The 288,358-nt window shown below is 36.1% G+C and overlaps 10 protein-coding genes and 1 long non-coding RNA gene across 11 annotated transcripts; 6 read left to right on the top strand and 5 right to left on the bottom strand.

Moving 5' to 3' along the window:
* Nucleotides 1–48,723: 48,723 nt before the first annotated feature.
* LOC119768045 lies at nt 48,724–187,793 on the top strand. Its single transcript, XM_038258368.1, has 5 exons — nt 48,724–48,761; nt 155,501–155,595; nt 186,049–186,651; nt 186,718–186,845; nt 186,981–187,793. The coding sequence occupies exons 2-5, from the start codon at nt 155,590–155,592 to the stop codon at nt 187,369–187,371; spliced, it is 1,128 nt and encodes a 375-aa protein (XP_038114296.1). The 5' UTR covers nt 48,724–48,761; nt 155,501–155,589; the 3' UTR covers nt 187,372–187,793.
* Nucleotides 187,794–195,742: 7,949 nt separating this feature from the next.
* Nucleotides 195,743–197,165, bottom strand: LOC6053108 (protein 60A). The gene has a single exon (XM_001869217.2). It carries the CDS (start codon nt 197,053–197,055, stop codon nt 195,769–195,771), a length of 1,287 nt encoding a protein of 428 aa, XP_001869252.2. The 5' UTR covers nt 197,056–197,165; the 3' UTR covers nt 195,743–195,768.
* A 2,569-nt stretch (nt 197,166–199,734) lies between these two features.
* Nucleotides 199,735–200,146, top strand: LOC119767777. Its single transcript, XR_005277697.1, has 3 exons — nt 199,735–199,748; nt 199,805–200,024; nt 200,081–200,146. It is a non-coding gene; the product is annotated as an uncharacterized LOC119767777 (long non-coding RNA).
* Nucleotides 200,147–203,819: 3,673 nt separating this feature from the next.
* Nucleotides 203,820–205,452, bottom strand: LOC6053105 (trafficking protein particle complex subunit 12). Its single transcript, XM_001869219.2, has 2 exons — nt 205,297–205,452; nt 203,820–205,235 (listed from the first exon to the last, which is right to left on the bottom strand). The coding sequence occupies exons 1-2, from the start codon at nt 205,382–205,384 to the stop codon at nt 203,890–203,892; spliced, it is 1,434 nt and encodes a 477-aa protein (XP_001869254.2). The 5' UTR covers nt 205,385–205,452; the 3' UTR covers nt 203,820–203,889.
* A 2,181-nt stretch (nt 205,453–207,633) lies between these two features.
* On the top strand, nt 207,634–221,254 carry LOC6053106 (mRNA (2'-O-methyladenosine-N(6)-)-methyltransferase). The gene is made up of 5 exons (XM_038255119.1): nt 207,634–208,140; nt 212,484–214,200; nt 220,176–220,585; nt 220,644–220,787; nt 220,854–221,254. The coding sequence occupies exons 2-5, from the start codon at nt 212,497–212,499 to the stop codon at nt 221,164–221,166; spliced, it is 2,571 nt and encodes an 856-aa protein (XP_038111047.1). The 5' UTR covers nt 207,634–208,140; nt 212,484–212,496; the 3' UTR covers nt 221,167–221,254.
* A 9,428-nt stretch (nt 221,255–230,682) lies between these two features.
* Nucleotides 230,683–244,425, top strand: LOC6044054 (E3 ubiquitin-protein ligase mind-bomb). Its single transcript, XM_038254221.1, has 4 exons — nt 230,683–230,829; nt 240,395–242,557; nt 242,619–243,668; nt 243,727–244,425. The coding sequence occupies exons 1-4, from the start codon at nt 230,773–230,775 to the stop codon at nt 243,865–243,867; spliced, it is 3,411 nt and encodes a 1,136-aa protein (XP_038110149.1). The 5' UTR covers nt 230,683–230,772; the 3' UTR covers nt 243,868–244,425.
* Nucleotides 244,426–251,180: 6,755 nt separating this feature from the next.
* On the top strand, nt 251,181–252,443 carry LOC6044032 (28S ribosomal protein S31, mitochondrial). Its single transcript, XM_001861569.2, has 2 exons — nt 251,181–251,313; nt 251,379–252,443. The coding sequence occupies exons 1-2, from the start codon at nt 251,282–251,284 to the stop codon at nt 252,436–252,438; spliced, it is 1,092 nt and encodes a 363-aa protein (XP_001861604.2). The 5' UTR covers nt 251,181–251,281; the 3' UTR covers nt 252,439–252,443.
* A 2,473-nt stretch (nt 252,444–254,916) lies between these two features.
* LOC6044034 (dynein regulatory complex subunit 6) lies at nt 254,917–257,646 on the bottom strand. Its single transcript, XM_038257288.1, is given in 4 exon segments — nt 254,917–255,258; nt 255,313–255,516; nt 256,108–257,344; nt 257,346–257,646. Coding segments are annotated over 4 exon segments (1,974 nt in total). The 5' UTR covers nt 257,579–257,646; the 3' UTR covers nt 254,917–254,958.
* Nucleotides 257,647–257,892: 246 nt separating this feature from the next.
* LOC6044031 (dynein regulatory complex subunit 6) lies at nt 257,893–260,150 on the bottom strand. The gene is made up of 4 exons (XM_001861571.2): nt 260,030–260,150; nt 258,474–259,976; nt 258,126–258,332; nt 257,893–258,056 (listed from the first exon to the last, which is right to left on the bottom strand). Exons 1-4 carry the CDS (start codon nt 260,129–260,131, stop codon nt 257,964–257,966), a joined length of 1,905 nt encoding a protein of 634 aa, XP_001861606.2. The 5' UTR covers nt 260,132–260,150; the 3' UTR covers nt 257,893–257,963.
* A 375-nt stretch (nt 260,151–260,525) lies between these two features.
* On the bottom strand, nt 260,526–266,106 carry LOC6044033. Its single transcript, XM_038255214.1, has 5 exons — nt 264,360–266,106; nt 261,289–262,491; nt 261,022–261,225; nt 260,750–260,956; nt 260,526–260,686 (listed from the first exon to the last, which is right to left on the bottom strand). The coding sequence occupies exons 1-5, from the start codon at nt 266,061–266,063 to the stop codon at nt 260,594–260,596; spliced, it is 3,411 nt and encodes a 1,136-aa protein (XP_038111142.1). The 5' UTR covers nt 266,064–266,106; the 3' UTR covers nt 260,526–260,593.
* A 119-nt stretch (nt 266,107–266,225) lies between these two features.
* Nucleotides 266,226–277,662, top strand: LOC6044036 (F-box/LRR-repeat protein 2). The gene is made up of 4 exons (XM_001861574.2): nt 266,226–266,455; nt 266,514–267,716; nt 267,768–267,968; nt 277,161–277,662. The coding sequence occupies exons 1-4, from the start codon at nt 266,342–266,344 to the stop codon at nt 277,467–277,469; spliced, it is 1,827 nt and encodes a 608-aa protein (XP_001861609.2). The 5' UTR covers nt 266,226–266,341; the 3' UTR covers nt 277,470–277,662.
* Nucleotides 277,663–288,358: the final 10,696 nt, after the last annotated feature.

The raw sequence follows: 288,358 nt of genomic DNA, 5'->3' as shown, positions 1-288,358 counted from the left end.
GCCACCTGTTGATGGCAGCGGCAACGTGGCTGCGGGGGTGGGCCTTCTTCCTCACTTGCTCACCAAGCCAAAAAAATCTCGTTGCGACACATTGAAAATGTTAATCATTTCGTTATACGAGAGTTGCTTTATTTTGCATAATTTGTGCATACCGACGTCTTAGCAGCAGCAGTCTCGTATTTAGTTGGCAGCGATGACGGCTTCGAAGCCTTTTGGGCTTCGGTTTAGAGCGGCAAGGAATTGGCTTTTGTTGCGGCATCGAGGCACTGACTTCTTCGGTTGGAATTTATGCACGAGAAGTGGCTTCTTTTTAGATTGCAAGCAGGTGGAAAACGACTGCGGTTGACATAATTGTGACTATGTAAAATTGTAAAAAAAAAACAGTTTTAATTTGAAGTACCTATCGATGGGTTTGAAGGGATAACATTTTGTTAATCGAACATGGATTTGAATGAAACTTGTTCAAAACCCAAAATTTTGTTCACAGATGTCAACTTTTGCCTCAGAAAAAATTGTTTCGACTTAATAAACATGTTACATTTATTGGAAATATTAATAACGTCATTCATTACAAAAACGAAAAAAAAACAAATGTATTTTTCAATTACGATTTTTACTTTGAAAAATTGACAAACATGTTTTTTACATTATGTTCATTTACAAGTTACACTTGATATACCTAAATATTTTACAAATCATCAGGAAGCAAACAAAATAAATGAAATTTCATATTTGTGTTTGTGCTTGACCATTTTGGCCATTTTTTCCAATTTGATCATTTTAACCATTTTGACCATTTCGACCGTTTTGACCATTTTGATCATTTTAACCATTTTGATCATTTTGACCATTTTGACCATTTTGACCATTTTGGCCATTTTGACCATTTTGACCATTTTGACCATTATGACCATTTTGCCCATTTTGACCATTTTGACCATTTTGACCATTTTGACCATTTTGACCATTTTGACCATTTTGATCATTTTGAGCATTTTGACATTTTTTACATTTTGACCATTTTGAGCATTTTGACCATTTTGGCCATTTTGACCATTTTGACCATTTTGACCATTATGACCATTTTGCCCATTTTGACCATTTTGACCATTTTGACCATTTTGACCATTTTGACCATTGTGACCATTTTGACCATTTTGACCATATTGACCATTTTGATCATTTTTGCATTTCGAGCATTTTCAACATTTTGAGCATTTTGAGCATTTTGACCATTTTTGCATTTTGAGCATTTTGAACATTTTGAGCATTTTGACCATTGTGACCATTTTGACCATTTTGACCATTATGACCATTTTGACCACTTCGATCATTTTGACCATTTTGACCATTTTTGCATTTTGAGCATTTTGAGCATTTTGAACATTTTTGCATTTTGAGCATTTTGAGCATTTTGAACATTTTGACCATTTTGACCACTTCGATCATTTTGACCATTTTGACCATTTTGACCATTTTTGCATTTTGAGCATTTTGAACATTTTGAGCATTTTGACTATTGTGACCATTTTGACCATTTTGGCCATTTTGACCATTTTGACCATTTTGACTATTTTGACCATTTTGACCATTTTGACCATTTTGGCCATTTTGACCACTTCAATCATTTTGACCATTTTGACCTTTTAGACAATTTTGTCCACGAAGAGTGACCCCACGTGGACCACAAACTAGAATTTTTGGACATTGTGCAAATTTTATACAGCACCATACTGTAATCATCGGTTTAAAATTTAAAAACGAATAATGCCATTTTTCCTCTTCACTCCTTTTGGCTTTGGCCAGAGTTTAGAATCAAATTTGAAATGCATGAATTCCTTTTCAAAACATATAAACTATTCAGAAATTATTTATGACAATATGAAAATTTTATTCGACATAGTTCAAATTTTATGAAGAGTTTTTCAACAGCCAGATGAAATGGCTTCACGAGCGGATTCCTTCCGCTGGCCGTAGGATTCCTGCTTTAAGAGTATGTCAATATTTTTATACTTTATTCTGAGATTTGTCTTCAGTTGTTTTTTAAATTTTAATTTGTTATGTGATGTTCTAAATAAAAATTTCATTTTTATAAAATTTCAATGCACTTTTCACTTCTATCGCCAAAAATATTAACCAAATAAGGAGTGCCATTTATTAAATGGTGAAAGATTTTTTTCTTCTACATAAAATAGCTCATTTTGTTATCCGATCACGTTGAGAAATTACTGGCAAATGCTCAAATTTCAATCAATACGTTCAGACCAAATATAATAATGTTCGTTATTTTTAAAAGTAAAGCACTCTTAACTGTAGGGTTTGTTTATGCGTGCTTTAAAGAGATTTTTTAAAAAGTATTATGAAGATTCGATGTAGAACATCAATAACCTTTTAAAACATTGATGGGTATTTATTTGAGCAATATTGGAGTCAAAACGCAGAGATAAAACAAAATAAATTATGAACAAACTCAATTTTTATTTCAGCGCAGTGCAACTCATGTTTTATGGAAACAGGAAAGCTTCGCCAGAAGCTTGAGCGAAGCTGCCATAAAGCAAGTTGAAAGCAACAGGTGACTGTGCTTTTTCCACTTCTATCAAAGCTTTTTTCTTAGTTTAGCCACAAGTGTGCATTTTATGATGGTGATAATATAAAGGTTAAAGTGTTTTTCTTTCGATCATTTTTTTGTGAATTGCTTTGTTTACTTTGTTTTATTATTTGACACTCTCAAATCAAAAGAGTATACTTAATATTTAAAACTACAATATGTTTACTCGAAGAATGTTTTCCAATAAATATCTTCAATATTTAAACTTATTTTTAACTAAAATCGACTCTTGTGTGCTATCTTGCTCAGTGTTTTCTTGCTGTGATTCTTATCAAGACAGCTAAAAGAACTCACAAGCAGCAAAATGTCCCCAAAATCAAGCTCACAAGTTCAGTAGCAAGCACTTCACATTCAAACTCTTTGTTCTCGAGGACACTTTGTTCTCAACCACCTCTTCCATTTAGCTCTAATCTTGTACCCTCAAACCTCCTCCCTAAAATCGAACACCCTCCCCATCACTCGTTATCGGGAGCTCTCGGGAGCATCTTTCGGGTGTATGGATTTTGGTGTGTAAATAGCAACACAAAAAAAAAAAAACGGCAGAAGGTATTATCACGATACGCCCGTTTATGCCGCAGCAGCTGGTCTTTCCCTCGTTACTTTGGCGGGCTTTTACTCCCACCAGCTAAGTTGCGGATCAAGCTGCCTAACCACGGGGGCTTTTCTGCGCGGGCCTTTGTGATGGAGGGATTGAATTTTTTGATGAGGGAGCGAGCGAGAGTGGATGAGTGAAATCACGGTCCTAATATTTTGCTCATCATGGGCTTTTGGGGGGTTGCTTTTTTTCGGAGTGAAAGTTGAAAGTGAAAAATTGAAAAGGAAAAAAAAATCTGTGAGATTAATTTTTCCCCCATGAAAAATATTTTAAAATTAATTTGAAAAAGTTTGAACGAAAAAAAAAATACAAAACCCATGAAAGTTAGTCAAAATTGCTCATTTTTATATAATTATCTTGAACTAAGGAAAAAATGAGTTATTCACCATATTTCAACATGAACAAACCCTCAAAACCCCTTCCACTTAATGACTCTTAATACAGTGACGAAATTTATCAGTTTTACACCATCACCACAGGAAACACCCAGCAGCATCCCTTTTTAGGGAGGGCTGGCTTATGGGGTCTTGTATCCACAGAGCTTAAATTTCATGTGTGCGTGTGGGTGGTCGTTTTTTTTGTCCGGAAAGGCGAAAATCACACCGAAAAACAACTTCCGATGATCATGCCACGTTCGCACAGGAAACGCGAGACCTCATCCCCTTTCCTTTTGTTTCTCTTGTTGTTTCGCCAAGTCAAGCGGCAACGTCGGCCGGAGTGTCTCAAGTTTTGCGAACCCTGAGCCGGAGAGCTTTTTATGTCCCAATAAATTCTCACTATTATTTATGACTCGCCATAATTGAATTCGTGTGGATGGTTTGGTTTCGGGTTTATGAGGGTGAGAGTGGGGAAGGGAGGTTCAGGGAGGGTGATTCGTCACTGGAGATAGAGGTGGAATTGAGGGAGAGAGAAGGAGCTTTCATCGAGGAATCAGTACTTCCGTGGCTTGTGATTTTTAAGGCGTTTTGTTTGATTTAGAAGACATACAGGAGATTAATTATTTTTTGTATTTATTATTAAAACAATCCAGTATTTTTGATTGCTTATATTTGTTTTTGTTTATAGATTCAAAAAGCAGAATTTGCATTTGAATTTATACAAACCATGGAAGCTCTAAGTGCAAAAAAACTAGCATAAAATGTAACGTGAGCAATACAGACTGATTGATTACATTCCGTCTTTGGCTTATTTACATTGTATTGAAAAGATATATTTGGTTAAATAGTAGTTTATGCAACATGTTGCAAAAAGAAGATTTTTTCAGCACGAGTCGTACATTTATCCAACGAGGTTCACCGAGTGATGAAAAAATCAAATTTTGCAACAAGTTCCATACAACGTTTTTTGAAATTCCGAAAAACACCCTTTGAACGAAATTATATGACAAATGCCCATGCATTGAGTCAATGAATCGTTTAAATCAAAAAAATGATGAAAAGTATAACTTTTCGAAACAAGTGCTGAAAAGTTTAACTTTTCAGCACCCATTTCAGTGCTGAAAAGTAGAACTTTTCAGCATTTATTTTGAAAAGTGTTGCTATTCGATTCTGTTATTTTTGGTACAGAAAAGTAGGCTATTTCGTCGTTCAAGAATGACAGGAAAAGTAAGTAGTTTCACGACGGAATTGCAAAAACAAACTTTTAGCTTCCTTCTTTCAAAATCGGCTGGAATAATTAACTGGCAAAACATATTTTTTTCCGATAAACTTCAAAATTTTGATAGAAACATTACTCTAAACAACTGAAGGAAATTTTTAATGCATTTTCCTATGTGTATTCTCATATTAAGTATGTTTGGGCTTGTTAAAGAATACAGTCCAGACTCGGTTATCCGAAGGCCTTTGCAAAATATCACTTCGGATAATCAAAACTTCGGATAATCAAATCAAGAAAAAAAATCGTTGTCTTATTTTTGATTTTAGTATGACCCTTAAACTACTCTAAAGTGATTTAGAATTTTTAAATTCAAGATGGTGGCCAAAATGGCGATCATAAAATATTGAAAAAAAATGCATTTGGTAATTTTACAGGCAATCAACCATTTAGATTTGACTAAAATGGGGTCGCAGAAAACGAATTTGATGTTTAATGCAAGAAAATAAAAAAATACGATTTTATTGTTCGTGATTTGATTATCCGAAGTCTTCGGATAATTTTTTTTTGTGAAATTCCGATGTTCAGAACTTCTAATAGATTTTTTTCGATCAAAAAATATATTGTTCGTCAAATTAAATATTTTGAAATCCAATTATTGCATGTCGGGGAAGAAATAGTGTGAAGTAAAATATCAAAATTGTTATTCAACGTTTTATTTTCCCATTTAATTATCTATTAGACGATTTATTTTAAATTTCAGGAAATTCAGACAGAATACATAACAGTGCGTGGCCGAATGGTTACGCTGTCCGCTTTGTAAGCGGATGATTCTGGGTTCGATTCCCATCTGCTCCAACCTTCCATCGGATGAGGAAGTAAAATGTCGGTCCCGGCCTTGGTTGTTAGGCCGTTAAGTCATTCCAGGTGTAGGAGTCGTCTCCATGCCATAAGTACAAACAACACACCAAACCAAGCCTACTCCGGTGGAATCGCTGGCGGCGATTGGACTCGCAATCCAAAGGTCGTCAGTTCAAACACTGGGGTGGAAGGTTCCTTGGAGTAAAAAGAGGTTTGGGTGCTCTCTCCATTCAAGCCTTCGGACTCCAGGTTCGAGCAGAAACTTGCAATAGAGACCACAAAAGACCCGGGGGTCGTTAATGTGGATGGTTTGATTTGACATAACAAAAAATCCTTTGAATAAGGAAAAATTATTAAAATGAATTCTTGCAATTTTATATCCTGTCATTTATAACAATACAAAAGAGACGAGCTGTTACAAAAGCTACCGAATTTCGCTGATAAAGTATATTGTTCATCGATCAACAGATTTTCTGTAGCTTTTGTTCATATTTACAGATGGTTTACTGATCTAAATTTTACGGATTTCTCAACTACCGAATCCGGTTTTTAAAGATCTACGAGTTTAAGTAAGGGTATTTTTTGAAAAACGCGAGTTGGTGTCTTCTATAAATTTGTAAAGGTACCAAAAACAAGAGTTTATATATGAAAAGAAAGAAAAATTGGTTCATTTTAACGAAGGCTATAGCCAAAATCGACGAAAAAGATGTCATTTTTAAATCAATAGTCTTGAAAAGGGGCAACAGCATGATCTCGTTCTTGAAAGCGTTTTATAGTAAACATTCGGGAGTTTATTTGCTGAAAATATCACGGTGGCATTTTGTTAAACTAAATTAGTCTTAATTTGTAAAAATAAAGAATTTTTGATAACGTTTTTTGCAACTTTTAGTAGAATTGACCAATTTAAATTATTTTGCAATAGAAAAGTTCATTTTGACGTCCTCTACAAATGCTCTGAAGGGGTGAAAGTTGTAAAAATCAAATCTATGGCGTAATAAGTGAAAACAAGTTTTCATGTTTTCATTTATTTTTTCATCTGACCCAATGTCACTCGCTTTAAAGGGTGGGATTGGATAAATTTTCAAATGATTGGCATTTGATTCAAATTTTATCAAACTTCGTCTTATTTTGGGAAAATGTTGGTTAACTATTTATGAACATTTCCAAGTAAAAGATACATTTTAAATTATTTTTGTTTTTTTTTTCAGCAATCACGAGAAGTTTATCGTTCTTGGACCCATAGCCACCCCCACTGACGACACATACTCAAAAAATTTCATAAAACGAAAAAAAAGTCAGATATGCTTTTTTTTAGGTTAATTAGACCAGTGCAAATTTAATTTAATTTTTTTTTCTCTCTTCAAAATTTTCAGCAAAAAACACAAATTTAGAAATAAAAAATATTCTAGAATAGACTTTTCAACTGTTAAGAATAAAATGTTCAATATTTTGCTTTGTTAATCAAATGGGACACTTTTAGGAATTCTGTTCGGAAAAATGACGTGAAAATAAAAAAATAAATATTATACGCGTCAAAAGATTTCCCATAAATTGAGTTGTGTAATGGAAAATGGCAGCGATTTTAAAACAATTTATTAGTTTTTTTTTATGAAAAATATGTCTTTTCGGAATTTTGAGTACGCTATCAAATTGGGCGTCCAATTTGATAAGAATGTCCCTTTGACACCAAATTTCTATGTGCTTACGGTTGCTAGCTAAAAATTACTGAAAAACGTGTCTTAGTGAAAACCCAGAAAAATGAAAGGGATCGTATCGCCCCACCATCACGAGATATCGAGAAAAGGATCATGCTTTCGTGATCATGGACCAGAATTACCCCTAAAATCATAGTTTCACGCAAATCGAAGAGGGATCGGGGCAACTTTTTCCGGTTTCGTGTGAGTTTTTTTTTTTTTTTTTTTTTTTTTTTCTAAAACATCCTTTATTTTTCTATTGCATTGTATCTTTACAAAATGCAGGCACCACACACGACGACATCAATTCCCTAAGCTTTTTTAACAAATGTTCAAATAATCCTCAAAATACTTCTTCACTAAACCTTTCGAATTCCATCTAAACTCTCTTATGCTCCTCTGGAAAATAAACAAATTGAAACGGGGAAATTTATCCACACAGTAAGCGACAAAGTGTACAGCAAGCCACATCGCAGCCCTTTGGGGAAAACTTTCTGTATCAATACGCCAGAAAAACAGATCATCGATTTGCTTAGCCGAAACTGCGAACCTTTTTCGAAAAATTCCAAAAACCCAATCACGAATTTCTTTCCCCGCTAGACAACTACGAACTCGATGCAGATTAGTGTCAATCTCACCACAAACTTCACAAATTTCATTTTCCACTCTTCCTATATTATAATGCAATAATTTGCGCTTGTTTGGTACAAGATCGTTGAAAAGCAAATAAAGTTTAGATTTATCATGTGACAAAAAATATGGTTGATTCATTAAATTCCAGAGTATGTTCCAGTTTATTGAAGGAAACTCTGTTTCAATACGTGGTGTAAAATTGTATTGATCAATGAAAGTACGGTATAGTTGTTTAGTACATTTAATTTGAATATTATCGTTAATCAGCCTTTTTGATTCCCCAATCCATTCCTTGCCATTTCTCGTTAATCTTTGTAAATGATTAAAATTCAATTAGTATTTTTCATTCTGAGAGTTATCATCTGTTTCTTTTAAAATATTTTTTATAAATAAAGCTTTGCACTTGGCTTCTGGATCAATGAATCCCAATCCACCACGGTCCATATCTAAATACAGCTGTCTTTTATCAACTCTAAAAATATAACCTTTCCAAAGAAACATTCCCGAAATTTTCCTAATTGAAGCAATGTGCTTATTTTTTGGTGGTAAAACTTGTGAGAGATACCACAACTTAGATAAAATAAATGTGTTCAAATACCAAACTTTTTGAATTAAATCCATTGTTCGAAAATTGTTCAAATTGATCCTATATTTTATCCCATTTATTAATTTTTCGTAGTTATAATCAATTGTATTGCTCCAATTGCTCTTAAAGGTCACGCCGAGCAAATTTAAATTTTCTGTTTCTTTAACCATAAAAGGGCCTCCCTTACAATTATTAATCCTCCAAAAACATGACTTATCTTTGTTTAACTTTATTTTTGAACATTTAGAGAAAGAGTCAATAATATTGAGGACAATATCAAACTCTTCATTGCTTCTAAGAAACACATTTAAGTCATCAGCGAAGGCAATTACTCTGAGAAACTTATTAAACGTAAGAACCCCGAGTATGGCCTGATCAATATTCCGAATAAGAGGTTCTATATATAAAACAAATAAAATCATACTTAAAGGACAGCCTTGACGGACCGAACACTTTATTCTTATCTCCTCCGTAAGAAAACCATTGAACAATATTTTAGAAGTAGCCTTCCCATATAAACACTTCAAGCAACTAATCAATTTATCTGAAAATCCAAACCTTTTTAAAACAATCCAAAGAAAATCATGACTTACTTTGTCAAAAGCTTTTTCGAGATCCAAACTAAGCAAAAAACCTTTGAAGCTCTTACTTTCAATAGATTTTGTTAAAATACGTCGAACATCATTAAGATTATCTGTGCATGAACGCCCTGCAATACATGCACTTTGTCCTATATCTATTAAATTTCCAATTTTTGATTGTATCCTATTAGCAATTATTTTTGTAAAAAGTTTATAATCTGTGTTTAATAAGCTGATTGGTCTTTGATTCTGTAAAAGAGATGTATCACCTTTTTTAGGTATCAAGGTTATTATTCCTTCTGAAAATTCTTTTGGGGGAATCAATTCTCCACTAAGATATGCATTAAAAAGTTTACAAATATCAAATTTCAAAATTTCAAAGTGCGTTAGATAAAATTCATAAGTCAGCCCGTCCGGGCCCGGCGACTTTTTACGGTTGCATAATTTTAATGTTGCAGCGATTTCTTCAACACTTATGTACTCTTCCAAACTTTGTTTTTCCTCAATCGTTAAATTCTTGGTTACATTTTGTAAGATGTCATCTGCTTCGTCTTGGTCAACAAGATCTGAAACATTATTATACTGTTCCGAAAAGTAGCTGTGCACCATGGGGCCGATTTTGGCACTTTCAGTAACAGTATTCCCATTTGAAATGTCTTTCAAACGTAGACCGAAAGAACTTCCACGATGTATCGAATTTGAAAGCTGATAAACTGTCATTTTTTCCCCCTCCGCAATTGTGCTCGACGCCATTTTTTCCCCAAGATTTTTCAACCGATTTTGTTCTAAATTCATTAGTTTAGATTTAACAATACTCATTTCATCTGCCACATTTTCCCCTTCAACTAAACGCTTCGATAAATTGTTTAGAGAACCCAAAAGAGCCGACTTAGAATTCCTGACAGTAAGATTTAAATTGTAACTTTCATTTTTATAAAATTGTTTTACTTTATTTTTAAAATGTTGATTCCACCACCTGTTAAAGTTATAATTATATACATTCCTTTCCTTAAGATTTTCATACTCTTGTTTAAATTTTTCAGTTATATTATTCATTGAAAGTAAAGAAGGGTTGACTTTCCAATAGCCACGCCCTTTTGTCAATAAGTTCCCATTTAAATATTTTATTTTAATTACAACAGAGTGATGATCCGAGAAAGCGAGGGGCAATGTAGAGCAAGCTACAACATTTTCCACCAAACTAGAAGGCGCATAAAACCTATCTAGTCTGGAGGCGGAATCACCTCGATAAAAGGTGAATTGGTTTTCTTTTCTAAGTTTAGCAATATCTTTATAAGCAAATAGATCAATCAAACTTTTTAATCCACAAGAAAAATTCTTGTAGGGCCCTTTAGTGTCGGCCGCGTCCAAAATACAATTAAAATCTCCCCCAATCAACGTTGATGCAGAATTAGGTTTGTTTAAATGTACAGTCAAAGCTTCAGTAAATAAATTATCCCGTTCCTTCTTCATATTACTTCCAGAGTGCGCATAAATATTTACAAAATTTACATTATTTACAATTACTGAGATAACTCTACCAGATGGATCATATATACAATCAGAGTAATCAAAAGTTTTCCTTATAAGTATTGCTGTTCCCTTACGATCTAAACTAATATTTACTAAAGCATTATGTGTAAAAATAAAAGAAAAATCCTCATAACTAACTTCTTGCAAAAAAATTATATCGATGTCGTGGTTATATACAAAATCCTTCAATAATCCCTTGTTAACTGTCGTGTTGGTGCTGTTTAAATTTATGGTAGCAATAGAATACGAATAGTTCATTGTGTTAGTGTGACTTGAGTTAGTAATATCAGTATTAGTATATGTTAGTATGGTTAGTATTGGTTAGTATTGGCGTATCGTTTGTGTTAGTAAAGGTGTCCGAAGAGAGTCAGTGTACTGGTGGGCAAAGGTCATATCCGGAAAAGGAGTGTGGGTACGATGAAATAGTTTACTTGTTGTCGTGTGGTGATCGTTGCTCGGAAGCCGATCTCGTTCGTGGTCCCGTCGGCTTCGGCAGCGCCAACGCCGCCAGCAGATCGGCACCTTGGGCTGGCACGATGAACTGCTTTCCTCCTATCGCATCTGACTCGGATGCGTCCGACTCGATGGGCTTTCGTGGACGACCACGCTTCCCCTTTCCCTTCTTGCCTTTACCCTTCGCCTCAGTCCAGGCAGCTTCCGTCTCCATCGAAGCTGCGCCGTTTGGCGAAACTTCTCCTTCGTTTTGCTGGTTGTCGTCGTCTTCGTCCATGGACTGATCGGCGCTCTCCTCCGCGACCTCGTCCTCTCCACCCTGCGGCGGCGCAAGCTGCTCTGCAGGAGCCGTAAACTCTGGAGCAACCGGCTCCACGTGGTCTTCGAGGTTAGGTTTGCTGATGGGTGCTGGGGGTTTGGGGTTAAGTACCACCATTCCAGATGCGGGCGATGCGCCCACCGGTTCCACAGGTGTTCCGTTTGCAACGATGCTAGCAAAGGATCCGCCAGCTGGTGTCGCCGCCGCGGCCAGCCGCTTGTTGACACTGTTCCGTTTCGGGCAGGTCGCCTTCAGGTGATCAAGTGCCCCACACCCGAAGCATTTGTTCTGCAATCCGTCGTAGTAGATCCTTGCCTTGCAGTGCTGGATTGTCAGCTGCGCAGGGATCTCCGACACCAGCTCGATGTGGAGGCCCCTGACCCCGTTCCAGATCGGGAAACCAGTTTCCACCGAATACCGTTCCCGCACCAACTGCTGGATGGCACCGTACTTGGACATCGTCGTAACGATGTGCCGATCGTCCACTTCCGGGGGAAGTCCGAAAATCCGGACGTACTTGAACGTACCTGCGGCCGCCTGTACTTTTACTTCCAGGGAGGTTCCGTTGTCGTAGTCAAACTTGACCTGCGGCCCCAGTTTGGTCAGGGCATCGCGCATCATCGGTTCCGTTTTGAACCGCACGAACACGCTGTGGTCGTCGCGGTACATTGCGCTCAAGTCCTCGCTGGTCCATCCTTGTTTGTTGAAGAACTTGAAGATTTCCGCGTTATTTGGATTCCGGGCCTCAGCCCCAAACCGGAGCTTGATGGTGAATTCCCGTTTCGGTTCCATTTTGGGTGCTACGCCCCGAAAAATTCCACAAAGGAAAAAATCCCTGGCAAACAATGCCAGTCAAACAATAGCTTTTTGCTTTCACAGAAGGCACAATATGCGTTAGCCACTGGAGAAACACTTCTATCTCGCTTGAAGTCTGTCAGCGAACTGAGTTGGTGGAGAATGACCCATATATATTTGTTTAAGATCGCTTTCTCTTCTGCATTTTTTTTAAAAGAAAGTCTAGATGGATGACCATCTTTCCACTTCAATTACTCTTCATGCCAAACAAAAACCCCTTTACGACCCCTTTCATTTCATTCCCCAACCGCTCATCGCAACCCGTAAAAAATCCTTTCCACCATGCCTAAAACCAGCTGAAGCGAAAAATTGTTTTACGACAACAACCGCACGTTGGTGACTTTCTTTTCATCACAAGACTTTCGACTCGTTTCGTCTGGTCGCGGCCACGTCTTTCTGTGTCGTCCTGATAAGAGTGCGTTCCACTGACCACACCAAGAAGCCACGGTCGCGTGTGCAGTCCCTGCTCGTGCAGCATAATCCGCCTTCTGTTCCGTTATGAAGCATGACGGTCCCTTGTCAGCGGAGGCCGCGCGATGTCAAACTGATAAGGTTATCAGAAAATACGATTTAACCTCCTCTTTTTTGACCGTTTGAGGAGCTGTGTTTCGCGTCTGACCTTTGCCTCTCGTTTTATTGTTTAGCACACATGAACTTTCCACCCCCCTTGGCAAAGTTTCTCTTCCAAAGCCCCAAACCGAAACAAGTCCTTGAAGCACGTGGGTTGGTCACTATCAGCTCGTGGTGAAACTGTGTTGGTGGGGAAAATAATAAAAAAGAAAGGTCTTCTTCGCCATAAAGTGGTCATGACCTACGGAAGGAACTGTGAAACACACGGAGTCTCACCAGCTGGTGCCACCGCGAACCAGCCAAAGTTAATCGAAGACGGCGTTGAGAGAGGGAGAGCTTTTGAGAACCCGAGCTTTTTATGCTCGAGACAGCTGGTTCGCGTGAGAGAGAACTGGTGTGAGAGAAAGCTTCAAAGAGAAGCGAATTTTCCGGTTCTGTTGCATGCTGTGAGAGTGGAGAGAGTGGAGCTGTCATGTTTTCGGGGGTGAACTTAGGATTGAAGGTTGGTGGTATTTACTGCACTGGAGGTTTTCCCTGGAATTTTGTGCTTGCTTGCTCGGAAGAATAAACAGTTGGCTGCTGGCAGTCGGTGTGGGTGGTTGTTTGGTTGATGAGAGAGTGCAAGCATTTAAAGTGGGAGGTTGAAATTACGTACGAATTGTTTGAGCTTATGCATGAAACTAGTGATTAAAATGGAATTAATTGATTGCAATTCTTAACCGTATAATTAACCTGAGAAGATTTGGTCATCAATAGTAAAAATAATATTTTTCACTCAATTTTCCATTTGTCGATATTTTCTGACATGTAATTTTTGCTTGAATTTTAGTAGTTATTCTTTTGAGGGCTAATTTCAATTTTTAATTATGGGCTAAATTGTTTTTTTTTTAATGCAACAAGTTAGCCATATATTTATCATAACAAGCATGAAATAATACCCTTGAATTGGTATCAGCAAGGGAGACATTGGGTCTGTGATATAAGATCGTTGGCCTGAAGATTATTTCATCAACAATTCACTAAACCGAAATCATTTCAAAACAATTACCTTTAATTAGTTTTGAATTTTAACATTCACATTTCATAACTGAGGTTAAAGAAACATTCACTGCCACTGCATATAGTTTTTTTCAATATGATTTTGTGCATTTTTATTTTTTGGATTTTTTTTATTCTGAGTTGGCATTTTGTCAACTGTCCATACAAGATTAGGGTACAAAAGGCTGGTACAAAATTTATTTAAAGTTTTGTCCCTTGGCTCTGTTCAAGGTCGAGGGGAGTGGCAAAAAAAACAAATTTCAAGACCATTCTTCCAAATTTTTAAGCAAAATGTATCACAAAATGTTTTGTACATTATTTCAGTTATGGTACTATCGAAAATGTGCAAAATGTCAATAAATTTATGTAAAAAAATCCTATTGTATTATGTCTTGTGTCGATCTGTGGTACCAACATTCTAAACTTGCTAAAAGTCTAAAAGAGCTCTAGTTAATTTAACAGTTACCTGTCAATTTTATAAGGTTTGTTCAATGAAAGTTTGAATTCTCATCAATAATTATTTTACTGTCCCCTATTTTTTTTGGGGAATGAATGAGAAAGGGGGTGTGAAAATTTGGAATAAAATTTGCAATAGAAATTGCAATTTTTGGAAAAAATTGATTAACTATTTTGGAAAAACTAGAAATTTTACCCCATTTTTGTAATTGCAGTTTTTAAGTAAAATTGAATTTGCAATCGACAAGTAATTTACAGAGATTACTTCTGCACCGCTTTCGAGAAATGGCCTTTTAAATTAAAATTTTCATTTTTCGATTTTTTTTTAATAATGCTCATAAGTGATCATTTCTGAAAAAAATATTCGAGAATTCTCACCCATGTTTTATCCAAAAAGCCCCCCATTTTCTTATGCCAATATCTTAGTAATTAATGGTCCAATTTCAAATGTTTAAAAATTAAACATTTCTGAAATTTCGTGATCTATTCGAGGACAATTTTTTGTAAATTTTTGGAATCCAGACTTACTTTCGAAAATGGCCAAAAGTCTTGATTTCAAAATTTGCATCTTTGTTTTAGGAAATTCAAGGATTTTAACCCTTTTTTTTCTATTTTTTCAACAATGTTTTGCTTTTTGAGAAGTCATTTAGAGCAACTTTTGTAATGCAAAAAAATATGTTTCTGTGATTTGAATTCTTACTTCTATTATTTTTATATTCTTGAATGCCTTTATCATCAAAAGTTTTTTTTTTCTAAATTAAATCTCAAGTCTAATTTTTGCTTCATTTAAAAAAATGATTTTGTTACTTTTAAAACGCTTTTTTTTCTTTGTATTTTATTTTAGATGAGATTTTCCATGCATTCCTTAGATTTTTTTCATAAAAGTTTTCATACAATTTTGGGGGCTGCTCAAACCAAATGAACATGTAAATATTCGAAAATCTTGAGCAGAGATAGAAAGTGGTATAGTGATGATTTGGGCCATAACAAATATTTACGCGGAATAAATCGATTTCTTATGTAATTTTTAATCAATTTTTTTTAATTGTGACAATTTGTAATATCTTTAGGGAACTAAATAAAAAATATTTTGTGCAAGCGATGACTATAACAATAAAAAATAATTTCTGAAAAAATATTATTTTGCGAATCGTGCAAGTGATGAAAAGTGAAAGGAAAAATCGTGTTTTTTTGTGTATTTATTACTTTTTCTAGAAAGACCTTGCCAGAACAAAAACCTATGCTGATTACATCAAATTGACCTGGAAATTTTGGGCAAAGTTTTATACAAATAGAAAATTGCTATGTTAGAAAATACGTGTAAAACATCCAAATTACTCTTTATTATTGCATAGTCACTGCAAATATTGTTGCCCCCTAGAAAAATCAGGAACCAAAAAAAAAAATATTTTTTCAATGGGCTTCTAAATATCAAAAATGAAAATAAAAGTGCAATCAACTGAAAAATTGAAATTTCATAAGCAGATTTTACGATTAAGTTAACATGTTTTTAAAGAGATTTTAGAAATTTAAATTGTTAAATTTTCTTTAAAACAAGGCATATTCAAAAAGTAGTGACAAGTGACAAAAAGTAGAATCAGTGAAATAAAAAAAAATTGCTAGCATGATTTTGACCAACATAAAAATTTGAAGTACAGTCCAGACTCGATTATCCGAAGGCCTTGACAAAATTTCACTTAGGATAATCGAATCACATGTTTAGGCAAAATTACATTCAAAACGTATTTTCTAACATTTGTCATTGATATTTTACTAAATTAAAAAAAAGATTGCAGAGTGCTTAACAAATTTTCTTACAACATGTATTGTATTTTCACCAAATTGAATAAAAAAAAACATCGAGATTTATGACTAAAATACATTTTTTTTCTCGTTATTTTTTTGTAATTTATGTAATAAAAAAATGATCATCTGTTTCCCTCAAACTTCATATAATATATAAAACCAAAGCTTATTTTGCTGGACATTTTCATCCAATTATCGACAATCCAGACTCGATTATCCGAAGCCTCGATTTTTCGATTCGAAGATCGATTATCCGAAGGTTTTTATGGGACTTCGGATAATCGAATCACGAACAAAACTTTTTTTTTTCGATTTTTTTATTTTCTTACTTTAAACATAAAATTCGAGTTCTGCGATCCCATTATAGTCAAATTTGAATGGTTAAATGCCTACAAAATTAAAAAAAAGTATTTTGTCAATATTTCATCATCAACATTTTGGATTTAAAAATTTTAAATCAATTTAGCGTAGTTTAAGGGTCATAGGCCGCTGTCAAAAAAAATTTCAATGTATCAATGAATTTATAAAAAAAAATCTCAAAATTTTTCGTGTTTCGCAGATCTACTGTCCAAAAAATCTAAATGTATGCCCTGTCTGAATTAAAATGCAAATAGAAATGTTATATATGTTTGTTAGAGGAAATTCTCATTTGTTTCGCAGGTCAATGATATGGTCCTATTTTCATCCAATTTGCTGTTCATTACTTTCAAAACAAATTATCTTGATTTTTTTGGTGGACACTTGCTTTCAAGCTTTTCATTACTAGTTTTCTGTTGAAAAGGATTTTTCGAGGCTGTAATTGAATATCAAAGTGCTGATATGCCAACTTTAGGTTCTTGAATGAATTGCATGCTCTTCCCCCTGTTTACAATCAATTGTACAAGTTTTATGAAAATGTCAAATTTGAGCAATTTCTTTTTGCTATGTTGTTGAAATTTTGAAGTAGGAGAAGACAAAACCTTGAAAATAAAACAGTTAGTTCAAATGGTTTCTTCGCAATTGAAACATCTCCCTCAACAACAACAGAAAAAAGTGAGCATTTCATTACTGGCAAACACTTAACTCTCCACTTGCACGTGAAAGCAAGTGACGCCATCTCGTCCCGAGACCTGCTCCAGAACGGGTAATCACATTAACCTTAACAACACTATATTTAGACCCCTGCTGCTGCCCGAGCGCTTGCCAAGGTGTACAAGATTAATGGGAGGCAACTTGTGCGACTGTTCGTGGCGAGTGTCGGGATGCTGCAGGAAAACTCTACCACATCCTATCACCACAGGGCAGGGCAGGCAAGTTACTTCAAAAGTCAGCAGGAAGTTTCGTGTGAAGGTGAAGAAGAAGCTGAGGATGGGCTGATGTAGTGCTGAACTTGAGGGAAATAAGTTTTCTAGTGAAGCGTGCCGCAACGTATGTGGTTTTTACAGATCCCCGGGGAGTGGTTTGTCGGGGCTGTGTGGGATGATTTTGGAGTTTATGTTTAGAGAAATAAAAATGGGGAAAGAAACGTAATTCATTTTGTAGGAGTTTATGTTGGCTCCCTAGGCAATAGTTTGTTTTGTTTCGAAGAGATTTATTTTTGACTAGACGGAATTTGATTAACTTCAATTGGATTTCTCATTTTGGAATGATCGAATCAATATATAAGAACCGCATCAAGCTCAAAGTAATCACAAAGTTTCAAAATCACCGATTTATCCGGGATCGCATGACCGTCCCGAAATCATCCAACCACAAGTGTAAACTACCCAATTCCGGACCACCGTAAAGCTAACAAGAATTGACATGGCAATTGGTAAAACTTTACGTTTTACTATCGCAATCATGGGTTGTGTGGTCGTGTTTTCGTTTTCGCACCATAAAGTTACAATTGAGGTTCACGGACACTGTTGAAAAAAATAGATAAAATGATTACATTTCTTATTTCTTCACACGGTGTGTTTCCTAGAACAAACTTAAGATAAAAAATTCGGCGAGTCTGATATTTGGCACCATGAAAGAAGGGCCCTTCCCGACATTTTGCGGGGTCCGGCGAAATATTTCGTCGGGGGGTCTAGAGCAACTTTTATTTTGAAGATTGTTTTTTCGATTTCATAGGAATTTTCTTCAGAAAAGTCGATGGAAATCGTTGAACAATTTTTTGAACAAGGCAGTGTTCATCTTTTGAATGGGAATTAAACTAGAAATTTTGGAGAAGGTCATTTTTTTATTTTACGAAATTGGGTATATCTTTGCTTATATTAAACCAATATTGATACTTTTTTACGGAAATTGTTCATAAAATTGCTCTCTACAATGTGATTTATTCGAAAATGTTTTGAAATATTATAGTGTTGTCCGGCAGAGAGTTGTAAAATAATGTTGGGAACCTTTTGGGTAATAAATAGCTTTTAAGAGCGAGTCCACGAACAGGGCATACCCCTTTGCATGGGACGTCGTTTGGACCTCACCAATCTGCCTGAAATTTTCAGGGGTTGTTTGTACATATAAAACTAGCATCTGGCCAAAATATGAGCACTCTAGGTCAACGGGAAGTGGAGCAAATCGGGACACAAAGTTTAAAGGTTCAAAAACGTCAAAAATCTTAAAAGGGCTATAACTTAGGCAAAATTCAATTTAATTTCAAAATTCAAAATGCATCTAAAAGGGCTTGAAAAAGTCAAAGTAGTTATGTCACAGACATAACCGGAATGGCGTAGACTACGTAAAGTTTAGATGTGTGGGTTTGGTGAGAATCAAATCGGGTAGCAAGTTGTTTAACTTTCGACATTTTCGAAAAAAAGAAATTCTTTGAAATTTTCAATAGGATTAAAAAGACTAATAAATTTTTAGCATTTCTAAGCATGAATCAATACATAATTATTGATTTTGAAGGTAAACGAGAGCAAAAGATGACAGATGACCCATATTTGCCTCCCGCAGTGGGCTTGTTTCGGTGGCAAATTTGCTACCCTAGCGGTGGCGATGACGGAGTTTTTTCAAGGTGGCAAATTTGATCTCGGTATTTATAAGCCGGATGCAAAATTTGATTTTCACTCCAGCGTTGCAGATGCCCTGAGGGCACAAGCACTAACAATTGGGAATTGATTGCGTTTATTGGATGAATTTTTGCAAGAATGCTAAGAGCAGAATGGGGGGAGGGCAGAGGGGTTGGGGGCGAGAGCAGCCTTCCGTCGGACGGGGAGTAAATTTTGGCCCCGGACTAACCTAAAAAAGGTTAGGTCGTTACCTCAGTCCAGGTGTAAGAGTCGTCTCCCTGGGTCCTGCCTCGGTGGAGTCGCTTGTAGGCAGTTGGACTAACAATCCAAAGGTCGTCAGTTCGAATCCCGGGGTGGATGGAAGCTAAGGTGTAAAAGCGGTTTGCAATTGCCTCAACAATCAAGCCTTCGGACACCTTGTTTCGAGTAGGAATCTCGCAATCGAGAACGCCAAGGCAATAGGGACGTGGCGTTACATCGTGCTGCCATCTGGTTTTTTTAAGCGCAAGAGTGGAAAAGTGCTGAGTCATCGTCTAAAAATAGACGACGTCCTATCTCGCCCAGCAAAATGAAGTCGATAAAGTAGTCGGTTTTCATGAGGAAAAGTGGAAAATGTGGTCTAAAAATAGCGACGCCATCCCCCTGTGCTGTAGAGCGAATAATTTGTTTGAACATTAACCCATCGATTTCCATCGACTTTTCTGAAGAAAAATCGTATACAATTGAAAAAAAAATCTTTAAAAAAATGTTGCTCTAGAAATATTTTGCCGGACCCCGAAAAATGTCTGGAAAGAGCCCTTCTTTCATGGTTCCAAATATCAGACTTGCCGATTTTTTTAAATCAAAATGTTCTCGGAAAAGTACACCGTGTTCAAACAAATATTTAAAAATAAAATAAAATCAAGATTAAATTTCAAGGAGTTCAAAATTCAATATCCAATATTCCCATACTCTTGACTTGAAAATCTGAAAAAAAAATCGGTGAGATCAGAAAATTTCACAAATGTTTCATTTTTGAACATTTGAATTATTAAATGGGGAGTTCTCGCGTGAGACTTAGAAAATAAAATTTTCCGGTATCTTTTTCCTTTATATACAAAAATGGTGTGAAAATGTTCAAAAATGTGTATATTCAGAAGGAATTTTAAAATTGATTTCATGTCTTCGATAAAGTTTTTGATATACAGCATCTCTATTTGAGAAAATCATAAACCGAAAAAAAAGTTCAACGATCAGGCTCAATTTTTCTGGGGGTTCCTTAGCCAAAATAACTGGAACCTTATTATTTATTTTCGTTTGACCCTTAGGGTGACCAACGCCGTGTCATTTCATATATTTTTGCAAAAACCACATTGCTCGAAAAACATATTTTTGCACGGTTTCAACCGATTTTAGCTAGGGGAAATAATCCCATTTTAATCACTCTAAGCCGTTTGAACAATTCTCATCACTTTTGCAGTTTTCCGTTATTAAATCAACATTTTAGATACATCGACAATGGAGAGTTGCTTGCTCACTTTTATTTGAGCTATTTGTTACTTTGGAACAGTCAAAAACACTTTATGAAAGCTGTAGTTCATGATCAAAGTGCCTATAGGCCGATAATAGAAATAGGCTGAGAAAGGGTATATTTCCCCTATCTTGGACGCAAATGAAAGGTCATCAAGCTTTTTAAGAAAAATAGTTTTAAGATTCCAAAATCTAGCATAACATTTGAACAATCGTAAGGAAAAACGAAAAAAAAAGCAAGCCCGAATTTCAACATTTCATTGAAATAATCAGCAGTATAATCCCGAAAGTTTATTTGTAATCATTTGTTTTCAAAAAATGTAAATCTTGACAGAAAATTAGTCGAAAAAAAAATTAACAAATAAAAAAAAGTGATTTTTTAGCACACCTTAACATGTCAAAAATGATTCTAAATGCAAAAAAAAGCATTATAAATTGATTTCAGCTGATTGCAATTAAATTTCTATTGATTTTTGAAGTTTTTTTTTGTTTTGTTCTCTAATTATTCTAGCAGATTTTTAAAGGCAGGGGAAGAAGGTAGAGACATAAACTTTGAAAAATATTCGCAACAGCTTTATTTGAAATAAAAAGTGCTTTTTCAAAATTATAAAGTTGTGGTCGAGAAAAAACCTTTATTTTTTATCTAGTTAATCAAATTTGCAATCGAAAAGCAATTCGATTATTTTGAAGTTCTGGAAACATGTTGGTAACTTTATTCAATGGTCCGATTTTCAATGTAAAAAAATAAATTTTAAATTTTGTGATCTTCAAATATTCAAATTCAAATATAATCATAATATTTTAAATTCAAGTGATACTTTTTAAACGGTCCTAAAACATATTTTCAGTTTTAGCTGTGCCACAAAACCGGGTAATTCTGTTTTATGGCGGTAATGTAGAATCCCGGAATGCCACAATCTGGTTCAATTTGTCAACAAGGACGGCGACGAGGCAAAACGAGCGAGCGTGCAAGTTGAGAAAACAATGGCAAACATATTTCCGAGGGTGGACGATGAAAGTAGGGTGAGTGGTGGGTGAGTGTGTAAAATTCCATAATCGTGTAGCAATATCAGTCAGGGTGGGGTGGGTGGGACTCAACACAAAGGAAGTGCAGCACAAAACAAGTTTGCTAGGATTTGTCCCCGCCTCCCTCGTTCTGTCAGGATAATCACCACAAGAGGAACAATAACGTCAATGTTGGGAACGAACGTAGAAAGGGAAATATTTGTAGAGTGACAGATTTATTTATTCAGGACGACATGTTTTGGTGTTAAATAGCTAGGAACAGGATTTAAAGTCATGCCGGGGCAGGTCAACCCTATTGACATGAGCTGGTCGAGCAGCAATGAATCAACATTTTGTTGAGCAAGAAATGACTTGCCGTCACAAAATTGCTTTTCGCTCCAGAGTAGATAACTCGTCTGGCAAAGCAAAGGGAGGAAGTTTGGGGGAAAGCTTTTCTTAAGCAATACAATGGCTTTTGTTTCAAGATCGGATTGAAAGTTTTTGTCGATAAGGATTACAAGGCACGGTTGACAGCGTTAAATGGATTACATCCTTTATCAGTACTTCAATTTGGCTTTGCTCTTTTCATATGGATTTTGAGTAATAATAGCAAGTTCAGCCAACTTAAAACAGAGAATAAAATATGATTTATTTTATCAACTGCCATCAATTTCTCCGACACGCTTAACAATCAATTATTGGAACGTAACAATTCAATAATTGAATCTGTCAGAACCCGATCGAACAAATTTTCAGATTGTTTTTCTTCCCTCTTTTATTGGCTCAATTCCTTTCTTACTGAAGGCACTTTTCTCCCTCCTTCCGCCACCCACTTTTTACTCTATTCTGATCCAACTGTAAAAAAAAGTAAAAAAGAGCTGTTGTTTGTATTCCAACAAACTGGACCATCGTCCGAGGAGGAAAACAAAAAACTTTCCTTTTTCACTTCCTATCACAATCAGCCAGCAGAAAAGTGGAACCAACTGTGGTGGAATTTGAAACTTTCGGAAGTTTTTCTAGCCGCCAAACTGTGGCATGCGTGGTCGTTTCCGGTGATTGTTGAAACCAAAGCTAGGGAAATTATAAGTTTGGAGCTTTTATTAATTCAATTTCGAGGAATGTTAGAATTGAGTGATTTGTTTGAATTGATGAAGACATCAATGTTTCGTTAAAATTTACAAATTGGTTCTTCACACATTTTTTATTGAAACAACTAAACTAATATTATCTGAGGGATTTTTTCTTGAACCTTTGTATGCAAGTTTAATTTGATATCAAAAGTAACTTTATATCTTTCTATCAAACATAACTCACGACGAAAGAAACGAAAACCCCGTTGATAATGGAGCACAAAATCAGCAGCAACGACAGTTCCACCATTAGTATCATTTTCCAAGGGAGTGTGCGCTTTTTCGCGATTTTCGAGAAAGAAAAAGAAGAAAAAAACCGTCCCCCATCTGAAGCAGTAAGAAGCTTTTGTCGAATTGTCACGAGCTTCGGCGCGCGTTTTCCCAGAACTGACTGAAACTTGCCACTTTTTCGCGCGAATGTAGTATTGTACCATTTCGCGAGTTTTTTTTCGCTGTCTGCCGATGGGGGTGAAAAATAAAGAGTCTTTATTTTCAACTGGGGAAAACTGATAGTAAGGGTCGGAAGAATATGCTATTCAAATGAGCATAACGTATGCTAGCGATGTTGTTGTGTATTTGTAGTTGTTACTTCATTCGTAACGAAGAAGAATGTTGATGACAATTTCTCTGATTTGTATCAAAATGGATTCGAAACTTATCACTTTCATTCCACTTCAACGAAAGTGTATTTCTTCAATTAAATCCATTCGTGGAAAATCGATAGTTGCTCACTTGAGATATCCCGCCCTGAACAAAAAATCTCCTCTTCTGCACAAGGGAGCACTTCCGAAAAAAGAGTGCAAAATTTATGAACCAGCAAATACTGCACAATTTATGTGCACCGATTTATCAGAGCTTCTGTCTTGCTCTTGGCCGATTTCGCCTTTCCGTTTGTTTGAGTGAGCCAGCAGTGTACATTGCAAGGGTTGAGCATGAAAAATTCGGAAGCTCTTTATCGATTGTGTTTGACAAGAGGATCCAAAATTTATTCGATGCTTTAAATAAGAAAGCTGAACAAGACTAGGAATCCAATTTCTGCTGAAATTTATTCCGATTTTAAAATAAATAAAACATTTTTCAGAACAGCTAACCAAACATTGTTCAAATCTTCAAAAATACAACAAAAAATTGGAAACCTCAGAATCCTTGTTGAATTGAATCGAGAAGAGAAACGTCTGCAGACTCTAACTTGCCACTCTGGGAATGCAATGGGAAACCGGCTCCCTGGTGAAGCTCAAGAGCAGCAGCACTGCAGCGCCAAATTATGAATAGATATGAGCTTCCGCTTGATTGAAGTGTGCTGCGGCGGATGGATGATGCGAGTCTTGTGGCATCACAGGAAAGGTAGAATGTCTGCCTCGCTCTTTCTCTCTGGGATTGCAATGAAACGAAAGTGTAGATTAGGTGGGCTGGAATTATTCTGGAGGGGAGTGTGGAGTAAAACGGAGTCTCACGAAAAAACACAAAAAAAAGTTTTCAGTTTTCAGATTTTTGTCCCTATACTATAACATCACTGCTTGGAAGGCATGCCGGGGAGTACATTTTTTAATTTGTTTTTCATTCAGTTTTCTCGGCAAATTTTGAAATGCCATAGTCAGAGTCACTAAATCTTAACTAGCCGGTTGGCCCAGCTTAAAACTCCTGCGAAACTTCTGTGTATGCTCTTAATGTTACTTTATGTCGAAACCACTAGTCCGATTAGTTTAATTTTGGTAGTATTTTTTAGGTAAACTTTCAACCAACGATCTTATTTCCAAAATCGTAAGATTGACGAGTCATCAAGTCGAAGCTAAACGTCACCGTTCAATTGGACAATTGGAATTTATCAAACATAATAAAAAATAAAAAGTTTTATTAGATTTTAAATTATTATGGAAAAAAATTAAGGGAAAAATGTGAATTTTTTTTAAAAGTGTAACTATTTTTCTGAATTGTCCTCAACATAAACTCCAACTTTGTTGAGTACATGAAATTGATTCGAAAATCTCGAAAATGTACGATTTTCGAATATTTATATACAATTTTTGTGTGGAACGCTGTCAAAATTGTATGGAGACTGTATGGAAGAACCAATGCAGATCGCAAAACTAAGTGGAAAAAGGATTTTCCGAAAATGGTGCCGTTCTGGAGCTTTGGTGTCTTCAGAAGAGCTGTCGCAAATGGGACGGGGCAACTTTTAGCTTGGTTGAAAGTTAGGGTGGTTAACAATAAGGGTGTTTTTCAAAATCTAACTTTTCAGGAATATTGCCAATCCAAGCAACTTTGTTGAAGACCCAAAAATTTCATCTCGCAATCTACGCCTTCTACGACCAAATTTAAAAAAAGCATCTGAGTAAACCTTCAAAAAGCAGTTTTTCCATTTCCGGATTTCTTGAATAATTGCCCAATTATCAAAGTTGTGAGCTTGTTTTGTTTCCAAAAAAGTTTGAAATAATGGAATACCATCATGAGACCAAAGTTTGTAAGTTGAATGTGATTTTATCCACTGAATTCAAATCTTCGATTTGCTTAAACAAATAAATAATTTTTTTTTGGGCCTGTTTGGTATCAAACGCAAACGATTTGCTCTAAATGGTCAAAATTTGAGCAGAGCCTATTTGGTATATTGATATTTGCATTATTGAATACTTTTTGTGAGTCTGTCTTTTTCAAATCTAAAATTTCACAAACTTTTAGAATATTTTCTCACTCTTGATAAATGTTAAATTTTGTTCAGCTTCATCAAAGAGACAACAAATTGAAAAAATTGGAACAAAGTCTTCTTTTTGCTTCTTTTTTTTTAGTTGATGACGGGAAAATTATTCTTATAACTTTAAATTGTGACGAAAATTATACGATAGTTTTTAAAATTTTGTTTTTTGGGTCATATTTGACCCATCAGGCCTTAAAGGGATAAACTTCTTTTTTATGTAGGATTTCGGAATAATAAATTAAAATATCTGAATATCCATATTTGCCTATTTAAAATATAACTCGATAACTCGTATTGGTAACAAACAAACCCCTGATGTTTAAACATAATGCTTTATAAATTGAATATTTTGTTCTTAATGAAAAAAAATGACCCTTCTGGGTTATTGCAGATTTAAAATGAACTTTAAATTTCCCTTTAAATAACATGTCCCATTTTTTTTTACAGTCAAATAACAAAAAATTGTAGAAATTTTGAAACAACTTTGGTAGTTTTTTTTTTCGATGACAAATACGTTTTTTTTTAATTTTGAGTACATCATTAAATTGGGCGTCAAATTTTACATAAAAGTCCCTTTGACACCAAATTTCCAAACCATCACCATTTCAGGCTGCAAAATATTGGAAAAACACGTATTTTTCCAAATGTTCAAAAATAGAAGGAGTCGTACTGCCCTTACGTCACGAGATATCGAAAAATGGAGCTCGGATTCATGATCAGGGATAAAAGTTAACCCTCAGAGACAAAGTTTCACGCAAATCGAAGAGGGGTCGGGGCAACTTTTTCCGATTTCGTGTGAGTAATATTATTATAATTTTTTTTTTATGATTTTTTGTTCAATCATCAAGAGTCCACTTTGCTCCAACACCTTCATCGCCCAACTTTTTTCCCCAGAAACGAAGCCAGGCACGGTACGAAACAATTGTATGAATACCAAAGGTACATTTTTTCGTCCCAGCTCTCGCAAGAGCTTCCATTTCTAGCCAGCTTTGGTGTTCTTCAGTTGGGGGAAACTTTTTGTACCGAGTCTCCGAGTCTCATCAGCATAAATCACAATTTTCGGTCCAGTTGAGTCACCTCAGAAAATACATGTCTCTCTTTGCGGTGTGAACCATCCGTATGTTTGATGAAATTGCTTTTTTGTGGAAGTAACTGCAAATGACGATTTACCGCTTTCTCAAATTCGTTTGATTAATCCCAGCTGTCTGTAACACAGATGATTTACTTAACCTCAAGTAATCTATCCTCAGCTAAAGATTTCATGGATATTTAATACCCTTCTGCTCGCCTTTCACTGAGTTTGAACGTATTTGCTAATTAGCAATCGTCTCGTTTCGCCATGATTTAAAGGGGAGGGTTTAGTATTTTCCTTCTCCCACAAGAAGAAGTACGTGCCAGCAAGAACAAAGTGAAGTAGAGCAGGTGTTGCAAATTATCGTAAAGTGTTTCAAGTTCTTATGGTCTCTTCGGCGAGAGTTAAGTGCTGACGCCAATGAAATGGCAGGGAGCTTTGCTTTGGGTTGATCGTTTTTTACTCGAGAGACTTTTGATGGGTTTATTAAAAGCAAAGTTGGCAGAGTGAAAACTAATGTGAGTTTGAATGATTAATAATTAAGAATTGTTAAGCAAGTTGAAAATTGTTTTGTTAGTTTCGACAAGTTCCACAAATGATTTAATAAGTTTCAGCTTCCCAGATTTTTTTGTGTCAAAATGTCATTTTCAAAGTTCATCTAAATTAAATTTTCCCCTGCCCAAACACTGAAGGTTATTGTCAGCGGATAATGAACTTTGGCTTTCACTTCTGACCGGCAAGGATCATCCATCCAGGACATTCCCAAGGTGGCCATTCTGTATCGTCATGATGGAGAGCGGGGGGACTTGTTTTAATTATGTGACGCGCTTCCGTGCGCTTTTCTGTCGTAACATTATGGACGCAGCTTCGCAACGCGATGTCATCCAGCAAAAGGACGACGATATCTGGACAATGTTCATTGCTAATTTAGAGGGACATCAGGGCGGTGATGTTGTCCAGCAGGTCGTGGGATGAGCTTTGAAAGTTTGATCAGAGTTGAGAAATTGTGGGAGACACTTTCATTAATTACTTAAAAAGTGAATGAATTGTAATGATATCATTTTTCAGTTCAAACATTTCATGTTAAATTCATGGCAATTCATTTCCGAAAAGGTAAACAAACTATCGTTAAGCTGAATAATTCAGCACAATAATCTATACAAACTTAACCCCTTTCAAAGATTGAAATACCCCATCATTCTCGCTCAAACAACTTTCAATCCATTTCAATCGGTTCAAAGCGAGACTCCTACGCCACCGTCGAGCCAAACCAAACCAAATCATTTCGCTCCATCAATCTTGCCGCTGATTTCACTTTCGAGAAGGCACAACAGCAGCAGCACGCTCACAAAGGTCCTTGGTCCTTCCCCGATGTTTTGCAACAGGCGGGCGGGCACCAGATGCTGCGCTCCTGTACGATGATGCGATGGAAAGTGGGTTCCAGGGAACCCCCCCATGGTAGACGTGAATGATGATGGTTGCAAATTATCCTTTCAGTTGGGAGAGAAAACGGGAAAATTACTAGGAAATTGCATTTCAGAATTTCGATATGACTCAGAAAAATATTACATTCTGCCATAATTTATAAAAAAAATCAAAATTTTATTAATAACTACACTTACGAATTAAACAGAAAAATATTTAGAGGACAAAAGTCCCTCCTAAAGAATACAGTTAAACTTCTTGTTTTATTTTGTATTTGTAAAAATATGAATAATTCTATTATTTTTGTATGAGTTGTGCAAAAAAAGTTAGAAAATTAACAGAACAACTAAATTAGTATATTCAAATATTAAATCGGCAAAAAGCCGCTTCCAACGCTTTAAAAGTAGAGCAGTTCTCTACGGAATCGGTCTTTTTTCTTTAATTTGAATTTTTGTATTTTTTAATCCGGCTGAAACTTTTTTGGTGCCTTCGGTATGCCCAAAGAAGCTATTTTGCATCATTAGTTTGTCCATGGGTAATTCTCTACCAACTCACACGAAATCGGGAAAAGTTGCCCCGACCCCTCTTCGATTTGCGTGAAACTTTGTCCTAAGGGGTAACTTTTGTCCCTGATCACGAATCCGAGGTCCGTTTTTTGATATCTCGTGACGGAGGGGCGGTACGACCCCTTCCATTTTGAACATGCGAAAAAAGAGGTGTTTTTCAATAATTTGCAGCCTGAAACGGTGATGAGATAGAAATTTGGTGTCAAAGGGACTTTTATGTAAAATTAGACGCCCGATTTGATGGCGTACTCAGAATTCCGAAAAAACGTATTTTTCATCGAAAAAACACTAAAAAAGTTTTAAAAATTCTCCCATTTTCCGTTACTTGACTGTAAAAAATTTTGGGACACGTCATTTTATGGGAAATTTAATGTTCTTTTCGAATCTACATTGTCCCAGAAGGGTCATTTTTTCATTTAGAACAAAATTTTTCATTTTAAAATTTCGTGTTTTTTCTAACTTTGCAGGGTTGTTTTTTAGAGTGTAACAATGTTCTACAAAGTTGTAGAGCAGACAATTACAAAAAATTTGATATATAGACATAAGGGGTTTGCTTATAAACATCACAAGTTATCGCGATTTTACGAAAAAAAGTTTTGAAAAAGTTACTTTTTGCGTTTCTCTTTGTTTCGTCGTCCGTGTCTGTCGCGGGTGACCATGAACGGCCATGATCGATGACGACCAACTTTTTCAAAACTTTTTTTCGTAAAATCGCGATAACTCGTGATGTTTATAAGCAAACCCCTTATGTCTATATATCAATTTTTTGTAATTGTCTGCTCTACAACTTTGTAGAACATTGTTACACTCTAAAAAATAACCCTGCAAAGTTAGAAAAAACACGAAATTTTAAAATGAAAAATTTTGTTCTAAATGAAAAAATGACCCTTCTGGGACAATGTAGATTCGAAAAGTACATTAAATTTCCCATAAAATGACATGTTCCAAATTTTTTTACAGTCGAGTAACGGAAAATGGGAGAATTTTAAAACTTTTTAGTGTTTTTCGATGAAAATACGTTTTTCGAATTCTGAGTACGCCATCAAATCGGGCGTCTAATTTTACATAAAAGTCCCTTTGACAACAAATTTCTATCTCATCACCGTTTCAGGCTGCAAATTATTGAAAAACACCTCTTTTTCGCATGTTCAAAAATGGGGTCGTACCGCCCTCCGTCACGAGATATCAAAAACGGACCTCGGATTCGTGATCAGGGACAAAAGTTACCCTTAGGACAAAGTTTCACGCAAATCGAAGAGGGGTCGGGGCAACTGCTGTGTGAGTTGGCGGAGAATTACCCCCATATAATTTTCCATACAAATTTGGCAGCTGTCCATACAAAAATGATATGTGAAAATTCAAAAATCTGTATCTTTTGAAGGAATTTTTTGATCGATTTGGTGTCTTCGGCAAAGTTGTAGGTATGGATATGGACTACACTGAAAAAAAATGAAACACGGTAAAAAAAATTTGGTGATTTTTAATTTAACTTTTTGTCACTAAAACTTGATTTGCAAAAAAACACTATTTTTAATTGTTTTTATTTTTTGATATGTTTTAGAGGACATAAAATGCCAACTTTTCAGAAATTTCCAGAATGGGCAAAAAATCTTTGTCCGAGTTATGATTTTTTGAATCAATCAAATAATCAATTTTCGATTTAAAATCGAATTTGAAATCAAAAAGTACTTTTGTGAATTTTTGATAAAGTGCACCGTTTTCAAGTTATAACCATTTTTATGTAACTTTTTTGAAAATAGTCACAGTATTTCATTTTTTAAAAATAGTGCCCATGTTTGCCCACTATTGAAAAAAATATTTTTGTAAAGCTGAGAAAATTCTCTATATTTTGCTTTTTCGGACTTTGTTGATAAGGCCCTTAGTTGCTGAGATATTGCCATGCAAAGGTTAAAAAACAGGAAAATTGATGTTTTCTAAGTCTCACCCAAACAACCCACCATTTTCTAATGTCGATATCTCAGCAACTATAGGTCCGATTTACAATGTTAAAACATGGAACATTCGTGAAATTTTCCGATCTTTTCGAAAAAAATATTTTCAAAAATTTTAAATCAAGACTAACATTTCAAATGGGCGTAATATTGAATGTTTGGTGTTTTTTTGCAAATCAAGTTTTAGTGACAAAAAATGAAATTAAAAATCACCAAAAAAATTCTACCGTGTATCTATTTTTTTCAGTTTAGTCCATATCCATACCTACAACTTTGCCGAAGACACCAAATCGATCAAAAAATTCCTTCAAAATATACAGGATTTTTGAATTTTCACATATCATTTTTGTATGGACAGCTGCCAAATTTGTATGGAAAATTATATGGACAAACTAATGATGCAAAATGGCTTCTTTGGGCATACCGAAGGCACCAAAAAAGTTTCAGCCGGATTAAAAAATACAAAAAAAATCGAATGACCGAAATCTCAGAGAATTGCTCAGTACCGTAATCTGGGGTGAATCGGGACTACAGTCTGAATAGGGACAGCAGTTTTTAGAGCACTTAAAGCTTTTAAATTTGGAAATGGATGTACACATTTTGTTGGCCTGAGTCTGTTCTAACCGAAACCAACCAGAAAAATCAAAATATTGTGCTCCAACATGGTTAAAACTGCTGTCCCAATTCGCCCCATGTGTCCCGATTGACCCCAGTTTACGGTAGTATTTTTGTGGGCCCGTGTATTAAACCAATACTTAATATTTTTTTTATGTCAAAATAAGTATGCAGTGATTTTTGTTGTGCCCTTGATCATATTTTGACACACTTTGTTGCGAGTAATTTTTTGATCTGGATCCTGCTGGTTTGATGTGGAATCGTTATACAGTCGACTCTCTGGCTGTCGATCTTCTCGATATCAATAATTCTCCATCTATCGATGAATTTTTCAGTCCCTTCAATCTGCATACTTCAGTTATCTTCATTCCTCGATATTTTCCCTTGCTTGAAGGATCTCTTCCTCGACGGTCCCTTGGATTCTGTTTGCTTTAAAAATCTCTTCCGGTTGTCAATAATTTCACTTTCTCATGGCTTGCATAGACATTTTTCTTTGCAAAACGAAGCTTTGAAGGGTGTTTGACATTAGTTTGTTTTTGTTTGATGAACGTTGCCATGATTTTCTCCCATAGCTGGGTATCAAGAAAAAAATATTTTCAATCGAGTCTTCATTTTGCATCGTTCTGTAAACTGATGATTCTCTTCCTCGACGGTCCCTTGGATATTGACAACCAGAGATTCGACTGTATATCAAATGTGTGTGTGTGTGTGTGTGTGTGTGTGCAACCAACCAAACGGGACCACGCGGCCGCTTCTTACAAATTGAGTTGTTTCCATGTATTTTTAGATCTACATTCTATACATGCAAATAACTCGCATAGGCATTTGGAAGGTGTTAGCTCTGCCGAGCTTCGGTGACCCATTTCTACGCTGGCTAGCCGAGCGCGAGGTACTTCAGCTTCATCGACAAGCCCCGCCCTGAAGAACGTTTGCACCAATCGGGTTCAAACGTTATTTAGAACTTCTGAACCCTTGTCAAATGGACAAAGACCCAGCGCGTATATAGTTGGTAACAACAGTATTCTTAATTCCAGTTATAGCTCATCAAGTCGCGATGGCCTAGTGGTTAGCATTTTTGCATACCAATCCAAAGGACGGGGGATCGAACCCCGACTCGAGCGACTTTGATTTTTCGTTCATGTTCAGAGTTTCAAGGCTTATATTTCCTATACTTTCTCGTTGGGAGCAGATGGGAATCGAACCCAGGACCATTCGCTTACAAAGCGAACACCGTAACCAGTGAGCTACGGCCGCTGGAATCGTTATATATCAAAAAATGTTAAAACCAAGGTGAAAACAATCAAAAAATTCGAATAAGTGACTATAATATTACAAAAAAAAAACAACAAAAAGTTAATGATTGATTGGAGGTTGCAGAAAAAACTTGAAAAGACCAAGAGAAAAACAAAAAAAAAGTCAAATAAAAAATATAAAGAGAGACATAATACAAATAAAAAAAAAGCTGTTGTTGAACAAAAGTTCTTGAGTATTCTATAGAAAAGGTCCTATAAACATATGGAACACAATATCCTTAGACCTTGAGACTCAATTTTGTACTTATTTTGAGGATCTTTTGTTTTTATCTTAATTTTGATCACCGATTTTTTCGACTTTTTTTTATTAAATTTACCTATTTCTGCTGATTTTTTACAACCAAAAAAGTTGTTTAGAATTTTTTATCAATTAGATCTTTAGCTAACGAATGCGTTCTCTTCTCGATGGGAAGAAAATAAAAATATGACAAACGTTTTTTGATAATCTTTCAGATTATAAACAATTTAATGATTAAGGGCGTCACTTGTTTTATTCAAAGCTTACTGCATTCGGCTGTAATTTTGGTCGATGAGGAAGCAAATATTATAAGGGAATATATAAGACATAATAATAGTTATTCAACTGCTGGAAGTAATCAAAAATTCCGAAATCATAAAGTTAGTTTTTTCTGTCCAGTTTATTCTTGCCGCTCAGTGGCTTTGTTTATAAATTATATTGTGTTGCAATAATGGAAACTTCTCATAGATTTCTACATAAATTTATTGAGTTAATTGATTCTGGGGTATTCAAAAACACTTAAAAAGCAAAAACATGAAATTTGGTTATTGGACCATTTTTTTTTTGAAAAAAAAGCCCTGACGTTCTATCATAATGCAAATAATTAAATCTGATTGTTGTATCTTTTTAAACAGCACAGTCCAATAACAACATTTATCGAACTACCTGCTCCTTATTAACCAGAATTGCTGTTAATGGTCACAATTTATGGCTTCACCCTTGCGGAATGTTGATTCAGTGATTTTAGGAAATGCCTGAAAATACAAAAATTGCATGTCTTTTTTGAATTGATAATTTTTGGAGTGGTGAGATTACTTTATTAGAAAAAAAAATTAAAGATCATATTCAAATTAAAATGAAATTTTATCGCAACCCAAGAGATATGATCTCTTGAGGATGATAAAAACATTAAATTCATTCAATACAATTTTCCGTGCAACATCTTGAGTCTCTCTCTCTCTAACCATTCATCCTTCCGACTCTTGGGGGGGAGCACTCTGCATGCTGACTGTTCTACGTTAGTTCCACACGCTTAGAGCGTCAATGGCAGGAATAAATCTGCCCCAAGTCAGTTTGTTCAAGCCGGTAGAAACTAAAGGTGGCGGCACCGCTGGCACAAACAAATCGGACCTCATAAAGTGTACCATTAAGCGTTGGTCGATGCCCCCCATCTGCTGACTCTCTCTCTGTCTGATTGGTTGCTCCCTTGAAAGGGTTGCAAATTTTCATTCTTCCAGTGCACTGAATTTAATAGTTTGAGGTTAGAAATTTATGTCCAACTAGATTGCTAACTTAATTTTGGGCAACCAAACTAATAGCATTTTGTAGAAATTTGTCCTTTTTCCACTTTAATATGCCACCGTGTCACATACTCACGAAGTTGCACACTTTAAGGGCACGATTTTCTTTCGGCGTTTCGTGCCTTTTTCTTTGGCACAAGTAATTTCCATGGCGCAGGGTGAATACGTGCTCCCAGGGCTCGCAGACTTTGGGACGACACTCACATATCGCGCGCCTGGGTGTGCGCTCCGCTAACCATTTTCCATTTTCCAACGGGGGAAACTTTGGCTGAGGTCCTGTCTAGAAAAATAGACAGTAGACAGTAATTTTTAATGAATTGAAAGTTAACTTTAAGTTTTTTACTAGATTTTTTAAAATGGTTATTAATTTTTGAGAAAGATTATCTTAAGATTTTTTAGCGTGCAAAATTTTCGCAATCAGCAACAACTTAATAACGAAACGAAATGGAAACATAAACGTGCTGGCAATAAAAGAGAAAGAGAAGGCTGTTAATATTTCATCGACTTAATGAAGTGGAAATGCGTGACTTTTGCGTTACAATCACCATTAAAAATAGAGGTTATGAATGGGGCAGGAAAATTTAATGTTGAGCTCGAACGATGATCGAGATGCACAAGTGTGAGAAATGCAGTGAGATTTAGCGGAGAAATATTGAGTTGATGGTTATTGAGCTGGTTGTGTCTCCCAATATTTTTTTTCTGATGTTTTAAATTTTCCAAATTTCAAATTCTTTAGAGTTTTTGTAAGACTTTTGATATAAAAACAATAAATTTTGAAAATTTTGATTTTGACCATAATTAATAACTGGCCATTTCTATTCAAATGCATCCACATTTCTCACCAACATTCCTACAAGTTTCGCTCACTTTCCGATCCTGTTTTTCGCAAACTAATGGAAACGAATTGCCCCGCCGGGGGAGGGTCCAACTTTGACCAAGTGGTATTCCCCGTGCGACGTTGTTCCGTGTGCGGTATGCTGCCGGTTGCTGTAAATTATTTCCTCTCGCCTGTGTATATTCTCACCAGAAGCAGCAGCAGCAGCAGCAGTTGAGCAAACTTATGTCCCCACAGTTGGATGTTGGATTGCGGTCCATGGGTCCACATCTGCATTGCGTGAAACTTTACCAGAAACATGACATTGACTTCGGTTGACCTTGTTGGGGGAATTTTCTTGCCGGAGATGTTCCTGAATAAAAAACTACTTATAATATTTTTTTTTTGCAATTTTTTACCACTTTCACAAACAAATTTTTGTTCTTTGAGATCAAAATGGGTTTGACTTTTTTTCGTTTTATTTGACCACTTCTCTCAAATTACTTTCTTCTCTCAAATGTGGGTTGAGTATTTACTACTTACTATTTACTATTTACTATTTACTATTTACTATTTACTATTTACTATTTACTATTTACTATTTACTATTTACTATTTACTATTTACTATTTACTATTTACTATTTACTATTTACTATTTACTATTTACTATTTACTATTTGCTATTTACTATTTACTTTTTACTATTTACTATTTACTATTTACTATTTACTATTTACTATTTACTATTTACTATTTACTATTTACTATTTACTATTTACTATTTACTATTTACTATTTACTATTTACTATTTACTATTTACTATTTACTATTTACTATTTACTATTTACTATTTACTATTTACTATTTACTATTTACTATTTACTATTTACTATTTACTATTTACTATTTACTATTTACTATTTACTATTTACTATTTACTATTTACTATTTACTATTTACTATTTACTATTTACTATTTACTATTTACTATTTACTATTTACTATTTACTATTTACTATTTACTATTTACTATTTACTATTTACTATTTACTATTTACTATTTACTATTTACTATTTACTATTTACTATTTACTATTTACTATTTACTATTTACTATTTACTATTTACTATTTACTATTTACTATTTACTATTTACTATTTACTATTTACTATTTACTATTTACTATTTACTATTTACTATTTACTATTTACTATTTACTATTTACTATTTACTATTTACTATTTACTATTTACTATTTACTATTTACTATTTACTATTTACTATTTACTATTTACTATTTACTATTTACTATTTACTATTTACTATTTACTATTTACTGGTTAACCCAAGCGCTACCCAAAAAACCTAAAATGATCATTTGCCGTAATCTTTACAACCACCAGCAATAATGCTGCCGACCCTTAAGTACAACTACCCTTCGCTGCTGATAGTGACTGTACTAATCCGAAGGCGTGTACTTTGTACCAATTCTGGCTGATGACTGTTGGTGCGGAGAGTGGACGCAAAACAAAAAAAAAGCACTCTTCCATTTATTGTCATGGAGCGTATAAAAGCCCCATTGGGTGGTCTTTTGGCAGTAAAATAAAACTTTTCCTGTAAAAGCACTCCTGCTAGATGGAGGAGATTCACTTGATAATTGTAAGCATCGAGAGCGAGTGGTTTTTATCGAAAATGGTTGCAAACGATTTCCGCCCATTTGAATCGAATCAATTTGGTATGTTAGTTGTAGGATGGTCTGATTGTACTAAAAGAGGGGAATAAATGTTTCAAAGTAACAATTTCCAGTGATAATCGTGAAACGTTCAAGGAAGATAATACTTTGTACTAAACTTTTTTTTAAATTCGAATCCAGCAATATTAGACAATATAAACAAAAACTTACAAATATTTTTCAATCTTCAAAATTAAATTTTTAATTAAAAAAATAATGAAATGGATTCACCGAATTACCAGGCTATTTTGTATTTTAAATGATTTAATTTAAACCTCCAACGCTTTCAGCCCAACTGCATTTTTTTAAATTTTTTTAATTACTGATTTGATTAGGCTCATCTATTTTACAGAAATGAGTAAGTAAAGTGGTTTCCTCAAGACGCTAAAATACCTATCAGTGTTCAAAAAACAGAAATCAAACATCATAAATAAAACATCGATCAATTCATCATGCATGCAGAACGGAAGCAGAACCCTTCTTCCGAACAACCACTTCCAATTATAGGGGGAAATTGAGCTAATAAATCTGCCCATCAATCACCGAGGCTGGCCGTGTTTGTTTGCGTTGAGTAGGAAGACGATGCATTTGGCCCTTGCTGCTCGAAATAAGCACTTCATGAGCACATCCCCAGAACCTCAGAAAGCACTCATTTCTATAATCACGAAGCAACAACACATCTCTCTCAAGACGCTCCTCGAACGGAAGTATACTTAATCATCGGTGTTAATTTGATTGATTGCGGTTCGATGTTTTAGCACCTTGAGGTTCCGATAACTGGAATAACTTCATATAGACTAAATTAATATTGAGTATTATGTTTTCAAAACATATATTTAAAAATCCCCTCAATTCAATTGACAAAACAATCTTTTCGTTTGTCATTAGAGTTTCGAGCCAACAGCAGCTGACGTGTGGTAATCCGACATCAAACACTATCGCCCAACACACACACGTACAATAATAGTCACGTGGAAACCGGACTTTTCGGAAGCCTTTCGAACGGCAGACCCCAGACAAGGCCAAACGCAAACAATCATAACTGTTTCCGCCTACTCTTCTATACATAAAGCTCCAGGTCTAAAACGTCCGTAGACACGCGAGGTCATCATTCTTCCGTGCTTCCTCAGCTGTCGGTGGTGTAGTGATGTGGCCTCCGTTCTGCTGCTTCTGTGTGTTTGTGCTGATGGAATATTAGCGTGTCCTGTCGGCTACTGGTCGGCACTGGGATGTCGAAAGTGCTATCAGTAGAACACGGAACAGCCAACACCCCCTCACACGGCACGAAGCTTCTAATATTGGGCTTTCCTGAGCGGGGAACATGATGTCAAATTGTTTTATTTATTTTTAAATATACAGCAATTCCATTTGAAAAGACGATAAACCGAAAAAAGCCCTCTGATCGGGCTCAAATTTTTTTTGGGGGTTCCTTGGCGAAAATATTTGTTTTGTTCGGTCTTCGCTGGATAATTTTTATTATCCAAATAATATCTCAGAAACAGAGACACAAACTTCAACAAATATTTGCAACGATCCAAGCTGAATGCTAAAATTAATGTATTGTTAATATAATACTGTGTTATGTCAAATACTTTTTATTTCAATTGCTATTAACAAAATATATAAAGGTCGCCGGTTCGAAACCCGCGGCGGGTACACTAAAATTCTTTGTGTAAATATGGGTATCCGTGCCATACTTTCATACACTTAGGAGCCCAGGGCGGCGAAGTCCTTGTGTGTGTGTGTGTGTGTGTGTGGTCCAATCCAATACCCGCTAACCGGTAGCGATATTATGGGAAAGTATAATTTGTTTTAGACTTTGTATATGCCGGATGCTGATACAACTTATCTCAGTCCCGGGTATTAGGTGGTGATAGCCCTCGCGCTGCTTCCAACGACCCGTTTCAGAATGACAGAGCTCCTTGCGGTCCAATTCCGAGGTCGCTGGGCATTGTTCGGCCCCGCCTAAACATAGAAGCAAGCATCTGAAGGAAACTCGATCTATATTTAAACTTCCAATCCCGTCAGGCAAATCAGGGATCAGCGCGTATTTAATATGAGAAGATAACATGTTTAAACACTACGGATCATTTCACTGCTAGAGTGTAAACCTTCTGGTGGCCGACTGCTTAGCGTCCCAGACCACCCATCCAAAGGCGTGAGTTCGAATCCCACCTGATTCATTTTCGTTTTTGTTCACATTCAAAGTTCAAATTTCTGATTCCAAACTTCAAAGGTACCGACCGGGATTTGATCCCTGAACCTTCTGCTTGTGAGGCAGAAGCCGTAACCATTAAGCCACGGAGCCGGTCCCAGGGCGGCGAAGTCCTTGTAGATTAAAAAGGAAGACACTAGTGGCTGGTATTAGCAATGGTAGCCGACAGCTATAAAGTCAACTTCGTTTTTATTAACATAATATTGATTTCCTCTATCCAATCATAAAAAAGTACTATTTACATAATTGTCGAGAAACAAATTGAAAACAATGTTCGACGTATTAAATATTGTTTACCTGTTTTCGATCTATAAAGACAATAATATTTTAAATTTTTTTTATTTTAACTGTTAAGTAGATTTAAAAAAATATTTTGAAATTTCGAAATAATTTGAATATGTTTAGGACACAAACAATATTACTTTCAACCTATAAATAAAGCATTGAGAAAATCAATGAGAAACCTTGTAACAACAAAATCGGATATTGTTTTTTTTTTATTTCTAGTTGACAGGAATTACTTTCACGTAAAACATCCACATTTTCTTTTCAATTACAAATAAATAATAAAGAAGATACTAATAGATCCCAATACTTCCTTTAAAATCATCTAAAAAAGATGAAATATTACAAAAAATCCTCAAATTTAAAAATCAAAGCTATTTATTTGCAAAAAAAAATCAGAAATTTCTTTATTTTTGAATTGTGGGTTAGCATTTTGAAATTATGTCCATAATTAAACTTGCAAATATTTGAGATATAAAGTTGTTGATTTTTGTTCTCAAATCGAATTTTCTGATTATTTTTTTATTTTCATGAAACTTTGTCCATACATTCCCTGTGTCAAAAGAAGCGATTTTGCATCATTCGTTTTTCACGCAAGTTTCCATACAAAGTTACAAGTGACTGTGGAATGAGACTAACTTCATTTTTCTTCTTAATTGTCTAACTAAAACTAATCAAAAATGTTACACAATAATGAAAAATTGTTAAGTTTTTTTTAAATGCCCTATAAGCTATTGTGTTTCACATAATTATCGGACCCTCTCAAAAAAAAACTCTTGAAATTAAGAATTGGTGTGGATTTTTGACAAGCAGAAATTATTGAAAAATTTGTGTTGCTAAAAACGAGATGGCACTGCAGTCAGAAAAAAATAGTACACTCTTAACAAAATTTCCCATTTCTTTACTCCACTTTTGTCACTAAAAGTTGGATCACCTAAATTCATATTTTTCAGTTTTCGAATTGTATTGATTATTTTATGAGGCTTTAAAAGATGATGCAAAATTCCACAGGTATACGTTTTTTTTTTCAAAAATAAGATGTTTGAAAAATAAATAAAAGGGATAACAAAAAGTATTTTAAACCAAACTTTGAAAGAGTTTGAGAAAGAGAAAAAAAAGAATGAGCTTTGGAGTTTTAGTCACTTTTAGGCTATAATTTTGCCATTCCTTCATAACATATTTTAAAAACACTAAAAATGGTAAAATGTTCGAAACTTAACCCTAATTATGACTGTAACGCCAAAAAAGTGCACTTTACCAAAAAATCGGTGAAAAACTTTTCGATTGAAAATTTGATTTTTTATCGATATATTTCAAACCCCACATTTTTATCAAATATTCACCTCGAAAACAGATTTTGCATTATGATTCACAATGGCTCAAAAGATGATTCGAAAAAATCGAAATTAAACTATGTTTTTTGGACATCCAACTGAATGAGTAAAATAAGGAAATGGGTTTTTTTTAGAATGTAGGTATGGACAAAGTTTCATCCAATTCAAAACGTAAATTTACTTTTCTGTTAAAAATTGTGCTTCTTAAGGTAAAGGAAAAAGCCTTAATTTCTCAGAGGACATTTGCGTCCATTGTTTAAATTTAGTTATTGCATAAATATTAGCATTCATGTGTTTGAAAATAATAAAAGATCAAATTTTATCATGTTGTACCATTAGGTAATCATTGAGTTTTTCTTAGGTGGTCTCCCAAGTTCTCCTGTACATCAAATTTCATTTTGAGTGGTTTTGAAAATCTACCCTTCACCACCCAACCCACTTCTAGGGCGAATTCAATATAAAATGCGCAAATAACGTTCTCAATTCAATTCAATTAGTATTTTATAAGAATTTAACATTTCTGCTCCAGGAAGTTACATTTGCAATTCAGAGATTTGGAGAACCTTCCAACTGAGATCAATTCATAAGCCTATGCAGGGAGGGTACATATTTCTATGTTTAGATTTTGCTAGCTGAGTGTTCTTTTAGGGAAAATGAATGTTGAGATAAAAAAAAAAACCCTAGATATATGAAACCCCAATTCCATGGCAAAACCTTTGTTTAAGAAATAAACTCCTAATTTTCAAGATTTACATCTCTGATAGTAAAAAGTCGTAAAACAAAAGATGTTAAGATTTCCGTAAAACAAAAGTTGTTGAAAATAAAATTAAACAAAGGAAAAATGAAAAAAAGGAGCGGAAAATTAAAACCTGAAAATGTTCTGGAAAAGACAACGTGTTTCCATAACATGCAAACTCTGCATGTTATGATTTTTTTTAGATAATTAACGATTAAAAAACTATGAGAAAATCATTGAGCAAAGTAGCCGCCACCATGCTTCCCATGCCACATCCCCAAATATCCCATTTTCTCAAACGTCCCCGTGCACCCATAAAACGCTTTTCTCTCCAGCTGATTCAGTCTATTCTGGACCCCCTCGAAACCACCACCCGCAATCACCCACCCAGCACCAGACACCAAAAAATAGCCAACGTACCGTGTGTCACGCCACCCACTGATCAACAAGTTTTCACGTGTGCAAGGCCTCCTATGATTCCCATCCGTGTGTGTGTATGCTTTCGTGGGTGGCTGATTTTTGGCGCCAGCCCCTCAGCCCGGTTGCAGCCCTTCAGGGGCTAGTTTCGGGCTATCCCTGTCGTGCCACGTCAACTTCGGTCGTCATGTTGCTTGGGCTGTAATTTACGGTTACGGACAGAGTACACGCACGCACGGAACCGGGACGTTCATTAACTTTGCTGGGCCGTTTGCTGCGGTAGGAAAATGGTGGAAAAAAACGGAAAACCGGAGACATTCCGGTCGTCTCAGGTTGGTTGTCACCACCTGAATTCATGTATGAGAGGGGGGTTCCTGCATTGAACGCTGCGGAGCAGAACTGCGAGGGAAACGGGCTGGAACTGTGAGTGTTCAAAAGTCACGAATTTTGGGGCAATGTTCTCCCATTACCGAATTAGGTTTTTTGAAGGGTTTGTCACCTGCTCGGGGGAATACAACGGTAGTGGGGGAGTTGATTAGCGAAATTGTTCGAATTTGGCTAACATTTTCAGTCCTGTCAGTTGACATGGTCTCATGGGGAATATTTTATCTATATTTGGAATTGTATTTGAAAATGAGGGAATGAAACTTTTGCTGCATAGGTCAATTGACACCGACTTTTCAGTTCGAAAAGAACTCTTTTTATTCAAAATCTGTCTATATTTGATTTGTTGACTATTAAATTTACTTAAACAATCAAGTGCAGTTTGCAACTCAAACTTTCATCCAAACAAAAATCGCAAAATAAATTTGCGTTGAAAACTTCCTCTCAGACTCAACCCCCGAGTCAACGTCCGGACGTCCGAAGTTCAAGTGTGTAAGCAAAGCCAAAACTTTCCCAATTTTAAACCCCAAACTTGCTGTCAGCTCGTTTCTTCCCAGTTTCTCAGAAGAGGACAGTTTCTGTGTGGCGAGATAAATTTAATTCGATCGACGACCGGGGGCCTGCCCGAAGCTGCAAAGGGATTTGGCAACTCACTCTCGTTCGGGCCAAGTGGCGTGTGACCAAGTTTTGCCGTTTTCATAACAAAAGTGAGCAGAATATTAAGTTTCGCGTTTTACAGCCGAGCTTTTGAAAGAGACCAACTAAAGCGCACACACAGTTTCACGTGAGGCAAGTTCCAGGACCGGCATTTCTCAGAACCGGATTAAGTTGATAATGTAGTGTGCTTGGGAGCACTTTTCAGTGTTAGACGGCAGATTAAAATTTTCCAGCTTATCGTGACGGCGGGGAGGCGCACTCGGTTGGAAAGTTTTCTTTCGCCGGTACAATGTAGCGAATGTGAGTGTGTGTGTGGAAAGCTTTCGGTCGGTAAATTTTTCATGGCTCTACCCAACTTTAGCAGAGATGAATAGAGCTTTGATATGAGCATAAGAATGTTCTACACGATGTTGAACGTCTTTGTTGCGGGATTTTTGAATGGCAGTTGAGGTGTTATCGCGTAATGAAGTCGAGGAGAAAAGGTGGATACCTTAATTCTGCTAGGATTAATGAGTAAACGTTGAAAACAACATATTAAAAGAAACTTTTTAAATCTCCCTACGAGGTCGATGTTTTCGACAATATTTAAGCAAAAAAAGTGTGTAATTTATTTTATGACTATTAAAGTCAGGATATAAATTCTAAAGTACAGATATCTTAAAACAGGGTTAACAATTCCTCGTTCTCGAAATCTCGTCGAAAATTATTTTCAACAAATTTACTCTGATGATAAATTTCAATTAAAAATAATGTTTAAAACACCATTTCCGACCAGTAGATTCATAATTCGTTTCCATAATTAAAAGCAAATTTACATTACGTGTAAACGGTTCGTCAAAACCGAAAGCAGCGTTGTGCTAGGACGCAATGCCCGGTGCCCTTAATTTGTGTGTAAACGCCAGCAAGTGTCACGTATGGTCCGACGTTGGTCAAAATTGCGTGGCACCAATAATTTTGGGACCATCGTGGATGGACAGGAAAATTGCAAGCTTTGATGTCAGCATTAGGGTAACAGAAGCAACTATCGGTTTAATTTTTAAAATTTATTTTCGCAATTCATAATAGCGACAAATAAAATTCAACCCCGATTCTAACGCAAGAGACCACCCTTCACAGACTTGTCCCCTGTGACGAAGGTACTGGCGCGGTCCTTAATTATGGAGTGCAGTTGCGTGTGTGACTGTGTGCTCCCCAAGGGGGACATTATACGCTAACGTGCGTCCCGCCACGGGATCTCCCAGTGGACCGCAAACGGTGAAAAGGGGTGCCTCGGATGCCTACTCGCCAGGACCGTTTGTTTACGCTGGCGTGATTTACATCATTTACGTCTAATCACATAAGTGACACGCATACGTCAGCTAATTTTATGAGAAGGCAGCAGGAGCAGCAGCGTTCCGTAAATTGCTTGGAAATTTGTGTAGAAAAGTGGGATGTGGAATTTTGCTGTCGCATAATGTATAATAAGCTTTCAATCTTGAGGAATGACTTGTTTCAATTATTGGTTTATTCGATCATTTCTAATTCATGTATAAGCCTATAGAAGTCTAAAGAAAAAAAAAGCAAAATAAAAACGAAAATAAATTGTTAAAAAAAACCAAGAATCGAGTCCACCACGGGTAAATAAACACAAGATCTTCTGTAATTACTCTTAGCCTTAAGTGAAATGTAATTACAAAAGCCGACTGGGTCCTAACCAGGTCCCAGCACCCAAAAGGACCTAATAAAAATAATGTTATGAAAAAAGGGGAAATAAAAATGATTGGAAGAGGGATCAAGAGAAATTTTTCATGGTTTCTCTAGGAGTTTTGAGATAAAAATTTGGTGTCAAAGTGACTTTTATGTAAAATTGGACGCCCGATTTGATGGCGTACTCGAAATTCCGAAAAAACGTATTTTTCATCGTAAAAAACACTAAACAAGTTTTTAAAAACACTGCCATCTTCCGTTACTCAACCGTAAAAAAATGTTGGAACATGTCATTTTAAGGGAAATTTAATGTTTTTTTTTCGAATCTACATTAATCCAGAAGGGTATTTTTTTTTCATTTAGAACCATTTTTTTGTCTTTTTCTGACTTTGCAGGGTTACTTTTTAGAGTGTAATAGTGTCTTCAAAGTTGTAGAGCAGACAATTACAAAAAAAATATGTATAAACAAAAGTGGTTTGTTTCTAACCATCACGAGTTATCGTGATTTAACGAAAAAAAAAGTTTCGAAAATCCCGATCATTGCATATCCATATTGTAACAAACTTAAATTTTCATTATTTTTTCGAAAAAACGTAGTTTTGTGAAAATTTTGAGTATTTCACAAAAAAATATCATTGCTTTCGAAATGAATGAAACTATCCCAATCATTTGATACCATATTGTTAAAAACATAAGTTTAAAGTATTTTTTTCGAAAATTCATTGTTTTGTGAAAATTCTGAGTATTTCACAAAAAATATTATTATTACCGAAATATATGCAAAAGTCCCGATCATTTGATATCCATACTGTAAAAAACTGAAATTTTTCGAAAATACGTAGTTTTGTGAAAAAAAAAATCAAAAAATTGTGTCATAATTTTCGAATGTAAGAAAAAATCCCGATCAAATGAAACCCATATAGCAAAATCAATAATTTTGAGTATATTTTCGAGAAAAAAAAGAATTTTCGAAATTAAAGAAAAATACGCACTTTTGTGAAATTTTCATGTAATCATAATTGCAATGGATAGCTGACATCATCCCGATTCTGAAACACTATATTTTTTGATGTTTGGATGATTGTCAATAGGATTACAGCCAATGTCACAAAATCCAAAATCCCATAAGCTCTGCCGAGGCATGACTGTAGATGTCACCTACACATTCCATTAAACAGAGTTAAGTTTCATTGAGTAGAAAATAAGATAATTTAAAATCCGTAAAAAAAAACACTTTTTTTCGATCTCATCTCCCGGATCCAATGTCACCCCCTCTGACGATAATTTTTGAAGTCAACATCCAAAATATTAAAAAAAAACGTTTCAAAAGAGTTTGAAATTTTTATATACTTTTAATAAGTTGCATTTTGCTTCTCTATGGGTAAGGCAGAATGTAAGGATCTACAATTGAAATTTGTATGGATTTTTCGAAGAAACCACAAAAAATAGCATAATTATTTTATTTGGAAATTATTTAGAAAAATATTCAACAGAACCATTAATAGACCGATTCTTAGCGAAGCTACACCAAAATGTCACATTTTTCAATTTTCAATGTGATTTTTTATATGAAAGATATCATTTTTATTATGATTCAATAATTTCAACCGTTTCAACCTTTAAAACCGTTTTCTTACCTCAAAAGCCAAAAATATTGAGCAAATATGGTCTGCAAGCCATTAAATGGGAGAGGAGTTTTTTCATAAATCTGCTCCTTTCGTTGTCCCGTCACGGAAAGAAATGGCTGGCAAAAACTCAAATTTCAACCAATTCTATCAGTTCAAGGAGCAAAAGATTTGTTTTTTAATTTGTGATAGTATGTCTACAAAGCAAAAGTTTTTAAAAATTAAACTGGCAAAACTGTAGCGATTTTTGTAGCGTGCCTTTTAAAAGTCCAGTTTTACGATGTTGTCCCGTCACGCTACATTTTTATTTCAGGGAAAGCACAGGTACTATATGGTTCATTCTACATGATATTTCTTTGTAGGAAAATCAATTATCTTTCCAAATTTGTAACAACATTGGGGGGTTTCTTCTTTTATTTTGCCACTATAGCCAAAACGCTGAAAAAAACTTGGGATTTTTTTGAAAAGGAGCCGAAGAATCGGTCAATAGGCAAATATAACATTAATGGAGTACTTGAAAAATCGAAAATTCAACAATTTAAATTATATTGCTACCTTAATATTGAAATTGAATGATTTTTGAAGAAAAAAAACTTAAATTCCCAAAAAAAAAGATGTTTTTTTATTGATTTTATCAACTTTTGCTCTACGTAGAAGTATAATACTATTGTTTTATGGTTGTCTTTGTCATTTTTCTTTTTATATTTGTAGTGCATTTATCTTGTAAAGTTTTCACAATATTAACTTTTTCATTTTTTGTTTATTTTTTTCACAATGATATAAAATTATTTTAATTTAAGTTGCTATGAAATTTAAGAAAATCACAAAATCCATGATTTAAAAAATAGAGGGAAAATTGTTTAAGTTTTTCATTATTTTCCAGACAATTTTTTTTTGTTGGTTGTTCATATTTTCTGCTTGTAAGTTACAAAAAGTACGTTGAACATTTGCAAAACATTTTTAAAGTCACATAAAACAAAACTCCAAACCATAAAAAAAATTTAAACTACCGTTTGTTGTATGTTTTTTGAAGATGAAGTAAATTTTCTAGTCTAGAGGGGGTGATAATGTTGTTAATGTAAATGTCCAGAAATGGATTTTTTTTTGAAAAATTAGAACTCACAAAATATGCTGTTAAATATTTGTCAGCTGTAGTTTATTAAAATAATTAGATTTGTGTTTTTGTCTCCTTCATCTGAGCTGTACCCTTCACTAAAACCACCTGATCAGCAATAACAACATATTTCCAGCGACCCCCTCGCAAAAAAAAAACATCGGAAACCACTGACACATACCGCATCAGCATCATCACATGGTTGGGCCTCTCTCGTCTTCCTCTCTTTACACCGAACCCCTCACGAAAGCTCCCTCTCCCGGAAAAGCTTTCAACTCTCTGTTGCTGCTACTTCTACACCGTGTTGCTTCTTCGCGAGAGAACGCCAAATTATCTCTCTCTCGCACTTTTCCTGCTGGTCCCTGCTGACACGGGGCACTTTTCCGACCCCAAACGGAAACAGTTTGTTGCTGACTCTTGCCAAGGGAAATCGTGCCTGCCCGGTGCTACCACTGTGCTGTGAGTGCGAGTGAGGTCTGTCGCGAGCGGTGGTTCTGCCGACTTCCTGCCGAATCGATACAGTACTCTTGGATATTTGGGGGTGTGTTTTAGGGGGTTTCCGGGGGAAGAGCGGAAGCAACGCCGAAAAAAAAAGAAAATTAAAAGTTTGGGTGGGTTTGCGTTTTTCGATTGTGAGTGTAATATGTCACGATATTTTGGAGTTTCATCACGTGATAAGTGACGAATTGCTTGGATTACTCTCGGTGAATAAGAGGAAGATCAAAGAATGGTTTCATTCGCGAATTTTCGCGAAATTCAAGTGCTAATTCCTAGTTAGAACCGTGACGTGAGGGTAACAAATTTTAGTCTGGTGCTCCACGCGAGTAGTATCGTAAACCTTGAGTTGAACCCAAGCTAGTTCAACCGTAAAATAACAATTTTCAACGGTAAAAATAATAATTTAAAAACGCGCAAGCAAAAGTTTCCACCCGTGGCGGAAAACTTAATCATAATGTTAATGAACCGCGCCGGAAAGTTGTTCCCAGCCAAACCGACGAAAACCGGATTACTTCCACCGTAAATCACTCCCAAGGAAGGCGAAGAAAGACGAAGATGGCAAACATTAAGGAGCAATTCCAGCCAGATGGTGTCTTTGTGGAACCGAAATTTGCAGCGTGAACCCGTGGGGGTGAATTTTGGTCAAACTTCATCCCCTTGAAGGAAGACGTTTCAATCAAAGTTGAAAAAAACTTCCCAAAACCGGTTAATTTAAGGTTCCCAATTTCCCAACAATCAACAACAGAGTAAAAAAACGCTGATGAGCCCAATGTATTCCCGACGTGCGCGGTGACCAGCAGGTGTGGAAAAAAGTTTTAAATTTAATTTACCGTAAACGTGCCCGGCGATCGCAAGTGGAAAAAAAAGAAGAGTGCGAGTTGAAAATGTCTGCTACCTGACCTGCACGAATAAATACAGCCTGAGAGTGTCGTGAAAATCAGCTTTGATGTGAAGTTCAAGTGGAGCAAACGGGATGAGCACTGAGCAGTTTAATGGACTGCTATTATATTTCACGACGACGACGGCGACAGTGACGGAATAGTAACTACGAGTTCAGGAGTAGCAAGTGCACAGCATCCGGAGTGGAATTGTGACAAAAAAAAGAGTGGGAGCTGGGGAAAAAAGGTTTCAACGAAAGGATCTGCTGCTGGTGAAGCCGCAAAAAATTTGTGCAAGAATTGTAAGAGTGCAGTTATTTTGGTGTAAATAGTTTGTTGTGAACCTAGGTTTTGTTCGTCCTTTCTTTGATTATTTCTACCAGTTGGATAAGCTAAGGCGTTTAAATGGTGAGTTAACAGATTTTCTAAAAAGCTTCAATACGTTACTAACGAATTACAATCGACGAGCAACCATCTTGTTAGCAAAACTATCGTTTTCATTACCAAGAAGAATCACTTTTTAGATGGTGTTTTACCTAGAGATTAATGTTAAGTTAATATTTTCTTTAAACGGCTTCATTTATTTTTTCTGTGAATTTTTCAATTTTATTGAAAGTGACTTTTCTTGGTCAACATTATTATGATGGTCTTGGATTACAACGCTTTTTGGCTGTGAAAGAGCCATGAACCACGTTTGTTATTTTAATACTTAAAAATTATTGCAACCTGCAAATGGATAGATTATGTATTTAAAAAAAATATAAGGCTTAAGCTCTAACCTCTAGCCATTTGGGATTCCAATCCATCCAAAGAATCGTTTATTGATTGTTTGTTTAAATTTCATTTATACATTTAATTAGGTTAGTAATTTTTGAGTGAATTTTTGAAAAATTCTAGATATTCTAAAATATTTAAGATTGTTATCAATCGAGTTCAAACATATGATTTTAAAATGCATTTTATACAAGTTCAGTTGTTTTGCAATCATTAGTTTTCGAAAAGTGTATGATTTGATAAAAACAAAAAATTTAGCAAAAAAACACTTTTTGCGATACTAAACATCGAACATTTTCAAAAATTCTGAGGATTTATAAATCAACCCAAACATGCCAAAAATGATTGTAAACGCAGAGGAATGCATTTTATATTTATTTCAGCTAATTACACTTATATTTCCATTGAAATTTTGAAGTTTTCTGAAACAAAATTTTTTCCCCCTGATTTTTCGGGCCAATTTTGACAAAAACTTTAAATAAAATTTGTACCAGCCAAATTACTTATTTCGAATGTTTTCAAATTTTTGCATTTTTGCATTTCAATTATTTTTTGAAAAAGAGCGTTTTCACAAAGTTTTTAATTTTTTTCTATTTTTTGTTTCTAAAATAGTTGCAGAAAATATTATTCGAATATCATAAGCATTTTTTTCAAATTTCAGAAAAATGATCACTTTATCAAGATGTGTTGAATGTTTTTCAATTGAAAATTTGATTTACATTTTAAAATGATTTTTGGAATTTTGTTTGAAAATATGTTTGATTTTTCCAAAAAATATTTTTTTTAAATTTTTAATAAAAATTTGCACTATGCGGAACTCTAACGCAAAATATGCATTTTTTATCCCCTAAACATATCAAATAATTGAAAAATAAAAAATAACTTATTGTTGAACATTTGGTAATACAAAGTCAATTTAAAAAGTAGGGAATTTTTTCTGTGTTTTAAATATTCTGCTAACTCTATTATGAACAACTTGTTTTTCAGAAAAGTAGGTACACAATTAATAATATATGCTTTAGAATACTAAAGGCATCTTATGCGTAAGAGTTATGGATAGTGCAAAATCTGGTACAGGAGATAAGCATTTTTGAAATAATTAAGAATTTTGTAAAAAAAAAATGTCGTCCAAATTAATGAATTTTTTTTTATATATGAGCAGTTCTCTACGGAATCGGTCTTTTTTCTTTAATTTTAATTTTTGTATTTTTTAATCCGGCTGAAACTTTTTTGGTGCCTTCGGTATGCCAAAAAAAAGCCATTTTACATCATTAGTTTGTCCATATAATTTTCCATACAAATTTGTCAGCTGTACATACAAAAATGATATGTTTTCATTTCATTTCATTTATTTGGTTGCTTTAACAAACACATTGGTGCAGTTGTTATCCTGAGCCGAGATATGGACTACCTTTCAACAGCTGATTTGTTCTTAATGGGGAGAGAGTTTACTTTTACTAAGGAGAACGAATTGGACAGAGAAGGAAAAAAATTGCAAAAATAACCTTCGAAATAGCTAATAGATGTGTGATAGTTAGAGGAAATGAGGCGTTACTTATTCTAATATCACAGCTCAAGGGGACAACCGCTGCAGCAGGGGATTGACTGAGGCGGCGCACCCCATCCAGAACTTCGGTAGCACTCGCTGGAGCCAATCGTCGATCAACTCCATCTTAGCCATCCTGTGGACGTCGTCAGTCGGGTGGAAAGGATCCAGGTTTAGCGTCATCTTCAACAGCCGGTTCTGCTTGACTTGAAGTTTCTTCCGGTGGGAAGCGGCACAGTTGTACCACGCCGGGTAACCGTACGTCATCGCCGGCTTGAACACCGTCTTGTAGAGCAGCAGCTTAGAGTTGATATCCAGGTGGGACCGCCGGTTGACGAGAGAATAGAGCATCTTGGTGACCTTACCGCATTTGATCGTGGCGTTCTGGATGTGCTTGGCGAGAGTCAACTTCTTGTCCAGGGAGGCCCCCAGATACTTGACTTCATCCAAAAAATGATATGTGAAAATTCAAAAATCTGTATCTTTTGAAGGAATTTTTTGATCGATTTGGTGTCTTGGGCAAAGTTGTAGGTATGGATATGGACTACACTGAAAAAAAATGATACACGGTAAAAAAAATTGGTGATTTTTACTTTAACTTTTTGTCACTAAAACTTGATTTGCAAAAAAACACTATTTTTAATTTCTTTTATTTTTTTGATATGTTTTAGAGGACATAAAATGCCAACTTTTCAGAAATTTCCAGAATGGGCAAAAAATCTTTGAACGAGTTATGATTTTTTGAATCAATACAGATTTTTTCAAAAAATCGAAATTTTGGTCGCAAAATTTTTTTATTTTATTATTTTATTTTTCATTTTTCGATGTAAAATCGAATTTGCAATCAAAAAGTACTTTAGTGAATTTTTGATAAAGTGCACCGTTTTCAAGTTATAACCATTTTTAAGTAACTTTTTTGAAAATAGTCGCAGTTTTTTATTTTTTTAAAATAGTGCCCATGTTTGCCCACTATTGAAAAAAATATTTTTGAAAAACTGAGAAAATTCTCTATATTTTGTTTCTTTGAACTTTGTTGATACGTCCCTTAGTTGCTGAGATATTGCCAATCAAAGATTTGAAAATATGAAAATTTATGATTTCCAAGTCTCACCCGAACAACCCACCATTTTCTAATGTCGATATCTCAGCAACTATAGGTCCGATTTACAATGTTAAAACATGAAACATTTGTGAAATTTTCCGATCTTTCCGAAAAAATATTTTCAAAATTTTTAAATCAAGACTAACATTTCAAATGGGCGTAATATTGAATGTTTGGCCCGTTTGAAATGTGAAGTTGAAAAATTTTTGCGACCAATATTTCGATTTTTTGAAAAAATCTGTATTGATTCAAAAAATCATAACTCGGTCAAAGATTTTTTGCCCATTCTGGAAATTTCTGAAAAGTTGGCAATTTATGTCCTCTAAAACATATCAAAAAATAAAAAAAAATAAAATAGTGTTTTTTGCAAACCAAGTTTTAGTGACAAAAAGTTTAATTAAAAATCACCAATTTTTTTTTACCGTGTATCATTTTTTTTCAGTGTTGTGCATATCCATACCTACAACTTTGCCGAAGACACCAAATCGATTAAAAAATTCCGTCAAAAGATACAGATTTTTGAAATTTCACATATCATTTTTGTATGAACAGCTGCCAAATTTGTATGGAAAATTATATGGACAAACTAATGATGCAAAATGGCTTCTTTGGGCATACCGAAGGCACCAAAAAAGTTTCAGCCGGATTAAAAAATACAAAAAAAAACGAATGACCGAAATCTCAGAGAATAGCTTATATGCAAAATCAAATTTTCTATTGAAAATATTTTTTTTTCTTGATAATTGCACCGTTTTCAAGTTGTAGGCATTTTTAATTTTTTTTAATGTTTAGGAATTGGCAACTTTAATCTTTAAAAAATACTACGCCTTGCCTGCTTACAATAGTTATATGTGGATATTTACATTAAGAGTGCCAACATGGCACGGATCAATTTAATCACTGCTCAAAATCAAATTTAATAAATTCCAATCAAATCAAAGCCAACAAGTCAAAGCCCTAAAAATAAAAACCTTTTTGACTGTACTTGCTCGCTTCATTACACGAAAACACTGACCAGATTACGACTAAGCAAACCTGATTAGTATTCTAATCTCGAACGGGTCCAAATTGGCTATCCCATCGAAGAGTACTCCAAAAAAATCGGGCAACCAACTTAACCCTACCCAAATTACAACGCTCGGTATCACCCTCTTATGTCAACGAGGTTGTGCTGCACAATCAGGGAATCCCAAACCCAACCTCCTTAAGAAAAGCTACCAAAAAAAATGTGTAAGCTGGGAAAATCTTCGGTTGGAAAAAATACGGTGTCGATTGCGTTCCAGCATAATAAACAGGGTATTTGCTGAAGGTCGAAGGACGTCTTAGGAATACAAAAAAAACATCTTTTTCAGGATCACTTTAACGAAAAGGTTATTTATACGTGGCAGATAGAGCCAACAAACTTTGATGACTCTATTTGGTGTATTACCAGTCACGTGACAGTTTACTAAACCAATAAAGCCAGCACGACTGGTGACCTTTATCTCCATAAAGAAGTCTAGTTTCATAGCCTTTATGTACAGCACTTTGGCAGGAGCTCCCCATAAAGAACGAGTTTATCATGGCTTCGTGTAATGCTTATCACATCGTTTTCCTTCTGCCCTTTCCCGAACAAAACACCAGGATGAGCATTCCTTCATTATTTCTCCATCGTTTTAATTACTCTTTTATAGTTTCGCCCATAAAGTAGACTGATCGATGGCAAAGCCGACACCGGCACGGCATCCAAATTGAGCTGGGAATCTACCGGGAGCGTGTTTTTTAGCTCTGCACTCGGTTGCTTGAATGATTCTCCTAAATTTTAAAATACTCTAGTTTTTTAATGAAAATTTTTCCGCAACTTGGATTGGGATTGGGATTGGGATTGGGATTGGGATTGGGATTGGGATTGGGATTGGGATTGGGATTGGGATTGGGATTGGGATTGGGATTGGGATTGGGATTGGGATTGGGATTGGGATTGGGATTGGGATTGGGATTGGGATTGGGATTGGGATTGGGATTGGGATTGGGATTGGGATTGGGATTGGGATTGGGATTGGGATTGGGATTGAGATTGGGATTGGGATTGGGATTGGGATTGGGATTGGGATTGGGATTGGGATTGGGATTGGGATTGGGATTGGGATTGGGATTGGGATTGGGATTGGGATTGGGATTGGGATTGGGATTGGGATTGGGATTGGGATTGGGATTGGGATTGGGATTGGGATTGGGATTGGGATTGGGATTGGGATTGGGATTGGGATTGGGATTGGGATTGGGATTGGGATTGGGATGGGATTGGGATTGGGATTGGGATTGGGATTGGGATTGGGATTGGGATTGGGATTGGGATTGGGATTGGGATTGGGATTGGGATTGGGATTGGGATTGGGATTGGGATTGGGATTGGGATTGGGATTGGGATTGGGATTGGGATTGGGATTGGGATTGGGATTGGGATTGGGATTGGGATTGGGATTGGGATTGGGATTGGGATTGGGATTGGGATTGGGATTGGGATTGGGATTGGGATTGGGATTGGGATTGGGATTGGGATTGGGATTGGGATTGGGATTGGGATTGGGATTGGGATGGGATTGGGATTGGGATTGGGATTGGGATTGGGATTGGGATTGGGATTGGGATTGGGATTGGGATTGGGATTGGGATTGGGATTGGGATTGGGATTGGGATTGAGATTGAGATTGAGATTGAGATTGGGGTTGGGGTTGGGATTGGGATTGGGATTGGGATTGGGATTGGGATTGGTATGGGATTGGGATTGGGATTGGGATTGGGATTGGGATTGGGATTGGGATTGGGATTGGGATTGGGATTGGGATTGGGATTGGGATTGGGATTGGGATTGGGATTGAGATTGAGATTGAGATTGAGATTGAGATTGAAATTGAGATTGAGATTGAGATTGAGATTGAGATTGAGATTGAGATTGAGATTGAGATTGAGATTGAGATTGAGATTGAGATTGAGATTGAGATTGAGATTGAGATTGAGATTGAGATTGAGATTGAGATTGAGATTGAGATTGAGATTGAGATTGAGATTGAGATTGAGATTGAGATTGAGATTGAGATTGAGATTGAGATTGAGATTGAGATTGAGATTGAGATTGAGATTGAGATTGAGATTGAGATTGAGATTGAGATTGAGATTGAGATTGAGATTGAGATTGAGATTGAGATTGAGATTGAGATTGAGATTGAGATTGAGATTGAGATTGAGATTGAGATTGAGATTGAGATTGAGATTGAGATTAAAATTAAGATTGAGATTGAGATTGAGATTGAGATTGAGATTGAGATTGAGATTGAGATTGAGATTGAGATTGAGATTGAGATTGAGATTGAGATTGAGATTGAGATTGAGATTGAGATTGAGATTGAGATTGAGATTGAGATTGAGATTGAGATTGAGATTGAGATTGAGATTGAGATTGAGATTGAGATTGAGATTGAGATTGAGATTGAGATTGAGATTGAGATTGAGATTGAGATTCAGATTCAGATTCAGATTGAGATTAGCATGATTTCATTTTGCAACACAACTGAGTGTTGCTAGATACTCTTTTGACAGCAACCCGATACCGGGATAAAGAGTCGTTAACCTATCGAAGGTTTCAGGGAAGGGCAGGTTGAATGCTCCTCCACCCCTCAAACCACCAGACCACAAACCCACAAAACCACGTGGCACGTACAGTCTCGGTTTACGATCTCTAACCCTGGTGGATGGGAAAAATTCGATTCCTAGAACGGTAGCAGCTGCTGTTGAGCTCATTAATTTCCATCCAGGAGTGGCGGCGGCAAATCGTGCCAAGTGGTTCCATGATTGGAAAAAGAGGCCTTTGCTTTGGCTCTCCCCTTTTCCCTGGACTCTCTCGATGTCGATATTGAAGGGACCGTCGAGAGAGGGAGTTATCAAATTATAGAACGGAAAATCAAAGCAATCTTCTTGAAGGGACTGAAAATTTTATTGACAGCTGGAGCAATATTGATATCGAGAAGATCGACAGCCAGAGAGTCCACTGTATTGATTTATCCATTGGATGTACCACAATCCCGAAAAACGCAATAAAATCCACCATTCAAAACAACCAAAGGTACGAACGTCGTTCAACTCAATCCCACTTATTTTCCAACTTAACCAACCGACCACCTTGAGTGAAAATTTTTATTTTCCTACGAGTTTCATCATCAAAACATCGCACACACAAAAGCCCCATGGGGTAGGTGCTGGGTTGAGATGGTCTCCATGCAGAAAAGAACACATTGTGGCAGTCCCAGGACCGTGAAAAGCCACAGCAACCTGAACCCCCCGTCATCCTTCCAAGAATTTCCCTGAACTTATTTACAGCAGCAGCGGGCAGAATTTTCCGCGTACAATTGTAAGCGACAAAAGTTTCCCGCTTTCTTCCGAAGGGAGTTTGGTTGGCATAAAGTACCGCACATTTGCATTACTGATGAGGGAATCTAAAGAAGGGGGAAAAGCTTATCCTCCCACCGAGAGCGCCCCCCAGACGGGGACGGACAGTCGTTGTTTGTGGTCGTTTTGGTTAGTGTTTTTTATGACGGGAAAATGTTTTCTCATTTCTGGAGCTTTTCCCTCCCTCAACTCGGCCTGTCCGAATTTGGCGCATTGTGTCTCGTTTTATTCATTTCGAGGAAATTTAATGGGAATTTTTACGAGCACAGGCTGGGCTGGGCACTTTTTGTTGTTGTGCTTTCCTTCCTTATCCTGGACGATAATTGCGAAAAATGTTTTCAATTCTCATCGCTTTACTTGGAATCGTTTTAATCCGGATGAACGCGCTCAATCGTGCTGCAGATTGAATTTCACGAGATTTTTTTGGGATGGGAGAAGGGGGAGGCTATTAACGATCCGAAGAGGGAGCTTGGTATCTGATATTAGCATTCAAATCTCTACTTGTTTTTTATTGAATCTTAAGAGCCATTAGCGTTCTTTTGAGGAATACTTAAATTTGAAAAATTCTAGATTCAAGAATGCAATTCAAGATAAATCAAATAAAACACGTCAGATAAAAAAATTTCAAAATTTATAATTTATTAGACTTTAAAAGTGGTAACACTAGATTTAAAAAAAATGGTAATTGAGCATTGGTCAAACACCAAGTAAAATTTCAATTCAAGTTTAAATTTATCGTGATTGCCCCCTTCCTGGTCATGGCACCTGATCTATATATTTTTTAATATTTAAAAGAAATTTCAGAATGAAAAAAAAATGTCAAAGATTATTCATTCAGGCTCTTTTGAAGTGTAATTCCTGATTCCAAAGTTGTGAAATTATTTTACGAAAAACGATTAAATGTCAGAAAAGATAAATTTTTTGACATTGTAAATTGGATTATTTATTTTTTTCCATGGAATCGTTGAAAAATAAGGACTTAATGCTCAATACATTTATGTAAGGTCCGTTCGATTTAAGAGATCAGGTAAGGGCGAAGAGCCATTTTTTCATTATTTTGATCTTTGATCTTTGGGAACATTCACAAACCACGTGGACACTTTTCTGGAATTCTCACCCCCTAGGAATTCTAATAATTGCAATTTGGCTCAAAACTTGTCTTTTTTGTATACAGTGGACTCTCTGGCTGTCGATCTTCTCGATATCAATATTGCTCCAGATGTCAATAAATTTTTCAGTCCCTTCAAATAGATTGCTTTGATTTTCCGTTCTATAATTTGATAACTCCCGCTGTCGACGGTCCCTTCAATATCGACAACGAGAGAGTCCACTGTATTTAAATCTTTTGCGGAAAAAGATTATTGAGCAATTCCAGCTAAAATCAGGAATTTTTCTGGTACTTTTGTACCCGACCTTCTCCCAATTTAATGAAACTTCGTAGACATGTTATCCTCGGCCTATATAAGCCATTTTTGTGTATATGGAGCCAATTGTACTCAAAAATGGCATTTGAGAAGGGCGTAAGTTATTTAAATATTTTTGTAATTTAAAAATTACTGCATCTTAAAAGCGTTGCATCGTATCAAAAAGTGGTCAAAGACAAACTTGTAGGAAATTGGGCGGGCTTTTTGAAAAAAATACACTGAAAGAAAAATAAATGCATTTTTTAAGTTTAAAAATTAAATTTTAAGGTGATGTCACGATTTTTAACGTTCCAAATTTTCGAGGAAATAGCCTAAGATGTTACAAAAAGACTCAAAAAAAATGCAGGATAGAATGTCTCTCATAAGAAAAAAAAAATCATTTACTTAAAACTGATTTTTTGAAAAGTGGTCTTAACGTCAAAATTTTTAAAACCGATAGTGGGAATCGATTTTTCAGACATTTTTACATAAAAGTCTCCAAGTCCAATCCTTGTGAAGATACAGCAGTTTAACAAAATAAAAATGTTGAAAAAAATGTTTTTTTTGTGGTTTTTGGCAATTTCTATACGACAGACTTGATTTTTCAGTCTCGAAAATATTTTTAACGAAAAGCTCGTCCAATTTCTTATAAAATTGCATTTGACAGCTTTTTAATTTGTCTCGTTTTAATATTTATGTACGCTTATTTACGATCCAGGTTTCTACCACACTGAAAAAAATATTATATTTTCAGTTATGAGCAATGTAATTCAGCTTATATCTGCAAGCCAATACATCCAATTGAAATGCTGTCAAAAACATACTCATAGGAAATTGGACGAACTATCCGGTAAAATTATTTTTCTAGACTGAAAAATCAATTCTGTCATATACAAATTGCCAAAAACCACAAAAAAAACTATTTTTTCAATATTTTTATTTTTAAAGCCGCTGTATCTTCAGAAGGATTGGACTTTTATGTAAAATTGTCTGGAAAATCGATTCCCACATTCAGTTTTTGAAAATTTTGACGTTTAGAGCACTTTAAAAAAAAATCAGTAAATGATTTTTGTATTTTTTTAGGAGAGTTGCTCAATCCTGCATTTTTCGTGAGTCTTTTTGTAACATCTTAGGCTATTTTCACAAAAAAATTGAGCAAAAAAAATCGTGGGCTCACCTTAAAATTTGACTTTTAAACTTAAACATTGAAAAATGTCATAGAAAAGGCGTGTATTTTTCTTTCAGTGCATTTTTTTTTTTCAGAAAGCCCAGCAATCCCTCAAAATTTAAAGGCAACTTGCATGGTGGAACTAATAATGTAAAATGTCGTATTTGAGCATAAGGAATGAACGGAGAAAGTTTCAGTTGAGAAACTCTCTACGAAATCGGTCTTTTTTCTTCAATTTTAATTTTTGTATTTTTTAATCCGACTGAAACTTTTTGGTGCCTTCGGTATGCCCAAAGAAGCCATTTTGCATCATCAGATTGTCCATATGATTTTCCATACAAATTTGGAAGCTTTTTTGAAAATAGTCGCAGTTTTTTTTTTTTTTATTAGTGCACATGTTTGCACAATTTTGGAAAAAATATTTTTGAAAAGCTGAGAAAATTCTCTATATTTTGCTTCTTCGGACTTTGTTGATACGACCTTTAGTTGCTGAGATATTGCAATGCAAAGGTTTAAAAACAGGAAAATTGATGTGTTCTAAGTCTCACCCAAACAGCCCACCATTTTCCAATGTCGATATCTCAGCAACTAATGGTCCGATTTTCAATGTTAAAACATGAAACATTTGTGAAATTTTCCGATCGTTTCGAAAACAATATTTTCAAAATTTTCAATTCAAGACTAACATTTTAAAAGGGCGTAATATTAAATGTTTGGCCCTTTTGAAATGTTAGTCTTGATTTGAAAATTTTGAAAATATTGTTTTCGAAAAGACCGGAAAATTTCAAAAATGCTTTATATTTTAACATTGAAAATCGGACCATTAGTTGCTGAGATATCGACATTAAAAAATGGTGAGTTGTTTGGGTGAGACTTGGAAATCATCAATTTTCGTGTTTTTAAACCTTTGCATGGCAATATCTCAGCAAACAAGGGTCGTAACAACAAAAATCAAAAAAGCAAAATATAGAGAATTTTCTCAGCTCTTCAAAAATATTTTTTTCAAAAGTGGGCAAACATGTCCATTAATTTAAAAAAAAAAGAAACTGCGACTATTTTCCAAAAAGTTACCTAAAAATGGCCTTATCTTGAAAACGGTGCCTTGTATCAAAATTTCACTAAAGTACTTTTTGATTGCAAATTTGGTTTTACATCGAAAAATGAAGTTGAATAATTTTTGCGACCAATATTTCGATTTTTTTAAAAAATCTGTATTGATTTAAAAATTCATGACTCGCTCAAAGATTTTTTGCACAACCTGGAAATTTCTGAAAAGTTGGCATTTGATGTCCTCTAAAACATATCAAAATAAAAAAAAATGAAAATAGTGTTTTTTTTTGCAAATCGAGTTTTAATGATAAAAAGTTTAATAATAAAGTCACCAATTTTTTTACGGTGTTTCATTTTTTTCCAGTGTAGTCCGTATCCATACCTACAACTTTGCCGAAGACACCAAATCGATCAAAAAATTCCTTCAAAAGATACAGATTTTTGAATTTTCATACATCATTTTTGTATGGACAGCTGCCAAATTTGTATGGAAAATTATATGGACAATCTGATGATGCAAAATGGCTTCTTTGGGCATGCCGAAGGCACCAAAAAAGTTTCAGTCGGATTAAAAAATACAAAAAAAAATCGAATGACGGAAATCCCAGAGAACTGCTCAGTTATAAAAAATACAAAATAAAATTATCCAGATTTATTTTTGCGAAGACAAAAAAAAAAATTAAAAGAGCTATCTATTTTAACAAATAGATTTTTAAGTGAATTCTTAGTTTGACTGAAACTATGCCCAAAACAATCAATTTTCAAAAAAAACAATTGCAATGGATTAAATTATATGAACAAGAACAGATTTAAACGTAACGCTACTTAAAAAATCATAGTATAAATATCAAAAATAGGCAGGATGTATCATAACCTACTATTTGTCAAAGACGCCAACTCGTTCATAAATTTCCTTTTTTATATACAGCTTCCAATACTAATCTTTCGATAAAAAGTAGAAACACGAGAGGTTTTGTAACGAAGATTTGAAAAAATATTTTATTCGCTAGGAAACTGTCAAAAAATCAGTTTAAAAAATGAATAATAAAATAAATTAAAAATTCGTGCGTGGTATTTTTTCCAGTGTTTTTTGTTTTATTTTTAACTTAGAAGACTAAATCAATACTATGCTTTTTTCCGTAAAATTTAAGAATAACGTAATATATTTGTCATATGTCAATAAAACGAGAATTTTAAATTGTATGCGTCGAACATTCAAAATTCGAAATTCGAAAAACAAAAAATAAAGATGCTCAAAAAATTTTCCAACTTGGGCTGTAAACAACTCAAAACAAATCTCAAAGAGGTGCGAAACCATGGTCATTTATCAATCCTGAGATATCCTTGATACGCGATCTTTACCCCCAGACAGACAAACAACAACAACGTCCTTCCTCGTAGTCCAAGCTGGCCAAACGAACATGCTCCGAACGAAATTGCATGACCAATGGCCATAAACCACATACGCACGGAGTGCACCTGACAGAACAGGACCTACACCAGGTCCGACCTTATCTTTCACCCTTGTCGGACAAGCCGATTTCAGGGGTGTGTAGTACAAAAAATCGAAAAACACGAGATGGTGTTCGACTTTCATTAAGGCCCCGTCTCTGGGAGGGAAATTTGAACGAGTTGCTTTGAATCCCGTCACATTTTTGCCGATATGGCTCCAGTTTGGTTCGGAGAAAAAGAGGCACCACAAAAAGTTGGCACCACCAAGGGGTGAGGATTGATAGTGTCCGTGCAGAGGCAATCGATTTCCACCAGGAGAACGTGTTTTGCTGGAGCACCCTTGTGGTGGTTGGCACTTAACACGTATGGTGTTTGCTTGAAAATGGATTAAATGTTTTAGGAAAATTAAAAAGTTGAAAAGCATAGTTTAAATTCTTGTTCTACTTTTACATTAATTGTAACTATTTTTTCAAATCTTCAACGTCAATTATTACATTTAAAAAATCAATTTACTAAATTTAGGTTGTACGTTTTATTTTTTAGTATTTTTTTATTGTAATCCTCAAGATTTTGAAGATTCCAACAGTTAAATTTCAACTAAAGCAGCACATCCAATCACTGCCACCTCACTCAGCGCTCTAGCGCAAACTATTCGAGTAATTTAATTAGCAAGTTTCGGTGTCACTTTCAGCCGTCAGCCAAAAGCCAGATCACTTTCCAACTCGAAATTAGTTAACAAATGTCAGCACTTCTGTCTCGTCGTCGTCGTCTTGGCCCATCAGAAGGAAATTCTCGCCTCGTTTTGTGGGTGGCATCTCTCTCAGCAGCTGAGCTGAGAAGTGGCCCCATTTTCCAATTCAGTTGGCTTCTTGGGGTTGGGCGAAAGCTGCCCGATGATAAGTTGAGATTAACTGTCTCAGGATCTGTTTTGCTCCAACGGCTGAAGTTTGGTGTCTGTGTTTGTGGGGTAAACAAGTTTGGTTGAGTTGAAAGAGGGGGGTGTTAAGTGAACTGGAAATAAATAATTAACTGACTGACAGTTTCAGCGGGGGGTCTTTCTCAAGAAGCAGCCGGTTGATGGCTGTGCCTGGGAACGAAGAAATGATTGGGAAATTCCTGACTGCTGCCACTAACATTCGTCCGAGAGGGGTGGAATTCTTGGCATTGACATACACCCTCCGACTAAACGAGAGACAAATGCTAAGTGAGTTATCTGGTTGAACGATAGGGGAGAAGCGATGATAGTTTTAATGTAATCTCGATTGGAAAGGCCGTAACTCAATTAAAACAAAAGCTTTCGTCGAAGGCCTGATGATGAGGTGGTGGTAAAGCTAGGACCGAAAGTGAATAAGTGAAATCGTTCAAGTGTGAGTGTGTGTGTGTGATAGAATTCATTAGTCACTTTGCTGACAGAGGCAGATACGAACTGGTATTTCAATCAAACTGACGAGGAATTCGATTTGCCACCTGATTGGACTGCTGAATGTTAGTAATTGAGCGGTTCTGAATGATCATTGATTTGGAAAATTGATCAAAGTTGATTACTTGTTCAGGAATTATTTCTCCTTCCTGCTCTGGAATAGGTATTTTTTCTTTACTTGTTTTGAATGCATCGGATTCTTAAATATCAAATACTTTAAAAATTGGTGGTACTTTTTGATCATCACAAGAAACTTTGTATGTGACATTAAACCAAAAGAGCAATTCTCTACGAAATCGGTCTTTTTTCTTCAATTTTAATTTTTGTATTTTTCTATCCGACTGAAACTTTTTTGGTGCCTTCGGTATGCCCAAAAAAGCCATTTTGCATCATTAGTTTGTCCATATAATTTTCCATACAAATTTGGCAGCTGTCCATACAAAAATGATGTATGAAAAATCAAAAATCTGTATCTTTTGAAGGAATTTTTTGATCGATTTGGTGTCTTCGGCAAAGTTGTAGGTACGGACTACACTGGAAAAAAATAATACACGGTAAAAAAAATTGGTGATTTTTTTATTTAACTTTTTATCACTAAAACTTGATTTGCAAAAAAACACTATTTTTAATTTTTTTTTGATATGATTTAGAGGACATAAAATGCCAACTTTTCAGAAATTTCCAGGTTGTGCAAAAAATCATTGACCGAGTTATGACTTTTTTAATCAATACTGATTTTTTCAAAAAATCGAAATTTTGGTCGCAAAAATTTTTCAATTTCATTTTTCGATGTAAAATTGAATTTGCAATCAAAAAGTACTTTAGTGAATTTTTGATAAACTGCACCGTTTTCAAGTTATAGCCATTTTTATGTTACTTTTTTCAAAATAGTTGCAGTTTTTCATTTTTTAAAATTAGTGCACATGTTTGTCTTCTTTTGAAAAAAATATTTTTGAAAAGCTGAGAATATTCTCTATATTTTGCTTTTTTGAACTTTGTTGATACGACCCTTAGTTGCAGAGATATTGCCATGCAAAGATTTAAAAACAGAAAAATTGATGTTTTCTAAGTCTCACCCAAACAGCCCACTATTTTTCAATGTCGATATCTCAGCAACTAATTGTCCGATTTTCAATGTTAATATATGAAACATTTGTGAAATTTTCCGATCTTTTCGAAAACAATATTTTCAAAATTTTCAAATCAAGACTAACATTTCAAAAAGGCCAAACATTCAATATTACGCCCTTTTAAAATGTTAGTCTTGATTTGAAAATTTTGAAAATATTGTTTTCGAAAAGATCGGAAAATTTCACAAATGTTTCATATATTAACATTGAAAATCGGACCATTAGTTGCTGAGATATCGACATTAAAAAATGGTGGGCTGTTTGGGTGAGACTTATAAAACATCAATTTCCCAGTTTTTAAACCTTTGCATTGCAATATCTCAGCAACTAAAGGTCGTATCAACAAAGTCTGAAGAAGCAAAATATAGAGAATTTTCTCAGCTTTTCAAAAATATTTTTTTCAAAAGTGGGCAAACATGTGCATTAATTTTAAAAAATGAAAAACTGCGACTATTTTGAAAAAAGTTACATAAAAATGGCTATAACTTGAAAACGGTACACTTTATCAAAATTTCACTAAAGTACTTTTTGATTTCAAATTCAATTTTACATCAAAAAATGAAGTTCAAAAATTTTTGCGACCAAAATTTCGATTTTTTGAAAAAATCAGTATTGATTAAAAAATTCATAACTCGGTCAAAGATTTTTTGCACAACCTGGAAATTTCTGAAAAGTTGGCATTTTATGTCCTCTAAAACATATAAAAAAAATTAAAAATAGTGTTTTTTTGCAAATCAAGTTTTAGTGATAAAAAGTTAAATAAAAAAATCACCTATTTTTTTTACCGTGTATTTTTTTTCCTGTGTAGTCCGTATCCATACCTACAACTTTGCCGAAGACACCAAATTGATCAAAAAATTCCTTCAAAAGATACAGATTTTTGAATTTTCATACATCATTTTTGTATGGACACCTGCCAAATTTGTATGGAAAATTATATGGGCAAACTAATGAAGCAAAATGGCTTCTTTGGGCATACCGAAGGCACCAAAAAAGTTTCAGTCGGATCAAAAAATACAAAAAAAAATCGAATGACCGAAGTCCTAGAGAACTGCTCAAAAATAAAAATGAAGTTGAAATATAATTTTTGCAATTCCGTCGTGAAACTACTTACTTTTCCTGTCATTCTTGAACGACGAAATAGCCTACTTTTCTGTACCAAAAATAACAGAATCGAATAGCAACACTTTTCAAAATAAATGCTGAAAAGTTCTACTTTTCAGCACTGAAATGGGTGCTGAAAAGTTGAACTTTTCAGCACTTGTTTCGAAAAGTAACACTTTTCAACATTTTTTTGATTTAAACGATTTATTGACAAAATACATGAAAATTCGACTTAAAATTTCACTCAATGGGTGTTTTTCGAAATTGCAAAAAATGTTGTATGGAACTCGTTGCAAAACTTGATTTTTTCAGCACTCGTCGTATTTATCCAACTCGGTGAACCTCGTTGGATAAATGTACGACTCGTGCTGAAAAAATCCTCTTTTTGCAACTTGTTGCATAAACTACTATTTCATCATTTTTTTTTCAAATAAAATAATAGAATTAAAAATGTGAGCTCAAAACAAACCGATCAGAATTGCAAAATAAACTTCTCCTAATAATTTTATATTCAATAAAATCGTGTAAATAAATTATAATAAATTGTTTTTATTTTACATATTGATGTTTGTATTACAGTTCAAACTCGATAATCCGCGAAATTTCACTTTGGATAATCGAATCATGATTCAGGAAATTTCCGGTACTTTTCCGGTACTTTTGTACCCGACCCTCTTCGATTTCAATGAAACTTTGTAGACATGTTTTCCTACGCCTATATAAGCCATTTTTGTGTATATGGAGCTTATTGTACTCGAAAATTAAATTTGATAAGGGAGTAAGTTATTGTTTTTTTTTTTGCATTTTGTAATTTAAAAATTACTGTACCTCGAACCATTGTATCGTATCAACAAGTGGTAAAAAAACTTGTAGGGAATTGGACGGGCTTTCTGAAAAAAATACACTGAAAGAAAAATACACGCCAGTCCAATGAGATTTTTCAATTTTTAAGCTTAAAAGTTAAATTTTAAGGTAATGTCACGATTTTTTTGATAATTTTTTTTGAATAAATAGCCTAAGATGTTACAAAAAGACTCACGAAAAATTCAGGATGATATGTCTCTCCTAAAAAAATACAAAAAATAATAACTTAAACTGTTTTTTTTTAAGGGGTCGTCAAAATTTAAAAAAAGCCGACAGATATAAAAGTCTCCATATTGACATGGTCCTCTGTCCAATCCTTGTAAATATACATCAGTTTTAGAAACAAAAATGTTAATGGCAATTTCTATATGACAGACTCGAACATATTTTTACCGAAAAGCTCGTCCGATTTCCCATATGTTTGTCTTTTTGTAACATCTTAGACTATTTCCTCAAAAATGTTGAATGAAAAAAATCGTGACATCACCTTAAAATTTAACTTTTAAGCTTAAACATTGAAAAATCTCATGGAACTGGCAAGTATTTTTCATCCAGTGTATTATTTTTTCTAAAAGCCCGTCCAATTTCCTACAAATTTGATACGATACAATAGCTTCGAGATACAGTAGTTTTTAAATTACAAAATACTAAAATATTTAAACAACTTACGCCCTTCTCAAATGTCATTTTCGAGTACAATTGGCTCTATGTACACAAAAATGGCTTTAAAAGGCCTGGAATAACATTTCTAAAATGTTTCATTGAAATCGGAGAGGGTCGGGTACAAAAGTAACAGAAAAATTTCTGATTTGAGCTGGAATTGCTTGTTATTTTATTTTTGATTGTTGACTACTCTAAGTTAATTTAGAATTTTTATATCCATGATGGTGGCCAAAATAGCGGTGGTGTAATATTGAAAAAATGCATTTTTCAATTTAATACGCAACCAATAAAAATACGAAACAAAAAAAATGTTCATGATTCGATAAGGCCAATGCAAATATTTTTCAAAGTTTTTGTCACTCGGCTCTGGCCGGGGTCGAGTAAGGGGGCATAAAATAAAAAAAATATTGGAATAAAAAGCCATAGTTTAAAAATTTGCATTGAAAAGGTGTTTTAAAATTCATTTTACACTAGTTCAGTTGTTTTGCTATCATTTGTTCTAAAAAAAATATCAAATTTGACGAAGCCTAAAATTTTTGCGAAAAAAAAATTTGCCATAACAAACATCGAAAATTTTCAAAAATTTAAATGATTTTAAAATCAACCGAAACATGCTGAAAATGAATGCGCTTAAAATTTATTTCAGCTGACTCCACTTGAATTTTCATTGAAATTTTGAAGTTTTCTGAATTTTTTTTTTGTTTGCCCCCTGATTTTTTGGGCCAGTTCTCAAGGGAGGGAGGGGGGGGGGAGCAAAAACTTGAAATAAAGTTTGTACCAGCCTTATCCGAAGTCACATACAAACTGTCGGATAATCGAGTCTGGACTGTATTTCAAATCTGCCAACAATTTTGACTATACGAAATTCCTTCCGTAAACCGTGGATAAATCATCAAAAATGCTTTAAGTATAATATTTATTTGAACTTAAAATTGTAAGAAGTAAACACTCACACAAATCCAGTTCATATTCATTTTAAACTCAAATTGATTCTTGACATCACTTAAACGCTGTAAACGCTTAACTTAAATGAGCTTACACGTCGTACCAGCTCATTACGCCCGATGGAAACGATCCATTTCCCTCGTAAAACGGGCTTCAGAAATGACGACAACTCCCATTTCTCAAACTTCCCCAACTCCCCCCCCTTCAATCCCGCCACCGCACCAAATGAACACCAGATTTTCAATAAATTCCAGCGCCCTGTCGGCCATAATGACATTATCCGTTTATCTTTGCTGCTCCTACGGAGGCTCAACAGTCACATCGACCAACCGGGAGCTTCTTGGCTCTTGGGTGAATAATGGAAGCCATGAACCGGAAGAAAGCCTGGGGGAGGGGAATCAGGAAAGCTCTGATAAAATTTTATCACCACGAATCGCTTCCTTCATTTAATTCTCGTTAAACCAATAAGCTAGTGGAATCGAGTGGGGTGTTAAACAGAGAAATTGTCAACCAAAGTGAATTTAAAGCATTTTAAGTGAAATTCTGAAAAAAAAAACAAACATGAAAAATTAGGTCGATTTCAGCAAATTGGAATAAAGTATTGTAGGAGGATTCGAATCGAAAACGAGGTAATAAGAAATGAAAAAAGCAATTTGAAATTCTGAACGACTCAAAGTATGATTTATCCGATTTCGAATTTTCCCAATTCCTTCCTATTTTATACACACAAAGTTTCGTTTTTGGGTCAAACTCGGTCTCCACTTTTTTCCTTCCTTCCTTCCTTTCAACCTCACACAAAATAATACAAATGCGAAGGGAAATCCGACAGAAATATATATTTCGCTTTCCGGTTCGTTTCGTTATGCCAACGATTCCCCCCACGTTCCGTGGCCCCGAGGGCAGGGAAAAACCAAACAAAACGGTCCGCACAAATGGAAGCGGGAAGAAATTTGTCTTCTGAATGGATATTAATTGAGCTGAATTTTGGTCCTGGTCCTCAACCGAGCAGGGAGGGTTCTTTTAAATTTTAGCTCATTTATCAAACAGGCTGAAGTGGACACTGTAAATTGTTTCGCATTTTCCGAAAAGGATCCGTCAGCGAAGAAATTAATGCCACTAATTTGTTTATTGGCTGAAATTACAAACCAGATGAAGTGGATGAATCGGTTTGAAGTCATGCAAAAACTTTTAATTACCGTCATCAGGGGTGACATTGGGTCTGGGGGGTGAGATTGGGTCATACAAATTTCTACATTTTTGAATGACCCAATCTCACCCCCTAGACCCAATGTCACCCCTGATGACGGTAAGTCAAGTCATGAGCAGTTTTCACGCTATGCCGGTGGTCAGTGAACTTTCGTTACTTGTGTAGCTAAAGCAACACATAATTTTCATGCAGACGAGAAACAAAATACATTCGTTGCAGGAAAGTTCAAAGTCCGGGGCATGCTTCCTGCATGCATGTTGCCACAACCATTTTTGTTTAGCTTTAGCGTGCAGACTAAACGTTTTTCAGAAAATGTATTTCCGGTTGCTTTATACTGCACACTCTGTTCGATTTGAAAATATAAAGCTTAATAATGATGCAATTTTAATATCGTTGCCTTTATAACCCTTTTTTAAATTTTACATTACTGTATTTTTTTAATTTGACCAACAAAAATGTGCCATACAAGTCTCCATACAAATTTGACAGCTGGCTACACAAATCTTTATCTTGATAACGGAATTTCTGTCAAAGACGCCAAGGCAAAATTTTAATTAAATGAAAGGATAGTTATGGAAAAAGCTGTACTCTAAAAAAAATCACGCATTTTATATTATCTTTTATTTTAACACACAATATAAATTAGCGCAGAAACTTGTTTTTTAATTTATATAATTTAACTGAGGATTTGAAAAGACGACTTTAGATCATTATTTGGAATGGTTTAAAAAAATCAAGGTTATCATTAAACTTTGTTTAATAAATCAATTCATTTTAAATTTATCTCAATCTCTATAAGGTACTTTTTGATTTTAGCTCAAATTTTTAAAAATTTCAACAATCTAGATATCAAGTTCAAAAAGTCGACCATGCATTTAAAAAAATGTAATAAATGTTTAAAAAAAATATAATTTAAAAAATGACAGCACTGCCATACAATTTTTGCCTTTATTTGATCAACAGTTTTTTTTAAATACAGTCAAAAACAGAAATTGTTAAAATTGTAAAATAAATAAGCCCGCAACATTTTTTGCGTTAAGGCCGTTGCAATTTTTTTTTTTAAACTATGTCCTTCGACTCTAATTAAAGGGAGGCAAAAATATAAAAAAGTAAAAAAAATAAATTGCAAGCAACGGTTTAAACATTTATATGAAAAAAGTGTTTAAAATGCATTATTCACCTTTTTAGTTGTTAAAAATTCAAAATATTTTTAAACAATCCCACACATGATAAATATGATTATCAATGCAGAAAAAATGCATTTCTGATTAATTCAGTTGATTAGATTTCAATTTCCATTAACACTTTTGAGTTTTTTGAACACATTTTTTTTGTCCCCTGATTTATCGGACCATTTTTTTCAAAGTTAAAAATACATAAAAATATATTTCGGAAAGTCTGGCTCTTAAGTAAAATAATTTGCAAAAAAAACAGGAGTTTAGAAAACGATTTTTGAATATTATAAAACAATTTAATATGGCTTGCTTTCAAATTGGACTTGTATGAACGAACCAATTAAGCAAAATGACTTTTTAATTTTGCGAAGGAAATAGGATGGTGATGTTGAATAGAGTTGCTCTTTAGTTTTTCAAACATTTATTGAAAAAAAAGAAAATTTAGCAAAAGTTTATTTCTTGCTGGAAATTAGCTTGAAAATAAATTTCTAAGCAAATATCATTCATGAAACACAGTCCTTACTTGATAATCTGAAGCCTCGATTATTCGAAGTTTCGATTTTCCAAAAGTTATTTAATAACTTCGTAGAATTAAGTTAAAAAATAACCTCTTATAATTTTCTTACATTAATCATAAAATTAGAACTCTGTGACCCTATTTTAGTCAATTCTCAATTAATTCGCAATTTGTCCCGCCCGTGTGGATCAATCGGACCGCGCACTGGACTCCAATCCAGAGGTCGCTGGTTCGAATCCCGCGGCGGGCGCTCTAAAATTATTTGTGTAAATATGGGTATTCGGCGCCGTCGCTCCGTGCCATACTTTCATACACTTAGGAGCCCAGGGCGGCGAAGTCCTTGTAGATAAAAAGGAAGACACTAGTGGTTGGTACTAGCAATGGTGGCCGACAGCTATAAAGTCAACTTCGTTTTTTCAATTAATTTTATTAACCGAAATAACAATTTTACATCTTGTGTGATTGGCTGGTTCATAGAGATTTGGTTTCTTTTTCATTTATCGCTTGGTAACAGGAGGTTCTTCAAAAGCAATTAAACAAAATTTGGCCAAAAACCTAGTCAGTTTTAGTCAAATTGAGTGATTTATTCCTGTTACATTACATTTTATTAATATTGAATTTCATCAATATTTCATCATCGCCATCTTGGATAAAAAAAATCCAAATCACTCAAGAGCATTTTTGGAGACATATTTGAGCTCAACGATCCATAGCAAGAAAACGAAAAAAAAGATTAAATTATCCGAAGAGAAATTTTTCCGAGTACTTTGGAAAATCGAGACTGTACTGTAATGAAAATTTACTATACTACTATTGTTGAAAATTTTGTTATTGTCCCAGGTGCGTATTTTGAATCAGGATTTTTGTAGATGATTGAAAATGTTTAAATTTTTAAAGGTGTTTCTTTTCTGATCAGTTCAATCAGTAAATTTTCTTTTCGAGATACGAATTTACTAATATTTTTTGCCAGTCCCATAAATTTTGAAGCACTATTTGAAAAAGTTGATAACACGAAATAATTTTTTTCAGCTGTATGAAGAAAGATTTATTCATAGCATTAAATTAAAGAAAATGTGATTTTTGAAACCTTTGGGGATTCTTCTTCCATTTTTATTCGTAGCCATTTCCATTCATTGACGGCAACAGCTTCATTAAATAGTTTTCACATTTCAAACATAAGCTAATAATCCGATTTACCGGACTTCAGATTCAACACTCTCTATTCGATTGCGGTAAAAAACACCAAAATCCCAAATTTCCAGTATATACTTACACTTGCCAAAAAAAATCCAGCAATCGTCACCACGTAATCCGATTAACTTGAACCCGCACTCACACAAACCCCAGGCCATAAGTCACCACTGCGAGACAAATCTAGTTCAGCCCAACTCCACAGTCATAACTCGTTGGATCCCGTGAACAGCAGCTGTCTAGTTTTTCCATCATTAATAACATTTCCGGGAGCTCTGAACCTGCCCGAGTTTCGCTCTCTCTTTTTTCATGGTAACGTCAAACCCTTTTGGGATGCCCCATCGTGACACGAGTGCCCTGGATGGGATTGTACCCAAAACAACGAAATAAAAGTTCCCATCGTGTGACATTGTCTGCGCTGTGTTTTGTTCGAAATGTCAATTTTTTTTTCTGCTCTTTAATCCATTGATTGAATGTGGACGAACTTTTCCGAAAAAAAATATGATGAAGGAATACAAAAGTGTATTAATTTAGCGAATTGGGTTAAACTTTCATCAATCACAAAAAGTTTAAACAATTTTAAACCCTTCTCAAAAGTTACCGCCAGACATGTTGGCTACATGAAGTGGGCCGATGACGTGCCCGATGACACGATCGTGACGATGATGATAACGGATGGTGTACGGTACGACGACGAACCTGTAGGAGTCTGGAATGATTGATTTATGATTTGTTTGCCTTTCGTGACGGCGGCGGAAGGTGACAGGATGACACGCGCCAGCCAGCCGACGACGCCACGCAGCCGTTTAGCAGGACAATGTCTCGCCAAGGCCTCGGTGGGACGACCCATCGTGGTGTGGTCACCGGTGTAAGCGGTGAATAAAGGTTTACTGGATTGTGGGAAATTGCTACAAATTTAAATTTTATGAATCACCAAAAAATTAGGAAAGTAATTCTTTTTTAATTTAATCAAAGCTGAAATTTAAAAGATATTTTTTTAAACTTCAAGAGATATCAAAACATCCCACAGTGCCAACCAATCAACCATAGTGCACACGAGATTAGTTTCCCGCCTCCGATCCCCGTCAATCATTTTCCCCCACTGCCAATCAAACTTCAATCCCTCAAAGTATCATCGCACTAGTGCCCTTGCTCGCGGCTAAAATATGCGAACAAGTTTTCCATCACCGGCGTGGGTGAGTCCGGAATGTGCAATCGATCCGCCTTTGTTTTTATCGCGACCCAACTCAACACGAACTATCCACCATCTCCCTCCCGCATATTCCTTCCGATGTGAAGTTATGATGCGATGTTGCAACATTATGTACACACAACATACCTAGTCGACGGGCATGACGAGCTTTCTTTTTTCTCCTCCAAGCTCACCGGTTGCTGCTTGCAGCTTGCTGGAGAAACCGGCGATATCGAGCTGGCTGGAAAATTGTTTGATAAAATATGCAGATCCAGCTTCCTCCTCTAACTTTTCATCTCAGGGTTTTTTTTCGAATAGAAGAGCACATGAAAAAAAAAACTCTTGAGTTCGCCTAATAAAAATTAAATCTATGTTTCAAAATTCCGAAAAAAAGATGGCAAAAAAACTCGCATAAGAGTAATTCTCAAGAAATTTGGCATTCATTTTCCAGATCATTTTTAATTGAATAAAACTTTGTCTTTACATTCCCCTTTTCAAAAGAAGCCATTCTGCATTATTATTTTCTTCATACAATCTCGCGAGCTAGTCTTGTATGAATGGTCCAGAAAAAATGAACCACTACTCCACAAGTGGAATACGTTTTTTGAGTTTTTCAAAGACTTTTTTTAACCGTTAATAATGTTTTTATGTTTGATTTTTGTATGTTGGACAAAGTGTAGATCATTAATTTTCATACAAGAATCTCACTTTTGGTAACATTTGGATGGAAATAGCGCCCCTGCAGACAAAACCGTGCCTTAATTAGGTTTTTCATATTTTTTTACGATGTTTCACATACAAACATTACCCTCGAGCAGCAATGGGTAAATGTTGACCAATTTTGCTCATATTTGGCCCAGAGTCCTAAAACTACTTAAGGGACAATATTCAGCTTGAGGTTTTGAAAAAAAATCTCATATTCATGTTAATATTCGAAAATCTGTATCTTGAGATTTCTGATCGAAGGTTATATCCAAAAGATTGGACTATCCGAAAGTTTGTATGGAACTTCGGATAATCGAATCACGAACGTTTTTTATTTGTTTGTTCTTGCTTCTTGTTTGCGACCCCATTTTAGTCAAATCTATGTTGTTGATTGCCTCTTAGCATATCAAATAGATTTTCTCAATTTTTCAACATCGACATTTGGGCCGCCATCTTGAATTTAAAAATTCTAAATCTCTTTCACGCATGTTTGGGGACATAATCAAGCTAAACAATAAAAAAACACGACAATAACAAAAAAAAATTTGTTTCGATTACCCGAAGATTTAATTATCCGACGGAATTTTTTCGAGGCATTCGAATGATCGATTCTAGACTGTAGTTAAATTTTTAGATGAAATCGGGTACAGGTACTCGGAGAAAAATCCTAGTTTATACTGGACATTTTATCACTGAAATTAAAATTTCCAGAAAACGCATTTTGAAATTTTCATTTTATTAAAATTTTAATACCAAAGATTGTCAAACATAATTTGAAAAATCCATTTGCAATCGTAACTTGACACATTTTTTGATTAAGTGCACAGTTTTAAAGTTAAAGGCATTTTAACGTGAAACTTTTCGAAAAAAATTAATTTTTAATTAAATTATACCTCTTACAGGAAAAGTATCCCCTGCTCCCAGAATAAAACATAAAAATGTCAAAAATAAGTGTTTTTAGCTCATTAAAAAATAAATCTCGAAATCAATTTTAACACTGAAAATAGAATAAACAGTTTCCAAGTTATCGTGAGTTGAAAAATGAGCGCTTATTTTATGAAAATTAGAAAAAAAAACATTTTTCACTAAATTCTGAAATTTAAGATTTTTTTAGCTTTAAGAAAATATTGTCAATTTTGTCAATATGAAGTATTTTAAAATTACCAAAAAAAATCATAACACTTTCCGAAAATGTTCACATAAAAATGAATACAGATTAAAAATTTCTCGATCATTTTCGATTGAAAATTTGACATTGCGTCTAAATATAGCTTCAAAAATTTTGTTTGACAATATATTGGAATTTTCAAAAAAAACTAAATGCCGCAACACATTTTTCAAACAACATGCATTGTACATCATTACAGTTATGCCACTATGAAAAATTTGCAAAATATCATGTATTTATGATTACTCATTTGTGGGACAAAAAATCAAAAATTGTTAAAAGATGAAAAAAAATAATTAATTTTATTAAAGTGCGCAAGTAAGTTTGTCATTGACAAGTCGAAGATTTGTTTGTTTGTTTGAAAAAAAAAATATAATAACATTAATTATTAACAGAATGGTATGAAACCATACTGAGCTTGGCAGAGTCATGTGCTAAGTGCCTCAAGAAGTAGTTTTCAAAAATAATTTAAGGTTTCAAAAGTTGTAGTGAACTAACTAACTAACTAACAAAAAAACTTACCTGAACTTCTTGAAAAAAAATACTTTAAAAAGCACACGATAAAACTTCGAAAAACTGGTCAAATATGGTCAAAATCATCATTTTTTCAAAAAAACATTTTTGTAAAATTCTGATGAACCACGTGGACACTTTTTTGTAAATTTGAACCCTCCCTCCCCCTCCCCCTCTCGAGAACAATTGTCCATACAAATAAAATCTTTTTTGTATGGAGCGTTGACAATCAGAAATGCGCCCCCAAATTGTCTACGTGGTTTATGGATGGCCCCGATAACTCGTGAAGAATGTATACAAACCCCTTAGAAAGTTAGAAAAAATACGAAATTTTTAAATGAAAAAAAAATGTTCTAAATGATAAAAGTACCCTTCTGGGTTATCTCAGTTTCGAAAAGTACCTTAAATTTGCGATTTTTTTACAGTTGAGTAACGGGAAATGGCAGCAGTTTTCAAACTATTTTTAAATTTTTTGATGAAAAATACGTTTTTTTTAATTTTGAGTACGCCTTCAAATTGGGCGTCCAATTTTACACATAAGTCCCTTCTTAACAATTTTTTTTTATCTCCTCACGGTTCCGAGCTACAAATCACTGAAAAACGCGTCTTAGTAGAAATCCAGAAAAAAGGAAAGGGGTCGTACCACTCAACCGTCACAAGATATCGAAAAATGGACCTTGGATTCGTAATCAGGGTCCAAAATTATCCCCTAGAGCAATGCTTCGTGAAAATCGAAGAGGGGTAGGGGCAACTTTCTCCGATTTCGTATGAGTTGGCGGAGATTACTCCTATCAAAGCCGCCCCGGTTTACGGTATACAATGAATCCTGAAAATCATATTACACGTTTTTTTAATAAAAAAAATTAATTTTAGTATTGATTCTGGCACTGTAACTTGAATTTTGGTCGCAATTTTGTGTTACCCTATTGACAACAAGATTTATAAAATTCCATCAAACTGGAATTTTTGCACTTAGAATTTGCAGCACCTTAGCAATATTAATTTAAATAGAAAAAAAGATGAACATAACAGGGCTGTTAATAAACAATGAATATACATCATCAAATTAAATGGTTGCATTTTGATTTAACTTTTTTATGTGCAATTTGCGCTTGACATGATGTTTTCACAATAGCTCCCACGAAATTCTTGCCCACCTCCCTCCCTTTTCTATTTCAATTCCCTCCCAATTTGCTGCTGACGAAACTAACAAGAGTTTGTTCAAAAAAGGGAGGGACGGGGGGTAGGGCAACGCTCAACGGTGAGTGCAGTTGGAGTTTGTCAGATCGGATGGATACAGTTTTCTGCGATGCAGCAGCTTTTCTTAGCTGATGCTGCTGCCGGAAATACCTTTCCAAGAGGCGGCTAAAAGGAAGTTGAGCTTCCAGAGAAAGAGAGTGTTTGGTTTCGCCCCGGGAGGTTCCTCCGCGGTGCGTGGGGAAGTTTATTTTTGAGCTGGTGTACAAGAATACTTTGTGCAAGTGAGTAGCTAGTTCAAGTTGAAGAGCACTGCCGCGGGGCTTTTAATTTGGATAAGTTTGGTTAGCAAGCGAGTGGCAGACAGAATGAGAAGAGTGAATTTTGAATTTCGTTGCCTCAGCCAAATTTTCTTGTAGGTTATATAAATTTCTGTAAATTAATTATGAAAAAAACAAAGAGAAGAGATGTTCTTAAATGACATGATTTTTTTTCAATTTCGTGGTATTAGAAAATAGAATAACAACTCAAACTATTATTTCAATTATAAACCGCATACCTGCGATGCCTCTACTGCAAAAAAGGCCACCCACAAACTACCACCTGCAGTGTCGACCAAAGACCACCCACGTAGTGCGATGCTTCCACTTTAACACCAGCCCATATACCGTTTAAGAAAAGACAGCCCATAGTTGAACCACTTTCGAATAATTGGACTCTTTTCAAGGGATCCCTCTCCGTCCAAAAACGCCCCAGGACAGCATTAAAAGTTGTGTTGAAAGCTCGCCCTTCATCTGGCTAGAGGTGTTTGCTGCCCATCTGAAGGAAATCGTCGAGGAAGGAGTAACAATCACGTTTGGCACTTGGATGTCGCTCCGTTCCCAAGGTTGTGAAAGCATAAAAGGAAAAGAGGAGAAAAGAAAACGCTAACAAACCCTCAGGAAATGCCCCCGTTCACCCACTTCCGTGTCCTTTCATCCCTTTCAGATCTTCACGATCATCTCCGTAACGAACGTCGACGGCAGCAGCAGCATCTCGTTAAGGCCCCGCTGAATGATGGCAGTTGATGCTGTGCCCAAAAAAAAAACGTTTATGAATTATTATGCACTTGAGAGACTCTCGAAAGAGAAACGCCATCAATCAGGCGGGGTGAGAGTAAGAGAGGGTGCAGAGTGAGGGGAAGGGGAAGATCCTTCAAGAAAGGACAACCCTGAGCTGCGGTGAATGCAGCAACTTTGGGGCAAACTTCCGAACGAGCGATGAGTTTTCTTGTTGTTTGTTGTTGGAAGGAGCTGCTTGGAGAGGCTGTTGGTGATGAAATTTGAGGTGATGAAGTGCATGTGACATAAGCTTTACAGTACAAAAAATAGTACAATTTTAGATTGTTAATTGCAGTGTTGGTTTATTTTCTTAGCTAATATTTAAGAATTTTTAATTGGCAACCATAAAATTGTAGATTTATAATATTTTTTACAGTGTCCACACAAAATCATGTGCGTCACGTGTGAGGGATGAATGAAACTAATCAAGCTAATGTAAACAAGTTAACTGTCAGGATGATGATGATAAACTGGGAAATTGAGGGTGTATGTGGCTGCCTTGTATGATTAGAATAATGAAATTAAATCACTTCAGGTGACATGTTTTACAACAGCAGAGAAGTGATTTACTTTATTATTTGATGTGACACTTTTTATGTTATAAGCAATACGATATCCTTTTAATATTGTTTGTCCAGATTTTCAAATCGTATTTGAATTACGCGTGAAATAATATGTATTAGCAGAGAAATGACAATTATTAAACATTACCATTTAGAGCTGCAAAATTTCTCCAAAGATCAAAGTTTCAAATGCAAACAGCTGTGTGAGTTGATAGATAATGATCCAAATAAAAGATAGAAGTTTGAGGTAAAATAACATATTATTTCTGCCATAAAATATGTCCAAAACATCTCAAAAACAATAGTAAGAAGGTGTTGTAACATGAACATAATAAAATAAAGTGTTCGGACTCGAACTAAAGATCGGCCATTTTTGTATTTCTTGCCATTTTTGTCCTTTTTGATCTTTTTGGTAATTTTTGTCATTTTTGTTATTTGGGTCATTCCATCTGAAGCGGAACAGCATTTGAAAATTACCCTCTCCGATCCTGCTCAAATTTGGCAGAGCTGTTGATACTATCAAAACATGCAAGAATCCCAAATTTCATCCAAATCGGACCACCCCCTCCGTTTTTGTACCTCCCCAAAAAATCGACTTTTTGGCGATTTTTGACCAAACCTCCTAGTTTCAAACGGCGATAGCTCAGGAACCACAAATCTTAGAAGGTCGGTCTTAGACTCAATTTTGAAGGAAATTGGACGTAGAATCCATTTCCGTGATCAAAATTTGGATTAACATATTTTTTCTACCTGTAATGCGCAATTGAAAACTTTAAACGGCCGTATCTCAAAACACCCCAACTTATTTTTTTTATTTGACCTCACCATCGTGTTCCCCGGCCAATTTTACATAAGAATCACTTATCGACAGAAATGAATATGTTTCGTTTCAGAGATATCGAATTTTAAAGTTTTGTGTTTTCGAAATTGCCTACATCAGCTTCATTCGCCGCATCTGCTAGAAGCACACAGGTGGGCTGATCAATAACTACTACCTGGTCATTTATTGAAATAATATTTCATCATAAATAATCTTTATCAAATTGGGCAAAAATTAACTGTATAACACTGTAGGAATCTGGAGTTTAATCGCGAATGTTTATCTGATAAAAAAAAATAATGAGGTGAATTTTTGTGCTAACCCATAGGACAGAGCAATAACGACATACAGTAAAGGGCAGAATTGGATTCCGACGGAGCGAGCAGGAAAATGCAATTAATCTTGTTAGTAACACTGAACAATAAGTGCACGATACATTATTGAGTAAAACATATGAATTAAAATGAATAAAATTTGTTGATACGTTGTACTCTAATGAAGAACGATCACAAGGAGTAGAAAAAGGATTTCTGGAAAGTATAAAACTGAAAAATGTAAGAAAATCACAAAGTTTGATCTGCGGCTAATTCCCCATATTTAGTTGCGATGATTTCGATACCCTCCGAACAACAGTGTTTTTTTCTTTTATCATTCTTGGATTCTTGGAACACAATACAACTGCTGTCCTCACATATAAGGTTATTTTTGGATTAAATGTAACTTGACCAAAATCATCTTTTAATCAAATGGAGCTGGCTCACAATATAAAAATTGATGTAATATGATCAATCTTTTGAACCATAAATCAGATTTGCCAAATTATGGTAAAGTGTCAATAATAAACTATAATAATAATAATAATAAAGCAGGTTTTGGGGTTTTTGCTGAATGACACTATTTTGCTACCGCCCATGATAAAGCCCCTAGTCATGGCCTAGGAGGTACTCTAAAACGGTTAGCAACACGTAAAAAACGGTGCATTCAAAATAACCCAATAAATATTCCTTTCACAAAAATAGATTGATCAAGGTAGGGGAACAGCATCTAATTCCAACGATCCTCTAATGTTGCCATATCAGCGCTTTGGCATTCAATTACAGCTGATTAAAAGCGTTTTCAACTGAAATCGAGTGATAAATAGCTCAATAAGAAGTGAACAAGCAAGTTTCTATCGAAAGTTTTGCAAAATTTGTTGGTTAAATAGTGAAAATGAGCAAATTGGACGAAACTAGGAGCGAGGACTTAACCTGCCAAACATACGAGAATTTCCCCTATTAGCCATTTGAATAAATATTTGCGTAAAATTTAAAAAAATAAATTAAATCAATCATCTCCCAGAACACCAGGTAGCAGTTATTGATCAGCCCGCCTGTGTGCTTCTAGCAGATGCGGCAAATGAAGCTCATGTAGGTATTTTCGAAAACACAAAACTTTAAAATTCGATATCTCTGGAACGAAACATATTCATTTCTGTCGATAAGTGATTCTTATGTAAAATTGGCCGGGGAACACGATGGTGAGGTCAAATAAAAAAAATAAGTTGGGGTGTTTTGAGATACGGCCGTTTAAAGTTTTCAATTGCGCATTACAGGTAGAAAAAATATGTTAATCCAAATTTTGATCACGGAAATGGATTCTACGTCCAATTTCCTTCAAAATTGAGTCTAAGACCGACCTTCTAAGATTTGTGGTTCCTGAGCTATCGCCGTTTGAAACTAGGAGGTTTGGTCAAAAATTGCCGAAAGTCGATTTTTTGGGGAGGTACAAAAATGGAGGGGGTTGTCCGATTTGGATGAAATTTGGGATTCTTGCATGTTTTGATAGTATCAACAGCTCTGCCAAATTTGAGCAGGATCGGAGAGGGTAATTTTCAAATTTGCACTTTTTCGTGCACAGTTGAGATGGAATGACCCATTTGTCATTTTAAACTTTTTGCTTTGATTTTGGTCATTTTGATGATTTTGTTTATTTTGTTGATTTTGTTGATTTTGTTGATTTTGTTGATTTTGTTGATTTTGTTGATTTTGTTGATTTTGTTGATTTTGTTGATTTTGTTGATTTTGTTGATTTTGTTGATTTTGTTGATTTTGTTGATTTTGTTGATTTTGTTGATTTTGTTGATTTTGTTGATTTTGTTGATTTTGTTGATTTTGTTGATTTTGTTGATTTTGTTGATTTTGTTGATTTTGTTGATTTTGTTGATTTTGTTGATTTTGTTGATTTTGTTGATTTTGTTGGTTTTGTTGATTTTGTTGATTTTGTTGATTTTGTTAATTTTGTTGATTTTGTTGATTTTGTTGATTTTGTTGATTTTGTTTAATTTGTTGGTTTTATTGATTTTGTTGATTTTGTTGATTTTGTTGATTTTGTTGATTTTGTTGAATTTGTTGATTTTGTTGATTTTGTTGATTTTGATCATTTTGATCATTTTGATCATTTTGGTCATTTTGGTCATTTTGGTCATTTTGATCATTTTGGTCATTTTGGTCATTTTGGTAATTTTGGTAATTTTGCTCATTTTGCTCATTTTGCTCATTTTGGTCATTTTGGTCATTTTGGTCATTTTGGTCATTTTGGTCATTTTGTTGATTTTGGTCATTTTGGTCATTTTGGTAATTTTGGTCATTTTGGTCATTTTGGTCATTTTGGTCATTTTGGTCATTTTGCTCATTTTGCTCATTTTGGTCATTTTGGTCATTATGGTCACTTTGGTCATTTTGGTTATTTTGGACATTTGGCTGTTTTGATCATTTTGATAATTTTGATAATTTTGATCATTTTGGTCATTTTGGTCATTTGGCTGTTTTGGTAATTTTGATCATTTTTGTCATTTGACTGTTTTGATCATTTTGATAATTTTGATAATTTTGATCATTTTGGTCATTTTGGTCATTTTGTTGATTTTGGTCATTTTGGTCATTTTGGTAATTTTGGTCATTTTGGTCATTTTGGTCATTTTGGTCATTTTGGTCATTTTGCTCATTTTGCTCATTTTGGTCATTTTGGTCATTATGGTCACTTTGGTCATTTTGGTTATTTTGGACATTTGGCTGTTTTGATCATTTTGATAATTTTGATAATTTTGATCATTTTGGTCATTTTGGTCATTTGGCTGTTTTGGTAATTTTGATCATTTTTGTCATTTGACTGTTTTGATCATTTTGATAATTTTGATAATTTTGATCATTTTGGTAATTTTAGCCATTTTGGTCATTTTGGTCATTTTGATCATTTTGGTCATTTTGGTCATTTTGGTCATTTTGGTCATTTTGGTCATTTTGGTCATTTTGGTCATTTTGGACATTTGGCTGTTTTGATCATTTTGATAATTTTGATAATTTTGATCATGTTGGTCATTTTGGTCATTTTGATCATGTTGGTCATTTTGGTCATTTTGGTCATTTTGGTCATTTTGGTCATTTTGGACATTTTGGTCATTTTGGTCATTTTGGTCATTTTGGTCATTTTGGTCATTTTGGTCATTTTGGACATTTGGCTGTTTTGATCATTTTGATAATTTTGATAATTTTGATCATGTTGGTCATTTTGGTCATTTTGATCATGTTGGTCATTTTGGTCATTTTGGTCATTTTGGTCATTTTGGTCATTTTGGACATTTTGGTCATTTTGGTCATTTTGATCATTTTGATCATTTTGATCATTTTGATCATTTTGATCATTTTGATCATTTTGATCATTTTGATCATTTTGATCATTTTGATCATTTTGATCATTTTGATCATTTTGATCATTTTGATCATTTTGATCATTTTGATCATTTTGATCATTTTGATCATTTTGATCATTTTGATCATTTTGATCATTTTGATCATTTTGATCATTTTGATCATTTTGATCATTTTGATCATTTTGATCATTTTGATCATTTTGATCATTTTGATCATTTGATCATTATGGTCATTTTGCTAATTTTAGCTATTTTGCTCATTTTGCTCATTTTGCTCATTTTGCTCATTTTGCTCATTTTAGTCATTTTGCTTATTTTGCTCATTTTGCTCATTTTGGTCATTATTCTCATTATTCTCATATTGGTAATTTTGTTCATTTTTGTCATTATCATTTTGGTCGTTTTGGTCATTTTGGTCATTTTGGTCATTTTGGTTATTTTGGTCATTTTGGTCATTTTGGTCATTTTGGTCATTTTGGTCATTTTGGTCATTTTGGTCATTTTGGTCATTTTGGTCATTTTGGTCATTTTGGTCATTTTGGACATTTGGCTGTTTTGGTAATTTTGATTATTTTTGTCATTTGGCTGTTCTGATCATTTTGATAATTTTGATAATTTTGATCATGTTGGTCATTTTGGTCATTTTGGTCATTTTGGTCATTTTGGTCATTTTGGTCATTTTGGTTATTTTGGACATTTGGCTGTTTTGATCATTTTGATAATTTTGATAATTTTGATCATTTTGGTCATTTTGGTCATTTGGCTGTTTTGGTAATTTTGATCATTTTTGTCATTTGACTGTTTTGATCATTTTGATAATTTTGATAATTTTGATCATTTTGGTAATTTTAGCCATTTTGGTCATTTTGGTCATTTTGGTCATTTTGATCATTTTGGTCATTTTGGTCATTTTGGTCATTTTGGTCATTTTGGTCATTTTGGTCATTTTGGTCATTTTGGACATTTGGCTGTTTTGATCATTTTGATAATTTTGATAATTTTGATCATGTTGGTCATTTTGGTCATTTTGATCATGTTGGTCATTTTGGTCATTTTGGTCATTTTGGTCATTTTGGTCATTTTGGACATTTTGGTCATTTTGGTCATTTTGGTCATTTTGGTCATTTTGGTCATTTTGATCATTTTGGTCATTTTGATCATTTTGATCATTTTGATCATTTTGATCATTTTGATCATTTTGATCATTTTGATCATTTTGATCATTTTGATCATTTTGATCATTTTGATCATTTTGATCATTTTGATCATTTTGATCATTTTGATCATTTTGATCATTTTGATCATTTTGATCATTTTGATCATTTTGATCATTTTGATCATTTTGATCATTTTGATCATTTTGATCATTTTGATCATTTTGATCATTTTGATCATTTTGATCATTTTGATCATTTTGATCATTTTGATCATTTTGATCATTTGATCATTATGGTCATTTTGCTAATTTTAGCTATTTTGCTCATTTTGCTCATTTTGCTCATTTTGCTCATTTTGCTCATTTTAGTCATTTTGCTTATTTTGCTCATTTTGCTCATTTTGGTCATTATTCTCATTATTCTCATATTGGTAATTTTGTTCATTTTTGTCATTATCATTTTGGTCGTTTTGGTCATTTTGGTCATTTTGGTCATTTTGGTTATTTTGGTCATTTTGGTCATTTTGGTCATTTTGGTCATTTTGGTCATTTTGGTCATTTTGGTCATTTTGGTCATTTTGGTCATTTTGGACATTTGGCTGTTTTGGTAATTTTGATTATTTTTGTCATTTGGCTGTTCTGATCATTTTGATAATTTTGATAATTTTGATCATGTTGGTCATTTTGGTCATTTTGGTCATTTTGGTCATTTTGGTCATTTTGGTCATTTTTGTCATTTTGGTCATTTTGGCCATTTTGGTCATTTTGGTCCTTTTTTGTCATTTTGGTCATTTTGGTCATTTTGGTCATTTTGGTCATTCTGATGGTTGCGGTCATTTTGGTCATTGTGGTCATTTTTGTAAATTTGGTAATTTTGGCCATTTTTTTTTTGTTTGGTCATTCTGGCCGATTTGGTAATTTTGGTAATTTTAGTTGTTTTGGTCATTTTGGAAATTGTGTGTGTTTATTCGTGAGAGTGTGTGTTTGATTTTGATTTTCCAAAAAAATATTTTTTCTAAAAACTCATACCTTGCTGGCAATATTTTTTACCACTTTTGTTCAGTTCAAAAGCTGCCTTAAAAAAGGAAGAATACCCTGTCATAACCCAATTCATCCCAATTTAATTTTAATTCCCTAGAATTGCTGACATCAGTCCGCCTCGCCGAAACACACAGCAACAACAATAACATCGCTCAACTTGCTGACAGTCTCGGTCCTCATGTCAGCAGGAAGTTTCGTCATGTTTTTTCTTGTTCCTCTACCGAGGCCTTTCACAAACATCACCGCAGTGATGCCGGAAAAGATTATTTCTTCGTCGTCATAAATTATGGGAAACAAAAGTGTGCTGTACATGAATATGTGTTCTCATTTCCCGTCGCTTTTTTGCCAGCAGGAATCAACTTTCATCAACATTATTCTCAGTGTGAGGTTTCTTCTTCAACCTTGAAACGGGGAAATCATAGAGAGAGAGTGAAAAAAAAAACACAAAGGAAGTCGAGACAGCTTCAGCTGTGTGAGTTTTGTTTTTCATGGGGAAAAATCATATACTTTATGTGTCTGAATTCTTCCATTCTGATTTTGTTTCACTTTCTTTTGTGTGTATTTTTATACTTTTCTTTCTTATTTGAGAACCTTTTCCACCCCCACACGTATGCAAAATACTGCTATTCAACTCTTTTCTTATTTTCAGACGTTCTTTTCTTCAGGCTACTGCACTCGAAATGAGTTATGATGCATAAGAAAACGAGGCCAAAATGAAGTCAAGAACGCATATATTCAACTCGTTTGAGAGCTGAGTGAAAAATTAGGGAGTTTTGGAAGTTTTCCACATTTGCATGAATTTGGTGCACTGACAGTTTTCTGTATTGACAATCTGAGATGACGAAAATAGTTATGATGATGAGGCAATATTTCTCAGATAATATTTTATGTTTAAGGGGTAACATTCAAATCAAATAAAACGCTTTGAATTTTATTTAGACATGTTTTTAGTCAGCCAAACCATTTTTTCATTTCAAACTCATAAGAATTCCAATCCATTCCACTCATTTTCCACTCCAAAAACCAACCGCAAACCCCGCAAGCAGAAAACACAAATTAAACTTTTGATGCACTGTTTCAATTTCCACAGCTTTGCAAACACAGAAAGAGAAAAGCTTTCACTCGCTTCTTGACAGTGAAGAGTCCTCAACAGCCACCAACCAAAAAATAAATAAAAAAAAAGAGGTTCATTCATTAAAATTCCGAAACCGGCCACCATCGTCTTCGTCGGGTTCGTCCAAAAACCATCGTCACTTTGCATCGGCAAAAAGCTGCAAAATCGAGGGAATGAAAAACAAAAACATTTTACCCCCTCCGTTTCAAGTTGGCAGTTCGGTTCGGTTAGAGCATGGTCCGTGCTGGGGTCTCATGATTGTCTGCAGTGTTAAGACGGAGAGAAATCCTCAAACTTTTAAAATTTATTGTCACCTGCTTTTGTTTTTTTAAGATTTTTTAAGAAGGTGACATTAAAATAAATAAACAAAAAAATGGTTAAAATTACTTTTTTTCTCAGTGCCTCCAAAGTCCAAAAAACGCCACGGAAGTTGAAATGTTGCAGCCACGAAGGAAGCAAGCTTGAACCAAGTTGTCGAGCTGAAAGCAGCTCCTGCACACAAAAAAAGGACAAAATGAAACAAACAATTCGGGGATGGAATTTAATTTTGGTCCAGAAAAGTGAGAGTTTTTCACAAGACGGCGCAGAGAGCGGTAGGAGGGGTGAAACGAGCAACTAAAAGCTGAAAACGTTTTGAGCATTCACCACGACCAAGTCGATGAGATGACGTTTCATGGGTGCGGTCTAACGGGCGGAAACGTTTGAAATTGTTTTCGTTTGCTGGAAAGTAATATAGTAAATAGAGGAGATTTTAGGTTTTGAAAGAAACTTGCCAAAAGGTAGTTATTATAATTATTATAATTATTAGGAAAAAAAACCTGACAAATTAGAAAAAAAATACTAACTTTACCTAGTAAATGAGAGTAAATTTAAAATTGAGAAATACATACTTAAGTTTTCCAATCATGATTGTGCAAAGTTCATCGAATCATTTGCTTCCAAAATTCAGAGGAATTTCAACCTCCAAACTACATTAATATTTGATTCAATTAGAGTCCCTCCTCCCACGAACTACCGTGAGTGTCACTCAACCTTAAACGAGTTACCACACACACCGGTGAAGCGTGCAAGCACGCTAATCCTGGAGGCTCGGTGAGCACGACACACATGGTTTTCCCCCTAGTGGCAGAGTAACCAATTAACTGTGCAAACTTTGTCCCAACCAAGAGAGCGTGATCCATAAACTCTACCACATGCCTTCCTCCACAACCACGGAGAAATCAAGTGGCATGCAAGGTTGCATGTTTCGAGTGGCATCGCACACGGTTTTCAAATTATTTGTATTAGTTAAGGACACTTTTTTTCGATAAAAAATTTGGATTATTCTGAAATACTGCATTATTCATAGATTCATAAATAGTAGTTTATGCAACAAGTTGCAAAAAGAAGATTTTTTCAGCACGAGTCGTACATTTATCCAACGAGGTTCACCAAGTTGGATAATTACGACGAGTGATGAAAAAATCAAGTTTTGCAACGAGTTCCATACAACGATTTTTGCAATTCCGAAAAACACCCTTTGAACAGAATTATAGGACAAATGTCCATGCATGGAGTCAATGAATCGTTTAAATCAAAAAAATGTTGAAAAGTATAACTTTTCCTAACAAGTGCTGAAAAGTTCAACTTTTCAGCATCCATTTCAGTGCTGAAAAGTAGAACTTTTCAGCATTTGTTTTGAAAAGGGTTACTATTCGATTCTGTTATTTTTGGTACTGAAAAGTAGGCTGTTTCGTCGCTCAAGAATGACAGAAAAAGTAAATAGTTTCACGACGGAATTGCAAAAAATAAATTTTAGTTCAATAAATTTATGTTTCATGCACAGAAAAAAAAAATCGTGGTAATATTACGTGTAATTTTACCACTTTTCTGGTGTAATGTCACTTTTTCAGTCTAAATTGAGGTAAAATTACATCAAAAAAAGAGCTAATATTCAACCTTCCAAAATTACAGCATCCATACATTATTTTTTACTGTGTGTCATTAATTTTTATGGACTCTTATTTTGGACATTTTCAAATGTCGGGCTAGATTTTTAAATTTCATATCTTACGATAGTTAAGATGACTCTGAGTAAAAAAACTAATTTCATATGATATTTAAAATTCTCTCAGCCTTTCGAATATAAATATATTGCAGGTATGCTACTGCAACTTTAAAATTGCAAAAAATAGCATTTTTGAAAAAAAAAAAACAAAAATACCTATTACACCATATTCTTTTTTTAAATCACCTTTTTTTAAACGATTCTCGATTTACACAACTTTTTTTAAGTCATGGCTTAAAATGAGAATGAACATGACATAAATTGAGAATCTGACTTAAATCAAGAATCTCTGGGATTTCGTAATTTGCCAGAGTATTTTCAAAATGTATCAATAGTATTTTGTTTAGTTATGTTATTAAAACATTTTAGCATGGTTTTGGAACACCTGGGATGTTCTAGTCCAGCGATTCTCAACGGGGGTACCGGGCCTACTTGATTTACATGGCAGGGGGTACCAGCGTAGAAGAAGGTTGAGCATCGCTGTTCTAGTCCATCCGAAACTTCCGGGAATTTTGTGCAACTGGCTTACCAAAGAAACAATTCGAAACTTCAAAATTAGGAACACTTTATCAAAATAATTTTTGAATGCAAGTTTGCAACTTGCAATAATAACTCTAGCGCCTTTTTAGCCTAAAAATAAAAAAATCGTTTTTTGTTCAAATATGGTCATTTTGGTCATTTTGGTCAATTTGGTCATTTTGGTCATTTTGGTCATTTTGGTCATTTTGGTCATTTTGGTCATTTTGGTCATTTTGATCATTCTGGTCATTTTGGTCATTTTGGTCATTTTGGTCATTTTGGTCATTTTGGTCATTTTGGTCATTTTGGACATTTTGGTCATTTTGGTCATTTTGGTCATTCTGGTCATTTTGGTCATTTTGGACATTTTGGGCATTTTGGTAATTTTGGTAATTTTGGTCATTTTGGTAATTTTGGTCATTTTGGTCATTTTGGTCATTTTGGTCATTTTGATCATTCTGGTCATTTTGGTCATTTTGGTCATTTTGGTCATTTTGGTCATTTTGGTCATTTTGGTCATTTTGATCATTCTGGTCATTTTGGTCATTTTGGTCATTTTGGTCATTTTGGTCATTTTGGTCATTTTGGTCATTTTGGTCATTTTGGTCATTTTGGTCATTTCGGTCATTTCGGTCATTTTGGTCATTTTGGTCATTTTAATAATTTTGGACATTTTGGTCATTTTGGTCATTTTGGTCATTTCGGTCATTTCGGTCATTTCGGTAATTTCGGTAATTTCGGTAATTTTGGTCATTTTGGTCATTTTGTTCATTTTGGTCATTTTGGTCATTTTGGTCATTTTGGTCATTTTGGTCATTTTGGTCATTTTGGTCATTTTGGTCACTTTGGTCATTTTGGTCATTTTGGTCATTTTGGTCATTTGGTCATTTTGATCATTTTGATCATTTTGGTCATTTTGGTCATTTTGGTCATTTTGGACATTTTGGTCATTCTGGTCATTTTGGTCATTTTGGTCATTTTGGTCATTTTGGTCATTTTGGTCATTTTGGTCATTTTGGTCATTTTGGTCATTTTGGTCATTTAGGTCATTTTGATAAATTTGAAAATTTTGGTCATTTTGTCATTTTGGTCATTATGATCATTTTGGTCGTTTTGGTCATTTTGGTCATTTTGGTCATTTTGGTCATTTTGGTCATTTTGGTCATTTTGGTCATTTTGGTCATTTTGGTCATTTTGGTCATTTGGTCATTTTGATCATTTTGATCATTTTGGTCATTTTGGTCATTTTGGTCATTTTGGACATTTTGGTCATTCTGGTCATTTTGGTCATTTTGGTCATTTTGGTCATTTTAGTCATTTTGGTCATTTTGGTCATTTTGGTCATTTTGGTCATTTTGGTCATTTTGGTCATTTTGGTCATTTCGGTCATTTCGGTCATTTTGGTCATTTTGGTCATTTTAATAATTTTGGACATTTTGGTCATTTTGGTCATTTTGGTCATTTCGGTCATTTCGGTAATTTCGGTAATTTCGGTAATTTTGGTCATTTTGGTCATTTTGTTCATTTTGGTCATTTTGGTCATTTTGGTCATTTTGGTCATTTTGGTCATTTTGGTCATTTTGGTCACTTTGGTCATTTTGGTCATTTTGGTCATTTTGGTCATTTGGTCATTTTGATCATTTTGATCATTTTGGTCATTTTGGTCATTTTGGTCATTTTGGACATTTTGGTCATTCTGGTCATTTTGGTCATTTTGGTCATTTTAGTCATTTTGGTCATTTTGGTCATTTTGGTCATTTTGGTCATTTTGGTCATTTTGGTCATTTTGGTCATTTTGGTCATTTTGGTCATTTTGGTCATTTTGGTCATTTTGGTCATTTTGGTCATTTTGGTCATTTTGGTCATTTTGGTCATTTTGGTCATTTTGGTCATTTTGGTCATTTTGGTCATTTTGGTCATTTTAGTCATTTTAGTCATTTTGGTCATTTTGGTCATTTTGGTCATTTTGGTCATTTTGGTCATTTTGGTCATTTTGGTCATTTTGGTCATTTTGGTCATTTTGGTCATTTTGGTCATTTTGGTCATTTTGGTCATTTTGGTCATTTTGGTCATTTTGGTCATTTTGGTCATTTTGGTCAAAAATCAAACCATCCACATTAACGACCCCGGGTCTTTTGTGGTCTCTATTGCAAGTTTCTGCTCGAACCTAGGAGTCCGAAGGCTTGAATGGGAGAGCACCCAAACCTCTTTTACTCCAAGGAACCTTCCACCCCAGTGTTTGGACTGACGACCTTTGGATTGCGAGTCCAACCGCCGCCAGCGATTCCACCGGAGTAGGCTTGGTTTGGTGTGTATGGCATGGAGACGACTCCTACACCTGAATGACTTAACGGCCTAACAACCAAGGCCGGGACCGACATTTTACTTCCTCATCCGATGGAAGGTTGCAGCAGATGGGAATCGAACCCAGAATCATCCGCTTACAAAGCGGACAGCGTAACCATTCGGCCACGCACTGCCACTGCCACGGTCATTTTGGTCATTTTGGTCATTTTGGCAATTTTGGTAATTTTGGTAATTTTGGTAATTTTGGTCATTTTGGTCATTTTGGTCATTTTGGTCATTTTGGCAATTTTGGTAATTTTGGTAATTTTGGTAATTTTGGTCATTTTGGTCATTTTGGTCATTTTGGTCATTTTGGTCATTTTGGTCATTTTGGACATTTTGGTCATTCTGGTCATTTTGGTCATTTTGGTCATTTTGGTCATTTTAGTCATTTTGGTCATTTTGGTCATTTTGGTCATTTTGGTCATTTTGGTCATTTTGGTCATTTTGGTCATTTTGGTCATTTTGGTCATTTTGGTCATTTTGGTCATTTTGGTCATTTTGGACATTTTGGTCATTCTGGTCATTTTGGTCATTTTGGTCATTTTGGTCATTTTAGTCATTTTGGTCATTTTGGTCATTTTGGTCATTTTGGTCATTTTGGTCATTTTGGTCATTTTGGTCATTTTGGTCATTTTGGTCATTTTGGTCATTTTGGTCATTTTGGTCATTTTGGTCATTTTGGTCATTTTATCATTTTGGTCATTTTGGTCATTTAGTCATTTTAGTCATTTTGGTCATTTTGGTCATTTTGGTCATTTTGGTCATTTTGGTCATTTTGGTCATTTTGGTCATTTTGGTCATTTTGGTCATTTTGGTCATTTTGGTCATTTTGGTCATTTTGGTCATTTTGGTCATTTTGGTCATTTTGGTCATTTTGGTCATTTTGGTCATTTTGGTCATTTTAGTCATTTTAGTCATTTTGGTCATTTTGGTCATTTTGGTCATTTTGGTCATTTTGGTCATTTTGGTCATTTTGGTCATTTTGGTCATTTTGGTCATTTTGGTCATTTTGGTCATTTTGGTCATTTTGGTCATTTTGGTCATTTTGGTCATTTTGGTCATTTTGGTCATTTTGGTCATTTTGGTCATTTTGGTCAAAAAATCAAACCATCCACATTAACGACCCCCGGGTCTTTTGTGGTCTCTATTGCAAGTTTCTGCTCGAACCTAGGAGTCCGAAGGCTTGAATGGGGAGAGCACCCAAACCTCTTTTTACTCCAAGGAACCTTCCACCCCAGTGTTTGGACTGACGACCTTTGGATTGCGAGTCCAACCGCCGCCAGCGATTCCACCGGAGTAGGCTTGGTTTGGTGTGTATGGCATGGAGACGACTCCTACACCTGGAATGACTTAACGGCCTAACAACCAAGGCCGGGACCGACATTTTACTTCCTCATCCGATGGAAGGTTGCAGCAGATGGGAATCGAACCCAGAATCATCCGCTTACAAAGCGGACAGCGTAACCATTCGGCCACGCACTGCCACTGCCACGGTCATTTTGGTCATTTTGGTCATTTTGGCAATTTTGGTAATTTTGGTCATTTTGGTAATTTTGGTCATTTTGGTCATTTTGGTCATTTTGGTCATTTTGGCAATTTTGGTAATTTTGGTAATTTTGGTAATTTTGGTAATTTTGGTCATTTTGGTCATTTTGGTCATTTTGGTCATTTTGGTCATTTTGGACATTTTGGTCATTCTGGTCATTTTGGTCATTTTGGTCATTTTGGTCATTTTGGTCATTTTAGTCATTTTGGTCATTTTGGTCATTTTGGTCATTTTGGTCATTTTGGTCATTTTGGTCATTTTGTCATTTTGGTCATTTTATCATTTTGGTCATTTTATCATTTTATCATTTTGGTCATTTTGGTCATTTTGGTCATTTTGGTCATTTTATTTTGGTCATTTTGGTCATTTTGGTCATTTTGGTCATTTTGGTCATTTTGGTCATTTTAGTCATTTTGGTCATTTTGGTCATTTTGGTCATTTTGGTCATTTTGGTCATTTTGGTCATTTTGGTCATTTTGGTCATTTTGATCATTTTGGTCATTTTGGTCATTTTATCATTTTGGTCATTTTGGTCATTTTGGTCATTTTGGTCATTTTGGTCATTTTGGTCATTTTGGTCATTTTGGTCATTTTAGTCATTTTAGTCATTTTGGTCATTTTGGTCATTTTGGTCATTTTGGTCATTTTGGTCATTTTGGTCATTTTGGTCATTTTGGTCATTTTGGTCATTTTGGTCATTTTGGTCATTTTGGTCATTTTGGTCATTTTGGTCATTTTGGTCATTTTGGTCATTTTGGTCATTTTGGTCATTTTGGTCATTTGGTCATTTTGGTCATTTTGGTCATTTTGGTCAAAATCAAACCATCCACATTAACGACCCCGGGTCTTTTGTGGTCTCTATTGCAAGTTTCTGCTCGAACCTAGGAGTCCGAAGGCTTGAATGGGGAGAGCACCCAAACCTCTTTTTACTCCAAGGAACCTTCCACCCCAGTGTTTGGACTGACGACCTTTGATTGCGAGTCCAACCGCCGCCAGCGATTCCACCGGAGTAGGCTTGGTTTGGTGTGTATGGCATGGAGACGACTCCTACACCTGGAATGACTTAACGGCCTAACAACCAAGGCCGGGACCGACATTTTACTTCCTCATCCGATGGAAGGTTGCAGCAGATGGGAATCGAACCCAGAATCATCCGCTTACAAAGCGGACAGCGTAACCATTCGGCCACGCACTGCCACTGCCACGGTCATTTTGGTCATTTTGGTCATTTTGGCAATTTTGGTAATTTTGGTCATTTTGGTAATTTTGGTCATTTTGGTCATTTTGGACATTTTGGTCATTCTGGTCATTTTGGTCATTTTGGTCATTTTGGTCATTTTAGTCATTTTGGTCATTTTGGTCATTTTGGTCATTTTGGTCATTTTGGTCATTTTGGTCATTTTGGTCATTTTGGTCATTTTGGTCATTTTGGTCATTTTGGTCATTTTGGTCATTTTGGTCATTTTGGTCATTTTGGTCATTTTGGTCATTTTGGTCATTTTAGTCATTTTAGTCATTTTGGTCATTTTGGTCATTTTGGTCATTTTGGTCATTTTGGTCATTTTGGTCATTTTGGTCATTTTGGTCATTTTGGTCATTTTGGTCATTTTGGTCATTTTGGTCATTTTGGTCATTTTGGTCATTTTGGTCATTTTGGTCGTTTTGGTCATTTTGGTCATTTTGGTCATTTTGGTCATTTTGGTCATTTTGGTCATTTTGGTCAAAAAATCAAACCATCCACATTAACGACCCCCGGGTCTTTTGTGGTCTCTATTGCAAGTTTCTGCTCGAACCTAGGAGTCCGAAGGCTTGAATGGGGAGAGCACCCAAACCTCTTTTTACTCCAAGGAACCTTCCACCCCAGTGTTTGGACTGACGACCTTTGGATTGCGAGTCCAACCGCCGCCAGCGATTCCACCGGAGTAGGCTTGGTTTGGTGTGTATGGCATGGAGACGACTCCTACACCTGGAATGACTTAACGGCCTAACAACCAAGGCCGGGACCGACATTTTACTTCCTCATCCGATGGAAGGTTGCAGCAGATGGGAATCGAACCCAGAATCATCCGCTTACAAAGCGGACAGCGTAACCATTCGGCCACGCACTGCCACTGCCACGGTCATTTTGGTCATTTTGGTCATTTTGGCAATTTTGGTAATTTTGGTCATTTTGGTAATTTTGGTCATTTTGGTCATTTTGGTCATTTTGGTCATTTTGGCAATTTTGGTAATTTTGGTAATTTTGGTAATTTTGGTAATTTTGGTCATTTTGGTCATTTTGGTCATTTTGGTCATTTTGGTCATTTTGGTCATTTTGGTCATTTTGGTCATTTTGGTCATTTTGGTCATTTTGGTCATTTTGGTCATGTTGGTCATTTTGGTCATTTTGGTCATTTTGGTCATTTTGGTCATTTTGGTCATTTTGGTCATTTTGGTCATTTTGGTCATTTTGGTCATTTTGGTCATTTAGGTCATTTTGATAAATTTGAAAATTTTGGTCATTTTGTCATTTTGGTCATTATGATCATTTTGGTCGTTTTGGTCATTTTGGTCATTCTGGTAATTTTAGTCATTTTGGTCATTTTGGTCATTTTGGTCATTTTGGTCATTTTTGTCATTTTGGTAATTTTGGTCATTTTGGTCATTTTAGTCATTTTTGTCATTTTGGTCATTTTGGTCATTTTGGTCATTTTAGTCATTTTGGTCATGTAATATATTAAGGAATGTAAACTTTTAAACTATGTATTGAATTTGGTATTGAGTTAGATAATTATAAGAGTAAACTTTAAATTTAAATTATGACATGCAAATCAAAATTATGCATCATAAAACATAATAATACAAATTTCACCACAATCAAACCATAAACACGACTGCAATTGCAAACTTCTGACCTAGTTTTCCCGTTTGCTGCACAATTCATAAATAACTAAATTCGTTGAAGTCTGGTCCCACCGCGGTGCCATGCCGATTTCACGCCAAACTTTGGCCACCCCAACCGGGAGTCGTAACTTAACACCTCTCTCGCACACACAAACACTACCGCCAGTGGTGGTGATCGCAGAGTCTGACTAAACAGGAGACCCAATCTGGACGTCGGGGCAATAAATTAGTCGTTCGGTGGAAAAGTGGAAAACTTGCCTCTTTGAAAAAGCCAAGATTGACTCCGAAGTTGGACCGGGTTAGGGCTCCAGCGAAACATTGTTTGCGGCGTTGGCGGTCGCGGCCAAATCGTGATATATGACCTTCGCGTTCCTTGGACGAAACTGTAGCTATGGACTTGGAGGTTTAGTGTCGGAAACAGAGTCGAAGTGCGGCCAAGTCGTTTCTCACACGTCTTGGACGTATTTTTCAGCACGGATGTTAGATTAGATTTTTTTTCTTTCTTTATTGCACAAGCTTGGTGGCTTTCAGCTGTCACTCTGGGTTGATGGAACATTTGCCACGGTTTATCAAGAAATGTGTTGGTTTTTGATAACTGTTTCAGAACAATCTTCAACTTGCATGCTTGAAATTTGTGAAAATTTTTAAAACAAAATTAACAAAATACTAAAATACTGAAATACTAAAATACTAAAATACTAAAATACTAAAATACTAAAATACTAAAATACTAAAATACTAAAATACTAAAATACTAAAATACTAAAATACTAAAATACTAAAATACTAAAATACTAAAATACTAAAATACTAAAATACTAAAATACTAAAATACTAAAATACTAAAATACTAAAATACTAAAATACTAAAATACTAAAATACTAAAATACTAAAATACTAAAATACTAAAATACTAAAATACTAAAATACTAAAATACTAAAATACTAAAATACTAAAATACTAAAATACTAAAATACTAAAATACTAAAATACTAAAATACTAAAATACTTAAATACTAAAATACTAAAATACTAAAATACTAAAATACTAAAATACTAAAATACTAAAATACTAAAATACTAAAATACTAAAATACTAAAATACTAAAATACTAAAATACTAAAATACTAAAATACTAAAATACTAAAATACTAAAATACTAAAATACTAAAATACTAAAATACTAAAATACTAAAGGGACCATCCATAAACCACGTGGACACTTTAGGGGGGGGGGGTATGGCGATTGTCCACGCTCCATACAAAAAAGATTTTTTTTGTATGGACAATTGTCCACGAGGGGGGGGGGGGTTGAGATTACCAAAAAAAAGTGTCCACGTGGTTTGTGGATGGTCCCAAAATACTAAAATACTAAAATACTAAAATACTAAAATACTAAAATACTAAAATACTAAAATACTAAAATACTAAAATACTAAAATACTAAAATATTAAAATACTAAAATACTAAAATACTAAAATACTAAAATACTAAAATACTAAAATACTAAAATACTAAAATACTAAAATACTAAAATACTAAAATACTAAAATACTAAAATACTAAAATACTAAAATACTAAAATACTAAAATACTAAAATACTAAAACACTAAAATACTAAAATACTAAAATACTAAAATACTAAAATACTAAAATACTAAAATACTAAAATACTAAAATACTAAAAAACTAACATACTAAAATACTAAAATACTAAAATACTAAATTACTAAAATCCTAAAATACTAAAATACTAAAATACTAAAATACTAAAATAATAAAATACTAAAATACTAAAATACTAAAATACTAAAATACTAAAATACTAAAATACTAAAATACTAAAATACTAAAATACTAAAATACTAAAATACTAAAATACTAAAATACTAAAATACTAAAATACTAAAATACTAAAATACTAAAATACTAAAATACTAAAATACTAAAATACTAAAATACTAAAATACTAAAACACTAAAATACTAAAATACTAAAATACTAAAATACTAAAATACTAAAATACTAAAATACTAAAATACTAAAATACTAAAAAACTAACATACTAAAATACTAAAATACTAAAATACTAAATTACTAAAATCCTAAAATACTAAAATACTAAAATACTAAAATACTAAAATAATAAAATACTAAAATACTAAAATACTAAAATACTAAAATACTAAAATACTAAAATACTAAAATACTAAAATACTAAAATACTAAAATACTAAAATACTAAAATACTAAAATACTAAAATACTAAAATACTAAAATACTAAAACACTAAAATACTAAAATACTAAAATACTAAAATACTAAAATACTAAAATACTAAAATACTAAAATACTAAAATACTAAAAAACTAACATACTAAAATACTAAAATACTAAAATACTAAATTACTAAAATCCTAAAATACTAAAATACTAAAATACTAAAATACTAAAATAATAAAATACTAAAATACTAAAATACTAAAATACTAAAATACTAAAATACTAAAATACTAAAATACTAAAATACTAAAATACTAAAATACTAAAATACTAAAATACTAAAATACTAAAATACTAAAATACTAAAATACTAAAATACTAAAATACTAAAATACTAAAATACTAAAATACTAAAATACTAAAATACTAAAATACTGAAATACTAAAATACTACAATATAAAAAATGGCTGAACAATTTGATCGCTACTCTTCAAAAATAATTTCCTTTTCGTAAAGAATAAAAATATTATTAAATATTAATAAAGTTTCATACGAATTTAATTCGTGATAATTGAGGCTTAATCATAAATTGCAAATTGAAATCATTAACTTGGAAATAACTCGTCGACTTCATCAATTCAACATCCAATTCCTCTTTAATATGGTCATGCTTTAAAATGCCACCACCAGCATGTGGGACCGCAGCCAGGAATTTTAATTTCAGCAATTTTCATAATCTTCCATCTGCAAGCCCTAGAGCCCAGCGCTAGAAGCTATGAAGAACTCGCTCTCTCATACTAGGATGATGATGATGATGGGAATCGTTCTCACTCCAAAAAACGACGACCCAGACCTCTCGATTGCGATTGTTATGGTCTTTTTCCCAGCGCACTGTATGCAAACAAGGCTTATCATCTGCTCTCCTCTCTCTAAGCTACGGCTGCTGGTGCAAGCTTCGCCAGGATTTAACCCTCGATTGACAATGATTTTGAGAATTGAGTGAAAGAAGAAGAATATGAAAAAAGTTAGAAGTTTGAAGACTGTTTGCTGAAAAAAAATCAGTGCAAAAAAACAAAGAAGCCAAGGGTTAAATCAACGTCATAACTTCCGAAGAGCGTCAGTGCAATCACCGTGTCGTCTTCATGAATGCAACAGCGGACATGGCAGAGCCCTGAAAAGAAGGCTTATCTTCCGGCAGCGGTACATTCCGGGTACACCTCTCGGTTCAACCAAGGTCGGTTAGCCTCGGGGGCCATGGCAGATTTTCCCAACCTCAGGTTCCCTCTTTCCCCAGGCTGAAGAATGGGAACAAGCCCTAAAGCATATCGCTATTAGTGTTATCTAGCGCTCATCACAATCCTTTGCCGTCGTTCGACATGGAGACTCGATGCTTGCAACATTACGGTGATGCACCGGAAGCTGCAAACTAACCCTTGACGCTGATGCTTTCAAAAGGAATTTATAAACCGTTTTTTGATTGAGCAAAAACGTATCACTTCTAGAGTTGAGCAAACGGAGGCCTGATTCAGCTATTCATTTAATCCGACAACAAAACAACTTCAAAAAGCTCAAAGTCCCAAATCAACTAAAACGTGTTGAAAATTTAGCTTCCACACGTGGAGCACTACTCCCAACAGACGTGGGGGAGGCTCGTGCAATCAGAGTCGCGATTGTGTGGAGCAGCAGCCAGCGATGATGGCGGATGATGATTGGGGAGTTCATTTCGCGAGGGCATGCGGCAGCATCATCAGCGATTATTATTTGTCTATTTGCGGCATGGAAATTGGTTCAGTTCCGCGGGGTGCACACGCGCAAATTGAGTGCTTGTTGTTTTGGGGTTTATTCCAAGTTAGACGAATCTCATAAAAATGGTGTGAAAAAGCCAAACGCTGAAAACTTAACTAATAACATATGCTGGAACTGTATTTTTTTAGAAGTATTATATAGAATTATTAAACTACAAACAGGTAGTTAAAGTTCCCTTGACTTGAGCAGAAACAACATTAATCACAGTCCACAGTTTATTTTTTTCAAAATCTTCACTTTTTGAGTACATTGGCAATTTTTGCAATTCATATCATATCATCAATAGCAAAAATGTAACTCAATTTTTAACAGCTTCCAAAACAGCAGTATTATTTCACAGAACGTTATTTTTTAAGAAAAATTTAGTAAAATGTTGCCGACCTTCAAATCTTTAAACAGAAATAAATTTAATTGAATTTGAATTTTAGAAATAACAAAATCACTCCCACTGACGGTACTAGTGAAATTGTTACATGCAATTTTTTTCACGAAATTTTATAGAATTGTTTGAAAATTGTTTAAAATGAGGTAAAGCTGTTTTTAACTGTTTATTTTATCTCAATTGCACTGTTTGTAATTGCCTAAAGTTGTGTGTAATAGTTTGATTTTTTTAAATTAAATAAAATTGTTTTATTTATTTGTTTCTCAATTGAAATAGTTTGTAATTGTTTGAAACTGTTCAACATTGTTTGAAATTGTTTTAAATGGTTTAAAATTGCTTGAAATAATTTGAAATTGTTTTAAATTGTTAGCAATTATTTGTACCTGTTTGAAATTGTTTGAAATTGCTTGAAATTGCCTGCAATTGCCTGAAATTGCCTGAAATTGCCTGAAATTGCCTGAAATTGCCTGAAATTGCCTGAAATTGATTGAAATTGCCTGAAATTGATTGAAATGATTTGAAATTGTTTCAAATTGTTTGAAATTGTTTAAAATTGTATGAAAATTGTTCGAAATTGTTTACAATTGCTTGAAATTGCTTGAAATTGTTTGAAACGGTTTGAAAGTGTTTGAAATGGTTTGAAATTGCTTGAAATCATTTGAAATTGTTTTAAAATGTTTGAAATGGTTTGAAATGGATTGAAATGGTTTGAAATTGTTTGAAATTGTTTGAATTTGTTTAGAATTGGGTCCTAAAATGAAGCTTGGATTGCTGATATTATTGTTTACAGCGATAAAGCTTATTTTTCGGAGTACAATGACCCTTTGTACGACCACAAAGAGTTTGAAATGGATTTTTAAATCAATTTTGAAAAATTAACCTCGTGGTCCTTCTTGACAGAAAAGCTCCTACATGACAGCTCGTTTCAAAAGGACCATAGTTGACCCATCGGAAAAATGTTGTCTTATCATTATTTTTTTTTCTGCATTAAAATGAAAAAAAGTGATCAGAAATGGTTTTTAATCGTGTTTTTTACCGTTGTACAAAAAAATTGACATCGGGCTTTAGTACCCAATTGTTTGAAATTGTTTCAAATTGTATCAAATTGTTTCAAATTCTTTCTAATTGTTTGAAGTTGTTTGAAATTGTTCGAAATTGTTTATAATTGCTTGAAATTGTTTGAAATTGTTAGTAATTGCTGTAAATAGTTCGACATTGTTTGAAATTAATTGAAGTTGTTCGAAAGTGTTTGAAATTGTTTGAAATTGTTTGAAATTGTTTGGAGTTGTATGAAATTGTACGAAATTGAATAAAATTGTTTAAAATAGATTAAAATAACGTCATGGTTTGAAATCCGAACACTTAGTAGCATATCATTTTTGTCATAACTGACAAAAAATCATGTAATAAGTTGGAAATGAAGAAATATCAACAGTCAGTTTTAAGAGAATGCATGCAAAATATGTCTTTTCTTTTGGCATTCTTTAGGTCTCAAATAAGCTGTTAACATCAAAACAATCGATATTTTATATAAACATTTCCTAGAATTTAAGGAAATCAAATCCATAAATTTCTGCTTTGCCTTCCCGGTGCTTCGGACGCCTATGAAATATTTCACTTGAAATGTTTCGCATTTTTGGTAATCTTATAATTTTATTTTATTTTATTGTTTTGACATTAACTACAGCGTTCAAACAAACTTTAAATGAAAGTTGATGTTAGAAGTAATCAAATAACACAGTTTTGACATTCATAATGGGGGTCGTCCCATAGATGACGAAACACGAAAAGACGTGTGTCAACTATGTGGGACATTCTCCGACACCTTCTGTGTCGGTTAATGGAAGACCCCAAAAAAGCTAGTTCAACCAAATATTACACTTAGAATGAATGGCCCTTAGCTTCTTCACCTCCTTTCCCCTTATAACTGCCAGCGCCCTGTCTGGATCTATCCACCATGTGACAAAAGGTTTGAATAAACTGTTGTCGCGATCTTCAATTCTGTCTCTCCTCTTTCTGTCCTAGGTTAGCTTAATATTTCTCGCCGCTAATTGCCAATATAAGCAAATAATTACATTCATAATGCGAACTTATATCCAAATAATTGATAAAACAAGATGAAGTGTCCGGGTTTCGAAGCGTCCGGGAATTCGAATCATGACGTTATATTGAAATTAATCTAAATTGCTTGAAACTGTTTAAAATTGTTTGAAATTTTATTTTTGTTCGAAATTTGTTTAAAAATAGTCTAAAACCTAAATGCTTCAATTTTTAAATTAGATTTGAATTGTTCGAAATTGTGTTATGTGCAATTGTCTAGAATGGCTGGCATGAAGAAAAAAAAATACTGTTTATATGTCTGTTTCGACAAACAGAGCACCCAAATTTATGTCGAAACCTGTTTGCTGTTTCACCTTCATCATTTCGCACATAAAAATAAATCATACTGCCATTTCTCCGGTCATAAGCTCGCAACAAGACAATAAAAACTCAAACTTTGGAACCCCTCAGAGCCAACACAGTTTTTTTTCCATTTCAACAGTGTTTTGACGTCATCGTGGGATTCTCTGGCTAAATTCCTTCGCAGTGGGTACTTCCTCCTTCCTCCCTGCCGACAGGTGCCAAGCCCCAGGGAGCGATACTTTATGAAAACAATGACATGTAGATAAATTTCCTGCATCTCACGCAAGAGGACTCCCTTTTTGCTCCCTCAGATCCAACAAACGTTAAGTGGTGGAGGCGTCATGACCCCAAAAGACATTCCCACGCACTAACGTCACGGTTTTTTGGTTAGGGTAACTTTGAACAGAACACAATTTAATTTAAACAAATTGTAAATTGTTAAAAATATTGTTTTTTTTTTTTGTTTGAGGATTTAAGGTGTATTTCAAATATTAGAATCAGGTCACCCTAATCTTAAAACCCACGTAAGTTTCAACGCAACATCGTTTAGCATATTTCGCCCCGAAAACTGGAGGGAAAAATCGTTTCGCATATTTTCTGGGTCGGTGCGGTTAAACGACGTTGTCGGAGGCGTTGAGGTTGAACGAGGTGGGGGGAAGGAGGCTTTTTTCTCTACCCACACCTGGCTGGCCAACTCGGTCAAGCATTCCCGAGGGCTGTGAAGTTTTTCTCTGTTGCTCTAGAAGGACAGATTTTCCCAAGGTTTTCCTCCAGGAGAAAATTTTCCCAGCCTTTAAACGTTGGTCTTTAATGAAAATCTCACGGGAACGGCAATCCCAAGAAAGGTTAAACGTTTCAAATAATTAAAGCACCTTGTGCAAACGTTAAGCCAGACGGTATCAGCCCGGAAAGCTGCCGGCCAGACGACTCTTTAAACGTTTCGTAGAATACGGAAATCGAGGTCGTGCGGTGCGAGACAAAGTTTCAATTGATTCAAATTGAATCAAATTACGCGCAAATTGAGTGGTTTGGGTGAACCGAGATAGAGAGCTTGAAAATGCCATACTGAATGGAAAGCACTTGAGGGAGATTGTTGAAAAGACGCGCGAAAAGTGAACGTTAATGCCACCATTAATGCTTTTTTTTATATATTGTTTCGGATTGACAGCTTTGATCGAGTTTAGGGGGGTGCAAATAATTTCAAACTTGGCTTTTAGACTTTATTTATTTTTAAATTGCTCACAAGAAACAATGTTTCGGTCGAAGCATTTCACCGAAAAGTCTTAAAATTATTCACGTTTATTCATCCGTATCACTGGGAGGCAATCTGAATGCCAACCCAAAATTCTTCATTGTCATTCGCCACAATGATAAAATCATCCTCCGAGAAAAACACCCACTCAAATTCCAAAACTGTAAATAAAACCGGAATCTCTGCGAGAACCGTTTCTCAGAAAAATTCCTTATTAAACGTTCACTTTTCATTACTAATAATGATGGTGATTTGACTCATCACTTCAAGAAAGTATGGTTCAGGAATTTGGATTGATTCAACTTGAAATAAGCTCTAATGTAAGCTGTTTATAAAATTGCTGAAAATGTAATTTCAGCGTGATTTATTCTATTCATATTTGTGATAAAGGAAAAAAATTAAGATGTTCCACATAGTAAAAAAAGTTATTTTTTTGATGATTGAAAATTGTATGGCTTTTTGTAATTTAGTAAATTAACCAAAATAATGTGTAAAAAGTTATATTCAACCAATGATAAAAATATCATCAGCTGATAATTTGAAGTTGTTGGTCCGCAAAATTAACCCATTTTGTTACATTGTTACATACCTGATATATATGTATGGAGTTTTTCTTGTTGGTCAAACAACTGCAAAACGCTAAGATGGAAAAATAAATGTTATTAAATAAAAATGAAACTTGGTTCAAATTTTTCAAAAGTTTCAACAAAACTATCGAATGACTCGTTATTCAAAGCGCTTACGTCATTAGCAAAAAAAATCAATCATTTCAAAAAAATTAATGGACCACAACAAAATTATCATCGTGTTTTTGCCGTTGTAGATAAAAGTTACATAGGGCTTTGGACCCTATTGAGCTTTCCATGTAATTTTCCCATTTTTATTCAAAATTATAATTTTAAGAAGGGACAATCTCTCATAATATTCACATTAAGTCTTTCTTAAATATTTGACAACATAGTTTTTTATGCATTTTTCTTTTTTTCATATTTAATCTAAAGAAGGGATGTAGAATACTCTTTTTAAATATTTTGCAATTTTTCATTTTTTAAAATCCGATTAAAGTAAAGAAAAGCTTTTTATGTCTTCTAATTTATATATTCTAATTTGCCTCTGATTATTTTTTTGCAATTAAGTTGTTTATGCAAATTTCCTTTCTTTAAGTAGGTTTACCCTCTATAAGTTAAATTAAACAAAAAAGAAAAGGAAAATTTCACAAACAAACTCATTTGTCATATATTTTAAAAAGGCAAAATTAACAACCCTTCTTTAGATTAATCATTAAATTAAAAAAGGGAAAATTGCATTAAAAACTCAATTGCAAAATATAAAAAAGCGGGGCAAAATGAACCTTATTTCTGTAAAAATGTTAATAAAAAAGGCAAAATGTAAATCCCTTCTTAAGGTTAGATTTGAAAAAGAAGGGAAAGTAGCATAAAAAACTTTGTGGCAAAATAATTTAAGGACAAAACTTATGTCACTTTTTTAGGTTGAATTTTATATAAAAGCAGGAAAAATTGTAAAAAATAAACTTAGTGGCAAAATATTAGAAATGTAGAAAACTGTATAAAAACTATGACATTTTTTTAATTATTCTTTTTATAAAAGTATTAAATATTGCATCAAGAAGCTTTTATGAGAAATAAAACTATTGGGAGACAATAACAGAGGTACTTTATTTTTAGAAAAAAAAATCATAATTTTTTATAGTAAAATTATCTGGTAGAAATATAACAATAAATTTATTATTCTTTAAAATGTTGTTGTTGTTTAGGCCGTTGCAAATATTTTTTGAAGTTTATGTCCCTCGACTCTGACCAAAGTCGAGGAGGAGGCAAAAAAATAAAAAAAAAGTATAACAATTTAAATTACGAGCCATGGTTTCAACCTTTTAACTTTGAAAAATATTTGCAACGGCCTTATTTAATTAAGGTGACTTTAACCAAACATAGGTCATTAATCACCAATTCCTTAAAATAGAACAAAACAAAAATAACTAGTTATAATTATGCCAAACGTCCCTGATGCCAATGGGGTACAACCGTCTTCAGATTTATATGCATTTTCAGTAAAACAGTTTTTCATGTAAATTTGGGAAATGTATGAATATAATAATTTATATTTAAAAAAAATCGACTTCTTATGATTTTTTAACAAACTTGAAATTTTTTATCATTCTTTACCTCAAATTTATACAAATTTCAATAAAAGTCATCAAAGTTACTTAAACAATAATTGATTTATATCTTTTCTCAAATGAAATTTGAAGAGAGTGGGAAAGACATTCTTAGCTCATTTTTTTGTAAGAAAACTTTAAATTGGTTAAAGCACTATTACAAAAATCTCTTACCAAATAAAAAAAACGCCTTTTAAATAAATTTCAAAACTCAAGTTATTTACTTTATGTTGAAAAATATAAAATATTTTGCAGTATTTGGAAAACGTGCAAATACTCAAATGTTTACGGAATTATTGTTGGTTTATTGCAAAATTTGAATAAAATATACTTTACATTTCATAACTTGCCTCTGTAAGACCACCCACCAGGTACGTTCATCAACTGTCAGATTCTTATCGACCGTGAAATTTTGTTGAACTAAGCACTCAGAAATGGGTAAAACAACAAGAAACCTTGAATGGACGAACAGCGACTGTTCACAACAACAACAGCAAGCCCCAGGTACACAAAACAATCTTATCTCGACCATCTTGAGCCCAACCTCCCACGTGAAACAAAAAGGACGACCACGTGGCGTGCCTTTTCGTCAGCAAGGTTAATGTTTTTGACGAGAAGGAGGTAGGTGGTGCAACGTGGAGGGGAAATTAGAAAAGTTAATTTTGATCGTTTGCTGGAACGGGGTTTTCTTGGTGTAGATCGAAATCTAGGGTTTTGAGGACCGGCGAAAGGACGTGCCACTGGCAAAGTTTGACTGTTATTGGATCGGTGGCTAAACGTTGAAATTTCTTCAATTTTCCCTGATAAATGTTTCCCAATCGGAGAAGTTCGACGCAAGTCATGCTAATTTTAGCTAGTAGCCGATAATATCTTGATTGGGTTCGACGACGTGACTTGAACCGTTTTGGTTTAATTTAAAACTCCCTTTTTTAATTTATCCGTTTCTGAAACAGAGAGCCTAACTTTCAGCAATATCTCACATCATTATCGGAAAGACAAACACCGAAACAAAGTCCCAGACAGAAAACAAAATTTAATCCACCATCAGCCATCAAATTTAATCACGGTTGGAAAGTCTCAACTTCCACTTCCACACCTAGCAAACTGTAAATTGTGCAACAAGAAGAGAAAAAAAACAAGAAGACGAGCAAAGTTGGCAACAAATTCACTTGTTTCGAAAATCTTGGCAAGCTTCCATTCTGGACCACGACAAGTTTTGGTGGCACGTTCCAACGGAGAGAATGAGACAAAAAAAGAAGAATTTGTAAACTACAGAAAGCTGCTTTTGCCGAAGAAAGCCAAACCAAGAGTAACTCAAACAGCAGTCAGCAGAAAATCCTCCCCGAAAAAGGTGGTGCCACAAAAGCTCACCGTCGTCGTCGACGACGACTTCTATTCTCTGCCAGTTCTTTACATTGGAGATAATCGCTTTCCACTCCCCCACCCTCGCCATTTCACTCTCTTTCATCCCTTTTTTCGAGGAGGGCTAAGGTATTATCAGCGAGTTGTGGGTGGTTGGTGGCGCTTGGGCTGTGTGTTTGTGACTTTTGCCTTAATGATATTTACGTCGGGGCTGATGGAATGGTTGTAGAATAAAGTGGCGCTCAGGTGCAATTTCGTGAATGCAATTAGTCCTTCGTTAGGGAACGTTTTGTTCTGTCAGGAAATTAGAAAAGAATGGATGAATTTGTCAAAAATTTCTTTGTACGGGAATTTAAGATAACATTTCTCGTTATAAAAAAGTGCAATGAAATTAAATTCCTAAATTTTATTGAATTCTTTGGTTTTGATTATTTTTGAACACATAAATTTTTAAAAATTATAAAACGAATGTGGGAAAAAAGCTAGGAAGGATTTTAGGGGCTATAACAAATAACAAAAGATCTATTATTGTGAGTTTTTCCTATTTTTCTTAGGAGTTTTTCTTTTCTTTCATACAATAGCATTTGTTTGGGTTTCATGAAAAATAGTCAGACGAATGAATGAAGATGATTGTTCATTCTTTCAAGCAAATTTATTCTTTTTCTGAAATATAATTTTTTATTGAACATGACCAGATTTTTATCACCTAAACTTGCAAACTCGAGAAAAAGGGGGAATTTCCAGACAAAATCCCTAATTTTCTCGAGCTTGGGAGGTTAAGTGTTGAACAGATTGATGTGAAAAAGTCTGATTCAAACAAAAACACTTATTTTCGACCATACAAAATGACAGAGTTAATTTGAAAATTGTTAAAATATTTTTATTCGAGAGATCGACAAATTTCCATATTTGCTGGAATATCGTCTCTATAAAATTTTACGCTGTTATTTTTTCCGGTTTGCTTTTCTTCCATTGGTCCGATCTTTAATATTTATAGGGAATTTTCTGATCTGCTTAGAAAAAATATTGTCAGAGATGGTCAAGCTTGATCATGACTTCTACATGTAAAACAAATATAAGCCTGATTTTCAAATTTTTCTTGTGGCATTATCTCAAAACGCTTTAAAAATTAACAGAATATCAATGAATGAAAAAAAATAAATAGATTAACCCTCTACAACCCAAACCCGCATCGATCTAAAAATTGGCCGAAAATCCATTTTTCAACCGATCTTCGATATAAAAAAAAGCATTTGAAAGAAGAACTCTTTGAATTTTAGAAATGTTTAGGGTTTGGATTTGTTTTATGTGACTTTGTCAATGTTTTTAAAAATGTATTTTTTTAGGGGTCAACTTTGGCTGTGTTTTTTACTAACAATTCCTATATTTTAACCCTTCAAGCCTAAATTATCATAAAAAAAAATTAATGATGGGAAAATGATTCTTAGGACCATACGAAAATTATAGGCTAGTTTTGGAAATTTTCATTTTTGGGTCATATATCAGGCCTGAAAGGGTTAGGTAAAAATAAGTATGCAGTAATTTGTGTAGTGTCCCAGACCATGCCGCATTTTTTTACAATTTAAATGATAATGGTGCCATTGTATAGCAGAAAATGTGAACAACAAGCAAAAAATTCAAAAAGTGACTGTAAAAACATGAAAATTAGAAAGGCAAAATGATAGGAGGTGGTAAAATAAACCAAACACTATTAAAAACAAACATAAACTAAACAAGATAAATGCAAATAAAAATACTAAAATTAAAACAAGAAAAACATAAAACAAGCGAAGTTAAGTTTTTCGTAGAACAAAAGTTGCTCAAAATGACCTCCTAAATACGGGAAAAATGAAAATCTCGAAAAAAATTTGAGCGGTAGAGGGTTAAAATTTATTTGATTAAAAATACAAAAAATAACCGTACAATTGATTTTATATAGTTTATTGATGAAAATGGCAATTTTAGAAAATAATTATTTTGTTGCCCCCAGATTTTTTTTATGTCAATTTTGAAGGAGTGGGGTCAAAAACTTGCAATGTTCTAAAGTATAAATAAAAATAACTTTTTCCAACGCTTTTCAAAAATCAAATATATTTAGATCAACTTGTGCTATAGCTCAAAATATGGCATTTTTGTCGTCATAAACATATCCAAAATTATGTTTTTTCTGAACTGTTTACTTCGCGCGATATATTTTTTGTGTTAAAGTTTAATAATTGAATAATAATTATATTATTTAGGAAAATGTAATTTTTTAAGAGTTCATCAGCTGTTTTTTCTGTTAGGTTCTCAGTATTACCTAAAACTTTGCCGAAGACACCACATCGATGTTTTGTGTAACTTTTTTTTTTTCAGAAGTGGACACTCATGCACACTATTTTTTTTAAATCGTAGTAGCCGATGTAAATTTGATTTAACTTTAAAAAGTGATGTCAAAAAAAGAGTGCGAATTTTATTTTTTCCAAAAAATTGTACGGTCTTCCCTATTGCTCAAGAGATGTTGGTTTTTTCCTTAAGGCCGTTGCAAATATTTTTCAAAGTTTATTTGGCCCCTAACGGATTTTGAAAAAAATGTTTTTTTTTTGTAAAAATAAAAAAATAATTGAAAAATTGCCATTTTTTCCGTGAAAAATATTTTCTCACCCACAACTTTGCTGAAGACACCAAATTAATTAAAAAATACGTCCAAAAGACACAGATTTTCAAATAATTCAAGTACCATTTTTGTATGGACGTTTGATTGTGCGCTATTTATTTAATAATTCAATTCAATTCAATTAGTTTTATTAGTAAATAATCAATTCCCAATTCTTATAACCTAATAGAGTTTTGGAGTACCTTTCAACTATGATTTGCAATAAAGTTCATTTTGATGTAATTAGAGATTCTAACAATGGATTTGCCAAGAGAAGGAAAAAAAATCAAAAAAACCTTCGAGATATATCTATTTAATAAAAAAAATACGTTTTTATTTGCAACCTTAACAGTATACAATCGATTTCAAAAAAAAATTGTTTCACTAATTTTTTGCCCTCTGATTTTTTGGAAAAAAAAACTTGAAATCAATTTAGCAATAGTCTTAAAAAGCTATCTACGTAAATATTCTGATAAGTGTCTTCGGTTAGTACAATATGGCTATCACTACGGCGTGCGTGCTCTCAATATTTATTGAAGTATTCTAAGGGAAACATGTAACCCTAGTTTCTATCTGCAAATCTGTCAATAATCATAAACTGATTCCAATTTACCGACACACTTCCAAAAGCCTACATAACCCAATGCTAATCCTAGCCCATTCTCTATCTGATTACAGGTAAGCTCAACAATGAATCGATATTACATTGTCCTTCATCATTTGCCTCAATCCCAGTTTACGGCTCACAACAGTCAACACGGTAAGATCCCTCTATTAATAAACTTTCAACGAGCTATCTACCCATTTAGCAAGTCATTTATCATGCCAACAAATAGTCTCACACACAAACACACACACACAATGTACAAGCCCTAAGCCTACCGTCCAAATCCCCAAATGTGCTCAACTCTTGTCTCTACTATAGTACTGCTGTGACTGTGTGAGCAGTGGCACTCCACTGGGGGCTGCAGTTGACAATGCACTCGTCGGTGGGACCAAAATTGCATTTCCCAACGTCCCAGGTAAACCTGGCGTTCCCCCCCGGGGTCCCCTGGGTGGGAAGCCCCGAACTGTTGCACATCATGGGAATTGTGGCATTGTTGCACGGCCCTTTCTGGTTTTGGGTTCCCCAACTAAATGTGCAAACTTGTGCGGAATTTGGAGCTGTGAATTTTTGGGCAAAAATAATAAATTTAATTTAGTGAATTTCTTGTGGAGACGCATGGTACTGGGTGGTTTCTTCCTGAAACACCATGCGTCTCCATTAAACGCTCGTTTTCCTTTTAGAACATAAGTTTTCATCCCGAAACGACCCCTTAAAACACAACCGAGGACATACACTCGTTCACGTCGGCAAATGTTTTACGACCACCCCAAGGAGGAGGAATGTTCCATAAAAACGGGGAACCCCCCCTCGAGCCCTAGAGACGCTGGCCCAAGTGAGCAAACTGGAGCATAACACTAAGATGTAAATTACAAAACCAACGGCAACGGCAAGAGAGTCAGAGGAGACACTGAGTCTAGATTTCCGCCTCGAGGAGCTTTTTGCAGCAGCAGCAGCAGAGCTTTTCATTGCAACAGTATGTGAACCAGAAGCTGAGCTTTTGTTTGTCGTCGTTTTAAAACGATTTATTTTAAGAGCCCTTAAGCTAGTGTCGTTGAGATGTTGCTGCTGCTTGGATGATGCTGTTTTAGCTAGAAATCAAATTGAAGCAAATATTTGACGCAAACTGGAGCTGGTGCTGGTGCTGCTGCTACGATGTCCAGCAAGCAAAAAGAGCATTTAACGACACCTTCATCGCTGCTCTCTAAAAAGCACTTTAAGATCCGGCCGAGATAGGGCACGGAAAATGTGTTTCTGTGTGTAATTTGGTACACAAAAATACGGATGCGGTTCTTTGCGTTGTTTAGACAGCTACGACAACTCATGGTTCGACATTTAAGATCTGTTTTCACAAATATTTAGTAAGGCTGTACAAGATAAGTTTTTAAATTTAAATGCAAAATATTTGTCCAAAGGGGTTACATCTAACTTAATTATCCTAAAAATATTGTTATGAAAATCATCTCACGTGGCTTTAAATAAGTATTTCATTTAATTTTGAACGCTTTATTAACCTACAAACTATTTAAGTATTAAACTATCCACGTCAAACTCGCGACGCTTTTTTCTTGAAACACGAGCTTCATTTACGGGTGTCACGATGTCTCAGAATTGGATGGACCAAATTGTTTGATATTGGAGATATTGGTGAAGACCTTCAAGATTTATCCCGTGTGCATGAAGAAGTCGAATTTTAAGGTGTCATTTAATAACCAAAAATAGGTACACGAAAAAAAATGGTTTTTTATTATCTTTTTTTTTTCACAATTATTCAATTACCCAAAATCAGTTTTTTGAAATTATTCATATGTTTTAGCGGATAAAACCCCGCATCTTTTAAGCAATTCAGAAGTATGGACCAAAATTTTGCCTTAAACAAATTATAGAAAATTTGCTGAACTTTTTGAAAACAATATTACACAAAATTTAATTTTGAATGGCTATATTTTGAAAACGGAGCACCTAACAAAAAAATTAAAGTACTTTCATTTGTTTTACATAAAAAAATGAGATCAAAAAATTTTAAGTACAAGATTTTATTTTTTTACAAAATGACAATAAAAAACATAACTCGTCAGCAAAATGTTGATCATCACTTCTGAATGGCTCAGAAGATGCGGGGACAACATAGACAGAAATTTCAAAAATTCAAAAAAACGGATTTTGAGAAGTTGATTTTTTGTGAAATAAGTTTATTTTTGAATATTTCTCATCAATACCTACAACAGACTATAAAGTTTAAGCCAAACCAAAAAATACAAAAATAACGTGACATTAAGGAAATTCAGTGATTCCTGCAAATATTCGTGAAATTCAAGGATTTTCCATAAAAAATATTTTTTAAACATTTAGGTCGCTGCAAATATTTTTCAAAATTTATGTTTTTCATTCAAATATTTCCTTTTCGATCCTCTCAGTAAAACTAAATATAAGAATTGAAAGGAAAATATACACCAAAATACAATTGTTGCAACTTTTATTGTGCAATCTTGATATTGAATTTGATTTTCTGATGTTTTTTTTTATTTTAGTAAGCTTTTTCTATTTTTTTTTTCTTTATCTTGTTAATGTCTCATCAAACTGCAAATACGACCTAAAACTGAAACATTAAAAGAAAACTAAGTAAAAAAGAATTACTAAAAAAACATATTGTCTCTTTGGAATTACCAAATGGCAGTTCGTCTAAATCAAATTTAACCCTCTACAACCCAACCCTGCCTCTAGACGGGCTTCGATTTAAAAAATCGCCAATAATCCATTTTTCAACCAATTTTTGATCTTCAAAAAGCATTGGAAAGAAGAACTTTTAAAATTTTGGAAAATTTTAGGGTTGGAAGTTTGACTTGTTTTATGTGACTTTGCCAATGTTTTTAAAAATGTATTTTTTTTAGGGGTCAACTTTGGCTGTGTTTTTTACTAACATTTCCTATATTTCAAGTAAAAAGAAGAATGCAGTAATTTTTCTAGTGCCCCAGACTATGCCTCTAAGCATTTATTTACAATTTAAATGATAATGGTTCCATTTTATAGCAGAAAATGTGAAAAACATGCAAAAAATTTAAAAAGTTACTGTTACAAAGTTACATGAAAAAAATTAAATAAGCAAAATGTAATGATAGGAGGTGGTAGAGTAGGCCAAATACTACCAAAAACAAACATAAACTAAACAAGATAAATGCAAATTAAAATACTAAAAATGAAACAAGAAAAACATACAACAAGAGAAGTCAAGTTTTTCGTAGAACAAAAGTTGCTCAAAATGACCTCCTGAACACGGGAAAAATAAAAATTTTCGAAAAAAAATTTGGGCAGTAGAGGGTTAATGTAAAATTTTTGTCTCTCCCTTCCAAATTGCCCTGAAAAAAAATAGGAGGAAACATATATTTTCAGATTTAGCATAACTGTTACAATGTTGAAAACATTTTTATTTTTTCCTTTTTCCTAATTAAAAAAAAAACAAATAAACCTTGATGTGCATGTTTAGTTCTATAGACATGTTTGTTAATGTTTAAAACAAGATTTTCTAGATTATTTTTACATTTATCACGTCCCGTTAAATTTCCGCTAAATTTTGTGTTTTTGAATTATGGCTTCGTGAAAAATGCATTTTTAATCTGTAAAATCACTAACCCTATTGATGTAGAATGGTGATTGTAGTTTATGCATTTTGTCATATTACTCTATTCTAAACTTTATGATTACATTTTTTTTTTAAATATTTCATTAAGCTTAATTTATTAAAACTAATCCCAATTACGCGACCTCAGTGCCGTGTTCCAATTTGACCACGCTCATAATTATCAAACACACTCATAAAAATTAATGACCCCTTTTGTGCACTCACGAGGTCATATATTTACCACCGGCTAGCACTGCTCTAGTGGCACGTACTAAAACTCAACCCCCTCCGATAACCACCAAAAACTAATGGCACTTGGCCATGTAAGCGTAGAAAATTATTTATATGACCACAATTTGCTTCTATGCTGCCGTTATAATTTGTCTTGATGACTTTGGGTTCACCAATTATTTTCCACCTTTTCCCAGCTCGCCACTGCTCTCTCTTCGTCCTGGACCCGGAAAAACCACATCAAGCAATATTTCAAACGTTTCTCTTCCTCTTTCTTCAAGACAAACCCCGTAGGGGTCCCCTGTACTTAAGGGGACGACTTGTGACACCTTTCCAGTGGGTCCAGATTTGATGGCAATTATTTGGCTCGCCCCTTAGGTCGTGAGAGAACCGCCAATTGAAAATAACAACTGCCATTTTCCCTTCACCGAACACCACATAAACCTATACCGTAATCTAACCACCCACTCAACTAACTCTCCACCAACTCCCAGAATGGTTGACGTGATAATGATGGTTGGACCGGCAGCAGTTTACCATGGAAATTACTACGTCTGTGGGGGTCGGTCTGCGTGGAGAAAAGGGACCAATTTGGGCTATTACCATCACCATCACCACCACCACAAAAGCCACAAAACTGAACGCACACTGTTTCTAGTTGTTTTACACGCGCAAAAGGTACACAAACAATTTCGATTAACTTCCTCTTTTTCGACATTTGTGTGAGTGTTCCCACCACCCACCCCCAACGTGGCTTAATGACACAAAAACTCTGCTCCAACTGAATGAATGTTGATTGAAATATTCCGTGATTTGGGCCGGTTTTGCGTACAAACTCACCATTTCAAAACGCGCAGAAACGACGGAATGTTTGTTTTGGTTTGGTTTGGACAGTTATTGATTGACTGGGCGGAGCGATTTGGTTATGAATTTGCTGCTGATGTTTGCTAACAGCGTGGCTTTGCATAGATAATGATGATTTGGAGATTGGTTTCGGCGGAAATTCAATTTATTGATGCGTGTTCTTGGTTGTTTGGATAGCGGATTTTGAAAGCATGAATATAAACTCTGCCCTTTGATGTATCAAAACGTACACTGTGGTATAATTTAATTGATTTTCTTTTAGAGAAGAACATAATAAAAAATCTGTTTTTTTTTACAATTGTTGTTGTTTACAACAATTCAAATGATCAAATTTTGAAATCAAATTTAATTGATCACAATTTGAAATAACTAAAGTTTTAATTTCATAAATCAAACTAACCTTTTTTTGAATTCTTTAAACTTGTCTGTCATATGACAAGTCTCCATAAAACTATGCCGGCTGGTAATACAAACTGGGCTAAAATCTGAGGATCGTTTTCAGTTCATATTTACTGAAAACAGAACTACTTAAATTTTCAGTAAGTTTTTCGCAGAAACCCTATTAAAATTTGTTATACACAATTCTCCCTAACTTACGCTGAACTCAGTTGAATATACCGTAAACCGGGTGACTTTGATAGGATTTCGATTTGTTTTTAGAATATTTTCCAACAGGTAAGGTTTTTCTCAAGATTATTATTTTTAAAACATGTACTGGGGTAGACCACACAAAGTCCATGCACTATTTCGGAAAAAAAGTTTTTTTAATAATGTTTAGAAAAATAGTTACGTTAAAAAATCTTAGTTTTAATTCCGGTGTGACTTTGATAGTCATAGTTTTTCTTGTTAAAATCATATTTAAGATGTTCAAACTTTATTTGTACGCTAAATGTAACATCACTAAAGTAGCTGATATAGTATTTAAGAAAAAAATCAATGTTTATATTTAGTTAACTAAGTGTATAAGCTTTTTAGCAAAATACATATAAATTTTAGGTAAAATTGTTAAAAAGTCGGAATTTTGCCTGAAATTTGTTAAAACTAGTTTTGTTTGTAAAATTATCGATTTATATTGCATTTTATATTGAATTCGAAGCACGAATCACAAGTTTTCACATTTTACATGAAATTTGTTCAACTGAAATTGCCTTTTAATTTGGAGATTTTTTTTAATTGTGTTTCAAAAACACATATTATTTATTATTTACAAACTTTTTTAACCTTCTCCTAGTGGAAAATTGTCCAAAGAATCCGAAAATTCCGTTTTCCGATTAAAAATCATGTTCATTGAGAAAATCAAGACACTTTGAGAAGTTTAAAATAATGAAAGGTTTTTTTGGTTCGCCTGCATAATTTTTTTCTTGCTTGCGAGTTTGTAAATTTGGCAAACTTTCAAAAACCAAAAAGTGCGAGTTAGTGTGCTGTAGTGTAATAGCTCCTTAGGTTTTTCACCGAACTTTAGTTAAAATTTGTATGGAGCTGTCAATGTTACTGAAATATCAGTTTTGCGAGTTTGGTGTGTACAAATTTTAGCTGTGTTTCTGAGAAAAAACTAACTGAAAGTTTCAGTTGTGCAGTTCTAGTAAATACGAACTGAGAACAACCTATTTGAAGGTATTTAAACGGAAAGATTTTATAATAGATTTTGTAAAAAAAAAGGCATCAATCACCGAGTTGGTTTGGAATAGGTGTTTTAAACAGTATTTGAAAAATATAAAAAAATCTGGTAAAAAAAAAAGTTTGAGTTTAAATCTAAATTTCAACCAAAATGTATTTGCTTTGTATCAATTAAGATAAAATGCTCCGTTTTCAATTTAATGCTTACTTCGAAAAATAAAACTTAAAATTTGCCTTTGTTAGACCGTTGGAAATATTTTTTCAAAGTGTATATCCCTTGACGAATGTGAGTGAAACAAAAAATGGTAGTAAATTGTTCTAAAATAAAAAGAATAGTTATTTTGCAATAATTAATCTAAAATAATCTAAGTTTTTAAAGAAAAAAAAATGGAAAAAATCTTTTGGAGGTGCTCAGATTAAAATTTTACAATTAAAAATCAAATATTTTGCTACCGTGCTATTGTTTTCAAAAATATCAAGGGAGGAAAATATATTTTCAATTGTTTTCAGTTGAAATGAAATTTTGTGGGTGGCCAATTCTTTACTGTTTTAATTTAATGTGTAAAAGCCGTTGTGCTTGTGCCGTTTCCCTCATAAAATTGTCTCGAAAAATTATGAAGCTAAATTTTGTTTATTACAAAATACTTCAAAACATCATTTACAACTCAATCGCGTCTAATTCAATTAAAATTATGAACCTTTTTTTTTTAAAATGTTTTGCCCTTAAATTTTTGAGCCAATATTAAAAGAAGAGCGAAACAAAATTCGCAAATATTTGCAACGGCTTTATCGTATTAACAAAATCAATTGAGAAATGGCACCCCACACAAATTCATCTATCATTATCAATGTGAAGTTTTCCAAGGTACATTCCCTTGAATGCAAGTTCAAAAAACTACGAAAAATGTAATTTATGCATCCGATTTTTGTCATATGCATGTGACAAATATTTTTTGAAGTTTATGTCCCTCGACTTTGAGGGGAAACAAATATTTTAACTTTTTGCAGTACTGTACAAAGGAATTTTACAAAAGTCTAAATATTTTTGATCAGGAAAATTAATCTCGAATTGTTTTTAGTTGGTTAGACTTCTATTTCCATTACAATTTTAAAGTTTTTGAAAAAAAAAAGTTTTTCGGGCCGATTTTGAAGGGAGGAAGGGGGGAAGGGGAGAGGGGGGGAATGAAAAATATTAACAACGGCCTAAGCCTTATTTTCAAACATCAAGCAAAACCAAAATCGGACCATATGACACAAATGAAAAAATATGTTTTTTTTTGTTTACATTTCTTTGCGAGGCTGAATTTCAACATCTTAACGAGTTTTGTTGATTTTTTTATGCAAACAAGGGCAGTATAGCTCAGTTAAAAAATCTCTTAGAAGGGAAAACAGAAATTTAAATGCTGTGATACAAAACCCGTTCCTAACAATCACTTCCATCAATCCTAAGTCAACAAACGTTTGCCAAAATCCATAGCGTAAGATAAACTAGTGTTTTTGGGATCATATCAAATCAAAGGGACTCAGAGTAAACCCTATTAATTGATTACCTATTCGGGGAATCAAACAGAAAGAAAACATTATAACAAAAGGTTATACCAACAAAGTTCATCCTTCCCTTTGAAATGGACCTTTTTCGATTTCTGTAAAAGCTCCATCTCATATCTGATTGAACGAAATCAAACAAGATAATGATAAACTTGTGCCTTTCTTATTTTCCCAGCTATCTTCCCCCTGGTTTCAATCGGCATAGGCCACTCGCACATGACCTTTTTTGCAAAACCGCTCTAGATGGATACAGTCTAAACCTCTTTTCGGGCAAAGTTTCCACCCGAAATGAAATGTCAGTCATTATTCACGAAACGATTTTCGCTTTCTCGCTTCTCGGGAGGAAGATCAACTGTGTAGTCCGAGCGATTTCTCACTCTCATTGCTGACGAGAGTTAACAGTTTGAAAAAAAATATTGTTTCTTAATATCTAATTATTTAATTATAATCTTTATTTTTTTTTTGCTGTTCATTTATGAATTTCTTTGTTTTTGTTTACTTTTTTGTATGTTCTAACAAAGGTTTATTTTTGTACTGTGCATCATGCCTAATCGAGCAGATCCCCCTCAAAGCGCTCACAGCTTGAATCGGTGACCAGCACACGACGTGGACGTCACCGTTTGATGGCCAAGAGCACCACCGGAGAACCGGTCAATCGGAACGACGAGAGTAACGATATACCGAAAGCCCGGCTACCCGAAACTCATCATTCTTCCAAATTGCTCTTGCTTGCGCTCGATCGATTTGTTGTGTTTTTTTTTGTTTTGCAGATTGCCGATTTTGCCTTCGGAAAATGGACCTCAATAAACTTGCTGGATGCTGATTGTATTCGAAATGAACGGTATGACTGGTTCGTACGTTTGCAATGTCAGAGCGAACAGCGATTGAGGATTTGGGCGAAGAGATATGGCAAACGTCACTGCCAGCTTTCCGAAGGGGACAGATTTAGTATTTAGGAGAGCAGTTTGACGGGATGAATATTTTACCGTAGATCATACTTTTGATAACAAACCAAATTCAACATTTAAAAAAATCTCTTTCGAAGAGAGAGCAAAGTAGCTGGACAACATTGTTCCTTAATTTTCAAATGCTTCATTAATGCAAATTGTTGCAAATCCGTGACATCGTTCGAACAAGTGACATAATCGTAAAACATTTTAATTTCCAGCATTCAATTCCACATACACGCTCCAGTTGCCAGCAAATAAAACAGCTCTGTTAATGAGCCCACAATAACAGTTTAATTTGCAACTTTGCAACCACAGAATGGCTGTTTTTCCGAGCAATAACCCTCTCCCGAATAACTTCCCACCCAGCAAGCTTGTGCACGCTTTTCCACCATTAAAAGATGCAAAACCACCCATCTGACCACCTCCTCCAACTCCATAATCGAGCACCAGCGGGAAGTCCATAAAAATGTAATTAAAAATAATCATGCTTCCCACTCGGAACATCCTTTCTTTCCTCCTTATCGCTTTCTCGCCTCGAGAATTATCCTGCTGCCTCTTATCGGCCTCAAGTCAGCCAGACTTCCAATTTTGCACACATCATTAATGCCATTTTGCCCCCAACAGTGTAAAGGAAGGACCCTATCGTCACGTTTTCGCCAAGGACTATTTTTTTTTTGTTTTCCTGCATCGTCATGGAATTAAGTCCACCAACAGCGTCGAAGGAAGTTCGGTATGGCATATCTGAGAACATTTTAGCACAAGTCAACGAGCAAATGTGTGGTTATGTGGGATGAACTGTTTGTCCAAACAAGCGATTACATGGGAAGCGATTTTCTTACGACATTTTGGTTGATGATAATTTCATTAGGACTAAGATAAGCAAACAATGAAAACATAGTTTGATGAAAATATGAAAAAAAAGTCAAATTATGACCTCAAGATATTCAGATAGCCATTTAAAAAAAATAAAATGATTATGGTAGAAACATTAATATTTATTACAAAATAAAATGAACACCAAAGTGCAAAAAAACACTACAAGGATCACTTTTTCATGAGCATGAGCATGAGCATGAGAGATCACCCATGGTTGCCCCTCCGTTGCTGAACAGAACCGTAATATCCTTTCAGCACTACTGATTATATGCTTCGACGATCTAGTGGTGTTTCCCTTATCAACAGCATGTATGAATGCGCTGAAAAGATAAAACACCATGATTGCTAAAACTAGATCAGTTGCGAATAGGTAACAGTCATTGGCCACCAACGGCGCCCGCCATGTCAGTTTGTAGACCTCGATTTTAAGGGACGGGAATGTTAGTTAGCGCAGGTTGCTACTAAGGCAGCTGATTTACTCTGTGCTTACACCCCACGAGCGCCAGGAACCTGAAAACTTGTTAGTAGGATAGGGTGTTTGGTCAGGATTCATCATAGAAGATGATGATGCGACCCAAAATCATAGTGTTTGTTGAAAGGTATTATGTTTTATTCTCAAGGCAAGCAATCGGATGCTGCGGATGAGACATTTCCCGTTTATCGGCTGTTAACTTTTAATTGAAATGGTTTAATCTTAGACAGCCGGCTGTGGAAAGATAGAACCAAAATTGTTGGTAATTACATGATGAAGGATTTAACAGTCTGACTTTTTAATTGAGATGTTTTTACGAGTTTTACATGATTCATGTTTAGTGGGGTACTGATTAACGAAGCGAACGACGAGTTACGATGTTTATCGAGCTGAAATGGTATGATAAGGTTTTGTTGTTATTGCACACCGACGACGAACGAGAAAAAACCCTGCGACTCGACCGAAAGGCACCGCAAACCAGACTGGCTCAATTGTCATCGATGACAACCAGAGCCAGCCGCACCTTTACACACAAACACGCACGCGAAAAAAAAACGAAAAACACACCGACGACGAACGCGAAAAAAACACGACCCGACGGAAAGGCATCGCAATTCAAACTGAGGAAATGAAGAGAAAGAAGATAAAATAAAAAAAATAAAACCCAATCACCTAAAACCTAATCACATAAAACCAATCACCCCATGTAAACAAATAGCGACACAAAAGAAACAAAAATTATCACGAAAAAACAGGACTGCGCGTCCCCAGAAGCACTGCACTTTTGATGGCATTATTCAATTATTATGCCCAATCACCCCATGCACACAAAGAGCGACACAAAAGAGACGAAAATTATCACGAAAAAACAGGACTGCGCGTCCCCAGAAGCACTGCACTTTTGATGGCATTATTCAATTATTATGCCCAATCACCCCATGCACACAAAGAGCGACACAAAAGAGACGAAAATTATCACGAAAAAACAGGACTGCGCGTCCTCAGAAGCACTGCACGTTTGATGGCATTATTCAATTATTATGCCCAATCACCCCATGCACACAAAGAGCGACACAAAAGAGACGAAAATTATCACGAAAAAACAGGACTGCGCGTCCCCAGAAGCACTGCACTTTTGACTACAAGGATCACTTTTTCATGGAACAAAAATTATTTAGTCTGTCAGAAATAAATTAAAAGAAAATATAGGAAAAATTAAATATTTATGAAAAATTTAGAAATTTTGAAAAAAAAAAACAATTTGTTCAATACAATACAATTTGTACAATTTCACCCTACCTTCATTATATCTTGATAATTTTCAAAGAACGTCAGAACATGAAAAAAAAACATTCTCATTTGTCCTTCTAAATTATGAGGACACTTTTTCCAAAATTCAGACAATATTTTGAAGAAGGTGGTAGCCTTACGGTCACAATTCAAAGAGCATTTTGTGATACTTCTTGTTAAAAACTTTTTTAAATTTGGCTTGAAATTTTGAATTTATTTATTTTATTTTATTCTTGGGCCCCTTCTCCCCTTTTAAAGTTATCGCAATTTTAGCGAAAAAAGTTGTTTTTTCCAAGTTTTCATCATTTTCCAATTTTTGCGCATGGCGCGTCGAGAATTTCAGTTTTTATTTTCAAAAAATCAAATCTCGGAAACGTACGGGCCGACATCACCAAGTTTTTGATATGTTATGTGACATTTTCCGAGGAATCAGATAAAAATATTTTCAGACATAGGCTTCTTGGTCCAGACACTGTCAAAACGCCATTTTATGTTTTCATACAACTTTATCAAATGTTTGGCAGGTTTTTTCGAATCTCAAAATCTCGGAGTTATGATTTTTTGAAAAATGTGGTTCTTGCGAAAACTGACAAAAATGACCGTTTTGGGACCACCCTATCACAGTGTAGGTCACCCTAAAAGCCAAACAAAAAAAAATACGGGTATAATTATTTCGGCTAAGGAACACCCTGAAAATTTTTGAACCCGATAGGAGAACTTTTTTCGGTTTAGGCTCTTTTTAAATGGAATTTCTGCGCTAACATTTGAAATGGCCCTAAAACACAAACAAAAAAAACTTTAAAAATAATTTCAAATTTTTCATTTTCTCGAAAAAAATATTTTATGAATTTTGAAATCAACGCTATTATTAGAAAAGGTTCTAAATCACTTATTTAAAAAAAATCGTTAATTTAATTTAATCTACTTTTAATTTGATTTAAATTTTATCTCATGCATTAGAAAGATTGCTTAAATAAAAAAATTATTATATAATGTTTTTTAAACTTTGCAGAATATTTTTGTGAAAAAATATCATTTACCAAATATGTAAACAAAGTATATTTAATGGCTTTATTGATGAGGTTTTAAACGAAAAACTGTCACTTTCCCACCCCCTAATAAAACAAGTTACCATTCATTGAAACCCAGCCCTTCTATTGTTCCCCAAGGCCCAAGCTACGGTTATTAAAAATAACCACTCAAATAGAAACAGAAAAAAAAGTCATCCTTGGCCATGGTCAGTGCAAACGAGGGTGGGATAGCCCTGAAATTGAAACATAACTTTTGTGATAAAAGCCCATCGTGCGTCGCGTTGAAAGCTGAAGTTTGCCGGAAAATGGTCATTGTTGGTCGAGGTTTTTTTTTGTATGGCTCGGAACAGGCCCAGTTGCGATAAAGGATTATGTGATGGTGCTTTGTGATGGTGTGACAAGGGACAGTAAAAGCGGTTTCATTACTTAGAAGAGAACTATTTTGTGGGATGTGTAGTTAAAGTTGAGGGAAATGGTCCGTTTTTCAGCTTTAATTGGAAATGCTGGTTGAATAAAGTTGTAAGTTAAATTACTGTTAAGGAAGTTATCACTGGACTTAAATATGCAATTTTCTCTTGAAACTAGCTTGAAGAACCACAAAATTGAGCCAGAAACTGCAATAACAATTTCACGCGACAAAGTTTGCTTCTCGCTGAGCAGGGTGTCTCATATTTCCGTTAAAATAATTACAGCCTTGGTGTGTTACTGGGAGACCGTAAACAGATCTTGCGGTGGAAAATTCTCTTTTTGCCGTCGGTTCGGGCAGTGTTGCCAGTTTTGATGTTTCTTTTATTAATTTCGAAAAACATATCCAGGTTTATAAAAAATGCAAAAAAAATGTATCTCGAATTTGAAGTTATTTTAATTTTAAGATATTCAAGAGGATTTTACAATTTTCGAGAAAAAGTTTCACCAAACAAAATTTCACCGCACTTTTAATGAATCCAGTGGGAAAACCACTCGCCAACACCTCCGAGAACTCCACCCCCTCCCCCCAGCCATGCTCCGACCAAAGTCAGACGAAACAAGAAAATGTGATAAAGGCAAATTTCCCGCAACTTTCACGACATTATGTGCTTGGTTGCAAAAAGTTGTCAAAGTACTGGCAACCTAAAAGTGGGGGTTGGGGTGGTGGTGGTTTTGCGCAAATGTGTTGGATCGTTTAGGGGGTTTTCTTTTTTCTCTTTTTTTCAGTGTGCGATGCTGGCTGGGTACCAGACTCATACATTTGCGGTTTTCATATTGACAGTTTGAATGTTGCAATATTTGGGTACTCTCAGATTTTTTTTAAAGCATGAATTTAAAGTTATATTTTAAACAGTAGAGTGAAATTTTCATTAAAATTCAATAAGCTTCCAAATTAATTATCGACTGTTTTTTAGACCTGAGTATAATCATCTTTGACCTTCAGTACATTTTTGGAATTTCTTTTGTTACCTAGGCGATCATTCCTTTGTGCAGTATTTATCCCAGTCCCAGACTTTCGAAAAATAAAACACCTTCCGAGATAATCTTTCTCGCAGTCTATCTTTTCATTTTCTTCCCAGAAGAATAATCTTCAAGCTCATCACGACACAACATCAACCTTATCAAGAGAAATCTATTTTGGGGCACATATCCCTCTGGGAAAATACTTAATTCAGCACTTTGGACGGTGAATACGGTTTGCTACAAGCTGTGCCCCTCGTCAGTTCTGAAACAGCTCAACAACAAGTAAATCTCTGCCTTTGATCAACAGCTTCATTTCGGATTCCGAATTCCGGATTCCGCCGCTTAACGGTGTTGATGACGGTGTTTGATATGACCGTAAAAAAGGAACACTTTTTTTTATCTGTCACCGGAATGACGACACCAGGCTGGCGAGAGGAAATGTCGTCTATAAAAAGAGATTTGAGCGACGCAAGAATATATTCACATTCACACATTCACGTCAGATGGGTCCGGAAATATGGTTTTGAGCGTTACGAACTTTTACGGTTACGACCGTTTTCGCATGCCCATGCGGAGGTTATCACTTGGGTAAATTTTTTTGTTGGTTTTTATTAAATCAGTGTTGACCGACCGAAAACAATGTGTGCTTTCACCAGACTAAAAAGAAATAATTTGCATACAAAACGTTTTTGCCAGTTTTCCCTAGTGCTTTTTTCCGACCCGACGAAAACATTTGTTATTATCTATTCAATTGAGGAACCTTTTTTTCTAGTCCAGAAAAACCATGATTTTCTGAGATCGAGCACTTTTTTGTTGTCAGGATCAAAGGTGAGTTTTTTTCCAATAGTGTTTGCATTTTCTTCGGGTACCTAAACCTATTTTTTTAATTTAATGAAAAATAGTATCATGAACTAGCACAAATTAATACATGTAATATGGATCAGATCAGCATTTGTTTGTAGCATGTTTTAACATAAAATATTTTTAACAACAAGAACATTACTAAAAATCAATCAATAATTTCATGTCAAGTTTTGCAAATGCCTAAAACCTTGTTAAAACCTTTTTTCTAAACAGTCCCTTTTTACCCTTTAAAACATGAAATAACGCTTACTATGAGCAATTCTCTGAGATTTCGGTCATTCGATTTTTTTTTGTATTTTTTAATCCGGCTGAAACTTTTTTGGTGCCTTCGGTATGCCCAAAGAAGCCATTTTGCATCATTAGTTTGTCCATATAATTTTCCATACAAATTTGGCAGCTGTCCATACAAAAATGATATGTAAAAATTCAAAAATCTGTATCTTTTGAAGGAATGTTTTGATCGATTTGGTGTCTTCGGCAAAGTTGTAGGTATGGATATGGACTACACTGAAAAAAAAATGATACACGGTAAAACAAATTTTGGCGATTTTTTATTTAACTTTTTGTCACTAAAACTTGATTTGCAAAAAAACACTATTTTTAATTTTTTTTATTTTTTGATATGTTTTAGAAGACATAAAATGCCAACTTTTCAGAAATTTCCAGAATGGGCAAAAAATCTTTGACCGAGTTATGATTTTTTGAATCAATACTGATTTTTTCAAAAAATCGAAATATTGGTCGCAAAAATTTTTCAACTTCATTTTTCGATGTAAAATCGAATTTGCAATCAAAAAGTACTTCAGTGAATTTTTGATAAAGTGCACCGTTTTCAAGTTATAACCATTTTTAGGTAATTTTTTTGAAAATAGTCGCAGTTTGTCATTTTTAAAAATTGTGCCCATGATTGCCCACTATTGAAAAAAATATTTTTGAAAAGCTGAGAAAATTCTCTACATTTTGCTTTTTTGGACTTTGTTGATACGACCCTTAGTTGCTGAGATATTGCCATGCAAAGGTTTAAAAACAGGAAAATTGATGTTTTCTAAGTCTCACCCAAACAGCCCACCATTTTCTAATGTCGATATCTCAGCAACTATAGGTCCGATTTACAATGTTAAAATATGAAACATTCGTGAAATTTTTCGATCTTTTCGAAAAAAATATTTTCAAAAATTTAAAATCAACACTAACATTTCAAATGAGCGTAATATTGAATGTTTGGCCCGTTTGAAATGTTAGTCTTGATTTTAAATTTTTGAAAATATTTTTTTCGAAAAGATCGAAAAATTTCACGAATGTTTCATATTTTAACATTGTAAATCGGACCTATAGTTGCTGAGATATCGACATTAGAAAATGGTGGGCTGTTTGGGTGATACTTAGAAAACATCAATTTTCCTGTTTTTAAACCTTTGCATGGCAATATCTCAGCAACTAAGGGTCGTATCAACAAAATCCAAAAAAGCAAAATATAGAGAATTTTCTCAGATTTTCAAAAATATTTTTTTCAATAGTAAGCAAACATGGGCACTATTTTAAAAAAATGAAAAACTGCGACTATTTTCAAAAAAGTTACCTAAAAATGGTTATAACTTGAAAACGGTGCACTTTATCAAAAATTCACTGAAGTACTTTTTGATTGCAAATTCGATTTTACATCGAAAAATGAAGTTGAAAAATTTTTGCGACCAATATTTCGATTTTTGAAAAATCAGTATTGATTCAAAAATCATAACTCGGTCAAAGATTTTTGCCCATTCTGGAAATTTCTGAAAAGTTGGCATTTTATGTCTTCTAAAACATATCAAAAAATAAAAAAAATTAAAAATAGTGTTTTTTTGCAAATCAAGTTTTAGTGACAAAAAGTTAAATAAAAAATCACCAAAATTTGTTTTACCGTGTATCATTTTTTTTTTCAGTGTAGTCCATATCCATACCTACAACTTTGCCGAAGACACCAAATCGATCAAAACATTCCTTCAAAAGATACAGATTTTTGAATTTTCACATATCATTTTTGTATGGACAGCTGCCAAATTTGTATGGAAAATTATATGGACAAACTAATGATGCAAAATGGCTTCTTTGGGCATACCGAAGGCACCAAAAAAGTTTCAGCCGGATTAAAAAATACAAAAATTAAAATTAAAGAAAAAAGACCGATTCCGTAGAGAACTGCTCTATACCTATCATTTCAATAATGCATTAAATTTGTAATATAAGTATGCAGCAGTTCCATTTGAAAAGAGAGTAAACCGAAAAAAAGTACTCCAATCGGGCTCAAAATTTTTCTGGGGGTTCCTTAGCCGAAATAATTAGACCCGTTTTTTTTTTTTGGCCGTTAGGGTGACCTACACCGTGATAGGGTGGTCCCAAAAACTGCAATTTTCTTAAATTTTCGCAAAAATCACATTTTAAAAAAAATTATAACTCCGTGCCATTTCAACCGATTTTAGCTGTCTTGGGCGTAAATGAAACGTGATTAGTTTGACTTTCAAGAAAAAATAATTTGAGATCTGAAACAGGCAAACATTTGAAATAGACGTATGAAATTTAAAAAGGTATTTTGACCATGTCTGGACCAAAGAGCCTATATCTGAAAATATTTTTATCGGATTCCTCTGAAAATTCATTAATTCGGTATAGGCTTTTTTCAAATGGAATTGCTGTATAAAAAGATGTTTTTGCTGATTTCAGCTAGAAAATAATGTTTAGCTATAAACAAAAAAAAAATACATCAAAATCAACAATTGCCTCAAAATTTTCACTTCATCATCTTTAACAGTGTTATGCCCATTTTTTTACAAACAAAATATTTTTCCCTTGATCAGGACTTTTTTTTGCAACTTTTTTACTGCGAAAAACTTCATTTCTCTTTTTCCTTGTTTTATTTTTAGTACTCTAATTTGTTTAGTTTATGTTTGTTTCTGATAGCATTTTGCTTAATTTACCCCCGACTGTTATACCTTATTTTATGTTTTTTATCGACAATTGAAAATGAATGTAAATAAGGATACTCTCTTTAAAAAAAAATTAACAAAAAAAATCTTCTTGGCAATCAGTTATCTATTCAAAACAATCGAAAATAGCTAAATGTAAATATTTACAAATTTTTTTATTTAAGGGAGCTTTTGTGTTCAAAATGCGAATATATGCATATTTTAAGGAATTGTCAATCTTAAAAATGGTCAATCTTAATAATAATATCAATAATAACATAAATGATATTCATTCGACTTTTCATACAAAATATTGAACGGCGCAAAATAACAATTTTTAAAAATCTCATTTTAGGATATGTTTTAGATGACAAAAAAAATTTGATCTTTTTGGCAGAGGTACAAGTTTGTCAATTTCATTTCAAGTTAATAATTTTCATAATTTCTTTTCAAAACAAGGAAAAATCGAGAAAAATTTTCATATTTTTTTTTAAGAAAATAGAAATTTGCAATCCAAAAGTACTTTAAATAAATTTAGATATCCTCTAAAACATTATTTTTCGTTGACTATTATTACCAGACTTTTTTTACCTATAAATATAAATGACCATGACTAAGATTCTAAAAAAGATCTCTTAAAATATTTTTTTCGAAGGGATCAGAAAATTTCCTATAAATTTGTTTCAAAAAATTGAAGATTGAACCAACTCGTTAGTGAATGCTGAGAAACAGCTTCCGAAAGAAAATCACACAAAAAAAACGAGGTTATCTCTTATATGTTATATTAGGTTATATTCTTCATAATAAAAAAAAAGTATTGATTTTTATGTGACGTTAACTTAGCAAATATGCTTCCGGTTTTCAATGTCAAACAAATGTAGTAGGTATCGTGAACTTTTCATAGTTTCAAACAAAATATTTTCAAATTATTCAAATTAATCTAAACATTTGATATTTCTTGAAAATAAATATTCATCATTGGAAGGACTTCACTTCTGGTAAATAAAAGCAGTTTTTCTAGATTCGTGGAAAGCTTTTGATGTGTATTTAGCTGATTCAAGTAATAAATCAAATTAATCATAGTTACTCGATCTTATTATTCATATTAAAAAAATAAACAAGCAGATGAAAATTGTTTGATACAAAAAATGCATTTTTTATATTAATGTTATTGCTATACTATTTATGAAAATATCAAAAAAAAATGCAATGAGAAAGGGCAGTAAATGGATTAATTTTCAACAACTTTTCATTGGAGTTGTTTCTGAAGTCAAAGACAGATATATTTGGAAAACTGGAATTCAGTTTTTGCTAAATCACTTAATCCCATAGTCAGAGTCGTAGTAGACAAGATTTTTCCACCTTTAGGATAAGCTTTGGATATTAGTATTAAAATCAAAACATCCTGGAATGCACTGTGCTGAAGGTTCCGGCGATGTTTAGGATTTGAAATTCTGTGAATTACCAACTTAGTTTTTTTTAAGCGCATGATTGCTCACCTGTTATTTCAAACATCTAAAATATATGACTCACCGCAATGACCTCAACAAAAAAATCCTCAAACTAATGTCAATACCAGGAATTCCTCTCTTGATTAATAAACCACAGTTGCAATGCACATGCATCACTTCATTAAAATGGAAATTACTCAAATTTCTTTTTTGCTCAAATTCCACCCATCTAAATTTGCCATAAAAAAACGAGAGAGAGAACCTAGTCACGCACATGTGGCTGCACGCACGTGCACGTGCGTGTCGCCATTAAAAAGAGGCATGTTTTGACCAGCGCTCAAGTGCACTTCACTTCACTTTGCACAAGCACATCTGTTGAACGTGGGCACTTGAGCTTTCGACATAAAAAGCTTTCCCCGCTTTTGGCTATTTGTCGATGCAACAAAAAGGACAACAGCGCGCTTGGTCACTTGCTGTGGAGTAATTACACGTCGTAATCAATATAAAAAATGGTCGTAAAAAAACAGTGTGTGCTGGCGTGTACCACGTGGTACACACGCCCGAGCTTTCACACTGCTGGTGGGAAAAGTGTGGTTTTCGATACTCGAAAAAAAACAGCGTCTGGTCATGGGCGGCACCAACGGGGTGGGTGATTTATGGTTCTGACTGAGGACTCTGGAGGGTTTTGCAGTGCTTTTGTCGTTCAAGTTGTTGTAATTCCTGGTTGGTGGGTTGGTTCATGTTCTCCCTGGGACCTGTTCAGAATTCATTACCAAAGTTTATTGGAGCGGTGACAAAAAGCTGCCCCGCAGAAAAAAAAACATGGGTAGTTGAGAGTATAAATTTTGCTGTAAATTATGACTGTTTGGTGAGAGCTAGCAGGAGCATTTGTTGAAACTGAAATTGGCCTAAAAAAAGTTCGTGTACATGAATTGGTTGATTTTTATTTCATATTTTAGTTTATCATGAAAGGTAGCATTTCACTCAAATATTTTCCCACATTTGAAGAATACAAAAAAGTGTAATAACGATTCCACCACAAACAAACTCAAACAGCTGATTTTTCGTTTTTCATGCCATGTTTTTTTTCGTGTCAGTAGCATTCCACACAATCCAGGATAGGTTAAAAGGGCTTGCTGTTGACTTTCGGGGTCTCGACCCCGGTCGTCGTAGTCTTCATCGAGGGTAAAAGGGCAAAACGCAAACTCATTCCCATAAACTGGGCAAAGGATGAGCTCGACCCTTTTTTCCCCCAACCCGACCTGCCCCGTCACGGTCTGTCAGTTTTGATCTCTTCTTACAGTTCCACTTTCAGCTCGTCCTTCGGAAACGAGTTGTTTGACTATCTTATTTCAAGATGTCACAATTTCGATAGCTGAATGGACGAAATGAATTGAAATTCAGACGAATTTTATTGACTTTTCCCAGCGCTTTTATGGCGGTTTCTCTTTAACCATCAAACCCATAATGTGGTGAGTTAGCATCTGTTTAAAATTTCCTCAGACTGGCTGGAAAAGTTGCAGCACTCAGCCCGGAGGAAAAAGAGAGAGCAATTTACCACAATGGTAAGTTCATGTCAGGTGTAACCACATTTCCTCGTACGTACGAGCAACACCTTCACCTCGGCACGTCGGCAAAGAGCAAAGTTCAATCACACTTCAAGACTCACTCCAACCATCCATCAGCCTTTGCCCGGGAATTTCCGACGCGGAGTGTGAAAGCTGTGCAGGAGAAAAGCATTTATGAATATTAATCAAGAAACTTTTGCGGAAAGTTATAATTTTATGACACTTGCTCTCTGTTTCATTTGCTACTGGAGCGAAGAAGTTTTTTGTTGTTGACTTTGGCGTTTTTCAAGCTACTCCAAAGTCGACATGCAAAACAGAAATGTTATTTTAAATCATCTTTTTTTTAATAAACTTTTTAGGCCGTTGCAAATATTGCAAATTCTAGAAAATACAATAGAAAATAGAATTGTCTAATTTGTCAAATCAATGATCTCTTAGGGGATCACATTTAATTAAATTTCTTTTCATTTTTAGAGTACTTCTAAAAAATTCTCATTTAAATTTTTAAGCATAACTTTAAACTTTTTGGTACAAACAGTATCAAAAATGCTACCGTCATCAGGGGTGACATTAGGTCTGGGGGGTGAGATTGTGTCATACAAAAATGCTGACAGTATGACGGTACTTTTAAGAAATTGCTGGATATCAATGAATAATAAAAATTTAATCATTTTATTTCAAATAGTTAAGGATTTATATTACAAATAGAGCAGTTCTTGCCGAATTTCTGAAATGGATTTTGTTTGTATTTTTTAAGACGAAACTGTTAAAAAAATCTGAACTTCTCGAAAAAAAAATTGGTCACTTATGTTCATTATTTTAAAAAATCCGCAGACTAACAATGTTTAATTAAAATACAACTTTATCGCAAAAACAGTGTACTTCATCAAAATTTACAAATTAACAAATTTTACATAAAAAACTGCAGTCCTTTTTTTGGAAGAGATTTTTTCTTTTCCTAAATGTCATTTTTTTTTAAATCATTTTTGAATATTTACGTATGCTTTGTGTGAGCACAGCTTAAGGGTGAACCACTTTTGGCTTTTTTGGTCATAGGGAAGACCCCTAAAAATAATAACCATATCAAAACAAACATACAAATAGAAATGCTCAAAATCAGCTGATTTCGTGCTCAGTTGTTTAATTTTCAATATTTTTTTTTAAATTTGGGGTGAACAAAAACTTCAATTTATATTTCCATTGGATGTGTTGATGTCTGGAAAACATTTTCTAGTTTTTATTTGTTATTTTTTTTCAATTTCGTTTGTCACAAAGTTTGTATTTTCGTATTTTTCGAACATTAAAAAAATCGACTTTTAAAGGCATTTTATCCTATTTTGGTAACGTTTTGTTTTTTTCTCCCTTTTTGCTTTAACATTTTAATTACAGAAGACAAAACACCGAATAATAAAATACTCAATATCTTCTAGATTCATTTATGAAGTAAAAATTAGGGATTTTACAATAAATATTATTATAGGGGTAATTCTCTACCAACTCACACGAAATCGGGAAAAGTTGCCCCGACCCGTCTTCGATTTGCGTGAAACTTTGTCCTAAGGGGTAACTTTTGTCCCTGATCACGAATCCGTTTTTTGATATCTCGTGACGGAGGGGCGGTACGACCCCTTCCATTTTTGAACATGCGAATAAACAGGTGTTTTTCAATAATTTGCAGCCTGAAACGGTGATGAGATAGAAATTTGGTGTCAAAGGGACTTTTATGTAAAATTAGACGCCCGATGTGATGGCGTACTCAGAATTCCGAAAAAACGTATTTTTCATCGAAAAAAAACACTTAAAAAGTTTTAAAAATTCTCCCATTTTCCGTTACTTGACTGTAAAATTTTTTTGAACATGTCATTTTATAGGAAATTTAATGTACTTTTCGAATCTACATTGACCCAGAAGGGTCATTTTTTCATTTAGAACAAAATTTTTCATTTTAAAATTTCGTGTTTTTTCTAACTTTGCAGGGTTATTTTTTAGAGTGTAACAATGTTCTACAAAGTTGTAGAGCAGACAATTACAAAAAAAATTGATATAAAGACATAAGGGGTTTGATTATATACATCACGAGTTATCGCGATTTTACGAAAAAAAGTTTTGAATAAGTTGCTTTTTGCGTTTCTCTTTGTTTCGTCGTCCGTGTCTGACGCGGGTGACCATGAACGGCCATGATCAACGACGACCAACATTTTCGAAACTTTTTTTCGTAAAATCGCAATAACTCGTGATGTTTATAAGCAAACCTCTTATGTCAATATATTATTTTTTTTTGTAATTGTCTGCTCTACAACTTTGTAGACCATTGTTACACTCTAAAAAATAACCCTGCAAAGTTAGAAAAAACACGAAATTTTAAAATGAAAAATTTTGTTCTAAATGAAAAAATGACCCTTCTGGGTCAATGTAGATTCGAAAAGAACATTAAATTTCCCATCAAAAGACATGTTCCAAAAATTTTTACAGTCAAATAACGGAAAATGGGAGATTTTTTCAAACTTTTTTAGTGTTGTTTTTCGATGAAAAATACGTTTTTTCGGAATTCTGAGTATGCCATCAAATCGGGCGTCTAATTTTACATAAAAGTCCCTTTGACACCAAATTTCTATCTCATCACCGTTTCAGGCTGCAAATTATTGAAAAACACCTCTTTTTTCACATGTTGAAAAATGGAAGGGGTCGTACCGCCCCGCCGTCACGAGATATCAAAAAACGGGCCTCGGATTCGTGATCAGGGGCAAAAGTTACCCCTCAGGACAAAGTTTCACGCAAATTGAAGAGGGGTCGGGGAAACTGCTGTGTGAGTTGGCGGAGAATTACCCATAGGTAAAAAAATACCTTTATATTTGAATCTCTTTACAGAAAAAAATGATGGTAATATTCATCAGGAAATGGTGACAGATTTTGTGGCAAAAAAATGATTAATTTTACCCCAGAAAATGATGAATTTTCATCAGTTTTTGATGAACATTCATCAGGTTCACATTTTTACACATTTTTTATGTAATATTACTCAAAAAAAGAGGTAATATTCAACCTACCAAATTTTCAACATTCCAAAATTCAACTTTTTTTTCTGTGTTTAAAATCAAAAGTATAAAACAAAAACAAATTATATTTTCCCTTCACAAGTCCATTTAAATCGATTTTTGTAAGTATTGCATTTTATTATGCAAGAGATTTTTCCGTTTTTTTTACTTTTGAAAGATTATTAAATAAGACAACAAAAGCACCTGATTTATATAAAATACCATTTTGCAATTCCACTGTGAAACTGTCAACTTTTCCTGTCCTTCTTGAGAAACGAAACGGCCTACTTTTCCCTTAAAGAAATAACTGAATGGAAAATTAATACCTTTCAATATCAAATGGGTGCTGAAAAGTTGAACTTTTCAACACTAGTATCGAAATGTAACTTTTTTCAATATTTTTTGTTTTAAACGGTGAAATTACTAAACACATGGATGTTTGACATAAAATTCCATTCTAGAAGCGTTTTTTCGGAATTGCAAAAAATGTTGTAAGAACTCGTTGCAAAACTTGATTTTCACATTTTAATGAAAAAAGAGCTTTAAAATGCATTTTACACCTGCCCAGTTGTATTGCTATCATTGGTTTTCAAAATATCTAAGTATTGACAAACTTTTTTTTTCAGCCGAAAAAACTTTTTGCATTTCTGTGCAACGAAATTTCTCAAAAATTCAAAATATTGTTAGTCGATCCCAGACATGCTAAATATGATTTTAAACGTAGGAAAATGCATTTCAATTTGTCTTCAGTTGATAAGACTTCTATTTCCATTAAAATTTGGAAATTTTTGAAAAAAAAATTGCCCCCTGATTTTTCGGACCGATTTTGAAAAATATTTGCAACGGCATTTATAAAAGCATAAGAAATATAAAATTAATATTTTTAAATCATTTAAAATTTTAATGTAAAATGTGATCCTTTAGTTTTCTTGAAACAAGCTTGAAAAACAGTTTGTTTTCTGATTCTTAAAAATAATAAAAAGAAACCAAATCCTCGTTTTAGACTTTTCCTGATTTAACCTTTAATATTGCATTGTTTACTCACCATTGTCTTCGTCCATTAATTCCTCATCCCACTTACTTCCAAGTCTAACTGAGCTGCCTCATCACCATCAACGGAAGGTACGAAAACGGAAAAACAAATTAATTATTGAAAACTTTTCCCGAGCTTTCATCCTGGCTGTCGGGAAGAGAAATACGACGACGACGACGACGTGGCAAATGTGGTTTCCCTTCCCGCGTCCAAATAAGCTGCGATGATTAGGGGGATGGGATGTGAAAATTGCGAAAAGAGGACTAATTAAAATTGAAATTTGCTGATGTTTGTGTCCTGGTGATTGGGTTTTTGTTTTTCTTTTGTATTTTTTTTTTTTTGAGGCTAAACACAAAATTAAAGTTTATAGATTATCAAATCAAATAATTGTGAACTTTAAAACCCAATTTGTATTCCAAAATTTCAACAAAATCATCCCTCTCATCACCTCATCAGCACGCAAAAACTCGTTTTTAAGGTCATCAATCAACCGTCACCCTCGACCTCTAAAAAAACACAACAGTCGAAAAATATCCAAACGAAAAACAGAGGAAAATCCCCTCCTGCCAGGGCGCAACAGTGCCACAATAGGGTGTAATATGGTTGTATGGAAAAAAATAAAGTTGTCCAAATTTGGCAAGCACAGCAACTTTTTGGTTCCTTATAGGGTCCTTAACAACTCCCCAAAGTTTTGGAACGATTGGTTTAGTCCTCACTTTGCGCAAAGCGGTTCTATTTTCCATACAAATTTGTATTTGATCAAAAAACACGTTTTAGACGAGTTTTGAACACGCTATATCTTTTTATAGGAGCAAGTTAGCACCATACTCTCTTCGGGAAAGTTGTAGAGCACATTCCGGAGCATCCGAATATGAATCCGGTTTTAGTATAGCGTGAAACTTGGATTTTTTAAATATCAAAATTCAAAAAAATGATTTTCCCCATACAAATTTGTATGGAAAATAGAACCGCTTTGCGCAAAGTGATGAATAAACCAATCGTTCCCAAACTTTTGGGAGTTGTTAAGGACCCTATGAGGAACTAAAATAATGCTGTGCTGGAAAATCGATTTTGATATTACACCCTAGTGCCACAATCTGTCATCGGGTGACAATGGCTGACGTTTCAGAGCTGCCACACCACGTCTCGTCATTGTCGGGTTTTCACCACACCCCACACCCCACACACACACACCATCAACTGGAACCGTACCAAAGACTTCATTTACATTTGTCATACCGTGGGGAGTGGGTACACTTGGCCTTCAAATAACAGACAGTTATTATAGAATTACTTTAAGTTTAGTTAATTAATATTTCCATGTCTGTCTAAACTTTTTATTCAATTTTATTTATTTTTCTAATTTTTTAATGCGATTCAACTCCAAAATTTTACTGTACTCTTGCGCACATGCTATCCCGTTGAAATGTAGGAAAATCTCTCGAGGATTTTCACGAGCACATAACAGCCGAGTAAATTGTGAAACGGTGAAACTGAACCCTCTTCACTAAGCTGAAAAAAAATCCACGCCGTGCACCATGTCGACTTCCCGTTCCGGCAACGACGCCGGCGAATACAAATATAATCCATAACATCCATATCGTTGTTCAATTTAATGGAGAAAAAATGTCCCGTGAATGTATATTTCATTTATTATTCATGAAAATTCACCATGTGGGAGAGGCAGCAGCAGCGTGAGCAACAGCACCAGATATCGTCGCTACACCACAATATTTCCCATTCCAAAAGCCACAATTTCGCCATTGTTTCGAGAGTGGAAGGTGCGGGAAAGAAAATGGTGCGGGGAGAAAAGAAACGATAAATGAATGAAAATATGTTTTCATTACTAGCGGTGTGACAGGGGCGATGGAGGGTGAGAAGGAGAGGGAAGGAATTTGAGGTGGGGGGGAAACAATTTTATTTACATGGTCAATTTGACAATGTTCTGGAACGCGAGCCTCGAAGCCATGGCATATTGCAAGGGAAATATTTCAATATTTTTTACATTCCACAGAATCGATGTTCAATTTTGCTGTTTTTTTTTTCAACTCTCATAAATGCATAGCTCCATGTTCAATTTGCAATATACAAATGAATCAGTAGATTTTTGTATGAATTTGTGTTTGATTACTTGCTCGTACTGGCAAATTAAATGATATTCTGTCGTGGACAAATTTGTAAAAAAAAATAGCTGCAGGATGCCAAATAAAAAACTCTGAGTTGACAATAAACTCTTGAAAATCATATGCGGCAAGAACTTTTAAACAGAGTTACTTCTACTTTTTCTTAAATTTCACATACGAAGTAAAGTTTTGAATAATCGAGCAAAATTTGATCTTTATATAATTTATAATAAATTTTTAAACTTCTTTTAATCAAATCATTCTAATCATTGTCAATCTAAATGTTTAATACTTGATATAAGTTCAACAGCTTTGATTAAAAATAATGACAAAAATTAATGAGAAACATTTTTTTCAGTATCGGGTCCGGTAACAGCAACAATTCTCGGCAAAAAGACCGCAATATCTGAGGTTAATATGTATTTTTAAAGTTATTTTCGGTTGGTTGGTTAATGTTTGTTGAGGTGTGAGACTTCTGATAAACTAGGACAAACAACTTAAAACAACAACAACAAATTACTTTTTGAAGAATCGGTTCAACAGTTGCCAAGATATCCTCAATTTAAAATTAAGATATAAATAGTTACCACTTTAGATAACTTATCTTTCCCAAATTTCCATTCTTCGCTTCTGCAGATTAGGTCAAGTATATTAAGATATATTGAATTGAAGAGATTTTTGAACTTAACCATTTGCGTAAAATATTTTTGGAAATGGACAGCATTTCCAGTTAGACAGGGTCTAACTTTAAAACGTTCAGTTTATTACAAACACGTTGAAATACTTTTCGAGTACCAAAAACAAATTGTCTATTTTGCATTAATGCCAAAATTTGCATTGTTTCCACTGGAACATATAATAAAAGTAAATTAAAAAATATGAAACTTTATAAAATAAATATATTATAACAAAACCAATACTGAGCATTTCTACTCCAATTCCGGAAATGGATTTCATTTGTATTTTTTAATTTAGATTTTGTGGGGGCCAAAGAAGCCGTTTTGTGTCATTTGTTCACCCTTACAAGTCTCCATACAATTTTGGCAGCTGTCCATACAGAAATGGTACGTAATATTTAAAAATCTATATTTTTTGAATGTGTTTTCTAATCGATTTGGTGCCTTGGGCAAAATTTTAGGAATGGATTAGGACTATTCTGAAATTTCAATCTGTATTTTTAACTGCATCTTATAAATTTTCAGTGTTAAAAAATTAAATGTTGTGAAATTTTGTGATCTTTTAGATTTTTAACTATTTTTAAATCAGGACAAAAATTTCAAAATAATATTACGATGTTTTGAAATGATCATCTTGATTCAAAAATTTCCAAATGTTTATTTCTAGAAATCAGAACAGAAAATCACACAAATGTTTCATATTTTTACATTGAAAATTGGACCACTAGTTGCTGAGATATTGGCATTAGAAAATGAGGTTTTTTTAGGTGAGACTGTGAAAACTATAATTTTCTGTAATGTTTCTTTTGTTCGCTGCATCTCAGAAGCCATAAATCTAATCTTCAATGCTTTCGAAAAAAAACTTTATACACTTTATAAAAATTACCCACATGTTTTGGGTAAGATATAATTTTTCCCAAAAAAAAAAACATTTTTTTCAAATATCAAGACATGACGGCAAAATTTTTGGCCGTTTTTAGCTCAAAAGTTGCGAATTTTTGTCCCTTTAAACATATGAAAAAATAAAAAAAATGGGGATTTGTGAAATAGATTTTTTTTTGTACAAAATAGTTAATTTACCAATACAAAAAAATCCATATACCTATGTTTTCTGAACCGTCACCAACTTTGCCGAAGACGCCAACTCGATCAGAAAATTCCTTCACAAGAAAAAGATTTTCGACTATTTACGTAGCATTTTTTTGTGTGGACAGCTGCCAAAATTGTATGGAGACTTGTATGGGTGAGCCAATATTTGGTCATAGGGTAGGCCTGCACAAAGTTTGAGCCAAATTAAAAAAAAAACAATTAGAATGCACACGGGTGAGTAATTTTTGAAATAATTTTTTTCTCCAAACAGGAGTCATCCATAAGCCCCGTGTACTCTTTAAAAAATAAAAAGGTATAAAAATTGAAATTATAAGCAATGTTTTTAACATTTCAATGAAACAATTATTTTAAAATGCATTCATTATACACCTATCAAATTGTTTTGCAATATCAATGTACTCGGGATTTTTTTTTTGCAAAAAAAAAAAGTTTTTAATAAAAATCTAAAATGCTAAATATAATTTCACTGTAGGAGAATTTATTACAGATTTTTTTCAGTTCATTAGACTTATAATTTCCTCAAAATTTTCAAATTTTTAAGTTTTTTGAAAAAAAAAATTTTTGCACCCTGATTTTTCGGAGCAATTTTGAAGAGGGAGGGGTGACATAACTTTGACAAATATTTGCAACGGCCTAAGAAGAAAAATCTTTAAATAGGTTTCAAAAATTGTCAATATATTAATTATGAAATTAAAAACCTGATTTCGAAATGCTTAAAAGTGTATACACTAACAGGCTATCGTTATCAATACAAATAAAATACAAATATTAAATTAAAAAAAACCTTCATTAATGTTGTGACTTGAAAAATAGGCATTTTATTCAAAATAAAATAATATTTGGTCATAGGGTAGGCCTGCACAAAGTTTGAGCCAAATTAAAAAAAAAAACAATTAGAATGCACACGGGTGAGTAATTTTTGAAATAATTTTTTTCTCCAAACAGGAGTCATCCATAAGCCCCGTGTACTCTTTAAAAAATAAAAAGGTATAAAAATTGAAATTATAAGCAATGTTTTTAACATTTCAATGAAACAATTATTTTAAAATGCATTCATTATACACCTATCAAATTGTTTTGCAATATCAATGTACTCGGGATTTTTTTGCAAAAAAAGTTTTTAATAAAAATCTAAAATGCTAAATATAATTTCACTGTAGGAGAATTTATTACAGATTTTTTCAGTTCATTAGACTTATAATTTCCTCAAAATTTTCAAATTTTTAAGTTTTTTGAAAAAAAAAATTTTTGCACCCTGATTTTTCGGAGCAATTTTGAAGAGGGAGGGGTGACATAACTTTGACAAATATTTGCAACGGCCTAAGAAGAAAAATCTTTAAATAGGTTTCAAAAATTGTCAATATATTAATTATGAAATTAATAACCTGATTTCGAAATGCTTCAAAGTGTATACACTAACAGGCTATCGTTATCAATACAAATAAAATACAAATATTAAATTAAAAAAAACCTTCATTAATGTTGTGACTTGAAAAATAGGCATTTTATTCAAAATAATTGTCATTTTCAATGGATTTTCACCCAAATAAAACTTGCCTCAAAGTCTTGAGGCAGTTCTCCACCATTACACTCCGAAAACCGTCTTCAGGCCCAGAAGTGACCTTGGCGGGGGTGCGCGATACAAGTTGAACAAATGGAACTGGTATCGCCGACTGGGCCAAATTGGGCAGCCGGTAAATGGTAAAGCTGGATTTTTTTTCTTTTGCCTAAAGTTCTGCCACTACTGCACAAGTGGAGGCTTCTTCCTTCTTCGGGTGGATTACCGGATAAGCTTTCAACAATCAAAATAAGTGGAGTTGCTTGAAAGTTTTCCGGGAAGGAGGGGGGGGGAATGCTCCCCAACACGACTGTTAATTTGCTTAAAGCACTTTTAGTCGAGTTTATTTCGTTTAAATGTTTAAACTTGCCTTTCCGAGAAGAAGCCAACGTCAGAGTCGATAAAAAGCTAAACACAATGCGTGAAACTTTTACGGTGGAAAAACTCTCCGTATAAATTACATTACATGAAATGCTTTTTGTGTCTGAAAAAATTAGAAAGCTTTTTACGCCCCTGCTGTGCATCCTCTAAAAGTTGGGCTAACAAGGAGCGCGCGCACATGAATCGTGGTGGCTGATAATTTAGCGGTTTAATTGCACTTTTGTGTCATCCAAGCGCTGGAAAAACTGGAACGGAAAAGGACAACGGATTCTGTGGGAAAAGACTTATCGTACACGAAGGAGGGAAAAACTAACTGTTTGAAGCTGTTGCTGCTGCTGCTGCTGCGAGGGAATGACAGTATAATTGGATTGCCCTTTTTTCTGAGCTCAAGTTTACAAGCTTTGTTCTCTGGGTTGGCAGATTACAGTTGAATAAATTTACTTTGTGCTGCAGTTGGTGACAGAAACTAGAAGCATCATGAATTTATTAGGTTTCTTGATACGGGCAATTACTGACTGTTTTCAATTTAACAAATTTAGTTTTGATTGAGTAAAAAAATAACAAGAAATGTTCTTTTTGAAAGAAAACTCAAAGATAAGCTAAATCCCACACAGCTGAACCCACAAGCCAGTGTTAATGGAAACAACAAACAAAACTAAAGTTTACACTGAAAATTACGCAACCGAAAGCTTCCTCGTGCAGTCTTTCCCACACGATTTTCCGGGAAAGTTTCCCGCAAAGAGTTGGTTGGATGGTAGAAAGGGTGACAATTTCCGGTCGGGCAAAGTTTGTTTATTTTGTCCACCACCAGCGCCAGCATGGATAAACCAAGTCCAAACATAAGCAACTAATTACGTTTCAGGGTCATTTTAGTTGATTCTGGATTACACGTAAAAATTTACTCGCTTCGTGATGGTATCGTAAATTTGTCGATTTTTCAATGCTCGATAAACTGGTTGGAAATAAAATGCTTTTTTTGTTTCCACTTTTTTACATTTCTGTGAAATCGTTCTATCGAACGGTAAAAGCTGTTAGACTAAGTGTGCTTTAAATGTGTCCAAGAGCACTTGCAAAAAGCTGAAATAAAGTGCATGGAAATGGAAAGCGAATTCCCGACGTGACTTCTTCCGCTTGGGATGGGTGCTGGTAACTGGCCAGCGATGCACTTTGAGCTATTATCGTTGATTTCTATGTGAGATTTTCTTACATGTTGGAGGATTGAGCAGATTAAATCGATTAGTTAAACTTGTTTTATTGTAATTTGTTATAGTTGTAATTGAAATAAATCAAATATTATTTCTTACTGAATACCTTAATACCTAAACATTCAATTTATATTTTTCATTTTTCAGATTAAAGTCTGTACACTAAATGTAACTTTTTAAATTGAAACTTCAAGTTCCTGTCAATACCATCCAATCGAAAGCTTAGTCCATTCAACACTACTTGACACCATTTCCCTTCATAATTCTCTTCAGATCGTGCTGTCAAGTTACACACTTCGCCGAAGCAATATATCAAAAAAATGCTGCCAATATGTGAAACATAATACGAATTTTATTATCGCTGTTTCTTTCCCCTTTTCATTTCCCGAGCAGACGGAAATATCTTGGGAATAACATTTTTTGATATTAGAAAATTCTGTGCCAAAAACATAATATGTTATTTATAACAAAATTTGTTATTTGTTGGTTTTTTTGTTATTGGATTGTTATTGTAATAACAGACTAATAACATTTTCAGTTATTCTTCGAACAAATCTCTGTTAATATTTTTTGTTATTTTAACAACTAATCCGAGCATCCCAATAACAGTTGGCGGTATTCTTCCATAGCAAAAATGTTATTCCCAAGTTGTTTTGGCTTTCAACCAATATCAGACCAATAACAAATTTTAATATGATAACATAAACTGTTATTAAACTCTTATGCAAAAATTGATTTTTCAAGAAAATTCCATAACACTTTCTGTTATTTTAACTATATTTGATATTGAAATGGCATGAATTTTGTTATTACCGTCTGCCCGGGTTCGTAAACAACTCCGTTCAAATGGTCGTTGATCTCTTATTCCAGTGTAGAGAAGATTCTCCAAGCCTCCTCATTTGCCAATGACGATTGATGGCACATCCTTCCGATGAGTCAAGCCCATCCTTCCGTCTCCTATTCGAAACAGAACCGGATGATTCCTCCATCCGCGCCATAAGCCACACGTTGGAATTTTCTCAAGTTCCCTTTGTATGATGGTGGGAAAAGGATAATAACATTTATCACACACACATCCACTCCGTCGAGTGTCACATCACACACCGCAGTGCCATCATCATCGTGTCATCATCAGGTGGGAGAGATGACCCGAGCAAAAGTTTTTTCTGACAAAATAACAGAATTTGTTAGGATATCAAAACATGTTGATGAAATAATTTGAGGCAAATGAATCTTTTTACATTATGTTTTTTGGTAAATTTAATGCATTTTTACACAGAAGAAAACAATTAAAAACAGAGCTTGTTATGGTATCAAGCTTTGTTTTACCATTAAAAAACAAGAATTGGCTTTAAAAACACATTTATTTCAATTTGGCTCTATTCAGAATTCAATAAGTTTCAACCTGTAATTTTCCATATTTAACAAACTTTGTTCTATCAATCAGTTCTTAGTTGACTCGGGTTCCTCCCCCACGATCGTGCCGCTCCCAAATACGATTTGGCACGTGCTAAAAGACCAGGTCGGAGTGGCATGTTTATGACACCGGGAGGTGGCCAATAAAACCTTCTCCCCCCTCTTCCCAGCCCAGGTGTAATACCATTATTAGAGATAGTACACGCATCACTGCTAAAGCGATTCATTCCCAGAAATTATCTGAGTGAGGTTCACCATCGTAATCACGTTGTTTATGGCAGCTTTTGATTTGAAAAAAACACGTTTTTCGCCAAAAGTTACAACCCTTCCGGCCAAACAAAGCTAGACAGCGCAACGGAAGGTAAACTTTCGACTTCTTGAGCAGGTCCAAAGGGAGGAAAAACTGCTCCACTCAGAAACAATCTCGCGAGAGTAATAAAATTTTGATGTAGTCAGTTTTGACGGCACAGCACACACCGGTGAGAGCTTTGAGGAGCTTTTCGAGACAGTTTCTGCCTGTCTGCTGCCGGAAGGAAGCACCGGAAGATGTGCTGGAAGAGATTTCGAAATTAATTTACCGGAAAACATCTGTGGAAATGGGGAGGGGAAATCGAGGGTGGGGCGGGGGCATCAGTTTGTGATGGCTGGTAGTTTACTGTGAAAAGAGTGGCGAATTGGTTGTGAACAGTGTTAATGGAATTAGGTAATGTTGACTTAAATAGTACTTAGTAGTGTTTGATGGAGAGAACAATGAATAAACCGCAATGTATTTCCTTAAGAATGGTTGAATTTTTTACATTTTTCTAAAGTACTGAGCTTAGATCCCAAATATTAACCTAACACCTAAAAGTAATTATAATAACCTACAACATTGCCGAAGACACCAAATAGAATAAAAAATCCCTTCTCAAGATATGCATTTTTAAATACTTTTACAGCAAATTTGTAAGGACAGAAGGTTGTAACAAAAAACACCTTTTGGTGAGCAACAGGAGCTGGCGCTTTGTATTTCAATGTTATATGGGATTTAATCAGTAAAAAGACATACTAACAGAATTTGTTAAGATATCAAAACATGTTTTTGAAATAATTTGGGGGGGAAATTAATCTTTTCACAATATGTTGTAAGTAAATGTAATGCATTTTTTTTAAATCGAACAAAATTAATCAAAACAGAGACTGTTATTTTGTCAAGCTTTGTTTTACTATTGAAAAAATCTAAAACTTGCTTTTAAAACACATTTCTTTCTAAGGGTTTGTTCGAATTATATATGAATTGGAAGTAACAGGAGCTGGCGCTTTGTATTTCAATGTTATATGGGATTTAACCAGTAAAAAGACATACTAACAGAATTTGTTAAGGTATCATAACAGGTAACAAGGTTTTTGAAATAATTTGAGGGCGATAACTCGTGATGTTTATAAGCAAACCCCTTATGTCTATATATCAAAATTTTTGTAATTATCTGCTCTACAACTTTGTAGAACATTGTTACACTCTAAAAAATAACCCTGCAAAGTTAGAAAAAACACGAAATTTTAAATTGAAAAATTTTGTTCTAAATGAAAAAATGACCCTTCTGGGTCAATGTAGATTCGAAAAGTACATTAAATTTCCCATAAAATGACATGTTCCTAAATTTTTTACAGTCGAGTAACGGAAAATGGGAGAATTTTTAAAACTTTTTTAGTGTTTTTTTCGATGAAAAATACGTTTTTTCGGAATTCTGAGTACGCCATCAAATCGGGCGTCTAATTTTACATAAAAGTCCCTTTGACACCAAATTTCTATCTCATCACCGTTTCAGGCTGCAAATTATTGAAAAACACCTCTTTTTTCGCATGTTCAAAAATGGAAGGGGTCGTACCGCCCCTCCGTCACGAGATATCAAAAAACGGACCTCGGATTCGTGATCAGGGACAAAAGTTACCCCTTAGGGCAAAGTTTCACGCAAATCGAAGAGGGGTCGGGGCAACTGCTGTGTGAGTTGGCGGAGAATTACCCCTATTGGAAAATTTCAAAATTTGATTTTAAAACACATTTCTTTCTAAGGGTTTTACCAAGCTCTAGAGTGCTCAAAACTTCGATGTTCGAATTATATATTTTATAACTTTTTTTTTAATAAACAGACCCCATTTTTTATTAAAACTTGTATGGAGAAACTAATGATGCAAAATAATCAATTGTGGATATAGTAATCGATGGAATTTTTTTACAAATCTCCTGAATTACATACCTAACGATTTTAAAAGCCATTAATTTCCATTTAAATGTCTCAAAATATTTGCTGAATTTTAACTAGAAATTTGAATGATTGGAAAAAATCGAAGTTTCACGGCATCGATTTTAATAATAATAATAATAATAGCTTTGAAAATGACTCAATGCTAAATTCGATTTCAAACCCTTTTTTGTAAAGCTTTATGAAATTTCTACCAGAAAAATACCATTACTGTAAGTTACAATTTGCAACCAGGATTTCAGATGATGTTCGTAATAATCACCTCAATTTTAACATCTTGCTGAAACGAAATCTCAAACTTACGCTGATCATCACCGAACTTAACTCGAAAAAAGATACAAGAAAGGGCAAAATTCCCCATACGAAACAACAATATCCATAAGTTTCCCTTTATGCACTCCATTTCTTCGGTTTATGGAAGCACTCCACTCTTCAGAGACCAAAGTGCCTCCAAAAAGCAACACAAAAAAAACTTTTTCTTCGACTTTCGCTCGAAGAACCTCTCCAAGAACGACGAGACAACTTTCGATTAGCTGCATCAAAAGATGTTCTTCGCCCGAAACTATACTCCCGTAACTGACCTATCAGCGCCAAACGAAGTGAAAGACAGCGCGACGAAGGCCATTATCATCACCGAGAGAGAGGTGCGGTCCGAATTTCGGGAAACAGAGACAGGTGCTTCATTTTCCTCCCTCCTACCCCAACTTGTGAGACAAGGTACACAGTGAGGCGTGAAGGTCGCTAATCGATATTGTGGCCTAAAAGCCACAGAAAAAAAAATTGTAAAATTTCAGCATTGTTTTCAAATTATTTTTTAATGCAAGTGTTTTGGTAAAATTTTACAAACTGTATATTTCTCCAAAATCCAAACATTTTTTCCCAGTGACCATCCTACTAGACTGACCATTAGTACGCGTGGGACTTGAAATGGCACGTGTGGGCGGGTTGACCATCGTCCGCTGACGTTGGCGTCGTCCCGTGGATAAAGCTCAAGGATTTGTTCCACCCTTTTTTCCGCCGTTGGCTGTGAATATCGTTTTTCCCAGGACTACGCCGTTTGAACGAGTGGAAAAGAGTGGTTGTATCTCCATTTCTGCCTGGCTTATCACGGCCCTGTCATCACACGGGGTTGGTTTGTTGGTAGAAAGGTAGTCGTGTACAACTAATAGTGGAAGAAGCAATTTAGTAGAGCTGGACTGCGGTGTTTCCGGAGGTCAGCGAAGCCAGTAGGTCATCAACACCGCGCGACGGCCTTGAATGACTGGCTGGCTTCAGGTTCGTGGTCACGATGAGTGACACGGGACTTAATTAGTGGTAAAAGATGTGTCGTTTCGTGGGTAGCGAAGTAGAAAAACAAAGCTGTCCCAACTGATTTTTCTTGCACATCAGTCAAACTCACTACAGTGCCTTTCCGTTTTTGGCAACACGATTTTTTGAAACATTTCTGCTTGCCAAAAATCAACGTCTATTTTTAAATTGTCTATTATTGTGTAAAGTTTTCGATTGGTTTTCGATTAACAATTTAGAAGACAAATGAACTTAGCCTCATTCATCAGTCATTTTTGAGAGGAAAAATATATCGTTATCGTGGACAATAACTCATTTTTAAAATCGACTTAGTTCAACCATATCTTGTTAAATTATCAATGCTTTCACTAAGAATATATTTTTTGAAAATGGATTAAGTTTCAAAGTATAAATAATCAAAAAAATTCACAAAATACCGTATTTTTTAAAGAACTCAAATTTACATAATTTGCAATATGGGTATCAAACGAAGTGACGTTTTGTACCTTGTTAACTTTATCAGAGTTTTTTTTTCGGAAAAAAAACACAAAATACCTTATTTTTCAAAAATACTGAAATTTTCATAACTTGCAATATGGGTATTAAACGATGCGAAATTTGTTATTCATTTTCACAATATTTGAGTTTTTTTTTTTGGAAAATACTAAAATTTTCCCAAAATATCGTGGTTTTTTGAAAGTACAGTCCAGATTATCCAAAGCCTCGATTATCCAAAGTTTCGATTATCCGAAGTCGATTATTCGATGGTTTGTATCGTATGACTTCAGATAATCAAATCATGAACAAAAAAAAATTGTTTGTGTTTTTTATTTTCTAACTTTTAACATCAAATTCAAGTTCTGCGACCCCATTTTAGTCAAATTTTAATGGTTTACTGCATATTAAATTAAAAAATACACATTTTCAATATTTCATCACCATCATTTAAGCCGCCATCTTGAATTTGAAAATTCTAAATCAGTTTAGCTTAAGCTCGACAATAACACAAAGACAACGATTTTTTTTGTGATTCGATTATTCGAAGTGAAACTTTGTCCAGGCCTTCGGATAATCGAGTCTGGACTGCACTCAAATTTTCAAAATTTTCTATAAATAAAATAGATAAATAATATCAGAATACATAAAAAAAAACTTATGAAATACAAAAATTTGCACAAAATACGGAATTTTCGAAAGTACCTACTCAAATTTTCATAATTTACAATATGGTTATCAAACGAGGCGAAATTTGGAATGCCTTTTCACTTTATTAGAGTTGTTTTTCACAAAATACCGTAATTTTTCGAAATTACTTAATTTTTTTGTAAATTTTGATGAAAAGAAATTTTGATTGCATTTCGCGTTATTTTTTTTTGTAAAACACAATTTTTTTACAAAATATCGTTTATTTAAATACTCAGATTTTCATAATTTACAATATGGGTATCATGCAAAGCAAAATTTTATGTAGAGCATACCAATTTTTAATGTCCCGTTTCACGGTACATTAAACGGAAGACTTTGATAGCCGGGGTGACTATGATAGGTTTAAAATTATTCCGCAAAATGAAGAGTACAAATTGAATACGTACGGACTGCTATGGAATCATACTGACCATGGTAGAGAAGAGTTCAAAGTACTTCAAGAAGAAGTTTTAAAAATAAATTGAAAAGTTCAAATGGTTAGTTAAATATAATTAAGAAAATGTTGATGAATAGCATTATTTTAATATTCTCAAAGTGTCATGACTTTCTGAATGAATATGATTTCGAATCTAAAAAAAGAATGCATTTTTGGATTCTTTGGACAATTATCCACTAGGTAATGGTAAAATAAGTTTGTAAATAATAAATATAATGGGCGTTTTTCAAAAAAAAAAATTAAAAAACCTTTGAATTCATGGTTTTTTTTTTGTAGAAATAATTTCGTATAAAATGTGAATACTTTTGAATCGTACTTCGAATTCAATTTAACATGCAATATTAATCTTTTAAACAAAACTAGTTTTAACAAATTTCAGGCAAAATTGTGTCTTTTAAACAATTTTACCTAAAATTTAAATGTATTTTGTTAAAAAGCATATAAACTTTGCTAATTAAACATAAAAATTGATTTTATTTAGAAACTATAATAGCAACCTTAGCGATGGTAGATTTGACGTGAAAACTAAATTTGAACACCTTAAATCTGATTTTAACAAGAAAAACTATGACTATCAAAGTCACCCCGGAACTCAAAATAAGAATTTTCAACGCAATTTTTTTTTAATCACTAATGAAAAAACTTGTTTTCAAAATTAGTGCATAGACCTTGTTTGGCCTAAAAATAATAATCTTGAGAAAAACCTTAACAGTTGGGAAATATTTCAATAATAAATTGAAATCCTATCAATGTCACCCTGGTTCACGGTATGTATGGAGCATTAGGGTGTAATATCAAAATCGATTTTCCAGCACAGCAATTTTTCAGTTCCTTTGGGGGTCCTAAACAACTCCCCAAAGTTTGGGAACGATTGGTTTAGTCCTCACTTTGCGCAAAGCGATTCAATTTTTCATATAAATTTGTATGGGAAAACCCATTTTTTTGAGTTTTGATATTTATAAAATCCACGTTTCATGCTGTACTAAAACCGGATTCATATTCGGATGCTCTGGAATGTGCTCTACAACTTTCCCGAAGAGAGTATGGTGCTAGATTGTCCCTGAAAGAAGATACAGCGTCCTCAAAACTCGTCTAAAACGTGATTTTCGAGCAAAAAACACGTTTTAGACGAGTTTTGAACACGCTGTATCTTTTTATAGGAGCAAGTTAGCACCATACTCTCTTCGGGAAAGTTGTAGAGCACATTCCAAAGCATCCGAATATGAATCCGGTTTTAGTACAGCGTGAAACGTGGATTTTATAAATATCAAAATCAAAAAAAAAAAATTTCCCATACAAATTTATATGGAAAATTGAATCGCTTTGCGCAAAGCGAGGACTAAACCAATCGTTCCCAAACTTTGGGGAGTTGTTTAGGACCCCAAAAGGAACTGAAAAATGGTTGTGCTCGCTAAATTTGGACAACTTTATTTTTTTCCATACAACCATATTACACCCTAATGGAGCATGCAAAATTTCTCTTCGTTTGATACCTGAAAATGACTTTGGCTTGGAAACGGAGCATTCTTTCATTTTTTTGCAAAGAACAATTTATGTTGAAGTTAATGTTGTTTCGAAGCAAGTGTCTTCATTTGCCTCCAGAATTGCTGTGTAAACAAATGCATCATATTGAAAAATTCACCACATAACGCGCTTCCGCAAACAGCTACAGCGTTCAAGTGCCATTTCTCCGGCCATTTCCTGCTAGTTGAGTGCCAAAAATACCCGACCCCGACTCCGACAAAAGGGTAAACAAACTGCACAATAGAGTTATCTACGTGCGCATGTATTGCGTGTACGTACACGAAAAAAAGTGAGGTTAAATTTTGTACCAGCCAGCAAAACAAATGGTGTGCTAGTGTGTGTGAGGTCGGGCTTAGATAGCTCTATTGCTGTAGTGCTCGTGTTCCGGCTGTTGTTGTCCGACACCAATAACAACAACAAACCAACCAACCAACTCGACGACCCGCAGTCCTAAATCGGCGATGCCGAAGGAATGCATGATTTATGAAAATATTTCCTCCCCAAATAAAGGCATGATGTGCATTAGGGGGGCCCAGTCGGCAGGGAATGTTTACCCGGGCAGCAAGTCAGTACCCGGATGCTGCTGCACCAGTAGCAGCTGCATTTTGCAAAATGCAGAGTCCGGAATATCCACGCGGGCTTACGGGCCGGAAAAAGGATATTGAATTTGAAGGTTTTGAGGTTATATTGGACGCGGAAGGTTAGGGGAGCGTGGTCTACTGTGAATCAACTATGGATTATTCTAGTACCATTATTTGCTAGGTAAATAGAATTTTCCATAAATTGGAAGAAATGTTCTTGAATTCGAAAATATCAAAATTGATTGACCTTCCTTAACATGCTGAAGGATGCAGTCATGATTGTTTTTCATAATTTTCTTTTCTTGACGTTGCAGTACCTCCACCGTAGATAGATGGCCTTTTGCAAGAACTTGCAGAACTTCATCCCACATCCGGGCAACCTTGAACTCCCTCGTATACGTGCCGGATCAACCTGTGTAATGCCATGTTATTTCCTGGCAAGTCTGATAGCATATCTCACTCAGCTTCTTCCCTCCTGGTTTAGAGGAAATAAGTGAGGATTTCACCTTGTTTGCGGTGTACCTTCTTTTTTTTCGTCCGTCCCTACTGAACAAGAAGGCAGGTCTTAGCTTGAGCTCACCTTACCTCTCACACCGGGAACGGGAAGGAAAACATTTGTATTCCAACGGAGTGTGCTTCCGGGTGCAGTAGCATATTGATGCCGCCACCGCAGTCGATGCATCCGAAAGGAGAGGAAAATTGATCGGAGCTTGCGAAACAAGATATGTGGGCAACCGATGAGGTCGATGCGGCTGTTGGCTGCAGTCAGTGGCAGTGGCCATGAGCATCAGGTGCAAAAGTGATGGTATCATGTGTGTGTGTGTGGTTTGGTGGGGTGTCATTGGTTTGACTAGTGGTTTAATCAGCAAACATTGGCGTAAAATGAAACGGGTTTATTTAGGTACATTGTAGCAGCTTGGTTTCGCTTAACATGGTTTACTTAGTTGAAACAAATTCCAGAAATAACTGATTAAGCTTTCCCTAAACTATGGAAATTAAGCAAATACTTTGTTGGAGGGCAAAATTGTCTTTATAAAAGGCTTGAGAAAACATTTGAAATTCATCGAACAGATTATTAAAAAAGTAACTTTGTAGACCGAGCGAGTACCGAGCCACGTAGCCTAGTGGTAACGCTTCCGCCTCGTAAGCGGTAGATCGGGGTTCAAATCCCGGCTCGGACCAACACAACTGGTGATCTTTTCCCTTCTGGATTCGATTGCTTAGTAAAGGGAAGGTAGTGTATCGTCACAAACTGGACCTTATCACGACACCTTAGGGAGGCGACCTATGGAATGTTAACATTAACCTAAACATGTTAACATTAGTTGAGTGAAAAACTGCCACTGAATCCGCTTTGTAAATGCCGGCCCCGATACTCTTCACGGGTGTTCCCCTCAGGAACTGGGAAAGATTTACTAACTTTGTAGAAATTAAGAAGAACCCAAACATTCAAGCCGTTCTGAAGGGGAGCTTACGATCTATATTAAGATTGGCCTTGCAAAGAATGATAATTAGGAAACATACATGGCCAACTCACACAGCAGTTGCCCCGACCCCTCTTCGATTTGCGTGAAACTTTGTCCTAAGGGGTAACTTTTGTCCCTGATCACGAATCCGAGGTCCATTTTTTGATATCTCGTGACGGAGGGGCGGTACGACCCCTTCAATTTTTGAACATGCGAAAAAAGAGGTGTTTTTCAATAATTTGCAGCCGGAAACGGTGATGAGATAGAAATTTGGTGTCAAAGGGACTTTTATGTAAAATTAGACGCCCGATTTGATGGCGTACTCAGAATTCCGAAAAAACGTATTTTTCATCGAAAAAAACACTAAAAAAGTTTTAAAAATTCTCCCATTTTCCGTTACTCGACTGTAAAAATTTTTGGAACATGTCATTTTATGGGAAATTTAATGTACTTTTCGAATCTACATTGACCCAGAAGGGTCATTTTTTCATTTAGAACAAAATTTTTCATTTTAAAATTTCGTGTTTTTTCTAACTTTGCAGGGTTATTTTTTAGAGTGTAACAATGTTGTACAAAGTTGTAGAGCAGACAATTACAAAAATTTTGATATGTAAACATAAGGGGTTTGCTGATAAACATCACGAGTTATCGCGATTTTACGAAAATGGGAGAATTTTTAAAACTTTTTTAGTGTTTTTTTCGATGAAAAATACGTTTTTTCGGAATTCTGAGTACGCCATCAAATCGGGCGTCTAATTTTACATAAAAGTCCCTTTGACACCAAATTTCTATCTCATCACCGTTTCCGGCTGCAAATTATTGAAAAACACCTCTTTTTTCGCATGTTCAAAAATTGAAGGGGTCGTACCGCCCCTCCGTCACGAGATATCAAAAAACGGACCTCGGATTCGTGATCAGGGACAAAAGTTACCCCTTAGGACAAAGTTTCACGCAAATCGAAGAGGGGTCGGGGCAACTTTTCCCGATTTCGTGTGAGTTGGTAGAGAATTACCCACATATTATTGAGTTCTACCTAATTACCATAAACCACGTGGACACTTTTTGAAATTTCAGACCACCAAAACAAATTGCAAATTAGATTTCCGTCCTAGAACGATTTGAGCAATTCTCTACCAAAACCGGAAATTGATTTTATTTGTATTTTTTGATTTGGCTCAAACTACAAAGTTTTCAAAGGGCCAAACATTGAATATTACGCCCATTTAAAATGATATTCTTGATTTAAAAATTTTCTAAAAAAAAATTCCGAAAAAATCGGACAATTTCAGGAATGTTTCATGTATTAACATTGAAAATCGAACCATTAATTGCTGAGATATCGACATTATAAAATGGTGGGTTGTTTTGGTGAGATTTAGAAAACTTCAATTTTCGTGTTTCTTTTTCTTAAAACGGCTCTATCTCAGCAACCCGAGGTCCAATCTTCAATGTCTATTAGACATTTTTATAGAATTTTTTCTGAACTTTTCAAAAAAAAAAATTTTAAGAAATGGTCACTCATGGTCACTATTTTTAAAAATCGAAAAACAGCAAATATTTCGCTAAAATCAAACTTTCGGTGGCTATATCTTGAAAACGGAGCCCTTTATCAAAAAATCTGTAAAGTATTTTCGATTGCAAATTCAATTTTGCATTAAAAAATAATGTCAAATTCGTTTTTGCATGAAACTTCGATTTTTTTCCAAAAATCACTATTTTTTCAAAAAATCATAACTCGGCGGCAGATTTTTTGACCATGTTTCTATATGGCTCAAAAGTTGCGGATTTTTGTCCCCTAAAAAATATCAAAAAATACATATTTTTGGAAATTAAGTTTTAGTGAAAAAAAAAGTTGATTAAAAATCTGCAATTTTTTTTTCCGTGTACCATTTTTTTCTCAAAAGTCCTCAACAATACCTACAACTTTGCCGAAGACACCAAATTGATCAGAAAATTCACTCAAAAGTTACTGTTTGAATATTTACATACCATTTTTGTATGGACAGCAGCCAAGATTGTATGGAGACTTGTATGGGTGAACCAATGGCACAAAATAGCTTATTTGGTCATAGGGAAGGCCCCCACAAAGTTTGAGTCAAATCAAAAAATACAAAAAATAAAAATGGTCGAAATCGGCCGATTTCGTGGAGAGTTGCTCATTTTTTTTTTTAGCAATGTTCTCGATTTTTCTAACACCCATTTTTTTCAAAAAAGCATAGCTGGTACAGCATTTTATACTAAAATACTAAAATACTGAAATACTAAAATACTAAAATACTAAAATACTAAAATACTAAAATACTAAAATACTAAAATACTAAAATACTAAAATACTAAAATACTAAAATACTAAAATACTAAAATACTAAAATACTAAAATACTAAAATACTAAAATACTAAAATACTAAAATACTAAAATAGTAAAATACTAAAATACTAAAATAGTAAAATACTAAAATACTAAAATACTAAAATACTAAAATACTAAAATACTAAAATACTAAAATACTAAAATACTAAAATACTAAAATACTAAAATACTAAAATACTAAAATACTAAAATACTAAAATACTAAAATACTAAAATACTAAAATACTAAAATACTAAAATACTAAAATACTAAAATACTAAAATACTAAAATACTAAAATACTAAAATACTAAAATACTAAAATACTAAAATACTAAAATACTAACATACTAAAATACTAAAATACTAAAATACTAAAATACTAAAATACTAAAATACTAAAATACTAAAATACTAAAATACTAAAATACTAAAATACTAAAATACTAAAATACTAAAATACTAAAATACTAAAATACTAAAATACTAAAATACTAAAATACTAAAATACTAAAATACTAAAATACTAAAATAGTAAAATACTAAAATACTAAAATAGTAAAATACTAAAATACTAAAATACTAAAATACTAAAATACTAAAATACTGAATTACTACAATACTAAAATACTAAAATACTAAAATACTAAAATACTAAAATACTAAAATACTAAAATACTAAAATACTAAAATACTAAAATACTAAAATACTAAAATACTAAAATAATCAAAATAGTTTAATGGATTCTATTGGATTGGTATTTTTTATGTAATTTGTTTCCGTGCGATCTGAAAAAAAAACCTTAAAAAATTAAAATTCAACTAAACACAAAAGATAGAATTATCTCAGCACTCAAAATGCTTTCCAAAGCAAAAACGATTGATTTTCCAATCTCTTGACTACATATGCTGCATTTCATCAATTTTCTAGGTAGACCTATGTGTGACTTGATCGCCGAATGCAGATTATTTCCTAAATTAAAAAAAGCAAAAAAGCAAACTCAACCCCCTCCAAAGTGCATTCAATTGTTTACCAGCGAAAATCCCCTCTTCCACGCTCGATAAACCCCGAGCCCGAGCTGGCGCTGACGTGGCCAAGAAGATGTTCCGGAAAACGGCATGTAAAGATGGGTTGTTTTTAACTTCTTTTCTTTTCTCTTTTTCCCTTCCCACAGGTTGATCCACTTTCATTGCTGGCCAATAATACTACAGCGATTGGGGATGAAAACAATTGAAAGCGGCAACCGGCAACGACAGCAACACGATGCAGGTGAGCTGGTTTTGGGGAAGAGGGAAGAACAGGGAAATTGCTGAGCTTTAGAATATTTGAAAGTTTAAGCTTGCATGAAAGCCGATTAAGAAAACGATGCAATATAAAGTTTGCCAGCTTATGGGTGGAGTCATTTTTCAGCAGATGTGGATTTCGAGTCGGTTTTAAATCCAATCTCAATTTCAATGCAGAAAACAGTACACGAAAATATGTTATGAATCAGAAAAAAATATGTTCTTTAATATTCAAAGCTTACCTGACTGGCCGTCACATCCCGGCAAAATTAGATTATAAATCAGCATTCACCAAAAAAAAATCGACAAAACGCAAATGCAAAACAGAAAAATTCAACAAAAAAAATCTGTCGCATCGAATTTTAAATCAATTCGACCTTCGCCTTATCATTGCTCGTCCTATCAATGTCAGTGTCCCTTTCCCCCCCTTCTCAAAATGCGATTCGATTGTGTATGTGAGAAGCAGGAAGGGGAGGCGAATAAAGAAATTTATTGAATAAAATCTGAATAAATTTATCATTCATCCACCGTGCGGTGGATCGAGCCCCAATTGAACCAATTTTCGTGCTGTGCAGTATGAAAGTACCACTGTCGTGCCAGGAGGTTCTGGCAGGTTCGAGCTGTCCAACCAATTTATGTTGCTTTCATTTCAATTTGCAATCGTCGGATAGCTTTAATAGGGTAGTTGCTTCGATTTCTTGAACATTATTTTGTATTTTGCAGCGGTCTCGTAAACTATGAAACTTATTGAAAATTTACATTCTCAAATAAAATCGTTTCAAGAAGAAAATCAAATCTGCAATCATAAATGCCTTTATCATGCACAAGTTATAGCAATTTTAAGGAAAAATATTGTTTTGATTTTATAACAATAATGTCCATCATTATCCGTTTAAAGGAAAAAATAACCTAAATATATCAGAAAATTGATTACTGAGAGCGATGTAAAAATGGTAACTATAAGTTTACTAAGTGTCTTCCAAAAAGCCAAATGTTTCGAGTTGATGGTATCATGGTGATTATCGGTAATTTGCCGATCTCTCTGAAAGAGGCATAATTTCATATCACACAATTTTACGGAAATTTCAAGGCACGTGAAAATTTTTAACCTTTTAATGTTATGTTGAAAATATAGAAAGAAATTTTTAAACTTTATTTAATAGTATGGATTCAATAAATTTATTCAAATTTTAATATTTTGAATGCTTATTTTGTATGCTCTTTGAAGCATTCACTTGCAATGGTAAAAAAATCCTCTCTAATTTCATCATATAAAATGTTTTGAACTTTACAATAATTTAATTCAATATTAAATCAAATTTTATCCTTGTCTTTTAAAAATGCGTATTTTAACCTAAAGAAACTGAACATTTTAATTGTTTTTGTTTTTTCTAAAGCCAATACAAATATTTCAGAAAGGTTTTGTTCCCTGCCTTTGAAATGTTCCCAAACAAATCAAGGAACAAAAAGTTAACTGCATAGAACTTTAATTGTTCTTTAAGAATAAAAAAAACTCAATCAGAATCTTGGAATATTATTTGAGAATGTTATTGAATAATCATTGATCACGACATTAAAACAAAATATTTAGCTGAAATTTATATGAAAAATCCATAAATTCATAAATACTTTGCTAACTTTTAGAGCATTTTTTACTGTTATAATGTATCAAGATTAGTGTTTGTTTTTATTTTATTTTCATTTCTCATGTCAAAAGTCGCTGAACTAAAACTTAGAATAACATGTTTTTGATTAAAAAAAGGTTTTTAAAATAAGGGGAAATTCTCTACCAACTCACACGAAATCGGGAAAAGTTGCCCCGACCCCTCTTCGATTTGCGTGAAACTTTGTCCTAAGGGGTAACTTTTGTCCCTGATCACGAATCCGAGGTCCGTTTTTTGATATCTCGTGACGGAGGGGCGGTACGACCCCTTCCATTTTTGAACATGCGAAAAAAGAGGTGTTTTTCAATAATTTGCAGCCTGAAACGGAGATGAGATAGAAATTTGGTATTAAAGGGACTTTTATGTAAAATTAGACGCCCGATTTGATGGCGTACTCAGAATTCCGAAAAAACGTATTTTTCATCGAAAAAAACACTATAAAAGTTTTAAAAATTCTCCCATTTTCCGTTACTTGACTGTAAAAAATTTTGGAACATGTCATTTTATGGGAAATTTAATGTACTTTTCGAATCTACATTGACCCAGAAGGGTCATTTTTTCATTTAGAACAAAATTTTTCATTTTAAAATTTCGTGTTTTTTCTAACTTTGCAGGGTTATTTTTTAGAGTGTAACAATGTTCTACAAAGTTGTAGAACAGACAATTACAAAAAATTTGATATATAGACTTAAGGGGTTTGCTTATAAACATCACGAGTTACCGCGGTTTTACAAAAAAAGTTTTGAAAAAGTTACTTTTTGCTTTTCTCTTTGTTTCGTCGTCCGTGTCTGTCGCGGGTGACCATGAACGGCCATGATCGATGTCGACCAACTTTTTCAAAACTTTTTTTTTCGTAAAATCGCGATAACTCGTGATGTTTATAAGCAAACCCCTTATGTCTATATATCAACATTTTTGTAATTGTCTGCTCTACAACTTTGTAGAACATTGTTACACTCTAAAAAATAACCCTGCAAAGTTAGAAAAAACACGAAATTTTAAAATGAAAAATTTTGTTCTATATGAAAAAATGACCCTTCTGGGTCAATGTAGATTCGAAAAGTACATTAAATTTCCCATAAAATGACATGTTCCAAAAAAATTTACAGTCGAGTAACGGAAAATGGGAGAATTTTTAAAACTTTTTTAGTGTTTTTTACGATGAAAAATACGTTTTTTCGGAATTCTGAGTACGCCATCAAATCGGGCGTCTAATTTTACATAAAAATCCCTTTGACACTAAATTTCTATCTCATCACCGTTTCAGGCTGCAAATTATTGAAAAACACCTCTTTTTTCGCATGTTCAAAAAATGAAGGGGTCGTACCGCCCCTCCGTCACGAGATATCAAAAAACGGACCTCGGATTCGTGATCAGGGACAAAAGTTACCCCTTAGGACAAAGTTTCACGCAAATCGAAGAGGGGTCGGGGCAACTGCTGTGTGAGTTTGCGGAGAATTACCCATATTGAATATGGTATTAAAATTAGGATTATTATGTGATATAACAATTAAAAATAAATATTTTGGGATTAAAGTGAAAGCTGCTCCTAACTTAATATAGGTAATCTAGAAAAAAATGAGAAATTCAACAAAGCAGCCATAACCAAAATAACCAAAACCTGATGGATAAATTATTAATAATTAGGTTTCAAATTAAGTGTATTGAGAAAATGTAGAATTTCACGTGTTTTCACTGAAAAAACAATATTTCGATAATTTCACACGTTGCACGAAATCGTGAAAATTCACTAACTCTTATTACCATCTAAGCACAAATTTTTTTTTTCTAGATACGCAGAAAACAAAATGCTAATGTTGGCATTCATTAGTTTTTTTTTCCTAAAAGACCTTTTACAAGTCAACCCCACCTCTAAACAAAATAAAAACAAGATTTACTTCAAAAATATCTTTTAACGTTTATTTGAATCTGAGATTATTTTTTACAACTCTTGATGCTTTTCAAATAATAGTAACATTACAGAAATTTAATATCATATCAATTATCCTCGATTTAAAAAAATACAAAATGTATAATAACTAGGAATGATGATTTTTCACGGCCAAAATTGAAATTTCGTGACATGCCAACTTATAAACATTGGAATTTCAGGGTTATTTCACGGTATTCTTAAATCTGCATAAAATAACCGAAAAAAATGTTTCTTCAGAATAATTGTGTACAAGAAAGTTAATGAAAAAGTGTGCATTAGTAAAAAAATATTTATAATCATTTGACACAAAATATTCTTTGGAAAAAAAATTCACTATTGTTCATTTTATTCCATTTTTGTCAGCCGAAATTATGATTGAGCTATTTTTATTTTACTGATATTAAAAAAACTTAATTAAAAAGTGGTTGTTGTCACGGTTTTCAGCAAAAGGGAAACTTCAGTATTTAAAAAAAAAGTTTAGGCAAAATTTCATTTATATCAGTTTAAAAAAAAATGTTTTTGCTAGTTTCAGAAATTTATAGAATATTGAAAAATGTTTAACAATTTTGTACTTTGAAACAAATTCAATATAAAATTAAATATAGCCATTTCAAAAAACCTGAAATCCATGCAATTTACTAATAGTTATTTTAATAAATTATACAGCGTTTTAAAAAAATCGTTAAAACTTCATTGCGTTTTAAAATTTTTTATATGCGATTGTGGACCACTAAACTCATGAGTCATCTGGGTACGATCCGATTTCCACACGCAACATTTATTTTATTCCGGAAATTAATTACTCGATTCTCGAATTATGTCACTCTTCTCTGACTATATAGATAGATTTAACATCTAGCCAATTGCAAAATATATTTGGCGTAAAAGCATGCATACAAATTTTAATTGTATATATATTTTTTAAAAATAACCAAATTATTTCAAATAAATTTAAAACAAAAATTATTTATTTCATTCCATGTTAAACCCAGTTAAATTATTAACCCCAAACCCCAAAATAAGTCAGCAAACCCTACTTTTCTATCACTCTCTTCACTGCGAATCTTCATTCTGCAGTCGGTTCGTCCTCACTCTCCCTCTGATTTCATGAATTAATCACTTTGCTCACGTACCCATCAGTGCTCGAGCACTCAATTCAGAGGAGACTAGCAGTAGTGGCGTACTAATGATGATTGAGTTTTTAAAAACTGAAAATTCAATTACATCAAACCAAAGCTTCTTTGTGCTCTCCGGGCAGGTGGTTGTCACCTCACATAGACCTTGCAACCTCATTTGACATTGACATTCAACGGTTGTTGTGGTGGCCTCAGCTGGCTGGTTGAGGGATATCGGTCACGTTCACACTCTCCGATGGGACATGCTCAACTTGATGAAACCCCCCGCACGTAGAGTGTGGCGTGGAATGCATTGTTTCGGTTTTGAGGTTGTTATGGTTGGCAGCAGTGACAGATTGTACGTTGCAGTTGAAGCACCAGGTGGCTCCATTGAAATTGGTTTTCTGGGTTAAAACACATGGAGGCGCATGGTGCTTCAACGAATACGAAGTTTGTTGGGAATTTTGAACCGTTTGTCGTTAACTTACTTGCTCTTTGTCATTGCAAAGTGCATTTCGCTGTCCTTGAGGGTTCTTTTGCCAACATTTAGTGACAATGCACTTTATCTGGTCCCCGCCAGCGTTGATGTCCTTTTTCGTCATTTATTATTCTGTAATTTATTTTCAATCAACACAACCTCCCGAAAAAAAGAGAGGAAAATTTGCACCGCAGCCAAAAGCGTTGAAAGCATCGTGAAAACTGTTGTACCAGCGGGATGGAAAAAGCTTTTTTCTTCGCTTTTTCGCTTTCCCACCTCAACTGCCCCCTTCTCCCACCCGTCAGTGCAAGGCAATAAAACGTTCGTTATTTTTATGTCGCCTCATGCAGAGTTAATTCGTTTACTGCCCTGCCGGCTGCAGCCGAACATATCGCAGCGGTTTATTTGCGCTTGTTGTGTGAGCTTTTTTTCTGCAATTTTCCCCTCCCCTCCACACCATGTTGTTTTGGCTTCAAAAGCTTGGGCTGAAGTCGGGTGGGAAAACAAATGCCTCGTGAATTATTAACCGGTCAGATAAGCTGGTGGAAAAAGGGGAGGAAGGTGTAGTTTGTTATTTCAATTTTAAATAGATATTCAAATTCAAAAGAAGAACTCCAGTCTCCCCTACTCAAAGTGAAAACACACCGGAAATCCTCCCGTGGCTGCGACAAAACTAAAACCAAGCAATGGTATTTGCTCCTCCTGAATGAAGGTTGAAAGCAACCGAAAGCCAAGCTAACTAATCCGACCCACTCGCGGCCATTTGGCTCACACACATGAGTGTCACTCGAAAATTTTCCCCCTTTCGCTCAAGATGGCAGCAGCAGCAACAGCGGAAAATTCGTTCATATTTTATGTCACACCACGAAAACCGGGCTGGCAGAAAAGTTTGAGTTGGTTTTTTCCCAAATCGAGGGTGAAAGGAAGTAGAGGGGGAAAAAAGCTCTCTGTCTTCGTCACCAATGTGTACGACCGAGCACAAGTATTTCGATTTATCTTCTGCAGCTTCACTACGCTTGTGACCTGCCAAGAGCCACCACCAGCCAAGTGATAGATACAGGACAGTTTACTCGAATAAATCTTGGCTGAAAAAAAAAGCTAGTTTGGGAAATTGTTTTGCGCTAGTGTCATCGTTATGTGAGGTGATTTATCATTTTGCAATTGATTTTAAGGGTACATTTTCTAAATCTACTTGCATTTTTTTTACATTTATTTATTCTTTCCGACCATTTTTTGTAAGTTAATTTTATCCTAGATTTGAAATTTTGATCAAAAAATGTCATCTATTTACACCGTCTATAACATTTGGTAGCAAATGCATCCTTTTTAAAAGATATAAATTTACATATTTTTCTTACACATATTTGTCAACATACCTCGGTGTAATACTATCTTGATTTTTCCACTGTTTTTTTCTTCCAAGAACAAAGCATTTTAAACTTTTTTCATCTGTTTTTTTTAATGTTGAAAAGAGGTTTTAGCGAATATTTTTTACTGGCACTTCGGACAACAATGATTTTTTGCCTTTTTTTATTTCGATGAAACTTTGTGTGTACTTTTTCTATTGCAAAAAAAAAGTCATTTTCATCATTGTTTCGTCGATTCAAACAACCATACAATTTTGGCATCCATCCATACACAAATATTCTAAAATCTGTATTTAGAGAACGGATTTTCTTATCGAATTGCTGTCTCCGGCAAATTAATAGATATTGCTCATGACTTCTCAGAAAATAATAGTACACTCTACAAAAACATTTCTTTAATTCGACTTTTCACACATAAAATGGATTACGCAAAATATTTTTTTTCCAAATTCTCATTTTTGGAAATACTTTAGATGACAAAAATATCATCTTTTGAGCTACAACACAAATTGAAAAAAAAATCTTTTGGCAGTGCTGCCAATTTTTCAAAAATATCCTAATTTTTTGAGACGTTTAACAAAGTTGAATGAAATACTTAACATTAAATTTCATATCGTGCACCGTTTCAATTTTATAGCAACTTATTTTTTTTATTTTTTTTTTTGTTAAAACATGACTTTTTATAACTTGTAGAAGTCATGAACAAGCTTGCTCATCTATAAACAAATTTTCTTCAAAGATATTGAAGATTGGCAGCTGAGATACAGCCTATGAAAGTAAAATGTAGTTTTTCAAACATCATCAAAATAGCATCATCGAAATAGTGCCGATAAATCAGCAAATATGCGTTTGATTTGCAATGTTTTAACAATGAAAAAAATCATAAAAAATTTCCGGTCAATCGACAGAAAAATCTTTAAAAAATTCAAATCAACCCTAACATTTGAAAAGACCCTAAAGCACTAAGTTGACCATATCGAATGCTAGGGATAAGTATTTTTATTTTTTGAAATTATTTTTTTTTTAAAAGAACCGAAAATTTTACGAGTGTTTGATTTTTTGATATTATAAATTTTCCACATTTTCCTGAAACTAAATCTGTCAATATAAAAACAATAATTTCCTCAAAAAATGATCAAACCGAGCCGAGATGTTCAATTGTCTTTCAGCTGTCACACAAAATTTTAGGATGCGAATTTCTTTTAATTTGTTTATAAAAACATATTTTTGGATGGTTAAAAATGTTGATTGAATGTCTTTTGTTGATTTTGTGTTTTAAAAAAAATCATGGCAACTTTTTAAACAAGTTTCATGCGGAACGCAAAATATTAAACTAAACAATAAAGAAAAGCAATGCAGTAAAAAACATATTTTGGGGTTCGAAAAACAATTCTTTTAATGTGTAAATGTATAAATTTTAAAAATCGTTCAGCGTGAAATAAAATATGCAATATTCTATTAAATGTTATGTACACAGTAAAAAAAATGTGTAAATTCGGGGTGATTTTTATTTTTTTTTTACTTAAAGATCAAAAAAAAGTTTACTTACGTTTTTTTATAAATGTTGTTTATTTGACTTGCATAAAACATTATCTTAATAATAGGATAATCTAAATTGATAAATACTAGTGAGATTTGCTTCGACGTTGTACTGGCCTCGACTTACTGGCAAAGCTCTAATCAGAAAATATTTGTCCATTTGTCCATCCATGTTTCACCTAATATACCCTAAAATGGTGAATATCCATTAACAGGATTCTGAGATATGATCTCCTGAAAAAAAAATTGGAGTTCGGTAAATTAATTAAGCTTAAAGCACCATGCGTCTCCAGCAAAATGTACTGGGAACTCATTTCGATGGAAAACATGGTACTATATATATACATTTTTAAACGCATTTGATTTAGATTGAAAATTCTTTCAGTGGCTTGAAGAACTCAACACCCGGCACATGCTGATTCCTTTTGGTGCTGAAATTCGTCAAATTAAATTTAATACAGAATATTTTATAGTGATTATCAATTTTCTTCGAAAATGATCAACGGCTTCACCTTTAGTTCGATTGATAAACCGAAATCCGATGTTTTTTCATATCTCAGAATCCTGAAAATGGATATTCATCATCTTTAGATATGTTATAACATCTAATCCTGAAAAAATCCGAGACCTTCAAATCAGCACACAAAGTTTTCATTTGATCTGTAAATGTATTCAGCCATGTTTTTAAAATGTCTTAGTATTTATCTTTGAAAACCCAACCAATCACATTTCTTTTGAAACGTGGCGAGCTGAAATTGGTTCAACCGTTCTGGAGATATGATGTATGTGGTTTTTGCAAAAAAAGTAAAAATATTTTTTTTGACCACCTTATTTCAGATAGGATCATTGTAATCGCCAAATAAAAAACCTGTCAAATTATGTTGGCCAACGAACTCCCAAGCCAATTTTGAGCCAAATTGAAGCACTGTTAATCTTGATCCTGATGTCTCAACAGCATATTGTTTATTTTCAAATATTAGAAAGGAATCGATTTAGGATCAGTGGGGGTGACATTGGGACTGGGGGGTGAGATTGGGTCAAAGTCATTTTTGACGGATTTTACCATTTCTCAGGTTCTTCACAATGAAAATGAATTCTGTTGAAAGGGTTGTGTAGGGGACATCTTAAGATGACTTCGCTGAAAAAATCTCATTCCTAGAACAAATCCTGTTATTTTGGCAGCTGTCTAAAGTTGGCGTACGTTTTTGGCCAAAAATGACCTCTCGAAAAATCATTTTTTCTAATATTTTTGTTAGAATTGCTCGAAAACTACCCAAATGTTTGAAAATCTCCACTTCAAACTTTGTATCGTGTCAATAACGATTCCCTTGAACAAGAAACACTGTTGGATGACTTGTTTTTACTATATCGTTGTATTTGAACATCATTTTTAGGGTGAGATTGGGTCAATTTTCAAACAATTGGCATTTAAGGTAGTGTTCATCAAAATCCACCATATTTTGGGAAAATGTTAGTAAACTATCTAAGAACAAATCTACGTTGAAAGATTTTCGATGTTTTTTTTTTTTTTTTTTTTTTGAAATTAAATATGTCTTTATTGAACTTTCTTATAATAATTACATTTGATTAACATTCTAAGTGGTATGGCCTAATGCTCTTCATCTTTATTGTATTTTTCGTTTTATTATTAACTGTTCACATTCATTTATTTGCTTCAAATTGTTTTACATTTTTGCATTGAATCGAATACATTTGGGTAAAAAAGAAAAAAAAATCACTTTAACGACTAATCCTAACTTAAAACTAAAAAAAAAAAAATCATTGAAATATTCAAAATCATTAGAACGAGCAAACTACGAACTGTATTTTAAGATAAATCCTCCAAGCGTTCTTACTTGTTCCGCACGAGTTTTGCAACCACGCAGTGTTGTTGTCATCTCGATGAAAATGTTCAGGAGTTCTTGTGGTGAAAACAGGTCACTACTGCCTTCACCCGTTGATGCTGGTTGGTTTTCCTTCGGTTGCTGACTGAAGCCAGGAGGTGTTGTATTCTCTGCAACTTTTTGCCGCTGATTCAACGGCAATGAAAGTTGGTGGTGTTTTGCGACGATTTGGTTGGTGCCTCGTCGTCGCTTGCTGCCGAATTTTTACAAACTCAGCTCGTTTTGGGCAGCTTCGATTCTTGGTAGAATGGTCGCCGCCGCAATTGAAGCATTTCGCTTCGATGTTCTCGTTGATTGTGTTGCAAGCTTGAGTTTTGTGCTCACCTCCGCAGGTTGCACAACGACTCTTGATGAAACAGTTTCTTCCACCATGCCCAAACTGCAAACAGTTCGAACACTGTGTCACGTCACGGTGCACTGGACGATAACGTTCCCAAGTCACGATGATGTTGAAAATTGCCCGAACTGCTTTCAGCTCAGACGGCGTTGTCGATCCTTTCTCGAGATGAACCAGGTACAGTTGATCACGATACTTGATGTCCTTGTTGTGTCTCGTCATCTTGCAGACTTCGATCACATTCAACTTAAGAGTTTTGAGCTCTTCTTTCAGCACACTCACATCCATGTCGTACAGGCCTCGGAGGACCTGTTTCATGGGGCGTTTACCTGGATCGTCATGGCTGTAGTATTCAATCTTGGTGTTGTTCAGGAAATCCCGAACGTAGTTGTAATCCTTTCTGGTAGGTAGCAGAATTTTGAGTCCATCAGCACACAAGCGAATGGAAGCTCGTAAAGCACCAGATTTGATGAACCCGGTCAGCCACTTTCGCACCGAATCCGATGACGATGTTTTCACAAAAATGGGTGGCAACTTTTCCCGTCGTTCAAATACTTCCTTCTCGCTCACGTCCACAGGGAGGGTAGCGAACTGGTTTCCAGACGAATTTTGAGCGTCCTTGCTCAAACTGCCTGGCTTTGCAGGTAGCGCTTCGGCATTCTTTAGCTTCTTCAAATCTGCCGATCCTGCTGGTGAGGACCGCCTCTTTTTCTAGCCGTGAGGCATTTTTTGCACTTTTTAGCACTTTTTTGGTGTGTGAGGGACGCACGTCTGAATCGCTGCTCTGCTGATCGCAGACTCATTTTCGATGTTATTTAAATTGTTTTTAATAATGTTTAATGTTTTTAATAACTGAACAAGTTTTCACATTTTACATGAAATTTGTTCAACTGAAATTGCCAATAAATTTGAAGTTTTTTTTTAATTGTGTTTCAAAAACACATATTATTTATTGTTTACAAACTGATTTAACCTTCTCCTAGTGGAAAATTGTCCAAAATGCATTCCGTTTTCCGATTCAATGAGAAAGTCATGACACTTTGAGAAGTTTAGAATAATGACTTTCATCAACATTTTCTTAACTATAGTTAACTAACTTTTTAAACTTTTCAAAATTTTATGAAAAGTTCTTTTTTAGGAATTTTGAACACTTCTCTACCACGTATTTTAAAATTGTACTCTTCATTTTGCGGAAAAAACGCAAAACTGTCAAAGTCACCCCTTTTTACGGTACTTTCAAATTAGCAAACTAAGTTTTCATTTGATCTGTAAGTGTATGAGGCCATATTTTTAAAATGTCTTAGTATTAACCTTTAAAAACCCAACCAATCACCTTTCTATTGAAACGTTGCGAGCTGTAATTGGTTCAACCGATCTGGAGATATAAAGACTGTGGTTTTTGCGAAAATCATAAAATAAATTTGTTTTTAGCACTTTATTTCGGATAGAAGCATCGTAATCGCCAAACAAAAAATATGGGAGGAATCGCTGATTATATTTGTCTCAACAGCATATAGGGTATTTTAACCATTAGTGGACCCCCTAGTAGAGCCGAAGCACATTTTTCACTAATTTTCAATATTTTAAGCTCTTTTTCATAATTCTTTGTACAAAAAAATGAAAACTGAAGTCTTTTGAACAATTTTGACTATTTGTTTCATCAGTTATTTGTTTTTGAGCAGAAAAATAGCCAATTGAAAAAAAAGTTTTTTTTTGCCTGTTGTGGACCCCCTTTTCCTATAGTGGACCCGGGTCCATAATCCGATTGTGGACCCGGGTCCACTATAGGCAAACTATTATTTTTATACCAAATTTAACCGATATTTGATGTTTTGATGCATGGTGTAGGTCTAATGATAGATATAATGAATAAAAGATGGATTTTGCTCACTTTTCATCATAAACAAATATTTTTTGTTAACAAATTTGGCTTTAAACAACAAAAAACCAAACAGACATTTAAACACATTTATTTCCGAAAAAGATCAGAGAAAACGTCTCATAAACCACTGTAAACATAAAAATAATTTTAAAAAAGTAATCTTGATGCAAATTTTTCCATATTAATTACATAAATGGTTGACCGAAACTAAACAATAGAATTGTTTACAGTTGCTGATAAAACCACGCATGTTTATTGGAAAAAAATGTTTTGTTATTGATTTATTATTATAAAATATCATTTCAAACTGCAATTATGGTGCTTCAGTTAAGTACAATTAACTATAGTTTTGATTAATTATAAATTCTTACGGCTTCAGCATTGTTGGTACTATTAACGTGAAAACAGCTATATTTATACTCATAATTGAAAAAATATGCGTTTAGGTTGATAACAACAAGCATTTATTGTATGTTTTAGAGAAACTTTTGCTTGAATACACAGTTTTCCTCATTTTTGAAGGTTTAATTAACAGGGGTCCACTTTTGGAAAAGTTTGGATTTTCGTTGTCCTATATTGGACCCCCATAATTTTTGCTAGAAAATTGCATTTCTTCGCTTTATTTTAGTAAATATCCTTAAACTTACATTACTTCGACTTGCTGAAGTTAAATAATAATCAGTCAAAAAATGATTGGATGGTTAATTCAATCATAAAAAATAAATGCAGTTTTGTTGTGAAAATGCTAGTGGCCATGGCTGATTTCAGATGTCGAACTCAAAACACTTATTTTGGTGAAAAGGACAATTCAATGTCAGTCAACATTGTTCTAAATGATGCTGAACATGCCAAATAAAAGAATTGTAGACAACAACACGCTTGAAATTGTGATTTTATTGAATTTTCCATTAAAAACCCTTCAGAGGGTCCACTATAGGAAAGGGGTCCACTAATGGATAACGTACCCTATTTTTTTGTCAAATATTAGAAAAGAATCGATTCAGAAATCAGATCCATCGAAAATGTTAATCTTTTTAGATAAATTTAAAATCGACGTTCAGTGGCAATTATCACGAAACACCGCCAAAAATTCAACAGTTCATATCCGAAATTTGATCGCCCTATCCTGATAATCACCCAATTGGCACGCAATCAATTTTCAGGCAAGCCACACAATTATACCCTGAATAATTGCAGCTGAGCAATTCTCTACAAAACCGGCCGATTTCGACCATTTTTATTTTTTGTATTTTTTTATTTGGCTCAAACTTTGTGGGGGCCTTCTCTATGACCAAAGAAGCCATTTTGCATCATTAGTTTGTCCATATAAATTTCCATACAAATTTGGCAGCTGTTCATACAAAAATGGTACGTAAATATTCGAAAATCTGTAACTTTTGAAGGAATTTTTTGATCAATTTGGTGTCTTCGGCAAAGTTGTAGGTATTGTTAAGGACTATTTAGAAAAAATAGGTACACGGAAAAAAATTTCCCGATTTTTTATTAACTTTTTCACAAAACTCAAATTCCCAAAATACGTATTTTTGATTTTCGAGATTTTTGATATGTTTTAGGGGACAAAAATCCGCAACTTTTGAGCTATAGAGAAACATGGTCAAAAAATCTGCCGCCGAGTTATGATTTTTTGAAAAACTGGTGATTTTTGAAAAAAATCGAAATTTCATGCATAAAATTTTTTTGACCTCATTTTTTTATGCAAAATTGAATTTGCAATCGAAAATTACTTTACATATTTTTCGATAAAGGGCCCCGTTTTCAAGATATAGCCACCGAAAGTTTGATTTCAGCGAAATATTTGCAGTTTTCGATTTTTAGTGACCATGAGTGACCATTTCTAAAAATATTTTTTTTGAAAAGTTCAGAAAATTTGCTATAAAATTGTCTAAGAGACATTGAAGATTGGACCTCTGGTTGTTGAGATACAGCGGCTTAAAGAAAAAGAAACACGAAAATTGAAGTTTTCTAAATCTCACCCAAACAGCCCACCATTTTCTAATGACGATATCTCAGCAATTAATGGTCCGATTTTCAATGTTAATACATGAAACATTCGTGAAATTTTCCGATCTTTTCGAAAAAAATATTTTGAAAAAAATTAAATCAAGACTAACATTTTAAAAGGGCCAAACATTGAATATTATGCCCATTAAAAATGCTAGTATTGATTTAATTTTTTTCAAAATATTTTTTTCGAAAAGATTGGAAAATTTCACGAATGTTTCATGTATTAACATTGAAAATCGGACCATTAATTGCTGAGATATCGTCATTAGAAAATGGTGGGTTGTTTGGGTGAGACTTAGAAAACTTCAATTTTCGTGTTTCTTTTTCTTTAAGCCGCTGTATCTCAGCAACCAGAGGTCCAATCTTCAATGTCTCTTAGACAATTTTATAGCAAATTTTCTGAACTTTTCAAAAAAATTTTTAGAAATGGTCACTCATGGTCACTATTTTTAAAAATTGAAAACTGCAAATATTTCGCTGAAATCAAACTTTCGGTGGCTATATCTTGAAAACGGGGCCCTTTATCGAAAAATCTGTAAAGTAATTTTCGATTGCAAATTCAATTTTGCATAAAAATGAGGTCAAAAATTTTATGCATGAAATTTCGATTTTTTCCAAAAATCACCAGTTTTTCAAAAAATTATAACTCGGCGGCAGATTTTTTGACCATGTTTCTCTATAGCTCAAAAGTTGCGGATTTTTGTCCTCTAAAACATATCAAAAAATCTCGAAAATCAAAAAATACGTATTTTAGGAATTTGAGTTTTTGTTAAAAAAAAGTTAATAAAAAAATCGGGAATTTTTTTTTTCCGTGTACCTATTTTTTCTAAATAGTCCTTAACAATACCTACAACTTTGCCGAAGACACCAAATTGATCAAAAAATTCCTTCAAAAGTTACAGATTTTCGAATATTTACGTACCATTTTTGTATGAACAGCTGCCAAATTTGTATGGAAATTTATATGGACAAACTAATGATGCAAAATGGCTTCTTTGGTCATAGGGAAGGCCCCCACAAAGTTTGAGCCAAATCAAAAAATACAAATAAAATCCATTTCCGGTTTTGGTAGAGAATTGCTCAGCTATAATTATTCATCGAAACCAGACATTGAGCAAACGTTTCTGCGAAAGGAGAGAAAAAAAAACACCAGCACAATCAACAACTGTCGCGGTCAGCTCAATTAAATTGCAACAATTTCTGTGAAACAAGCCAAAAGCAAGGCAAGGGGGAGGGGGTTGAACCAATATTTGCGAATCAATTGAATTTATCACGGCCGGCTGCATTATGCAAGGGTTGGGTCTCGATTCCCACGTGTGATAATCGGATTGAAAGCCGGCAATTTAACAAATTGCTGTTTTTGAAGCATAAATTGGTACGCTTTTTCAGCTTTTCAACAAAAGCGGCACACTTTCATCGAAAATGGATTTAATCCTCCCACTCATAAAGCGCACACACTCACAGTTGGTGTCGGATTCAATAAAATCGTTAAATATTAAAATGGTTCCTGTCACGAGCTCGTGTGGCTTTGCAGGGGTCGGAGGAAATCCTGCGCTGCCTTTTGAAATGGTTATGACGATGATGGTAATTACCAGCCATCGAACGAACGGTGGGCCCGATTATTTCGAATTTCGAGTTGAGGGAAATTTGCGTTGAAAGACCACCGAAATCATGCCACCAAATTGATGACAATTCATTTTATTTGATTTTAATCACATTGAAACCGCACACGGTAGCACCACGAAAAGGAGGTCCCGGTCACGTTTACCTTTGGGGTTAAATTGTGCAATTTGCGATCCTCAATTGAACTAACTGTTCATCGTGGTGCAGGATTTCCAATGCCGTTATGGAAATTTAGTAATACCAAGTATTTCTTATAGTATAATTGTTTCGCAAAAGATATTAGTTTTTTCAGACTTGGGTAATTCTCCGCCAACTCACACAGCAGTTGCCCCGACCCCTCTTCGATTTGCGTGAAACTTTGTCCTAAGGGGTAACTTTTGTCCCTGATCACGAATCCGAGGTCCGTTTTTTGATATCTCGTAACGGAGGGGTGGTACGACCCCTTCAATTTTTGAACATGCGAAAAAAGAGGTGTTTTTCAATAATTTGCAGCCTGAAACGGTGATGAGATAGAAATTTAGTGTCAAAGGGACTTTTATGTAAAATTAGACGCCAGATTTGATGGCGTACTCAGAATTCCGAAAAAACGTATTTTGCATCGAAAAACACTAAAAATTCTCCCATTTTCCGTTACTCGACTGTAAAAATTTTTTGGAACATGTCATTTTATGGGAAATTTAATGTACTTTTCGAATCTACATTGTCCCAGAAGGGTCATTTTTTCATTAATAACCAATTTTTTCACTTTAAAATTTCGTGTTTTTTAGAGTTAACAAAGATGTAGAGCAGACAATTACAAACATTTTGATAGATAGACATAAGGGGTTTGCTTAAAAACATCACGAGTTATCGCGATTTTACGAAAAAAAAAGTTACTTTTTGCGTTTCTCTTTGTTTTGTCGTCCGTGTCTGTCGCGGGTGACCATGAACGGCCATGATCGACGACGACCAACTTTTTCAAAACTTTTTTTCGTAAAATCGCGATAACTCGTGATGTTTTTAAGCAAACCCCTTATGTCTATCTATCAAAATGTTTGTAATTGTCTGCTCTACATCTTTGTTAACTCTAAAAAAACACGAAATTTTAAAATAAAAAAATTGGTTATTAATGAAAAAATGACCCTTCTGGGTCAATGTAGATTCGAAAAGTACATTAAATTTCCCATAAAATGACATGTTCCAAAAAATTTTTACAGTCGAGTAACGGAAAATGGGAGAATTTTTAAAACTTTTTTAGTGTTTATTCGATGCAAAATACGTTTTTTCGGAATTCTGAGTACGCCATCAAATCGGGCGTCTAATTTTACATAAAAGTCCCTTTGACACCAAATTTCTATCTCATCACCGTTTCAGGCTGCAAATTATTGAAAAACACCTCTTTTTTCGCATGTTCAAAAATGGAAGGGGTCGTACCGCCCCTCCGTCACGAGATATCAAAAAACGGACCTCGGATTCGTGATCAGGGACAAAAGTTACCCCTTAGGACAAAGTTTCACGCAAATCGAAGAGGGGTCGGGGCAACTTTTCCCGATTTCGTGTGAGTTGGTAGAGAATTACCCACTTCGAAATAAACTTGAAAAATATTTGTCTCACTTTTGCTTCGAAACTAATTTGAAGACCTCTGGTTTCAGCCAAGAATTCTGTCCCAAACCAACTCTCGGTCAGCAGCTTTTCCAGCATTTAGCTGGCTCAACATCGGCTTTTGCCATCTTTTGAAGCGTAATCCCTTAACACAACAGAACCCAACCCCCGTACATCCGAGCGATGACGATCGACTATCATCACTGTACTATTCCTGTCTTCCGTCCTAACCTGACCGGGCTGGTGCCACTGTAAATTTGCATAAAGTATTAAATTTAATTAATATTGAATATGTATTCCCAGAACTGTGCCTGTGACTGCAACAGAACGCAAAAGCGCTTTCAGTCAGTGTAGTAGACCTCTGCTGACCGTTTCTGGGAATACTCATCCTTTTGCTGCAGCATAATTCACGTTGGTAATTTGGTGGGACAGTGGGATTTTGTGGACAAATTGAAATATTTTTGAGGCAAATTTTTCGACTCAAAATAAATTATGAGTCTGATAATCAAGATTTTTCAAAAAAATATTTTTTAAGATAATTTTCAAAATTCTTCATCATTTTTGAACAACTTACAAAGCTGCAATTGAAGCTTTCACTGGAAATGTTCTTTAGATTGGCACTTGAAGCTTACGGTTGCTCATCGGTTGGCAAAATGGCATTCACACAAGCCAACCAACGTAAGTTGGAACCATCATCATTAGGCCGGAACGGAACAGAACAGAGGCAGCTGCAGATAGGTGGGTAACTACCGCAATATGCTTGCCGATGTACATCCGGAGATGAGCCGCAATTTCCCTCCCCTCCCGTTTGGTGCAGTTAACAAACAGTACCTACCAGAGCCTTGTGGGATGCGGAGACTGTCGATCGTGTGTTCCGAAGGATGACTTTCTTGGCCATGTGGACGGTTACCGTTGCGCATTGATGAAATTTTAAACAGATTGCTGCTGGTTCTATTGGTTATTGATCTATTTGATTACATTGAACGTGAAAGGAGGGCTATTATGGGGAAGATTGCGTCGGATGCATCCGTTTGAAGTTCAATTACTTACACTCGTTCGAAGGGAAATTTTCAATTGACAGGACTTTAATAAATTTAAGTTGGTTTCAATAGAAACTTGATACTTGACTAAAATAACCATAAGTTTTATGGCCAATTTGTGTAAATCCATTATATCTGGCAAAAATGTAGAGAAAGTCAAAACATAAATAAATTTTGCAATTCTTTTGTAAAAATTTCATGCCAGTAACTTCAGAAAATAAATTTAAACTACTTAAAAAAATTAAACTTCACAATAATCAAACGGGCAAATTATCAACAGCAGAATCCGATTTCTTACCTTGAGCATTTAAACTACAACTCCTAATCACATTATGCCATTGCTCGCAACGTTTGCTTAGAGCGTATCCTATATAATACCTTCCCAAAAACCGTCCAACTCAAAGTGAAACTTACTTGAGGATACCGGGGAGATTTTCCCCTATCCCCTTAAAATAGTGGAGAATCAACACTAAGTCTAGACTAAGTCTTCCTGTCTTTCAAACCCCTTTCTAGAACTCCTTCTTTTTTCTTCGTTCACGTACACTCGCCGAAGATTTTTTTGTTTTCTCCAAGAACCGCAATCTAAGAAAGCAAGAAGGGGAATGGGCACCGACCACGCCCTACGTTCCGTTAATCTGCGTTGGCCAATTTTGTTTTGAGAGGCTTTTGTGGCTACGCTTCGTTAAGGTGAAATGATTTTGAATGCGGGAATGAGAAAAAAACAATGTCACACGGGATTGTGTAAACACCAGATAGAGACAGGTAATTCTTTTTGCTGAGAATCTCGCGACGGAAAGAAGGGCAGTGAAAATTGGGAGATGAGATTTTGGGCGTGATAAATTTAGTCGCTGAGAACTAAGAGTTTGATATTTTTACAACCCTGGATGGCAGTCACGTATGTGAGAGTGGGGTTCTGGTGGAAATGGTTCTGTTCCCAATTATCGATTCCTAGCCAACCTGTTTTGGAAAATCGTCATTTATACATGACGAAATCCAGTCTGCAATCCGGTAAAATCACTGTCTTCCAGTGAAGCCAAGGGAAATATTCGATAATAGAATAGAATTTTGTGATCGCGTTTGTGTCTTCGGCACGGGATACGGAAAAAAATCCGGTTTTTGTTTGATTTTATCCCAACATACTTTTTTTTAAATATTTTTTTATGTGTTTTAGGAGACTTAGAAAGACATATTTTGCGCTAAGGTTAGGATAGTGCAAAATTTAATATCGGAGATTTGAATTTTGAATAAAAAAGAAAGATTATTGAATAAAAATTGTCTAACTAAATTTCAAAAATTACAAAAGACACCATAGCAAAGTTGCCATTGAAATTTCTCCATAAAGTTCACCGTTTTTAACTTAAAGGAATTTTTAGGTGAAATTTTACGAAAAATCCTTCTTTTGTGAAATTTTCTACACTTTTCAATCAAAACTTTTCTTCTTTTGTGAAATTTTCTTCTCTTTTCTATAAAAAACAATTGTTTGATTTTAAAATCAATGGTATTAATCTTTTGAGGAAAAAAAAACACTTATTTTGGGTATTTTCAAAAAATGGGATAGATTTTTAAAATAAGTAAGGCAAACATTTTTTCAAATTAAATTGAAACTACAAGGCATCAATGAAAAAAGTGTCAAAAAATGCAATTTACACCTTTCAATCAAAAATATCCAAGTATTGAAGAATTTTTTATGGCGAAAAAACATTGGAATTCCACAAAAAAATAAAATATTTGTAATCGATCCCAGACATGCTAAATATGATTTGAAACGCAGGAAGATGCATTTTAAATCGTTTTCAGTTGGTTGGACTTCTCTTTTTTTATTCAATTTTAAAGTTTTTGGAAAAATATATTTTTTTACCTGATTTTTCAAACCGATTTTAAAGGGAAGGGGCGATATAAGTATTGAAAAAAATTGCAACGACATTATGTTTATTGAGAAGAGCAAAAAAATTAACAAGAGTTTAATTTTTAAACATTGAAAATCAACCCAATAGTTTCCATGAAATCACGAGTTGAAAAATAAAAGCAAATTAGATGACAAAGAGAAAAACTCGTTTTTCACTAGATTTAAGCTCTAACTGGCTTCATCTCAGCCATCAGCATTCCAATCAATGAAATCAAAAAAGCGAAATTGAGGGAAATTTTCTCAGTTTTTCTCTCTTCAAATTTGATTTTACATCTAAAAATTAGTTGTGATCTTTTGTTTGACATTTTTTTAGAATTTCCAAAAATCCTTTTTTCAAAAAATTATATTTCTTGTTTGCCAAATTCTGCACCATTCTAAACCAATGCAAAAGATGCATTTTTTAATCCCTTGGAACATATAAAAAAAACGATTTTTTCTATTCTACTTTTTGTGATTAAAAGTCAGAGCCCCGGCTCGAAACATCAACCACGAAAGGTTAAAAAAATTAATATTACATTGAGACCTTATGTTTTGATGAAAAAATGGCCGAAAACGCAGAAATATTGTTTTTTTTTATATTAAACAGTATTTTTTTTCTAGTAAATTTCACAAATTTTTTTTTATTTGTTCACATATATTAATAAGATGCAACAATGTCAAGTTGACATTGTCAACAAAAAAAAATCTTCATCTGCAAACTTTTTATGTTGGTAAGCAATCGTCAAAAATGTTCGTTTTCCATGTCCTTTAAAAAAATGTCCTAATTATAACCTACACTTTTGCCGAAGAAACCAAATCGATCAGAAAATCTCTTTTCAAGATACATATTTTCAAATATTCACATAGAAATGGATAACCTAAAGATGCAAAATGGCTTCTTTTGACATAGGAAACAGTTTCATTGAAAAGACAAAAAAAAACGGAGAAAAGTCGATTATAGCTTTAATTATTCCAAACCATAAGCAATCTCTTAATTCATTAAAGTAACCAAATTCAAACACCAAAACGTCCCACAAAATCCACCACCTGATTGACAGTGTAATCACCTGGATGCCATCGCGCACCGTTCTGAATGCCAATGTCAAAAGGCTGATTGATTTTTGGTTATTTTTTTTCACTCGCTTCACGACACTCACGTGACGCACGTGTCACCCATTATGACAAGCAGAATATCGTGCGTACGTGCACGCATCACGGGGCACCAACCACGTGGAACCGAAATGTGATAGGCTCACCCAACCCACACCATCCGATCCTTTCAACGATTACAACATTCCTGATGGGGATGGTGGTCAGCGCAGTTTCCGCAGTTTCACACCAACGGCATTTAATGGGCCCAATCTGGCTGGAAGACGCACCGGCGTTCGGATGGGGTCTCTTTCCGGGCAATTTCCCACCACGTGGCCATTTCGAGGAAGTTCGATCCGATTACCGCCGACACCATTGAAATCACATCACCGAGTCCCGGGGAGTGAGGATACAGAGGGACAACGATACCCAGAAAACCGCATGTACCGAGAATTTCATAATGGATCAGACCTCCTGCTTCAGGGGGCAAGCGGGGTTGGATGGAGGGTAACCTAATTGCGTTACGAATCGGTTCATTTAGTTTCATGAACAGTCAGCCAACCAACCATATTGTGCGCGATTTTACACTGTTGCACGCATTCCAGACACAGAGGCGGTATGTTTGTACAGGGCGAGGGTGTCCTCTTGCCCCATTGGAATGGGGATAAAGCTTTATTTGAGTTTGTGGCTAGCAAATGAATTCGAACCCACTGGAGTGTGATTTTATTAGCACATTGTGTCGGATAGACAGGATTTCCGAAAGGGATGTTGTCAATCTGATGGAAAGGCATTATATCGGCAAATTATCACAACAATATGAATGAAGCTTTTCCACAGTTTCTGAAAAACAAATCTAAAAATTAGATGTTAATCGTTGAAAAACGCATGGTGAATCAGCAAATTTTATTAAATATTAAAGGAAAAGAAAATAGATGTTCAACGATTCGTATGAAATAAATACCTTTTTCAAAACAATATATTCACCATACAATCAATAAGTTCATTTGAATTTGATAACACATTGAAAAAGAAGACTTATCTCAAAATAACAGTAATTTTAAACAGGGTTTGAACCAAAATTTTAAATCTTGAGTAGATTTGGTTAATTTCTTCAATAAACCTTAAAATATATGGGTAATTCTCCGCCAACTCACACAGCAGTTGCCCCGACCCATCTTAGATTTCCGTAAAACTTTACTCGATTTTCGATAACTCGTGATAAAGGGGCGGTAGAACCCTTTAATTTTTCAGGATTTTCCTAAGACACGTTTATAGTGATTTGTAGCTCACAACCGAGAAGAGATTTAAATTTGGTGTCAACAGGAATTTCGATTAAAATTGGACGCCCGATTGGATGACGTACACAAAATTTCAAAATAAACGTAGTTTTCAACAAAAAAGTAAAAAAAATAATAAATCAGTGCCGTTTTCCGTTGCTAAAGTGCATTCTAATGCAAAATTAGCTGAGCTTTCTGAAAAAAAAATACTTTCAAAAGTACACAATTGAGTTTTTTTTTTAAGGGTAAAAGCTTCGAAAAACTGGTCAAAAATGGTCAAAATCATCACATTAAAAAAAAATTTTTAGTAAAAATTAACTCATAAAGAATACATGCAAACCCCTTATGTATATATGATTTTTGTTTTTGCCTGTTCTACAACTTTGTGCAACATTGATACACTCTAAAAAGTAACCCTGCAAAGTTAGAAAAACACGCAATTCTAAAAGGATTTTTTTTTGTTCTAGATGAAAAAATGACCTCTCTGGGTTATTGCAGATTCATATAGACCATTAAATTGAGGTTGAGCAGTTCTCTCCGTTTTCGTGCATTTTAATTTTCTTTTCTTTTTTTGTGGATATTCGAAAATGTGTACCTAACTAAACAAAAAAAAAGTTTTTTTAGATCCTGGTGTTATTAAAAAGTATGAGGCATCTTTCGCACTTGAGCTCAGGATGATGCAAAATCTGATTACAGACTTTTTGAAAAAATATGTTTTTTTTTCTGAAACATTATCAAACAAAACTTCTAAAATCAAATTTACCAACAACATCATTTTATTTTTTGTTAACCTATTTCAAGTTATCGTATTGTTTTAACACTGAAAAACGTACCAATAAGTTCCAAGAAAAAGTGAGTAGAAAAACTTGTTTTTACAAGATTGAAACTTTAAGAGGCTGCATCTCAGCAACCAGCTCGGTTAACAAAGTCAAAAAATGAAATTGCAGGAAATTTTGTCAGCATTTCAAAGATAAAAAATAAAAATAATTTTAGAAGTCGAACTTTTTTTTTGGAAGAACAGCTCATGTTTGAAAAATGGAAAAACTCACAAAAATATTTTGACAATCAAGAATAGGGGAACTATACCCTTTCTCAGCCTATTTCTATTATCGGCCTATCAGCACTTTGATCATGAATTACAGCTTTCAGAAAGTGTTTTTGACTGTTCCAAAGTAATAAATAGCTAAAATAAAAGTGAGCAAGCAACTCTCCATTGTTGATATATCTGAAATTTTTGATTTTATAGCGGAAAACGGCAAAAGTGATGAGAATTGGTCGAACGGCTTAGAGTGATTAAAATGAGTATATTTCCCCTAGGTTGTTTTTAAAAATAAAATAAAAACTTAAAAAATATTTTAGAAGTTGAACTTTTTTTTGGAAGAACTGCTAATATTTGAAAGAATGGAAAAACATACAAAAATATTACGACAAACAAGAAAATCAGACTTGTTTGTAAGAAAATATTTTTTTCAAGATTTTTTTTTGAAGTTTATAATTATAATTATTTATTCTATTTTTTAACATTCGACCTTTTGTCCTTTCGACGTTTTGTCCATCCGACCTTTTGTCCACTTTTGACCTTCTGTCCGTTCGACCTTATGTCTTTCGACCTTTTGGCATTCGACCTTATGTCTTTCGACCTTTTGTCACACATCCAATTTTAAAACGGTGTACATCATAAGGAAAAGGAAAATCATTTTCAATTGCAAAATTCATTAAAAATTATTTTTGAAAATTGTTTTACAATATTTATGATTGTTTTCCAAAAATCACCAGAATTTATCTTTTGGACAAAATTTTAGAAAATCCCAAATTCCAGCGCAAAATATGCCTTTCAATTCCCCTAAAACAGGTAAAAAACTTAACATAAAAATATGTATTTTGGGAATTTAGTTATAAAAAAAAACGAATAAAAAACTAATCCGTTTAACCATTTTTTCTGAAAAGTCCTGAGGCCCTTACAAATTTTATTTCAAGTGTTTGTCCCCTCAAAATTGTTGTACAATCGATTGTAAACTATTTAACTTATTTTATAACGTTCATTTTCGTAATTATCAAATAAGACACTTTAAGGGCTTTTAAAAAATTTTGAATTTGGGGATCCCACTGATTGAAAAAAATACAACAAACTTCAGGATTTTTTTTATATTTATTGATATTTTGTAAATTTTTAAGCAAACTGCAACAATTGTTAAAACATTTTGTGACAATATTTGTTTTCAAATAGTGGAAATTAGGCTTGATTTTTCTCCTCCCTCGACCTTGACCAGAGCCGAGGGAAAAAAACTTCAAATAAAGTTTGTACCAGCCTAATGCTAACCTATAACTTTGCCGAATACACCAAATCGATTTACGAATATTCCCATTTCGTGTCACCAGTCATAAAAAATGTCCTATTAAAAGGATAAACAAAATTTAAAAAAAATCTGGACAATGTCATAAGATTGCACACAGGCGACAAAATATAAGAGGTTAATTCTTTTTCTATCCTAAAGATTTCGGAAAAATATGCATTTAAACAAAATTCCAATGTTCATTTCCAGAGTTTTTTTTTTAAAAAAAAAGGTCCTATAAGCTATTGTCTTTCATATGTGTATAGGACCCAATCAAAAAAATGTCGAGATTTAATAAAACCTATTTTTCGTCTCAGTTTTTTTTTACTATTTAAGATCAATTTAAATACCTGGAACTTCAAAAATAAAGTCACCCTTATGGTATCCATTGCACCAACAATTTCAACAAAACGTGCGAGTAAATTGCAAGTTAATTAGCTGGATTGCCACCGCCATCAATACCTTCAGTTATGGTTATAGCTATAAACCATCATTTGCGTCGGTATGCCATCGAGAGCCTTCCGATTGATGAAATTATTGCTACCCCAGCATCGTGTTGCATCAAAATAACCCGTAAATTGCGCGCCACAGACTTGATTAAAATGCTTTCACAAGCCAATTGAGGCCACTTTTCGAAGCACGATTTTTCCGGAAAATTCGACCTCATTTTTTAAGTCAAAGTGAGAGCCACTTTTTTTTCACGAATTTTCGACACGCGACTTTATAGATTGCCAACAGTTTTGATCGGTTTAAGGATGGCCGAAGAGAAAAGGGAAGAGGGTTAAAATATTGCTTTTCCAACGAATTGGGATCAATTGGCTCAAGCCATGGCTAAGCGATTGATTCCGGGAGGGGAAAACTGTGCAGGGTGAAATTTGGCACCGCAATTGGAAATAATTTCCCATGTGGGTGGTGAGTTCTCCGATTTCGGTGGAATTGAGGTTGTTATTTTTCAACATGTGTGAAGTTGAAATAGTATTAGTCTTATGGTTCAGTTTAAGTTTCATTTTTTTTTTTAATTTTGTCTTTTTCATAGCAAATCATCATTAAGTTAACCACAGCGGAATAATTTCAATATTAGTTTTCAAAGAAACGAGCAGCAACTTCAACCATTTTTCCTTTGAAATATCTAAAGAAAAAAAAAGATATGTTGATGAAGTCCCCTGCCAGCATAATTTCATCATCATCAACGCCACCGTCGTCATCTTCTCGCGCGAGTACAGTCTTCCACGTGGCAGATTATTACATTTTAGCGTATTACTAACACACACACTCACAGCCAGTCAGTCTCGGTTTATATTTACGACCCCAAAATAACATTAATGGCAACCGGAGAATTATCTTTACGCGCCGGTTGGTTTGACGAGCGGTCTCAGAGAGGGAGGAGCAAAAAAAACGAGCGAAACTTGAGCCAGAGAAGATACACCAAAAGTTGCCATTAATTTTACATCGCTTTTTTGTTTTTTTCGCTTGAATTTCTTGTCTCATGTGCATCAGGAGCTTGGGTTTTTTTTTCGAGGGAGTCCAAAGCTTTCGGGTGGAGGCACTTGAGCTGAAATGCGCAAAAAAATGATAAAATATGCTGCAAATCTGAGTGCAGCAGCACCCACTTTGGACATCAGTGTGGGTGATAAAATATGCATATATTTTGCTTGTGAAAAAATGCTTTGCCAGGGGATGTTTCTAAAGATACTGCTGATTTTGAAGATTGCATAAGAGAAAAAATAAGTTAAGAAAATTGTACACAAATTGCAATAAGACGAATTTTTCAGCACGAGTCGTACTACAGTCCAGACTCGATTATTCGAAGGCTTTGACAAAATTTCACTTCGGATAATCGAATCACAAAAAAAAATGTCGAACTTAAGTATGACCCCTTAACTACTCTAAAGTGATTTATATTTTTTTAATCTAAGATGGCGGAGATAAAATATTGAAAAAATACATTTAGTAATTTAATAGCAATCAGCAATAGGTCGCTGAACTCGAATTTGAAGTCAAAAGCAAGTAAATAAAAAAAAAAGCGAAAATTGATGCATTTTGAACAAATTTGAATTTCACCATTTGAATAGGATTTTTCAGTTAAACCTTTTCTGCCCCGCTTCTATTTGGGGTCCGCCTGTTTGATCATCATAAAAACTAATACAAAGTCTAAAACTACTTTTACTTTTCGATACAAGTGCTGAAAAGTTGAACTTGTCAGCTCTCAAATATAAAGAGCTTACTACTTACTTTTCCTGTCATTCTTGAACGACGAAATAGCCTACTTTTCTGTACCAAAAATAACAGAAACGAATAACAACACTTTTTAAAATAAATGCTAAAAAGTTCCACTTTTCAGCACTGAGATGGATGCTGAAAAGTTGAACTTTTCAGGACTTGTTTCGAATAGTAACACTTTTCAACATTTTTTAGATTTTAACGATTTATTGACAAAATACATGAAAATTTGACTTAAAATTTCACACAACGGGTGTTTTTCGGAATTGCAAAAAATGTTGTATGGAACTCGTTGCAAAACTAGATTTTTCAACACTCTTCGTATTTATCCAACTTGGTGAACCTCGTTGGATAAATGTACGACTCGTGCTGAAAAAATCCTCTTTTTGCAACTTGTTGCATAAAGAAATTTTTAATTCATAAGACCGTTCCCAATAAGTTTATGTTTATGTCCCTCGACTCTGACGTGAACTTCAAAAAATATTTACAAACGACCTGATTTAGTTTGCTTTGCTGTAAATTTTGTAAATTTATTAAATTCGGTAAATTCGGTAAATTTGGTAAATTTGGTAAATTCGGTAAATTTGGTAAATTTGGTAAATTTGGTAAATTTGGTAAATTTGGTAAATTTTGTAAATTTGGTAAATTTGGTAAATTTGATAAATTTGGTAAATTTGGTAAATTTGGTAAATTTTGTAAATTTGGTGAATTTGGTAAATTTGGTAAATTTGGTAAATTTGGTAAATTTGGTAATTCCCTTGTGGAACACCAATCAGTGAGGTACTCCTGGATATTAGCTCCTGAAAAGTGCTTAAAAAGTGCAAAAAATGCCTCACGGCAAGAAAAAGAGGCGGTCCTCACCAGCAGGATCGGCAGATTTGAAGAAGCTAAAGAATGCCGAAGCGCTACCTGCAAAGCCAGGCAGTTTGAGCAAGGACGCTCAAAATTCGTCTGGAAACCAGTTCGCTACCCTCCCTGTGGACGTGAGCGAGAAGGAAGAATTTGAACGACGGGAAAAGTTGCCACCCATTTTTGTGAAAACATCGTCATCGGATTCGGTGCGAAAGTGGCTGACCGGGTTTATCAAATCTGGTGCTTTACGAGCTTCCATCCGCTTGTGTGCTGATGGACTCAAAATTCTGCTACCTACCAGAAAGGATTACAACTACGTTCGGGATTTCCTGAACAACACCAAGATTGAATACTACAGCCATGACGATCCAGGTAAACGCCCCATGAAACAGGTCCTCCGAGGCCTGTACGACATGGATGTGAGTGTGCTGAAAGAAGAGCTCAAAACTCTTAAGTTGAATGTGATCGAAGTCTGCAAGATGACGAGACACAACAAGGACATCAAGTATCGTGATCAACTGTACCTGGTTCATCTCGAGAAAGGATCGACAACGCCGTCTGAGCTGAAAGCAGTTCGGGCAATTTTCAACATCATCGTGACTTGGGAACGTTATCGTCCAGTGCACCGTGACGTGACACAGTGTTCGAACTGTTTGCAGTTTGGACATGGTGGAAGGAACTGTTTCATCAAGAGTCGTTGTGCAACCTGCGGAGGTGAGCACAAAACTCAAGCTTGCGAAACAATCAACGAGAACATCGAAGCGAAATGCTTCAATTGCGGCGGCGACCATTCTACCAAGAATCGGAGCTGCCCAAAACGAGCTGAGTTTGTAAAAATTCGGCAGCAAGCGACGACGAGGCACCAACCAAATCGTCGCAAAACACCACCAGCATACACGGACGTGGATTTTCCTGCTTTGGCGTCACCTGCGGGAGCGGGATCTGTTCGAGTAGTTCCAAATCTGCAGCCATTGCCGTTGAATCAGCGGCAAAGAGTTGCAGAGAACACAACACCTCCAGGCTTCAGTCAGCAACCGAGGGAAAACCAACCAACATCAACGGGTGAAGGCAGTAGTGACCTGTTTTCACCACAAGAACTTTTTAACATTTTCATCGAGATGACAACAACACTGCGTGGTTGCAAAACTCGCCAGGAACAAGTAAGAACTCTTGGAGCATTGATCTTAAAATACAGTTCGTAGTTTACTCGTTCTAGTGATTTTGAATATTTCAATGAATTTATTTTTTTTAGTTTTAAGTTAGGATTAGATGTTAAAGTGATTTTTTTTCTTTTTTACCCAAATGTATTCGACTCAATGCAATAATGTAAAACAATTTGAAGTAAATAAAATAAATGTGATCAGTTAATAATAAAACGAAAAATACAACAAAGATGAAGAGCATTAGGCCATACCACTTAGCATGTAAAATAAATGTAATTATTATAAGAATATTCAATAAAGACATATTTAATTTCAAAAAAAAAAATGGTAAATTTGGTAAATTTGGTAAATTTGGTAAATTTGGTAAATTTGGTAAATTTGGTAAATTTGGTAAATTTGGTAAATTTGGTAAATTTGGTAAATTTGGTAAATTTGGTAAATTTGGTAAATTTGGTAAATTTGGTAAATTTGGTAAATTTGGTAAATTTGGTAAATTTGGTAAATTTGGTAAATTTGGTAAATTTGGTAAATTTGGTAAATTTGCTAAATTTGCTAAATTTGCTAAATTTGCTAAATTTGCTAAATTTGCTAAATTTGCTAAATTTGCTAAATTTGCTAAATTTGGTAAATTTGCTGAATTTGGTAAATTTGGTAAATTTGCTAAATTTGCTAAATTTGCTAAATTTGCTAAATCTGCTAAATTTGCTAAATTTGCTAAATTTGCTAAATTTGCTAAATTTGCTAAATTTGGTAAATTTGGTAAATTTGGTAAATTTGCTAAATCTGCTAAATTTGGTAAACTTTGTAAATTTTGTAAAATTTGCAAATTTTGTAAAATTTGCCGGAGCTATCGAATAACATTATTTAAAAAAAAAGAGTCTTAATTAAAAAAATTCAAAATACAATGAGATGAACAAAACAAATTATAGTATATTTTTGAAAACAAGTTTTTTGTTCCCAAATTTTGCTGAAGAACCTCTGGTCTCTACCACAAAATGATATATGAATGGCATAAAATTTATCACCAAAGAATTTGGCAATTTTGCTCCCCTTCGGCATCTGGTGCTGATTTGCTCTCTTTGGTCAGAATTTAAAGTTCTGTTTTTCCCCTCTCTCTCTCTCTCCACACCAGCAACAAGAGAAACGTCGCGAGCTGCGGCTGAAAAAGTTCTGGCGGACCACCACCAAACCTCCCACATCGTCCGAAGACTCCGGCGGCTGCGAAAGTCCTACAAAACTCGGACGAAAGGCCTTCCAGCAGCCGCACCAGAATAGCATCAACAGTCCGGCTAGGAACCCGCCCACATGTTCGCTTCCGCTGCTGCAGGTGTGGCCAAGCCAGGACTCGCCACGTGGCGAAGCCGACGGCCAAAGTTTCGTGTTCCCGCTGGCCCCCGATGACACCCACTTGGGCGGTCTGCATCACACCTCCTCGCTGTACCATCCGGCGATCGCATCGGGCAGCGGAAGTGGCGACCTGCGGCGAAACTCACTCTTCGTGGACCAGCTGCAGGCCGGCGATTCCGGGATTGACTCCGTGCAGGCGTCGCCCTCGCCGGTGGCCATGCCCTGTCATCCAATGGTCGTGTCCAACGCCATTTCACCAAGTGCATCGCCGACGGTGGGTTCGCCGACGCCCTCGGTGGACCGGAACAACCGGCGGCCGTCGACGTCCCTGTTGCACCCGGACCATGCCCGACTCTTTGCCCTGCGCCAACCGACGTCACCCGACCAAGTGAGAACCACGTTGGGATATGTGTAGAATCGTGTTTCTTCATTCTATCTCTCTTGTATCTTGTAGTCATCACTAGAAGACAATACGGAGTTCAACGGTGCCGTGGGGAACCACGGCCTGTGCACGGCCAGTTCCAGCACGACCTCATCCCTGACGTCGGTGGCGGTGGCCACCCTGGGACATCATCCACAAAGGTAAACATGTTTTAAGAATTTTAATGTTTTTACTAACACTGCGTTTGGTACGGTATGTCCACGCCTCCTTCTTTCCCAGCTAAACAAATTAGCGATTAAACTCCACTTGTTCTCTACTCTCTAACCCATGTCTAGATCCTCGGACCCCTGGCTGCGCCCCGAGCGTGACAAGGACCACCTCGATCTGGACCAGCGGCGCGCCTCCACCATGACCGCCCGTCTCTCCCTCTTTGACGCCCTGGACCTGGAGTACGCCCTGCTGCGAGCGGCCGCCCGTGGTTCCGTCGGGCCGTACTCCCTGAGCGAATCGCTCCACAAGCTCACCTTTACCCAATCGCTCGCCTTTCCGGCGTTGGCCCGCGGGTTGGCCTCGAAGCGGCGTGCCTCGACGGAGCAGAGTTCAACGCGGCCGCTCAACCCGAACGAGTCCGGCCTGAACACGTTCGCCAAGGTCGTCACCGCCTGTGTTCTAGTGATGGTTAGCTTTCTGGTGTTTCTCGTAGTGTACAAGTACGTACGGACGTGAGGGTTGCTCCTGGCCCCGACCGAAGTCACGCTGGCACAGGCCACCACGGCCACCACCCTCGTGACCAACAGCTATCACCGCGTGGCTAACAGAACGCTAGCGTCGGGCGTCAGGAAGCTTTTTAACCTCGAAAATTAGTGACAAAAGTGCAGAACAGCGAAGAACATTGTGCAGCACAACGTGAACGTGAACCTCCCAGCGCGAACCGATCGGGAGGGAGGGGGCGGAAACGTGCTTCTTTCTTATGATGTAGATCATTTAAGGAAATTTAGGAAGAAAACAAATGAATAAGAAGAATGAGAGAAAATCAGCTAAAGAAGACGGTATTTAGTTCGTATTCAACATCACACGGTCACCAAGTTTATCAAACATTTGTAATGATATATCCAACATTTGATCAAACATCGGTATTATCGAAATCATTTTGAACTTCAACATCATATTCCAAGTAACAAATTGTTTCAGGAGTTCTACAAGAGCTCTTCAAGATAGCTACAGCATAGCAGTTTGGACCGCGACAGGATAAAAATCTCTTCAAGTACTCTTCCAAACTCCTGAAGAAGGTTTGAAGTTAATTTTATCCTGCCACGGGCCAAACTGATATGCTGTAGCTATCTTGAAGAGCTCTTGTAGATCTCCTGAAACAAATTATTGCTTGGGATGACTTCACTCTGTTGCTTGGAAATCCGGAAATTTAAACATTACATTTTTCTATTATTTTTTCTGAACTTACTGTAACATATAGACAGATTATTAATTCCAGATAAAATTTAGTGACGAGGAGAATGTTTATTATCCCTTTAAAAAAAAGGAAAAAGATCAAAGAAAATTCACAATTTATGTAAAAACAATTTTGCTTTTGTTAGTTGTTTTTTTTAGCTGGTGTTATTTTGCCAGATGCTTTTTATTTTGATAGTTTTATTACTTATTTTTTCGTTTACTATTATTATTTTTTGATGTTTTGATTTTTTTGTTATTACAGTTCTTGTTCGGTAACTGGGCTGAACGAAAAATTACGAGGGGACCAACGATGCAACGATGCATAATATTTTCGTGATGAAATATAAAAGTAAAAGTTACTCAAATTTATTTATTGTGCTTACTTTTCATATTTCTTTAATTGTGACTTGAAATTCAATATTAAATTGAAAAAAGTGCTTTTATTTATTAAACATGAATTTTGCATCCAACCCCTCGGTCATTTTGACGTTTGTCTGAGCGCCCAGTTAAACAACGCCCAGTTACCGAACAGCTACTGTAGTGCCCTCAATTACACTCGATTTTTGAACATCGGATAATCGAAGCACGTTTTTTATCATCTTTGTCTTATTTGGGAGGTTGAGCTCAAAAGTGACCCCAAAATGGCTCTAAAGTGGTCTGGGAATTTTTATTAAAAGATGGCGGTCAATATGGCGCTTGTGAAATATAGAAATATTGATGAATATTGGCAAAAATGATTACAAACCAAAAATTGGTAAGAAAAAAGTTTCTATTTTGCGTAAAAAAAAAAATTTCCTCAATTCGATTTTTTTTGTAAAAATATAAACTTAACATTTTATTTAGAAAAAAAAATACTTCAAAATAATGCACTCATAATTTCGACTGAGAGATAAAATTTAAGCAATCAGATTTTTCTAGATAATTAAAGGCAGTGCATTAAATCGATAGTTCATTTTTGAAATGGCCAAGCATCAAAGGATTTAACTGAAAAATAAAGGAATCACAAAATTTTTCAAATAACTTGGTTTTAAATGATTTTAATTTTAAAAAAACAAAATCAAAACATCTGGAAACTTTGGATTTTGTGGATTTTTTTATTTAATTGTCAATGAATTTTCAAAAGAGAAAATTTCTTAAATCTGTTCTGTCATTTTTACAATTTTTGATATTTTTTGAATTTTTTTAAAGCTGAAATAGTAGTTTATGCAACAAGTTGCAAAAAGAGGATTTTTTCAGCACGAGTCGTATATTTATCCAACGAGGTTCACCGAGTGGATAAATACGAAGAGTGCTGAAAAAATCAAGTTTTGCAACGAGTTCCATACAACATTTTTTGCAATTCCGAAAACACCCATTGAGGGGAATTTTAAGTCAAATTTCTATGTATTTTGTCAATAAATCATTTAAATAAAAAAAAAAGTGCTACTTTTCGAAACAAGTGCTGAAAAGTTCCAGAGTTTTTTTTAAAGGACCAATAAACTATTGTCTTTCATATGTTGGACCTAATAAAAAAAAACTCTAGAGTTCAACTTTTCAGCACTCAATTCAGTGCATTTCTTCTGAAAAGTGTTGCAATTCGATTCTGTTATTTTTGGTACAGAAAAGTAGGCTATTTCGTCGTTCAAGAATGACAGGAAAAAGTTTCACGACGCAATTGCTAAAAACAGTTTTCTCATTTATCGCGAAAAACAACGTTTATCTATTTTTTTACCCATACTTAAAAAAATTTAAATAAAAGATGCAATGACCTTATGAACTTCATTTAACATTTTTAAATATTTACCTTGAAAAAAAAATTGTCAATTTAAGTTGAACGATTCAACGACTTTATTGGCCACCCTGCACTGTCATCAACCACCCAAATTTCACTAGTTTGGGGTCGCTGAACTCTAATTTGATGTTTATAATTTTAAAAATTGAAAACACGTAAAAATATTAGTTACAATTCGATTTTTCCAAGTTTTGTTTTCAATCTTCAAATAATTGAGAATCCATAAAATCGACGTTTTCATGTTTTTTTTAATTTAGCTAACGAGATTAATTTGTCAATAAATATAACTATTTCTTACTTTTGGAGACTGTTAATTCCATTTTAAAGAAGAATAAATATGAAAACAACATACATTTTAAAATATTTTTTCTTAGCTAAAAATCGTAAAATTTCTAAATCAACTTTTATTTTTTATTTTCCTGAAACTTTCACAGCTTTTTGGCATATTTTTTAACTCGAACAACATTTGCTAGTAGGATGTTTAAAAATAGCTTTGTCTATAGTCTTCCTTCATCATTAAATATGTTTAAATATGCAGGCAAAAGTCTTTGATAAAATTCGAAGAAATTTATATTTTTAATTTTTGAAGTAAAACAAAATTGTTCAAAACAATCGGTTTCCAAAAACAATAGCATAGCTAGCTAAGAAAATTTAAGGATTTAAATTATTAGAAAGCTGAATTAAAATTAAATTTATTTTTTTTATCTTGAAATCTTAAGAATAAAAACCATAAAAAACCTACCAAAATCAGCTATTACTTTGAAATTTCCAGCTTGTTCTCTCAAATTTAAATCGTTAATTTTAACACTCTCATAAGTAGTTCATATTTTGATCAATTTTCTCTAACATTTTATAAATCTACCATTAAAGACAACAGATACAAAATTGGACTGATAGAATAAATCATCATAAAGTAAAAAAAATGAGACGTAGGGCTAAAACAATCTTATCAACTATACAAACAAGGAAAAAACAAACAAACTGAACAATCCTTCTTAGCTAACAAAAATAAATTTTACTTAAATCCAAAAACAAAACTTAAGCAGTACTCATTCCTTAAATTAACAAAAAAAAACTTGACTTATCAATCGACTAAAATTACTCCAAAATCCAAATTGATTTCTGAAAAAATACGGAAAACTAACATTTCCGTTCAACCTGAGAAAGTGGATCGGCAAAGGTGAGCGCACGGACACTCCCAAACCCTGTACAGATTTTATTAAATAGTCAAACAGATACATTTAATTAGTTTTTAAAATCGAAAGCCCCAGGTTGTCCTGCATCGGCAGGACCAAACCAAATGGACAAGCAACTCTACTCTGTGATCAATCCACATTCACACAAGAAAACAAAAAAAAACTCACTCAAGCAACACAGAAGAAAGCTTTACCATATTTTTTTAAATCATTTGAAAGTACTTTTCTTCATCTTAGAAATTCCAGAACTTCAAAAAAACACTCACAAATCATAGTTTTGTGAATTAGTTACATAGATTCAAATCCCATTAATTCGCTTCAACCATAAAAAACACAAAAAAGTAAATATTTTAATGCACCCTTTAAACCATCATCACACCGACAATATTACCCAAATAATTCAAACCGAATCAATTGAAGGTAAATTTATAGGACGCTGTACATTAGAGGCTAACTTTTTCCAATGAACCAATCAATAAGCGAGCTATAAACAATTATTTACACCATAAAACGGAGTCCATTAATCCTATCTGATCCGAATCAACTGACAAAAGCTTTAAACTTAAACTTGTTTTATTTTCATAAATAATAATCCAAACTTAATTAACGTGTACGTCATTTTTACACGCTTAACCTTAGTTAGCCAAATTATTTCGTTTGACATTTCTGAATGCACTGAAATAAATCGTTAAGAGAAAACTAATCGAGATATTCCACGATTCAGTCGCAACAACAGAAAAACAAATGGTTTCCGTCTGTTTCCACTGAAAAAAGAACAACACAGAAAGCAGACTGTCCAGAGCGTGTCTGGACGTGCGACAGGATAATTAAAAAGTAATTAAATCATTCAAACCCAAAAAACAGAACCCGTTCTGAGTGTCACTTCTGCCGCGAGGACACTTATTTTTTTGTTTCGTTCAGTTTTCCAATTGAGTTACGAAAAAAACTAACCCCGTTCTGACCATGTGATGGGATGAGCTAATTTGGAATGAAGAAAGAAGAAGCAGCAGCAAGAACTAATAATAATGAAAATTAAACGTTTAATGAATGATTGAGGTTGTGTCACTTTAGCGATTAATATTGTGTTGTTAATTCTAGTTGGAGCGGAAATAAATAATAAACGAAGAGACCGGAGACCCGTAGGAGGACGACAGGCACAATAATTACAGATAATGTCACGCGAAAGGACGATAATTGATTCGAATTGTAATTAATAATAGAAAAAAACTAAACATCAACGTAAAATCGAATACACAAACAGAGAGAGAAATTATGTAACGAAAGCCGCGAAAGAAACGAAAATAAATAGTGTATTTTATTGGCGAAGTTTTCAGTTTTCGGTTGCGTTGACAGCTTTATCGGTACGTTGTACCTTAAAAATAGTGAAATAATTGCAAATGGATTTATATTATATGAGAATTATAAACAAAAAAAAACAAAGAAAATCATTTTATTGTAATCGAAGCTAGGTAATAAACGAAAACATTAAATTTAATTCCGCTAACTTTCTAGGAATTCCGAACGTCCATGGAAATTTTGCACACCTCGAACCAGTCAAAAAATAATCAAACATATTTAAAATGAACCACTCAATATTTGTTTTTATTTGTGTACTTTTTTTTTAACCAGTAGAAATCATGACCAACACTGAAGATACTTTTTTCCGGAAATATCACAAAATTCCTAAAAAATAAAATTTTGTACATACTTTCAAAAAACAAGATAATATTTTTTTAATTGGTAATCAGTATGCTCAACACGGTCAGGGTGGTCACTTAAATCTTATTTTGAAATTCCCGACTTTTCCCTATTTGTAATTTTAGAGATTGCAAATCAACAAAAATTATCTAAATAAATTTCAAAAATTATTCAATTATTAAACTCTTTTGTTAAAATAACAAAATATTTTTTAAAAAGAAGCCTCGAGAGCTTCTATTTCTATCTGAAATCAAGCAATGTTCAAAAATAATTACCAAAGCTTTTAAAGTTTATTATAAAAATTCCAAGCATAAAGTACACATCACATGATACATAAATATAGTTTTCAACTGTCGAAAACAAATAATTTAGTTGAAAAAATATCGAGTATTGAGTTATATATTTTTAAGTTTTTTGTTTTTTTTTGCTTAACATAGTTTGTTTATTTATTTTTTATCCTTTTTTGCATTTTTCACAAAAAACTGAATTTAAAAATAAACAGATTTTACTAAAAGTATCTCGATTATTAAAATGACCAGGTGCCAAAAATTCAAAATGTTTGATTTTTTTAATTTAAAACGTTTTTTATATTTTGAACGGTTTTTATTCTAGATATTTCCCCGTTTTGCTAATACATAAATTAAAATCATGATCTATCTTTAAAAAAAATACAAAATTCTAAACTAAAACTAAACACAAAATATTGAAACTTTAGTACGCAAATTGGAATTGTTTTTTTCAATATTTAAGCAATGTGACAAAATAAAAAATAACTATTATTATTAAATCGCGCAATTGTTTTTTTAATATCTTCAAGCAATTGGGTCCTAAAATGAAGCTTAGATTGCTGATATTATTGTTTACAGCGATAAAGCTTATTTTTCTGAGTACAATGACCCTTTGTACAACCACAAAGAGTTTAAAATGGATTTTTAAATCAATTTTGAAAAATTAACCTCGCGGTCCTTCTTGACAGAAAAGTTCCTACTTGACAGCTCGTTCCAAGGGGACCATAGTTGATCCATCGAAAAAACGTTGTCTTGTCAATATTTTTTTTGCGTTTAAATGAAAAAAAATTATCAGAAATGGTTATTAATCGTGTTTTTTCCCGTTGTGCATAAAAATTGACATAGGGCTTTAGTACCCAATTCTTGACTTTTGAAGAAAATACACGAATTGGGTACTAAAGCCCTATGTCAAATTTTATGTTCAACGGTAAAAAACGGTGTTCATGGTCGTTCAAAGGGTCATTGTAATCAGTAAAATAAGCTTTATCGTTATGAGCAATAATATCACAAATTTAAACTTCATTTTAGGACCCAATTCCAGACTATTTTCCGTTTTTAGCAGTTTCCCGACCATTTCCGAATATTTCTGACTTTCCCGGTTTAAGTGAAACGCTTGCCCATTTTGATAAGTATTTCACTGTTAAAAGCAAAAATAAAATTAAAATTAAAATAACAAACCATATTTTCAGCATTCGAATGAAAAAAGTGTGTTCAGTTGTTTTGCAATTATTAGTTTTCAAAAAATGTAAGATATGACAAAAATATTTTTTTTAGCGTGGAAAACTTTTTGCAGTATGTACTGTTTATCGAAAATTAACTAAAAATAAAAAAAGAGCTTTGAATAAACCAAAGCATGCTAATAAATATTTTTAACAGAAACGGGGAAAGTAATGGATTCAAGTTTTTTCAAGTAATAATAAATATTGCTGATTTGCCAGTCGAATTCCCGGTTTCTTCAGGTCGAATTAATTTTCCAACTTTTTTCATGTTTTTTTCTCGAGATGACCTCCTGGACTACATACATGTAGAAAATCACAAAATTTCATAATTCAGAAAATTCGCTTAATTCACTTAAAACATGATTTTCAATCACTCCTGAAAGTTTCATGAAGATATTTCGAGATTGAACTGAGTAAGAGACGATTTAAGTTCACAATTTTGCCCCAGTCATGAAATATTCTAGCAGAGCTGGTTCTGTTAGAATCCTGCTAGAACGGTGGAACATTTCTGCTAGAATGCTGTAAGAATATCCAGCTCTGTAAGAACTCTGCTAGAATCCTGCTAGAACGTCGTGACTGGGTGCCATGCGCAAAGCGAACTGTCAAACGTTCTGTTCGTTTTTCTCTAAACACCGAGTTGATTTACGGGTGCCACGATATCTCGAGATGGGATGGACCAAATTGGCTGAAATTTGAAGTGAAGACTTCCAAGACATATTCCGTGTGCATGACGAAGTCAACATAAAAATATTTTTATCTATTTTTAAAATTAAGTTTTTGAAAATCGGCCTTCGTCATGCACACGGGACCAGTTTAACGAGTCTCCACCAAAATTTTGAGCCAATTTGACCAAAGCGGTGTTGAGATTTGAGATTTTTGAAACTGCTAAACTAAAATAGCTATATCTCGGCAATGGTATATCCAAATGTCTTCATATTTATTTTGTTAATAAACAAAAATGTATATTTTAATGCCCTGCAAAAACATTTTGAAAAAAGTTTAAAGGTGTGCTTATACCAACCTCTGTCATTTTTGACGATTTACATGTATATCTCGATTAAATTTTCAAAAGGCCCTATCTGCATAGGAAACCCATGAGGGATAGGTTGTTTTGAAAATTTAATCTAGATATAATCCCTTAAATTTTGATTCATGAACTTTTAATCTCAGTTTTTTGATTTTTGGTAAAATATTTCTGAACATTTTTTTAGCTTGATAATCAACCCTAAAATTTGAAAATGTGCAAAGTATTGCTTTCTTCTCACTCTTCTCCAGCTTCTTGAGACGATTTTTCGCGCTACGCATCCAAGGTTATTACCGCCACAGTTCGCGCACTTGATGCGCGTCTACTTTGTTTTACGCCGACTCGGTTTTTGAGGTTAGAAATTTGACAGCTCGCTTGCACTGTTTACATTTTTAGCACGTGCGTGTGCGCTTCACGGACTTTCGTTTTCCAAAACAAAAACACCAATAATTTAACTTAACTTCTATTTATTCCTTACTCTCTACAAACACCCACAACTCTTCACCACCATATTTTTGTACTTTTTCAAGTTGATGTTCGCATCGTCGATGTGATACAGTACCGAGATCGGGTTCAGCTTGGTCGGCGCACAGCACGGCTTCGGAACACTGTTCGGGTGGATCAAGTGCACCAAGGTTTGGATGAGGGCATGATTGGTCGCGTTCATGTGGGTGTTAAGTGGGAAGTTGCAGTCCCCGTGGCAGAAGAACGCCCCGAATCCATCCGGCGCGATGATCCAGTCCTGCCAGTTGAGGTCACGGAAGCTCACGTACAGAGTGTGGATTTGGCAGGATTTTTCCTTCTGGGACCATCGCTCGAGGAAGGGGTTTTTCGGCTTGAGGGATTTCTTTGGGGCTTTTCTGGGGGAGTTTTTGACGACGCTGCGCTTCGATCGGTTGTTGTGGGTCGTTGGTTTGACCAGTTCACGACCCTTGCAGTAGCTGACCAGGAAGGGTTGATAGCGTCCGTACTTGTTGGAGAGAATGAGGCCGAAATCTTGCGGGCGAACGTTCTTGGAAGGTCTTTCGTTGTAGTACGCATCGACGAAGATTCCCTTGTTACCGATTCGGTTGGTCATCCACTGGTCCATGGCGTCCGTAACGTTGATCTCCAGCCAACCCTCGTAGTTGTACGGAACGGTGTGCTCCGCGATCAACTCCAAGTTGTGCTCCCCCCGTTTGGCGTTGTACTCACGAATCAGCGATGCCCGTACCGTGATCAACCTCCCGCTGGTGATCGCGTTCCAGTCGTCGATCGTCGAGTTCTTGTAGATCCGCAGACTCGCGTACAGCTGCATCGCTCCGTCCGCCGAAGTCTCGCTCGTGTCGAACCACAACCGCTCGCCGTACCTCCGGTGACGTATCTTGGGCAGATCTTTGTGGCCCTTGTTCAGAAACGTCATGATCACATCCGACTCCTCGATCACGCGCTCATCCGCGATGGTCAGCAGACTTCTACTGTAAACGCTGCCCGTGTCCCTCTGCCGGCGTCCGCGCCCTCGACCTTTCGCCGCGTCCAACTGTTTGTGGTAGATGTTGAGCAGGAATTGTGGCGCCGACTTGCGCAGCGACGGATGAATGTGCTTCGAGTTTGGCCGATCCGGCAGCCCCAGCAAGTCCAGAATTTCGTGCTCAATCTCCTGCCGATCGTGCAGCGTGATCGCGTTCTGGCGGATCGTCTGACTGACGCCATTGTCCACGTAGATTCCAGACACGGCCAAGGCACCGCGGAGCGCCACCACGAGCAGAATTAGCGCGCCAGTGATCATCGCAACGACTTATGAATGACTGGTTTGATCTTCTCTCCGGCGAGGGGAACGAGTTTTATTGAGGTAGGTAGAACATATTAGGGACGATCTTTTTCGGTTTTTTCGAAGGTCTCTCTCTTGCGCTGGACGGTGCATGGCAATTTTAGGTATTTCCTTTTTCTCGTTCCATTCTCTCTGCCTTCGTCTGCCCAATTTGTGTACCTGAAATATCATTTTGGGGGGGGGCGGACACAGTAAAAAAATATTCTAGCAAATTTGAAGTATCAAAAAAGTAAGCTTGAAAGTTAACAAAAATCAATTAAATTTCACAAAAATCATTACACAATTACCTTAATATTTTTCACTGTGCACTCGGAAGCATGTGGAAGTTTACAAACGGTGATAGTCGTTCGTTCAAGTGTATGTTTATCTTATTGGCTTTGAAAGAATCCAGCCCGCTTCTCGTGAAGATCACTCAGCTCAGCTCAGCTCGTTGAGCAGTGTGGAGGATGATGATGATGATGCAGTTAGCTTGTTTTAATTTAATTTAATTTTAAATTTGAGCGAATGAGTTTGGTAGTAATTGATAGATGAATTGAATGATGATCTGGAATGAGTATTTGAAAATTCATTTCTATATTACTATCTTATTTCAAAAGAAATCAATCCAATAAACACATTAAAAAATGTTGAAAACAATAGTTGAAGAAAAGTTTTGCTTAAAACTTATTTTAGAAAACCTGGATGAACGTTTTAACTACCTTTTCCCACATCTTAATATCTATACTCTATTCAATACTTATTTATAAGACTGGATTGCCCAGTATGAAATTGGAAAATTAAGAGGCATTTTTTTGTAGATTTTGCTCGGTTTGTTTTAGAGGTCGTATCGAGATGCTCCGGTTTGGAAATCACGGCGTGTTTTCTGGGCAACATTAAGAAGAAAAAATAGTCATCGATACTTTCAAATGTGTCTTATAGGAAATTTTCTCAGCTTTACAGTGCTTCTTAGAGCGAAATGTTTCATCGAGAAATTTCTGAGATATCTATTACTTGAGTTTTTTGTTTTAAATTCTTTAACTATTTATTGGAATATTTTTAATAATTGTTCAGGAATCTTGTCAAAAAATATGCTCTATGTGTCGTTAACTCTCCAAAATGTGCAAAAATTAAAAAGAAACAACTTTAATCGTAATTGAACTAAAAATTACTGTTGCAAGCTTCAGGAGAAATACTCTCCATGAGTATGGAATGATTTTTTTTCTGGTTTTGTGTATTTATGAAGTAGTAATAAAGAATCAGCAATATTATAGCAGTCTCAACTTTTATAAAAAAAAAATCAAATACTTTGATTATTGTTCAAATAGTTTAGAGTTGATGTTTTTGATTATTATTTTTTTTTTTTAATTAAAATATTGAATATAATATTTTATGTTTGTTTAAATGTATAAAAAGTCTTGTGGTGGTGTAATACTTTTGAATGCATTTTTGAAAGTAAACCATTTAATAATACTTTGAAGCTTGCAACAGAAATTTTTCAAAATGTTTAGCGATTTGTAACCTTCTACAAAGTTTTTCTTTTCTTATTGTAGACATTTTGATAAGTAAATGACACAAAAAACACATAATTTGACAAGTTTCCTGAACAGTTATTGAACATATTCCAATAAATAATTAAGACATTTTTACATGAACTTTTATAATAGATATCTCAAAAATTTCTCGATGGAACATTTCGCTCTAAGAAGCATTGGAAAGCTGAGAAAATTTCCTACAAGACACATTTGAAAGTAGCGATGACTATTTTTTTCCTAAACAGTTTGTTCTAGAAAACACGCCGTGAAATACTTTAAGCGTTTGTTTGTATATTAGCGTGGTTCACGTTTCTATGAAAAAGACAAAAGTTGTTATTTTGTCTTGCATCAACCGGAATTTCGTTCTTTTATGTCCCCAGAAGCACTCCTGAAAATTTGAGCCCATTTGGTAAGGTCTAGGAGCTCCAGTTTTAATTTGAAATTTATATGGGATTTTGATTTATTTTCCATGGGAAACTATCTTTTTTTACATTGTATTAGGATTTTTTTTTTATAAATCGATGAAATGACTTGATTCTTATAGTAGGAGATAGGTTTTGAACTGGGGAACAACTTTGTAGAACATACCAACATGCTAGGAAGTGACCCTTTAAAGATACAGATACTTTTAGATGGTGGCTTTGAAGGGGCTTTACTGTGTGGGGTGAAACGGGCTAGCTGGCGTAAGTTCAAGATATCTTTGGTTTTTAATCGATGGTGCTTTGACTTTTTCTAGTCATATTTACAAAGTTATTTTTAGAACATTTATTTATAGACAAGCATGGGCTACGGTTTTGGCCAGCAGTGTTTTGTGAGTTTTCAACGATAGCAAAATCTTTTCCTTGGACAATCTGGCCACCGGTGTTGTTCCAGGTTATCAAATGGATGATGAGACAGTTCGGACACCGGCACTGTTCCTGATGGCGGTTTGCTGTTTGTCAAATATGTTTTACAAGAATTGGTGGACAGTTTCGACACCGGCATTGTTCCGGGTTGGCGGTTGGCGGGTTATCAAATACTGTTCTTGTTAGGGGATCGACACAGTTGTCTGTCGATCAGTTAAGAAGTTTGAAAAGATGGGAGGACGGGGAGGGGCTGGTCACGCTTACGAAATTGGTCGGGACCGCTCACTCCGGATCGGTAAGAGTTAGTTCCACTATAGCTGCCAAAGTGTATATCCATCACATTACCCGCAGATATCACAGCTCTCTGAGCCGGACCGACCATTAGCGCTCTGTAGAGGTGGACCAGGTGAAGAGCACGAGGCCATACAGAAAAAATCAGCACGTCGCAAATCCCGACAACATCCAACGAGTACTTCGGGAAGGTCAAAGCGGAGAACAACGAGAACCTCGCCCTGTATGAAGCGCCGAGAACGACGTTTCTGAACACCGCCAGCTGGATCGGACGCACGACGTAGGTGAAGGTATTTAGGAACAAGCTGGCAGACAATAATTAAGACCCTGTCTCAGGTGAGCAAGAGCGTTCAGACGCACACGGAGACACACCGGCTATGCACCCTAGGACGACTCCGATCTAAATCGGACGCGCGAGAGTGGAGACGGTAGGAGAGACGAATCGCACGCCAGAAATCAACCGTAAGCGAGTCAGCAGCAAATGACGCCTATCTCTGACCAAGTTTTCCTCATTCTCAAAAGTTAAAGGTCACCACCGCAAACACGGGTACAAGTGAAGCACGGCCCATTATCAAGGTCAAGCAGACATGGAAACAAGATGTATGTTCGCTGAACCACGCGGAGTCTCACCGATACCAATAAATTGCCCAACTCAGACAACAAGAGCGGTACTCGAAACACACGGATAACTACAGGAGTAACTGAAGCTAGAAAAAACGCCCCATGGACCGAACGGGGTAAGATCAAACTAAGTTCGAGTGAGAACATTGAGAGCTAACTACATCTGTTTCCGTAGGTTTGGTGTTCCTGTCCCTGAGCGCGAGGACGGATCAATCGTGCACAGGTTGAGCTGATTGGCTGGTGGATTCGACTAGAGCGCTTCATTCGCTCCAAGCATCTGGTAGAGCAGGGCCATGCGCGCTGATGGAGTGCTCGAAAATCGGGCGCATCACGTGGACGCAGAGCGGAGTGCGTGCTAACACCGTACGCGCAACAATATCCTACGCGTCGGGCGGACGCAAAGCTTCGTGCGCGGCAACACCGTACATCAGAGACATGCGAGGTTGAAGTAGGAGTTTTGAATCTATTTTCAACCTTATCAACAGCTGTTAAAATGAGTTATTGCGTTGATTGTTTTAATTATTTGTTATAAAAAACTGAAATACACAAACAATCGAAACAGTGTTGTTTACTTTAGGTTCTGTCCCGAAATGCAATTCCCAATCTGAAACTAACCCTGATTAAATCGACTCCCAAACTATATCCTTCAATCCCGACCAATTTCGTAAGCGTGACCAGCCCCTCCCCGTCCTCCCATCTTTTCAAACTTCTTAACTGATCGACAGACAACTGTGTCGATCCCCTAACAAGAACAGTATTTGATAACCCGCCAACCGCCAACCCGGAACAATGCCGGTGTCGAAACTGTCCACCAATTCTTGTAAAACATATTTGACAAACAGCAAACCGCCATCAGGAACAGTGCCGGTGTCCGAACTGTCTCATCATCCATTTGATAACCTGGAACAACACCGGTGGCCAGATTGTCCAAGGAAAAGATTTTGCTATCGTTGAAAACTCACAAAACACTGCTGGCCAAAACCGTAGCCCATGCTTGTCTATAAATAAATGTTCTAAAAATAACTTTGTAAATATGACTAGAAAAAGTCAAAGCACCATCGATTAAAAACCAAAGATATCTTGAACTTACGCCAGCTAGCCCGTTTCACCCCACACAGTAAAGCCCCTTCAAAAGCCACCATCTAAAAGTATCTGTATCTTTAAAGGGTCACTTCCTAGCATGTTGGTATGTTCTACAAAGTTGTTCCCCAGTTCAAAACCTATCTCCTACTATAAGAATCAAGTCATTTCATCGATTTATAAAAAAAAAATCCTAATACAATGTAAAAAAAGATAGTTTCCCATGGAAAATAAATCAAAATCCCATATAAATTTCAAATTAAAACTGGAGCTCCTAGACCTTACCAAATGGGCTCAAATTTTCAGGAGTGCTTCTGGGGACATAAAAGAACGAAATTCCGGTTGATGCAAGACAAAATAACAACTTTTGTCTTTTTCATAGAAACGTGAACCACGCTATTGTATATACATAAGATAAACTCACGCCAAATATCTATTAAATGTAACCACCAGATGGATTTGGATTCAGTACAAACTGTAATGTTTTATGTTTTTTCAATAATTAAACAGATCTCGGGTTAGTTTTCGAAAGGTCTTTAGTGCCCGTTGTAAACAAAGTCGATTTTCTAACGGTTCTAGCCAGAGAAATGTTGATGCTAAAATTGTGACTTAAAATTTACCAAATCTTTTTTTCATTCATAAAAACTTTGAGGGTCGTAGAGGGTCATTTTAAATTAGTAGATACAATACACTCAACCCCCGGTCGTTGGTCACTTTTTCGTTCGACACTTTTTTAGTTTGTACCCCGTTGGTTGGTCAAAGTCAAACTAAAAAGTGACTAACTGTCACTTTTTACACGGCGCTCACGCACACTATCAAAACAAACGTTCAGTAGTGTGTGTGAACTCCGTGTAAAAGGGGTGTCAAACTAAAAAGTGACCCCGTTCGTTTGACAACAGTTGGTGTCAAACCATCGGGGTTTGAGTGTAACGTCTCAATTTTGGCAGCATAAACTTTAGTTTAAAATAAAACCATACAAAATATAAAACTAGTGGCAATTTTTTTTTTCGAGTAATTTAATTTTTTTATATCAATGTTCAATTACAATACTAACGTCAAAATCGAGACAATACAATTATATATTTGTTGAAAATCTTCCAAATGGATCCAAAAATGAACTTAAAATTCATTTAAACGATTTAAACTTATGATATGCATAGCATCGACTGTTTTAAAACATTTTTAACAAAAAAGAACATGTTACTTTATTTTTTATTTGTTGAATGAGGACAAAAGCAATTTTATCTGACTTGCTATACTATGAAACTTTTTTTTTATTTGCAAAATAAACATAAGATGTAGATCAAAATAAGGAAACGGGTCAAATACTACATCAGTTTAAAGTGGGGACACAAAATTTCTTTAGAAATTCTGACATTCAAAATCACCGAAAAAAGGAATATAATATGTGTAATAAGCCATTATTTATCTGGGTTTAGTACAATATGATTAAGTAAGTAAGTACCTATTGGGACAGACGGAAACACCACGTCCGCTAGCGCAAACGCATACAATTTGCCACTAAAAGTGCCCTTCCCTAACGCGGACGTGAACTTCAAATACCGAGAGTGCATGGAGTTATTGACCAAAAAACAAAAGTGTAGCTAAGCTATTATTTCACGGCAATGACTCACCTGTAGTTCTGCTTAGAACGTCGGATTAGGCAACGAATCGAGAAAGCACTGATATTGTTGCAGGTACTGTGGTGATGGTGACGACGACTTGGGAAGCAACCACGACAGCAACGATCTGGGCGGCCTCGCACTCACGACCTGCGCATCTCCGGCCTGTTCACCTGCGGCCTCCGATATTTTGTTGGAGGCGGAGACGACAGGTCACCGATGGCTTGCTCTATGACTTCGGAGACTCCGACTTCGTTGATTCTCGTTTCATGGTTTGAAGGCTTGGACTGATATGAAAACTTTTCTGTCGAACACCTCCCTTTATAAGCAAATCATAGCATTCCAGTTCAGCTTCTTCCGGACCAACACGTCATAGTTAGTGAAACAGCTCAAGTTGTCCTAGTTGATCCAGAAGGCGCCCTCTAGCTTGAATTACACTTCCGTGTGAGCAGCGGTTGCTATCTCGGACGGGTCTGGTTGCGCCGTCCATCATTCTCACCAGACTGTTGATTCAGCGCGGACGGTCATGGCTGCTGAAGCAGATGGCCATTCTCTTAAGTAGTTTCCTAGAATGTTAGAGTTTTTATTATTGTTTAGTTTGAACTTGAGATTTGATTCAAAAGGAAAATTTAGAGTAGTATTATATGTGTGGCAATTTCGGATCAATGCATTTTAAAATAATTAGATTGTGGAATATTTTTATTAATATACTTGATTTCTCATTATTTTATCTGTTACATAAACAGTCAAAGATTAAACTATAAATCACAAATTTCAGTTAAATAAAGGTGTCTTTCTGATGCAATAATTTTAAATACGTTTTCATGCAATCGTCTGCAGCTTCAAGCAAATATCCAACCCCACGCTCAAATCCGCCCGATTCTTGTTAACCAACTTGAGCAGCGCAATTTTCTTATCTTTCGAGTTGTTCGACTCCAGCTCGTACAGCGTCGACAAATTAACGAGCAAATTTTCGTTCAACGCCAGCTTCGGATTCCGCTGAATCGCCCCCTCAAACATCTTGATCGCTTCCTTCAACTTACCGGAATAAAGCAGACAAACGCCCATATTGTTGTACAGCATCGTGCTGGTCGCGTCCAACGCGGCCGCCTTCTGGAACAGATCGAACGCGGACTGGAAGTCGTTCTGGGCGACCGCCAGCAGGCCACGATCGACGAGCTCGCGCAAATCCGCGTCCTGGCCGGCGGCGTCCTCTTTGAGTCGCTTTGCTTCGGAGAACTTTTTCTCCGCGCCGTAAATGTCCCCGCACTGGAGCCGGATGCGACCCCAGCAGGAGAGGAGGGAACGCTTCTCGTCAGCGGTCGTTCCGGGGGAATCGATTAGCTGGCGGAGTAGCTGGTCGGCCAGGCTAAAGTCCTTCACGAGGAGCGAGCAGTTTACGATGGAATGTAGGATGCGCTTTTCGCGGGTGAGCCAGAAGCTGGCCGCTTGCTTGTTGTGGTCGGAGTCGGGCAGTTTGCCGAAGTAGCTTCGGATTTGACTGGTCACGGCCAACAGTTCAGTAAGACGATCCAGTGCGATTCTTGGCGTGCCCAAATAGATGGGCAGCTCCGCCAGCAAAAGTCGAAACGAGAACGAAGCCATCGAGCCCTTCTTGTCCGAGTGCATGTCCGGGTGGTAAAACTCGTAAAACACATCCGGCTTGTTCAGCGATCCAAACGGTTCCGCCTCCATTTTAACAATCTCAAACTGGCCCAACTTAACCAGCAGTGCCAACCGCGTAAACCACAGCTGCAACGAGTTCGGCGAATGCTTCACCGTGTAACCAGCCCTCCCAAAGCCCTGCTGCTTGATGGTCAACAACCGCGCGGTCAAATTAACCGCCGACCGAAAACACCCGTGCTCGATCAACTCCCGCAACCCTCGCTCATCCTGGGTCACATCATCCGGCGAGAGAATCTTCCGGTGTTGCGCCTCCACCGGATCCACCAGGAAGCTAACCGCCTCCTGGACCGGATCGTTCAAATCGGTAGCTACGCTCACGCCGGGCATCGTCAGCACCAGAGCCGCACCCGGTTCAACCGCCGCGGGAAGTTCCCACAGGTCGCGAACGCTGTCCGGAACGTTGTGCCGGGTGTCCACCGGGGAGGCCGACGGAAGGAAGTCGTACGTGGCGTAAGGGTCGGGAATTTTGGGTTGAGATTTTCCTGAGGGGAAACAAATCGGTCAGAGATGGTTTTTGAAACGAAAGCAAACAAAACAACAAACCTTCCTTTTCCGCCAGCTGGTCAAAGAAGCTGGGCGGATCGTTGGCGAAATACTGGCTCAGGCTGGGTTCCCCCTGGTTGTCGGTCATTTTTGGTGAGGAATCTTTACAAAATCGCACGCTTTTTAACAAATTTCAAGGAAAAGTTTGGAAATTTGCTGGTGAAAATCAAAACACTGTGTTTAACAGCTGATGAGAGAACTGTCAAAACGTTTACACGCTTACGAAGGTTTGGACAGATAAAATTCAGACATATTTATTGAGAGTGTAAAATCTTAAAAAAAATTAAATTCTTTTATTTTTAAATTCTTAAATTCTTAAATTCTTAAATTCTTAAATTCTTAAATTCTTAAATTCTTAAATTCTTAAATTCTTAAATTCTTAAATTCTTAAATTCTTAAATTCTTAAATTCTTAAATTCTTAAATTCTTAAATTCTTAAATTCTTAAATTCTTAAATTCTTAAATTCTTAAATTCTTAAATTCTTAAATTCTTAAATTCTTAAATTCTTAAATTCTTAAATTCTTAAATTCTTAAATTCTTAAATTCTTAAATTCTTAAATTCTTAAATTCTTAAATTCTTAAATTCTTAAATTCTTAAATTCTTAAATTCTTAAATTCTTAAATTCTTAAATTCTTAAATTCTTAAATTCTTAAATTCTTAAATTCTTAAATTCTTAAATTCTTAAATTCTTAAATTCTTAAATTCTTAAATTCTTAAATTCTTAAATTCTTAAATTCTTAAATTCTTAAATTCTTAAATTCTAAAATTCTTAAATTCTTAAATTCTTAAATTCTTAAATTCTTAAATTCTTAAATTCTTAAATTCTTAAATTCTTAAATTCTTAAATTCTTAAATTCTTAAATTCTTAAATTCTTAAATTCTTAAATTCTTAAATTCTTAAATTCTTAAATTCTTAAATTCTTAAATTCTTAAATTCTTAAATTCTTAAATTCTTAAATTCTTAAATTCTTAAATTCTTAAATTCTTAAATTCTTAAATTCTTAAATTCTTAAATTCTTAAATTCTTAAATTCTTAAATTCTTAAATTCTTAAATTCTTAAATTCTTAAATTCTTAAATTCTTGAATTCTTAAATTCTTAAATTCTTAAATTCTTAAATTCTTAAATTCTTAAATTCTTAAATTCTTAAATTCTTAAATTCTTAAATTCTTAAATTCTTAAATTCTTAAATTCTTAAATTCTTAAATTCTTAAATTCTTAAATTCTTAAATTCTTAAATTCTTAAATTCTTAAATTCTTAAATTCTTAAATTCTTAAATTCTTAAATTCTTAAATTCTTAAATTCTTAAATTCTTAAATTCTTAAATTCTTAAATTCTTAAATTCTTAAATTCTTAAATTCTTAAATTCTTAAATTCTTAAATTCTTAAATTCTTAAATTCTTAAATTCTTAAATTCTTAAATTGGTTCCTAAAATTAAGCCTAAATTTGAAATATTATATTATTAACAACGATAAAGCTTATTTTTCTCATTGGATTTTTAAATCAATTTTTAAAGATTATCTTCGCGGCCCTTCTTGACAGAAAAGGTCCTACTTGACAGCTCGTTCCAAGGGGACCATAGTGAATCCATCGAAAAAATGTTGTCTTGTCAATATTTTTTTTGCATTAAAGTGAAAAAAGTGACCAGAAATGGTTTTTAATCGTGTGTTTTACCGTTGTACATAAAAATTGACATATGGCTTTAGTACCCAATTGGGTACTAAAGCCCTATGACAATTTTTATGTACAACGCTAAAAAACACGATAAAAAACCATTTCTGATCACTTTTTTTCATTTCAATGCAAATTTTTTTTATTGACAAGACAACATTTTTTCGATGGATCAACTATGGTCCCCTTGGAACGAGCTGTCAAGTAGGAGCTTTTCTGTCAAGAAGGACCGCGAGGTTAATTTTTCAAAATTGATTTAAAAATCCATTTTAAACTCTTTCTGGTCGTACAAAGGGTCATTGTACTCAGAAAAATAAGCTTTATCGCTGTAAATGATAATATCAGCAATCTAAGCTTCATTTTAGGACCCAATTGATGTCTTTTCAATTATTTTTTTTTGCATTCAAATGAAATAAAGTGATCAGAAATGGTTTCTGAAACTTTCCGTGTTGGAACACGCAATTTGGGAAACAACAGCACAATCTTTGGTCATCTTTCATGACCGTGCACTTCATTCGATTTATTTCCAAACGATCTCACCACCACACGCAAGCGTTTATTTTGATGCGCGCTTTTTGCCCTCTCTCTTCTCGGTCCACGCAGCGCGGGAGAGTGAGAGAGCGAGAGCGAATCATCAGCCAGCCAGCGGGCGCCGCACACAACTTCAAGTCTTCAGTCTTCGGTCAGCTTTTTTCAAACACGGAGCAGAAAACGCCAGGAGAAAATGCAAATGGCGTACCTCGGGCGGACGTCGTGAATTTGTGCCAGCGAAAAGTTTTCGTCGAAAAGTCCGTTTTGCGCGATGTATTAGCGGGAAAAGCGGGTGCGAATCGCGAGTGCTAGTGACGGGTTCGGCCGGAACGGTGGAGTACGGACTTCCAGTGGCCACGGGCGGATTTTACGGTGCAGTGCAGTTTTCGGATTTTTGGCCGCGGGAAAAATGCCAATTTTTCGGTGAAAATTTTTGTTTCGAGAGGAAAAACTTGAGCTTGAAACCGTCCCCGGCGTTGCGACGGGTTGAACGATTGATTGGATATCAGTGGGGGAAAAAACTGTAGCAGATTCCCGGAGTGCGGTCCGTTTGGGGGAAGGAAAATTTTCGCGCTTGAATCCGCGAAGGAAAAAACTCGCGTCAACTCCGTCGTCGTTTTAGCTGGCCTCTGTTGTCGAGTGAGTATTTTTCCACCACACCAACTGCCCTCCCCCTTCGGTTCCAGCTGGAACCGTGTTCCGAAGATCCCGGAGAAAAAAAAACCCCGTTCAAAACAATCCCCGATAGCAGAGGAAGAAGACCTCGCAAAACGTTCCGGATCGGGGCAGCGTTGGAATCGGTTCCCGCAGTCGCCACGTACAGGGCGTTCCTTCGTCGCAAGCGGTCAGAGTTGTTCTGTTCGGTTTGGACGTCGTAGCGATATCTTTATAATATTATACCAGCGAACGGCGGGGGCACGCACACCAGCGAGGACAAAACTTTTCGCTTCCCAACACCACTACGTGGCAGTGTGGCCAGAACGGACCGGATGGTGGCGGCGACGTGGCCGCATCGAGAATCTCGTTGGATTTTTTGCGTTTTCCAATTAGAAAAAAATCTTTATTGGAAAACTTATCAGAATTCGGCATACAAACATAGCGAGAAAAAAAGCGGTTCCCCACTTGTTCACCTCTAATACGGACTTCACTTCAGAGCACTTGTTCCAGTCAGCACAGTTTCTACGAAAATATCAATAGCTCCATCAAATTACTTGAATCTTACGTCTGTGATTGGAGAACGAGAAGGAGAGAAGCACGCTGTTGCGTCTACAACGAAGCATCTGTAATCTGGCGACAACAAACAATCGAAGAAGCTATTCACGAAGAATTCTGGAGCTTTCAGTAAACTAGACGAAACTGGAGTCGGCAAGCTCAACGCCCTAAAAAAGTCGCAGATGGAGAAAAGCAAAGTTACTTATGATCTGGGAAGACCGTTGCGTTTATTTTGGCAAGCCTATTCTTTAAAAAAATATCGTACGTGGCTTGATATGGAGTGAAGGAGAGACGCTGTAACGTTCAGGATAAAATAATTCTTTAATCAAACTCGAACGTAACTCATCTTTTCATTAATTTCTGAATTGGATACTTCTATTGTGAATCTACAGTGAATCATCCAGAATAAGATATGCATGAATTATTTGGAATTTGAGAGCTATGTTAAGGTATTTGATTTCTACGTCTGTAATTGAAAAGCTCATCTTGTCTTGAGTAATTTATGTCATCTTTATATTGGATTTTCATGGCAATTGATATTGATTTATGTTTTTGGGAAACGCTAGTTTGGCTAAAGTATTCAAATTTTCATAATTTGCAATATTGGTATCAAACGAATCAAAATTTTGAAGAATATTTTCCTAGTATACAATTTTAAAGTTTTAGCAAAATACCGTTTAATTGAACTGCAATTTTTACGATTTTAAAATATATTTTAGCAATTTTTTTCTGAAAATACTAAAATTTAAATAATTTTTCAATACATATCTGTATACAACGACGCCATATTTTGTATACATTTTGACTTGATTAGAATAGTTAAGTATAAATTTTTAAAAATTTCAGAATACTGTATTTATAAAACATAAATATTTTTAAATTTTGCGATATAGCGTCATCTTAAAGTATGTTGCGCTAAAATCGGTTAAAATAAACCCACCTTCCCCCCTATGTCATACTGACACGCTGGTTCTAATATTGACGATGAGTTTGTAACAAACATCGAAAAACTTAATTTGGTAAAATAAAACAGAATTTAGAATTGGGCAGGGTGGAAAAGGATCGTGTCTGTTAGGGATTTAACCATATTATTCAAACTAATTTTTGTTGTCGATTAATCTCATTAGCAATCTATCTGATCTCAGTCATACTTGTTGGACGACACCAGTTACTTCTACACCCCAAATATCACCCATCCATGCATCGTTTGTCCCTTCTTCACATCTGCAAATCTCCCAATTAGAAAAATTAAACAACCAAACGCGAGCAAAACAAACCCAACAAATCTCTAGCCGGGGAGCTGGCCTCTCGGAGAGATCGTTCGGTTTAAGAACCGACCGATCACATGGCCGGCACGTTCCGGCGGTAACTTCCGACGGGGATCTCCGCCCAGCAGGTTCGTCCTCTTCGGCAGTCCGCGAGCGACTGTCAGTTACGTCCAAACGAACGAACGTTGTCGTTTTTCTGTTTTGGCTTTTTGCTTTTCGATTCAAACAGAGTGTTTCAGTTTGGCTTTGTTTGGGTGATGGTGGTGGTAAAGAGCAAACTAAACGGCTTCGAGGGAGGATGGGATGGGTTGAGTGTACGAGCAGTCGAGGTTGAGAGGTGGTGTATCTCTCTATAAAAACAAGCAGAACAGTTCAGCTCTTTAGCCGTGCTGCGACATGTGAAAAGGCGCAGTTTGTGGAGTTTAGTGACGATGATGTTGTGCCATACTGTATGGTTCATGTAGTTTCAATTGATTCGTAGTATTTTCAATATTTTTCCTTAAGATAAACATTAATTAATAAATGGACAGTTGAAAGAGCAAGTCTTATTTTTTTTTTGCGGTTTCCAGCATTTTTTTAAAGACAGTCTTACTGAAAAAAAATCGCATTCAAAAAAAGTCAAAGTTTGACTGTCAATGGTCAATGGGTTTGGGGGTCCACATGGTTTATGGATGGCCCATAACAAAACAAAATGTATTTTAAATTACTTCTCATGACTTCACAAAATACAGTTGTTGCCTGTTTTGCCATTATGAGAGGGTTTTTTTTGCTCAAAATTAAATTTATATTCTCAAAAGTTTTTTTTTTCAACAATTTAAACTTCATTTGGCTTTCGAGAGTCAACAAACCAAAAAAAAATTGTAATTTGTTTATAACAAAGTTGCCAGATCTGTAAAATGTATGTTTCATGGAAAAGATCGTTTAAGGGGTTACATACATGTAGAAAATCACAAAATTTCATATTACAGAAAATTTATTGAATCCACTAAAAATATGATTTTTAATCACTCCTGAAAGTTTCATGAAGATATTTCATTATTTAACTGAGTTAGAGACGATTTAAGCTCAGAATTTTGCCATGCGCAAAGCCAACTGTCTAACTTTCTGAGCGTTTTCTCTGAACACCAAGTTGATTTACGGGTGCCACGATATCTCGAGATGGGACGGACCAAATTGGCTGAAATTCGAGGTGAAGACTCTCAAGACATATCCCGTGTGCATGACGAAGCCCGATTTTGAAATTTTGCTTTTTAAAAAAATACAAAAATCAAAAACTGACAATTTTTTTATATGAAAAACACAAAATTATTTTTATCTTTTTTTTTAAATAAGTTTTTTTGAAAATCGGCCTTCGTCATGCACACAGGACCGGTTTAACGAGTCTTCACCAAAATTTTGAGCCGATTTGATCTAGGCAGTGTTGAGCAGCGTTGGAATAATCATCATCAAAAGAAAATCGCTGCACGTCCATCAAGAGAAAAAATCCGAAAGGACCCAGTCACGACGTTCTAGCAGGATTCTAGCAGAATTCTTAGAGAGCTGGATATTCTTAGAGCATTCTAGCAGAAATGTTCGACCGTTCTAGCAGGATTCTGACAGAACCAGCTCTGCTAGAATATTTCGTGACTGGGGAGCATAGCTCTCCTCTCTCGCGCACGAAAGATCGGTAAAAAGAATCTAAAAAAATCATCATCTTGATTATTCGGCGGAACATCTTTTTCACTACTATACTTGCAAGTGTAACGTCACACGTCGAAAAATGACCTGTCACATTTTGTAGATGGGCAATGTGTGTAAACAAAGTGAAATAAATATTATTAAGAAGTGCTGACAAGGAAATTCACAAAAAATCATCAACAGATTGATTTTATTGGAGAACTTCGGGAGCGATTTTCTTTTGCGTGATATGCCTCCTCTCTCTTTCGCGGGTGAAGAAAGTTCGCAAGCGAAATTGATTTTTTTGCGATTATTCCATCCCAGGTGTTGAGATATCGTGGCACCCGTTTTTTGAAACTGCCAACTTCAAATAGTTATATCTCGGCAATGATACAACCAAATGTCTTCAAATTTGTTTTGATAATAGATGAAAAAGTATATTTTAATGTCCTGAATACAGATTTTAAATAAAATTAAGTGTGTGCTCACACCAACCTGTGACTTTTTGTCGATTTACATGTATGTAACCCCTTAATCATTTAATGAATGATTATACTGAGACAGCACCAAATAAATGCTCTCTACCAAATTACACATTTTACTTAAGTGGCGATATTTTATGACAGGGTTGCCAGATCTTCAACCTATCCTAAAATTTACCGATAAAATAATTTGGATGGCATTTTCATAAAAAAAAACTATGATATTTGAAGTTGTTTCCATAAATAAGGCTCAATAGTTAATAATTTTGGCCAAGGTTGCCTGATTTATAAATTTTCTTGTTTTTATAACAGTCTAAAACTCTTGTCATGAAAAATAATTGAAATTGTTTCACTTCTCTTACAGAATTTGATGAACCATGAACGACATCAGCACCAACAATAAGGAAACGGTCCTGCCCGGCCCATCCGCCTGGGAGCAGTTAACCAATCCGGCTCTTGCCGAACAACACCATCAACAGCAGCAGCAACAGCAACAACAACTTCAACAACAACAGCAACAACAACACTTGCAGCAACAACAGCAGCTCCATCATCAACAACAACAACATCAGCAACATCAACAGCAGCAGCAGCATGTGCCACCTCCCCAACACCATCCCCACCCTCACCCGCACCCCCATCCTCACCTCCAACACCCGGGAATGCATCCCCATCCGGGCGTCGGCCACCATCCCCAAGGGCAGGGACCACCGGCGTTGCAAATCCACCATCACCCACTTCCACCCCAAATGCAGCAGCAAATGCAGGCCACGAGTCCAACGACCACGGCGGCCCCTCCGATGACCCCGACCAAGTCGACTCCACCGGACATGTCCCACACGCCGCAGAGCGCGCCAAATCAGACGCCCGGTCCGAGCTATGCCGAAGAGTTGCACCCGGAGCTGGTGAACCAGGGTTGGCGCAAGTTTTGGTCCAAGCGGGAGGGTCGGCCGTACTTTTGGAACAAACTGACCGGCGAGAGTCTGTGGGAGACGCCGATGTTGAATCGGGGAGGCGGTGCCGGCGGGGGTGGTCAGCAGGGTTTTGATCCGTTGACGGATCCGTTGGGCATTTGTCACTCGGGCGGGACGGGGAATGGTCCGGCTGGGCCGCCACCACCGCCGCAGCATAACAGTAACGCGCTGAAGAGGCGGGCCTCGGAGGACACGCAGAACCATCATGGGCAGGGCCAGGGCGGAACGGGAGCGCCACCGCCGTTGAAGAAGTACGTGTTGCCTGGGCCGTGGGACTTGGAGATTCCGACGAACGTGGTGATGTACGATCGCATTCCGACGATGCACCCGCATCCGTACCCGGAGGTTGAGGCTATGCGCGGGTTGTTTACGGTGCGGTTGTTCAAGACGTACGAGGATCTCTGCACGAAGCGCGAGTCGATCAATCCGCCGGCTGGGTCGTTCAATCGGTGGCTGATGGAGCGCAAGATTATCGATCGCGGGCTGGATCCGATGCTGCCGAGTGCGTGTGCGCCGGAGATTTCGCAGCAGATGTACAGGGAAATTATACGGGACATTCCGATCAAGATCGTCAAGCCAAAGTTCACGGGCGACGCGCGGAAGCAACTCTCGCGGTACTGCGACGCGGCCAAGAAGATAGTCGAGCGGCGGTCCGCGTCCGTGGAGAGCAAAAAGATCGTCAAGTGGAACGCCGAAGAGACGTACGAGTGGCTGCGGAAGACGGTCGGGGCGAGCTACGAGGACTTTCAGGACCGGCTGTCGCACCTCCGGCGGCAGTGTGAACCGCACATCGTAGCGACGGTCCAGAACAGCGTCGAGCAGCTCTGCACCAAGATCTACCACCTTTCGGCGCAGCACGTCAAAACGACCCGCGATCGGCACGGCCAGATCCTGAAGGAGAGCGGCATCCAGGAGTTGACGCAGCCGTTGGCCGCTCCACTCGCGCGGAAGGTTTGGTGCTACCCGGTCCAGTTTGCCATTCCGTCGCCGCGGATGCCCCAGATCGATTACAACACCGACCGGGACCACATGACGATCAAGTACACGCACGCGTCGCTGCCGGGGCCGGACACGCACACGATCAACAGTTCGCACCTGCAAAAGTTGGTAAGTTGCTTGGCGGGGTGAGAACTGGTTTGAAATGGCGCTGAATAACGTAATTTATGTTAGTTTAGTTCATCGAGAGCCTTCGACATTTTATGCATTCTAGGTACTTGAAGTTCAAATCCGTGTTAGGGAAGCGCTTTTTCGGTGGCCAATTTTATGCATTCTAGGTAATTGACCTTCCCGTCGGTGTTAGGGAAGCGCTTGATTTCAAATCGGATGTCTGAAGTAATACATGTATAAATGTTCTGACGACACAATATGAAAATATTAAGTTTTAAAATCCTAAAATTTTAATACAGCAATTCCCCACGAAAACAGCATGAAAAAAAAACAAAAGTGCTTGGTTTGTAATGGAAAGACGCAACTTTTGGTACTCATAAATGTATAGGTCATCGCTGAAATTTTAAAGTTATCGCAGTTTTAGTAAAAAAAGTTTATTTTTTCTCGTTTTCGGCGCGTCGAAAACACGGATTTTATTTTCAAAAAATCATATCTCAAAATCCAGTTAATGAACTCCTTCCATTTTTTAGTATGTTATGTAAAATTGTCCGAGGAATCCGATAAAAATATTTCCAGACATATGCTCTTTGGTCCAGACACCGTCAAAACGGCATTATAAAGTTTCATAAGACCTTTTCATATGTTAGGCTAGATTTCAGAAACTTCTTATTATTTTTCTTTGAAAGGCCAACTTATCGCCTATCATTTGCGTATAAGACAGCTAAAATCGGTTGAAATGGCGGGGAGTTATGATTTTAAAAAAAAGTGGTTTTTGCGAAAATCAACGAAAACGGCCACGGCGTAGGTCTCCCTATTGGCCAAACAAAAAATACGGGTCTAATTATTTCGGCCAGGAAACCCCCGCAAAAAATTGAGCCCGATCCGAACATTTTTGTTTTTTTTTCCATGCTGTTTTCGTAGGGAATTGCTAAATATTCAAAAACAAAAAAAAATCTACTCAAAACTAACAAAAATGGTATTAAAATTCTACGATTCTATAATTGTGATACGCATTGTGTAGATGTAAATGTTGTTAATGTGAAAACAGATAAAGGCAAACTTTAATAAAAAAAATCAAATCAAACTATTCTCTCGACAGCATTGCCTTGGCGTTCTCGATTGCGAGATTCCTACTCGAAACTAGGTGTTCGAAGGCTTGATTGTTGAGGCAATTGCAAACCTCTTTTTACACCTTAGCTTCCATCCACCCCGGGATTCGAACTGACGACCATTGGATTGTGAGTCCAACTGCCTACCAGCGACTCCACCGAGACAGGACCCAGGGAGACGACTCCTACACCTGGACTGAGCTAACGACCTAACCTTTATAGGTTAGTCCGGGGCCAACATTTACTTCCCGTACGACGGAATGCGTGATCAGACAAATCTCGTCTCGAAAAATGCCACCGGGACCGTCTGGGATCGAACCCATGCCGACTGGGTGAGAGGCAACCACGCTTACCTCTACACACAAAATACCGTATTTTTTTAAAGTACTTAAATTTTCATAATTTGCAATATAGGTATCAAAGGAAGCGAAATTTTCAAAAAATCCGTATTATCTCGAAAATACTCAAATTGTTATAATTCGCAATATGGGTTTTACATGGGGGGATGGCAACCCTATTCCGACCTAAGCAAACTGACAACAGTGAAAAGTTCAACTTTTCAGCACCCATTTCAGTGCTGAAAAGTAGAACTTTTCGGCATTTATTTTGAAAAGTGTTGCTATTCGATTCTGTTATTTTTGGTACAGAAAAGTAGGCTATTTCGTCGTTCAAGAATGACAGGAAAAGTAAGTAGTTTCACAACGGAATTGCAAAAAAGTGATTTTTCTGTTTATCTTTTTTCTTTTGGTCGATCAAACGTACAGTGCGCCCTTACACTGAGAATCAGCGTTACACATTTTTCAGTTTTTTTTTACACATTTGCATGGGACTTTTGAGTTTAACCAGGATAACACACTTCGTGTTACCAACGTAATATGTATAATACTTATTCTCAGTGTTTGTTTTCTGAACTTCCAAGATGGCGGCTTCTTCGCTTCGCGGTTTTACACGATTTGAAATTGTGCATGCATTGTACTGTTTTAGAGTTGAATGAAAAACAAAAAAATGTCACAAAATACCGTATTTTCTTAAAATACTCAAATTTTTATAATTCGCAATGGGTTGATACCCATATTTATACGAAACGAAATTTTACCTGTTTCTGCACTGTTTTAGTGTTTTCGAAAAAAATAAGGTACTTTGTGACAATTTTAGTATTTCATTCAAAAAACTTTAAAACAGTGAAAATTTATGCCAAATTTTGAATCTTTTACCCATATTGCAAATTATAAAAAAAATGAGTACTTTAAAAAAAATACGATGAATTATGAAAATTGTAGTATTTATACTTTGAAACTTAAGGCCGATGCAAATATTTTTCAAAGTTTTTGTCCCTCGGCTTTGGCCGTGGTCGAAGGGGGGCGGGGAGAGGAGGGCGGGGGGGTTCAAAAAATAAAAAAATATAAATATTGAAATTATAAGCCATAGTTTCAGCACTTGCATGGCAAAAGTGTTTTAAAATGTATTTTACACAAGTTCAGTTGTTTTGCAATCATAAATTTTCAAAAAATGAAAGATTTGACGAAAAAAAAACATTTTAGCGGAAAAAAATTTAAATATCGAAAATTTCCAAATATTCAAAAGATTTTTAAATCAAACCAAATATGCTAAAAATGATTCTAAACGCAGGGAAATGCATTTTAAAATAATTTCAGCTAACTGTACATAAATTTCCATTGAAATTTCGAAGTTTTTCAAAAAAATATTTTTTTTGTCCCCTGAATTTTCGGGCCAACTTTGAAGGGGGTGGGAGGCAAAAACTTAAAATAAAATTTGTACCAGCCTAATATGATATTAACACAAAAATATTTAATAAGAAGAAGCTTGAAAATTCAACATAATTTGGTTGGTTTTAGTAAATTTCAGAAATATATTAAATATAAGTTATCGTCCGTAGTCGTCGATAAAATTATCGTCGATAGAATAGTCCCGACGATAACGATAGAACCAGGGGCGCCGACTCTGGGGGGGCACGGTACTTTTTGCCCCCCCTAAAATTTGGCTGGGGGGGCAGCCCATACATGGTGCCCCCCCAGAAATTTTGGAAGAAAAATATACTTTATCAAATATAAAAAAAAGGAAATAATTGAAAATAATATCTAAAACTTAAATGGAACATTGTTTGTACACACGGATAGAATTCTTGTAAGCGAATCCGTAAAATAGTTCAAAAACATTTGTAGTTTTCGAAATCGCAGAAATTTTTGAACAAAATCGTTTACAATTTTCTGGATTTAGATGCATTATTTTTCTAAATCGACAACGTTTTATCTATACCACTGTGCTCTCTAGGAAAATCAGTAAGCTTAGTATAAGAGCACAGAGGCATCGGTGAATGATTTGAGAGATGTCGTCAACATAGATTTTACGGATTTGCTCATAAGATTTCTATCTGTGCATGTTGTTCCAAAAACAAAACCAATGTACTTTTCCCAAAGCACTTCATCTACAATCTGCAATTTGCCATTGTAGATCAGGATTTAGCGAATATAAGCTGAAACAGTTTTCAAAGTGGTAATTTGTTGACTGCTTTACATTTACAAAAATGCTGATAAATTCGATATTTTTTTTGGTAATTTTAGAAAGGATTTGACAAGATTTCAATTGCATTTGTTAACCGTTAACCGTTTTTTACCAATTTTAGCCGAAAAATAGAATTGTTTCAAAAAAAGTAAATTTTTGAAAACTAGCGCACCGCTTTACTGAGAAACCGACAAATTAAAACCTTATCTGAGACAATTCCACATTATAATCTTAAAAGACAAGCAATTTATGGTCGATTTAAAAAAACATAAAAAGGCTGTAGAAATTTTAACTGCACCCTCAAAAAATATGCCAAAAATCAGGGAGTAGAGAATAATACTAAAAATAGAACATTTTCAGGAAATCAGCATTATTGAGTATTGGAAATCCATTTAAAACGTTTTTGGTCGTATTCTTAAATTCTAAAACTCTAAAATTCTAAAATTCTAAAATTCTAAAATTCTAAAATTCTAAAATTCTAAAATTCTAAAATTCTAAAATTCTAAAATTCTAAAATCCTAAAATTCTAAAATTCTAAAATTCTAAAATTCTAAAATTCTAAAATTCTAAAATTCTAAAATTCTAAAATTCTAAAATTCTAAAATTCTAAAATTCTAATATTCTAATATTCTAATATTCTAATATTCTAAAATTCTAAAATTCTAAAATTCTAAAATTCTAAAATTCTAAAATTCTAAAATTCTTAAATTCTTAAATTCTTAAATTCTTAAATTCTTAAATTCTTAAATTCTTAAATTCTTAAATTCTTAAATTCTTAAATTCTTAAATTCTTAAATTCTTAAATTCTTAAATTCTTAAATTCTTAAATTCTTAAATTCTAAAATTCTTAAATTCTTAAATTCTTAAATTCTTAAATTCTTAAATTCTTAAATTCTTAAATTCTTAAATTCTTAAATTCTTAAATTCTTAAATTCTTAAATTCTTAAATTCTTAAATTCTTAAATTCTTAAATTCTTAAATTCTTAAATTCTTAAATTCTTAAATTCTTAAATTCTTAAATTCTTAAATTCTTAAATTCTTAAATTCTTAAATTCTTAAATTCTTAAATTCTTAAATTCTTAAATTCTTAAATTCTTAAATTCTTAAGTTCTTAAATTCTTAAATTTTTGAAAAATTAATTCATGTAATAATTTTTTAATTTTCGATTTTTTTAAACATTGAATTTTCTTGTTATTTCTAAATTTCTGATTGTTTAAATGTCTGGATTTCTGCTTTTGATTTCTTAAAATTTTTTTTAACCCTAGAATATTTTTATTCTATTATTTTTTTTTAATTTTAGAATATTGAATTTTGTGTATCTGTTATTTTTTTTTCTAAATTGCAGATTTGAAAAATTGATGTTTTTTTAAATGTGTATTTGTATTTTTAAATTTCTGAAGTTCTAAATTTTTGCTTTTTCTTTTGTTTTTATTTTTAGAATATTTGTATTGTTAAATTTATAAATATCTGATTATTTTTATTATTGACTGTTACTTCTAGAAAATAAGTGAGAATATGCCAATGAGAAGGAATTCGCCTCCCAAACATATAAAAAAATCCCTCCAATTAACATTCTAATTACGTTTTAATAAATAATCTTTCTCTTTAAAAAAAATGATTCCGGATGAAAAAAAATCGTATTAAATCGTAATAAAAATTTTAAAATTCGTGATACACAAGAAACTTTAACATCTAATCGCCACTCTTAGCTATCGATTTCGGAAAACAACCGTGCCCCCCCAACATTTTGGACTAGTCGGCGCCCCTGGATAGAACTATTGTTATCGTTATCGAACCTCGATAATTTTATCGTTAACAGCCTTGAAAATACTGTTTGTTTTGACAGATGGTTTACTGATGTTTTTTTTTGGAACAGGTCCTATGAACAGATGAAACACAATAGCTTATAGGACCCTTTCAAAAAAAAAAAAAAAAAAAAAACTCTGAAATTTACCACATTTTCATCTGTTGAACAGTTCGGTAAACTGGAAGTTAGCAAATTTAAAAAATAAAAACATACTAAAATTCGATAGTGAAGTTCATTATTATTCATCGTACAATCGATATTCGGTAAAATTTATTTATTTTGACGGATGGTTTACCGGCCTAAACTCAACACGATTTTTAACTAGAGTCTAGACTCGGATGGGCAATAATAAACTGCATTACCGATATCCGGTAAGTTTTTACCGAATTCGGTCATTTTTATTGTACCGAACTGTTCAGTAGTTAAAAGTTCAGTAATTTTACCAAATCAAAAAATTACGGACACTATATCTGCAACTATTGACCTCGAATAGATATCGTTGATTCTAATCCAAGTCTCGATCCACCCCCACCCAGGAACAACTGTACCGCTACAACTGCTTCGACGACAAAAAGTTTGACTTTTTCATCGGGCGCGTGTACTGCATGCTGAAGCGCTACTCGAGCTTCCTGTACGGCGCGGCCAGTCCCAACCAGCAGGAACCGGAACTGACACAGTCGGCGCTGCCGGCGGTGGTCTTCGAGTGTCTACATCAGCACTTTGGCGTGACGTTCGAGTGCTTCGCGAGCCCACTGAACTGCTACTTCCGGCAGTACTGTTCGGCGTTTGGCGACGCGGACTCGTACTTTGGGTCGCGCGGGTCGTTTCTGGAGTTTCGCCCCGTGTCCGGGTCGTTCCAGGTGAATCCGCCGTACTGCGAGGAGCTGATTGACGCCACGCTGCAGCACATTGACCGGTTGCTGACGGATTCGACCGAGCCGTTGAGGTGAGATTTGGGTTTGGTTGGAGAAGCTTGATCTGACGGGGACTTTTGAACTCTACAGCTTCATCGTGTTTCTGCAAGAGTGGAAGGAACCGGCGCTGCAGTGCCTCTCCAAGATCGAGGACAGCCACTTTAAGCGGAAGCAGGTCGTCGTGATGGGGATGGAGCACGAGTACCGGCACGGGCTGCAGCACTGCATTCCGAAGTAGGTTCCCCCGCCGAGGGGTCACCCTCGAAATGTCCTGAATTAATCGTAACTTCCCTCTCCCAGATCGGACGTCAACTTCAAGAGCATCCACGGCACGATGGTCGTGTGGCTGCAGAACAACGCCGGCTTTCAGCGCTGGGGACCGACGGAAGCGCGGGTGGACGCCCTCCTCGAAGCGTTCCGACCGGGGCGGGAGCGCGAACGGGACAAGGTGGTGCCGGTGAGCAGTGGAGGGGGCGCAGGATCGACTCCCGCCCCAGGAGCCGGTGGCAGTACGCCGGCCTCGGTGGGAAGTCCGCCGGAGGCACCGGGAAGTGTCGGGGAGCACGCGCCTGGTTCGACGACGCCCAAAACGCCGACCACGCCGACGATTTAAGAGGGGGAGGAAGGGAAGGAGAAACGCGCATTCGTTATTCAAAACACAAACACACAAAAGAGAAAGAATTAGCAATAGTAGAGGGTCAGTCAGTTTCACAGCCCAGTTTTTATTCTGCACACACAAACACACCACAAAAAAGAAAATTCTAATTACAATTGTGCTTGTAAAATAGATTTAAAATGAAAAAAAAGTTCAGAATCAGAATAGTGAAAAAAAAAGTCAACGTCAAGGAATTTTTAAAAACACACAAGCTAGCTTATCTCAAAGTCAGTCAACTTATCCAGCAAACAGAACAAACAAAAAAAAATAGCGAATTTCCAAACATTATTGCGTGAAAAGAAGAGGAAGCCTTCTTTCCGGAAAGAAAAAAAAAAGGCAAACACTAGAATTGTAACTATTTGTTGTTGATTCTTTTTAAAAAGTCGAGTCGAAAGATAGAGTAAAGTGGAGGAAAACTCTCTCTTCTAATTGTACCATATTAAGCAAACTATGATCTAAAATTAATCTTACATTAGAGAAATTTAGTGAGCGCGAGAGAAAAACGTGAAAAAAAAAAAAGAAACTTGTAGAGCAGATCGAGTTTAAAGCAGGAAAGTCCTTTAAAATGGCAATTTGTTATTTGTTTTCAAAACATTTGTGGAGATTTTTAATATTATTATTTTAAACACCTTTATTTTATATTAAAATATTATCTTTAAACTAAAAATCAAAAAAGCGCATATTTTTCGTGTATCAAATATAGTGCAAAACAAGTAAACAAAAAATAAGAATGCTTCTAGCAAACGCGACCAAGTGACACAAATCGCTCTTTTTAGTAAAAGAGAGAGAGTTTTTTTTTTTAGATTAAGGCAGAAGTGTAAAAAAAAGAAGGAAACGTAAATGTTCTCATTATTTGTTTGTTTTTCGATTTCAGGAATTACTTTCTAATGGTTTTTCGATGTTGTAATCGTATTCGCTCGTTAAGGATCACATAAAACTGGATGTACAAATCACACACACACAGAAAACTAAATGATAATGTGGACATTATTGAAACGTTATGAAAATATATCAAGAAAAATCTAACTCGTGTTGTTATTTCGATTTGCTTTAGTTTTCATTGGACGCTTTTTACTCGTATTTTTCAGTTAATTGCAGTGGCCTTTTGTTTAAAAAATGCCAATTTATCGTAGTTGAAAAATCCAACAATTTGCGTGCGATTTTTTTTCCAGATTTTTTGGTCAATTCAGTAAATATTATTTTGACTCAGATTTCGTTGAAACCGAGCAAACTAACAGAATTGAGTTTAAGACGAGAATTTGAAAATTTCCTGTTGGTTTAGTTTTGGGTAAATTTTACCCATAACTAAGTGTTATCACAGAATTATTTACTAGCTTATTTAATGGACACCCTAATCAAAAATCATGATTTTTTGAGTTAAATATCCCACTTATCACACGAATTTTTCAGTTCAACCCATATAACAATTGTTATGGTTGTAGTACCTGAATTCAAAAAATTGTTTAAAAAGTGGGATTATTTAACTCAGAAAATCATGATTTTTGGTAAGGGTACAGTTTGACATTTAGAGTGCAATTTTATTTCTGGAGCAACGGGAGCAACATTTGAAAAGGGCGCATAAGCATTTTGACAGCTAGAACTATTTTGCAAATTCTGAAACAACAGGTAACTATTTAACAAAACTCGCTACGTTAGATGGTAGCTGGGAAGGCCAGCTATTGATTAACACATCGAGTTTTGTGCAAAAGATACCTGTTGGCTCGTAATTTGCAAAATAGTTCTAGATGTCAAAATGCTTATCCGCCCTTTTCTCGTGTTGCTCCAGATTTTACCCATTATTAAGTACTTTTTACCTCAAACGTGTACGCATAAACAAAACCGAGTCGGTTGCATCAGGACACTGAGACGAGAAGTTCGTCATTTTTGGGTTGAATTATATTTTTTTCATTTTCAATTTTTATAAATTTTATAATTTTTAAAAATGTTCAGCAGTTTTATACTTTAATGTTTAAATTTTTTTTTTTAATTCCTAGGTTTAAAAAAAAATTAAAAAATATTAAGGTTGAAAATTTTCAAAGATTCTAAAATATAAGGCCGTTGCAAATATTTTTGATTGTTGTGGCAAATTTATAAGTTTTTTTTTATATCTTAGAATTTTTTTTAATTTTTAAACATTTTTCCGGGGGAAGTTCAAAGAAAGCACGAAATCGAGTAAATTTGGATCAGAAACTTTTTATTGGAGGTCAAATATTTATATAATTTAGAGTAAAAAAGAGTGTGATTGAAGTGAAGTTTAGGCTGGTAAAATATGTTTAAAAGCTTTTGTCTTGCGATTTTGAAGCCTTGAAAAATAAAGGGCCAAAAAAATCAAAAAAAAATGAAATTTCAATGGAAATTCTAGTGCAATTAGCTGAAATGAATTTAAAATGCATTCCCCTGCTTTTCCTGGGTGACTCACTACACATAACCATCGGACGCCAAGAAATGAGCAGAAACTTGCAACAGAGACCACAAAAGACCCGGGGGTCGTTAAAGTGGATTGCTTTGCTTTTTCCCCTGCGTTTAGAATCATTTTCAACAAGTTTGCATGGGTTTATTCAAAAATCATTTGAACTTTTAAAAATTTTCGATGTACAGTACCGCATTTTCTTTTTGTTTTCCTCAAATCTTACAATTTTTGAAAACTAATGATTGCAAAACAATTAAACTAGTACTAGATACTGTCATCAGTTGAGATTATGGCTTGTTATTTCATTTTTTTTTTTGCATCACCCTCCCTCCGACCCCGGTCAGAGCCGAGGGACAAAAACTTTGAAAAATATTTGCATCGGCCTTATTTTCATATTAATTTATATTTTTCCAGGTATGTCAGTCGAATTCCGTGCGAATTTCCGACTTTTCCCGGTTTTTTCCTGAATTGGCTACATTAATGTATGCATTTTTCAACTTACACTTATTTGAAGATTATTCAGGTGAAAAACGATAACGCGATCAAAATTTAAAGTCGACGAATAAGGCTTATAACTACTTATAAAATTTTTTGTGTACATGCAGGACGCCGAATTATTTGATCATTTTCTGGCCTACACATAATTTTACAACTCAAAACCAGTTAAAGAAATGAAAATGGAAAAAGGGGTAAAAAGTACCCTTTTGTGGGATAATTCTGATTTTGCGTGTTTTGAACTGAAAAATTCGTATAAAAAGTGGGATATTGAACTCAGAAAATCATGATTTTTGGTAAGGGTGTACCAAAAAGGTTAATAGCACACCCTTACCAAAAATCATGATTTTTTGAGTTCCAAATACCACTTTTCATAAGAATTTTTCAGTTCAACCCATATAACCATTTTTATGGTTGTAGTACCTGAACTCAAAAAATCGTATGAAAAGTGGGATTTGGAACTCTAAAAATCATGATTTTTTGTAAGGATGCATAGTTTTTTTTATTAAGAGTGCAATTTTATTTTACCCAATATTGGGTACTTTACCTCAAGCGTGTTCGCATAAACAAAACCGACGCCGATTCGTTATCACACCTGTCAAAACAAAAAAAGTCGTAAACATCCAGCGTTCGCGTCCGCAATCGAAAATCGAAATTCGTTAATTTTCCGCGCCACCAAAATGGCCCGCGTGTGCGAGGTGTGCGGCAACTCGTCCGCCGACACGGACCAGGAGGCCGGTGACGATCCGCTGGAGCGCGTCACTTACCACCAGATTCCCCTGACGGAGGGCCCCCGCCAGCGGACTTGGCTGAAATTTTGCAAACTTTCCAGCGCGAGGAACCTGAACAAAAAGTTCGTGTGCAGTCTGCACTTTGAGCGGCGGTACCTGCAGCGGGACTTGCGGTCGGAGCTGTTGAGCGGTGCGGTGAAGCGGAACGTGCTGACGCGGGATGCGGTCCCGACGATCCGGAGCGCCAAGCGGCAGAAGCGGAAGGCGGCGCTGGAGGCCGAGCGGGAGCGGAAACGGCGGAAGGAGGAGATTGAGCGGCTGTTGAGTGAGGGGGGGTCGGGGGAGGAGCAGGAACCGTCGGTGGTGGTGGTGCGGCCAAAGGTGAAGGTGCGGCTGCCGAACAACCGGACGATTACGATTGAGCGGGCGGTTGAGGAGGTGGGGGAGGAGGTTGTTCGGGAAGATCCGGATCAAGCGTTGAGGGAGGCGAATGAAGCGTTGCAGGCCAAGGTGGCCCAGCTGGAGCAGGTTATTGAGAAGAAGAACGAGAAGATTATGCTGGCGAAGACGGAGATGGTTAACATTACGACGGCGCTGCAGGATTTGAGGAACTTGGAGGAGAAGAACTTGATGATAAAGGTGAACGAAGTGTTGAAGGAGTACTTGACTGAGAATCAGATCCGGAGGTTGATTGCTGGGAATGTAGAGATTGCTTGGAGTAATGAGGAGATGTACAACAGCTTTGTACTGAGAACGTTGGGATCTTTCGACTTCGTACAAACTCAGTTGAAGTTTCCTTTGCCAACTGCACAGGAAATGGAACTTTGGGTTCACGGGACGTACCTCAAAACGGGTCTTCTAGACCGCGCACTTACAATTCTGAAAGCCCTCACCCGGTCAATGTCGCCGCGGGATCGCGAGTGCGCCCTTCTCCTCGGCAGAACCAAAGCCAACACCAAGTTCACGTACGATCCAGTCCGCGATCAGGTCATCGACAACGCTGGCTTTCTGTACTGCATCGTCGTCCAGGGAATCTTCTCCAGTTGGCACCAAATCGTCTATCTGGACTTTGACCTGATTTACTCGGCCGACCTGCTGACATCGCTCATGACGGAACTCGCCGCGATCCAGCTGAACGTGGTGACCATTGGCGGAGGCTGCGACCAGGAGACGGAAGATCTATGGAACGAGCTGGAGATTACGTCGGAGAGGCACTTTGTTGACCATCCGGTCACGAAGGCACCGGTCTTCATGACGGTTTGTGCATTTTCGACGTTGACCGCGCTTTGGAAGGTGCTGATTGGGGAGGGTTTTGCGGTGCAGGATGGGACGACGACCGTCACGAGGAGGCAGTTTGAGGCGCTGGTCAAGAGTGGACACGCGGACATTGGGAAGAAGCACCTGGTTTATGATGAATCCAGCAAAAGTAACCTCCGTCTGGCCGAGGAGCTGATTTCGCACAAAACGGCCAACGCGTTGCACCTACTGTCGGAGGTTGAAGACGAAGAGGGCGCCGCCGTACTGGCCACCCTGGTCGAGCTGTTCCGCGATTGGTACGACCTGATGACGACCACGACCGTGAGCACCACTCCGGTTGGCCACGATTACAGTTCCGCGACGGCGGTGACACGACTCCGGTACGGAACCAGCCTAGAGGAGCAGAACGTCGTGATGGACGGGATGTACGACACGATGGCTTCGTTGCGCTTACTCAACGAAGACGACGATCAGTTCCTACAGCAAGCGATCCTAGTTTCCGTCAACTCGATCCGAGTTCTGCTGCTTGAGCTGCGAAAGAAATATCCAGGCGATACGCTGCCAACGATAACCCTAACCAACCTCACCCTAAACGACACCTTCAAAGAGTTCCACAACGTCCATCAACAAAAACTCTCTTCAACCAACGCAGTCCTGTGCCAACTCAGCCAAACCATAGCGGACAACATTCCAACGGCCTCCACCAACAAACTCCTGCTTCAAACCTCCCTCGCCACCGGAATTCGTCCCCCGTCCGAAAAACCCGAACCGCCGTCCAGCGACGACCTCCCCCAGGTCAACGAAAGCAACGCCTGCACCTTCCTGGCCCAGTACGTGGCGAAGGCTCTCCACGCCAAGTACAGCTACCTCGGCGATCAGACGTTCGTAATCGAGCGGCACGCGAATCGGTACGTTGTCATGCCGGACATGCCGACGGGGCTGTTCGAGCCGAGTCGGCTGTGGACGGAGCAGGCGAAAAAGTTGGAGGAATACGTTTCGGACATTACGTTCTTCAAGAACGAGGGCGTCGTGGAGAACGTGGTCAGTTCGATTGCGAAGCGGCACCCGAAGATGGGCGTGGATATTATTAGGATGTACGTGGAGAAGCGGCTGGTGATCAAGTTGAGGAACTTGAATGAAGCGATTGTCTAAGGAAATTGAAAATAAAGTAAATAAGGACATAATTGTACATTTAACAGCAATCTTGATTTCTCCAGATGACCAATAAAATTGTTCGTGATGATTATTGCACTCGATCGTAATTTCTCGACTCAAGGCCAATACGCACCTCCCAAGAGTAGAAGTCAAGACATGGCTTTACGAACAGCAGAACAAAGAAGAGGGAACTATTTCTTGGGGCTTTTCTTCACACCCTCTGGCATGTTTTCGCTGCCGCTGCTGCCCATTTTATTTTTTTCTGGCCCGGTTCCTTCCGAAGTGCGTCGCTTGACGAAAGTAAGATTTCTATCAACCATCGAGAAATTACGATCGAAATTTTTAATTTGACATTTCAAAATTCAAAAATCCAAATTTTAATAAACCTAAAAAATATCAAACCTTTTTTTTATAAAGAACGTCAAAACATTTAAAAATGTCAAAACAGTCCAGATTCGATTATCCGAAGGCCTTGGTAAACTTTCACTTCGGATAATCGAATCACGAAAACAAATTTTTTTCGTTATCTTATTTTTGATTCTTGGGCTTTAGTATAACCCCTGAAATGCTCTAAAGCGATTGAGAATTTTTAAATCCAAGATGGCGGCCAAAATGGCGGTGATGAAATATTGAGAAAAAAACATTTTTTTTATTTTATAAGCAATCAACTATTCAAATTTGACTAAAATGAAATCGCAGAACTCGAATTTGATGTTGAAAGTATGAAAATAAATAAAAATAATGTTGGTTATTCGATTATTTGAAGTCCCATACCAAATAATAAAAAAATAATATTTCAAGAATTTAAAAATTTCCTGACATCAAAATTTTTTCAAAAATAAAATATATTTCAATTGTTTAAAAATTTATAAGACTCAAGAATTTGAAACATTTCGTTAACTTTGAGATTATAAAATTTGAAATGGGACCATCCATAAACCACGTGGACACATTTTTGGAAATCTCAACCCCCCTTCCCCCTCCCAACAATTCCCATACAAAAAAAATCTGAAAAGTTTTAAAAATATCATACAATAAATTCCTGAATATTTGAACAGCCTATTTTTAAATCTCAAAAACTAAAAAATGTCAATAACTTACAAAAAATCAGAAACATAGCTCGTCTACTTTTTTAAAAGATCTTATGTACATAGCAATCCCATAAAAAAACACATAGCGCATTGGTTGTTTTAAAAAAGTAATCTAGATAGATTGTTTAACAATTTAAAAAAAAATCAATGTCTTCAAAATTAAAAAAAAAACATTTTCAAAAAATTGAAAAATCTAAAAAATGTAAGATACCTTGAATTTATTTTAAAAAAATCGACATGTTTAAAAATTATAAATCTATTTAAATCTCATAAATGTCAATAAAACGTCAAAATTTTAAGAATATTGAAAGAACTTAAAAGTTCGATGATTTAAACAAATTTACAATTTTAAAAATTTCCAGACTTCAAAAAATAAAATAAAAATCCGAATATTTATAAATGTAAATGTAATCATTTTATAAATTTAGAAAGCAAATTTGTACAATTCTAAGCCGTGATTTAAGAAATTGAAAAAAATAAAAGAAGAAAATATGTTTGTGCAGAAAAAAACTAATAAACATTAAAAAAAATTAAACGTTCTCAAAATTAATGTGATTGTAGATACCGTAAACCGGGGTGACTTTGATAGGATTTCAATTTGTTTTTAGCATATTTTCCAACAGGTAAGGTTTTTCTCAAGATTGTTATTTTTAAAACATGTACTGGGGTAGACTACACAAAGTCCATGCACTATTTCGGAATAAAAGTTTTTTCTATAATGTTTAAAAAAATAGTTACGTTAAAAATTCTTAGTTTTAATTCCGGGGTGACTTTGATAGTCATAGTTTTTCTTGTTAAAATCATATTTAAGATGTTCAAACTTTATTTGTACCCTAAATGTACCATCACTAAAGTAGCTGACATAGTTTTTAAGAAAAAAAAACAATGTTTATATTTAGTTAACTAAGTGTATAAGCTTTTAAGCAAAATACATATAAATTTAAGTTAAAATTGTTAAAAAGTCGAAATTTCGCCTAAAATTTGTTAAAACTGGTTTTGTTTATAAAATTATCGATTTATTTTGCATTTTTTACAGAATTTGAAGCACGAATCACAAGTTTTCATATTTTAGATGAAATTTATTTAACTGAAATTGCTTATAAACATGGAGATTTTTTTTGAATGGTGTTTCAAAAACACATATTATTTGTTATTTACAAACAATGTCAATGTCAAAATTAGTTACGTCGTTTGTGAAAATCAAGGTGACGATTGAGAAATTCTGAAGAACATGCGTGGCTCAATGTTACTCAATTCTATTAAAATTTTCTCAAATTCACTCACTGTCCTACCCCTTGTTTACAAATTTATTTAACCTTCTCCTAGTGGAAAATTGTCCAAAGAATCCGAAAATGCATTCCGTTTTCCGATTAAAAATCATGTTCATTGAGAAAATCATGACACTTTGAGAAGTTTAAAATAATTACTTCATCAACATTTTCTTAACTATAGTTAACTAACTATTTAAACTTGTTAAAATTTTATGAAAAGTTCTTCTTGAGATACTTTGAACACTTCTCTACCACGGTCAGTATGTTTCTAAACCATTCCTTACGTATTTTAATTGTACTCTTCATTTTGCGAAAAAATCGCAAACCTATCAAAGTCACCCCGTTTTACGGTAGCTGAAATATGCCTCATTAAACGTAAATTTTACTCATTTCTGAGTAGGTCCGGTTTTCACAACTTTTAACGAGAGTGCAGCGCTGCCCCAACATTTCAAAAGGGCTCTTCTCCCCCCTTTTCACTTGACAGCTGACCGCGAATGTTTTTATGCTTTTTCATGTTGACGTTCCTCCACCCATTTCATTCATGCATCCAAAGCATACTTGTGTTTGTGCAATGCCTTCATTCAAAAGTAAGCTGCTGAAGTTCTTCACAGCAGGCAGGGCCAAGGCAGGCAGTCTTCTGTTTGTCGCGACGTAGTTGTGTTGTGTCTTCGTTCCGTACCGTGCGGGTCGTCGCCTACTTCGTTTCGACGAAGCAAATAAGAAGAAGAAATTAGTGAAGGTCTCTGGCCGTTTTGAACAGGTAGAAAATTGCCTGGTTCACGCGGGGCGAGGCGAGATTCCTTGGAATTCGTGTCAATATTTGTCCAGGCCACCGCCGCGTCCTTCGTTCCGTGGATTAAGGAGGAGCACCGATTACGAGTCTTTTTTTTTCTCCGACTGGGGCGGAGAACCACCTCATTCACACTCTTCTAGAAGTGACCACCGCGTGCGTGTGTCTGTGTGTCGCTGTTTGTGTGTGCGTGTCCATGACGACGGTGTGAAAACCGGATTTGAACCCGTTCGGTTTCGGAATGGCCTGTGCTGGCGGCGCCACGGCCGGAAACAGTGGCGGAGGCGGCGGCGGAACCGGGGCCAACAGCGACGGAGTGGTCGCCCCGACCAATGTGTCCGTCCAGGCGACCCGGCGCTTCACGATGGAGGGCGTAGGTTCCCGGGTGGTTCGCGGACCCGACTGGAAGTGGGGCAAACAGGTGAGTTCGTCCTCCATTTTCTGTGCCGGAATTCCGATGCATTCTCGGCGGATGGGAGATTTTTCTTGATGAATCATCCTCGGAGCAAATTCCGTGGGATAATCGTTGGGAGGAGGAGGGGGAGGAAGACGACCGGAGGATCATTATGGGAAAGTTTCTGTGGCCAATTATGCTCTCTCTCTCTCTGTCTCGCTCTCATCGCATTTGGCAATTTGAATTTCTAATTTTCGAATCGAACGTGAGTCGAATTGGAAGCAACAAAAACTTTCAACTTTGAACCTTTCCGGAACGGAACCGTGCGGAAAAGGTCGCCGTCCAAACAGATCGATTCTAGGGAAGGGCCGCTTGTTGCGTGATGTACAAATATGGCTGCTGCTGCTTCTGCTGGAAAAGACAGACAGGAGAGCTTAAGCTTTGCTTAGCCGAAGCTAAAACTAAACACCTAACTTTACTCCCTTCTCGTCGTCGTCGGTCACGGTGGGGTCGGGTTCAAGTTGGGGACCGTTGGGTGGGGTGGATTTGGAACTGAGTTTTAAATGTTTTTGAAATACTCAAGTTTTAAAATGTTACGATTTTTCAACTCGCTGTAAAGAAAGTAGATTTCTAAAATTGAGCAATTCTCTACGGAATCGGTCTTATTTTTTTGAATTTTAATTTTTGTATTTTTTAATCCGGCTAAAACTTTGTTGATGCCTTCGGTATGCCCAAGAAGCCATTTTGCATCATTAGTTTGTCCATATAATTTTTCATACAAATTTGGCAGCTGCTCATACCCATAATTTTGGAAAGCTGAGAAAATTTATCTATATTTTGCTTTTTTGAATTTTGTTGATACGACCCTTAGTTGCTGAGATATTGTCATGCAAAGATTTAAAATCAGGAAAATTTATGTTTTCTAAGTCTCACTCAAAAAATCCACCATTTTCTAATGTCGATATCTCAGCAACTAATTGTCCGATTTTCAATGGTAAAATATATGAAACATTCGTGAAATTTTCTGTTCTTTTGGAAAACATTATTTTCAAATTTTCATAATTAAGTCTAACATTTTAAAAGGGCCAAACATTCAATATTACGCCCTTTTTAAATGTTAATCTTGATTGTAAATATTGCTTTCGAAAAGATCGGAAAATTTCACGAATGTTTCATATTTTAACATTGTAAATCAGACCATTAGTTGCTGAGATATCGACATAAGAAAATGGTGGGTTGTTTAGGTGAGACTTAGAAAGGGACTATCCACAAACCACGTGGAAACTTTTTTGAAACCTCAAACCCCCCAGCGTGTATAATTTCCATACAAACATTTTTGTTTACATCGAAAAATTAAGTTAAAAAACTTTTGTATCTAAAATTTCGATTTTAAAAAAAATCAGTATTGTTTTGAAAATTTATAACTCGGTTAAAGATTTTTTGCCCGTCCTGGAAATTTCTCAAAAGTTGGCATTGTATGTCCCCTGAAACATATAAGAAAATAAAAAAAAGTATTTTTTTGCAAATCAATTTTAGTGACCAAAATTGAAATTTAAAATCACAAAAAAAATTACCATGTTTCATTTTTTCAGTGTAGTCCTTATTCATACCTACAACTTTGCCGAAGATACCAAATCGATCAAAAAATTCCTCAAGAAGATGATGATTTTTGAATTTTCATTTTCATTTTTGTATGGGCAGCTGCCAAATTTGTATGGACAACTTTGGCTGTTTTTGTCCCAATCTGTCTGTTTCGGGGTTCTATAAGTTCCTATTATTTTTTTTTAAGTTTCGGACTTTTGCCAAACAAACAAATTTGCCCTTTTGACAGTTTGCCTGCTTTGTTTATTTGCCTGAATTTGTTTGCAGAAACGTCAGCCAGCATATATTTTGCTTTGTTTGCGAGATTGGTAAACTTGCAAACGCGAAATACTACGAATTTGTTTGTTTGTATTGTCAAAGTCTAGTACCTCCTTAAGTAAACTTGGAAAAACGTTGCAAAACTTTCGAAGGAATAAACATTATTAAATGAAATTAGATTTTAACGATGTAATTATTCAACACATCGATTAAATAATTGTGTACTGATTCATTTTCTCGAAAGATTTTTTTTAGAGGTTAAAAAAGTGGCAATTCGAGAACTCAGCGATAATTTGAAAATTTGATTTTTTTTTGTAATCCTCTTAATTAATTTTTAGATTAAGTGAGGTTCAATAAACCAAATTTAAATTATTTGCTTTTTGAGTGTTTTAAAACCGCCTTGAGTCAAGGGGAATTCAAAAACACTCAAAAAGCAACTAAATCAAAATTTGGTTTATTGGACTTTTAAGAAATAAAACTCTAGTAATACTCTATCTATTACTATTACTATTACTTAATCTTTTACCTAGAAATTTTCAAAATTAACACTGAGTTTTGACATTTTATTATCCTTTTTAGCTGCATTTCTTAAGTTAGTTAACCAAAAGAATAATTTATAAAGTGTTGATCGGAGGTCGCAATTGACTTAGTTTAATAGCTTTTTAAATTACGATTTTAAATGATTCTTTAGGTAAACATTTTAATAAAAAGAACAGAATTCTTGTAAACAGAAAATACATAATTTTCCCACTGTTTTCCATCATTTTGGTTGCAATTTTTCCTTTTGTTACCAGCAAAGTAAAATTCTGAAAAACCGCACCAATTTCTTAGAATTCATTGCACCTTAAAAAAACTATTTTAGCGAAATAAATGTTTGTGTTTAAATCTGGTCAAAAAGAGTTTTCCTTAACTAAATATAAAAAATCTCAAACAAAACTTAAAACTTGTTACTTCACACCATGCCCCAAGCCACCCTCATCGTACGGTACCCCTTTCCTGACTAACGTGAGCTAGTGTATGTGATTATGATGATGGCCACACGACGACGATGATGGTGGTGTGGTGTGTGGTTGCACCCAACCAACAAAAGCAACAGAAGCAGTGGCACCGTCTACCGTCGAGGGATCAATTAGTGGATGCGTGCGTGCGATAAGAAGACGATATTGAGTGAATATCTAGCTCTTAGTTGGTTTAAGAGGATTAGTTAACCGGAGGTTGTCAGTAAGAGCATGTTTGCAGGCTTAATTTTGACACTTTTCAATTAGTTGTTAACTTGTTGATAAAAATAAAATGAGAAAGTTTCATGAGGTAACACTGACTGTAATTTCATCATCATTTTTTGCGTTCAAAACAGGCTATTTCAGGAAATCAAATCCCAAAAACAAACAGTGTTAATTACGCAGAGTTTTTTTTTCTTTTCCAAATTGGCAATTTGTTCTATTGACGCCTTCACTTCATGTCCAGTTTAGACAATTCGTATAGAGAAAGAGGCAATCAAGCGAAGCGACACCAACTTAAAAATTCACTAGACTAGTTCTGGTCAATCGAAAGAGTGATCAACCTTGACCAGTTGCAATATTGTGTGATTAATTGGTCGATGAAAGGTGTTAATTTTAGTTAGTTTATTTTCTCGAAAAACACAACTCGATTTTTTTGAAGTTGATGTCAGTAAACGCTTCATTTTCGTAAAGGTATGATAGATTTGGGCTTCCTGAATACGCTCTAACCGACAGAATTGAATTTTAGTGGATTCCCTGTCAATAAATAAAATTGTAAAATTGTGTATAAATGTTATGAAATCAGAGATAAACATGGGTGCGCATGGTTGCTTAAGATAGCAATACCAGAAATTTATAATTTTACTTATTGGCAGGGAATCCAATAAAATTCAATTTTGTCAATTGGAGTATGTTCAGGGAGCCCAAATCTACCATACCATTACGAAAATGAAGCGTTTATTGACACCAACTTCAACAATTTCGAGTTGTGAAAACGAATGAACTTGGTAGAAGTCAGAAATTGCACCCCTGACGGTACTCCGTACACAGACGTCATCATCTCTCCACTGTGATCTGCGTCATCACGGGCTACTGAGATATTCATGTGTTTTTAGTTGCTTTGATTTGTTGTTGTTGTTGTTTTATGCTTTCTGTTTTTGATTGCTTGGTTGCTTGGATGTTTTGAATTTCCCCCCATCACACCTCTTTCTACCACTCTGAAACAATAATCCCCCACTTTTCACCGAGTTTCCTGACAAAAGCCAAAGAAACTTCAGCAACTTTTGTGTGCGTGCTTAAATTTTCCGATAAAGTTGTTGAACTTTTTTTTTCCTCTGCTCTGCCACCTGGGTCGGATGTTGGCCAAAAGATTTTCCTTTTCAAAGCTCTCGAAGAGTTGTTGCGGCACGTGGAGGCTCGCCTCAAGGCAATTTCGAGAGACCTGGGGCTGTACGAAAGGCTTATTGATTGGCTTGCCCGGCGGCTGGCTGGGTGGTGAAACATGCGAGAGAAATAGCCATGTGATTCCGCTTTTTTTGAGGTCATCATCGGCAACTCGGCAATCTTGGCGGTTCGATCTCGTGATGACGACGACGACGACGACGACGAAGCAATGGAAAAGTGCTGTAAATTAGTTGTCGTACTTAGAGAGAGAGATGGGTAATTGTTGCGGTGGAATGTCGTTTTCGATAATGTGAATTTGAAAAAAAAATAGAAATTGATGAAAATACTGGAAATTTAGATTCATATATCATGCATTTTTCAAAAATCCAAGGCTTCCCTGAAACATGAAAAATTTCTAAATTTGAAAATACTGATTTGGGGAATCAACTAGTGAGTTATTTTTTTTTTTACATGGTGTAACTTTTTTTTCTGAATTGTCCTCATCTAAATCTACAACTTTGCCCAAGACTTGGTGTTGATCAGAAATTTCCTTCTCGAGATACAGATTTTCGAATTTTAAACCTAACAACTTGTATGGACTTCGATGGAATGAATTTTTGTTTTCCTTTATTTAATTTCACAGCTAGAGTCATTCAATACGAAAATTTTAGGACCCAAAAAAGTATAGTTCGTCGCTCAAAATTTCAAGTTATCGCAGCTTTAATTAAAAAAGTAGTTTTTTCCCGTTTTCATCATTTTCCCGTTTAAGCGCGTGGCACGTCGAAAACCCCATTGTTTATTTTCAAAAATTCATATCTTGGAATCCTGTTAATGAAACTTCACCATTTTTACATAAAATGTTATGTAAAATTGTCCGAGGAATCCGGTTAAAATATTGTAAAATCAGTCAAACTTTGTTGTAAATTATTTTGTAGACCGCCTTTTAGGGAATGAATGAAAAATTATATCGATAATTCCTGTAGTTTTGAAGATACCAAAATGTGTGTAACAAAAATCTTGGTGCAAAAGCTTTGGTATTTTTGAACCCGATAGAACAACTTTTCTTTTTCAAATTATGCTCTTTTCGTGAGGAATTGCTGATAATTCTGAAATTTGAAAAAAAATATAATTATTTCAAATATAAAAAGGCAAAAATCTAAATATTATAAAATGAAAAAAAATATTCAAAAAATTTAAAAATAAGGTTTAATAAAAATAAATTTATTAATTAGATTAGGAAATATAAAAAAATCTGTTATTCAAATAAAAAATAATAAAAAGCAAAAATTCAACAAAAAAATCTAAATTAAAATTTCAGGTTTTTCAATTCAATATTTTAAAAACTTAAAATCCAAAAGTTCAAATATTACAAAAAATCCGAGATTCCAAAATATGTAAAATTTTAAAACTATTACTTCTATTCTAAAACTCTTCACTTCCAAAATTTCTAAATTTCTAAAGTTCTAAATTTCTTAAAATATTAAAATTCAAGATTTCTAAAATTCTAAATTTATTAAAATTTGAAAATTCTAAATTTTTAAAATTCTAAGTTTCTAAAATTCTAAATTATTTAAAAATTCTAAATTTTTAAAATTCTAGATTTTTAAAATTCTAAATTTCTAAATTCCTAAAAATTCTTTAGAAAAATTATAGAATTCTAAATTTCTAAATTCCTGAATTTCCAAAATTCTGAATTTCTAAATTTCTGAATTTATAAAATTTTAACATTTCTTAAATTCCAAAATTCAAAGATAACTAAACAAAATTCTGAAATTCAAAGATAAAAAACAAAATTCTTCAATTCTAAAATTTCAAAATACAAAAAAAACTAAGGTCCTAAATTTGAAATTCTTAAAATTTAAAGTTCCAAAATTTTTAAATTTTTAAATTCTGAAAAAAATAAAAATTGAGAAAATATGATTAAATAAGTTTTTTAAAAATAAGAAAAAATTAGACTTCAATATTAAAAGTCTAATTTAAATATCATCAAATAAAAATATAAAAATATTTTGTTAAAGTTTCTAAAATCTTAAAAAAAGTAAAATTCAATGATTATTAAAATAAAATATCAGATTAAAAAATCACGAAGTTTGAGTTCGAAAATTTTCTAAAATTCGAATGAAAAACTATAAAACAAAAATCAAAAAATTACAAAAAAAAAACATCAAAATCAAATAAAATTCAATAATTTTTAAAACGTAAAATCCAAAATTTATTTGAAAAAATCCGAGATTCAAAAATTTGTAAAATTTCAAAACTCTTAAATTCTATTCTGAATTTCTAAATATCTAAATTTTTAAAATTCAACAGGGCCGTTGCAAATATTTTTTGAAGTTTATGTCCCTCGACTCTGGTCGGGGTCGAGGGGGCAACAAAATGAAAAAATATAAAAATTGAAATTACAAGCCATGGTTTCAACATTTGAATGAAAAAAGTGTTTTAAAATGCATTTTACACCTGCCCAGGTGTTTTGCAATCATTAGTGTTTAAAATATGAAAGTATTGAAGAGATTTTTTTTTTCGCCGAAAAAAAAAACTTTTTGCGTTGCTGTACATTGGATTTTTACAAAAAATTAAAATATTTTTGATCGATCCCAGACATGTTAAATATGATTTTGAATGCAGGAAAATGCATTTCTAATTGTTTTCAGTTGGTTAGACTTCTATTTCCGACACATAAACTTTGAAAAATATTTGCAACGGCCCAAATTTGAAAACTCAAAAATACAAAATTTATTTGAAAAAATCCGAGATTCAAAAAATTGTAAAATTTCAAAACTCTTCAATTCTATTCTGAATCTCTAAATATCTAAATTTCTAAATTTCTAAATTTTTTTTTTTTTTTTTGGGACGGTGATCCAGCCGCACATCGTTGATGTTGAAACCTCTAAACTGGGCCCTCGTCCTGTCACGTCCGTCATTAGTCTTGTCGTACATTACAACTAGAATCAGATCTGCCAATGAATTAGTACACTTCGACCAAATAAACACTGACGCTGTATGGATCTGACTCTAGAATAAATGCACAGTTGTGTGTTATTCATAAGTCCAACTTATTCAATTATTCATTTAAGTCCAAATATTCATTTGCTAACTACTTTGGATTGAAAATCTAAATTTTAATCTAACATCCTCTAAACTTAATGTTCAAAACTAAACGTAAAGGAACTGTTGTAGTACTACTTCTATCAAAAAACAATAAAAAATTGTGAACTGATATACAAATAGGATAGAAATCGCGATTTGAAAAAGAAATGACCATTTACGTCAAAAGATCCGTAGTTCCTCGATTCGCAACAATGGTCGATACAACTATAATCCGAAAACCGTTAGTTCAACAGATCAACGAATTTTGTCCGATATCATTACATTATTGATTGATCGAGACTCTATGGACAATTTGACATAAAAGAATGCCTAGTATTCTATATCAATCAAAGTTTATTGACAGCATTACTCTAATTTAACAATTGCAACTAAATTTATCATCAAATAGATTTGGAAGGCATACAGATTTATTTTAAATGCTAATGCTAAGAAACAAATCAACTGTACTATCATTAAGTCCCACCTAAATCCCACATTGTGATAGTGAAAAAGTCACAGAAGCAGCGGTGTCTTGTGCAATTGTGATATTTTCACTATCGGAGAACTACCTAGTTCACGAAGACAGCTTATCGGTCAACGCTTAAGCCCTGGGGCTGCGGCAAAGCGAGTTCTCGTAGCATGAAGTGGTGTCCATAGTGCTTATAAAAAAGAATATATACCCAAATTTTAACTAATGCACTAGGATCAAATCATGCCCCTTGACTTTACAAGGCCCAGGGAAATTTCTAAATTTCTAAAATTCCAAATACAAAAAAATCAAGAGTTCTAAAATGTTAAAAATCTAATTTAAATATCATTAAAATTTTAAAATGTTTTTTTTTTTAATTTCAAAATTCGAAAAAAATGAAATAAAATGAATTGAAAATGATTTTTTTAATAAAAAAATGATTTTTTTTTAAATAAATACTGGAAAATTTATGTTAAAAATGTACAAATGTTTTAAACTAAAACAAATGTTCATTGCACTGTAAAAACATGATTTTGCCTGATCTTTTCTCTCGCACTTATGACTTACGACAACAAGATTTTTTGCACTTTAAAATTGCGGTTAACAGCTAAATAAAAGCAAGCGAACAACATCGGCTTGCTTTGATATTTTTTTAGTAAACTTTAAATTGTTCAAGCCAATTTGGATAAGTCGCCATAGTGTGATCGATAGCAATAATTTAGTGTAAAGTCCAAGAAATAATAAAGAATCTGAAATTAAAAAAAAAAGATCACAAAAATAAAAAAAAAACTTGATATTTTTTTAAAGTTTATCAATTTAATAATTCAATAATTGAAAACCCAAAAAAAGTTGAACATTTAGAAATTTAGATGTTTTTTGAAAATGAAATAAAAATAAGAATTGTGATTAGTTAAAATAAAATGGTTGATTTCTAAAATTCGCCGTTAAATGGGATGCCAACCCAACAAACTTAAGGAGCCATTACACTACCTTTGTTTGCGCAAACAAGGCAAAATGTATGCAGGCCGACCTTTGTACAAACAAATCCAGGCAAACAAACAAAGCAGGCAAACTGTCAAAAAGTGCGAGTTTGTTTGTTTGTCGGCGTGCCTTCCGGTCGGTGATGACATATGGAGGGTTTTTTTAGCATACATTTTTTCGACTTCAAATTTTCTGTATTTTCTGAATGAGTTTGTAAGTGCAGCATCTTGCATCAGAAAATGTTAAGATTCTTAGCAAATGAAAAACTATTGAATTGTTTTACCCCAAGTTTGCTTGTTTCAATATGTTTAACTAGGCTTGTTTACCAATTTCAAAGTCCCATAACGACCCTGTTTACCGTGCTGATCCCACAGTCAGTCTCTGTACAAATCTGTCGATTCACGTATACTTTCCACTTAATAAAATATTCAGGCCCTTTTATTGATTAACCTTCATCATTCCGCCCCATCCACATGCCGGCCAGCCGATCTAGTTCCATAATTTCGTGATTAGCTTCGCAAATGACGCCGTTCAATCAATTTACAGATTGATTTCTTCCGATTACCGGGTTTTGTTTACAAACAACTCAATACACTGTAGTCAGTCGGCGTTTGATAAGGATCCCTAAGATCACTCTTCCGGTGTGCTTAGACAAGCAGATTTCAAAAGTTGTTTGTAAATTTGCTGGCGTCTTCATTTTAGTCTGGGTTCGGACTCGAACGGGGTTAGACGTTTTCGCGAGAATGGAATCGGTACCCGTTTAAAGGACTAATTTTTAATCTGGATCTAATTTCTCTCTCTCTCTATTTCGCAGGATGGCGGCGAGGGCCACGTCGGGACGGTGCGCAACTTTGAGTCCCAGGAGGAGGTGGTGGTGGTGTGGGACAACGGGACGGCGGCCAACTATCGGTGCGCGGGCGCATTCGATTTGCGCATCCTGGACAGCGCCCCGACGGGAATTAAGCACGAGGGCACGATGTGTGACACGTGCCGCCAGACGCCGATCTTCGGCATACGCTGGAAGTGTGCCGAGTGTAACAACTACGATCTGTGCTCGATCTGCTATCACGGCGATAAGCATCATTTGAGGCACCGGTTTCACCGGATTTCGACGCCGGGCGGGGAGAAGACACTGCTGGAGCCGCGCCGGAAGACGAAGAAGATTGCGGTGCGGGGGATTTTCCCCGGGGCGAGGGTTGTCCGCGGGGTGGACTGGCAGTGGGAGGACCAGGACGGGGGGAACGGGAGGCGTGGGAAGGTCAACGAGATTCAGGACTGGTCGTCGGCGTCGCCACGGTCGGCCGCGTACGTGGTTTGGGACAACGGAGCGAAGAATCTGTACCGGGTTGGGTTCGAGGGAATGGCCGATTTGAAAGTGGTGAATGATTCGAAGGGGACTAATGTGTACCGGGACCATTTGCCACTGTTGGGTGAGTTTGGTCCGGGGAGGGGGCCGCACAGCTTCCAGATTGGGGACCAAGTGACGGTCGATTTGGACATTGAGATTGTGCAGTCGTTGCAGCATGGGCATGGCGGCTGGACCGACGGAATGTACGAGTGCTTGAATACAACGGGGACGGTGGTTGGGATTGATGAGGATCACGACATTGTCGTGGCGTATCCGAGTTCGCACCGTTGGACGTTCAATCCGACCGTGCTGACGATCGTATCTTCGCCGGCTTCGCTTCTGACGGAGAGTCAATCGCAGCAGTTTGCCGTCGGGGATTTTGTGAAGATTTGCAGCGATTTGGAGCGCATCAAGATTTTGCAGCGTGGCCACGGAGAGTGGGCGGAAGCGATGGTTCCGACGCTGGGCAAGGTTGGCCGGGTGCAGCAGGTTTACCACGACAACGATCTGAAGGTGGAGGTTTGCAACACCTCGTGGACGTACAATCCGCTGGCGGTGACGAAGGTCGCCTCGTCGTCGGATGGGTCTACGGCGGTCACGACCAACGGTGAACGATTGTCGGCGATTTTGAAGAAGTTGTTTGAGCCGCACGCCTCCGGCGATACCACGGAAGAGTTGGTCAAGGCGGCGGCGAATGGGGACGTGGCAAAGGTTGAAGAGTTTTTGTCCGGAGCGGCCGCTCAGAATGTGGCGTCTTCTTCGTCAAGCTCGCAGGACTCGTCGCAGGTGGTGAAGGTCGACGTGAACGGAGTCTTTGCCGGTCACACCGCACTTCAAGCGGCAAGCCAGAACGGTCACCTGGAGGTCATCCAAGTCTTGCTGCGCTACAAAGCGGACGTTGAGATTGAAGACAAGGACGGAGATCGTGCCGTTCATCACGCGGCCTTTGGCGACGAACCGGGAGTTATGGGATTGCTCGCCAAGGCCGGGGCCGATTTGAACGCAAGGAACAAGCGACGTCAGACGGCTCTGCACATCGCCGTTAACAAAGGTCACTTCAACGTGGTCAAGACACTGCTCGAGCTGAGCAGCCACCCGAGTCTGCAGGACTCGGAAGGGGACACTCCGCTGCACGACGCCATCTCGAAGGAGCACGACAACATGCTATCGCTGTTGCTTGATTACGGCGCGGACATTACGAGAACCAACAACAACGGGTTCAACGCGCTGCACCACGCTGCCCTCAAGGGAAATCCGAGCGCCATGAAGATCCTACTCACCAAGACCAACCGGCTGTGGATCGTCGAGGAGATGAAGGACGATGGCTACACGGCGTTGCATCTGGCCGCACTCAACAACCACGTCGAGATCGCCGAACTGCTCGTCACGATGGGCAAAGCCAACATGGACTGCCAGAACGTCAACAAACAGACGGCGCTGCATTTGGCCGTCGAGCGGCAGCACGTGCAGATCGTCAAGCTGCTGGTGCGGGAGGGCGCCAATTTGAACATTCCGGACAAGGACGGGGACACGCCGCTGCACGAAGCCCTGCGCCATCACACGCTGAGCCAGCTGAGGCAGCTGCAGGACGTCGAAGGCTTTGGCAAGATCCTGATGGGACTCAGGAATGTAAGTTGTTGAAATCTCCCTTTCAGTTTCCCTTTAAAAAACGCCCAAATTTCCATTCCAGAACACGGACAAAAAAGCTTCCGCGTCGATCGCGTGCTTCCTGGCCGCCAACGGGGCCGACCTGACGATCAAGAACCGCAAGCTGCAGACGCCGCTGGATCTGTGCCCCGATCCGAACCTGTGCAAGATGCTGATCAAGTGCTACAACGAGCGCAAGACCGACGACATGGACATGAACGCCACGGACGCGGCCCTGTCGGCGGCTGCGGCTGCGGCGGCCGCGGCACCAAGCATGATGCGTCCTGTCGGTGGGGGAAGTGGCGGTTCGGGACCGAATTCCGCGTCCAGCTCGCTGCTCGGATCGGCTGGTGCAGCGGGAGGAATTCCGCCGGGCGTTGTGGACGCCAACTTGCTCAACGATTTGAACAAAATGTCCATCCAGCCGGCCATCAGCGGACAATCGAATAATATCGCTGGCAATAGTGGAAATGGTGGTGGCAGCGGAGGCGGTCAGAACGGACCTAGCCCGCTGGACGAGTGTCTGCTCTGTTCGGACCAGAAGCGCGACACCGTGTTCAAGCCGTGTGGCCACGTCGTCTGCTGCGACAACTGCGGACCGCGCATCAAAAAGTGCTTGATCTGCCGGGAATCGGTTTCGGAGCGGGAAAAGATTGGCGAATGTCTCGTTTGTTCCGACCGGAAGGCCTCGGTGTTCTTCAAACCGTGCGGTCACATGGTGGCGTGCGATAACTGCGCCCAGATCATGAAGAAGTGCGTCCAGTGCAGGACGCAGATCGACCAGAAGGTCCCACTTTCCGTTTGCAGCGGTGGACCGGGCAACGTAATTACGGTTCAGCACCTGCGCGACGAAAAGAAGGAACCGACCTCGACGCAGAACCTGCTCCAGGGCATCAACAAGAGCGGACACGGTGTGGCCATGAACAACACGATGTCACCGAACGTTGGCGGTTTGAACGGAACGCCGACTTCGCTTACCACCACGAATAACATTGGACCGGTGGCGGTGGCCGGTGGACCCGCTCCGAGCAATCTGAATCTGGTAGACGACGTGCAAAAGCTGCAGCAGCAACTTCAGGACATTAAGGAGCAGGTAGCTTGAACACTCGCCCTCGATTTGTATTCAAAAACTAATCAAGATTCTTCTTTAGACAATGTGCCCGGTGTGCTTCGACCGCATCCGGAACATGGTGTTCCTGTGTGGCCACGGGACGTGCCAGATGTGCGGCGACCAGATTGACGGTTGTCCCATTTGTCGCAAGACGGTCGAGAAGCGGATCATTCTGTTTTAAAGCACACACGACTCCTCCAACAGCTGCTGCAATTTATTCACCCGCGATAATCAAAAAGTATCGTTTAAGAGAGCTTACTTTTTTACACACGGACACAACTAAAGTTTAGGTTTTTAAATGTTGATTTAGCACTGTGCGACTAAGTTTTAGCAAACTTTTTATCCAAGACCCTCGTTTTATCTTAAATTCTGTTTGATTATGTATTGCATGTTTTCCCCCCACTATTTTTTTCAAATCTTCCCACGTTGAATGTTTTAGTTGTTAAGCACACCCATCGCGCGACGAAAGATTGTGACAAGAAAAAAAAAACTCTAAATATACAAATTCAAAATTACAATACGTTTGCCTTCAATGTCAATCAATCAGAGAGAAAGAGAGAGATAAAAAAATCAAGTAGAACGATTTCCTTAGCAGAACAGAAGAATTATCAGAAACGTATATATTACTACTTAAATACATAAATAAAGAAAAAAATAGTTGGAATAATATCACAAAAAAACACTCAAAACTCAAACAAATTAGGCTGGGCGTATATTTGGAAGCCAAGCAAAAATAATAGTAAAAACGATTTTGACTCTTAGATTTCAAGCTAGTTGCACGCAAATGGTAAAAATAATTGACAAAATTAAACAAATTTGCTTTAAAATGTGCTGAAACAGTTGTGCATTACGGAATATATGAATATCAGAAAACAAGAAATCGAAACAATTGCTGGCATCAAGAATTGACTAAAATAAAGTATTTTTAAAAATCCTTTCACTATCTTTTTACAGTTTCAAATTTAAGGCAAATAAATATCTAACAATATCATCAAATGATTAAATCTGTGGGTTTTTTTTTCGTTAAATTTGATGACAATCAGTTCAATTTACAGGCAAGTACGGAGCTCGGAAGGAACGCAAAACTGTATTTAAATAAACACACAAGAAACGGTCAGAAATTTTGTATTTCATAAATCATCGGATAATGAAATCTTCAAAAAAATAAGAAATCAAAAATTAAAGAAAATAAAAATTTTAAAAATTACGGTGCACATCAACCAGAGATTTTGCACCAAGATTTTTGTTACAGACATTTTAGTATCCTCAATTTTTTATTCATTCCTGTACACAAAGTTATTACAACATAATTTGAAATTTTTACAATCGGATTGTTGCAGATTGATAATTTTGGAGTAAGAAGACGTTGCGGTTTACACTTAAATCAAATAAAAGTTTAAAATTATCACACTCAAAAATTAAAAAAAAAATAAATCCAAAGATTTGAAATTCGGAAAAAAATATAAATTGTAGCATTGAAAAGTTCACAGAATTTAAATTAGGAAAAAAAATATTAAAAAAAAATCAGTAAATCACTAAAGAATTCTTAAATGAAAATACAAAAATTTTAAGACTACAAAAAAAAATAGAAATTATGAATTCGCAATTCGCAATTTTCAGTGTAAGAACGGGCCTTGACCGATCTTATGCACCAGGTTCCCGACGAACACGCACTGCCCTTACACCTACATCTCACCCTTGCTCTGAGTCAGTACGAGCAGCACGCTAGAACACGCTTTGAGTGTTCGTGCCAGGCATGCACACCTTCTTTTCCGGTTACGCATTTTAACTCGGCCGGGGGTGGTACATTACGTAGGGTTTGATGTAAGTATAAGCGCCTAACCATTTATAGTGTGCCTATCAACTTTCATTAAAGCAAAAACTGTTATATATTTTAGTTTGAATTCAAAAACTAATTGTTATTTTACTGTGTATTGTTTTCTCCTGAAATCTTTCCTAGTGTTGAGTCGTGTTTATCTGTTGCTATTTCTTCTGTCGCGGTGTTTTGTTACAATGTTTTGAACCTAAGCATGTTATTAAAAAGTTTACCAAAAGTACAATAATGTTATGTGTGTGACTTTGATCATTCAATATATTGAGTAAGGACTCAAACCTTACTTTTTTGAAGAAAAGGGCGTAGATTAGAACAATAGACAATAAAGGAAAGCAAACTACATAAAGTTCGATACTGAAAGAATAAGTGTATGTTGAAGGAAAGAAGAGTAAAAGCTGTATGAAGTAGATTAAAAATATAGGCAATAATTTATGAAAAAAGCTATCTGATAAAGGATAAATAATATCATATAAGCTTAGATAGCATTAATGACAACTTCAGGAGCCGATTGGGGATGTTAGGGAAAACACATAGCAGTTAAAACTGGCAAATAAAGTAGAGGAGACTTGACAGATAAGTGAAACAGGACTAAAGTAGTTGGAGATAAGAAGAAGAGATACTCCGAGTTGCGATGTTCTAGGTACATCCACAACAGTTCGTTCAACATGCTGTGGATCAAAACAATACCTTCTACAATCACAAATTACTTCCCTTTCCCACATTGCCGCTTTATGATGTAGTCCATGCTCTGCAAAGAAAGGGATGTTAGTAAAATATAAACACTATAAAATATCGATACAGTTACTTTCGTGAACCTGAGTGACATCAGGGTTTCTAATGTTGTTGTTGTTGTCTCCAGTGTGATAATATCACTCCAAAGTGGTTGTCGTGGTGCAATCGTTCTCCAACCGCAGGCCCAGACACGACATGAAAATGGAAACAAACAAAAACAAAACAAAACAAAACAAAAAGATGCATTAGTATAAGAAAATAAGTGAAACGAAAGATCATGCAATCAAAATAAAATGGTGGATAGTAAACAGAAGCAGAATTAGAAAATCAGTTATACATAATAAAGAAATAGAAGATAGATAGTAGCTGAAAGTGGAAAGAAGAGAAACCCCGTATTGCGATGTATCAGGTACATCCACAACAGTTAACTCAACATGCTGTGAATCAAAACAATACCGTCTACAATCTTCCCTTCCCACATTGCGCATCCCTTTCTTTTGGCCGTCTCTACTCTGACCCTCGCTGGTCAAAGGTTTACGAGTTCGTTTCCACAGGCCACCAGCAAGGTCACGTGTTGTCATCATGATGACGAAACCAAGCCAACGTGGAGGTAAGAAAATGGGTAACTTGCAAGGAACCAGAGCAGCTGTTTTGACCAAGGTCTAGGTCAGCTAACAGCACTACGGGTGTAGTTCCGCTCCTTCCAGGATGTTCCTCACCGGGTGTCAACCGAAAAGGTATCATTTCACCCTTGGCCTGCAAAAAAAAAAAAAAAAAAAAAAAAAAAATAGGAATTATGAAATGAAAAAAAAAATCTCTACTTAATTTATTAATTACTAAAACTAATTCTTAAATTTATAAATTCTTTAATTCTAAAAATTCTTAAATTCTTAAATTCTCATATTCTTAAATTCTTAAATTCTCATATTCTTAAATTCTTAAATTCTAAAATTCTTAAATTCTTAAATTCTTAAATTCTTAAATTCTTAAATTCTTTAATTCTTAAATTCTTAAATTCTTATCTCGAGATGTTTATATTCATAAATTCTTATATTCTTAAATTCGTTTTCGTTTTACGGAGCAAGGTGGGGGACGCGGCCTCAAGTCAATCCAAGTCCGGTTTCTTGTGGAAAAAAGGGTAGTGGCCGAACTAGTATTGCATACAAAATGAACACCACCGGAAGATATAGTGGATCGGGAGGGGGAAGGTGAAAGAAAATTAGTGTAGGTGTGAGTAGTAAGAACTTGGATTGATTGACCAGTTACGTTTATCTAAATTTAAAACATAATAAAGGAACTCTAAAGTAGTTATTCAAACAAAAATCAAAACAAAAAAAGCCTGGAAGAAAATACAAAGAAACCCTATTATGCATTCTAACTCTAAATGGAATCTAAGAATCGCTCTGGAAAACGAAAGATGAAATAACTTGTATATGGAATACAAATCTTGATGTTGAAACCTCCAAACGGGGTCCCCGTCCTGTCACGTCCGTCAGTAGTATTGTCGTACATTACACCTAGAAGCATTTCTGCCAAAACCTTAACTAAACTTTCTGAAATAACACTAATCTTAAATCCCCATAACTTTTAGTAACAAAGCTAAACATTCCTTTATCTTGCCTAGTTTAAACCTGTCTTGCCGCTTCCAAAACTAATAAACATAAATGAACAGTTCATATTTAATTAGTTAAACAGGCATCGTGAATGAGAAAATAGACAACCATTTCGTGCCTTCCATTTCATTAGGGCACACAACTCATGTGAACAAGAGTGTAACTCTCTCACACCTTATGAAAACTATCATTTAAGTGAAAGGGACACACTCCTGCTCACAAAACCCATGCGCCCTTTTGAAATGTTAGGCTCCATTTGATCGTCAAAACCAGGGTTACCAGGTCTGAAGAGTAAAAAATCTGGCAAAAAATCTGGGAAAAATCTGGCAAGCCACTTTTCTCAAAGTAATAAGTAATTTTTTGTTCAAAAACTGTGTATTTTTACTTTTTATACATTATAGCTTCACAAAATAAACAAAATATCTCAATAAAACAATGTGAGGAAGAAATAGAAAATTATTTTTTTCTAATTGGAGCTCAAAAAATCTGGCAATGCCAGATTTATCTGGCAACCTGGCACCCCTGGTCAAAACTCCAGTAGATCCTCGATTCGCAACAATGGTCGATACAAACATAATCCGAGAACCGTTAGTTCAACAGATTAACGAATTTTGTCCGATATCATTTCATTATTGATTGATCGAGATGCTATGGCAACTTTGACAAATCAGAACAGTACTCAACATGAATGAAAATTAGCTATTCTGGCTGGATTACTTGCCCCGCTAACTGTCTAATGTAATTCTGATTATTGTTATCTTTAAACTAATTCCTAAAATTACTTAATGAAAAATATTCAAAGACCCAATTTCAATTTTAATTTGGAATTCGAATGGAAAACTATTTTTATAGTCCTAACCTAACTCCCACATTCGATAGGGGAAAAGTCACATAATACATAATACATTATGTAGCGGTTTGTTGTACATTTGTGATATTTCCACTATCGGAGAACCTCTTGGTCTCGACGCCAGCTTAACTCACCAGCACCCGGTCACGGGAATTTCTAGCAGAGTTGGCTCTGTTAGAATCCTGCTAGAATGATTCTAGCAGGCCTGTTAGATTTCTGTTAGAATTTTGCTAGAACATTCTGACAGAATGAAATCTGTTAGAATTCTATAAGAATTTTGTGAGAAAATTATGAAATAATAAGTGTTTAAGCGAAAAGTGTCTGCTTAAAAATGTGTTGTAAGAGGTGATTTTTGAATAAAGATAAATTTTCAAACAAACTTTTCACCCAAAAAATTCTATCCGTTCTATTCTAACAAAAATCTAGCAGGATTCTAGCAGAAAATTTCTGCCAGCTCGTTCTAGCAAGGTTCTAACAGAAATCTAGCAGCTGGCCTGTCAGAACAGTTCTAGCAGCATTCTAGCAGGATTCTAGCAGAACCGGTTGATTTCGCCGGTTCTGCTAGAACCGGTTATTGCATTTGAGCTAGAATTCTTTGAGAATTCTTGCAAAGATCTGGCAGAATGACGGCACAGTTCTAGTAAGAATATTCGCGTTAGTATTCATTGTACACACGTTCCCAGTCACGGCGTTCTCACAGGATTCTTACAGAGTTCTAACAGAGCGAAAATATTCTTACTAGAACTGTGCCGTCATTCTGCCAGATCTTTGCAAGAATTCTCAAAGAATTCTAGCTCAAATGCAATAACCGGTTCTAGCAGAACCGGCGAAATCAACCGGTTCTGCTAGAATCCTGCTAGAATGCTGCTAGAACTGTTCTGACAGGCCAGCTGCTAGATTTCTGTTAGAATCTTGCTAGAACGAGCTGGCAGAAATTTTCTGCTAGAATCCTGCTAGATTTTTGTTAGAATAGAACGGATAGAATTTTTTGGGTGAAAAGTTTGTTTGAAAATTTATCTTTATTCAAAAATCACCTCTTACAACACATTTTTAAGCAGACACTTTTCGCTTAAACACTTATTATTTCACGTTTTCTGGTGCGATTGGAGCAAACACTTTCTGCAGGTCTTGATTCCACCTCACGTTTGTTCGCATGGTTTTAATGTGCCGGTTCCGGATGGACACATTCCATAGAAGTTGACACACGACGACTTGAAGTAATCGAGGATAAACAATATTCCGTGGTGGAACCTTTCGATTGCGCAGTTGTCTGGGATGCTCCATGTGTGGAATCGCCGACATCTCCGGTGCTGCGCTCACCGGCCTCCGAGAAACAGCTATCTGCGAATTCTTCTGTGAATTAAAAAGCAGAATGTTGTGTGTTTTGGATTGATTAAAATTACTCAAGTTCATTTTACTTACCGAATTAGGTAGTGCAGGGGAAAATGCATCTCCAATCAAGGCAAGAACGTTACAAAAAATGAACTTGCCTGAACATGTTCAATGAAAAGATGGTAATTGCGGAAATCACATTCGCCACAAAGCGGTTGGGCGGAAATGACATCATTTTCTACAGATTTTGCCCTGTCAGAATTTTCTCACAAAATTCTTATAGAATTCTAACAGATTTCATTCTGTCAGAATGTTCTAGCAAAATTCTAACAGAAATCTAACAGGCCGGCTAGAATCATTCTAGCAGGATTCTAACAGAGCCAACTCTGCTAGAAATTCCCGTGACCGGGTTGTAAGGACACTTTAAGAGTGTCCATAATACGCGACTTCCAGATGGTTAAGCCAGGTTAAGCCAAAAGACATCGATAAGCCTTGGTGCTGCGGCAAAGCGGGTTCTCTTCAGCATGGAACGATATCCATTGTGTTAATAAAATGGAAGTTTTAACAGTATTTGGAACAATACAATTAAACCCTCAATTTCATTACCATGACGGATCTATCCATACCCCTTGACAAAATGAGTACTATAACGATTTATATAATACTCCCCTGGCAAGGCCCAAGGATAAATTCTTATATTCTTAAATTGAATTTTAAAAGTCCAAACATTTTAAAAGCTTCCAAAACTTTTAAATTTGCATTGTAATAATAAATGTTTTGCAAAACAACACAACTTTCCAAAACTTCAATTTTTTTAAATCTATTATTTAAAAGAAATCTAAAACTAAAAAAAAATCAAAAGACATAAAAAAAATGTTTCTAATTTTTTTTAATCTACAAATTTTTAAAATAGAAAAAAGTCAAAAATTATTCGTTTTACCAGGTTTTACTGTTTTTAAATTATTCAGGGTTTTATTTAAAAAAAAACTTTTTTCATAAAAATATTTTTTTAAATTAGAAAACAAAAAAAAACGAGCCACTAAAATTTACCAAATAGTTGAGTAATCTTCATTACACGTGCACTGGCTAAAATCACGCGTCGTGCGTTTATGACAGACGTCAGTTTAGAAAATTTCACCGCATGTAAATAAACAAAACCACGAGCGAAGTGGGTGCTGTTTTGTGCAAAAAGTTTAGTATTTTATGTGAAAAACAGCACTAAAATCAGTGAAAAATGTTTCATTTAGTTCGTTCAAACATTAGCAGGTTCGTATAATAAAATTACTTCTCAATTAACTCAAATTAACGTTGAAATCCCCGTCTCTCCTCAGATTACATAAGAGCTCCAGCACGGCCCGGCTGCTGGCCAACGCAAACTTCTGTTCCGACTCGTCCAAGGACGACGATGGCCAGCGTAAGCCAAAACAACCGAAAGATGACCAGAAACCCGCGGCCGCTCCTTCCGCCGCCCTGAGTCGCCTCAACGAGCTGCTGTCGATGATGAACACCGGCAACGAGGTCCAGCTGGTGAAGAAGGTCCAGCTGGCTCAACCTGCGGGTCAGAAGAAGGGAGGCAGTAAGAAGGCCAAGAAGGAGGATTCCGATTCGGAGTCGGACTCGGACGATGAACGGCCAAAGGATTTGCTGAAGGCAACGAAGAAGGTCGCGAGCTCGCTGGGCGGAGATGCCAAGCAAACGGAGGCGGAACTGCTGGCCAAGTTGCTCGGGGGAAGCGGGGAGGGGTCCAGTCTGAGCGACGTCATCACCGGCATGCAGGTCGATCGGGAGGGCGCGGCCAAGGAGGAGGTCAAGCTAACCCGGAGCAACGTCGTGAGGAAGTCGATCGAAAAGAAGGCTTCGAAGGAACATCGGGGAGATTACGCGAGGGAACCTCGCGAGCGAAAACGAGCTCCGCTAACGGCACTTGTACCGCCTCCAACCGGAGCCAGCGTCAAGTTGTTCGACGGAGAACCGCTGGGCATTTTCACCGATCCGTCGCTGTTGCGCGAAAGTCCGGACGTCCTCAAGACCTGGAACGCCCTGCACGAGCGAGAACTCCGCCTCGCGGTCACCCATCCGCCGGCCAACCACTTCCAAAAGATGGCCCTCTGGACGGAGCAGGGCAAACTGTGGCGATTCCCCATCAACAACGAGCAGGGCTTGGACGAGGAGGCGAAGGTGTCCTTCACCGAGCACATCTTCCTCGAGGACCACCTGGAACCGTGGTGTCCGAAGCGGGGCCCCATCCGGCACTTTATGGAGCTTGTTTGTGTGGGGCTGTCGAAGAATTACTTTATCAGTGCGCACGAGAAGCGGGAGCACATTTTGTGGTTCCGGGATTACTTTGAGCAGAAGAAAGATTTGCTGAAGCAGGTAATCGTGCAGGAGTAGCAGCAGTTCGGGTGACGAATTTGTAATTAGTGGAATAAATTTGTTGAATGAATTTTCTGTGTTTGTGTTTTTGCGTGGTGTTGGGTTTGATGACTGCATTTTTTTTTAAAGGATTCAATGTTGATTATGAAACTTCATCTCTGTTCGGGACGTAAGATTCTAGTATCTAGAGCGTCACGCCGAGTGCACGCGATTACGAACTTTCGCTCTGTCGTCATCAATAACGGTAGGTTCGTCTACACCGTCTTCTACGGACGACGATGTCGATTCTAGATAGTGTGCGTCGTTGATGTGTGTAACATATTCAAAGACATCGTTAACTTCTTGACTTTGCTTGTGACTTCGACGTCCTCTCGGAGTAGCTGCTTTTTCTCTTTTTTGAAGTTGCTCCACCATCGGTTCGGGGAGATTCATGCGGAATTGTTGCTAATGGAGATTCGGGCGAAATTGCCAATTTCGCAATTAGAGCGTCGACGAGGCTTGATCTTTCTCTTTCCATAATTTTCTATTATTTGAAATTGTATTTTAAATTGCTTCACCAGCCGGTTTTAGCATTAGCAGTATGATCTTTAACCTTGTGTCAGGTTCTGTTCGATCAGCTGGGAAAAGAACGATCACAATTTTCGAAATTGCAATAAAATCCGATATTGCTGCATTTGGTTCTAGTTACCATCTAAAACTTCTTCACAAACTTCGCAATGTGCTTTCAGCTTTCGGCTGCTGATACGGACCGGCTGACGCAGCAGCAGCTGGGAGTTCTGTAAATCAATGAAGAATAAAAGCAACGAGAGCGGATAAAATCTGGGAGCAACAGTTACAAATTTACCACCTCTTGCAAATCAAGCATCATACTTCCCAGGGCTGTGACAGCTCGAGCTCGATCATTGTTTGCATCAGGACACTGTGACGAGAAGTTCGTCATTTTTGGGTTAAAATATATTGTTTTCAATGGGCCTGGAAATCCTTATTGGCTATGGAGGTGGTGGGACATCTCGAGGAGAAAGTTTGTTCGGTTATGACAATGATTATGCTTGATTTGCAAGAGGAGGTAAATTTGTAACTATTGCTCCCAGATTTTATCCGCTCTCATTGCATTCTTCATTGATTTACAGAACTCCCAGCTGCTGCTGCGTCAGCCGGTTCATATCAGCGGCCGAATGCTGAAAGCTACAGTTTTAGCATTAAGACAGAAAAATTCAACAGTGCGAAGTTTGTTATGGAGTTTTTGATGTTAACTAGAACCAAATGCAGCAATATCGGATTGTATTGCAATTTCGAAAATTGTGATCGTTCTTTTTCCAACCGATCGAACAGAACCCGGAACGAGGTTAACGATCATAATGCTAATGCTAAAGGAGGCTAGTACCAGCCGGCTGGTAAAGCAATTTAAAATACTATTTCAAACAATAGCAAATGATGGATCTAACACGCCAAATACAGGCAAAATTGTGCGAGATAGAAAAAGAAAGATCAAGCCTCCAAAATCTCCACCAGCCGAAGGTGGAGCGACGTCAAAAAAGAGAAAAAGCAGCAACTCCGAGGACGTCGAAGTTGATGCAAAGTTTCAGCAGTGACCGTCATCAGGTATGTGACTTTACTTGTCTTTATTATCCACAGTGGGCTCACTGATTGTCAATCTTTGTTCTCTCTCTCGCTGTATTCCTCCGTCTGTAGATGATTTCTTAAGTTCTTCAAACTTCATACCTACATCGATGCTTTCTTTTCTCCATTCCTCTTTATGTCAACTTTTCACTATCTTGATGGTCCTTCTGATTTTAATTCTAACGGAATTACTTTATTTTTGTCGATATGGTCTCAAAATGATGATCATGCTTTTCATAGATATTCATATCGAATTGGCTTTTGAATTCTTATTCTATCTGTCTCGATGGCTCCCGTTGTTATTGACAACCAGAGAGTTGAGTCGTCGTCGGTTGAGTCTTTACATTCTCAATAACTATCCAGGTTTTTAAGCGAAGATGGCGTTCGAATGGTGAACGCCCGAAATGTCAAAATCACGCAGTGGTATCAATATTACGGAAAAAGTGTGCCATGGCATGACAGCTACATTTTTTTCTGATGTTGGTGCTACTGCGTGATTTTGACATTTCGGGCGTTCACCATTCGAACGCCATCTTCGCTTAAAAACCTCGATAACTTTGCAGATCATGTTCAATCAAGTCATAAAAAAAATCTAAATTTAATTTTGCGTTTATTGCTTTTGTTGGAACAGTCATGTTATCAGTCAGTAAAAGTCCTTCAGTGTGTGGAAAATGTACTCCGCTCGTATGGGTTCCTTACTTGTGCTAAGGACCTTTTTAAAAATAAACCCAAGAGGACAAAAATTTGCTTCGAATTGTATAATAGTCGTTTATTTAAATATTTCTCTTTATAAAAAATATCTGGAATAGAAATAATAGAAATGATTAGTGACAAGCTTCAAAAAAATAAAAACTACGGGACAGTAACAGGACGGGCACAACTCTCGCAACGCACAATCGTTAACACCCAGAATTCCGTTCAATACTTTGGCAAATTTCGCAGCGACTTTAGCTTCCCCAGCAGCGTGGTCGTGTCTCGTGGCAGTTTGTGACACCCCCTCAGATTAATGTTCTTCAGCAGCTTGCAATTGGTCAAAATCGCGTAGATACTTTCGGCAGTGAGCAACGGCAGTCGCAACAGCTTCAAACCCTTTAACCTAATTAGATGTTTGCTGATTAGTTCGATGGCACGATCGTTGAGCAGGTGGCAATCGCTCAGATCCATCACTTCCAGCGAGGGACAGTTCAGGACCATGGCTTCGATGCCTTTGTCGGTGATCTGTGAAGTGGAAAATCTTTGAGTAGAAACACAAGAAGAAAAAAAATAACCCACATTAACGCAGTGCGACAGGTTGATTTCGCGCAGTTCGACAAGCTTGAAGCAGGTTGTGAGGGCCAGGTCCGTGACCTTGAAGCAGCCGGAAATTTGCAGTTCCTGGAGGCCCTGGAGCATGTCCAGCGAGAAGGTTTGCTGCTCGTTCCAGATCTCGATGGCGGGCCGCTCGAGGTCGATGCCGGTCAGGCCCGCGTCGGAGATCTGTGAGGAAATTTGGAAATCATTTGATTAAATAATTTAATAATTTAATAATTTAATAATTTAATAATTTAATAATTTAATAATTTAATAATTTAATAATTTAATAATTTAATAATTTAATAATTTAATAATTTAATAATTTAATAATTTAATAATTTAATAATTTAATAATTTAATAATTTAATAATTTAATAATTTAATAATTTAATAATTTAATAATTTAATAATTTAATAATTTAATAATTTAATAATTTAATAATTTAATAATTTAATAATTTAATAATTTAATAATTTAATAATTTAATAATTTAATAATTTAATAATTTAATTAAAAAAAAGATTGAGTATCAAACTTCGCTACCCTACACAGAAAAAAAAATCACGGTAATATTACATCTGGAAAGGGGTACATCTTTTATGTCAGAAAAAATGTGTAATGTTACCTGTGGAAATGTGTAATTTTACCACTTTTCTGGTGTAATGTCACTTTTTCAGTCTAAATTGAGGTAAAATTACATCATAAAAGAGGTAATATTCAACCTTCCAAAATTACAGCTTCCAAATTTACATTATTTTTTTCTGTGTACTTACCTTAACACACCCGTTCAACCGCAAGACCCGCAGCATCCTCAAGTAGGAAAACATGTACTGAATCGAGGTATCGTTCACACAGTTCGACCCGCAAAAGTCCACCACGGTCAGATTCACCAGTGTCAGACAGATCTTCAGTATCATACCCTCGGAAATCCCGGGCAGCATACTCAGGTGTAGCTCCCTCATGTTAGTCCGGCCTTTGTCGATGATCGCCTTCATGAAACCTTCGTCGGTGATGCGATCGCAATCCGACAGGTCCAGGATCGTCAGCTTGCGGAGCCTTCGGATTTCGCCAATTCCAAAGTCCGTCAGGAGCCAGCAACCGTTGAGCTTGAGGGTCTTCAACAGGGGCATGGAGTCGGCTATCTCGATCAGGGCAAAGTCGGTGAGGTTTAGGAAGGAAGTTAGATCTAGGTGGATCAAGTTGGTGTGCTTCCGGAGAACGTCGATGATGCCGGGGTCTTTGATGGGGGCTCGTGCGAAGAAGGACAGGCTGATGGTGCTCAGGGACATGCTCTCAATCTCGGCGAATTGTTTGAGAAACAGGTCATCGTACATGGTGTAGCTAAAGTTGACCGACTTCATCTGGTGCTTGTAGATTTTTAGGATGCGCAGAATGTGGGACAGAATTTGGACGCGCTGGTTTGGGTCGAGCTCCTTGAGGCACTTGGAGATCTCGAGGGACGATATGCGTGGGGCCATTGCGATCAGGTAGTTGAGGTGCTCCTCGTTGAAGGCACTACACTTGCGTAGACCGAGGTGGATAAGGCGCTTGCAGAGGATCATGTCTTGAAAGTCTACCGGGTGCCAGCTCTTGAACAGCTCGTCACAGTCGATCAAATTGAGACGTTCTAAATTTGGCAGGCAGCCCACGATGTTGCAGAGTTTTGGCTTGGTTAGTGCGCAGTTGTCGAACGTTATCTCGCGGATGTACACTCCGAAGAAGTCCCAGAACGCCGTTTGGCCGCTGAACTGAACCCGCGTCAGCTTGATGTTGGTAAAGTGCCGAAAGCTGTCCAGGAAGATCTGGATCGGAGACTTGCTGTCGCAGACCTCGATCCGCTCGAAATGAAAGCAAGTCGCGTTCAGGAACTGCGGATGACGCAGGGCCTCAAACCAACGACGACACGTAAGGGCCGCCGAGTTACGATCACTCGGTCGGATGAACGTGAAGACGTGGATCAGTACCTGAAAGAGAGAGTTCATGAGCCCGAGGGTCATCCAAACATTACCTCCTTACCTCCATTGGAAGGTTGTCCCAACCAACTCGAGCCCGCGGAGCTTTCGCGATGTATTGAAACACATCGTCGTCGAACGGAAACTCTCGATTCTCGACCTCTTCCTTCACCGGTTCCACGATCTTCTCCTCTTCTTCTTCCATATCTTCGTCGTCCGAATCAAACCCCAGCTCACCCATTCCATACCCATAGTAATGCAGATTAAAGTAACTCTCCATCATCATCTCCATCTTGCACAACAACCCTTTAAGATACCCGTCCGACCGCTGTAACCACCAAACAAGGAATAAAAATACTCGCGGAAACTCGCGATCGCGATCGCCGCGCCGAAGGCGCCATCTTGAATTTTGTGTTTGTCCAAAAACCGATCATGGCGTCGTTGTTTGTCAACAAACCCACGTTGGTCATTGAACGTGAAAGTTGAGTACGCGACCACAAACTTGGCACACTTTCGATCGCCGATGATGTGACGCGATCACGTTGCATCACGCCCGATCGGTATTTGTTGTGACTGTGATATCGACGACAGAGACACACGCCTGGGGGGGTTATATTTAGAAACTTCTATTCATAGGACATCACAAAAACAAAAAAAGAGCAAGACGCCTACTACGACTACTTGTTGTTGATCGTCTTGAGCGTGGGGATCGCCGCCTGTAGCCGCTCCTCGACCCGGTTCAGCTTGAAGCATCCGGCTAGCGAAATGTGCTGTAATGAAACTTTACGCCATTAAAAGGGTTACCCTGTTAGCCCATCCAAATCTGACGAATACGATACCTTCAGGTAGTGGCAGTTGACGCTGACAAAGTACAGACTGTCGTCCGTCAGCATGGGGCACTTGTTGACCTTGAGCGTTTTGAGCCGCTTCAGATTGGCCGTTATCAGGTCGATGCAGTGGTCGTTCACGTTGGGGCACTCGCTGAGGTCCAGGTACTCGATGGACTTGTTGTTGGTGACGAGCGCCTCGATGCCGGCCTCGGTGAGCTGTGGAGTAGTAGATGGGGGTTTTGAACTCGATCAATGTCGAAGCAGAGTGGTTCGCGGGGTGAACACGTCCATGGAAAGGAATTGTAGAGGTCAACTCTACTTGCAACTAGGAAATGATCGCAGATGAAGGTCACTCACCATCGAGCACCGCGCCAGGTGCAGTTCCTTCAGCTCGCCAAAGCTGAACCCTTTCTGCAGGGCAAGATCGGTGATCTTGTAGCACCCGGTGAGGACCAGCGTGCGTAGCTTGAAGATGCGATCGATCGCGAACGACTCGGAAATGTCCCATATCTCGAGCGGGTTGTACGGCAGGTCGATTCCCGTCAGGCCAGCGTCCGTCACCTTCGTGCAACAGTACAGAATCAGCTTGCGCAGGTGTAGCAGGTAGAAGTTGATGTACTGCAGGGTGGCGTCCGTCGCGGCGTTCGGAGAACTGCTGAGATCAAGGATTTGAATTTTGTCAAAGTTGAGCGTAACCTGGATGAGCGAGTAGTCACTTAGGCTGGGCAGTTCACACAGGTAAAGTTCTTGGAGATTCTTCATTCTGCGACCGATCACGCCGTTGAACATGGCCCGGTCGGAGATTCGTTCGCAGTTGGACAGGTCAAGAACTTCGAGGCGTTCTAGCTTGACAATTTCCATGATCCCCTCGTCGGTGATGAGAATACAGCGGCGTAGTTTGAGCGTTTTTAGCTTCGTTAGGGTGGTAGTGATAAGTTCCATGACTTCGTCGGTCACTCCGAGGGAAGAGGAAAGATCGAGGTGGACCAGGTTGGGTTGACTGGTGAGGAAGCTGATGAAGCCGGGCGTTTGGATGGTTTTCTTCACTTTACCAACTTTGAATTGCAGGGCGGGGGTTATCTTCAGCTCGGGTTGCCGTCTCAGCAGATCGATGATCGCCGGGGGTATTTTGTCGCAGAACGTCAGGCTGAGGCTCTCCAGACATAGTCCGTCCAGCATGGCCAACGTGCTCAAGCAGATGTCGTCGATCGACAAGGTACCACTAAACTTGAGCGTTTCCAGCTGAAACCTACGATTGTTGATGAACCGCATGATGTGCTCAACCATCGCGACTCTCCGTACCGCTGTAACCATCTTGAAACAGTTGGAAATGTCGAGATGGGCCATGTTCGGCGCGATCGTCATGATCCAGTTGAAGTGTTTCTCATCCATAAAGTCGTTATTCGCCACCGAGACATCCAACAGCTTCTCCAACACAAAGTTCGACTGACAGCAGTGGAACTGTTTGTCGAACTGCCACATCCGGAACAGCTCATCGCACGACTCGATCCGCAGCTTGCGCAGGTTTGGCACGTGCTGCAACGCCCACGCCAACTCCGTGTCCCGAATTAGGCAGTTCCGGAAGCTCAACTCGAGCACAAACTCCCCAAAATCCGGCCAAAAGTCACTGTTCCCGTAGAACGTCACCGAGCTCAACTCGATCCTCGGAAAGATGCGGAACGCCTGTATAAAGTTCTTGATCGGTGGCTCATTGTCGCAAAAGTTAATGTTCGAGAAGCGAAACACCAGCTTCTCGTTGAACGGGGTGTAGTAGTGCGACGCCTCCAACCATCGGCGACAGGTCTGCCCGGCGGCGACGCGATCGTCCAAGCTGACCATCTTCATGATCTTCAACAGCAGCTAAAAGTACAATGGTGAGTACAACATTCTGCGACGCAGTTTTCTTTACTCACCTCCATCGGAAGGTCGTGGAAGCCGGTGGTTTCCGGTTCGGGCGCAGGTTCCTCCTCCTTGGGTTTCTCCAAGTGATTGTTGGCTATGAAAAAGTCCATCATCGTGCCGCTGTAAATAAACGGTGTATGCCTAAACGATCCTTCTTTCCTTCAACGGAGAGCTATCGCGCGAACGATCCTTCTCGGTTGGTGGCAAAAGGTACAATGGCATAACTTGATCATCGCGATCGATAGGTAAAAATATCCCGAAGTTTCGAAGATACGAATGCGTCTTTGTTTTCGCACGAACTAACGCGTGCCAAGATCAACGATCTTCTGTTCGGTCGTTGTGTACAAACAGTTTGCGCGTTGGCGCCACGCCTATTTTTGAGGTTACGCTGTGTTTGGTGGGGTTGCATACTTCCGGGATCAATAGACTCATTTTTCCGTTAGATGTCGCTGTTTCGACACTTTTTGAAAAATACGGACATTGTGATAGAATAAAATTATTTTTAGGTAGATTATCAGGTTTTTATTTGTATCAAATTTAATTTTACAGAACAAAGCAAAACCTTTTTTCCCAACTCAAGATTTGTACACCTGTCTGAGTGTGGTGATCTTCGCCAAACGCTCCATAATATCCGGGGGCAGTTTGTGACATCCTCGCACGTACAGGTACTGAAACGACCAGGAACAACATTATTCCCAACTCAAACTCGACCCAAAGACCACCGCACGTACCTTCAAATTCTTGCAATACTGCGCCAAAAATCCCAACGCCACGTCGCTCACCAGCGGACAGTTGGCCAGCTTGAGCGTGCTGAGCCGTTTCAAGTTCTGCGCTATCAACTCCACGCAGTAGTCGTTGATCTGGGGACACTCGCTCAGGTCCAGGTACTCCAGCGCCGGACAGCTCGTCACGAGCTTTTCCATGCCTTGCTTGGTAATCTGCGGAAGGTAGAAGCTCAGAGTTAGTTGGGTTCAGTGACCCACGATTGCGATCGCGCTCCTACCTGGTGACACCGGGATAGGCTGAGCTCCTTCAGTTCCATGAAGCGGAACGAGTACCGCAGGGCAAAATCGGTGATCTTGTAGCAGCCGGAAACCTTCAGGATGCGCAGCTTCCGGAGCCGGTCGATCGAGAACGTCTCCGCGATGTCCCAGATGGCGAACGTCTTCTGGGGCAGGTCGATGCCGGTAAAGCCGGCGTCCGTGAGCTGTGGGAAGAAGATTGTAGTTGGGTGATCGAGGGTAACTTGGGTGATTGGGAGGTTGCCGACCTTGGTACTTCTCTCTAGGTTAAAATGTTCGAGACTTGTGAGATGAAGGAAGATGTGCTGAAGGGCGCAGTCTGTCATGTTGGACGCTGACCCTGCCATGCTCAAAACAGTTAGATTTTTAAAGCTGGATCCGATCTTGATGATGCACTCGTCATCGAGGGGATTCAGCAGTTCTAGAACGAGTTCGTTCAACGGGGGTTTGTTATTGTCGTTGGTACCGTCGGTGATCGCGCGCTTTGTAAAGCGACACTTGGATAGATCCAGAACGTTCAGCTGACGAAGCTTGAAAATCTGCATGATCCCGTAATCCGAGACTCCACTACATCCGGCGATCTTTAGCACAGTTAATCCGGGCATGTTCCGTACGACCTGTTCTAAACAGTAGTCGGTGATGCCCGCTGATAGTGAAAGATCAAGCGTTCGAATCTCGTTTTGTTCCCGGAGAAGATCGATGATCGCTGGCTTTCGCTGAGGCAGTTTCTCCAAGTAGGTCAAGCTAAAGCTTTCCAGGGACAATCCTCTAGCGTTCACCATGCCTCGTAGGAAGATATCGTCTACCGGAGCGCCGATCAAGTTCAGCTCCTTCAAATCGTTCTGCCGATGCTGAATGAACGTCAAAATACAGTTCAACAACTGCGTCTTCTTGGTAACATCGACGTTACGGAAGCAGTTGGAGAAGTCTACCGCCCTCAAGTTAGGCATCATCTCGACCATGGTGCTGAACTGCAACACGCTGAAGTTATTTCGCGCCAAACTCAAATGCAGAACGCTGTCAAAGTACACGTTCACAACTCCATTCTCGAAGAACTTCCAGTTCTTGAACAGGTCATCCCTCAGCAAGTCACACTCGACAAATCGCGCCACCTGCAAGTTTGGCATGAACTTGAACACCGAAATAATCCGCTCCCTCCAGATCATACACTTTTCAAACGTTATATCCCGTATAAACTCCCCAAAAATCCCCCAAAACTTGCTGTACACGTTTAGTTTGACCCGCGTCAGCTTGATCACCGGATAGCAATGGTAACTCAGCAGCAGCTCCGAGACTGGCGGTTTAAAGTCATCGAACTCGACGCCCACCAAGTGTAGACACCGTTCCTGGGCGAATCCTAGATACGTGGACGCCTCGTACCAGTGCCAACAGGTAAAACCCGCCGAGGTGCGATCGGCCTGCGGGAGGTACTTGAAGATCTTCACCAATAGCTGGACGCGCGGGGAAGGGTAGATCAGTTAGAGCTTGCGGGGCCACGTTGAAGAGTTCGGCCATGACTTACTTCAGTTGGTAGCAGGGCGAAGTCCGACCCCGGACACCTCGATCGCATCATGGAACACTTATTGGTGGCTACAATACTGTTCTGATCGATCGCGATCGCGGTAAAGAATGCACTCGAGAGTACAGATCGTGGTGGCTTAAGTACCAGACGAACAATTAGGGGAGGAAAATCTGACATAACCTTACCTTGGTACTTCGCTCGATGTTCATATCCCGCAGGGCGCTTAAATTCCGGAAGATGTACTGCGCCGACCAGTCCGTCATGCAGGACGAAGAACCGCCAATGTTGAGCACAGTCAGATTGTCAAAGTTGGCGCCCACCCGTACGATGCACTCTTCGTCCAACGTTGCAATTTGTTCAAGGTAGAACTCCTTAAGGTTCTTCCGGTATTTGCTGCCGGAACCTTCCATGATTGCTTGCTTCGTGATTCGACACTTGGACAAGTGCAGCTTCTCCAGATGTTGTAGCTTGAAGACTTGGGAAACACCGTAGTCACAGATGCCCCAACAGCCGGATAGGTTGAGTTCCCTTATCTTGACCATGTTGCGGACGATCTGATCGAGGCAAAAGTCCGTAATACCAATTGATTGGGAGAGGTCCAGGTATTCCATGTCGGTTTGCTGGCGCAGCAGAGTTACGATAGCCGGACTACGATGAGGCATCTTCTCCAAGTAGGTCAGGCTCAAACTTTGCAGTCGAAGATCTTGGCATTTGTTGAGCCCTGCTAGGAAAAGATCATCCACAGATATTCCACTCAAGTTCAAACTCTTCAGCTTGCTCTGTCTCTCCTCAACAAATTTCTGGATGCAGTTCAGCATGTGAGTCTTGCTGACCGAATCAACGTAGCTGAAGCAGTTGGACAAGTTCAGCGAAGTCAAGTTCGGCATCATCTCCACGATCGCTCCGAACTGCAGCTCCGTAAAGTTATTCTTAGCCAGGCTCAACGTAACAATACTATGAAACCGAAGGTCCATCAGCCCGTTCTCGAAAAACTTCCAATCCTTGAACAGGTCATCTCTCAGCAAGTCACACTCCACAAACCGTGCTGTCCGCAAATTTTTCAAGTGCTTAAACACAGCGATAATCCGCTCCCGCCAAATCATGCACTTCTCAAAGGTGATCTCGTATACGGCCGGCCCAAAGTCCAGCCAAAACTGGCTGTAGACGGACTGCTGCATGCGTACGCGGGTCAGCTTGAGCACCGGATACACGTGCGGACTCATCAGCAGGTCCGCTACCGGCGGCTTACAGTCGTCAAACTCCACCCCAACCAGGTGCAGACACATCTGGCGGGCGAACCCAAGGTACTTGGACGCTTCGTACCATTTCCAGCAGGTGTAGCTGGCGGCACCGCGATCGCTCACACACAAGTACTTGAAGATCTGCACCAACAGCTGCACGTGGAAAAGAAACCGTTGGTAAGGGAAATGAGGCTACGATCACCTTCCGCGGACTCACCTCCGTTGGAAGATTGCCAAAGTCCGGTTCTAGCTTCAGCAGCTTCATTTGACGACCGTTTCGCGCGCGGTAGCGAACTTGCACTGAGATCAGGAAGACGACTAATTATGGACCTGGTCGCGAATGCGATCGTGATCGTGTGATGCGCTTAATTCGACTCCCCTAAATCACACGCGAAAGACGACGAGGAAGCGTCGCGACGGACGGGTTGAGACCGTGCCAAATTACGCGATCGCGACGTGGAAGTGATTGATCGTGGATTGTGTAATGTTTTGTTTGTTTGTTTGTTTTAAGGGTGATCATGGCAATGATGAAGGGGCGCGATCGCGCTGGGCTTACCTTGGTGCACGCGACAATGTTGAGGTCCCGCAGTTCGGTCAGGTAGCACATGATGTACTGCAGCGAGTTGTCGGTGATGGCGTTGGCCGAGCTGTCCAGGTTTAGAACTTGGATATTCTTGAAGGTGACCGCGATGTAGTAGATGCTGGACTCGGACAGGTTGTTCAGCATGCACAGCTGGAGTTCGTTCATCTCGCGGGGTCGCTTCCCGATGATGTACGTTTGGATGGAAAAGTCGCTGATGCGCTCGCAGTTGGAGATGTCCAGCACGCGCAGGTGTTCCAGGGTGTGCATGGGCCGCCGCACAATTTCCACTCCTTCCTTTGTCAGTGTCGTGGCGCCAACTCCCTCGTCGCTGATCAACCAGCAGCGTCGGATAAGCAGCGTGTGCAACCGGGGACAGCTGGTGATGATCTTTTGCAGACATTCGTCGCTTAGTCCGATCGAGGAGGTGAGGTTGAGGTAGGTGAGGTCGGTTTGAAGGCCGAAGAACCGCAGAATTCCGGGGTCTTTGAGGGGTACGCGATCACTGTACGCTATCGTAAAGTGGGTGAGCTGTAGAGATTCCAGTTCGCAGAGGCAGTGCCAGATGAAGTCGTCCACGCAGGGGGTGTCCGCAAGGTTGAGGGATTTCATGAGGTACCGGTTGCGGTTGATCAGCTTCATGACGCGATCGAGCATGGTGATGCGTTTGGAGAGGTACAGGTTGATGAAACAGTTGGAGACGTCGATCGAGGACAGGTTCGGCGCCATGGTTATGAATCGCTCAAAGTGGTACTCGTTGAAGTAGTCACATCCGGAGAGGGACAGATGCTTCAGACAGAACATGAAAAATGGGAACATTGGTTCCTGGTGGTTGTACTCGATGTTCCAGTTTTTGAACAGCTCATCACACTGCATTAACTCAAGTTTGCGCAAATTCAGCAGGTTCCGCATTATTGAAAGGAACTTCTTCTTCCTGATCTTGCACGATCGCAGCGTAAGTTCCGTGATGCCAAGGCCGTGATTGAACCAGAAGTCACTGTGCTTGTTAAAGTCTACCTGTGTAAACACCAGCCTGGGATAGTATCGGAAACCTTCGCTAAAGTACTTGAACGGAGCCACTTGATCGCCACAGTCCGAACGATCAAAGTGGTAGTATGTTTGGTTCAGGAATGGCTCGTAATAGTAGGACGCCTCCATCCACCGTCTGCACGTCTCCCCAGCCGCCATGCGGTCACTTACGGTAATCTGCTTAAATATGATCAATATCAACTCCATCGGTAGGAGATCATACCTCGCTTCGAACATTCCATCGCAACTGAAAGGTTCCATCCATGGTGGTGGCTCGACCTCCGCCTCCGGTTCACCCTTGTCAAAGTTCCACTTGACCGTTTCGAACGAACTAATAATACTAACTCTCTTTTCGCCCAGCAAGCTCTCTGCCTCGGGATCCTTGGGAAACGCATGCTTTGGCTTCAGCTCTGAAATGGGTATGGGAATCAACGATCCTGACGGTTTCACAAAACAATTCCTCGGATCGCTCAAGTCCACCGCCGTCCTGTTCCGCGTCGCTCTCCTCCGCGACCTGATCGCCTTCTTCACCTTCATGGACGGAGTCGGTCCATCGTCGTCCTCATCGAGTGGCTTCAAGATAAAGTCCGCAATGTCCGCCTTTTCCTTCAACCGCTTGATGCTCGAGTTGGACCGGGGATAGTCGCCCATCTTTGTTGCTCGATGGCTCGTACTAAACTGACTGCGCCTTTCGCAAGCGACTGGCGATCAAGGTTTTGCAGAGTGCCCCGCAATCTGGAGACGATCGCGATCGCGCTGTTCGTGAAACACGAGCGCCGTGTGAAACCGTGCTCACGACCTGCTAGTTGTTGTTGAACGTCCTCGATCAGTTGACTGCCAACTTGCATTGCGCAAAGATCGTCTTTTTTGTTGGCACCGGTGCCGCCGCGGTGGTTGTTGATCAACAAAGCTCTCGCGACGCCATAAGGATGAGTCCGAACCCAACGCGGGACTGGGAACCGCTTGAGCATACATTGTATGTGCGGTACGATGATCAGTTTGTTTTTCACTTTGAACCGTTCTTTGAGGATCTGCCGTACGAGGTAAGTTCAAATCGAGACAAAGGAGCTTGTTTTGTAACGGATATTTTGGTTTCGTTAGGTGATGGTCTACCTGATGCAGTTCTTGAACCACGCTGACAGACATGCCATGGCGCAGGCTTGCAGAGGGTTCTACGAAGGCTTGAAGCATCCGTTCTTTATGAGATCGTCCGTGCTGCACATTGACAACATAGAGTTTGAGGACAATGTCGAGCCTGTTCGGACCTTTCTCACGGCATTCCGGTACTTTCCAAACATCAAGCTAACGAAGATCGCTTTTGGCAATCGAAGTGATTTTTGGGCTGAACTGGGCGAATCTATGGAAGAGTTGTCCTTCGATAATTGCATCATTTGGAAGCAAAAGCTGCTGTCGATCCTCCGATATACGTTCCGCCTAAAGCGTCTCGCGATCGAGAACTGTCCGGACCTGTTCCGCTCGTGGAAGGTCCTGGAGAACCTTACCGTAATGTACATCCCAACGCTACCGGCGTTGACTCACATAAGTCTGGCGGGCAACAACAAACTAGAGGAGCATCATTTCGATTTCATTGTCGGAATGGCGCCCAAACTCGACTCGCTAAATGTGTCCAACTGCTTCAAGGGTATCGAAGCTGGGCAGCGTTTTCGCATGTTGGGACACGTTTTGCGTTTCTTGGAGCAGCGCCAGCACGCGATCAAGCACTTTTACATTGGCGACACGCCAGTAGACAATTTGTTTCTGCGCCACCTCGCGGACATCAAGGGACTCCGTCTAAAAAGCTTGTCGCTGATGATCAACGATCGCATCCCGCAAACGGAAGCCGGCATCATGGATCTGTTCCAACTCCAAACCAACCTAACCTATCTCGATCTCACCAGGTCACTCGAAGTGCACGACACCGCTCTAATGCAAATCTCCAACAGCATGCCACTGCTAGAAACCCTCATCCTTAACCGTTGCTGGATGATCTCGGACTACGGAATTGGCTCAATCAAGAAGCTAACCCGTCTCAAGCACATCGACCTCACCAACTGCGAACGCATCTCCGACTGTGGAGTTCTGGAGGGCATTCTAACCCACAACCGTAAACGCCTCCGAAAGCTCTACATGGGTCTGCTAACCAACATCGGAGAAGTGGTCTTCACGAAGATCGCGTTCGACCTGAACAACCTTGCCGTGCTCGATCTAGGAGGTTGTTCCAACTGCATCAACGATCGTTCGATTCAGTACATTTTCTACCACCTGGCAGGTCTGCAAGAGCTGAACGTGGACTGCTGTGCAAAGGTACTGCAATCACCCTAACCTTGAACGAAACCTAACCTATTTTTTTCGAAGGTTTCCGACGCCGGCCTCACCGGGATCGACCTGCCCGAGTGTGCGATCGCAATCTGGGACCTGCGGATGACGTTTTCGATTCAGAACCTGAAGCGGCTGCGCTATCTCAACCTTAATGGGTGCTTTCGGGTGACGGATTTGACGTTTGTGCGGAAGTTTCGGCTGCGGGAGCTTAGGGAGCTGGTGCTGACGCGGTTGCTGGTGAGTTTTGTTTCGTTTGCATGTAACATATGGTTTTGTAGTAAAAAGAGGAATTGTCTTCTATTCATTTGATCAGGGTTATAATTGTTTCTGAAGAGACAAATTTCAATCATATTTTTTTTTGGGATAACCCAACCTAAACATAACCTCGTTTATACATATCGACTCAGTATCAAATTCTAAGCAGAATTTAAAAAATTAACTGGGAATGGTAAAAGATAAAAAAATCCTGATTTTTTATTTGATTTATTTATACGATAATTTCATTGATAATATAAAAGTAATGACAAAATGGATGAGAAAAAGAAAAAAAAACTTTGCTTTTTAAAACAACATTGAAAAATAAAAATAAGTTTTCGAATGTATCGTTTTGTTGGAAGATCCCTCCCTGAAAAAATATTTTGTATCAAAATATTGTTGAGCCACCCTATTGGAGGTGACGTGCGCGGATGCAACCCTGCGCACAACGGCGCCGCCGTTCAAGAGAAAAGGTGACACGTCACACACAGTTAGTTCTAAGCCAGCTTCGCAACAATAAAGACACGTTTTGTTGTTACTCGCGCGTATTTTATTTTCCGACAAAGTTAACCGGATCCGTCCCTCCTTTTCGCGTTCCCTGCTGCCGTCGGTACTCTGCTAATCCGGCCAACAGGTTTTGTGCCCAGGAACGCAGCGGAAGAGGAGTTCGGTCGCGCGGAAGCTGAGGAAAAGTTGCAGCCGGACGATTGGTGAAAAGTTCCGGCAAGATGGCGGACCAGCGCTACGCCCTTCCCAGACTGACCAGCGTAAACTACCACACTTGGAAGTTTAAAATGGAGATGTTGCTCATCAAGGAGAGGTTGTGGTCAGTAATCTCCAAGGAGAAGCCGCAAGTTCCCTCGGAGCAGTGGGTGGAGAAGGACGAAGTGGCGCGTGCGACGATTGGCCTGTGGGTGGACGACAACCAGGCTAGGCTGATAAAGACTTGCAAATCAGCGAAGGAGGCCTGGGAGAAGTTGAAGGACCACCACGACCAGCGTTCCGTTGTGTACCTCCTCAAGAAGCTGGCCCGGCTGGACCTCCCGGAGGACGGCGAGGTGGAGGAGCACATCCAGGTGTTCAACGAGCTGGTGCAACGAGTCGAGGATGCTGGCCAGGAGATTCCAGACAAACTCCGAGTGGCGCTCATGATGGTTTCGTTGCCAGACTCGTTCGATCCGCTCGTCACGGCCATTCAACAACGGCCTGTCGAGGAAATCACGTCGGATCTGCTGCAGGCCAGCTTGATGGCAGAGGCGGAGAAGCGGCGTGAACGTTCAAGCGCGGTTGAAAGCGGAGACAAGGCTCTACGCTCGAACGTAAACAAAAGAAAGGGCGGCAAGGGTGGCAACAAACAGCAGCAGCAGCAGCTCTGCAATCACTGCCACCAGCCTGGCCACTTTGGAGGAAGTGCCCCGAACGGAAGAAGGAGGAGTCGACGAACAAGAAGCCAGAGTCAAGCAAGGAGGGTAAGGTCAAGGCAAAGCAAGCAGATGTTTCGGACGAACCCCTCGCTTGGATGGTCGGTCACGGAAGATCGGCAGAGTGGTACGTCGACAGCGGCGCGTCGCGGCACATGACCGGCGACAAACGGTTCTTCAAGGCGCTTCAAGAGAAGGTGAGCGTCAGCGTGACGCTCGCTGACGGAGAGAAGGCGGAAGTTCGAGGCACCGGAAGCGGAACCATCGTCGGAGTCAACGGTGAAGGAAATCCGGTCGACATCGAGCTCCACGACGTCCTCTACGTTCCCAAACTCACCAGCGGACTGATTTCGGTGAGCACACTTGCAGCGAAAGGATTCGAAGTTGTGTTCAACGGCGAACGCTGTGAAGTCCGGAACCGTGCAGAAGTATTAGCAGCCCAAGGGACTCGCCACGGAAGCCTCTACCGATTGTGCACTCCGGACCAAGCCATGATCACAGTGCAGAGGAGCCACACTGCCAACTGCCAACACACCTGGCATCGTCGGCTCGGTCACCGTGATCAAGAGGTGGTTCAAGCGATTCCGGGGAAGTTTGCGGAAGGGATCAAGGTTGAGGACTGCGGCGTACGTACGCTCTGCAGCAGCTGCATGGAAGGAAAGATGTCTCGCACTCCATTCCCGAAGCAGTCTGTGCACGATACGAAGGACAAGCTGGATTTGGTGCACACGGATTTGAGCGGCCCGATGGAGGAAACCCCGAGCGGAAACAGGTACTACCTGTCGCTGATCGACGACTACACCAGAATGACGTTCGTGTACCTGATCCGGAACAAGTCCGACGCTGCGGGCAAGATCGAAAACTTTGTCAAGTTCTGCAAGACCCAGATCGGAAAGACCCCGCACGTCATTCGGTCCGATGGAGGCGGCGAGTACGTCAACAAGGCGCTGCAGGACTTTCTGCGCCGAGAAGGAATCGTGAGCCAGTTCACGGCGCCGTACTCTCCGCAGCAGAACGGAGTTGCCGAGAGGAAGAACCGATACCTCAAGGAGGCGTGTCTGTGTATGCTGCGCGACGCAGAGTTGGAGCCGAAGTACTGGGGCGAAGCCGTGCTGACGGCGACCTACATCCAGAACCGTCTACCGTCACGGTCGATTGGGATGAGTCCGTTCGAGAAATGGTACGGGAAGAAACCCAGCCTAGAGCACATGAAGATCTTCGGGAGTGAGGCGTGGGTGCAGGTGCCCGCACAGAAAAGGAAGAAAATGGACGTGAAAGCGCGAAAACTAGTGTTTGTGGGATACTCGAACGAACACAAAGCATACCGTTTTGTCGACAAACAAAGTGTACGTGTGACGATAAGTCGTGATGTGAAGTTTGTCGAGGATTTGCGTATGCCGGACGAGCGAAAGTGCAGTGAATTCAAAAGTGAATCAGCGAAGCACAACAGTGAAGATCAAGAAGTGTCCCCGATGGAGTCCATCGTGCGAAACGAGCTGTCTGATGATGACTCTTTCGAGGGTTACGAGTCCGCCGAGGATCTGTTCAACGGCGAAGAAGCGGTGCAAGAGGCGGCGGCGCCGGGTGACCCACCTGGGCCGGGCGAGGCGGATGCTCACCAGACAGCGCTGGAGGCCGCACCGCGAGCACCGGATACAGAGCCAGCAGGTCAAGGACAACAGCTGCGATTGCTGCCGGACAGATCTACGCGAGGACAGCTGCCGGCCAGACTGGAGGACTACGAAGTCGGCCTGGTGGTGATGGAGCAGGACGAACCAGCGACGTACGAGGAGGCTGTACGTTGTTCCGAAAAGGAGGAGTGGGTACGAGCAATGAAAGACGAGTACAAGTCCTTGATGTCGAACCGCACCTGGCAGCTCGTGGACCCCCCAGCCAATCGCAACATTGTTGGCTGCAAGTGGGTTTACCGGAAGAAGCAGGATGCAGATGGCAAAGTCGCAAGATTCAAGGCTCGGCTCGTAGCCCAAGGCTTCTCGCAACGCTACGGCTACGATTACCACGAAGTCTACGCTCCGGTTGCCATGCAAGCATCTTTTCGAGTGTTGCTGGCGGTAGCGGGTCACCGGAAGATGTCCGTGAGGCACTTGGATGTTAAGACCGCCTACCTTTACGGATCGCTCAGCGAGGAGATCTACATGCGGCAACCACCCGGTTTCGCCAACAAGGAGAAGCAGACCAAAGTGTGCCGACTGCTGAAAAGCATTTGCGTTCTCAAACAAGCGGCGCGAGTGTGGCACCGGACGATCACCGGAAAACTGTCGCGGTTGAGATTCGAGCGGTGCAATTCGGATTCGAGCATCTACAAGAAGCCAATCGGCAAGGACTGGATATTTCTACTCATTTACGTAGATTATCTCGTTGCTTGCAAGCAGGAGGAGAAGATCAACAGGATCGAGAGAGACAAGGAGAGAGCGGTGCCAAAACTGGACGACGGAGGAGCCCAGGGATGAATCCGCGAGGAGGAGTGTTGAGCCACCCTATTGGAGGTGACGTGCGCGGATGCAACCCTGCGCACAACGGCGCCGCCGTTCAAGAGAAAAGGTGACACGTCACACACAGTTAGTTCTAAGCCAGCTTCGCAACAATAAAGACACGTTTTGTTGTTACTCGCGCGTATTTTATTTTCCGACAAAGTTAACCGGATCCGTCCCTCCTTTTCGCGTTCCCTGCTGCCGTCGGTACTCTGCTAATCCGGCCAACAAATATTACAAATAAGAGTGATTTTTTTTTTGAAATTGTTATTTAAAAATATAAAGATAATCAACATTGCTTCTAAAAATCAATTTTTTATTACTCATTGTTTCAAATATGATGAAGAAACCAAGTAAAACCGGGAATTTGCAAGCGGCATGCAAAATATTACAGAAAAAAAAACTTAAAGAAAAACTCTTTAATCGGCAGAAATGTGTTTAGAAAACATTTCGGAACATTTTCTTCATTCATGGTCCAATTGGATGGATCATATCCCTTTCCCAGATTAGACCATTTCCCAGAATGTCATCCTTCAGAAATCCCTTCGCGAGGATGGCCCCTCAGAATCAATTTGAAACAAAAACAAAAACAAAAACAAAACCAAAAACAAAACCAAAAACAAAAACAAAAACAAAAACAAAAACAAAAACAAAAACAAAAACAAAAACAAAAACAAAAACAAAAACAAAAACAAAAACAAAAACAAAAACAAAAACAAAAACAAAAACAAAAACAAAAACAAAAACAAAAACAAAAACAAAAACAAAAACAAAAACAAAAACAAAAACAAAAACAAAAACAAAAACAAAAACAAAAACAAAAACAAAAACAAAAACAAAAACAAAAACAAAAACAAAAACAAAAACAAAAACAAAAACAAAAACAAAAACAAAAACAAAAACAAAAACAAAAACAAAAACAAAAACAAAAACAAAAACAAAAACAAAAACAAAACCAAAAACAAAAACACTAAAACACAAAAACACAAAAACACAAAAACACAAAAACACAAAAACACAAAAACACAAAAACACAAAAACACAAAAACACAAAAACACAAAAACACAAAAACACAAAAACACAAAAACACAAAAACACAAAAACACAAAAACACAAAAACACAAAAACACAAAAACACAAAAACACAAAAACACAAAAACACAAAAACACAAAAACACAAAAACACAAAAACACAAAACACAAAAACACAAAAACACAAAAACACAAAAACACAAAAACACAAAAACACAAAACACAAAAACACAAAAACACAAAAACACAAAAACAAAAACACAAAAACACAAAAACACAAAAACACAAAAACACAAAAACACAAAAACACAAAAACACAAAAACACAAAAACACAAAAACACAAAACACAAAAACACAAAAACACAAAAACACAAAAACACAAAAACACAAAAACACAAAACACAAAAACACAAAAACACAAAAACACAAAAACACAAAAACACAAAAACACAAAAACACAAAAACACAAAACACAAAAACACAAAAACACAAAAACACAAAAACACAAAAACACAAAAACACAAAAACACAAAAACACAAAAACACAAAAACACAAAAACACAAAAACACAAAAACACAAAAACACAAAAACACAAAAACACAAAAACACAAAAACACAAAACACAAAAACACAAAAACACAAAAACACAAAAACACAAAAACACAAAAACACAAAAACACAAAAACACAAAAACACAAAACACAAAAACACAAAAACACAAAAACACAAAAACACAAAAACACAAAACACAAAAACACAAAAACACAAAAACACAAAACACAAAAACACAAAAACACAAAAACACAAAACACAAAACACAAAACACAAAACACAAAAACACAAAAACACAAAAACACAAAAACACAAAAACACAAAAACACAAAAACACAAAAACACAAAAACACAAAAACACAAAACACAAAAACACAAAAACACAAAAACACAAAACACAAAAACACAAAAACACAAAAACACAAAACACAAAAACACAAAACACAAAAACACAAAAACACAAAAACACAAAAACACAAAAACACAAAAACACAAAAACACAAAACACAAAAACACAAAAACACAAAAACACAAAACACAAAAACACAAAAACACAAAACACAAAAACACAAAAACACAAAAACACAAAAACACAAAAACACAAAAACACAAAAACACAAAAACACAAAAACACAAAAACACAAAAACACAAAAACACAAAACACAAAAACACAAAAACACAAAAACACAAAAACACAAAAACACAAAAACACAAAAACACAAAAACACAAAAACACAAAAACACAAAAACACAAAAACACAAAAACACAAAAACACAAAAACACAAAAACACAAAAACACAAAAACACAAAAACACAAAAACACAAAAACACAAAAACACAAAAACACAAAAACACAAAAACAAAAAAAAAAACAAATAGAAAATGCATGGACAAAGTTTCGTTAAAAATATTAAAAAATAAGAAAAGTAGATTGGCGAAAATGTAGAGAATAACCCTTCTTCTGACAATACAATGTAATGATTAATAATTAAATAAATAATAAAAAATAAATAAAATAAAAATAATAATATTATCGAGAAATAAAAAAGAAGTTCACATGGAGTTAATCTTTTGCTTTCGTCGAGGTTAACATAAAAAAAGCTGGGCAAAAATTTACCTCCATGTAGCACTCGAAACATTTAACTTGTTTTGGCAAATTTATAAATGTAATACTCCATTCATAGTTATCAAAAACAGAACGCTTCAAAACAAGAATTCTGAAGTTTTTTTTGGAAAGGTCCAATAAACCAGGTTTTGCTTTTTGGGTGTTTTTGAAACCGCCTTGAGTTAGGGGTAGAGGGTGACGAGCGGGAATTCCCGGGAAAATTTTCCCGGAAAATCGACTATTTTTGGACCTCTCGATTCCCGGGAAATTTGGTCGGGACTCCCGGGAAATTTGATGCTTATGAATATCGAAGCAAAATTATATTAACTAATAAGCTAATCAACTAATTCGAAATTGTTTTTTGTCATTGGATGTTAAATTTAATATTTGGTATTCAAATTTGAATAAACCAATGCATCTCTAATCTTCTTATTCAGAAAGTTTAAATTTTAACTTATGCATACTTAGCAGTTATTGTTTCTTTTTTATTTCAAAGTGGTAGAAGCCTTTTCAAGATAAGTATAATTTACATATCCTCTCTCGAGCATAGCAATACTCTTAATCTAGTTTTTTTTGGTAATGCTAAGGTTTTTTTTTATCTTTTTCGATGTCAATAAGTTATTTTGTGTTTCGCATCAACCTTATTTTAAATTAAAAAAAAACTCCGCCACATATGAACATTCGAATTTTACTAATAACTATTTCTTCAATTAATATTTTTAGTTGACCTTAAAAAGGAAAAAAAAAACAATTTTAAATTGTTGTTTTGAGTCGTTATTTATCATATTGCAAAAATCCCAATATGTACTGGGAAATTATATAATACCTTTTTTTACATCACAAAAATCTATAAACAAGTTTGTGCAACTTTTGAAAAATCACTTAGTACGAATTAAGATTCGTAAACATTTTAAACTATAATTAGGAGTCCAAAAAAAATCAAAAAGTGATCTTGTATTTGCAGATTCATAAAAAAAAATAAAAGGTAGACAATTCCCAAAAATAACGAGGTTACTAATTAACGTTTTATTGAATAAGTATAAATTATTTGTATCTGAATTTATTGAAAAGAAACACATTTATTACTTTTCTTTATAAATGATTGGCACTATTGGCATAGTTAAAAAACTCCCGGGTCCCGGGAATTCCCGGGAAATTGCAAAATTCAACTCTCGATTCCCGGGAAATTGAAAATCTCGAGAATCGTCACCCTCTAGTTAGGGGTATTAAAAAACACCCAAAAGCAAAAAAAAAAAAAAAACTGAAAATTTGGTTTGTTGGACTTAAAAAAAACTCCAGAATTGTACAGTAAATGATTGAATTTGTTACTAAAAGCAATTTGGGTAATTCTACGCCAACTCACACAGCAGTTGCCCCGACCCCTTTTCGATTTGCGTGAAACTTTGTCCTAAGGGGTAACTTTTATCCCTGATCACGAATCCGAGGTCCGTTTTTTTGATATCTCGTGACGGAGGGGCGGTACGACCCCTTCCATTTTTGAACATGTGAAAAAAAGGTGTTTTTCAATAATTTGCAGCCTGAAACGGTTATGAGATAGAAATTTGGTGTTAAAGGGACTTTTTTGTAAAATTAGACGCCCGATTTGATGGCGTACTCAGAGTTCCGGAAAAAACGTATTTTTCATCGAAAAAACACTAAAAAAGTTTTAAAAATTCTCCCATTTTCCGTTACTCGACTGTAAAAATTTTTGGAACATGTCATTTTATGGGAAACAGACACGGACGACGAAACAAAGAGAAACGCAAAAAGTAACTTTTTCAAAACTTTTTTTTCGTAAAATCGCGATAACTCGCGATGTTTATAAGCAAATCCCTTATGTTTACATATCAAAATTTTTGTAATTGTCTGCTCTACAACTTTGTACAACATTGTTACACTCTAAAAAATAACCCTGCAAAGTTAGAAAAAACACAACATTTTAAAATGAAAATTTTTGTTCTAAATGAAAAAAAATGACCCTTCTGGGTCAATGTAGATTCGAAAAGAACATTAAATTTCCCATAAAATGACATGTTCCAAAAATTTTTACAGTCGATTAACAGAAAATGGAAGAATTTTTAAAACTTTTTTAGTGTTTTTTTCGATGAAAAATACGTTTTTTCGGAATTCTGAGTACGCCATCAAATCGGCCGTCTAATTTTACATAAAAGTCCCTTTGACACCAAATTTCTATCTCATCACCGTTTCAGGCTGCAAATTATTGAAAAACACCTCTTTTTTCGCATGTTCAAAAATGGAAGGGGTCGTATCGCCCCTCCGTCACGAGATATCAAAAAACGGACCTCGGATTCGTGATCAGGGACAAAAGTTAACCCTTAGGACAAAGTTTCACGCAAATCGAAGAGGGGTCGGGGCAACTTTTCCCGATTTCGTGTGAGTTGGTAGAGAATTACCCATTTCTGAATTTATAAACTTTTGCTGCATTACTTTTCTTTCGAAAGTGACTTGCCAGTTTGATTTTTTATTCATTAGATTGTTCAAAATAATAGATCTGTGAGCTTCGGCATTTTTAAACTAATAATTAACTGAAATTTCCGTTATTCCAGATCACCGACCTCGCCGTGCAATCCTTCGTCCAGTCCTGCCCCTCGCTGGAGATCATCGACTTTAGCGAGAGTCCCAACATCACCGATCTGTGCGTGGAACTCGTCGCTCGACACTGCCGCCGGTTGACCACGCTGAAGCTGCACAACTGCCCGCTGGTGACGGACGCCTCCCTCGCCGCCCTCATCAAGCACTGCCACGAGCTCAAACACCTCAACATTCGCGGATGTCCCGAGATTACGCCCGAGGGCGAGGCCAAACTGGTCGCAATTCCGACGCTGCGCCACGTGTTGGTCAACCTGAGGGATTAGCAGTTGTCCTAAGTCGGTAGCCGTGAACCAGCGAGAAGTTAAGGTAGATTAAGACAAGTAAAACACGGCCAACGAGGGACCGAGAGAGGAGCAAAAACAGAAGACAAAAAAAAAAACAGCAACTCGGGAGGAAAAATCATAAAAAAGTGAACGAAAACACACCGGAGATGCATACAATAAACGTATTAAATCATATAAATTTACTCTCTTTGGGTTGCGTCGTCGTCGTCGTCGTCGTGTTTTGACCCGGCCGTCGGTGTTTTGGCCTTAGATGCGGCGCGGCATTTTGTTCTTTCACCGCGGCTACTACTAGTAGCCGTGTTATGGCCCCCTCGGGCCGGGTCGGGGTCGAGCAGAGTTGGTCATCGCTTTTCCGCCCCGGCGGCATCTGGTCTTTGATCTTTGATTTTTTCTTTCTCTCTCCCTCTCTGATGAACCGGATTTCGGCTTGTGGGTTCCAGTTTGGGAAAGGTCGACAGGTTAGAAAATTCGGGGCCGACGGTCGGTGGCGGTGAAATGAATCGGGTTTTGTTCGGGATTGAGCGGGAACGGGTTGTCCTTGGTTCGGCAATTAGTTCACGTACGAAAGGACCTCACAGGTTTACAATTGGAAGAGTAAACTTCCGCTTATTTTGAGATTTATAAATGTTTGGGTTTTGTTTGTTTTGGCTAATGAAGTTTCAGGTTTTGGTTGATTAACTCGGAATAATAAATTTTCCTTTTTAATTTCTTTCCTCCAGATCAACCGATCAATGCGTGCAGTAAAATCAAGTCGTAAAGTTTCAGAATTTTACTTATAAATCGCCCTGTAGAATATTGTTTTAGGTTTGATGTAGCTGTCAAATAAATTAGAAGATTTTTTCGCCACAAGTCGTTTGCCAAGTTAGATAAATACGACGAGTGCTGAAAAAAATAATTTTGTAATGATTTGAAAATAACATTTTTGTCATCTAGATAAGTGTCAAACTCCAAAACAGTATCGAAAGGTATTACTTTTCGATATAAGTTTTCAAAACACTCACATGGAATTGCAAAATAGTAGTTTATGCAACAAGTTGCAAAAAGAAGATTTTTTCAGCTCGAGTCGTACACAAATGCGACGAGTGCTGAAAAAATCAAGTTTTGCAACGAGTTGCTTACAACATTTTTTGCAATTAAAAAGAAACGCTTCTAGAATGGAATTTTATGTCAAACAATCAAGTGTTTAGTGTTTCACCGTTCAAAACAAAAAAAATATTGAAAAATGTTACTTTTCGATACTGAAAAGTAGAAATTTTCAGCATAGGTGTTGAAAGGTATTAATTTTCCATTATGTTATTTTTGGTAGGGAAAAGTAGGCCGTTTCGTTTCTCCAGAAGGACAGGAAAATTTACAGCAAATGTCAATTTGAAATGGTCATTATTGACAATAAAATGCTGCATTTGGGAAATTGCGGATTAATGGGCCCTAAATGACATTGGAGTACCTGGCACGAATGGTAGTGAGCAATGTACAGTCGTGCCTCGGTTTTGCATGCCTCGGTTTTGCACTGCCCCGATTTTGCACCGTTCAGCTGCCTCGGTTAAGCACGGCCCAGTGTTTAACTGAAGCACAGCCCAAGTAACATTTTTTTCCAGGAGTTCTACAAGAGCTCTTCAAGATAGCTACAGCATAGCAGTTTGGACCGCGGTAGGATAAAATTCTCTTCAAAACTTCTTCAGGAGTTTGGAAGAGTACTTGAAGAGAGTTTTATCCTACCGCGGTCCAAACTGCTATGCTGTAGCTATCTTGAAGAGCTCTTGTAGAACTCCTGGAAAAAAATGTTACTTGGGAGAGCTTATGGGTTTTTGGCTATATGGGAGACATTGGCTTTAATCGTATGAAAAATCATGCAAACATCAAAAAATTATAGTGTTTTGTAATCGGGATAATGTCAGTTATCCATTAAAATTATTATTTCCTGAAAATTTTCACAAAAATACGTATTTTCCTGTGTTTTGAAAATGCATTTTTTTTCTCTAAAGAATCCAAAAATATATTGTTATTGGAATATGGGTATCAAATGATCAGGTTTTTTCATACATTTCGGATATAATAACATTTTTTTAGAAAATACTTAAAATTTTCCAATATCTACGTTTTTTTCGAAAAAAATACTCAAGATTTCAATTTTTACAATATGGGTATCAAACGACCGGGTTTTTTCACACATTTCGAATGTAATAACATCATTTTTAGAAAATACTCAATATTTTCACAAAACTACGTATTTTCGAATAAAATACTCAAAATTTCAATTTTTACAATATGGGTATTAAACGATCGGGATTTTTTCATACATTTCGAATGTAATAATAATTTTTTTAGAAAATACTCTATTTTTTCACAAAACTACGTATTTTCGAATAAAATACTCAAAATTTCCGTTTTTACAATGTGGGTATCGAACGATCGGGATTTTTTCATATATTTCGAATGTAATAACAATATTTTTTTGAAAATACTCAAAATTTTCCCAAACTACGTATTTTTGTAAAACTTTTCAAAATTTCAGTTTTTACAATATGGGTATCAAATAATCAAATCATTTTTTTTTCAAAAATACGTAGTTTTGTGAAAATTTTTAGTATTTTCATTTTTTTGATAACTTTTGAAATGTATGAAAAAATCCGGTTCGTTTGATACCCACATTGTAAAAACGGAAATTTTGAGTATTTTTTCGGAAATACGTAGTTTTGTGAAAATTTGGAGTATTTTCAAAAAATATTGTGATTACATTCGAAATGTATGAAAAAATCCCGATCGTTCGATACCCACCTTGTAAAAATGGAAATTTTGAGTATTTTATTCGAAAATACGTAGTTTTGTGAAAATTTTGAGTATTTTCAAAAATGTTGTTATTACATTCGAAATGTATGAAAAAATCCCGATCGTTTGATACCCTTATTGCAATAACAATATATTTTTGGTTTCTTTAGAGAAAAAAAAATGCATTTTCGAAATACAGGAAAAACAAGTATTTTTGTGAAATTTTTTTATGAAATAATAATTTTAATGGATAGCTGACATCATCCCGATTTCAAAACACTATAATTTTTTGATGTTTGCATGATTTTTCGTACGATTAAAGCCAATGTCTCCCATACAGCCAAAATCTCATAAGATCTGTGCCTCGGTTATGCACGCCTCGGTTTTGCATCCCCCATATGCGGTGCTAAACCGAGGCATAACTGTATTTCCATGGAGTGAACTGTCAAACTATCACTCCAATTGGGCTTTCCTTTGCGGTGAATTTGGTTATTTTATCTCACAGTTTCGCCACGTTTCACAAAAGAAAAGGTAATTTTTGTTGACCATATCAAGCCTCTTTTTACTCTATGAATTGATTTTTTATGATAAAATGCCTGAAAATTTGGTATTGCGGCAGGGTGACCACTCAAGTCGAAAGAGTTACTCAAACCCACAAAAATCGGGAAAATGTCGGGAATGTGATTTTTGGTCAAAATGTTGGGAATCCCAAGCATACTCGATTGAAATTTATTTGACAAGTTTTGAAAATTTTTATAGTGTTTTGTACAATTTTCAATTCAATTGATTCTGTTCTTTCTGAGCAGTTAACTTTAAGTTTCAGGATCCACTATTTGAATCTAGTTAAGAATTTAAAGACTATTGGAGATATTTTAAAAATAAAGGAGTCGTAGACATAAACAGAATGGCCTTGAATTTTGTTATAAATGTTGTTATAAATTGCATTCTACTAGGTATTTGAAGTTTATTTTGACAATTTCATAATATTTTCTCAATAATTATCATAATTTTGACTTTTTGATAATTCATTATTGATTTTATGATTTAAATATCTATATCCACGTTTTAAACATACTGTTTCACATGATTTCCTAGATATATTTTTTGAAGAAAATAGCTTTCCTTATGTCTAAGCTTATGAAAATGAATAAAATTTATAATTTAGTATTTTTGCATTTTTCAAGAAACAACTTTGCCGAAGAGTGCAAACATATTCGTCAACTATTACGAATTTTACAGCATTTATAACACCGCCATGTAACATCGTATTATGAATGCTTCAATTTTATTAAATTTTTGGTTGTTTATTTTTTTTCTCAGAATTGGAATTGTGACTGCTTTTATTTTGAAAGTACTAAATATAAATTTTATTCAGTTTATATTTTTGATGAAATTGTCACTGGTTAATTTTGTTTAATTAATTTAGATGTTTTTTCATGGTTTATGTAATCTTTTTATAAGATTTTTGAGATTAGCAATATTTTTTTGGATAAACAAATATTATTTATGTCAAATGTCGGGTCAACGTCGAAGTCAAATATTCTTTCCTGCTCAGGTCAGTTCATGATTGCATTAAAAACAAGCTTGTTAGACTCTTTCTATACACTTGAAAATGGGATTTGAGCGGCCACCCTGAGAATCGGGACAAAATTAGTATTTTAAGTTTTGTGCCTTGTTTTTTTTACTATTTGCAATTTATTCTTCAGGCAATTTTACATGAAAAAATGATTTTTGTAGATTTATGTCCAGCCTCTTTTTGAGTGATAGGTCTTATTCTTATGCTATGAGACGCGGGTTCGATTCCCGCCTTATCCACTGAGCTTCTATCGGATGGTGAAGTAAAACGTCGGTCCCGGTTTCTCCTGTCTCGTCAGAGGCGCTGGAGCAGAAATCCCACGTTAGAGGAAGGCCATGCCCCGGGGGGCGTAGTGCCAACAGTTTCGTTTTTTTCGTCTTATTCGTGATTTGGACCCTTTTTCGCCCAATCTTCAGTATTTTTGAAATTAATTTATAGAAATTTCACGATCTTTTAAAATATCACTTAGCGACCTACACACGGTGAACTTGATCACAAGTGTTACAGAGTTTTGATGTTAGATGAATGGTGGGAAGACATGTAATTTCATCGGGCACCTAATGTTGGCATATCAGCAGTTTGGCGTTCGATTCAAAAAAGCGTTTTCAACCCACAAATCAAGTATCAAATAAATAGTGAGAATTTGCCAAATTGGATGGAACATGGACCGAGTCCTTAAACTGCCAAACATACCCAGATTTCCCCTAGAGTTAGGAAGTCTTTTAAGTCCCTAGTACTTTTCAAAAAAGTAATTTTCAATTTGATCGAAGGTACTGTATTAAAAATTTTCAGAAACATTTGCTTTAACATAAAATTGAAGCATTCTATAGAAAATACACTTTCAGCAAAATGTCCATTCGTCGGAATGTACAAGATCCGATTAAACACACTTATCAAATCGTTTTCGGTTTGAGCCATGCTCCAAAAATATCACGCTTTTCTGTAGTTCTGTTTGCCATTCGTCATCGGACGGGGTGTCAGCATCTTCAGCAAGTTTTCGACGTGGCCATGTTTGTTTGAACTATCTTCACGAGTCCATACACACAACATCTTTGGGACGGCTGTTGTTGGCCACTTGACCACTTGGCCACGACCACGCAGTTATCCAACCGTTTCGTCGCGTCGCGTCGCATCGTAAAAATCGACCACTTTTGTTTAATTTTCCACAAAATAACAATTTAACTTTGCTGGGAGCTTGAAGGAAGAGAATGTGAGTAATTCATCTAATAGTTTTTTTCATAGCATGTGTAGTTTGGAAATGTTAGAAATCAATTTTAGGAATGTTTGGGAATATTTTTCAAACTTGAAAAAAAACTTACGGGAAAATTCATCCTAATGTGTAATTTTGAATTGAATGAACTCAATGTTATTTTTAACTTGTCAGAAATTGTAATAAGTTGACCCTTTATGTTGTATTGTCGCAACTGTCTTTTTCAAAAAATGATTTTCTAACATGATATCAAAGTTTTCCTTATTAGGAATGACACCACGCTGAGAGGGCTGGTGGAAAAATCGTTGCTTTATGATTATACTTCATTACTTGTCCAAACAAATCGAGGACCTGAACGCGTTTTCTCTGCCGCTGCTCTTGAGATGATCGGTCCCCCCGTCAAGGCAAATGCCAGAAAAGATAATGGCGGCCGGCGGCAACGAAACAGAGACTCGAACGCGGACAGCAGCGACGAACCGGGGGAGTGCGCGCGCGTGAGACTACGCTTCAGCAGCACCGTGCGTCACGACTGTTAGTGTGCCCGTGTGTGAGTGTGTGTGCGCGGTTTGGAGATGAAGGAAGATTGAAACGATGAAGGAGATTCAAACGAGCTGAATGTCAAGTAACTGAAAACGAGATTTGAACGGAAAGTAATCTGATTGGGAAAAATGTTATAGTTTGGAAAATTGTTGTAAATTATTAAAGTAAGCTATTAGAACTGAAAATTCAGATGTGGGACAAAAGGTCGAATGGTCAAAAGGCATAAGGTGGACAAACGATCAAATGTAGAAAAAGTGAAAAAATGTTAATTTTTTTTGTGAATTTTCGAACTAAGAATACATGTTTTTAAACGTGTGCAGAAGAAGATGGAATTATTGAACATTTTTGTGAAATTATTTTTTTACAAACAAAGTTAAATTTTTCTGTTTTATTTCCGTTTTTTTTAATGACGTGTTCGCTTGCTTCTTTCAAATAAATTGCATAACTATTAAATTATTTTTCGGGTTTTGAAAAAACGCATAAATAGCAATAAAATAATATCAATCAAAATGAAATGGAAATGCAAAATAGTAGTTGAGATTACCAAAAAAAGTGTCTACGTGGTTTGTGGATGGTCCCTAAGCTTTAAGGCTGGCACAAATTTTACTTAAAGTTTTTGTCACCCCCCTTCAAAGTTGGCCCAAAAATCAGGGACAGAAAATAAATGAAAAAAATTTCATAATTTAAATGGAAATTTATGTGCAATCAGCTGAAATAATTTTAAAATGCATTTCCCTGCGTTTAGAATCATTTTTAAACATTTTTGGATTGTTTTAAAAATCTTTTTGATTTTTGGAAATTTTCGATGTTTAGTATCGCAAAAAGTTTTTTTTTCGCTAGAATGTTTGTTTTCGTCAAATTTTCCATTTTTTAAATGAATGAAATGAATGAAATGAATGAAATGAATGAAATGAATGAAATGAATGAAATGAATGAAATGAATGAAATGAATGAAATGAATGAAATGAATGAAATGAATGAAATGAATGAAATGAATGAAATGAATGAAATGAATGAAATGAATGAAATGAATGAAATGAATGAAATGAATGAAATGAATGAAATGAATGAAATGAATGAAATGAATGAAATGAATGAAATGAATGAAATGAATGAAATGAATGAAATGAATGAAATGAATGAAATGAATGAAATGAATGAAATGAATGAAATGAATGAAATGAATGAAATGAATGAAATGAATGAAATGAATGAAATGAATGAAATGAATGAAATGAATGAAATGAATGAAATGAATGAAATGAATGAAATGAATGAAATGAATGAAATGAATGAAATGAATGAAATGAATGAAATGAATGAAATGAATGAAATGAATGAAATGAATGAAATGAATGAAATGAATGAAATGAATGAAATGAATGAAATGAATGAAATGAATGAAATGAATGAAATGAATGAAATGAATGAAATGAATGAAATGAATGAAATGAATGAAATGAATGAAATGAATGAAATGAATGAAATGAATGAAATGAATGAAATGAATGAAATGAATGAAATGAATGAAATGAATGAAATGAATGAAATGAATGAAATGAATGAAATGAATGAAATGAATGAAATTAATGAAATGAATGAAATGAATGAAATGAATGAAATGAATGAAATGAATGAAATGAATGAAATGAATGAAATGAATGAAATGAATGAAATGAATGAAATGAATGAAATGAATGAAATGAATGAAATGAATGAAATGAATGAAATGAATGAAATGAATGAAATGAATGAAATGAATGAAATGAATGAAATGAATGAAATGAATGGAATGAATGGAGAAATGTGAATCGTGACAAAAAAATTATCAAGAATAAAAAAAAATCTCTTAAAATGTTTTCAGTGCCTTCTCACTTCCCCGTTCCGAATGGGTCAGTTATGCGACTGGACGACTGGACACGGTGACGGCGCGGCGTTCGTGACATCAAATGTTTGCGGGAGAAATTAGGAAATTTTTAAGAAACAGTATCATGTTTGAACAAGCCGCCCCGAACGCTCATTTTTGTGGTTGTTCGTTGTTGTGTTGATCCAATAGTGGCTGATGCGCGTTTTATTTGACATTGTAGGACAACACAAGCTATTTGGGGGCACTTTTTTTTCGTTTTTCTTTCTTCAATTTGGACGAGTGAAAATGCACTGGATCAACGGTTCGAATCGAGTTTAACTCCTTTTTTTTCTCTTTCTGTTTAATGTTTCTGAAACGGAACAGAGCAAACACACTTTCCGAGGGATCGGCACCGAAGTTTGTTTGAGATTTGAGATGCTGTGTGTGCGCTTGAACGTGCACAGAAGAGATCGAAGCAAATAATAACAGCATCGCGATGTTTGTCCGAGCTCTAAAAACGGGTTCGTCGCTGTGCGGCCAAGTCTCCTGCGTGTTTTTTCGGTTTCAAAATGGCCAAAATGTGTTTCAACTGTTTTTGAAAGATGTATTTTAGTGTTTCATAATTACCTTCGTTATTCCGTGCTGCACAGATCATAAAATTGTAGCGGTTGTCTGGCAGAAAGAACCGGTTCTGGTGGAAAAGAAAACAACTCCGCTTGAAAGCAACAGAAGTGACGACAACGTTCATCGATCCAGGTTTTGCAAAAACAGTCGTAAAAACTCGGTAAGCATCGTTCAATTGCATTGGGAAAGCATACTTTACTGCTCCCTTTCTATCCGCCTTGCCCCGAGTAATAATAACCCTTCTGGCAGCAGAGCAGCAAGTTTCCAACTGCAAGAAAGGGTGTAGAAAAACAGAAGCCGCAAGTGCCCGTCCAGCCAGCGAGCCAGCCATAATGGTTTATGATGATGGTGGTGATGCTCTGCGATGGATGCGGTAGAAACTGGTGGTGTCTCGCTCTGAAAAAAGACAGAGAGAAAACGATGCTTTGAGGTTTGAATTTAACGAGATGGGAGTGGCTTCGGAAACGCGGTGATGGTTGCGATCAAGACAGCTGACTGAATTGGGTTGGAGAGGAAGGGTTTGTAAAATTTGATAATCATATTTTAACTTTTTCGTGTACCATGAATTGATATTTTTGCCTTTCTTATTAGACTTGGGTAATTCTCTACCAACTCACACGAAATCGGGAAAAGTTGCCCCGACCCCTCTTCGATTTGCGTGAAACTTTGTCCTAAGGGGTAACTTTTGTCCCTGATCACGAATTCGAGGTCCGTTTTTTGATATCTCGTGACGGAGGGGCGGTACGACCCCTTCCATTTTTGAACATGCGAAAAAAGAGGTGTTTTTCAATAATTTGCAGCCTGAAACGGTGATGAGATAGAAATTTGGTGTCAAAGGGACTTTTATGTAAAATTAGACGCCCGATTTGATGGCGTACTCAGAATTCCGAAAAAACGTATTTTCATCGAAAAAACACTAAAAAGTTTTAAAAATTCTCCCATTTTCCGTTACTCGACTGTAAAAATTTTGGAACATGTCATTTTATGGGAAATTTAATGTACTTTTCGAATCTACATTGTCCCAGAAGGGTCATTTTTCATTTAGAACAAAATTTTTATTTTAAAATTTCGTGTTTTTTCTAACTTTGCAGGGTTGTTTTTTAGAGTGTAACAATGTTGTACAAAGTTGTAGAGCAGACAATTACAAAAATTTTGATATATAGACATAAGGGGTTTGCTTATAAACATCACAAGTTATCGCGATTTTACGAAAAAAAGTTTTGAAAAAGTTACTTTTTGCGTTTCTCTTTGTTTCGTCGTCCGTGTCTGTCGCGGGTGACCATGAACGGCCATGATCGATGACGACCAACTTTTTTAAAACTTTTTTCGTAAAATCGTGATAACTTGTGATGTTTATAAGCAAACCCTTATGTATATATATCAAAAATTTTGTAATTGTCTGCTCTACAACTTTGTAGAACATTGTTACACTCTAAAAATAACCCTGCAAAGTTAGAAAAACACGAAATTTTAAAATGAAAAATTTTGTTCTAAATGAAAAATGACCCTTCTGGGACAATGTAGATTCGAAAAGTACATTAAATTTCCCATAAAATGACATGTTCCAAAATTTTACAGTCGAGTAACGGAAAATGGGAGAATTTTTAAAACTTTTAGTGTTTTTTCGATGAAAATACGTTTTTCGGAATTCTGAGTACGCCATCAAATCGGGCGTCTAATTTTACATAAAAGTCCCTTTGACATCAAATTTCTATCTCATCACCGTTTCAGGCTGCAAATTATTGAAAAACACCTCTTTTTTCGCATGTTCAAAAATGGAAGGGGTCGTACCGCCCCTCCGTCACGAGATATCAAAAAACGGACCTCGGATTCGTGATCAGGGACAAAAGTTACCCCTTAGGACAAAGTTTCACGCAAATCGAAGAGGGGTCGGGGCAACTGCTGTGTGAGTTGGCGGAGAATTACCCACTTATTATGTATTAACTTATTTTAATATTTTTTCTAATTACTTCATTTTAAACAAAAATGTAAAAATAAAATGCTTTTTTTACAATGATATTTTAAGATATCTTTAAAACTCTGGCAAGAATCAAAGACTGGAAATTGAAATATTTTTTTAATTTTTTATCGTTTATTTTGCGGTAAGGGATCAATCACAAATCATTAGTTTAGAAAAACAATTAACTCTGGTATTAGATATTGCACCATCTCAAACTCCTGCGCAAAATATGTCTTTTTTTCCTTTAAAACATTTTTAAAAAATCTCGAAGATTAAAAAATACTTGTTATGAAAATAGAACCTTTCGTAATAAAAAGTGAAATAGAAAAATTGAGATTTTGTCCGT

This window comes from Culex quinquefasciatus, chromosome 2 (genome assembly GCF_015732765.1).
Source record: "Culex quinquefasciatus strain JHB chromosome 2, VPISU_Cqui_1.0_pri_paternal, whole genome shotgun sequence".
NCBI classification, from domain to species: domain Eukaryota; kingdom Metazoa; phylum Arthropoda; class Insecta; order Diptera; family Culicidae; genus Culex; species Culex quinquefasciatus.
The sequence above is the reverse complement of the archived record's forward strand: the minus strand, read 5'-3'. Positions and strand labels throughout refer to the sequence as shown.

Bases quoted from the DNA above. Each gene is read 5' to 3' on its own strand.
- LOC6044032 (XM_001861569.2), top strand. From the start codon at position 251,282: ATGTTTCATTTAGTTCGTTCAAACATTAGCAG. The intron at 251,314-251,378 runs GTTCGTATAATA...GTCTCTCCTCAG, and splicing joins GTTCGTTCAAACATTAGCAG to ATTACATAAGAGCTCCAGCA.
- LOC6044054 (XM_038254221.1), top strand. From the start codon at position 230,773: ATGGAGGGCGTAGGTTCCCGGGTGGTTCGCGGACCCGACTGGAAGTGG. The intron at 242,558-242,618 runs GTAAGTTGTTGA...TTTCCATTCCAG, and splicing joins TCCTGATGGGACTCAGGAAT to AACACGGACAAAAAAGCTTC. The intron at 243,669-243,726 runs GTAGCTTGAACA...ATTCTTCTTTAG, and splicing joins TTCAGGACATTAAGGAGCAG to ACAATGTGCCCGGTGTGCTT.
- LOC6044033 (XM_038255214.1), bottom strand. From the start codon at position 266,063: ATGGGCGACTATCCCCGGTCCAACTCGAGCATCAAGCGGTTGAAGGAA. The intron at 261,226-261,288 runs GTCGGCAACCTC...TTCTTCCCACAG, and splicing joins ACCTAGAGAGAAGTACCAAG to CTCACGGACGCCGGCTTTAC. The intron at 260,687-260,749 runs GTACGTGCGGTG...TGGTCGTTTCAG, and splicing joins AGTATTGCAAGAATTTGAAG to TACCTGTACGTGCGAGGATG.
- LOC6053105 (XM_001869219.2), bottom strand. From the start codon at position 205,384: ATGACCGACAACCAGGGGGAACCCAGCCTGAGCCAGTATTTCGCCAAC. The intron at 205,236-205,296 runs GTTTGTTGTTTT...GTTTCCCCTCAG, and splicing joins CCAGCTGGCGGAAAAGGAAG to GAAAATCTCAACCCAAAATT.
- LOC119768045 (XM_038258368.1), top strand. The intron at 186,652-186,717 runs GTGAGAACCACG...TGTATCTTGTAG, and splicing joins AACCGACGTCACCCGACCAA to TCATCACTAGAAGACAATAC. The intron at 186,846-186,980 runs GTAAACATGTTT...ACCCATGTCTAG, and splicing joins CTGGGACATCATCCACAAAG to ATCCTCGGACCCCTGGCTGC.
- LOC6053106 (XM_038255119.1), top strand. From the start codon at position 212,497: ATGAACGACATCAGCACCAACAATAAGGAAACGGTCCTGCCCGGCCCA. The intron at 220,586-220,643 runs GTGAGATTTGGG...TGAACTCTACAG, and splicing joins GATTCGACCGAGCCGTTGAG to CTTCATCGTGTTTCTGCAAG. The intron at 220,788-220,853 runs GTAGGTTCCCCC...TCCCTCTCCCAG, and splicing joins CTGCAGCACTGCATTCCGAA to ATCGGACGTCAACTTCAAGA.
- LOC6044031 (XM_001861571.2), bottom strand. From the start codon at position 260,131: ATGATGGACTTTTTCATAGCCAACAATCACTTGGAGAAACCCAAGGAG. The intron at 258,333-258,473 runs GTGAGTGACCTT...ACTACTCCACAG, and splicing joins ACCTGGCGCGGTGCTCGATG to CTCACCGAGGCCGGCATCGA. The intron at 258,057-258,125 runs GTATCGTATTCG...GTTTCATTACAG, and splicing joins TCAACTGCCACTACCTGAAG to CACATTTCGCTAGCCGGATG.
- LOC6044036 (XM_001861574.2), top strand. From the start codon at position 266,342: ATGAGTCCGAACCCAACGCGGGACTGGGAACCGCTTGAGCATACATTG. The intron at 266,456-266,513 runs GTAAGTTCAAAT...TGGTTTCGTTAG, and splicing joins TTGAGGATCTGCCGTACGAG to GTGATGGTCTACCTGATGCA. The intron at 267,969-277,160 runs GTGAGTTTTGTT...CCGTTATTCCAG, and splicing joins TGGTGCTGACGCGGTTGCTG to ATCACCGACCTCGCCGTGCA.
- LOC6053108 (XM_001869217.2), bottom strand. From the start codon at position 197,055: ATGATCACTGGCGCGCTAATTCTGCTCGTGGTGGCGCTCCGCGGTGCC.